General features: G+C 37.4%; 3 protein-coding genes and 1 long non-coding RNA gene across 12 annotated transcripts; 1 reads left to right on the top strand and 3 right to left on the bottom strand.

Moving 5' to 3' along the window:
• Positions 1 to 53,992: 53,992 nt before the first annotated feature.
• LOC135413330 (uncharacterized) lies at positions 53,993 to 58,592 on the bottom strand. Its single transcript, XM_064652913.1, has 2 exons — positions 58,166 to 58,592; positions 53,993 to 54,498 (listed from the first exon to the last, which is right to left on the bottom strand). The coding sequence occupies exons 1-2, from the start codon at positions 58,433 to 58,435 to the stop codon at positions 54,133 to 54,135; spliced, it is 636 nt and encodes a 211-aa protein (XP_064508983.1). The 5' UTR covers positions 58,436 to 58,592; the 3' UTR covers positions 53,993 to 54,132.
• Positions 58,593 to 84,946: 26,354 nt separating this feature from the next.
• GABRG1 (gamma-aminobutyric acid type A receptor subunit gamma1) lies at positions 84,947 to 148,257 on the bottom strand. 5 transcript variants are annotated; one of them, XR_010430177.1, is made up of 10 exons: positions 148,003 to 148,257; positions 129,180 to 129,328; positions 121,356 to 121,423; positions 107,388 to 107,608; positions 104,535 to 104,617; positions 103,161 to 103,298; positions 102,887 to 103,039; positions 99,584 to 99,795; positions 87,983 to 94,676; positions 84,947 to 87,697 (listed from the first exon to the last, which is right to left on the bottom strand). XR_010430177.1 is itself a non-coding variant. In XM_064652908.1 (10 exons), exons 3-10 carry the CDS (start codon positions 129,289 to 129,291, stop codon positions 94,398 to 94,400), a joined length of 1,266 nt encoding a protein of 421 aa, XP_064508978.1. In that variant the 5' UTR covers positions 129,292 to 129,328; positions 146,165 to 146,246; positions 148,003 to 148,092; the 3' UTR covers positions 91,748 to 94,397. The 5 variants fall into 5 exon arrangements, 4 of the variants coding, with proteins under 4 accessions (XP_064508978.1, XP_064508980.1, XP_064508977.1 ...); XM_064652908.1 differs by lacking the exon at positions 84,947 to 87,697 and adding an exon at positions 146,165 to 146,246 and having other exon boundaries at positions 91,748 to 94,676; positions 148,003 to 148,092; XM_064652910.1 differs by lacking the exon at positions 84,947 to 87,697 and having other exon boundaries at positions 91,748 to 94,676; positions 148,003 to 148,235.
• Positions 148,258 to 173,322: 25,065 nt separating this feature from the next.
• Positions 173,323 to 234,877, bottom strand: GABRA2 (gamma-aminobutyric acid type A receptor subunit alpha2). Of its 2 annotated transcripts, XM_064652911.1 has the most exons (10): positions 234,783 to 234,877; positions 234,079 to 234,167; positions 231,430 to 231,545; positions 210,143 to 210,210; positions 198,116 to 198,336; positions 195,736 to 195,818; positions 192,701 to 192,844; positions 191,780 to 191,932; positions 184,117 to 184,319; positions 173,323 to 180,393 (listed from the first exon to the last, which is right to left on the bottom strand). In XM_064652911.1, the coding sequence occupies exons 2-10, from the start codon at positions 234,147 to 234,149 to the stop codon at positions 180,085 to 180,087; spliced, it is 1,368 nt and encodes a 455-aa protein (XP_064508981.1). In that variant the 5' UTR covers positions 234,150 to 234,167; positions 234,783 to 234,877; the 3' UTR covers positions 173,323 to 180,084. The 2 variants fall into 2 exon arrangements, with proteins under 2 accessions (XP_064508981.1, XP_064508982.1); XM_064652912.1 differs by lacking the exons at positions 173,323 to 180,393; positions 234,783 to 234,877 and adding an exon at positions 182,263 to 182,392 and having other exon boundaries at positions 234,079 to 234,630.
• Positions 234,878 to 235,109: 232 nt separating this feature from the next.
• On the top strand, positions 235,110 to 285,299 carry LOC135413329 (uncharacterized). Of its 4 annotated transcripts, none has more exons than XR_010430181.1 (6): positions 235,110 to 236,320; positions 244,321 to 244,427; positions 245,074 to 246,679; positions 275,219 to 275,429; positions 280,877 to 280,950; positions 281,969 to 285,299. It is a non-coding gene; the product is annotated as an uncharacterized LOC135413329 (long non-coding RNA). The 4 variants fall into 4 exon arrangements; XR_010430180.1 differs by having other exon boundaries at positions 244,297 to 244,427; XR_010430178.1 differs by lacking the exon at positions 235,110 to 236,320 and having other exon boundaries at positions 238,861 to 244,427.
• The last annotated feature ends 3,059 nt before the right edge of the window (positions 285,300 to 288,358 follow it).

The raw sequence follows: 288,358 nt of genomic DNA, 5'->3' as shown, positions 1-288,358 counted from the left end.
ATGCAGTTGTCCATGATCATCTCTTCTGGTGCAATAGCTCTGTTTCTTACCTGGTATAAGTAGAAGTAATGTCACTGGTTTTGATGAGGTTAATGCACAGCTCTACCATATTCAGTTTTATTCTGGCCACAGAGCATCTTTCTAATCTCAAAAAATAACTTAGTTCTAGATAAAGAGATCATAAAAAGAATAAATAGAGGAAAAGTTGCCTTTTTATATCATCCATGAAGTTTTGACCTTAATGCCTGGAAGGACAAAAGGTCTGTAAACATATTATTGAGGTTACTGACAAACTATAACAGATCACAAGGTTTTTCATAAACCTGTAGTATGTGTACTGCATATCTGAGGAAAGAGAATATTCAGATATAAATTCCCCAATTGAGCAGTTATATTTATTTAATTTCAATTCCTTAAAATGCATACTGTGCTTATTAACTATTTTATACATAATGACCGAATCACAAAAAGAATTCAACACCTATGTGTCACCTAAATTTGTTATTGCAGTGAGATAGTTAATGCATGGTGTTGGAGGCATTTAGTACCTGTGTATATGGACAGCAAACCAATTACCATATTAAAGAATATTCTGAGTAGATCTCACAATACCCTTTCCAGTAAGCCATTCATCATTCCGTGGAATAATTCACTGATCCTATGGCAAGAGGCCAGAGGAGAAAGCATGGCAATAAAATCAGTGGTTATTTCACTTATCTTAGCAAAAGGTGAGTGCAAGATAGGTCTGAGTCCTATCTGCAGTGCAGTATAAATATTCAGATATGACATAGGATTTAAGCTTTATTTTACTGTTGTTGTTATTATATTAATTATTATATTAATAACTGTTAGACTGGTCTTTCCTTTCTCTGGGGTTGGGTTCCCTTAGCTACTGGACAGAAAATCTTCTTCCTCTCTCACTTCCCTGAGTACCTCCATATCATAAAGGCATTTTTGTTCTCTTTGCCTAGCTCCTTATACAGCTCAGAGGAAAATTGCCTTTAAATCTATGAGAAACTTGAGACACTTAACATCACATGGTAAAGTTCTCCATTTTTGCTGTAGCACTGGAGTAAAGTTGGAAGTTCATCTTGGTAAACTTCCGTGGTTGCTAAAAACACAGTCACATATTTTGGTCTTATATAGTGGTTAGACAGCTTTTCATTTCAGAGATTAGCTCCAGCAATTAAGGAGAGTATCTCTTAAAGACTGATATTAATCTAAGTGGGGAAAAAAAAAAGCACACTAAAGCTGAACTAGGAAACCCCCACTAAACTGAAAGCAATTCTAAACAATTCAAGGTCTTTTTGTTCTAGACCTTCTGAAAAGCTGCCACCCATGATTGAATGTGTGTAAATTTGTGTCACATTGAGTCCGAGATGGGCACATAATTAAAACAAAAACACATTTACCAAAATGCTCTCTTAACATCTATAAGATTTTTCTGCCTTTTTCTTGTACCACTTTACTATGAAAATATATAAAGATACTTAAGTCCTCTAGACTTTTCCTAAAAAGTCTATGATAAGGCAATAATACTAACTATAACTCTAGAACATGATGGTTCTCTGTTACTTACTCTCACCCGAGAAGTGGTCAGCTAATTTTTCCTAGTGTTCTGCATCTTCTATGCATTTAAACGATATTTAGATTCTTATCTATAGTCTTCTTTTACCACAGTACTGGAAAATGGAACACAAGGTTGTATTTGTTCTCACCAATCATACATGTCTGTTTACAGAAACAGAAGGAGGAAAGTAGAACATAGTTGTGTATAGACACAAGGTTCTGCCCTACAGAGCTTCACTTTTATTCAAAATCAAATGTTTCAAAAAAGACCTATGGAAATGGGAAGATTTATGTTTCTTTCATTAATATTATGTATCTGTCTATGCAGTCAGTGTAATAAGTAAGAACAAAGTTTCTTAATGTTGCTTGATTATTTTTGCATATGATGAATAAGATCCTTTTAAGTCTGAAAACAGTGATAATTATATTTTGTACACTCTGCACTGAATCTATAATTCTCATTAGATATACAAACTCTTCTGCAGTATTTCAGGTAATGAAGAATAACCAGAGCCATGCTGCATTAAGAGGCTCATTTTTCTATGAAGCAATAAACCACACAAAATTTATATTAGTGGCTCTCTGAAACTGCACATAGTTGACATAATAGCAGTTACAAAGATCCATTTTGTGAACGACAGTGACAGGTGTTGCCCAGAGCTCTAAGTAACACAAACATCAAAAAGCACTCAGTCTCTTAAAAACTGGTCAGAAATCACGTGATGGGACATATATTGATACTGAAATAATCAATCATTCACACGTATTTCTCTCACATGCTAAAGAAAGTTATTGAGAGAGCATAAAGTATATTTGCTTTGAAGCAGAAATTTGATATAGCTGAACAGATAATAAAAAACACCTGAAAAAGTCTAGCAATACCAGAATGTTTGCACAAGCTAAAATCTCATTAGGAATGGGAATTCAGACTCCTACAGCAGCAAAAGTAATATGTTATGATTGAATACTATGGAATGTGGGAAAGCTCTGGAGGACTAAGACAAAATCATATGGGTTGCTTGTTTTTCCTCCTGTTTAGAATATTTTTGGTTTTGTTACTGAGACAAGCTTCCAAGTTTGTTTAAATACTTAATGGGATGATACAAAATTCTTCCTGTTCTATCCCCTACCCCTTATGTTTTACTGAATTAAATTGTTATGAGAATTAGATTCCTTGTATCCACATTTGTTTACTGATGCTCAGCTTATAACTGCCGTGAAAGTTCATAGTCCTGCAAAGTCTTACATAGAAAAGTGATGTCCGGAAAAACTACACTTTCAAAAAAAAAAAAAAAAAAAAAAAAAGAAAGAAAGAAAGAGAAAATACCCAGCTTTTATAATATAACATGTGCTTTACATCATGCCTAACTGTGTGCAAGTATTCAGACAAATTCTTCCCTGTTTTATGTCATTACAGCTATGTATGTTTATATGGTTTAGTAAGAAGCCTGAGCCCTACTGTTCTGCGTAATGTGTTGAAACTTGTTTTTTAAAAAAGATAAATTTCCTAGGGATATTTTCTTCTAATAGCAATTATTTAACAAAATATATTTAAAGGACCAAAATAACACAACCATGTCTTTCTACACAGCACTTGCAGTGTTACAAGTGTGCCCTGCCTGCATAGTTTGACGTTTACCATTTTTTCTTCAGTATTTTTTTAGGTATTTTACAGAGAACAAAACTTCAAAAGTAAAACAAAACCCTCAAGACTACATTGCGTAGCACCCACCCAAACTGGCTATCACAATATATATACTTCATCCTTCATGTAAGATGGTTCATAAGGAAATTCACTTACACTGGCAATACTTTTTTTCCTTAAAACTTCAGCCCAATATTCAAGGCTGGTATCTGAACTATTACTGATTCCCATTTAGTATTTTATATGCCTGACAGGACTTTTGAGTGCAGATCAAAACTAAGGCAACTTAACAACAACTTGGCAGTGATGAGAACCTTGAAAATGAATATAAACATGATGTGTCCACTTCATGATGTCAGAGAGATATAAGGTGGTCTCAGCATAAAAGAAATCTACAGAGTTTGAGCATGTCAGAGAATAGTTGCTCAGATGGCAGTAATTAAGTATTTTTCTGCATATCAAAGCATTTATAAAGTAAGTATCACTATAATACATAAAACTCTAGTGTTCAAATGAAAGCTTATGATGAGCAGAGGTTTACTTTCTTTAAGTGATTGATAAAGAGAGAACAGTTGAATATGTTTGGTAAAAGATTTTGTCACTCCAAATAATAAAAACAATAATAAAATGGTAGATAAAATACTGCATCTTTCATGATATAAAGAACAAGCCACATTTTAAACAATTCTTATTACAAAAATCTATTAGTTTCTTACAAACTAGAACTTGAGTATTTATGATGCATGCAACAAATCTGTCTTAGCAACATCAAAATTCCTCAGAGACCTCATTTACAGGAAAACTACTGTATCTCCCCAGTATGCTATTTATAATCATCTTAATCACTGGTTCATTATAATCTATTTGAATGATCCCATTTTATTTGCAGATATTGTACCCTCATTAAACTCACACACTAGCATAGAAATTGTAATGACACAATATTATTACAGAATCACGGACTGGCTGAGTTGGAATCCTGGTCAAACCCCCTTGCTTGAGCAGGGCCACATGGATATGATGGCCTAGGACCATGTTACAGATTGCTTTAGAGGATCTCCAAGGACAGAGACTCCACAGACTCCTGGGCAGTCTATGCAAGTACTCAGTCACACTCACAGTAAAAAAGTGTTTCCTGATGTTCAGAGGGAACATCCTGTGTATCAGTTTGTGCCCACTGCCTGTTGCCCTGTCACTGGGCATCACTGAAAAGACCTTAGTTTCATCCTTTTTGCATCCTTCCATGAAGTTGTTTATGTATATTAATAAGGTCCCCTCTGAGACTTCTCCAGTCTAAACAGTTCCAGCTTTCTCAGTCTTTTCTCATAGGAAAGGTGCTCCAGCTCCTTCATCATTTTTGTGGTCCTTTGTTGGAGTCTCTCCAGTATGTACTGGAGAGCCAAGAACTGGACACAGAACTCCAGGTGTGGCCTCACCAGTGCCAGCTGGAGGGGAAGGGTCACCCCTCTCAACCCGATGGCAACGCTTTCTTTAATGCAGCCCAGGATATCTTTCACCTTCTTTATGATAAGAGTACATTGCTGGCTGATGTGCAACCTGGTGTCCACCAGGACCCCCAGTACCTTTTCTGTGAAGCTGATTTCTAACTGCATGGCCTCCAGCATTTCTTGGTGCCTGAGGTTTCTTCTCCACAGGAGCAGGACTTTGCACTTCTCCTGACTGAAGTACATGAGGTTCCTTTCAGCCCATTTCTTCAGGTTGTCGAGGTCCCTCTGGATGGCAGCATGACCTTCTGGCTTACCATCCTTTAATTCCAGCTCTGTGTCATTCCAGCTTCCATAATGAAGATGTTAAACAGGACTGAACCCAATACTGAACCCTGGGATACACCACTCGTCACTGGCCTCCAATTAGTCTTTGTGACACCACCTCTAGACCCAGACATTCAGATTGTTTTCAGTTCACCTCACTTTCTCCTTATCCAGCTCATATTTTAACAGCTTGTCTATGAGGGACAGTGTCAAAGGCTTTACTGAAGTCCAGGTAGTCAATATCCATTGCTGTCCCCTCATTTGCCAGTTGAGCCATTTCATTGTAGAAGTTTATTGAATTGAAACACTCCAGTCATGGGAGCCATCCCACTGTACCTCTGTGATCCCAACAAAACTGTAGCCTTGCAGCTGCACACAGATCTCTAATGCAGTGTGTTTATTCCCCATATGCCCCATACATATATAGCGTACAGGAACTTTAGAAAGGCATCCCAGTGTGTTAAGTTCCAGGAGGCTCTGGGGGATTTCTCTGTAATTGTTCCTTGTAGGCGTTTCCTTGCTTACATTCAGGTGTTGGAGGTGAATCTATTTGTCAAATATTAACTTTTCACATTTCACAACATATGTGGTCTCCATGTAGCTTCATCTCACATTATTTCATTCAAAATAACAAAACATGCTTAATATTTTTCTACATATATGCCATGTTAACAAATATACTAAAAATTTATTTTTATTGCATTAACATAAACTACATATCCTTTGTTCAGTTAAAGCATTGTAATTTCACTCAGTTTAAAATCTACTTGTCATTCTAAATGCTTTTAAGTTGATCATAGATACTATGAAAATTATCCAATCTTCTCCAGACACTCTCTTGCATTTCTAAATCCAGTTTTGTTTATAATACTAGTGTGAAGGGAAATTGCCTCAAGATAATCAAAAGTCTGTGTGTAAGGTTTAGATACCACCAACTTAGGAAGCATTGAGCTAGATCATTGTTAAATCAAAGCAGATCCCCAAAGTTGATGTTGTACAACAGATGAAGGCTAAACATTTTCCTACCATCATTTTTCTTTGAGAAAATTACAGATGTCTCCATGCTTAGTGAGAAACTAATAGTATTGATGTCTTTGAAGTCTCTGTGCCACATATGCTATGGTAGTTGGCAGGTTTTCTAACTGACTAGGACAAGAGGAGACCTATTTAGCAAATATGTCAAATTTTCACAGCTTTCACCCTTTGGATGTTCCAGCACAGCTTTGCCAAATATCTCTGCTGTTTCTGTAGCGTTCCTTGCTTTAATAGAGCACAAAGTTATTCTCCCACACATACGGCTGGATAGCAGCCCAAGGCAGTGAGAGCGTGAATGTGTACAAAGGTTGGTAAGAGCTCCCAGTGGCCACTGGCAACACTCCTGCAAGCCCCCTTGTCCCTGGGGCTACTATCTTACCTTGTATCCTATGCAGTCTACTAGGAATCATTCCCAGATTGTAGCAACCATCATCTCAGTGTTCATTTTCGTCTAACTCTGGCTAGTGACCTACTCCCAGAGGACATTGCAGCGGTGATTTGTTACCAGTCCAGCTCTTCACATTATTGAATGTTACTGTATAGGAGTTTTTCTGTTGAATCTCTTGCAATCAACAGGCAACAATGAAAGTAAAACTAGTATAGAATTTCTGGACAACTGTGATGTGACAGCACAGAATGCAGTGTGGTATGAAGGGATTTAGTGATCTAAACTGCTTCCCAGATTTATCATGAATGGAACTAACAAAACTGAGCATGCTAGCTAGGGTAAGGACTTGCACTGGGAATCTTCTGTCCACCAAAGTTTATCCCAGAATCTGCCAGTCACAATTTTAGAGATATGAAAACATGTTAAGAGAATAACATTATGTACATAAGCATATGGCAGTTATTACTAGGTCAATTGTTCTTTTAAAAAAGGTTGCTATGGGATTTTTGGTTTGGTTTTTTAAGGTCACAAACCTGTATCTTCGAAAATTAGAGGTGACAAAACTTGAAAGACTACCATGAGTCAAAGTAACTGCTTTTAATTCAAAATGTATACCTCTGATTCTAGACTTCCTCTATGAAAGGAAACTCCCCACAATATAGTCTTCAGATGAAGACTGCTCTGTTGAACAGATGGTTGCCACTTATGTCCAAGTGCTAGACTACATGAAGCAGTGGCTTTCTAGAGGATGTGCATTAATGTCCACTGAATATAAACATGAAAACATTCACAGGACTTCACTGAAGAAACAAGTTAAGACTTGAACTCTCGTGATTGAATTACCCAGCTGTTTCTAAGGAGTCAGTGATGAAAGAAGAATGGAGGGATGACTTTTAAAAGTTTGGCTACCACGCTTTCATATGTTTTGCCTGTGAAAATAGTAAGTGACCTCTCCCAGCTCTTGTCTCAGCCCATGAATCCTTAGCTGGTTTTTTTCTCTCCTCTGTCCAGTTGCAGAGGGAGAGTGAGAGCAGCTTTAATGGGGACCTGGCATCTGGCCAAGGTCCACCCACTACAATCCTGGACTATTTACCGCTGCTTCAGTTAATTTGAAATGGATTGACACATAATTCCTGTGCTGTTCATTCCTTTCAGCCTTAGTTGCAGAAAAGTCCCACAACAAAATTTGCCCTAACAAACACTGCAAAGTCTCTGCTTCCTGCCAGCTGCACATTTTTTAAGAAAACTGCACGTACAATCCATCTTATAGATAGATATCTTATGAATAAAAGTACTGTTTCTTAAAGCAATCATCAGAAGCAAGAGACGATGATCTTTTCTTGGCAATATTCACAGTAATTCTTTAATTTAATCAGCTTTGCATTCTACCATATTCAAAAGAAAAATCTAACATTTTGATGATCTACCTTTCTGAGCTATGGCCATTGGCCATTCCTGTTTTTTGAATTTAAGATTAAGGACCACAACAGTGTACCACAATTACTATTATTCTTTTTTTTTTTTTAATATCTCTACAGCCTGAAGTATAGCACACATCGTAAAAACACATGTGGGTCCTTTCCTTCATCAATATAATCAAGTGTATTTAATGGTGCTATAAGAGGAAGACAACGTTTTCATGCAGCAGACAAGTAATACTAGCTATAAAAAAAGCCATCGAAAAAAGTAAATCATCTATGCATATCTTGATTTTTAGGGTAGAATAGTGAATTTCAGCCTATCTGCACTTAAAATTAAGATGAAAAAAGCATTTTTCAGATATAGCATAAATATACTGCTTTGGATATGTGACAGGAAGAATGTAACAAGGAACCATGGGAGTTGTAGTCTCCCGGGTTCTCAGACAATACTTGATTGTCATTGGTTAGAAGGTCTTGTGACATGTTCAAGCGTGGTATTTAAACCCAGGCAGTTTGAATAAACGGTAATTCTGCTCTGGCACTTGTTCGTGTCTGAGTGGGGTTCGTGCCTTGAACAACACCTCATGTATATTCTACAGATTATTCACTAGAGAAATTTTTTCATTACAGATAATTTCCTCCATACAGATCAATAATTAGGCTCAAATCTGGAGACTATGCTGAGATATACCCAAACTATCTTTGTCTTTCTAATATTGCATTTAGTGTTTGAAATTCCTCCAGTTTTCACCCTTAAATACTGTGCTACACAAACACACAGTGTTAACAGTCCCTGCTCAGGCAGAAATAACACGAACACCCCATGAATTCCAGCCACAACTCATGCTCTAGAGTCGCTGGTGTTTCCACAAGTCCAGGAAGAGTAGTATTCTGATGGCTTCCCATAGCCTTCCTCTTGCTGCTCTAATCTCACTTCCCTCACACTTTGGTTGCCTCCTAACAGCTCCTCAGCAGGCTCTGGGAAAGATGACATCCTGAAGAGACTACAGGCTCAGTTTGAGGTTTCTGAAGGAGGTCATACAACTTGCATAATTTCCACAGTCAGGTTCAACAGCCAGCACGTTTTCTTCTACCTTCAGAGTATTATCTACACATACAATCGTATGCACAGCAGAAAGGCAAATTTACAGATGTCCTTACTAGTGTTACAACTTATACCAATTGTGGATGTTTAGAAAGCAGAAAAATTAATATGTTTAGATTAGAAAGCCAACTTACATTAAAAAAAAGTCTTTTATTGACTGAAATACAAGTTAAAACTAATACTATTTCTGAGTACAAAAAGTGAGTATGAAATATTTTAAGCTATCAGATATTTTAATACCAATGCACTGTGTTGCCTGTGCATCTTTCACAGAAGAAGAACAGGACACTGTTCAGAGACATATAGACTTTTCTGACAATGGTCAAGACTTTTTTTTATGCTTTTATTTCAGATAATTCTTCCAGTTTGTTTTCTTTGTGTGTGTGTGTGTTTGTGTGCAGTTGTACAGCTGCTTCCTGATGCTTTCAGAAATTATTAATCTTAGCTCTCAACTGCAAAATCTACCAGAAGTGAATATGATTCCCTTATTGAGAATGTATCACTTGAAATGATGCATCATTACTGGGGAAAAATTTTGCTAATGATACAATGTGACTGCCATAACAACAAAAAAAGTATTTTCAGCTTTTGTTGAACATATCTCTGTTATGGATTTTACAAGATCAAAGAAGCAACAGCAAACATCAAACACAGTTGTTTACAAAATGTTACAGGCACAAGACAGATATAGCATATGTGTTAGTGCTTCAAAAGCTTGTTATGAGTTAGTTAGTTCCATATTATATTGCATGGAATAGTTTTTTTATGTTATTAAAAAAAAAAAAAAACAAAGGATCCACTAGATCTCCAGAGCCTATGGCTCTGTGCATGTAATTTCAGAGATTTATTTTTTTCTAAGTAATATTATTCTTTAAATTTTTAGCAATATTCTAGGCAAACTAATTTTAAATGACCCATAGACTTCAGTGAATAATATCCATTCATGGGGATTTTATCTATGCTGCTCCATTTTAGGGTTTTATATAGTCTATTAAAAACAAACAAACACACAAACAAAAAAGAATTTCTTATTAAGAATAAAAAAGGAAAGATCTAATCACAACAATAGCCTACATATTCAAGGGTCACAAACCATCTTCTTTTATTAAACCTAGTTATGAAAGGATCTGATCATGTATGCCTCCACTTTTGGGAAGTATTTTTCGAGGAAAGACTAGAAAGATAGAGAAGTGGGAAGATAGAAGAAGTGCACTAGTGACTGCAGTGGCTTGGTGGAGGGGTAGTGTGTAGATACACACAAGAAGAAAGAACCTTTCCTGATAGAGAAATAGCCCTGGAAGTTGCCGATATAGTACTATCCCTTCCTGGATTTAGAAGGCAGGATGACAACATAAACAAACAAGCAATCAAAGAACCAAGTCAAACAAAAAAGCACGCCAACACCCACAGAGGACACCAAATACGGCACTGCAAAGAAGGATATTTAGTGAACAAACTACAAAATGTTTCATTTTATTCTACTGGGGGAAAAGGAGAAAGATTCTAAAGCAAATATTGAAATGTACTGAAGAGAATATGAGAGAAAAAGGCATTGCTTATCCTAAGAAGTTTTGGACACAGCATAACAGTTTGTTAGTTATTATCATAATGCAACAAAAGCTATAAAATAACCTTGTCAACCTTGTCATTTCAATTTTTTATGCATTGTGTTTCTTTTCCTGGCTATGTCAGTGAATTCTTCTCTCCGTAACATATTGCCATAGGCTAAAAGCACATAAAAGAGGTCTGTCACAGAAGTGTCACATGTAATAACATTATACCATAAAGAACACTGTCCTTGGTTATTCCTGGAGATCTACATTTCAAAGGTATTGCAGCACCTGAAATACTTCATCTCAGCCTCAGCTGGAGGTACATGGTGTTTGTTCCCACCTTTAGTCCTTCAATGAAAAACAGTGTACAGAAAATTACCTTCACAAGCTCTGACTAACTGATCCAAATTATGCTGGAAGAAAGGTACAGGAGAGGAAAAATAAAACCTGCTCACCATCCCTGTTCACTTAGGGGTTTGTTCTTATTCTATAGGTTTTAGAGGAGACACTGGTCCTTGACAATGCAGGTAGCCAATGTTGAGACCAGTCCAATGTTGCAGGTGGGAGGATGATAAGCAGCTAAAATACATTCCAAAATATCTTTTGGAAGTAGTCTGGACTTCCAACAGCTTGGGTGGCATTACTTCTGCCTCGGTGAAACTGGTTGCTCTTTTCCATGCTCCCTTACAATCGCCTTTCTTCAGGTTCATTGCACATCTGATCATCTTACCTCCTCCTCCTCTGCTTTTTTCAACATTTCAGTTTATCTTATGTTATAAAAACTCACCAAAGTTAGACTGGTCTTTGCTGAAGAACCAAGTTCATTCTCCTTTTGTATTAGATATCCTTCCTCACTTCAGGAAGGATATTTCTGTTTATCTTTAAATATTAGAAGCCAGCTAATAATATGTGTTTTTAAAGTCTCACGTACAGAAAAAATTATACAAGCAGCTTGCTTGAATGCTAATTTCAGTATGTCATACATGCATGTCAGCATCATTTGGAGAGTAAATAGTATTTTCAATTTTATAAAAGATTTAGTTTTAAGAATTTAAATAATGTGAGAAGGAAGGAATTCTATCCAGTGTATCAACTAAGATCGTCTCAAAACAACTTTAAAAGCTTCACCAAAATTGCCGAAGACAGGGAAGGGGGAAAAAAAGAGGATAGACAGAGAAAAAAAAAGATAAGAAAAGAAATCAACGTTTCACAGCATCACTGGAATGAGGAAGTTCCAGTTCATTGGAACTTCATGTTCTTCATGCTTCAAAGCCTTTTGGAATAACAAAAAATTGTGCATGCTTCCTTTGCCAAAGTGAGTTGAAAAGACAGATGTTATCCTAACTTACAACCAGGGAGTCTGGCTGCCCATTTCAGTAGCATGCTCTGGCCAATTAAAAGCTGACATGTTTAGAAGTGAGGAGCAATAACACAAGCAGCAATGAGTCCAATGCTGCTTCTGACTGTGAATTCTGAATTTTCAGTCTGAAAAGACACACTAGTTTAAACACAAAGGAATGCTCCATTGGTATATTCTTCAGGCTGCATTTAGAATAAGTCATAGTTTTAAAAACTGACTGTTTAGCCTAGAGATTAGAGGGATAGATCCAATCCCCATTGAAATTAATGGAAAGGCTCTTACTGAGGCAATTGTGTTGGGAACAGTACTAGCTCTAGGATTTTTATTTTCTTTTTAATATGCAAATTCAGCAGTCTTCCTTAGCACATTCCTATTGAACCATCATATGGGTGCATTTTACCTTTTTTAATGCTTGGCTTTCATATGAAATGTTAAATAGTTCTTATAATTTTGGCCTTACAGTTCACAGAGACTTTGATAATGTTTCTTCTGCTCACACTTGGAAAAGGCAGACAGTAAAAATGGTACACTTCTAGTGTCTAACTTTCCTCTTCTAGTGACATGGAGGAAGGTATTCTGCTTTTTCCTCCCACTGGTGCACTACTTTGTTTATGATCAATATTAATATTTTTCTGATATTTTTAAAGTTTAAAAGGAAATTTCTTTGAGACTGTTGTTACTGGGAATCTTTACAGTAACGAAAAAGTGAGCTCAACCATAGCAAAACCTATACTGAAGTTTTTTTCTATCACAACAGTTTAGTAGTCATATCTGAAACTACTTTTAAACCAGCTAGCTTAAACATTGTTTAAACCCAGAACTTAAAAAACAAGCGAGATATTCCCAAAGTTGGATTAGACTACCACTAAACACTGCTGTCTGCAGTGCTTCACCCAAGGGTGAATATGTGAATTGCAGTCCCATTTGTAGACAGAACACAGAAGAGCTCCTTTATTACTTGCAGATGTAAACATTTATTCTCTGTATTTTTACTTAAAACTTGATTGAGTTTCTTCTACCTCCACAGCTACTCCCATCTCAATTGTTCTCATTTTTCACAGACTGTGCAGGTTAACAAGCTTGTCATTGGTACTGGCATTTAAATTGCTGTTTTCATCTCCTTCCTCCTGTTTAATAATCTTCTCTTTTTTTGATAGGACTTGACATTTTTCTGACTTCTGCTTCCTACCCTTTACAGAAATGCTTCTAGAATAAAAGTAAATAAATCAAAATTAATCATGACATGAATGTGACAGCTTCCAAAATTTACAAATATTGTTTTCCATTTCCTCCTATTACTCTAATAGCAGATAACAGTTTGACATGGACATGGAAACAGTGTACTTCAAACAATGTGCTGCAAAGAGCAATGGACTTAGACAGGGAGTCAGCAAATTTCTTTAAAATCTGTTAGGCAGCAGCAGTAACCATTTCAAAGTAGTAAGACAATGCCTGAAGCTGAAAAGAACTTAAAGGTTGTACTTTTAAGCCTTTCTAAAGATCTATAAATCCATCGCAACTTGTCTTGTCCCTAGAAACATGAGAATTGGTGAGCAATGAGTGGAAACAAACTGTCACCACACTTCCTACCAGGACAAATGCCCAGAAAACACACTTGCCCAAAGTCTTTAGTTTAACTCTTGTTTTTTAAAGGATTTCTCAATATCCAATGCAAAAAATCTCTGATGAATCACTAAAACGTTTCCAGTGATGTCATTAAAGGTAAAATCTTCAGACTTTTAGTTGTGTGGTCTCAACCTCATAACACAGGTACTCTTAACTCATTTCACATACCCTTCACTAGCAGGCTTGTGGACATTATGGTGGAAATAGAGAAAATTTATAAATGTTACAGTTGTTGCAGTTCACGGGAGTGTTTTAAATCTTAAATAATATTTTGCTATGGAACTGAGGATGGCACTGGTTCAATACTTGTAGAAGCCAAAGATAAATCATAGGTACAAGCAAAGCAAAAATAATTACAGTTCTAAAGACAAATTAAGTAAGCAAAATAACTGAAAGACTCAAGAAGAGTCCAGGACTATGTACCAAAGGAGGAAATCTTTTATTTTGTAAGTGAATACATGAACTAGATAACAAACTAATGTTACCTCTTTCATTTAAAGCATACAGATTTAACCCCAATCACAAACTATTTAATCATTACTTAAATAAAACCAAAGCATTACTTACAATTCTGAAAGATTTCAAAACAAACCACGATCTATGGGAAGTACATCTTGAGGTTAACATTTCTGTAAATTGTAATTCAACAGTTTCAAGGGTGTTTGCATTTGAGCCAGGAATGTCCCACCAAGCATTCAAGGGGATATCGTTTATGGGTGGTTATGGTGGTGCTAGATTGATGGTTGGATTAGAAGGCTTCTGGCTGAACAGAGCTGGTTTTTTGTTGTAGAAATCTTTGTTTCATATACTACAGAAGAAATAGATCATGTCGTAGGAATAGTTTCAAAAATAATTGTTACAATTTGTTACCGAGACTTCTATTATCTCATTCTGAATAACAAGATACGTGAATTGTCTTTGATTTATTCTCAGGTACCTTAAAGTATTCATAACATTCTCCAGGTGCAACGTGCATATTGCTGAAAAAAGATGCAGTCATCTTTGACATACAAGAATGTAATTTCCAACTTCCTCAAAATACAAATATATGACTGGAAGGGTGTCCAGCTTTGGGCTCCTCAGTCCAGGAAGGATATTAAGGTGCTGGAGCAGGTCCAGAGAAGAGCAATAAGATTGGCAAAGGGACTCGAGCACAAGTCCTATGAGGAGAGGCTGAGGGAGCTGGAGTTGTTCAGCCTGGAGAAGAGGAGGCTCAGGTGACACCTCATCACTCTCTACAACTCCCTGAAAGGAGGTTGTAGCCAGGTGGGGGTTGGTCTCTTCTCCCAGGCAGCTATCAGTAAGACAAGAGAGCATGGTCTTAAGGTCTGCCAGGGGAGGTTTAGGTTGGATATTAAGAAGAAATTCTTTACAGAGAGGGTAATCAGGCATTGGAATGGGCTGCCTTGGGAAGTGGTGGATTCTCCGTCCCTGGAGGTTTTTAAGATGAGACTGGATGTGGCACTTAGTGCCATGGTCTAGTAACAACAGTGGTAGTGGATCAAGGGTTGGACTTGATGATCTCGAAGGTCCTTTCCAACCTAGCTGATTCTATGATTCCATGATTCTATGATCTCCTTAATCCTCAGATCCAGTAACTTGTTTTCCCAGAATACTGATCTACAAAATTATTTATTTACACAGTTTAACTTTAAAACCAATCTTCTTGTTTGGTTGGGTTTTTTCATTCTTAATACCTTCTACTTCTGCCATGGAAGATGATGAACCCGTTTAACTGTCTTAGGAACCTTCTAGGTGTTTTTAGATTATTTCTGGCCAGTTTATTTCTATGTATATATCATTTATACTTCTTTGCACTGCATCTCACTGGATTGCTATGATTACATTTATCCTTTTCTGGTCCACATTGTACCAGTAGCTTTAACTCTGTCACTAGTCACATGAAATTTCCTCCTTTATGTTATATCTATATGGGGTTTCCATATGATGAAGTTCATATCAGAAATTCTTTTGGAACAAAATTTCTTCATGCAAAAGTCACTACATTTTCATTATTAATTTATTCAAATTTCCTAGTACTAGTAATTTTTATTAAATTTTATCTTGTTTCTGTTATTCCATTTCTTAGTGTCACGTGATTCTTTCTGCATAGCATTCTGTACACTAATCTTTCAGCACAAAGTTTGTCTAGTTAATATAATACATATTACCTCATACTTCCACTATAATTTTCCCATTCTTCCCTTTCTTTTTTCCTTTTTTTTCTTTGTTTCTTTTTTTTTTCTTTTTTTTTCCCTGAAAGAATCAAAAATGCTGGCACGGTGCCCTGCTAGTATGTTACTGAGATTCTCTGCTATGTGTTTTTCAAGCAGAAAAGTCTGTCTTGGGGAACAACTTACCTTTTAAAAGTATTTCATACCCCAACAATATTAGAAGCAATGTACACTACTAGACAGAGAATAATGGAGCCATTAAATCTGCAGGTATCTCAGCACTTGTCAGTGTCTTCTGAAGTTAAAATAACACATACTTAAGTGTTGGTGTTTAAAATATACTAGTGATTTCTGGAATGTTATTGCTGTTGATGGTGTGGCAGAGCTGGGATCAAATTATAACTAACAGATTCTCACTTTTAAATTACAGTTTGTTGCACTAAAATGAGGCAAGTTTTAGTTTTTATTTTATTGTTTTTATTTATTTATTTATCTATTATTAATTTTATTTATTGCTTTTATTTTAGCACTTGGAACATGATGTTCCACTTCAGACTAGTCAATGCCCCATCCCTGGAAGTGTTCAAGGCCGGGTTGGATGGAGCTTTGAGCAACCTGATCTAGTGGAAGGTGTCCCTTCACATGGTGAGGGGATTGGAAGCAGAAGATCTTTAAGGACCTTTCCAACCCAAACTGTTCTACGATTCTAGCAAATTTGAATAAAGCACTTATCATTGTTTTCTGAATTTAAAATGCACAGACTTAAGTGTTCATGGTTAAGAAATACTATTGAATTCTGGAATTTCGTTGTCATTGATTGTGTGGCAGAGCTAAAACTTACCCCTGTCCAAGCTGCAAGCTGAATGCTGTCTGCAATATATATTTAGCAAAAAGTACTGGCTGGTGACTGACAGATGATATGACTGGAATTCCTCTGCAAACGAGCCGTGCCAAGTGTTGTGTTCCTTTTATTATCACCACTACTCCCCCTATAGAATATACTGTATTAGCCAAGAGAAGTGCCTGTATACATCATTATGAAATACCCTGTATCATAATCTTCTGCACGTGTATCATCTCTGGCTGGCAGCATTTTTATTGTTAGAATAGAAGCAGAGCTGTAATAATTGATCCTAGTGCTGTGCCCTCCTTCCCCAGCATTAGGTGGAAATGTGAACTTTAGAAATGTAGCTTACATAGTTGTCATTCCTATAGGGGCTTCTTCCAACCACTTCTCATTAGCACAGGTACACTTCATGTCACAAGAGACTCTGCTCATTAAAATAGGTGGTCAACTGCCTGCTGACTTGAGGGAAGCTATTTAGGGATTTATGCTGGGCTGCATCTCTATTAGCAGGAAGTATTCAGCTGATCTCTGGATCTTGCCAACATGCTACCTGCACCAGGTAGTGTGGTGTTGTAAGTCAGTCTTTTCATTATCCCACAAAGCTGACGTCTCTAATTCACTGCAGAGCTTTTTTGACTGTTGTTTGCTGTGTCTCACTGTGGATATTAACTGAACATCTTGCAGAGTAACCATTACTAAAAAATAAACTACTGCCACTAAACGTTTCGTGGGATTTTCAAAAGTTCCTTTTAGTTTCCAGAGGGAAATTCCTGATCTATGACAGTAATTAAAATTACATGTTTAATTTAAGCCAGCCAGCTAAGACAGTGTTTAGGATAAAGAGAAAACAATTAACCCCACTCTGCAATAGGTGTATGAGGCAGGTGGGATGAATATGCTGCCAGTGCTGACTGCACTGATCCCCGAAGGAGCCATGACTTAGTCTGGACACCTAATTTTTAAACAGCTGAAGCTGGGGTAAGACCCAGTCAATACATATGTGTTTAAAACTTAGTACTTAGTAATCTCAAGATGTGAATTTACAAGATGGAATTTATATTTTTATGCATGCAGCTCAGTGAGTGTATATCTGATGCACAGTCAGCAGATATTGCAGACTTTGTGTGTGTGTATTTAAAAAACCTGTGTTTCTTACATGGGTAGTATCCATCATCCTGGCGCCTCTCTCCTCGTGGTCTCAAACCATGGCTACCTCTCTTCCAGCTACATCATCTTCCTTCTTTTCTGGTCTGTTATAATATGTTGATTTCAAAGGAGCGAAATGTAGCTTCTGATTGGGTCCTACATCAAGAACACCACGCCCTCGGGAGTTACCACTTTTCTAACTCCAGGGGAAAACACTTTTTATCCCAGGACAGTTATTCTTGTCCCCCCTCATCATGATCCAGCAGATTCCATTGAGAGCAGTCAAGTAAAAAGATTCTGAGGCTTGATGAGATGTCAGTGTATGATGCTAATTTTTCATATTTTTCTTTAATTTTATAGTCTGCCTTTCCAATGACAATATGTTGCCTCAACATATGTGTACTCCTTTCTATCCCCTGTAGCCAGAGAATCATTTTTAGAAACATTAAAGAGCTAGCTGTTTTAGTCTAACATTTTATTATTATTTTATTGAACTCCTGAAGGAAAGATAAGCAGAAATTGACCTTCCATATTCACTGAAACATGGTTTTATATTTCAAATGAGATTTACTTTTGCCCTGTAGATCTTTTCTACTATTTTTCAGATTTACCCAATCATTTCACTGCCTACAAACGTGAGGCCATTGCGTACAAGGGGACTTAGCTTGTTCTCCAAATTCACAGAGTAGTCCTGAACAGCAGTATTTATTAGTTGGGGTATTTTTCTCCTGCTATGTTCCAATCACCTTATTCTTAGAGTGCTTCAAAAATAAACATGCTTTATCCCCTTGAGCAATTCACAATATGCGGCTGAATTGAATAATATGCACTTTTCAACTTGTTATACATGTCCCAATTTAAATTTTCAGGAACAAAAATGCTCAGGAATATGCAGGGTTAGATATCCACGTATCTTTCAATAAAGTGTAATCAGATTTCTTTTGGTCCTGAATCATTGTAAAAAAAGATGCGTGGCTACCAGTGAGCATGCTTGCTTCGAGAATACTGCATTTCTACATGCTCAGAATAATTTTATATTCATTTTGATTAGAGCAAACTGCTTACTCTCAAGAGGCTGACAAACGCTAAAGATTTCCACTTTAGTGGTTTACAATGATATCAAAGTGCCCTTATATCTTTGCAAAGATCTGTTTCCTTGGTAACATGAAGCAAACTGTTCATTTCAGAGTTGCCTATAGAGAATAACTGAGATTTTATTTTCATGTTAAATATCAAAACTTAATGTAGATAATGACATTATACAAAATATACTACTGAGTTTAAAAGATACTCAAGTTTCAAGAAAATCATCCTGTTAGAATATCAATAGTTTCCAATTATACTTAGATAACATTATTTGTAGGCAGTTTTTATGCTTATGAAATGAATTTTAATTTAATGTAATTAAATAAATATTTTTTTAAAGCAAACAACAAAAGCCAGAATAATGACTCTTGAAAAAACACACATATTAAGAAATATTTAATGGAAAAATATTCCCCAACAAGTAAATTTTAAGGAGTTTGCACGTACTGTTTACCTAACAATTAAGGATTTCTGTGTCAAGAGTATCTTTTCCTATTAAATACAAGCTTTATGCACACAGAATTGCAAAGAAAAATTGCTCAAATTTCATACAATCAGTAAATGATTAAAACTCCTCATCCTTGCTCCATTTATTCATTACACTCTTTAGCTGTATCTTAACTAAGGACCTGAACAGGAAATAGATTTAAGCATGAGCTTAGACCAAGCATCAAACAGCATCAAGCATTTGTACATCAAGCAGCAAACATTTGTACAGAAGTCATCTGAGTCTAGGAAAGATCTGAGGAACAGATGCAAAACTTACAAATTCTCATGAACATCATGAAGCTGTTACAGCTGAAATTATCATGCATGTCTACATGTAAATGAGTATTCTTTTTCTGAACATCTGTCATAACCTCTCCACAGAGCAAAGAAATTAACACTCCAGTTATGATCAATAATCCCTCTGCTTATGGCTACAGTAGAGATGGGAAAATAACTATCCCTTTTTTGTCTTGATGGAAAGGGAAGAAATATGAGGTAGGGATTAAACAGACCAACAAAAGGAGTGTTGAAAAAGTTCAACAGGACCCAGACAGAGAAACTTTATGGAGAAACATGGAGATCTTTCATGAGAGAAGGCAGGGGTGTGCTTTTATAAGCAAGGAGGTAGTATGCTACAAAGGCAAAGTGTAATTTATGGGTGCTGAATAAAACTCCTGCAAAGAAGTCAGCCTCTACCATCTTCCTATACACTGCTCCCATAAATTATTGTAACTTATGCAGGCACAGATCTTTCATGGAAACTGCAATAAGCTCTTTTTGTAACAGCAACATATTACCAGCCTTTTTTTTTACCATTCCCTTGCAAGTCAATCTGTAAATGCATACAATAGTCTCATGCTTCAAATTTTGCGAAGGTGCTTCTAGTTCGCAGAAAATATCTAGTGCACTTCAACAGTGGATTACAGGAAGCAGCACAACAATCTGCCTGATAACCAAACAGAGGAATTTTACCAGATCTCTGTCAGGGCAACATGCTCAACACTAAAATGTGCAAGAAGGTACTTCTTGTTCAAAAGAGTAAACATTTTTTAACAGCAACTATACATTGCTATAGGGGCTGGTACAATGCTATTCTCAAGTTAATAGCCACAATGGGGATTCAAAACATTATTCCTAGGGAGACATTAGAGAACAATAACATTTTTTTCTTCCACTAGTTTTCATGCCAGTATTCTAGATAAAGTCAAGAACTCCTGTGAAAACTGAAGCTCTTTTCCATGGAGCATTGTGTTGGGCACTTCTGATCTGAATTCTTCTTCTAAGTCAGCATGGTAATATTTGCCTTCCTATGCTGCAGTTGAACAATTTATAAATGAATAATTAATGTGGTCCAGTCTGGCCTCGTGGTTATAACATTGAAGCTAATTAAGCTGCCTACAGTTCCCATTGTAACATCGTTATTACAGTTGATGGGTTTTGTTAGACTATTTGTTTATTCATTTGGTTTTGTTGGAGTAATTTAATTCAGCTACACATTTATTAGCTGCCCAAAATATCTACCAGAAAATCTAGCCTCTGCTGTTCTCAGCTTTCAACCTATATCAGCATAGATTATAATTAAACATTACAGCTGTGAACAACAATCAGCACCAAAAGGTGATATGGAGCATGAGCAGCACAGTGCACCTGGAACAGTCATTTAGCAGGAAAAACTTTCAGCGAACGTTTTTATCACCAAAAGGGTGATGCGTATTGCCAAGAGGCATCATCAAGAAGTAACCTGAGGTGCTATGGATAAGATGGATGTAAGGAGGAGCTAGCTAATCTCACAGCTCTTAAATAAATTAAATGTAACATAACACTAGTATCAAACCTAAAGTAACAGTGGAAAAAATTACAATAATCAGTCTTCATTTTTTGTCACAGTACTTCTCTTAGTAGATGGCCCTTGACGCATTAATTTAAAGTAGGGCCACTTTTGAAGAATATTTGCATTTTTACCATCTTCTGTTTCTTACATTCAGAAGAAAACCACAGATGACATCTTATAATACGAAAAACCAAGACTCATGGAAATTTTGCCCATTCCAGAAACTTCGGCAAGGGAGAATCAAGGTAAGTTATTTACATGTGGTACTAGTGCTATCGACTTGTTTAAATTCTTGTAAAGGGGCAGAGATAAAAAATTCTCTGATATGAGTCTTGGTGCTTGACACTTGTCCTCCACACAGCTCCTCTTGCTCTACAGTTCAAAAAATTCTATTTTTATCTAGCAATTGAAACATGAAAGGTACTTTTTAATTGTTTTGTTCATTAGTCAGGAACTAGAATTGTAATAATATTTGTATGATGCTTCCAACCTAACTTGAAGTGAAAGAGGAGATTTCCACTCATCGGGTGAGGTTGGTGGGGAGAGAGACCTTCCTGATGAGCTGAATAAAGACAGCATGGATGCTATACAGTAGTGTGGAGTAGTTTACTGGCAGCATCTGGGAAAAGACACAATTTGGCAACTGTATCACCACAGAATTAACTGCCTCCAGTAAAGACCTGGAATGTCAGTCATAGTTATGAAAATGAATTTGCCATCTTCTGAACTTATAATTTTGTGTGTTTGGGACAAAAGAAGTATTTCATATAGCATGACTGCAGCAATGGTGATGGCAGTGAAAACAACATCTATAATAAGTAGAAAGGTAAATTTCCAGAATAGTCTTTCAAAGATGTTTTTCCTTCCACATTTACCGAATAACAGCAGGAAGCTGCAATATTTTTTTTCTCCACAGGTAAACACAGCTTTTCATGAATGTCACCTTTTCTGGTGTAAAAATAACAGGAAAATGATTGGAAGATGGAGTAGTCTTGACAAAATACTTTGGAGCAGTACTAGAGATTGCAATCATTTAACAAATGTGATTAAATTTGGTAAGGCCACAACTTTACAAAACTAGGATTTAAAGTTCATTGCTGTAGCCCAGACAAAACCTTTAGCATTTCTGTGTGCAAATAAGAGTTATAGACAGAAGAGTTTTTTAAAAAATTATAAAATCCATGAATAATCCAGATATATTTTTACTGATCACTGGAGGAAAAATAATTTAATCCAAAAGCAGTAATGAAATTAGATAATAATGAAATGTAATAGAGCATTAAAAAGACAGTTCTATTTAATTATGGAATAACAGATTGATATTCACAAACTCCCCACAAATAGAAAAATGTGTGTAAGAACCTTGACTCATGCTAATACTTCTATTTATTTTTTTGCTTCTTTTTTTTTCAACTGGAAATCATAGCTGACCAGGATTCAAGACAAAGGCTTAATTATATAATTTTTACAGATTCTTTTGATGTTGCTAAACCAGATTATATTCACTTTCACTACTTTAAATCTATTGGTGAATTTATAATTTGGTTTTAGTTTTAATATTCAATTTTTTTTCTTTTTATTCCTGTATTATCTGTTCCTTCTTTTTATATAGCAGGGATTTTTTCCAATTTTATTTACACTCTTCAAACATACTAAGAATGCTACCACCTGGCAGAAAACAAAGTCACAGCAATAAGCAGAATGATTTACTGGAAATTAAATCCATAAAATATGACTATCAATCAGACCTTTGAGCCCAAATCTTTAGTGCCATGCAAACAATTCACATTCTGCTACCTATCTTTCCATGCAAATTTATATTCTTCTTTGGCTGTGAACGTATTGGTGATTGATATATTTCATTTTGTTGTTAAGAAATTGTATAATACAACTCCACATAAATCTTGAGACATTATTCTTTTGGGCAATATCATCAACAGGAAGTTTTAGAGATTTCACATTAACCCCAGGTCAGTCTTTGTCATATGAGTATCTACCAAGAAGTCTGTCATCCAGCTTAAGTTCCTTCCCTCAAGAAAATATGAGCTTCGTTTTAGGGATTCTATGAAAGCAAAATGCTTTGATAACCTTATGAGTGCTGTTATGAACATACTGCTGCTGGACATGTTGCCCTTTTCTTTCAGTATATTAGACAACTAGGCATTCGAACTTGTGCAGCATTTTTTGAAGGTGCATCTTCACAAGCACACAGTTCAGTATCAGAAAATAAGTCCCACCAAACCCAAATCTTTCCTTTTTTTGATCTTTCAGTTTCTCGGGTTTTTTCCTTTTTTAAAAAATCAAGGGTTTTTTTCTTGTTTTGGTACAGTTGCCTGCTTGCGCTACATATTTGATATCTCATGAAGTTTTCAATCTACAATGACATTTCCTCTCACTTGAAACTACCTACACCTTCAATAACTCTTTTCCTGGCAATTCCCAAAACACTTGAGGAAGTCTACCATGTCATTGCCTCTCAAACTGTAATTTCTTGTCTCTATTCCCAAAAGAGTTCAAATTCTGCTAGAAAACTCAGAGCACAGAATGCTCCTTTTACTCTCCCTTCTTGCTTCTTTTGTTGCAACTCTACATCTTGTCACTACAGTGCAATGACCATCTTGCTTGTCAGTTACTGTCATTTCCTATATAGCTCCAAGGGTGCATCCTAAGGAAAGGGTTGCGTTTGTGGTGCAAAAGATCCATTGAACAGGGCACAGTTTCACTGTTTTCCAGGTCCCAGCTACAAATTCAGAAAAATCCTTTGTTCTAGTCTTTGGGATTCCTGTGCTTTAGGACTTCAAGTTAATACTGGTAAAAAATGCAATCTCAGTTTGTAGCTCTGTGTGTGTGTGTTGTATGTATATGCCATCCTATATAGAACACATACACAGATACACATGAAACCTAGCAAAGAGTTACAAATTTCAGTTTCCAACTATAAAGAAAGTTGATTAAAATGTCTAGATGAAGTATACATTTGTGTTCCTTGGAGTATCAATTTACCTAGGCATATAAAGTTTAGCAATGTAATAGTGTAACTCAGCAATATATAATATTGCTAAAATAATTTATGTAGAAGATGGTCTATGAGTTGAATGCATACATTGCTGCTGAGAAAGTGGTATGCTGAAGTTGTTACTGAAAGCCAATTAGCCCTTAGATAAACAGATTATGGTTATGATGTGGGACATAAAGGGCAATGATGAGGAAAATTAAGAAGTCTCCTAGCTCCAGCAACTGTATCAAAACTTACTATTTTCAAGTGGAAACAATAGTCCTGGCTCTATGTGTTTCATGTCTGCATAGGGAGTTAGTTCTCTACCAACAAATCAAGACAGGAAAGTTTCAAAATGGGAAGTGTGTGCATGCATCAACTTCATGGCAATATTTTACAAGTTGATTTACCAAACAGTTGGTAACAGGATACAATTAATTATGTAAATTTAGAAAAAGATACATATGGTGTAAAATAATTAAAAGACTGCCATAAATATAGATATATTTTAAAACCAAAATCTTTATGCAAGTAAGTAAATCAGACAAAAGGTAATATTGTACTATCAGAGCAATAACATTCCCCTCCCTACAGAGCTGAAAGGTAAAAGGTTTCAGAAGTCGAGAACACCGCTTTCAACCAGAAGTGATGCAGATCCTGCCCTGCAAAAGAAACTCGGCCATGCCAAGGTTGATAACTGAGTATAAGAGCGGGAAGCTGGCCGTGACTGGACTAGAGCAGAGTTTCTGTACCCTGGAGTGTTGGGTCTAGCTGAGATGGAGTTAATTTTCCCCAAAGCAGTCCTCACAGAGCTGTGCTTTGTATTGGTAGCTATAAAGATGTTGATAACAGCCCAGTATTTTGGCTACTGCTGAGTGAGCAGTGCTGCCACAGCATCAACACATGTGGTCTCCAACATTCCTCACACCCATCAGCAGGCTGGGGGGGGGAAAAACCTTGGGAGGAGACATAACCAGGACAGCTGACCCAAACTGACCAAAGGATTATTCCATAACATATGATGTCTGCTCAGATGTAACAGCTAAGAAAAGGAGGAGAAAGTGAGGGCATTTGTTATTTACAACATCTGCCTTCCAGAGCAACTGCTATGTATTCTGAAGTCCTGCTTCCTGGGAATTGCTTTCTAATGGGAAGGAGAAAATATTTTTTTTTTTCCCTTTGCATATGACTGTTCAACCTTTCACTTTTGCTCTAGTAAACTGCCTTATCTCGATCTATGAGGTTTTTTGCATCTTATTTTCTCTCCCCTGTCCAGATGAGAAGGGGGAGTGATAAAATGGCTGTGGGCACCTGGCATCCAGCCAAGATCAACCTGCCACACCTGGGAAGAGAACAAATGTCAGAGCTTTATTCATCTGTTTTTCAGGAGGTCAAGTTACTCAAAGACAATTTAGTGTTTAGACTTACTTGAGTGTTAGAGTAACTTGAATGATCATGGCTGGATAGCCCCAGTAAGATGTGCCTTCATCAGTAAGAAAAAGAGCATCTTTCATTGAATGCAGAGTCCCCTTCCTTAGACTGCTAGACCACACAAGTCTGTTATGACCTGCCCCAGAATGCAAGGGTAGCCCAGGTTCTCGTTAATTGGTCCCTTGGGTCAGATTGTGTTTATATATATATATATGTAGGGTTTATTTTAGAACAATTTGGTTGCAATGGAAAGCAGGTATGTAGCCATTTGGGTTATTATAAGCTATAGTAATATAGCAGTTGCTTCTTTGCACTGTTTGCTACAGTGGGCAAAGTACTTTGGTGATCTTCACAACGTTTGAGCCATTAACATCTCAGTCTCTCACAAAGTCATAGTCCACCTTAAATCATTCCAGCTTCCTGTCTGCTGTCAGATTAAAGTGGAAAAGATAATAATAGAATGAAATATGCAATATTTAGTACCAAGTAAGAGAACAGCAAACAGAAAAAAATATTTCAGACGCATGTACCAAGGTAACACACATACAAAGACAGGCTAAGCAAAGGGATAAAATACATCTAAACTGATTTTAAAAAGCAGATCATTTTTCCTGTGGAAAAATTATTTGCTAAAGAAACAGAAGCACAGGGCCTGATACTACAGAAATGTACAAAAATCTCTAGGTGTTTCACTCACCCAAGGAAATAAAGCCAATAAAATATAAAATAATTCTTGACATACTTCTATAAAAACATCCAACATAAAGACACATATTGATACTGATTTAAAAATAGACTTCAATTGCACCATTTCATGTTAATTGTTAAACTATTGTGTAAACTATCCTCTCCAAGAGTCAAGAACAGCCAAACTGGGTTTTTTACACATGGTATGGATAAGTTTGTTTGAATACATTTGAAAACCAGAATCTATTCTTTTACCATATAAAATAGCAAACTGAAATTCAGGCACCTCTTTCCAAAGTCATCTGTGATCAGGACACAGGCTTATTCTGGACACAGATGACTTCTGGACACCAGCAGGCTAATATGTGCACCAGTCTAATCCGTAGACCTCTTCTCCTTAGTGTTCTCGCCTCTGACTTAAACTAAATCCTTAAACTAAATCTAACTTAAACTTAATTCTTGACTTAAACTAAATCCTTTGCAGGAGGGTTATTTTGCAGGAGGGTTATTTTTCAAGCACCCGGCATCATATGAGAATCCTGAACGAAAAGCAATTTAACTACAACAACTTTTTAAGCTAGTGAGAAAAAGAATCTCACAAAAAACCCCTAACCAACAATGTGTAAAATCAGGATTTATAGTTAGTCATGCATGAGAAATGAGGAAAAGACAAAATTCAAAATACCAATCAAGACATCAAACACTTGGTCAAGTAAATATTCACAATTGAATTATAAATATCCAGTTACAGAATGTGAGAGCCTTATCCTGGTGAATACTGGGCTCACCCATAAACTCTCAGTTGTGAACATGAGGAGGCTCAGAGTAGATCTTTTTGACTGGTCACCTCCAAAGCAGAAAGAATCAGAGGGGTGGTGGCTTCTCTCTAACAAGAGCTTGGTCAACAATAGTGTATCGGTTCTCAAGTAATACTTGCAGGTGGGTTTCTATGATTTTGCATGATAGAATGCAGGATAGGATAGCACAAAGAAAACTAATCTCCAGTCTGTACTGATTGAACTAAGATTCAATGTGATTTCAGTGTTTCTTCCATTATGATTTAGATGTTCAAATCCTTAAAACTCAGTGTGGAATTGCCTCATAGAGAAGTACAAAGCAAGGCAGGATCCTTAGAGAAAACACTTACTCATGTGGAGATGCCTTTTTTACCTAAGGTTCCTTACCCAAAATAAAAGCCCATTTCTCCAAAACTCCAGGTATCTCTTATTTAAGGCTTTTTATGTAGAATTCCTGATGTTCTTTTCAGAAGCACAGTACTAGCCAGTATAAGCGGAAAGAGGGAATGGCATAAAAAGATTAAAGGCCTTTTACACTGGCTTTAGAAGAAAATTTTCCAGATTAATCACCCCAAGCCCATTGTCATTCTGAAGAGGTTGCCTACCATAATGTCTGTTTTTAATTAAAATCCATTAATGAGCCACATCCTTTCACCCATTTAGACTTTTGTGTTAAGTATTTTCAATAAAGTAGAGATTGTTATAAAATATAAGATTCAGCAGAAAATATACTTTGCACTGAAAGAGGCATCTTGAGTTATCAAAGAAGGGGTCTGATCCCTCCTGAGAGAAAATGCTGTTAACTGATCAGTCACACACAGGAAATGATATCTGGCTTTACAAAAATACTAAAGTCTGTGAGGAAAGGAACTGAACTGATTGAGAGGAACAATAAAACTGCCTTGCGAATAGGAAAGAAATTAAAAAGTTTTGTGGAGAAAGATTAAACTTACCTGAATGGATTTCAAGAATGAGATTTTATTGTGGTGCAAATAAAAAGTTGTTTTTTTAAAAGTAAGAGCTGGCCCACTTTGAGAAGTTCTTTATTGGACACAATCAGAGATCTAAGACTTGCAGAAAGAAAGAATTCTTGATGAAATGGAGGTCAGAAAAGACTTCATGAAGTCATACGGATAAAGGAGTGAGAATTTTCATTCCATCACCCCTGACTTTTATAAATGTTTGTAGCAACTATTCAGCTATCATGAGGTTAGTACTTTTATGGTGCATTTTACTCCAAAGACAGCTTGAATTAAGAGTGATTTCAAGATAATGGAATAACAGAAAAGCATTTCTTTCCTGGGAGTGTGATAGGTTAACTAGCATTAGAAATATCTTTAAAAAAAAATCTCAGAAATTGTGTATATGCATACAATGCCATTCTGGTCAGTGTATTTGTGCCCACAATGTGCCCAGGGAGCATCCACATAGAGCTGAGATGGCTTTTTTTCTGCTGTGAGGTGCTGGAGTACCTAGGCAAGCTGCCAAGAGAAACTCAGTTCCATGGAGAATAATTCTTTGCATGCCAGCTCTTAACAATTGTAAAATACAGAGTGTTCCAACACTGAACTCATTCCAATTGGCTAAGTGCTCTAGATACATAGTCATTAATGGTGTTTAACCTAATTCTGGCTCTGCAAAACTGCTTTGTAGAAAACAAAGATAAAAGCTAACCAAGAAAAAGACAAAAATAACACTGTACAGGAGCAAGAGCGGAAGCAAAGACTTTCTACAGTTGTAATGATTTTAATCTGAGAGACCCTTCTAAAGCTACTGATTAATCTACCATTAGGAAGAAAGGGGACTTTTGTATTGAAGTTCTAATGTATTTTAATTAGTGGAGTGATTCCAAGCAGATTTAGAATTTGATTTCCTCAGATTTCTTTAGAGTTTCACTAATATAAGATAGTCTTATAAAGTATGCTTGAGTTTCTGGTGTTTCAGTTCCATTTAGATTTGATTAGTTCTTTTTGATAACTTTGGGTGGTAGGTATCTGGGTAGAGGAATCATCTAGCATATGATTTAGCATAGGAACATATTTCTTAAGAAAATTAAATCCCACGTGGCACTGAGTCCCTCCTGATTTCCTGGACTTGAAGAAAGACATTCACAGGTATGTCACTTTCAATGACTGATCATAATAAAAGTTTGCTTGTGGGAGGACATAGAGTGCTTGGACATGAATCTTATAAAAAAGTTTGGTTAATTGAGCTATTTGAAACATTCTGACATAAATCATCTGACAACACAGTTCATTCTGACATTTCCGGTCAAGCAGAGTGTTAAAGTACTTTCTTAAAATTCCCATATATAATCTCAACTGAAATTAAGAGCAAAAATTCACAAAATTCAATACTTTAAAAGTTTAGATTTGTCCATAAGTTTTGCTTGAGTTTTACAGGGAAAATGAAAGCAAGAGTCAATAAACAGGAATTACAAGAACAGTGATGTTTTCCCCTTTTTTTATCCTTACTTGAACATTACATTTCCCATTAAAGTCTTCCTATATTGGATCTCAAGTTAATGACTGAATATCACTTAAGGCAAGTCATATGTAATTTAGTGATTGCAGGACTTGAAAGATAAGAAGTAACAGCAAAATAAACCTCTATTTCTAGTACTCTTTTTTGTTTTCCCAGAAGGTTATCAACACTGCACTAATTCTGCTTACACTGAGTCAACAGCACTTCAGAACTAACTATAGCATTGGCTGAAATCAGGGAAAGTGCTGAATGTGCTTCAGGAGAAAACAGTAGTATTGTAAACATTGGGTGAGTTCTTTTCCCTTTTTTCCTCTAAAATTTCAAACTTGCCATACAGTTAACATAATTAACATGGAATAATTCAATGAGTCAACGAAAAAAAACATAAAAAACAAATAAAAACCAAAACAAGGTATTTAATGATCTGAGCCCATGAGATTGAAAGGATGACCTACAACTCTAAGATTGTTTAAAGTTCTGACATACCAAAGGTCACGAGTTGTCAGGCATATTGAATAATACAATACATCTATAACTATGGAGACTCATTCCTTGGGAGACTTTCCAAGGCTGTAGAAAAAGATTGCATATCAAATAAAAATATACCACCACTTTTAATCTTCAGATAACTCAATTAGATAATTCAAAGACAGTTTTGTCCTTGCCTCCAATAATGCACAAATGTGAAACAGAAAACAGATACTTTAGACTAAGAGGAAAAAAATCAGCCCCCCCCAGAAACAATCCACTAGCCACACTGTTTCCCTTCTTCTAGAGAGGATGAGGGAGATAAGAAAAAAATGCCATGAGACAGATGTTAGTTATTGAGATAAATACACCACTGGAAAATTTTCAAATTCTTGAAATTATGTAAAGAACCCATATAGAACAGATTCTCAGTCTTCTGGGAAAAGCAAATGAGCTTTAGAAAATTTTGACATTTTTTTAGTTTTTTCAGTGAATCATTGTCTAGCTTCCGTAGGACATATGGCAACACTGTCCATGAATCTCATTATTATGTTATTGAGCCTGTTAAAAAAGAAATAAAATTGCCTTGTTTCTGCCCTGGATGCCAGAATTCTGAGGCAGTACTGGAGAAGATTCTATCTTGCACAACTAAAATCATTTAACAAAATATACTGCTACTGGCAGTTATGGTCTTGTGCAGAGCAATTCCCATGTAGCAAATATAGTATGATGATCATCTGACACTTTCAGTGTCAAGCATAGGGTCAAATAGCAGTGGTAACTGTTGAGTCACAATACAGCTTTTAATCAAAAAGAAGTATTGATGGTAATAGTGATTTGTGGAGAAATCTCTTCCCTTCTCTTCCTTGTTAAGAAAAGAGCTACTTTAGGAACATGCCATTCTCCAGCAGAAACTACCACTGTGCTTAGCTGGAAGCTTTTTCTTACAAAACTTTTCAAAAATTTCTTTCTAATTAAGTCAGGGATATGAAAATACTAATGAAAATATTAAAAAAATAAATAAATAAAAGGTGAAATTAAACAAACCTGAGAAGTATGTATATGGATAAAATTACCTGAAAATTTGTTAGGCTGCTGAGATCCTCAAATTTCTGCTTGCTCTGGGCTTGCCTACCTGCACAAAAGACAGCTGAACATGGACATCATCCATTTATGTGTTTGTACCTGTATCAGACTGTAGATTGTACACAAATCTTCATTATCTGCTTCACACTTGCTCCCACTGTGATGCTTTCTTCCTGTTGAAATCAAGCCTCTTGTATGGACTGCTAAATAGAATTTGGAGCAGAGATTCAGCTTGACCTTCGTTCATCTGAGGGAAGGGCCTTAATCAATAAAAAATGCCATTGATTTATTCATCTTCAGTATTTCCCCTGAGAAGTATTTGTGCATGGCAAGTTACCATACAGCCTCATCTGAAATATCGCTCTTCGTACTCGAAATAAGGATTGCTGACTGCTTATGAATCAACAACCCTAGAAGTGCCATGGTCTCTGTATAGCTTTTAATCCAGTACAAATGCTTATTGACTCTGACATCTTCGATGGAAAAATGGTAACTTTAGTGAGACTTTCACCAGAAAATAGGCCTGTTGCATGCATCTCAAGCCTTTTCTTCTATAACTTAGTGGGCTGTCGCAGAGTCCAGAAAAGTCAACCCTTGTGTGTTAATAGTATCTCAGTTTCTCATTGGTATGGGACATAAGATCAGATTTTTTTCTCTTTACATTTGCAAATACCTATTTTTAGCTGTGTATCTTGAAACAGCACTTAGCCTATTGGTGGAGAAAACAATTTCAAATTATTAAGAAATTAATTTCCTATGATTATTACTGTCTTAAGACATAAAGTATTAAAAATATTTCCAACATACACTAGTCCAATACAGCTGAATAAGTAATAATATTATTTCTTATTAATGGTTGATTACCTTAAAAATAGCGACATAGTCATTGTATTAAGCAAAGTTGTGTTAAAAATAAATGGCTTGAAATTTGACAAAATGTCATTGGTTGCAAATGAGGTGAGCAAGCTGTTTTATTCACAAATCAATGCCAAAGGAGAATGACTTTGCTTCTAGCTAATTGTGAAACTAATGATCTGCTTAAGACAGCAAAGTACATTGTACATAAGCTAAAATTTTCTCTTGAAAACTGAATCTTCTGTTACACCATAACTTTTCTCAGTCATCAGAAGACTTTCTGAAAATTCCAGAAAATATTTCATTTCTGCTAGCACCGAATGAATCATCAGTCAGGCTAGCACTTTGTAATTAAAGACCATTAAAATGCTTTCCAGGTATTAGAAATTACTTTGAACATCAAGTGAGTCTAAGTAGAATTTTGTAAATTTTTTTAAAGGAATGATGAATATGAAGGATGGTAACTTTCAGGTTCTGAAGGCAGGTATTTTTTGTGCCGTAATTTCATAATTCTGATAATCTGATCTTTCTCAGTATGAAATTTAGGACAAGAATGCATTCAAAACATGAAAAAATTACAGCTCAGAAATGAAGAAACATGCTGTGGTCATAAATACATCATCTAAAACAAATTGTGATAAAGTGGAAAAAATCAGAAGAGATCTCTTTCATGGGTATATAATAGCTCTCAGATATCTGACTTGCTATCTCAATCTAAGGAAACAAAATCACTTTAATCAAATTCAGCCACAGTCTTTGACCAAAAAAAACCCAAAAAACCTCCTTTAATCTGGAGCATGATTAGTACACGCTTGGAAAGTAGGGGCTATTTTCTTTGTCTTTATGTATTAAAAAAACAAATCAGACTAGCAGGATGGAAGCATACTTGTGTTTGATATAGGTGGAATGGCTCTTATCAAGCTGTTGGCATCATTAACGTAGCACCTATGTGAGTTTTTGCTGCCAGGGTAAGATAAAGTGACACAGGAAGAGATAGAGCAAGAAAGGGATGGTTACGGGATGCCACTGGGGGAAGAGGAAAACTTGAGAATTCCTGAAAACACAAACTCTTCCAAACAAATTCTTTTCTCTGTTGTGAATGCTTCACCTTTTTCAAGTATGAAGCTTATCATTCAGTGGTTCAACTAAAATGTTAGTGCTGCACAGCATTGTGAGAACACATCAGATGATTAGGAAAGGTGCATCTGGCAGCTGTTGAGAAATATTCATTAAAAGTGAGTCAGAAAAGCACAACCCAAAAGTATTCCACTGCATTTAAAGTATATTCATCATTTCACTGAATTAACTGAACAATTATTACATATGGACTGTGCAGGTAAAACGAAGAATGCTAGCATCATAAATAGTGGTAAAGTACAAAGGACAGGGCAATATTCCTGTAGTGATAAACAGGGTTCAATCATGCTGAATGCAGTTTTCTCAGATGCAGACAAAACTACACATAAACAGTATGAAATTATGAGTATGTGCTGAAAAATGTCAAAAGCATATGCTTTTAACACATCATTAAATGCTTTTGAAAGAAGAAATATAACTGGGATTACTGAGCAACAACAGCGAAGTGATTTTCACTTCTCCTTATGTAATGAAAAGACCAACACAAGCATAATGAGTAGCAATAGGGGTTCACACTACACAAAAACAGTACTGAGAAATCACAAAGGGTGCAGAAAAGTATTCAAAGGCTAGAGAAAATGACATCCTGAGGGAGACATAAAGAATTCAATCACTACAGTTTATGCAAAAGAAAGTAATGACAGTGGCTTCGCAATGTCCTGGAGAGAAAATCTCTGTTAAGGCAATTGTTGAGCTATAAGAGAAAAGACGGGCACAACCCAATTTCTGGAAGCTAAAACTAGAAAAATTCATTATGAAAACGCACACATAATACTGATTAATAAGTGGGAAAACAATTATCAGAGGAAGTGATAGTTTGTTTTTTTTTTTTATCTTTTGTTTTTTCCTATTAAGACTGACTTTCTAGAAGTTAAATGGTAGTCAAATCAGTTAATGGGCACAGGAAAGGGACAGTCAGAAATCAGCTGCATAACTATTTCCTGATCCTTCCAGATTTAAGCATTTTAAGTACCTTATTGCATCTCAGATTGGGGGGATTAGCAGAGCATGCTTAGAGGGTATTCACTAGGTCTTTGAGAGAGTGTGATAGGGGTGTTAATTTGTGCCAAGAATAGACAAAGTCTTTCTTCCATTCGTATGTCAAATGTCATCAAGCTGTAATGCTCTTGTGTCTGACAAGAAGATCAGATCCACTTTGAAAATAATGACAGTTTGGGGAAAATTATTCTGCTTAGAGTGGTGACCACTGCTTTAGATGCAGAAGTCTCCACATGACTTGACAATAGAGGGAGAAGCCCATTTCTTACTGACCTGTACTTTACCTCATTGCAACAAAAGCCAAAGTTGTGTCTGCATACCTGTATTGTAGAGTTAGCCCAGACTGGAATATCCTTTAGTTTGTACAAAGGCATGGAATGCACAAATTATAGGAAGTGTATATTCTTCTGAGTAATGTCTATCTGACATGACCCATCTCCAGATTCTTGTCCCTCAGGATATCTAGCATACAGGCAGCTAGAGGATATTTAAGGAAAAGAGTTGCTTTAATTATGAATGCCTTTTCCTTCATCCATCTTAGCTAAGCAATTTTAATATGCTGTCAAGTGCTTGTTAAGTGTCTCTCAATGTCAAATGACCACAGATATTTGTTGTTACAACCTCTAATCACATAGCTGCAGTTTTTTCATACAGATTGAAGATAGCGAAGTTTTGTCTCTGTTGTTCTCCATGTGGTTTATCAAACTGATAATTGTCATCCATCTTGGGCTTACTTAGGATATAAGAAATTCTGGGTCTTTCTCAAGCTAAGCTTCAATTGAGAACAGACATGTGAATGGTGGTTTTGCCACCATTTTTCTTCATATTATCTGTAAACATAGCTGCAGCCATTTATTCTGTCAGAAAGAACAGAATACATAAAGGTCTCAAAAACATTTTGTTTACTGATCATGCTACTGATTGTACACTATAGCACTATATGGAAGGACATTTTCAAAGGAAGAAAAAAGAAACTTTCATAGCAGAATTAGTGGTAGAAAGCATCTACCCTTCTGTTGGATTTCATGGGATGGAAACATTGATTGTTGACAAGCATTATAACGGTACCTAACACAAGATGTTAAAAATGAAGCATTTTAACCGTTTCTACATATTTTATAACTGATTTAATTGACTATGCAATTTGAGACATGAATGACATTTTAGCCGACAAAGTTCACGATAAATTCAGCTGCTGGCAATGCAATTATCTCCTATAATTCATCCCTCTGTATGTTTCCAAGCAGCAAGATTTCTGTTTTTACAGATGAAATAGGTAACTGTCTCTTTTTCATGCTATGATACCTATGTTTCTTTCTATCTGTTTATTTCTGTCTGTTACAACCCACCCCTGAAGGTGAAGGCAACTCAGGTTCTTGTTAATAGATCCTTTAGGGTGGATTAGTGTGAAATGGCACTGAATGATCAGTGTTTGTGATATGTGTGTATATATATATATATATGTGTGTGTCTGTGTATAGGGTTTATTTTAGAAGAATTTGGTTGCAATAGGAAGCAGGTATGTAGCCATTTTTGTTATTATCTATAGGAATATAACAATAAAAAGCATAAAAATAACACTTAAAATGTATAAGGAAAAGAAAGAAAGAGAAAGAACAGATAAGAATAGAAAGATGTTACCACCCATGGATCCAGACTGCAATTTTGATGTCCATTTGTTGAAGTGATGGTCACAGTCTTGATCCACCAGGGGCAAGGGAAGCCCACGAATCACAAGTTCAATGGGTTAATATTTTTTTTGGTCCAAGAGGCAACACCCAGGTTCCTCCCTTGGAGGGGGAGTTTTATGCTGTCTGTTGTAACACGGTGGATCTGTCTCAACACTGTGGGTCATGTGCAGTCCTCTGGTGGAAGGCCCCAGAAATGAGTCCAGGGGCACTTTGGGGGTCTTTGGTAGTTTATGACACCTGCTAAGACATGTCAGTTGCCTCTCACATCAGCGTAATTGAGCCAATTTTGCCCCATCAGAAGGGATGAATACCTTCAGGCCTACGTGTGAATGTCCCAATATCTCCCCCAAGGAAGATTTTTAAAAGTGAGCCAGTTATACTTTATCAGAAGGGATGAATAATGTGAACATCTGGATACCTTCCCTGCAAATGGGCAGTTTTGTCATAATAAAAAGCACTGTCCCACCTTCCAGGATCTGCTTCCTATCGGCCTCTTCCTTTATCTGACTCTTCCCTTCTCTGACCCTTATCTCCTCTACTTCTTGCTAAACAAAAGCTGATTTGTGTGGTTGTCCTCTGGTGCTCAGGTCCTCTCGCCTGGGTTGTTGCCTTGCACATCATCAGCAAAGTACCCATTGCTTTTGAAAACGTCTGATTGTTTGAGCCTTTAACCATTAACATTTCAGTCTCTCACATGGAAAAGTAATGATTGAACTGTACGTAAGAGTGGTACACTCCTTCCAGAATAAGCGATACAGTACTGAAGAGTGTATATAGTAAACATACACTGAAGTGACTATATTTTACAAATAATCCAAAGAGGAAGGGTGAAAGTTGCATATTACCTGTCAGAGTTTTTCAACAAAACAACATACGAAATGTCTGCCGTAATCAGTGAAAAATATGTTAACTTGAATTTCAACAGAGAGTTTTAAATCAAAATTTGCATTTTTGGAAGAAAATTAACCATAGGTTTGTAAATGCTTGTCTGCATGGAAAAGTTAGTGTAACATAATTACACCACAACAATTTCTTCATGCTAACTCCATGCCTGGAATACATCACTGTGATGAGGGGCCCTGTGCTGAGTCCCACTATTTAAAGTTATCTCCTTTCTTTAAGTTTAGAGGAGCTTTCCGAGGTTAACCTTGCTAGGTTAAAGCTAGCCTTTGTGAGTTCAGTCCACAAGTGCTTGAGTGATGTAATTTAGTAGCTGAGGAGAAAGAAAGTGGTGCTATAAATTATTTCCCTCCTTTTCTGCAGATTAACTGGTCTGTGGACACAAACTGTAAGTCACCTGGGTATCTTTGAAATTTATATTCACATTTTTATCTTCACGGAACAACCACTTTCTTGTCATAATCAGACAAAACAATCAGTCTTGACCATGGTAGAGGAAGCAGCAGTTACTCAAAATCAATATGTAGAAAATCTCCATTGGAGCAGATTGCTGTCTAAGAAACCCCTGCAGGTTTCTGGTTGATCTCTAGTCCTAGCCACAGGGCAGTTATCAGAAAAAGACACCTGTAGTTCATGACAACTATATACACTAGACAACACTGTATTTTGTCAGACGTTTTTAATGGTCGACTGAACTTAATGTGGAACTTATACTAAGAAAGGAGGACTGGCTGTGGATGTGAAGGCTGAGAGTAGTCTTGGTTGCAGTGACCATTTGATGTTGAAGTTCAGGATCCTGTGTGGAAGAAGGAATGCAATAAGCAGGATTATAACCCTGGATTTTAAGAGAGCTAACTTTGTTGTCTTGAAGGTCTTACTTGAAGAAATCCCAGAGGTTAGGGCTCTAGAAGGTAATGGGGTCCAAGAGAGCTAGTTAATATTCACTTCCTCCAAGCTCCATATCTAGATATTTCTTTGAGTAAAAAGTCACGCAAAGTGGGCAGGAGACTTGCATGCAAGAAGCTTCTGGCAAAATTCAAATAGAAGAAGAAAGTTTATAGAATGTGGAAAAACGGACAGGCCACTTCAAAGGAATATGAGAATGTTGGTAGAGTATGCAAGGATGTGACAAAGAAGGTTAAGATCCATTTGGAATGAAATTTGTCAAGGGATGTCAAGGACAATGAGAAAGATTTTTCAAGTGACAAGAGATACAGAGAATGTGAAGTTACTGAATGCCTCCCTAGTTTAAAGTCTTTACTGCTAAGGCCAAGCCTCAGGAATCCCTGACCCAGGAGACCAGGAAGCTCTGGATAAAGGATGACTTTCCCTTGGTTGAGTATGATAGTGTTAGGGATCAGTTAGGCAAACTTGACAACCACAAATCCATGGGCCCCAATAGAATGCTGTTAATAAGCCACTCTCCATCAGGTTTGAAAGGTCACGGAGAACTGCAGAGGTGCCTAAGAACTGGAGGAAAGCCAATGTCACTCCAGGCTTCAAAAAGGGCAGAAAGGAGGACCCAGGGAACTATAAGCCAGTCAGCCTCATCTCAATCCCTGGAAAGAGGATGGAACAAGTCATTCTGGATGTCATTGAGCATGTGGAGGAAAAGAAGGTTAACAGGAGTAGTCAATGTGAATTCACCAAGGGGAAATCATGTTTGACCTATTTGATAGCCTGGAATGACTTCCTGGGTAGATGAGAAGAGAGCAGTGAGTGTTTACCATGACTTTAGCAAGGCTTTTGGTGCCGTATCCCATAGACAAGCTTAGGAAGTGCAGGCTGAATAGGTGGACAGTGAGGTGGATTGAGAACTGGCTGAATGGCAGGTCTCAAAGGGTTGCATTCAGCCACACAGTGTCTAGTTGGAGGCCTGTAACTAGTGGTGTACCCCAGGGGTCAGTACTGCCAGGTGAAGATGTCAGTTTGGATTTTTTATTCTCCAAAAGTGTGCAGAAGGTTTGACAAATTTTGTCAGAACATTTCAAAGTTTGTGCAGTGAGTTTTATATCTTAGACTAGAGATCTCTACATCTTATTTGAGTTACTATTTATGTTTAGGAATATTTATTAGAAAGAAAATATATGTGTAATCAGATGGATTGACAAAATCAATAAACTCCAGAATTTCATTCTTAACAGTGTTTTAACATTGCTTTCCAGGCTAAGGAAACTGAATGCAATGGTAATTCATGATATATAAGACTGCTGATCTAAATACAGAATTTTCTTTGAAGAGGGCTGGGATACTTTGAATTATAGAGCTGCTATTCAGGCTAATTTATACATCACAGATTTTTAATGTGATAACTCTTAAGTGTACTAGCCTTATAAGGCTAGTACAAGGTAAATCTTTCCATGAAATCTGTAAAGGGATAAAGGAGAGAGAAGGCAGAAAATATGGTGACCCACCTACCACAGTTGTTTTTGTCAGGTGCTTTAATTCTGTCAAACTTATAGATCGAGGTCTGAGGTTTAGAAAACTTCATAAGCTTAGAGATATCCCTGCTGACTTCTGAATTAACACATGTAAGATAAAAGCAAATTCAATGCCTAAATCATTACCATAGCAACATCATTAAAGATACCTATAATGGAAAATGCAGTGGGAGAAGCAAGTTCCCATAAAGCTGCTGTGTCAGCCAGAATGATTGGCACATTATGCACTTTGTCTTTCTCCTTACACGTATCTGCTTTATCCTGGAAGGCATTCTGGATTGCAAGAGAATTGGAAACAAGCTATTACTTGTAATCAGTCCAGAATCCTTAGCAAGAAAAAAGAACAGTGAGATTTTTTCCTTTAAACGCTTTTATTTTTTTTTCATTAGGTGCTATGTATCTTCAGGAAGGGAGAAGTAGTCATTCAGGCCTTACATAAAATAAATATAAAGTGCTTCCTATTCCCAGAAGTAATAAATGCTCATTCTGAACCAATTTATTGAAGTCAGCCTGAAATTAATAGCTTCCTCTTAATGCCAAAATCTTCATTTCTGAAATCAACTCCACAATCTCAAGAAGAGATCTTTGTGCTGTAATGAGATGTTGATCTGCATGCTCTTATTTGAAATGACATTGCTTCTAAATGTGTCCAAATTTTCAGAATTTCAAATCACATCCAAAGACAAATATTTTACTTGTTGCTTTCAGTTAATGTCCTGTTTTCACCTGGATTAGAGTTAATTTTGATACAGGGCTGTGTTTTGGATTGAGTATAAGAATAATGTTGATAATACACTGATGTTTTGATTGTTGCTAAGCAGTGCTTACTCTAAGTCAAGAACATTCCACTTTCCCATGCTCTGCCAGTGAGCAGGTGCACAAGAGGCTGTGAGGAAGCATGGACAGGACAGCTCACCTGAACTGACCAGAGAGATGTTCCATACCACTGAATGTGCAGTACCTAAAGTGGGGAGGATGGCTAGGAACTACTGATCCCTGCTTGGGGATGGACTAGACTTTGATCAGTGGATGGTGAGTGACTATACTGTGCATTGCTTGTCTTCCTTGGATTTTATTTACCTCTTTTTTGTTGTTGTTGTCTCCCTTTTCATTGAATTTGTTGTTGTTGTTTTTATTTTAATTTATTTTATCTCAAGTATTAAGCTGTTCTTATCTCAATCTATGAGTTGTACCTTCTTTCTGATTCTGCTCCCCATCCCACCTGGGAAGTGGAGTGTGGTGAGCAGCTGTGTGGTGTTTAGTTGCCAGCTGGGGGTTACACCATGACAGATAACCAGACGTAAAACACGGAAGGGTTCTAATCCTTTCTAGGTTTCCATGAATGAGAGACACTAGCAAGGATGAATCGTAGCAGGAAGGGTAATCCTCATCATTAGATAGCAAGGGTCTGTCTAACTGAAATTTGCAGTGAAAAATGAATCATACCTTATGTTCTGAAATGCTGTGAAGCTTTAAAAGAAAAAAAGTACACTTCTTTCAGTGTATTACCCAAGCTGCTTATGTGACCTAGCAGGCTGTCTCTGGGTCAGAGAGCATTCTGAAAAGAAAATTTGTCTTTTAAACATTCAAAGACTGCATATGGAAGAGGTGGGGGGAAAGTATCACATGTTTATAGGAAATAGAGATTTTTGGTTCTTCAAAAATAATTAATTTCCCTCACTGTTCTTTTTTCAGTGATGTCCTAAGCAGATATATCTCAGAAAATGCCATATTTTAGCCTTACACATTTGATTTTAAAGTACTTCTCATTACTAATAAACCAAAAGAATTGTATGACACTCAGTTCACAGTCCTATAATTTACCTGAAGTACTAAATTATTAATAATTGATCCTCAGCTGTAATTAGGAATTTAGGAGAGCTGTTGGATTAGCATTTCTAGCCTAATGGCCTATTTTTCTCCTTCCTTTCAGAAGTGCAAGTGTCTCTGTAGGTAGATAATGAAGTACATAGTAACTTGGCAACCTAATAGGGATACAGAGGCAATATTTTCACGGCTTCTTTTTTCCCGGTCCTGGAAAGGTACCTGGAAGTCCTCATTAACAGCAAGCTGAATATGAGTCAGCAGTGCCCTGGCAGCCAGGAGGGCCAACTGTGTCCTGGAGGCATCAGGCAAAGCATCACCAGCCAGTCGAGGGAGGGGATTGTCCTGCTCTGCTCTGCACTGGTGAGGCCTCACCTGGAATATGGTGTGTAGTTTTGCGCACCACAATATAGGAAAGATATTAAGCTGTTAGAGAGCATCCAAAGGAGGGCAATGAAGATGGGGTAGGGCCTGGAGGGGAAGCTGTATGAGGAGTGGCTGAGGGCACTTGATTGTTCAGCCTGGAGAAGAGGAGACTGAGGGAAGACCTCATTGCACTCTACAACTTCCTTGTGAGGGGAAGAGGAGGGACAGGCGTTGATCTCTTCTGTGGTGACCAGTGACAGGACCTAAGGGAACTTCATGAAGCTATGCCACAAGAGGTTTAGGCTGGATATTAGAGAAAGGTTCTACACCTAGAGTGTGGTTGGTCACTGGAACAGGCTCCCCAGGGAAGTGGTCACAGCACCAAGCCTGTCAAAGTTCAAGAAACATTTGGACAACGTTCTCAGGCATGTGGTGTGACTCTTGGGGCTATCCTGTGCAGGGATAAGAGTTGGACTTTTATGATCCTTGTGGGTCCCTTCCAACTCAGAATATTCTATGACTCTAATATTTTTTATAGTTTTATAATCTCAAAAAGACTTCTTGCAACAGGATTAACCTCATTAAATAGAAGTGTCTGTCCTGGATCCAAAGGTCCCTGTGCTTAACATTTCTTACCCTCCATGGTGGTCAAGAACAGATGCTGGGGAAAAATACTAGGACAGACCAAATGGGCAACAATGTTTTCCCAGAACACTCTCCCAGCCTCCGATATTTTACAGCTCAAGGACTTACTCTGCGAAAAGTTATATGCCTGAATTTAATAGTCTTTGTGGATTTCATTGATTTGCATAATGGCTTTTTGAACTCACAGAAACCTTTAACAATCACAGTATGTCATGTTATGGAGCTTCATAGCTCAAATATCTATCACAGATAGATGCAATTCCTTTATTTCCTTTTGCATAAGTCTATCAATAGTTCATCTGGCTCCTTGCTCTTTTACCAGAAGAAATAGTGAGCTGCATCTTTTCTAAGATGTGTATGTTTTTAGAGGTTATTACCTTGTTTCCTCCACTATTACTTTTCTAAGCAAGGAGTCCTAGTTTTCCCATCTATTCATTCTAAAAAAATATTTCATATATTTGATCACGCCCCGAATATTTTTTTATTATCCCTCTCTGAACTTCTTCTAGCTTTATCATAGTCTTTTTGAGAAGGGAGGAATGTGGGAGAGGCAGATGTTCAGAACAATGCACATCATGCAAGATACAGGAGTTCTCTGGACCTGAAGAGCAGGATAAAATATTTTACTTAAATTAATACCAAGATTTCACTTCAGATTACTAGTAGCCATCTTACAGCCTAGTGGGTTTTAAATTTCCAGCTAATTCCCCTGCCAGCAATGAAATCTAAATTCTGTTTGCTTATTTCAATAGAGCACTATGGCAACTAAGTCCTCCCACATGCTTCTTCACATATGTAGAGTATATAATCAATACCACTTGGTGTCTTTAGTAATACCTCCCTGAGGTTTGTGCTACCCACTGCTCAGCCAAGAAGAAGGAATAATTGTTACAGATTTTTGCAAGTTAATGTTAGTGGTATAAATGCACTGAAACCAAAAGTGATCTGATAAGATAAACTACATTTAAAGGAAATACTAACTTCTTATAGGGAAAATAAAGCTTTTATTCAGAATCTAAAGGCTTTCAGATTATCTCAGCTTTATTTAATTTTGTCAAGTCTACGTGGCCCCAATTATCAGAAGCATTTTCTGCTTAATTTAACTTGTTTTTCTCACTCAGTTCTATCAGTTTAAAAATGTCAAGTCCTGAACTGGCTTGTTCCTAACAATGAACTGTTTGCTTATACTTACTTTATGAAAAAAAAAATAAAGGTGATAAAGTATGTTTTCTCTGATGTGTTACAATTCTGTCCCAAATCCTAAGAGGCCAGAAGCCAGACTTTACACACTGACTCACTGCCATTCCTGATGATATGCCAGGTCTACAAATTATTATCTTCCTCAGATCAGTCAGCAGTCACATATGACAGCTGTCAAGCTCAACAAAATAATCTTTCCTTTCTCTCAGAAATATGTCCAAAATCAAGCCAGATGAGACTATACCCCAAAACTACTCCTAGTTTTAAGCACAGCTCTTCTAGTATCCTGTTGAAATGGCTGCTTTCAATTTTTACCCATGGTGGCAGATGGTGTTCACAGTCAGTCCTATCCTGATGAGGACAGCTCCTGGTGGTTTTGGGGGCATTATTTTCTTTTTGTTTGGTTTGTTTTTTTAATGTGAATATAACAAAAGTCAGAAAAAAAATTAATTCTGCTGTTCCATATTCATTGTGTCACAATGCTTTTTAGCTCAGTTTCCCCAATTACAATATAAAAATAATTTCCCATGACTGGAAACCCTGTAAACACATAAAAGGATGTGTGGGTCACCGTACAGCTATATAGTTGAAAATGCACTCATGGTAGCATTGAGCAGGATAAGTGGCAACCCTTTTAAGGAACTTAATCTTTATGAGGATTTATCCCTGCTGTAAAATTAATGTATTATGTTTGAATATTAATGTTACTTATAATAGTGTGACACACCAAAGGAAGATATTTGAATAAAAACAACTTTGCTATTAGTTTGAACTATTATTTAAAAATACCATTGTACAGAATCATAAAGTTACACAGTGAGACCTTACTGCATAATTTATGTTTTTCAGCCAGATTTAGGTTGTGGACAGAAACAATTAAAAGTCTAAAGAAGAAAAGATATTTTAAAAAGAAATTCTCTAACTCTGGGCAATCGGTTTCCATTAGGCTCAGTAAGTGAAAGAATCCTCTTTTCACCTTGCAGAGTCTTACAAGTCATTGTTACTCAAACCCTGAGGCAGACTCTGATGTATAATTGAAGAAGAGAAGCCACTGGTCAAAAGCATTTCCATGGGAAGAGCGTGTTTTCCATCCAAACTATTTTTTTTTCAAGAAAAGATAATTCCATTCAACAAATTCAAGTAACAATAGGAAAATTTTCTTTTATATGACTTTTATTACACCTTTTACTGGTTTTGTCAAAAATTGAAAAATGAGGAAGTTATTTTATTGCAGATTTTGTCTAAGATTAACAATTTGATCATTACCCAATGTGTAAATAACACCAAAAGATGAATTAGTGTGCAATTTACCAACCTTAGTTAGCACAAACAAAAACTTTAGAGCTCAGACTTTGATACTCAAATTTCAAAGTGAAATTACAGTTTGCAGCTCTGGATGTTTCCCTCCAGAATGAACAAACTAACCAGAATAACTATTTTCTTTCAATCTTATCAGTGCTCTCAGCACATGAGCAACTCTGACACCAACACCTAGGAACAATACCCTGTTCAAGATGTCACTCTTTATACAGCCCAAAATTTTTTTTCAGTGTAGTTACCGACACCAATGTTTTAACTGATAGTCTCTGTTAGGAGCATCATAACAACAAAATTTCTGTGTGGTATTACTTTCCTGTATGCTAATGTCCAGTCATGCATTTGTGCTATTGGGTAGGAAGTCCTGGAATCCTGAAGGGTACCAGGATCCTTCAGGATCACTAGTATCCTTCCTGTCCCAGGAAGAATTGTCCACTTTTGCATAGGGATCCCAACAACAATCAAATAATAACAACTTCAGTGGCAATCTCCATTCCAGGTTTCTTCTATAGCTTTGCTTTACTCAGTGTAAAGTTGCATCTGAATTCTGTTACACATCAGGTATTCATGAGAGAAATGGGTTCTTGAGGTAAAATAATTACTACCTGTTGTGTTGGTTTTGGCTGGGACAGTTAATTTCCTTCATAGTAGCTGGTATGGGGATGTGTTTCAGATGTGTGATCAAAACAGTGTTGATAGCACACTGATGTTTTAGCTCTTGCAGAGCAGTGACTGAACGACATCAGGGCTTTTATGCTGCCCCACCACAAGAGTAGTTTGGAGTGCACAAGCTGGGAGGAAACACAAGCCAGGGCAGCTGGCCCCAGATGACCGAACCTCACACTGCATGAGGTTGTGCTCAACATTTAAATCTGGGGGAAAGGAGGAGTTGGGAGTTATGTTTGCACAAGCAGCTTTTGCTTGTCTATCAGACTGCTTTTATGTCAATCCACAGATTTTCTCACTTTTACACTTCTCATTCTCTTCCCCGTTGCACTGGGGCAAGCATCTGTGCAGGGTTGAGCTGCCCACTGTGGTTAACCTGCAACACCTATTGTGGAAAATTATCAGCTCTGTCCTTCAAGAAGGAAATCTATTTTAAAAGCCAATGTCAGTCAATTCTGACATTGTGTATAGAGTTGCAGAGACTTTCAAAGTCACCAGTGAAATTCTACAGTCTACTCAGGGGGAAGTGCGTTTCTGGTAATCATCTCCCTATTCAGAAACAGGTGAAAGAAGATGACTTTGAAGTATTCCCTACAACATTCTTTAGAGAATAAGACCCAAAGATTGTCATTGCTGTAAACTTTTAGAGTTAGGAAAATTATTGGAGGCAAAACAACTCCAGTGTTTTAGATTAGCTCTATAGTCTCCAAATTACAGCAGAACACAGCACCTGCTTTTTCCTAAATGAGAACATAAAAACTGAGAATTTTTTCCAGTCTTTTCAGATAATACATTAAGCTCAAGTTTATTTAAGATACATCAGGAAAAGAAAATGAAACACAGAAAGATACTTGGGATAGAAGAGTAGTGTATCTACTAAACCACCCTAGAATAAAGTGAACTAATAGAATTAAGAAGCCATAAACTCACCTCATTTAGTCCAGAAGAGCCATGTTGGGAGAGAAGACTGGCTGGCTGAATGTTTCGTAGATGTGCATGCTGAAGGTTACACCTTCTACCATCTCACCCTCTCAGATTTAGGGAAAGATGTAGAAAAATGGAATAATGATCATAAGTAAGACAAAGTCATAACAGTATGATCAGTAGTGTTGCTGCATTATATAAGTGTTCAATAGCACCTCTAATATCTATTAGAGATTTGCAGATGTCAGAGATTACACAATAAGATTTTACACCTTTTTCAACTCTTTTGACAGGCAACACATTAGTAAATGAATATTCAGGTAAAACTATTTGTCCATCAATGAGTAAAATTATGTGATATGTCATGAATCGTGCAAAAATGTAGATGTATTATGAGAAAAAGTCCATGAAGTCCTCCTAAAATGCTTTAACTGCCCAAATGGTGACTGCGTAATTGCTGCAAGATAAATTCACCAAGTCATCCTTCAACTATCTAATAGAAGAGATAATGCACTGTACTAGGGGTTAATCTGTCTAACATCCACCTTTCTGTGGCATCTTTAAGCCTTGAGAAGAAATAATAAAAGTCAAAGTAAAAAGTTCTCAAAGTAGTTTTTTTATCTAAGAAAACAAACTAAAAAAGTCTCAATTGCAAATAATAAAAAGAGTAAAGATTAAAAAAAAAATTAAAAAATTTAAAAGCACACCTTTGCTCCATTTTTACATTCTTTGAGAATTAGAAAAAATATTAATCAGAGAAGGATAAGCAGAAAGTCCTCTGTAACAGAATGAGATACATACCTTGTAGGACAACTAAAGTTTACAAGTCCTAACAGCCCTAATAGTGGCTTTGTCCTGGCAAAGCTTGCCATTTAGGCTGGAAATAATCTTACTATTCCCTTTAGAGCTGCATGGATTATTAACATCCTGTCAAAGTATCAAGCCTGAAGGGACAGTGAAGAAAGAGTGTAGTTTTTGCTCTGTATATGACTAAGCCAAGTCAGAGCTAAGGCTTTATATTCTGTGATATGAAGAAAAGTCTAAGTCCTATGTTCTGCAAACTGGCAAAGCTCAAAACCTCTCTGAAACTATCTGATCCTAATTAAACATAGATGTGATTAGGAATCTCTTTCTGTGGATCAGATATTGTAAATCAGGATAAATTTGGATGTGCCTGTTCTAGGAAGTTGGTAAAACAATACCTACAGTTTTGCCATCTTACCACAGTTTAGCTTTTATCCAATGCTTGCTCTTTTTGTTACTAGTGTTGGTCTTAGACATTATGAATTAGTCCTTTGTTGTCAAAAGTATCAGATCCCATCTAGATTTCAATTATTCTTTCAGTAAATAACTTTTTCTTTCATTAAATTAACCTCCTCAATCTTTTAATCTATCGTAATAACAAAAATAATCACTGAGATAGGAAAGAGGTATAACTATCATAAAATTATTATAATGACCCACATCAGGGTCTTTTTAGATTCTTGCGAAAGGGGGTTTTTGTGAGATACGTTATATGTTCATGTCTACATGTATTGAGCAAATGAGAAGGAAAGCAAAATGAAGCCTGAAGTCACTGAAGGAAACACTGACATACTACCAGAGCAAAGTAGATTGCTCTAAGAAAGCGGGTAAACTTTGTTCTTGAAAGAAGAACAGTCATTAAGAACCAGGCTTCATTTTCCTTGGGGCCATTTCCAAGTGTGGCTAACCAACAATTATGATTTTTTTTTTTTAAATAATGGGTAACTATTCTATTATTGGAGTAAAATTAAGTTACTTTTTTTTTCCTAAGAGCTTATTATTTTATTATTCATGGGTAGAGAACAGTCCAGAGTGGCTATCTCTGCACACCACATCCTGATGAATGAGCAAGATATTCAGCCACCAGTGTTTAATTTTCTGTTGCTGCAGTGAGTATCAATCAGAAGCAAACCAGGTTAGTATGTCAGACAGCACACTGGAGGAGACTGTATCACCTCTTCCTTATCTTTCAGTGGAACAGAGGTTTTGATCATTCATTGCCAGCACTGACAACAACCTCTCAGTTCTTCAGATTTCCACCCACCTCTCCCCAAAAATACTTTTAAGTTTACACAAGCAATTATGGAGTCAGCATGGGATTCATTTCTTCACATAAAGAGATGTAAGAAGCTGTTACACCTACTATACTGTATACTTTTGAGACAAACATTGTACTGAAGTCTATCCACAGCTGAGAAAGTTTCAAAACAGACATTTTGCTTACCTAAGTAAAGATATCTTACAAAAAGAAAAAGAAGTCAAAACATCACAAACTAAAACAAACAAACCACCAACCCCAAAAAAACTAAATAAATTTTGAGTTTTTGCAGCATGCTGAGTGCATAACTGTCATGACACTAATAATGTGCTTAAGGTCATGGTTTAGCGATGGACCAGGCAGTGGGAGGTCAATGGTTGGACTCAATGATGTTAGAGGTCTTTCCAACCTTAACGATTTTATGATTCTGTGATCAAACACTTAATTTTGCTTGACAGTTTCTGGCAAGGAGGAGGAATTGTAAAGGAGGAAATGCAAAATGAGGAAGCTAAAGATAATGAGATACCAAGACACCTGTCAGCTATCTAAAGGTTGCTGGAACAGATGAGACAGGCTGAGAGTGAGTAGTTTAGGGTAGTGTGGGGAAGACATGCAAAACAGTATTTCTCCAGCTACATAAAACTGAGATGGTAAAGTGCTGAGAAGGTAGTCAACACAGGCCTGAGAAGGCTTGATAGGTTAGATCAACCATAAATATGAAAGACTGCAATGTGAGATTTCTCATTTAATTTCACCCTGACAGTGAACCAAATCATTAAAACAGTTGGTGTGGACTGATTTTTAACGGGTTTAAGTACTTGTTAAAACTTTTGTATACATGGTCTTCCCTGAGTTTCAAAATGTTTCTAGAGGAGCAAAGTAATTCATCTTAATATTAGAAAATGTTTTAAAATTAAAGGGAAACAAAGCATCTATTCCACACTAATTTGATTGCTCAGGAATTTAAATAACCTAGCAATCAATCTAAACTATCATTTTCCCAGGAATTACTGCAAACAAAAAGAACTGGAGTAGCATCTTTCCCAGAAATCTGAGAAGACCTTTAATGTTAAAATAAGATTTTTATTCAAGAATCCTTTCGATTTTCCGGCACTTTTTTTTTCTTTTCACAGAGATTGGAATCTGAAAGCTCATACGAGAGTCTTTTAAATGATGCAAATAGCCTTCAATGATAGAGGGTCAAAAAAAGACAAAAAGCATTTAAAGAAAAAAAAACATTTTTTTTTTAGATTAAAAGGTATATAAATATTTAGCAGGTCCTAGTAATAGAATGGAAGCAAGATAGTGCCACTCCAGAGCAAACAGCATTGTCCCTCTACCTGTCACAAAAAAAATGTAATCACGCTACAATGAGAAGAACCTACAGCTAATGTAAGTATATCTCACATGCATTATAGTTTCATAGAATATCCTGAGTTGGAAGAGATATACAAGGATCATCAAAAGCCAACTCCTGACCCTGAGCAGGATAGCCCCAAGAATCACACCATATGCCTGAGTACATTGTCCAAATGCTTCTGGCAGGTGTGGTACTGTGATTAGCTTCTCTGTTGAGCCTGTTCCAGTGTCCAACTGGACCAGCTTCACCTTCTGGATGAAGAACCTTTCCCTGATATCTAAACTAAACACCCAACAGATCTTCACACCACCTCCTCAGGTTCTGTCACCGGTCTCCACAGAGAAGAGATCAGTGCCTGCCCCTCCCCTTCCCCTCAGGAGGATGTTGAAGACTGCAATGAGGACAATCACCTCCTCTGACCTGTTGGCAATGCCCCCAGGACATGATTGGCCCTCCTGGCTGCCAGGGCACTAATGATTCATATTCAACTTGCTGTCAACCAGGATGCCCAGGTCCCTTTCCACAGTGCTGCTCTCCAGTATCTTGTTCCCTAGTTTAGACACACAACTAGGATTGCCTTGTCCCAGGTACAGAATCCTGCACTTGACCTTATTAAACTTCACACAACTGATGAACTTCTAGACTTCTAATTTGTCGAGGGCCTCACTGCCCTTGAAGGAGTCAATAGCTCCTCCCAGTTTAGTATCGTTGATAAATTTACTTAGTATACCTGTGGGTCCTGCATCCAACTAATTTATGAGGATGTTGAAGAGCACTGGACCTAAAATGGAGCCCTGCAGAACTGCTCTAATGGCCAGTCATGAGGCTGATGAAACTCCATGAGTTCTTCATTAATTTAAGGGCAATATACATTCTCATGACAAGGTATTTAGGGTGAAAAAGCTGATGAAGCTAGTCTCCAATAAGGAAACATATGGCTTAAAAAGAAGATGTTCAATTTTATCAGCAAGCGATGTTGTAGAATCTCAGAACTAGGAAGTGCCCAAGAACATGTTAAATGTAAAGGAAGTTCATGAGCTCAGTCAGCAAAAAACTTCCAGCTGATATTTCTGAATTTCCACGTACAGTGTTGCTTACAGAGGGCAAACTACTGCATTGAATATATGTCAGACTGTGGCAGTCCTTGGCCATACTTCTGTGTCCCAGGAGTATCTCTTTTATTGTCTGGAACTTCTTTTTTTCAGCTCCAGACTTTGCGTGTGTAGCCCTGGATTCTGAAGAGGGAATAACTCAAAAGATATTTAACAACGGAAATCCCAGCCAGGAAGATAAACACTGCTGAAGCCTCACCTAAATCAGATTCTGTGCACTGAAAGGCTACCTCCTCATCATGAATGTTTGAGTTAATGGGAGGCACTCTTGTATTACCAAACACCATCTTAAAGTTACAGAAATAGCAAACTGTCATTTCACAAACTGCAGACTACTCCTGAAATTCACAAGGTATTTCAAAATTGGAGCTGGTTGGATGGTAAAACTGCTACATCAAAAGCCCACTGCTCTGAAACTCACCGTGGAATCTTCTATTTTTTCATAGGATCCAAAGAAAGAAAATGGATTTCTGGAGGGGAAAAGCCCTACTTTGTATGAGGCAATGAAGTGTAAATTAATTAAGCATGCCTACAAAAATTTCAATTGCACATAAATTAGGGAAATAATGACTCCTCCACACAAGTCTACGTGCAAGCAAGCCTCTAATGTAGACATAAATCTCCTGTCATCCATCTCTAGTTCACCACAAACACTGTTTAGTTTTCTCTATTCCAATTCCATTCTATACACAACTAGAATGAAAAATGTAACAGAAGCCCCAATTTATGAAGTTAAAACATTAAATTTGTACCTATTCATTTGACGAGATATTTAGAATTTCAAATTAGCACTCAGTTACTTAACAAGGCATTTGAATGGCAATTTTATATAGGTAAATTGAAAAGCAGGACCATGAAAATGTTGGTATTTCTTCTTCAACTTCATTTCAAGCTTTGTCTATTTGTGCTTATAAATGTATTGTAACACAGCTTCAGACAATACAGACAAATGCCTCTTCACTGAAGTTAGTGGAATGCGTCCATTTCCCACCAGCTGCAGATCTGGCCCATAATTCACTGATTTGCTGAAATATTCTAAACAATGAAATGAATAAATGAAATTTATATGCTTATGCCTAAAACTAGATTTTGGACATTCGACAAGACTAAATCTCATGCCAAGCCATCTGCAATTCGCAGGAGTGCAGTTCAACCCCTGCACATCCCTCTTCCAAAATATAAACTGGACTATTTGCCACTTTGCCTCTTAAGCTTGTGGTGGTGCATTCCTCCTACCTTCAAGTCTGTTCTACGATCTCAGCCTTGACTGAATAAGATGATTATTAAACTGCCCCTTTACTGTACCAGTTGGGTGATGAAGCATCTCTGACCACACCAGCTGGTCTTACATGATACAGGTGGGAACACTGACTGTAACAGGAACATCAGCTGTCCAACCAAGGTGGAAAACGAAGGCTAATCAGCCATGCCCTAACAGCTTTGCAACATTGCCTACCTGAATCATAGCCCAAGTGGAACAGCACCATTGCTGCTGGAGTTTTGGAAATTATTTCCAAATGGCTTGGAAACTACAGTAGCTACCAACTTGGGTTATGGCCTGGATGGAAACTTACTGAAGCCAGTCATCTTGTGACCCTATGAAGAGCAGTCCTAGGTAAGGCCCTTTGAGCTCTCCTGGAAAAGTGGGCTGCACCAGCAACTCCCTATGAATGGGATACCTCTCAGAGCTCTGGACCCTCAAGTTACCATACTCGAAAGATTGCTGCTGACGATGAGGCCTAGGTGGATAAAGCGTACGCACACACACACACACACTCTTAAAGGTGCAACCCAATGGCTGTTGAGAAATGTTGAGGGATTTGGTGTATTTCACTGAACACAAGGGAAAATTTTGTTCATAGGTATCTTTTTGTTTGATCAAATTTTGTTGATAGGTATCTTTACACACATAGATACAGATGTATACATCATTTTGCCTTTGTGTGTGTATGGCAATTTATTATGGTATGAAGGTTATTATGAATCTATAATTAAGTCAGTTATAACTGTAGCAAATTCTATTGAATAACCTTATGTTAAATTAATCATTGCTTAAGTGCTGCTAAACCCATTTGCTCCCTTGCATTTTTATCCATATCCTTTGCACCCTTACCCTCTTGCATCACCAGTGTCGCAGGTGGGAGTGGAAAGCTTAGACAGAGTTATAAAAGAAGCCCTCCCGTTGAATCACAAGGTGCAGAAAGGACTCCCTTGCTTTCTAAACTCCCTCTCAGAAAAGGGTCCAGGTGTGGCTGAATCCTATCTTAGACTCAAATTGTGTCAACAGTTTAAATTTAAGGAATTAGAGAGGCGTAATTAAATCACTTTGTCTCACAGGTTTTAATGATGGCAAACAGGATATATTTATATAAAATAAATTATTTATTATGATAAAAGAAAAGACAGACAAGCGAACAGACAAAAGATCTTAATCAAAGTTATTTATTACACAGTGTAAAAGCTAAAAACCTACTAGTAGAGTATAATACAACATTAAGTAGTATAGTGCACTGTATCAAAGCAATTCTATTAAAGCAATTGCATCAAAGCTAGCAAAAGAAAAAATCATTAAGTAGAGATACAGAGAGATACCATACGAGATAGCAGGCAGATTTCTCTTTCTCTTGCGCCCTGGGGAGTAACCATGAAGAGACATCCCTGCTTCACGGCAGAAGCTCTACACTTCAAGTAAGTATGTGGAAGAATCTGCCATATGAAAGTCAGATACAGCTTTTAGAGTTACAAAGTGATGGACTGGTAGTCATAGTTTTACAGGTCAGTAAGCAGCTTATCTGTGAAATCCTGTGTCAAAAAGCAGGATGTGTGTTTGAAGGTTGGTGAACTAGGCTGGAGCCAGCTGTAGCTCACCACAGATAACTTGCAGGATAGCTTGCATTGTATGCATTCTCTGACTGGATTCTAGGCCTTATTGGGGTAGACCATCCTGCCAAAACCAGTCTCCATGTAAATCTTTCTAAACTGATTTTAATCTGATTTTCTTATGTATACTTCATCTATGCAGTAAATAATAGAGTCAGCCTTGCCACTGAACCCTACTGAAGTGCACCTTTAATGGTGATCCTTAAGTGGCCTAACCACTTATTCACAGCACAGCTTCTCCATAGCTAAATTGGAATGCACAAAAATTAAGCTTGCCTTCAGACACAGCAATAGTTTATCCAAGTAGAAAGTAACAGGTGCATGTTATCTTAATGTTACAACAGTAAACGTAGGCTTAAAAATAATTGTCAGCTACTTCCCCCAGCAGTGGGAATGTTTGTCCAGGTATCAATTAGTAGAAGAGACTTAAATTTTTTAAAACTAAGAGAAAATCCTTTTTTCCTTCAGTATTTCTACTTCTCAAAAGGAAAAGTAAAAATAAAAACATTTACTTTCCCATAGCTTCCTCTTCACTGTAGTTAAAACAATGAATTTGGTTGTCAATTATACAATGTGAGTGTATTACTTTTAAACACAAAAAGCTATAAGTAAATTCCATGAGTGTTAAACATAGTGAATTTTTAATGAAGCAATGAGAAACACACCAGAAAGCTTAGTTCTTAGGTGACGAAGAAGAGCAGGTTCTTTGCACTGAATGCTGTGGAAGGGCAAGTTGCCAAGCTGATAACAGGGTAGGCTCACTCTCTTTGGCTTCGCTTTTGCTGCCTTCTTGGCTTGGATTTTGCCGCCCTCTTGGTCTTTCTGTTTCTACCGACGTTGGTGGATCTCACATAATCTGTCTTCTGGGAAGTGCCACAAAATGTCTCCAGGAGGAACTGTAAAATGTCCTGCAAGTTCTGGACAGGGGGTTCATTTTGCTCAGTGTATGTCATTAAGATGCAGTTGTCATTCACCTTTTCACAAGTCAAAACACAACTTTCCTCATCTGAACTGCTGTCCTCCAGGGCATTAGTTTTCATTTGAACATGCCATGTATTGTGGCTGGGATCCTCTTCTGATGAGGTGCCAGGCAAGATCCGCTTTTTTGGAGAGATCTTCAGATACTTTGTAAGTGAAAACAAATGAATTTAAGTTAATTAAGTCTGAGGTCTTAATAAAGAACAGGTTCATCCCAGTATTCTGGTGATAATGACCCAGGAGAGGAGCACTTACCTGTCCTAGCAAAATTTATTGTCGGTTCTCAAAATATAGTCATGTTTACAGTTCTAATCAAAAGGTAATATTAGCATCCATTTCTAAGAGGGTGGAAAACAGTCTGGTAAGTATTGGTAACAGAAGTTATATTCCCCACCTCAGTTATTTTCACTTAAAAGATATCAGGTTGGTCACTATCTCATGGTTCTACCTACTCTAATTAATACTGTGCTAGCATCTGAAAATCCAATCCACAACTGGTTTCTGCCATATCTGGTTTTGCCCATACAAAAAACCATAAAGATCAGAAAGAGCTCTTGCAGTCTCTGCAAATCTCTGGTTAATATTTAGATAGTGTATACCAGCAAACAAACAAACTATTCCCACTTACATAATAACAAGCTATTTTCCCCTTCTTTCTTTTATCTATAGAGTTCTGTGCAACAGAAACGCGGAGAAGTGAGATTACTTTGCAAAGTTACCACCTACTGTTGCAGATTAATTTTCTCCTATTCATTTTCATAATGTACTCAGCAGTTTTAAATGGACCAGAAACAGTATTTCTGTTGTTTGTCTAAGGGACTTATATTACCACTAATGGTTCTAAGAGTGAAAAGATTTAACTTCATCATTATTTTTCACAATGCATTGTTATAGAAAACAGCAGTACCTAAAAATGATATCTGTTCAAAGTTTACACACTGCAAGACCTTTGAGAAAAGACAGCTTTATTATGCGCATGGAGTGCAACTACCATCTCTGGAACCCAGTATGAAATGGGGGCTTCCTGCAATAAGTTATGTTCTGTGTTAGTATGTTCTGAATCAGTAGATAGATGCTATAGAGAAAATGAGATAAAAATAAAAATATACATCTATGTTAAACAGACAGAAGCACATTTTACAGGTTTCTCAGTAGGAGAAGTAGCCTAATACTTTCTCATTCTGGTGAAAATTTGGTTTATTGACAGTACTATTAGATAGCTTTGCAATAAATATTTTGTGCTTGGATTTCCTCATTGTGTTTGTTTTGGGTAAAATGCTTTGATATCATTGGAAGGGACACACAAGGATCATTGAGTCCAGCTCTTGGCCCTGCATTGGACCATCCCCAAGAGTCACACCATCTACCTGAGAGTATCATTCAAATGCTTCTTGAACTCTCCTAGGCTTTGTGCTGTGACCACTTCCCCAGGGAGCCTGTTCCAACACCCAACCACCCTCTGGGTGAAAAACCTTTCTCTAATATCCAACCTAAACCTTTCCTGACACAACTTCAGGCCATTCCCTCGGGTCCTGTCACTGGTCACTACAGACAAGAGATCAGTGCCTGTCCCTCCTCTTTCCCTCACGAGGAAGTTATAACTACATTGAGGTCTCCCCTCAGTCTACTCGTCTCCAGACCAAGTGACCTCAGCCACTCCTCATATGGCTTCCCCTAAAGACCCTGCACCATCTTTATTGCCCTCCTTTGGACACTCTCTAAGAGGTTAATATCTTTCTTACATTGTGGTGCCCAAAACCGCACACAATATTCTAGGGGACCCCGCCCCAGTGCAGAGCAGAACAAGACAAACCCCTCCCTCAACTGCCTGGTGATGCTTTGCCTGATGCCCCCCAGGACAAGGTTGGCCCTCCTGGCTGCCAGGGCACTGCTGACTCATATTCAACTTGACATCGACCAGGACCCCCAAGTCCCTTTCTGCAGCATTGCTTTCCAGCATTTCATTCCCCAGTCTGGACATGCATCTGGAGCTGCAGAGGCAAAGAAAGCATTAAATGCCTCTGCCTTGTCTCTGTCCCTGTTTGTGAGGTGGTCATTCTCATTCTGTAATGGGCTGATGATATTTCTATAGGGCTTATTGCCATTAATATGTTTGAAAAACCTCTTTTTATTGTCCCTTACATTTCTGGTCAACTTCAACCCCAGCTGAGCTTTGGCCACACGAATTTTCTCCCTACAGTGGCAAGCAGCATCTCTGACTTCTCCCCATGTTACTTGACCTTGCTTCCGCTGGGCATACACCTTCCTTTTTTGCCTTATTTCCAAGGGAAAGATCCCTGTTCAGTCAAGCCAGCCTTCTGCTTCATCTGCTTTACCCCTGACTCTCAAGAATTGCTTGCTACTGCACCCTTAGGAGGTGAAATTTAAAAAGTGACCAGCACTGATGGACCCCAGCACCTGCAGTATACATATATGTATGTACACACATGCATATGCATGTGCACATATATATTTGCAGATTTGCATTCTTTCCCTGATCTGTAACTCTGAGCAAGAAGGGTCCAGATTAAAAGATGATATAACCTCTGAAGCCCGGTAGATGAAGTCCAAGTGAATTTATGCCACAAAGAACTGCAGACTTTTAAGTTTTCACTAAACATAAACAGTACCATTTTTTGGTGATAATCATAATGTTGACAATACAAATATCACCACTTTTTTTTTTGACCAGAAATTAGTAATATATAAAGAACAACTAAAATAAAAGGAATTAAAATAGAGCAGATTTATGGAAGGATTATTAGAAGGGGCAAATAAACATCTATTTTGTAAGTAGTAAAAAAAAAAATTAAATTCTAGAGCTGAATAGACTAACCTGTCATCTAAAAAAGCCGTGTTTCAGGGTATATATACAAATACATGATATATATGTCTAAGTTTACGTATATATACATGTAAAAAATACATGAGATTAGCACAGAACATTTTCATCCATTACAAATCCTTTAAACATACAAACCAACTCTACCTTGTCAGTCTTGCCTTCATATTCAGAAATTTAAATACAAATTTCACTATTCAAATTATTTTATGTAATGCATTGGCAAGGCCTGAACTCCTTTTTGGAACAGAACTAAGTTACAGCTCACAAACAAAACAATATTATAATTTTCAAAATTATTTCCTTTCTGAATTTCACCAAAGGGAGAAATACTGATGAGAAAATCACCCATTTCTATAAAGTTATGCATAGTTTTCAAGTTAACACCATCTCAAACACCTGTAGAATACCTCAGATCTTCTATTTACAGTCATAAAATTAAAAAAAAAAGAATATTTTACATCACTAAAATAAAAAACAACAAAAATAGTAATACAATAGAGAGTAACATGAAAGGACTTTTAAGTGAGAATTCATGTTGCCCATAAGTTTGGGGTTTTTTACCATCCTTTGACATTTTCAGGTTCAAAAAACTATAAAACATATATTATTATATAATATATTATATTATAACTTAAAATTTATTAATGTCTTTCAAGAGGTATATCTGAAATCTTCCAACTCACTTTCTTCTCAAAGCTGATGAACTATTTGCAAAGGCTTGCAATATATAATCAATATACGACATTTTTAAGTACTTCTAGAACTCAGCTTATAAGCATTACAAAAAACTTCCACTCCTTTCAGTAGGGCTATCCCTTTGTTTGTCCTACCTATCAAGATGAATTAAAACTACAGTTAAACTCTACTTGAAATTGACCATGGAACAACAACAAAACAAAAATTGATAATTATGATGGTGAAGATGAAATGGTAATAATAACAGTAATAATAAAAATCCTGGTACCCACCACATTGGAATCAGAAACGATCTCCTTGGCCAGCTTGACTAGTAAATCAGCTGTATCAAATTCAGTACCTTCTTGAGTTGCATTTGGGTTGGTGACTACATTATAGATGTAATATTCAGTCTTTCCTGATTTATTGCACTTCCTGACTATCTTTGTTCCCCCACGAGCAGGTCTTGTGTCGAAAAGCAGGACACAGAACACAGCAATCAAGCCAAAAATGAGTATCATTACAGGCAACAGGGCAATCATAGAAGACAGGAGAGTGGTCATGATTGGAAGTGCCCTTATATAGTAAAAGGAAAATTATCCCCTTCAGAGAGCTCTGCATATGTGTGCTGGCATTCTGGTGGCAGACATTTCTTAAGCCACAGGCAGGAGTTTCTGCTTGAGCATGTAGGAAGATCTACTATGTCATAATTGGTGACATAGGGACAGCAAAAAAACCTTGCATATCAACCGTGTTCTTGGGAAGTTCCCAGCTCTTACACGTCATAGAATCATGGAACCATAGAATGGCTGGAGCTGGAAGGTATCTTAAAGATATTCTAGTTCCAATCTCTCTGCCATGGCTAAGCAGTCCCAGCTCTCTCAGCCTCTCCTCCTAGGTCCCTAATGACATCAGCCATACTACAAAGACATAAACCTTAAAATTTCACATCACACAAAGCAAACGAGCCAGCTTAGCTACCTTATTGCAATTTAGCATAAATTGGAAATATACCAAATTTTGCTTTCTTTTGAAGAAATGCCGAGTTCATCAAAATGGTATTGTCTCATTTTTAATATATAGTAGTCTTGTTTTAATACAGTCAGTAGAAAACAATAGAAAAAGTATATACTAATATTACCATTTAATCTGTAATACTGCACCAAGACTCCACATAAATATTTATGAAGCTCTTATTTGCTATTTCACAGAGTCACGGAATCACAGAACATGCTGAATTGGAAGGGATTCACAAGGATCATCGAGTACAGCACCCGGCCCTGCACTGGACCATCTCCAAGAGTCACACCATGTCCCTGAGGGTATCCTCCAACTCCTCTTGAACTCCAACAGGCTTGCTGCTGTGACCACTTCCCTGGGGACTCTGTTCCAGTGGCCAGCCACTCTCTGAAAAATCTTTTCCTAATATCCAACCTAAACCTCCCCTGACAGGTTCATGATGCTACCTTGGATTCTGTCACTGGTCACCACAGAGAAGAGATCAGTGCCTGCCCCTCCTCTTCTCCTCACAAGGAAGTTGTAGACTGTCCTTTTCTCCAGGCTGAACAGACCAAGTGACCTCAGCCACTCCTCATATGGCTTCCCCTCAAGACCATGCACCATCTTAATTGCCTTCCTTTGGACACTCGAATAGCTCAATATTTTTCTTATGTTGTGGTGCCCAAAACTGCACACAATATTCAAGGTGAGGCCACACCAGTGCAGAGCAGAGCAGGACAATCCCCTCTCTCGATCAGCTGGCAATGCTTTTCCTGACATGGTTTCTGTCCTGCTTTTCCCCAGGACAAGGTTGGCCTTGCTGGCTGCCAGGGCACTGATGATTCATATTCAAACTGCCATCAGCCAGGACCCCCAGGTCCCTTTCTGCAGCACTGCTTTCCAGCATCTCATTCCCCAGTCTGGATGTGCATCCAGGGTTGCCCCATCCCAGGGGCAGAATCAGGTACTTTCCCTTGTTAAACATCATATGGTTGGTGATTACTCAGTCCTCTAATTTGTGAAGGTCTCTCTGCAGGGCCTCCCTGCCTTTGAAGGAGTCAACAGCTCCTCCTGATTTTGTGTCATCTGCAAACTTGCTTAGTATCCCCTCCAGTCCTGCATTCAAGTCATTTATGAAGATGTTGAACAGCACAGGGCCTAAAGTGGAGCACTGTAGAACCACATGAATTTTCTCCCTACAGTGGCAAGCAGCATCTCTGACTTCTCCCCATGTTACTTGACCTTGCTTCCGCTGGGCATACACCTTCCTTTTTTGCCTTATTTCCAAGGGAAAGATCCCTGTTCAGTCAAGCCAGCCTTTTGCTTCATCTGCTTGACTTCTGACTCTTAAGAATTGCTTGCTACTGCGCCTTTAGGAGGTGAAATTTAAAAAGTGACCAGCACTGATGGATCTCAGCACCTGCAAAACCATTTTTCCAGGGGACCTTACTTACTAATTCCCTGAGCAGCCTGGAGTTGGCTCTCCTTATTTCCAGAGTTGAAGTTTTGCTGGCAACAGGCATTTTAAACTCTATTGCTCTGTGATTGCTGTGGCCAAGACAGCTGCCAATCTTCACTCACAAGAACCACTCTGTTGACAAGCAGCATATATCTTTGTTGAGAGTATTTTACTAACTAATTTAGCAACAAGAAAACTATATCAGTTTTGTAGATACAATATCATATTCCTTTGGTCGTGTGCTTGAAAACAGTAAACATACCTCATTAATATTCATTTTACTGAGTCTACTTGCCAAGAGAGCATCTGTGAAAAAATGAAGTTTAAAACAGTTTTCAGCTAAAGATTTGAGCTTATATATAATTATTTTCATACTCTGAGTATGAAATGTGTAGTCTTGGTTTGGACAGTTTTGTTTGTTTGCTTTTAATTGCCAACTGATCTTTCTGGGTACAGACAAGGACTCTTGAGGCACCATAGTAAATGGGACTGGCACTGACTCAAGCACGCTGAGCCCAAGGTTTGTATTCAATTTAGAAAGACCTAGCTCTTTCCAAGAAATCAGAAGACTCATTTTGAGAACTTCTGCATTCAAAATCCCACATCTAAAAACCAGCTTTTGGCATTTGCCTGAGGCTTTAAGAGGGCATGCTACTTTGCCTAGCACAAAGTAGAAAATTCAAGATCCAAGTTTTTAGGGGGCGTTCTAGTAGTAGAAGAAAAGAGTCAAAATCAACCTTAGAAACGTATAGGTCTTATCTGTAGAAGACCTTTAACAGTTTTATGACATCCTGAGAGTCCAGATGCCTAAGCATAATGTAAAGAGCATAGAAATTTGACAGAAAACAAACCCTCTTGCTCTCCAGCTGGTCCCCAGAGATCAGAAGGGCTGGGTGCAGGCACCTAATTAGACATAATGCAGCACTATATACTCTAGTCACATTTAATAAGATCTCAGATGCACAAATAGTGTAGATTACACTCTAAGTCTGGTCTCGTTCACAAATAGCACAGTTCACTGTTTCAACACAATAAGTCTGGTTGAGTTCAATAGGAACTTCCACAAACATAGATTTACAAACTGTGTGGTTCACTGTAGCACCAGATTATAGATTCTTTTAGATTGCCAGAGGTAAAAAGTTCACTAGATCTGCAAAATATAAGTCTATAGTGCTATGTACAAGTGTTCCCGGATATACTAAGGAGCAGCTTATTTTATATCTTTGGCAGTTACCCAATAAATTCACCTTTTCTAGGGAAAAACTGAACCTTTGATTTTATTGGGTTTTCTTTGCCTTCTCATAAGGTTATAAAAGGATTAGCAGAAGTTTTTTTTCTGGTAAATTAACACCCACATATCCCAGTTTTACAGAGCATAATTAACCAGATCTCGCCAGCACACAGTAAAAACTGAAACAAAGTGCATCTATACTAGCATTTTAGAAAATCTGAGGACTGCACTTTTGAATTAAACCTCATGCTTACCATCACCTGCTGCACTTTTGTTGGCACTGTGGAGAGTCCTAGAAGTGCCCTCACCATGCTTCTTCTGTATAAAACTAAACTGGAAAATAGAGTTCAAGTGCATATCAGACAAGAGTTATTTTTCATCACCTCTAAGATGATTATAACATGGCTGACAGGTCCTCAGGGCCAACTGTTTCTCTGTGCAGACCACTTCTATTAACCAGCACTACGTGCTAATGGAGACATAGCCTTTTCTCCTATATGCATTAGTTTATCCCCAGGTGAAATCTTTTATCTGCATAATTCCCTTGAACTGAACCGGCACCTATTCCGCCTGATCCTAAGAACTACAGCTACTATTAAAGCACTTGCCAGAGCCAAGAAAAAGTATATCTGATACTATGGTAGCTTGTAAAAAATCTGTAGACAAAGTTTCCACTGGCATGGATGCTTGGCTAGATGGTTTTTGCAACTGTTTGTATGTTTTAATATTTACAAATTTAGGCAAAGATGCATAAAAAATATTTGCAAGTTGAATTCCAGTCTTCTGCTTGTAGGTACAAACCTATTCTCTTCCACTGCAGCGTTTCTTTTACAGTGTTCTAGACAATACATAATCATAGTCTAACAAAATTCAAATACTGCATCTTCCATGATTAAATTAATTATTGCAATCAGCTTGTGTGATTTGCCTTTCTGGGGACAGCTACTTTCTAGCAAATCAGTTAGGTAATATCACCATGCCTTGTTTTTCCCTTCTTAATGACTAGAAAAAGACAGTATATGTTTTTACATAGAGTAACTCCTGTCATGATTGTTTGTGAGAAAAATATTATTTGATAAAGATACATATTTCTACAGTGGATTAAGTGGAAACTACTAAGTGGCTGCTGTAATTTATTTTTTTTTTTCTAAGGGAAAGTGTACAACTTCTACCTTGGAAGTAAAAAGTACACTATATTTGTGAAGATTAGCTCTAACACGAAGAATCTGAATGAAACACTTTAATCTTAGGTTTGAAATTCCCACTGTAGAGGTTCATAAAGGAAAGGTTGTTTTGTATTCACAGGCCTCAGATCTTTCAGTAAGAGAAGAACATTTCTCAAGTATTATGAAGAAAAATTTGCATTTGCCTTTGTAAAGAGGTATTGCTTTATCTGTGATTTCTATTCTTTTCAAGACAACATCTCTTAAAGACATCTTGTGAATGCATAATATTTAAATATATCTATCCATAGATTTGTAAAGGGAGAGGATAAGGATGAAAAAGTGGTTTATATTTGATATGTAATGACAATCCATGTTCTTACTACAATAACCTGAACAATACAGTTTGGTGTCTCCGCAGGTACCAAACAGCAAGAATTCAGAAATTCTTGGTTTCTCCCTATAGAAGGATAAAAAGAAGTCCAATTTATTATTTGCAAGTGTCCTCTCTTTTATAAGCCTCAAAGTGAGGGCAGCAGGAAACAATTCCTCCATAGCCCATTTTTGTGCTGCATAAAAAATGAATCCCACTTCTGTTTCCCTTTTAAAAAAATAACATGCTTCAAACAATTACTACACTGCTCACAAGTCAAGTATGTCTAAACACAACTGTGACTTTGATACTCTGGAATACGGATGCCCATTCCTTAGAAATTCAAATCTGTTTACTCCCAGCTTCAGATTTCTGTAGATTTTCAATGGCCAGGTGTCGTAGTTTAGGAACGGTATTCTCCAATTTAGTACTGCCACCAAAACCTCATTGCTGCTCTCTTCCCTTTCCCTTCCTGTTGGCAAAGATCATGGGTTGAGATAAGAACAATTTGTTGGAAATAGCAATGAGATAAGAAAACAAACAGTAACAGCAACAATATTAATAACTGAAGGTACAAGACAAAGAAATTATTTACATGGAAAGGCTGTGACCATAAACATATACCAATCATCTCTCTGCTGCCACATTTTCTCCACCAGACGGAGCACCCTTCTCCTCAAAAGGAAGAGAGATTACCTTTCCCCTGCCCCTTGAAATGACATGAGATGGTATCGAATAACATCAGGATCCTGGCCATGACTCCTCCTGGCTAGTGTAAAAATTAACCCTGTCCTGGCTGAAACTAGGATACCAGGACATCACTCCAGTTCTTTTCCTTACTTTGTGATCCAAACAATGTCATAGAAATAACCTCAGAGAAATGCTATTCAAAACCTCATGATAAAAGACAATTACCATAGTCTTGAGTCAGCTTCTCAATAGTAAGAAACATACAAAAGGTTAGAACATCTTCTCCATACCTGCGTTGTCCCAGAAATGACCATAATTTACTCATTGCAGAATATTCTACTTATCTTAATGAGATGCCACTTTATTCCTGAAAAGGCCATGAAAAAGGATGTTGAAATGTCATCCCTCATAAGCTCCAGGCAGTGAAACGGAAATGGAGTATGAGTTTTAAGAAAGCCACTTTTCCTGATTATTATTATATCTATCTCCATTTAAATGACTTGTGTGTTGGAAAATTATTATTACTACACTAAATGTGTCATGTTCTTTCCACAAATCACATAATATAGTTCAATATAATAAAATAGTTTAAATCTACCTAGTTTAATTGTCCCTGCTTGTATTACATAACTGTTGGTGTGTAATCAATGAGATATGCTCACTTAACAAAGGCAAATTATTTCACTTGAGGTTCTTCTGGACTTATCAAGCTGAACTACACCTTTAGCTTTATGAGCTGTATTTAAAGGTGAAATATTTAAGTCTAAAACAGTAAGAACTTTTTAAAAATGGCTCTTTACCCTTAATAAAATGCAGAAAAATAAAAATTTGTCCCAATTTATCACTTACAGCACTTAACAATAAGAATCTGGATTAGCCTTCCTTCACAAATGCCATCTGCTTCTATAGTGCATTATACAGAGAGTCAGTTTCATTTCCACAGGGTCCCTTCTGACCTTTTCATAGATACAAGACCAACCATATTTACACTTATATTTATCATAATTTTTGATGTAACTGAATGAAAATTGCCAATAGCTTTTCTATCAGTCAAGTCACAATACTAACAACAATAAAACATGATATTCCTAAATCAAGGGGAAACCCAGGAGAACTACAACAAACTCGAAAAAAGTGACATTATGCTGCGCTACCTACAAGTACTTTAAAATTCCATTTACTACATACAAACTGGCTGAATGGCAGAGCTCAGAGGGTTGTGATCAGTAGAATACAATCCAGTTGGTTGCCTATAGTCCTTGATGTTCCCCAGAGATCAATACTGGGTCCAGTCTTATTCAGTTTGTTTATCAACAACCTGGATGAAGGGATAGAATGTACCCTCAGCAAGCTTGCTGATGATATGAAATTGGGGGGAGTGGCTGATACACCTGACTACTGTGCTGTCATTCAGTAGGGCCTTGATAGGCTGCAGAATTGGGCCAAGAGAAACCTAATGAAGTTCATCAAAGGCAAGGGTCCTGCACCTGGGAGGGAATAACCTCAAGTACCAATACAGTTTGGGGTTTGACCTACTAGAGAGCAGTTCTGTACAGAAGGACCTGGGAGTCTTGCTGAATGATAAGTGTGCTCTTGCAGCCCAGAGGGATGTACACATGGATGTACATTGGGAAGAGTGTGTCCAGCAAGTCGAGGGAGGTGGTCCTGCCCCCCAGCCATAGTGAAGCCACATCTGGAGTATTGTGTTCAATTCTTGTCTCCACAGTTCAAGAAAGACAAGAAGCTATGGGAGAGGGTCCAGCAGAGGGCACAAAGATGGTTAGGGGTCTGGAGCATCTCTTATGAAGAGAGACCGTGGGAGCAGGGGCTGTTTAGTCTAGAGAAGAGAAGAGTGAGAGGGGATCTCATCAATACCTACAAATATCTCCAAGGCAGGTGTAGAGAGGATGGTGCCAGATTCTTTTTGGTGATGTCCAGTGACAGGACAAGGAACAGTGGCTGTAAACTAAAACACAAGAATTTTCACCTCAACATGAGGAAGAACTTTTTTACATTGAGGGTGGCAGAGCACTGGAACAGGCGGCCCAGTGAGGTCATGGATTCTCCTTCTCTGGACAAATTCAAAACCCAAATGGACCCGTTCCTTGTAACCAGCTCTAGGAGAACCTGCCTTGGCAGAGTAGTTGCACCAGATGATTTCCAGAGGTCCCATCCAACCCTAATGATTCAGCGATTCTGTTATTCTGTGTAGTTAGTGGTTTAAAGAATTATGAGAGTATATTTTCATACTTTCCTGAAGATAAAAAAAAAAAAAAAAGACAAAAATATTGAAGACGGGAGAGAAAAGAACAGCAGAGACAGAAAACATAGTGTCTCTTTCTGGTGTACAGACTAGCTAATAACAACTCTGTAGGATAATGAGATATCAGATATTCTGTATGTTCTTATGCCTTTCAGAGGACTTAACAAAATGCATTATTTTCATTAATCTTTAACTGCAGACAAAAATTTCTTGCTATTTTTATTTCTAGCTTCTGAAAAAGTAGTTTCTATCTTTTTTTTCATAGCTTGATCATTTTTCTAAACTTCAAATAATTGCTTCTTCTGATTTTATGAAATTCCAAGTTTCTTTTCAGTGACTTTTCAGAAAGTAATGTATTTGTAAAGATTAAGCACACAAAAATAGTGATTTTTAAGTAATCTTAACAGACCTGCAAACCAAATTATATTTGCCTATTTCCAACTTTGTTTTGATCACAAAACTCACCTGGATCTAAAGTTATGTATGGTATCTGCAACTGCCTATTACCTCCACAGAGAGCCTTCCTTTACCATTTCCTTTCTGTTTTATCACTTCTGTGAAGAGTCCATCTAATTGCAAATAGACTAGATTTGATATTGGCCTTTTTGCCTGACAAAATGTTTTGTCAATAGATGAGAAATACAGGAAGTCTTGTGGAAAAATAGTCTAGGTCTTCTGTTTCTGAGAATATTCATTTCAGTGCTCTGCGCTAGAATTTTGTAAGCAGACAGGACTTCAGACACTGCTTATTGTTGCAGTCCAACCAGCAGCAGTCACATGTATAAACAGCTGAGTGTTGCTTTCCTGATAAGAACAAGGAGAACTGAGCATTACTCTAGTATTTGCTGAGGGAAGGCTTAGTATTGATGAAGAATCCAAGCAGAAAATAAACTAGGGCATGAATTCACAACAAATCCAAACTCACCTGGGTTCAGCTTTAGCCAGCTGTCGTTCATCCATGAGTTGACCTTTTATGTGCTCTAGGCCATTTTGCTAGCAGGTGTGGAGTCACACATGATGCAGGATAAGATGTGCCACCCAGCCTGTGCAATCTGCTCATCTCAGCTAGTGTCTGTATATAAATTTTGAAAAGGAACAGAGAAAACCAACACCAATTTCACATCTGGGAGGCTACACAATGGAAGTACAGTACCTGGTCACTGTACTTCCTATGCAGAACCTGAACAATATACCTTTTGCCCCCTCCACCCCAAGCCACAGCACTTTCTTTATGCAATACATCATGGGCAATAGTACTCTGAAATGATGCCGAAGATTAAAATTTAGTTAATAAAAGCTATCAGTGCAGAAGTAAGCAAACAAAAGGAAAAGAACTGCTTGTGCAGGAAGCAGGTTAAACTGTGTGACTTGAATTTTTAAAAATCTTACTTTTCTTAATTATATTAGCTTTTGGACTTTCCCCACCACTATCTCAAAACATCAACATGTGCACTGTAAAATAGCAGTTTGCAGTGTTCATAATCATTTTGAAAAGTTCCTAATATTTTTTTGTTCAACACATTAAATCATCTTGAACATTCAAAGGGATGGAGCACCTTTCCTATGAAGTCAGGCTGAGATACCCGAGGTTGTTCAGCATGGAGAAGAGAAGGTTCCAAGGAGAGCTCACTACAGACTTCCAGTGCTTAAAGGGGGCTTAAGAAAAAGAGGGACAGTGACTTTTACATGGGTAGATAATGATAGGACAACAGATTTAAACTAAAAGATAAGAGATTTAGATTAGATGTTGGGAAGAATTTATTTTCTCAGAGGATAAAATATCTTTTTTCATTAGTATTGTTGCTGTTACTGTTTGTTTTCTTATCTTATTACTGTTTTCAGCAAACTGTTCTTATTCCAACCTATGATATTTACCTTTTGCACCTCCAACTGTAGTGAGGGAGGAAGCAGTGCATGGTTTTAGCAGGAGTACTAAATTGCAGAATACCATTCCTAAACCACTACACATTCTATGATCACTGTTGAATTCAAGTTGCTGCCTGCTGATGCCTGTTGTGGTGACAAGCCTGTCCTGAAGACTCATCAGGGTAACCTCTATCTCTCTCTTCTCAACATTTTCTTATTTACACCTATCACAACAGTTTGCCAGTGCAGCTGGGGAGCTTCTTCCACCCAAGGGTCCACTTTCTAAAGTGCTATTAATAACACCTAAGGAGACCTTTCAGTTTCACTGTTCTTGCAGTAATATGGATAGAGATTTAAAAGCATCCTACCTACAGGTATTTCTAAAGAAAGTGATTTTATTCTACTGCTCACTCAGCTGCCCAGTAACCACTACTTGTGGAACACACATAAAGTGACAGCTACAAAGCTGTGCTGCTCTGTTTCTGCTGATCATCTTGCTAAGCATTTGAATTCTGCAGCAGAATAAGATTCAGCAGCAGAGTAAGAGCTGATCCAATTTCACAGTGTGAGTACCATAGCATAGTAGTTGCCACATACCCAATGCATTTTGCTCACTCTGAGCAGCGCTGAAAAGCTTTTCTTTTTCTTAGTGCCAAGATGTTAAATCATGTAATTTCAACTATGATGAATTATTAGAGTTTATTACTAAGTCTACTTGCTCTTTGCAAATGCTATGGAGAAAAAAAATAAAGTACTGAACTCAGAAACATTTTGCAGACAAAGCATTTGCCTTTCTAAAAAGTAAAGGCTCTGTTCTTGTTTTAAAGTAAATTTAGAACTCACATTTTTATGGTAGATAGTAAAAATCACAAATTCTTCTTACAGTTTTATTTCTTTCTTCTACAGTTGCCAACGAAGCATACAAAATTTTACAGAATTTCTTGTTCTTTCTTTCCCTCTCCCTCTTGCCACTTCACTACATGTATGCAAACTACAGAGGACAGGTATTAAATAGGTACTAATATAAAGGCACTCACTAAAGAGAACTCAAAGCTATAGTGTGAAAAGTCCTATACCTCTCTGATGAAGACATTGCAAATAGAAGTGCTGATAGTCACAGGAAGGAATGATAAATCACATTCTTCACCACAGGACAGAATCAGCTGGCCAAATTCCCAATCAGCTTTGAACAGTCCTGTCCCCCATCATCAGATTCAGTGAAGAGATGATATTTACTGCCCACATACTGCATTTAATACTATCTGTAGTCAAAGTGTTGATCATTTTACCAGAGGTCTGAAATACTGACTCTATTGGTGAAAAAATGCTTTCACGTCTGACACAAAATTTGCACAAAACTTGAGTTTCTTTGCAGGAAACACTGGTCTAGCAACCAAAAATGGGAAAAAACCACAACCCCCCCATGCCCCACCTTGAATGCACAGTAGTCTATTTCCTTTAATCTAAACTTTAATAGTTTTAAATTTTAAACTTTTCTCTATTTTTTTTCAAATTTTCTAATTAATAAGGTGTTTTTCAAGTTTTTATTAGCACTTTACCACTGACTATTCCTACTATGAACTGCTCACAATAATTTCTCAGAATATGTGAAATCAAAGTCCGAGTTTTAACTACAGTTTCTTCTTTAATGTTAGTTAATTATTTTCTACTGTCATTTGCCAAATAAACATCTTTTTTTCTCTTTCAGTCAGGTTTTAGTTTGAGTTAATGTCTAAGAAGGCATTTTTTGTATTTGCATCACTGTTAAACATCCCTATTTTCCATTTTTTTCAGGGTACCTAGTTGACATAAGAGGAAATTTACTGCTTTAAGACCACTGGGAGTATTATATCATTGTCATTCTAGCATTTATCACCTTTTGATCATTATTTTTAATCACTGAAAACAAGCAAGCACACAGAAATATGCATTTAAATGGCATCTCTTATCTTTTTTCTATCAGTTGCCTTTATCCATATGCTGGTATATAGACAACTATAAAAAAAGTCTCTGTGGAAGCAATTGGTTTTTGCAGCTCAGTTGCAACAAAGCTGTTTCTGCATAATCAGAGAGAAAGAGTAGTTTTGCCCTTCTAAACTTGTTACAGGCAAAGGGAATTCACAGCTGAGGGGAATTAAATACAGCTTTTCTTATCTCAGTCAGAAACTCTCTTCTAAACTGTCTGACTGAGCTCCACCATTCCAACAAGTTTCAGGTAACTATACTCAAAATGAAAGATTGGTTATGGTAGCTGCAGTTTGAAGATTTGCTTTGCAGTCCCAAGTCTGCAATCGAGTGGGCACTATGGGGAGCAGCAGAGATAACTGAAAAGCAAAAAAGTCAAGAACAGACTAGGTTTCAAGACCAATATGCTGACCTGGGTCAAGGCACTTTAAATGGGCTGAAGAGAACACTTTTTTCACTGCTTTTCAGTCCTTCCTTTATTCTTGCTATCTTTAATCCCTAGGAGTCTCAAATCAATCTAAATTAAACCTTTTGAAAAGTAAATACAGTTTTAGGACTTTCCAGTATCATCAAGTCTTCCCTGACACTCTTTTCCTAAGTAGGAGTGGCCAGTATTATCTGATGGCACTTCATAAACAGGTCAGTGCAACAGAACCAGAGTTGAAAAAAAAGAGGCACCTTTCTTCTGTGATGAAATACTGTGGTCCTCTGACATCCTGGTTTTCAAAAATATATCTGGGAACAAAATTGGTGGAGCTACATACATATGTCATCAGTCTAAAAATAGATTTTGTACTGAGAGAAATTAAGTCTTGGTGATTTCAGACAGCTTCAAGATTAAGATACAATTTGAGGTCGCAATTTTGTATTTCAGCACATTAAATGCATGAATCCTACTTTAGGAATCTTAATCCTTTGCAATGTCTGGTCCCTGACCCTATAATCCTTGCCAAGACCTGGCAAACTTGTGCCAGTGAGAGACTGTCCTTTTTGCCACCTTTCTAATCTAAAAGAGTAAATAATTTTTGTTAAAGAAACTCAGTCTGCCAGACAAATAGTCAGCAGAATGCAAATGGAGATGGAGACAGAAAAAAAATGTGTCTGGGGAAGAAAAAGGAGACATAAGAGAGAAACAGAAAAGAAAGGATTCATATTAATATTGGAATCCTATGTTGCTAAGTTCAGCTGTAGAAATAACACTCAGACTTACTCTGATCAGGTCATTTGAATGAGGCTGACAAAGACTTATTGGTCATATGATGATCAGAGATGCTGATAGCAGCAGCTAGAAAGGCAAAACTCACTACCTTCAGCTCACCCATCTCTGTAGCATTGTCAACTGAAGGTATACAAGAAGTAGAAAGCCTAATATTTATTCCTCAGTTTATCACAAGTCTGAATATATGTAGGTTTAGTTCTTGCTTATCTGACATAATCCTAAATACAAAGCTCTAAATGGGCAGATTTAGTCCATCTTTAAACTGTTGCTGACTATTAACATTTGTCTATTGAGCTAAGCTGGATCTTTGTTTCCTAGGACAGCTCACCAAACTTACACATATTTCTGAGCATCGAAGTATGTTTTTACCACTGAGTACCATAGGCTGCTACACAGCACTGCATTTGAGCCCCTACAGCTCATGCCAAAGCTTCTTAAATATTTTTCCGAGAGTAAACACAGGGACAGATAAATAAAAGGAGACCTGCTCATTATAAAGCCAGCTGGAATATGGCAAGCTTCCCTAGAAAGAAAGGAAAAAGGCATTGGCGGAAAAAATAAAGATTTTCACCTTCTATTAGATTGCTGAGATTAATGCAAAGCAGGATAAGAAAGTCTGGCTAGAGATCAGCTGGGAGTTCAATGTATAGTATTTTTGAGTTTGATCTGATTTATAGCTGAGAAAAAGGTATAGCAAACTACAAAAAAAATGGTACTGGTTCGAGACCTTTTTTTATAACTGCAGTTGTGGGGGGGGGTAGGAAATAACCATTTTGCATGCATGCAAAAAGCTCTCAGGCAGATTTAATCAACTTGAGCACCTCAGGAAGTAGCTCTGGGCCCTGGTTGAGTTGATGAGACCACTTATCTTTCTGAAATGGTGTATTTCAGTCTTTATAGACCAAAATCCATTCAACCCTCCTGCAGCAGCTGTGCTAAACCTCAAGGGCTTTTTCTTAGCCATTTGGAGCTTCTATTTTAAGTTGTCTACTCTACCTACGTAGTTTAGCATTCTTCTAGATCATAATGCTGCTTAATGTAATACAATGTGATGCAAATGTCAGCTTGAATCACTGCTAAAAACAAATGACACTTTTTGGGGCAACCTAGGAATTCGAAAGGGTAAATAAATATTCTGCTGTCAACATGTCTCTGCATCAGGCTGATCAACAGTCTGGCCTTTCCCCACTGGTGTACTCTGAACAGCAACAATTTTGCATGTACATTTTAATAATACTAGCAAACATTATCGAGGGGGCTAGGACTTCGAAATGGTAAATATTTGGTCTCATGAAAGACATTATCCTTGGATAAAACAAGAGGAGTACCATGCATCTACAGGGACAAATGAAAACAATGTGGTCTGAAAAACTATTTAGGTGATATAAATCATATTCTTCTTGACAAAGGAAAATTTAGTTAGATACTGGACTCCATTGCAATGTTTGGTTAGAAGTAGCTTTACATTAATATCTGTTTTTAACATTACTCAACCAGTTAGAATGATCTAATAGTATGAAAAACATATATAAATTGGACACAGGAGTGTAGCTTATTGACTGTCAGAAATTACCTCTAAACTCTGAGGTTTACTTGCAGAATTTGTAATTCATCACTGATTTAAATAAATGGTTTAAATCACCAAGACTCAGTGAAGATGAGCTATATTGTGATTAACAACTATGTTTTTAGACTGGAACTTTCATCCATTGAGATGAATGACTGAATTTTAACCTCCTATGATAAGGAATGTATGGTTTCTACATGCATCCTTGGATCTCAGAGGACTTCAAAACAGAGAATGGTCTTTTCAGTAGTCATGACTCTTTCATAGTATAAAATAAAATGTGTCAAAACCCTTTCACAAAGTTTACCTCTCAAAGTAATTTTCAAGCATGGCTAAGAATCTGTGAAAGGTTGCCCACTGGCAAGAGCACATGGTTCAATAGACCCATCACAGGACACAGCTGAACCCATAAGACAAGCTGGTGGCATCTCTGTGAAAACGTATTTTCAAAAGGGCAAAGGAGGGTACAAAAGAGTGAGACACAGCAGTGGTAACACCAAGACCAGAAGAGAAGAAGGTGCTCTGTGATGAAGCAGATACTCCTGAAGAACTGCAGCTCTTGGAGAGGGCAGAGGACAAATGCGAGGAGGAAAGAGAAGCAGAGAGGAACCACTGTGTCCTGATGTAAACACCCACTCCCTACCCTTCTGCACCACCTGATGGGGCGGGAAAGGACTCTGGAGTGATGGAGTGACGTTGAGCCTGGGAAAAGGGAAAGGAAAGGCGTTGGTTTGATGCTTGGCATTGTGTTTCCTCCTACCCAAATCAGTAATTCAATATTTATTCTAATTTGCAATAAGTTAATTTTCCCCAGGTCTAGTCTGTTTCACTGGTGATGGTAACTGGAAAGGGGTCTTCGCCCATGAGGTTTTTCACCCCTTTTCTTCCAATTTTCTCTCCCCTCCACTGGCTGAGGAGGAGAGAGTGGCCAAGACTAACTCAGCACAAACACAGATATTTTTTCCAGAGGCAGTAGAAACAGAGGTGAGCATTTTACCTGTCATCAAATAATAATCAGATATTTCAGCACAACAAAAGAAAAACATTTCAAAGGGGCTTACTAGCATTTCCACTGTACAGGTAAAAGAAATATCATGTCAGGAAGACTGTTCTGCAGATCAATATCAGAGTCTGGCCATGCTGCAGTGACAAGAGCCGATGTTTTCCAAAACTATATCCTCACAGCTTGATTCACCTGTGTAAATGTTACAACGCCTAAATATCTGTGTTTTGTTTTGTTTCTTTGCTTCAGTCTCATAAAAACTCCTGACACAAATATGGGAACAATCTGCTAATGTCAGATGTCTCCATAATAAGATTGAAGCAACTCTCTTAAGTTCCAGTTTCTAGATTTACAGCATGTTCTTCTTTCTACCTCAGAAAGTGCAAGATTGTTATTCTAGCACAGCCCAAAGAAAAGCTAGTACACATATCAAATTCCCTCTGGATGGCACTCTGGCTTAGAAACTTCTTTTGCTGACCAGAGGGTAATTCAGTAAAAGTGTGACTCAGCCATCCTGTCTACTAAGTAAAGGCAGTTCCAAACAGCTGTAACCTACTTGACAAACAGGTCATCTATTTTGGAATAAAAAAAATAATTATTAAGAAGGAATTTTCAGTAGCATTTCTTATACTATCTTTCCAAAGAGAAGCCTCAAAAACAGTTGAGATTCTTTCCCTTCAGGTCTCTGTTTAATGAACTTCTTTACTTTCCCAAAGGCTTAAACAATCAGAAAAAATCTTTAATATGATCAAGACTCAACTTAAACCAGCTTCGTAATATCCAGCAGGACTTCACATGAAATTAGCCAAACCCCACAGTTTCAATTGCAAAGGAAGGCTTCCTTAATAATTTGATTCAATTTCCATATTTTCATTTGTCAGTTTACTCTGTGAACTGCAGAATTAAAAAAAAAAATCATCTAGAGCCTACAAAGCAATTCAATTTAAGTTCAAAGTAAACTGTAAGGTCCAAAACAGTTCTCCCTGACTCCATTATTCCTCATCTTCTGTTCAAGCCACAGTTTTAACTCAGCTGATGGTTTCATTCAGGTCATACAGAATGGTTTTTGCTTTCTAATTAATTCTACAGATGTTCCTGCACCAGACTTAGGGTAAATCAGTGTCTGGAAGTGCAGTAATTCTAGATGAGCTTAGTTCTTGACGGAGGTACAAGGCATTTCTGAGCAGCCAACAGTAAATATCCTCCAAGGCTTTGCTGTTTGGAGGCAAGACATGGAGGACAGTATTGTCAGTATTTAAAGCTGATTCAACTAAATCCCTTCCAACTTACACTTGTAACTTCTACAATATGATCCACGAAGACAGATCCCTTGGCTCTCAATTTTTGAAAACATTTGTGAAAAACTCTGTTGAGAAACCCATATTTCATGTAGAAATGTCACTAAAAGACATTAACACAACTTTTATCATTTATCTACACAGCAGTAGGAGTTGTCAGGCTTTAAGAACTTCCTAGTAAGGAGAAATCCCTGATAAATCTTTGATTTGTCCATTTCACATCTACCTCAGCCCTAAAAGAGGTATAAGAAGATACACACACAGAGCAATGCAGGAATAGTTGTATTTCTAGGCCAAACACCATGACTTACTCCAGTCAGCAGCTCTGCTTCAAGAAGGAATTATTAGCAAAGACAAATCACTTACGCAGTTACTCATGACAGAAGCTACTAAAAATTGAAACAATTAATCACAGAATCATGGAATCATTAAGGTAGGAAAGACCTACAAGATCATCGAGCCCAACCTTTGATCAAACACCACGATGTCAATGAAACTATAGCACTAAGTGCCACATCCATTCATTCCTTGAACACTTCCAGGGATGGTGCCTCTACCATTTTCCCGGGCAGCCCGTTTGAATGCCTAACCACCCTTTCAGTGAAGAAATTCTTCCTGATGTCCAATCTGAACCTTCCGTTGTGCAGCTTGAAGCCATTTCTTCTTGTTCTGTCATCTGCCTGCTAAAAGAGACCTCACTACAGCCTCCTTTCAGGTAGTTGTGAAGAGTGATAAGATCCCCTCTGAAATGCAGAATGCCCTGTCAAAAATATGTTGTATGTTGAGAAGAAGAGGTTTCTGGACTATGGGCAGAATGATGTGATAACCTCTTCCATATAATAAAGCAAGTTTATAGGTTACTACAAGTCATCAAAAAATGAAGGGCATTCAGTCTGGTTTAAAAATAACAATTTCATATTCATAGTAAGTAGGTATTGAATCATTGACAAGCAAAGTTAAAGTTAAAATACTGAAATTATGGCTCTGAACAAGAAAATTTTTCCTACAGAACAGGATGAAAAATGGTTTAAAGAAAGGCAGCTGTAAGAGACACAAAATGGCAAGTTGGAACTCCATGTAGACTCCTGACAGTTGTTTCTTTCATTTCAGTAGCATTCAAAACTAAAAATTAAAGAGCATATGGTTTCTAACAAGATTGCTAACAAGCTTTGGACATTCTATAAGAAAACCTACTGTTGAGGAATACATTCAGTGCAGGTAGCTTAGTGTGCAGCTGTAGTGCCAGCTGCAGGATGAGCTCTGGGTGGTGAAAGGCCCAGGCAAGAGGCCATGAATTGCCAATCCTCTGCACATAAAAGGGCACTGGAACCTGTGGTGCTGAACAGACCAGATGAATGGACACTGAGAGACACGGCAGGAGCTGAGGACTCAGCTGGAAGACCACAGACTTTCACACACATAGATTTTGAGGGTATAAAAGCCCAGGGATTCCTTTGCTCGGGGTTACTCCTCAGGGACACCAGCTAGAGCTGTTCCTGTGTTATTGTGACATGAATAAATTGCTTTAAGATCAGGAGGTCTGAGATTCTGCTATGGGACACCGGGGGTTGAACTGGTAAGGAAACCTTGTCTGACTGTGTGAGTGTGGTATGTGTAGGAAGTCAAGTGGGGCACCCACTTGAGCTGCCTGCTGCAGCAGGACTCTCATTCTTAGCAGTTGAAGTCTCTGATGGTGGAATTGTGACTGCTACAGTGTCTCCTGAATGGTCAGACAGAGAAGTTTCCTTAACACTTACTAGAGTCAAAGTATTGTCTTTTTTCCTTGAGGTTGACCACAGATATGAATATAGTATTCACAAAATCACAGAATCATAGATTCATAGAATCATTAAGGTTGAAAAAGACCTTTAAGATCAAGTCCAACCCTCAATCCAACATCACCACCATGTTCACCATTAAACCATGTCCTCAATGCCACATCTACATGTTTTTTAAATACCCCCGGGAATGGTGACTCAACCTCTTCCCTAGACAGCTTGTTCCAATGTTTAACAAACCTCTCCATGAAGAAACTTTTCCTAAAATCCTATTTAAACCTCCCCTGGTGCAACTTGAGGCCATTTCCTCTTGTCATCTCACTTGGTACTTGTGAGAGGAGACCAACCCCCACCTTGTTACAACATCCTTTCAGGTAGTCGCAGAGTGATAAGATTCCCTCTGAGCCTTCTTTTCTCCAGACTAAACAACCCCAGCTCTCTCACCCGCTTCTCAAAAGACTTGTGCTCCAACCCCTTCATCAGCTCTGCTGCCTCTCTCTGGACATGCTCCAGTACCTCAATGTCTTTTTGGTACTGAGGGACCCAGAAGTGAACACAGAATTTGAGTTGCTGCCTCACCAGTGCCGAGTACAGGAGAAGAATGACTTCCCTAATCCTGCTGCCCATACTATTCCTGATATGGGCCAGGATGCCATTGGCCTTCTTGGCCACCTGGGCATGCTGCTGGCACATGTTCAGCCCAGCTGTCAACCAGCACCCCCAGGTCTTTTCCACCAGGCAGTTTTCCAGCTACTCTGCCCCCAGCCTGTAGCACTGTATGAGGTTGTTGTAAACCAAGTGCAGGACCAGGCACTTGACCTTCTTGAACTTCATGCAATTGGCCTCAGCCCATCAATCCAGCCCATCCAGATCCCTCTGTAGAGCCCTGGTAAACACCATTGGTGTTCCACCACCAACAGGATTTGACTTCATTCACACAGCTCTGGGTGGTGCATCTTTTGGGGATGCCCTGAAAGGTATAATGTCTTCCACTGACATTTAAAGTTTCATTTATCTCCTGTGCTGCTTGGATCCTTCTGCTTTCTATTGCTTCTTCTTTCTGGGGAAATGCCCCTATAGAAGGAAACTGTGAAGACATTATTCTTGGAAAGCTTTATCTGTGCAGAAAAATGAAGCAAGGAGGAACCCTCAGCTTCAATTTCCCAGTAAAAGTGTCTCCAGGTAAAACATTTCCTTCATACAACCTTTCCCAAGGGGAAAATTGCTATTAGAATGGATTACCACACAGACAACTGTAATTTCCCTGCTGGATTATAAATCATGAACTAGTGGTTTATTTTCAGCCTAAATTATCAACTAATTATTATTTCTTAGGCAAGCAATAATTCCTTTCACGAGGAAAAGCCTTCAAAGGGAATATTTTTAATTGAGAGCACAAAAAGTTTAGAAATACAAAGCAAATCTCAGCTTGGTGCAAGCTTTCTCCCTTCTCTATGCAGGCCAGAGCCTCAAGGGTTTGGAAAGGCCTTGAACACAGAGATTTTGATTTACTCTTCTGCTGTAATACATTTAAAATGTACAGTTGCAAACTTGTCTAATTCGTATTTTGTGGACGGCACTCTGAAAGTGAAATGGTGAGAGGCAAGATAAAATGGAAAGACAGAGAAACAGCAGTGCTAGTAAAACTGAGGGAAACTCATGAGTGAAAACACAACTTGCCCTGGAGAAAGGTAAAATATTTGATTTTAAGTTCGCAGATAGCATGGGCCAGGAGATATTCTGTGGAATTAATTCTGCAAATGAAATTGCTTTGGTATTTTTCACAAAGCAAGAAGAATGTAGATATTTTCCCAGATATTCATTTATAGTTCCATTCTAAAATACTGCACCAACTAGCCCTGAAAAGAAGCCAATTTGGACTGTGTGATTGGTGTGGGGGAGGAAAGATAATAGTCTCCTTCCTCCCTGTGAGCCACTAGCCTCTAAGCAGACAGCACCACTGCCTTTCTCACAGAAGGCAGGAGACTGGAGCAATAATGGGAAGTCTGCCTGTTGGGTGCTAAAGTTTCCTGTTTCCCTGCTGTGTCAAGCAGAAATGTTAGAAAGACTCACATTAAGTAGAGCAGTTATCACTGTGGTTGTGTATGCAACATGGGGCAGATGTGCCTGCAGTACACCAGCAGCCTTGGGCTGGATCTCTGGAGGGCTGCCAGGCTGATGGTCCACCTAAGCCTCCTGCCCACAAAAATCACTGGACGAGCAGCAGAGTTCATTTGGGTCCTGTCCGAGTCTCCCTTGCCTGTCTGATCACAGAACTGAGTCAGGATGCAACCACACCCAGCTCTGGGAATGAAGTAGTAGAATAGGTGTACCAAGAAATCATGACACTCAGGAAAGCACATCTCAGCAGAGCAAGGCATAGCCAGCTTCATAATGCCATGGAGTCCTGAGGAGTCCACATCACTTCCTCTAACCCCTCCAAAATTTACTTCTAACTCATCTATCCTTCATCATTATGCTTTGTGAAGCAAGGATCAAAGGAAATTATGCAGCTGCCTTTTTAGTTTGTTGCAAAACAAGAATTCCAGGATTTTAATTTGATTTTAATGGTAGGCCATAATTTCTTGGGCCAGTCCTGCCTGTTTATCTATCTTTGAACTTTATTCGTGTGCCTGAAATGTTGAGCTGTTTATCTACCTGGCTGATAACTCAAAATACCATGCAAGCAACACTGTATATGTTGATAAGGTTTTTTGAGTATTACTTCAGCTGTTGCACTGAGTTTCCCCAAGGGGAAAGTGGTGGTAGGGAATGGCAGAGGAAACAAAAAATAACAAAATTGTGTAATGTAAGTGAGATATGGGAAGCAATGGTATCACCAAATGCTAGACCCTACTGGCATAACGGACTGAAAGGAAGAAAAACATTTACAGAGTCAAAATAAAAACCAATGGAGGAAAACGCCTACTAAAAATAATGTGAAAACATTGCAAACTTTTGCTAAATTTTAACTAAGAATCAGAAATTGAATTGTAGAAGGTGCCCTTCATCTTTCAGATGTTGCATTTTAGCCATATAGGTTATTGTACAATAGTGGACTGGCGTTCACTTACATTTCTTTTAAACTCATTAATTATTTATGCCTTCTAGTTGTTTAACTAGATAGCTGTTAACATTGATAGTTGTTCAGAAAAAGGGAACTGTTTCAATTGACAATCTGTGCTAGTTCAATACAGTGGTATAAAATATCATTCTCTAAACAGTGCTTGTAATGGAATAAACATGTCTCTAGTCTCTAGTGCAGAGTTCATGGGAAAATATGCATTCAATATTAGGAAACTTATCTTCTAATCTAAAGAAGGTAGCTAAGGATATTTCTGTTGTATGTTCCCTTTGTCTGGCAAAGTGTCTGGCTCCTGTCCTCTTTCCTAAGGCTAACGCTACTGGCCCCGTGCTAACAGAGATATTAAGAGGTTTGCTCCTGGAGAGGAGCAAACTTAAATGCTTCAGGACATAAAGGCCGCAGAGTTGTCACGGAGGTACATGAAAACAACCTCACTCAGAGAACAAACTCAAATTCACAATTACAGCCAATGCCCAAAACTAACAAACAAGGGGAGGTCACCAACGGCAACACTCCAATGTAATTTAACTGGTTGGAGGTTCGGTGTACCCTCTCACTCCAAGGGGCACAGAGGATTGGATTGCTTCACCAAATGGCCGAAGCATGACTCAGGATATCCAATAGAGAACAGTCACTTGCCTGGGGCAGTGGGTCGGGGAAAGTCTCCAGGGGTGCCCAGGGTCACCCTTCCGTCACAGGGACGCTCCTCTGAGAGACATCACAGAACATGGGCTTGCAGTGGGCAGGTCAGGGCTCATAACAATACGTGGGAATGGTCCAATTTCTACTTATCTTCACAACATCCAAGTTTTTGCAAGTTCCCAATTCCTGCCTTTGTTACAGGGCATTCTATCCAACAGCGATGGCACCAGTCATGGCTGCCTGCACACTTCTGGCCCTGCTGCCCAGTTATTGACCACTAATCCTCAGCAGTCTGTAGGACATGTCAGCTTTGATGTATCACTTCCCTTAATGTGTTTTTTGGAATGCGTTGACGATAACACACATTTATCTTCATTGTTGCTGCTGGGAAATGTGAAGGTTGTCTGTAACAAGATTTTCCCATTTAGTTCGATAATTATGTTAGGGTTTTAAAGCACTCTGGGTTATCAGAAGGCAGCAACAAATCTCTAACCTAACAAATGCTACATGAAAGAAGGCATTTTAACAAATAATATTTCAAAGCCCTTTTGCACGTTGCTGTAGAAATTTCATATACAGGGAATCAAACTCAATTCTCAGTAAAGATGACTCTGTTGTTAAGTCACAAACGTACATACTCAGTGCAACTGACTGCATTGAACAAGTAGTAACTTCTGATGAGAGCAGTGCTGGACACTGACTGACAATCTGAATGATGACTGTGTGATCTCACTACGACTTCACTATGTGATGAGAAGGCTGTAATTCCAAATCCAGTACTTCTTTGGTGCAAAACACTGGTGGTAATACGTACAGCTCTTAGTTATAAAATAATTTTGGTCACTGAGCTGCAAATTAGTTCTACTGATTGCAGAGGAGCAATACTGCCTTACACTGAGACTCTGGTCCTGTCAACTTTTAAATAAAATTAGATCAGCAGTCCTACTACACAGATTAAACTTTGCTATTAACTTCATTTATTCTCTGACACATTTTTTTCCTCACTCATTCAGACCTTAGGCAGTGCTGAGCTGTACTCGTGACTACAACTTAATTTACTGCAACTATGAAGGTCTTAGAGTCTTCCAATACTGCCTGTAGGACAAACTACAAATAAAACCGGCATTAAGATAGCGTGCTTTGTTATCAGCAATAGACCCAAAACAGTCAATAGATAAGCAGGATAAAATTGCTATTGTGTATTATCATTAATAACAGCAAAAAGATATCACAGTTCCTAGTTTCACACCTCTTTCCGGAGAGAATTCAGATTTAGAATGTACCGGCCAGATAGCTCTGCTCCTCTGTTACTTCCTGAGGTGAAGCCTGATTGCTGAGTTATGAGGATCTGTCTTCATTAATTACTATTTTATTTACCTTTTAATATTTCCATAAAAAATACTTGTATTAGTAGGGAAGTTCCAAGAACAGAACTATCACCTGTCCTTAATCAACCAGTATAGTTCTGACTAAAGAGATGCATATGTTTCCTTCTCAGAATTGAAGGTCAAAACCATCATTTGCTTCAGTTTGTTGACAGGTCCTTCTTTACAAGAAAAGCTGAGTGCTTTGCCTTCATCAATTCAGTGTTAATTTTAACAGCTTCATGAGTAGCATCATTAACATCTTATGGATAGAAACTGAGGCATAGAGAAACAACTTATTTCAAATAAAACAGATAATATTTGAGTCATGCAGATTCAGCATCAGTAGAGGAAAAGGAGAATTTAAAAGGAAAAGGAGAACTTAAATTCCAAGTCTTAAGACTTCAATCAGCATCAGTTTTAAGTTAGGGCTTCTTGTAGTGGTCTCTATGATAAATAACAGTTAGGAGCAGGGAGATAAGGTCATTGTTGAGGCATCAGTGTCCCTATTTTTTTACCTATTGTTGGTAGGAAGCTTAGTGAACTATTTGAATTTTTGCCAGATTACCCATCTAAATGTATCATAGGGAAAATGCCTTCAGGAGCCCAACCAGCTTTGAAGGCTCTGTTGCTGAGAGCCCATTGACCTTAACAGCAGGACCATGTAACAAACAACCCAAATAAAAATAATTCTCAAGGATGTTTGGTCCCTTTTGTTTCAAGACATCCTTGAGAGAGTGTTAAGAAAGATCTACTGCTTATTTACCATTTCTTATCAGATGATAAAAAACTGATGATGACAAAATCTCTGAGGGCTTCTTCAGACAGCAGCAGGCTGATCTACTGCATCATAAGACTTCTAGTGGTGTGTGCGGAGGAAACATCTCATTTCTTACATCAACATCACTTTCACAGTAATCATTTCTCACCTTCCACAATTCTTGTCTGTGAATGTGTGAATTAACCCAGCACTACATAGAAAGTAAGAAAACAAAGTTTCAGAAACAGGTAAAAAGATGGACAGTACAATGAAAGGTTAGGAAACGTAGTGATTTATAATGCAAGGAAAAGAAGCAAAAAACAGGTTTACTGAGGAAAGTTATGAGAAGCTGGTAGCCAATGCTTGAAACAAGAAGAAGGGATAAAGAAATCTGAGGTGGTGTTTCTCACAGGAAGGAATACATGAGAAAACATAAGAGCAGCACCGGAGCTGACACAATCCCCCAGGGACTGGCAACTGATCAGGAAAATTTTCAGTTGCCAGTATGTACCTAACCTTAGCTAGTTCGGGTCTGAAAGCTGTTACCATATGCTGGCTGCTCACTGGTCTCTGTGATATGACTTAGTGTTCATAGTCCCCTTCCCAACAGAAGTGAGAGCATCACCAACATCACCCTTACCAAGGGAAGCTCTGTTGGCAGTCTCAGGGCACATTGACTGGATTATTCCTTCACATGAAACCTTAGGGCAGAGGGAGTGCAGGGACAGCTTTACCTTCTAATTTGAAAAGTAGCAGTTGCTTCTTTTGTCTAGGATTTTTTAGTATCCACAGGTTTCATTTGCACACTTTGAGGTCATAGTACACATTTTAGAAGAGCTCTTCAATTCCTACTACAGACATTACTAGCAAATAATAGAATTTAATATTACTAAGAAATACAATTACTTTTTTTTACTAATTCTTACAAAGTAGTAAGTAATATTAGATATTAATAGAATAAAGTAGTTGAGAACTCTTAAAAATTTACTCCCCTATTCTGGTTCTGCACTGACAGTCATTTTAGTCAGCAAGGCTTGTGCCACCCCAAGTCTTAGCAGTCTCAGTTTTGTAGAAAATAATATACTCTGGTATATCTGATCCATGAGAAATGAATTCATTTTAGCTCCTTGCAGGCATGTATTGCTGAAATTCACCCTATTGACAATAATGACGAAAAATGTTTTCCTTAAAAATATAGATGACAGATTTTACTTTGCAGTCTGTATATAAAGGTTTTCCTTAATTCCTACAATCATCAACTACTTTAGTACTGTGGAAGCTAGAGGTTTGATTCTTTTGACCTAAAAAGCCATTCTGAACATTATGCACTCAGAGGTTTGGTGTTATGAAATACCAGAGTTCTTTTTACTGTTCATACAATGAACAGGACATAAAAAGTTTGAAAAAAAAAAAAAAACCAACCATAAATAGATTGTATTATACCTTAAGTAATCTTAATAATTTAAGTAACAGCTGGCAAGACAATATTGGAGGTAGTTACCAGGGAAAAAGAACATACAATGCTAAAGGGAATGTAGGTATTGCTGGGATCCCTAACTTTAATCTGAAAAGGACGTTTAAAAGTGCAGAAATCTGTTGCATTTTCCAGAACTATCAGAGACTTAAAACATCTTTGACCCCTTTCCCAGGGTTTTTGTGTTAACTGTATCCCTCCTTCATCACCTTTCCACACTCAGTGGAATTTAATTCATTTAGAATGAATTAAAAACATTTTGTGGGACTGACTACATGAGGAAGGTGATGCTTACAGGCAGATCCTCCAGCAGGACAGTAAGGTCAAAGAATAGAACGTATTTGAGGAAACTAATGAGGAGTGATTTCCCCCCAGATATTTGCTTTCAGCAAAAGCTCTGCTCCTTTACCTGTGGCACATGTTACAATTTTTTCTAAAATGACAGGACAAAGAAGAGGGAGCCACACATGATGGCCATGAGGCATTCTGGAAGTGGAAAGAGAGCGGGATTAGCCAAGCACTAGAGCTGACAGGAGTGAAAGGGTTATGCGGGAGAGCAGGTCCACCTCTCCTGGCAGTAACAAGCAGGACATCTATTAGCTATAAAACTGGTCCCAACCAAAATGGCTGATAAAAGTGGGATTTTAGCTCCAGAGCTTTATTTCTATGACATGAATAATGTTCTATTTACATTATTATCAAAGGAAGGAAAGAGGAGGGGAAAGAAGGGGGGAAGGAAGAGAATGAAAGCAAATAAAGACATTGCTCTCTATCAAAGCAGTGTATGAAACTACTTTCCCCAGAATGACCATTATCGTCACAGTCTTAAAGAGAACAGAATGTATGGCATGTAGAAAATAAATAACAAAATAAAGTAAGTAACCAGGCACTATTTATTTTTTCAGTGTAACTAATCAACTTCACAGCAGATACAGTAAAAACAATGCATTACAACTGCTTTACAAAGTTCAGTGTTGAAACTCTCTTGATTCTTATCAGTTTAAGAGACATCAGAGCACAAACATCTAAACTGTTCGTTTTGCACAGAACACATGATGAGTTTTTAATTTATTTTTATTTTTTAAGACTATGGCTTTCAGATTTTTACATTTAGAAGATTACAGATTACATCTCAGAAACATCTGTATGAACCATGCACCAGGGTGCAAGCCCATTTCCATTCAACGCACAAGGACTAGTGCAACATTTACATGAAAATTCAATAGACATCAACATTCACATTAGAGTAATGAACTCTAAAACCTATCCATCAAACCACTATGAGTCTTCTCCTGGCAAGAGATTTCTGAAATTTTGGTTTTTTTCTAGAAATCCTTATAATCCGGCTCTCTCCCATAATCTTACTTCAGAAATTCTGTTTCCAAAGCCTTGTGCAACCAAGCCCCTTCTGATAATGAGTGCCACGAACACTTCCTTTCTGACTCTCTTAATATTATTTCTGTTATCAGTCTCAAAGCCTCATTTTACCTCTACTAAAATCACCTTTTAGCAGCTGATGGACTATTCTACATGAGTTATACTGCTGAAAACAAAATAAAACAAAACTACAGGGTGAAATCCCTCCATTTGTTTTTTATCTCCCCAGCTCTCAAGAAACTTAAGAAAATAAATTGAAAAATCCCACAAAAGGCTACGAATTTCTAGCCTTGAACCATATTTGAACTTTCTGCACTATTCTTAAGCAATCTAGTTTATTTAAAACCTTATCAGTGATGCGTAGTTAATCAGTTTTGGAGTACTCTAAACTGAAAGCTCAAGGGATAATTTTTAGAAAGGGTTAAACATTTGAAAAGTAGGTCTTTTTCATTCATGTCTTAAACTGTACAAAAGAAAATGAGGCATCCAAAAACTAAGAGTATACTAAGAAATGTTAAACTCTGAGTCAATCTTTTACCATGGTACCAACAGAGTTCTGAAAATATAAAGCAGAATCCATCTACTCTGCAAATGCAATCACAGCAACTTCCTCAGCACTAAAGAAATTTGCTTCTACCAATATATAGGTGTATATATATATATATAAATCAACTGAGGATATTTTTACTTACCTTTAGTGATAACCATGTCTATCTCAACCACAGCATTTGTATTCTTTCTTCCTCAGTAAAAAGGAGTTAAATTAAAAATGAATCTACAAGACCCATCAAATGGAACCATAATTATTTCAGGCTTCTGAATCACTTCTACATTCTTACTGTGCAAATTTAAATGGTTTTCTTAGGACCATTGTGGTCACATTTAGAACACAATTTTTACGGGGGGTGGAAGCTTGTTAAAATGACAATCAGAAGCTGATGTATATATAAAAGTTTTCATATCTTGCTTTCCAGTCTACATATGGATATATATACGTATGTCATTGTCATTGCCATTATAATTTCTATCACACTCACAAAGTCTTATATATATAGGATTTAGCCAAGAACATCATCTGTTTATCACCTCTGAAGTCTTCTGGTTCAGCCATACTTATTAATATTGTTGTCAAATATAAAAATGTTGATATCAGTGTTTCACTCTAACCAAGCACACAGATACTGTCAAAACTGAGAAGCAGGTAACAATCAATTTGATACCTAAAAACGCTTTAGTTTTGGTACTGCACACAAAAGACTGTATTTTAGGAGAGGTTGAAGAAGCCATGGCTTAATCACATTAAAATCCTGTGAGGATACCTCACTGTTTCTAGGTAATTGAATATAATAATGGATGGCTACATTCCAAGGCTATTGGAAAAGTACCAAAAAACTGAGCAGAACTGTAAATATCAGCACACTTATAATAATAATATTAGCCCAATTGAGGAGGTTTCTGGAAGGAAAACTGAAATGGAAGAATAAATTTGCATCAATATCATGTATTTTATATATAAACCTTAGAAGCTGCACAGAGAGTTACAAGGCTTATCTTAATGTTCTGTATTTCTTGCAGTAAGTTATCCACAAGGGCATTAATAAATAACTTCAAAAGGAACACTGATGCATAATCTTGCAACATTGTCCACTGGTGCCAAAACACTATCAAATTAAATGCATTGCATGAATGTTCACTTAGGCAGTTAAAAATACCAGCATTTTTTTAAATACTGAATGAAAAAAAAAAAAGTACTAGTAAGGGGCAAAGTCTGAGTCACTGAAACACTGTGTGTACCTGTAGATGCCAAGATAGAGATTTGCATTAGGAGTGTATTTGAATACTGGAAATTCAATATAATAAACACAGAGAGACATAACAAATCAACGAGTGTTATTTTTGAAGGATATTTCTCTAAATTCTGGGTTTAGACCATGAATTTTAATTGTTTATAAAATGTCAATGAAGGGGAATGCAAACTATAGCAGCATTATTTGTTTAATTGAAATGGTAATTAAAAATAAATATTAGATTTTTCAGTATAAGAATCACCATGAGGTTGCCAGATTCTGATTCCTCATTTTCATTTAAGGAAGTATTTATATTCTGTAGCAACTGAAACTGTATCTAAAGGTAAAATGACGTAACCTTTCATGTTCAGACAAAAAGTCTAAGCATTCACAGTGGACAAGAGTGAGAAATATAAAGGATACTGTGAAGATGCAAAAATCATTATAAATATAATGGCCAGTCTTCGCAAGCGAAGATTTGGGAAGGGTCATAAACCCTTCGAGCCTGCGCAGTGGATTTTTTAGGTGAGACACAGCGTGCGCTGAACTGAGCCCACCCTTTAATCCTGAGGTTCATCTGCCGGGGCCGAGCAAAGCTTGGACAGTGGCAGTGAGGTCCCCAGGACGTAGCTGGATTGCCATACAAGGCTGACGAGCTCCAGCTGCCCGGGGGGCCGGGAATTGAACCCGGGTCGCAGCGGTGCGAGTCTATATTAGCAAAAATCATTAAAGCTTTTTTTAAATTACTAAAGCATGAACATAGATCATATACTAATACTGGGTCTATGAATATACAAATGTCCACATTTATCTGCCTTGGAAAATCTGAGCCCTAGGGCAAGTGCCTTCGTTGTTACTGCTCCTATGTCATCAGGAGGCAGAGGGACTAACATGACTTTGCCTGTTTAAAATTACCATCATCTATTTTCTATGTATTTCACAAGTCAAAAGACTCCTATATGCCATCTTCCTAAGAAGGAAAAACAATTCAAGGGGAAATATACACTTGAAGTGAAATAATGACTCATCCTCATTTCCTACCCACAGTGACAGTTTTGGGGTTTGTTTAGAAATATTTAATTGGCAAAAGTAATTTATCTTCTGTTCAGGCAGTACTGGTCATTGCTGTTAACAGAATTTAACCTTCTGAAGTCTAAATGACGAAGGAATCCCAATGCCACCCTACAGCGCCTTTTCAGCAGGATCAACTGAAAATCACTTTTCCAATGTTTGGCAGCAAGACATCTCCTACCTGCAATGCCTGGACAAGGAAACTTCAAGAAGAAACCTTTCTTTTTGAATTCAGCAAGGCTCAAACCCTTATGGTAAAGATCATTCTGTGAAGCCAGAAACACATAAAAGAATTGCTTCCAACCTGAAACATTTTTGAGTCTCAGGTAGGCATGCAGCGATGTATGGAAAAGTAGCTTCTACAAAGAATTACAAAAGAGAAGCCTTATTACTGCAAGCAGAGTTTCATCCCTCTCAATTCTGTCAGATAGTGGGACTCAGCCTCTGTTGTCAGTAGCAAAATTGTCCTCATTTACACATGCCACACGCCTACTCTTCTGAACCTCTTTTTTCTTGACTAAGAAAAGGAACTGAGAAAGAACAAGGTAGAACAGTTTACAGGTCATCTTACATCCCCGTAGCTCTCCTTACACAGCTCAAGTGATGTTGATGTACCATAAGCAAAATCTGCAGGCAAAGCACGTTTTGTCAGTGGGAAGGGGAATGAGAATTTTACATATCTTTTTCCCCCTTAAAATACCATGAAGCTTTTACAGTTTTTTTAGAAACAATATATTGCTAGTGAACAAGACCCATCTGTGGTAAAAAGGGCTATATCACTTTTAGCCACTCTCTTGTCTCCTAAGATTTCCTCTAAAGCCTTTGTTAGTTCTCTGGCTTTCCCACTGAGATTTACCAGTAAGTAAAATCGAAAGTTTATTATTTACTGACTTTTCACTAGCATTGTAACAGATCCAAAAGGCAGCTCAAGAACCACAATACTGAGCCTTATGACACGATTTAGAGACCTTGCCCAGGAGTGCAACCAAAACTCTTCTCCTATACTCTACATGGGGAATACCTCAGAGTTTCATAGCAGGACAATCATCTCAATGAATCTGTGCCTGTGCAAAGACAAACATTAAGGACAGGGATGCTTTTCCATCATTCTGGAAATAACAGCACAGATCCATCTTCTGAAGGGAAGATTATAGTCTCTCAGGCAGAAATCACCCTTTTAACCAGAAACTGTTACCAATCTCCCTGGGGTACACCAGCTATCCTAGTTCATGCCTGGCATGATCATAATCCACCTTACCCACTCTCTGATTCAATGACTGAAAGCAGTCTGAGACAAGTTTCCATTCCCAAATTTTTTTAGCCCTCAAAGGGACTTACAGCAGTGTAGACACCTGGGCACTAGGCCTTTCCGAGAATTAGTACTCCTTAATTTTAAAAATAGTTTATCATTAATAAAAAAAGGAGGAAAAAAGATGATCTTTTGCTGATCTAACCTGATCTCTGTTTTTCTGTCTGACATTATGATCACTCAAGACAACTTTTTATTGCTCATTCAGTCTGTAATTAATGTATAGGAAATGCACAGTATTTTCTTCTTTTTTTTAATATTAAAAGTACTTAATTATGTTGCAGTGAAATCAAGAGCATTATCACAAATTCTACTGAGAAATCTATTAACTAAATATAACTCGCTCAGTTCCATGCAACTTGATTCTGGGATCACTGCCACCATCAATCTTTACCTTATCCCATCTTTTCCTTTCTTCCTCACCAGTTTTCAGAGCAGATTTTCAGCTGAATGAAATATGCCTATCATAAGAAGACATCCTTTTGCCTCTAGCTGCAAGCTCCCATCACCTGTCTTGGAGCAAAATTTCGTCATAGTCTTGCAGCTTCAGTCAGATGATCCCACCAATCTGGCTGAAACACTAACTTACTAAGATGATTTTTCAGGTTTTGATTCATCTGGTAACACAGCATTAGAACTACTGTTTCTGATAGAAATGAATCAGAAGCCAAAGATCACTTTCCTCAGTTTGAACCACTTGGGTAGCAAATCCACGGCATGAACCAATGCAAAGGCCTTTTCTACAGCCTGGAGACTATTCTACCTCTCTGTCTAAGTCAGTCTCTCCCCCCTGTCAGCAAATTCATTGGGGCATGTGGACATCACTGAGCTTTTTCAGGAATGAAAGCACAGTAATTATTTCTAATTCCTGGTTTTTTGTTTTTCAGCTGAGGAATTCTACATTAGTTTCTATTTTCTGTATCTATTATAATGACTAAAAAATACAGTATTGGTTCACAAACATAAAAGATCATATCTAATGTATAACTGAAACTACGATCAATTTTTTAAAAATAATTACATTAACAATCAATTTTTTAAAAAATTTATTTGCCCTAGTTCTCAGCTATTTGGAAACAGTAAACTGAAATGATGACCAATACAATTGAGAAAACATGTTTTACTTTAGGCAAATAGATATTTAAATCCAGACTCCTCCTGTTGGGTTTTCATTTGTAAGGTTAAAGGTGTTCACAAATTACAAAGCACATTTCATATATCAATTTTAAACAACTGTTTTTACTATCATACCAGATAAACAACAGAAAATTATAAAAACCATGTTGGAGGTGATTCTCCTTCAAAGTCTTACACAATCCCATATCTCTGAATGTCAGAAAACTGGATAAGGTTAAAGTCTTTGAAGCATATCAACATGTGAATATAAAATGCGTTACCCAGAGCTCATGCTTTGGTTGCACTGCCACTACATAAAAAGATTCATTCAGACACAAAAGACATGCACTGAAGATCAGTGAGGTACAATCATAGACAGAACCTTACCAAAAAATAACACGCTGATCTGTACTCACTACTTAAACAGACAAGTGGTAAACACTAATACAGAAATATCAAGGAAAAATCTCTTTTTTGAAAAATACATTTCAAGAAATGCCTAAGATAGGTGCAGTATAAAACAGTTTCCCCAGAATTTTTCGCCTCTCTACCTTTATGGCAATTTCTCCTCTTAAGTCCCCCTCTTTCAGTGAGAAAATCTCTTACTGAAAAAGGCTCTGGTTCACATCCTTAGTGTTCAATTATTTAAGCTACTGAACACTCATTATTGAAATTAGTGCAAATTAAGCATGTGTTAATGGCCTCAATTCACGATAGCATCACTATTTATGACAGTACATAAGCACTCACTTTTCTGAATTCTGGTCTAATAACAGTACTGACTAGGACTAGGTTTAAGCATGTGCTTATGCAATGATGGTCAGAATAATATGACTCCAAAATACTATGATCCCAGCTAACAGTAAACAAACTTTTATCTGCGTAAGTTTGAAAAATGATTGCAGCATCTAGGTCCAAGTAATTATACTGTCTGTTCCTTGCCATTTTTTTGAGTATTACTTAGATTTCTGGGAATCAAGTGCTTACATGCAGATTAGAAAGAAAACACATAGGACTAAAATAACACATTTATTACATGCCATGTTACAGTTCACTACATTCCGTTTCTATTTGCACTCGCAGTACTATGGGAAACTAAAATTATTTCATCAGAAACAAATGAAGTACACAGAAAAGTTTGTCAACAGACAGAAGCAAGTGTATCCATAAGCCAAACAGCCATAACATTCAATAGGTTTAATACTCCATTACATTGTTTCATAGAAATTAGAGATGAAAGGCTTCTTATCCATCCCTTGCCAATTCTGGATGTTTTCTGTTCTCCAATTCAGTCACTGGAGGCTGACTGGCAACTGACAACCACATGAATAGAAAAAGCTAACTAGATGTGCCAGAGAAGAGCAGGCTGTGAAATTTGTATTTCCTCTTGTGAAGTGCCAAGTTCTTTCAAGTTTCTTTTGTTTAAAGGTGAATTAATGAAACTCAGGGGCTCACAAAATCTATATCTTGTATTGTATAGCAAGCTGACTACTTTTCAAGTACACATCCAACGTGCTGCTGACGCCACCTTCATACCTCCTACAGAAGAATGTGTTTAATGTGCTGTCAAAAAGCATCAAATTACATTATGGAATTAAAACTGACATATTTCCATTGGACTGAACATTTTCTGAAAGTGAGACTCTAAAAACCAATAAATTATAGCAAATCAGAGCTGATAATCATGCCACATTGCTATGCTTAGTCTACCAGTCAGAAGTTGGTACTCAGAAAGGTCACACAACAAACAATGTCAGCCATCCTTGAGAGTGGGCTTTCAGATTCTCTCAACCACTCCTATATTTCATCAGCTAAATACTGAAATAAAGTTTTCATTAAAATTGGATCTTCTTTCACTCTTCTTTTCAGTATGACTGCACAGTCTTGCATTTTCTATTACACTTTGGGGTTGAACACCACAGTAGCATTTCCTCTGAAATGCATATTGCATATCATATCTTATTATGCCTGGTACAAACTAGAATATAAATATACATTAATCTTTTCTGAGAAATTCAGAGGAGGGAGCACATTTAACAGAAATATTGGGAGTGGGCTTTTCATATAACATTATCTATTCTTAGCTATTAATCATGTCTTTATCTTTAGTACTGAACATCCTTACCTACAGCCAAATGCTAATCCCATTAATCCTCTTTAAAGATCTGTAAGGTCTTCGGTGTAATGCTGACTTTTAGTTAATGTATATCTTCATTTTACAGTGATTTTTGCAAGCTCACTTGAGACTGGTTCCTTTTCGAGAATGGAGGAAAGACTGCACTTTTCCATAATGAAGACAATGGATTTAGAAATAGAAATGAGATACCAAATGCTGCCAGTCAGCAACAGTCAACACAGAGAAGGCAGTCCAGAAAGGCTACTACTGAAGAATTGCTACCAAAGTGATGAAAAGCTCTGACCACAGAAAGGATGAAGAACTGGTCCTATGATTTTTTGGGGGGATGCATCAATGGAGAAGGATCTGCAATGAATAAGGATATTTTAACTCCCTCTCCATAACATGACTTATCCATTAGAAAGAAACTAATACCAAGAAGGTAATTACCCAGCAATCCATACCACAGGCTCAGTAAATTAATACCACTTGGCTTTGGCTCAGTGAGCAGCATCTGCAGTAACAAACAGAATCATACTATATGCACAGTGGAGCAGATCACACACTACACTCTCAAGACTGGAGATTTAACACAGTGGCTTTGAGTACGGTGACTACAACGCTGTTACAGGTTTTCCAAACTCTGCTGATACAAATTCTGCCAAAAGTAGAGGTATGCATTTTTCTCTGGCACTGAGTATGAATCAGACAAATGAGAGGATGTGAAGAGTGCTGTGTTTAATGCTCAGAATCTCAGCCAACACCAGTCTGTTTTCCATTAAATCAGCAAGCAATGGCAGCTGGGTAAGAATTTTTGAAAGTTGTAGCCCTCTTGCACAACTTCTGGGAACTCACAACAGTGAAGTAACAGGAGATTAAGCACAGACATAAACGTAATCTAAGGCTGAAAGCCAAAAGCCTCTATCAACAGTCAGGATAAGACAAGCTCAGAATTACCCCTGGATGTTTTGATATATCCATTTCTTGCTGCTCTAACATTTGCATTCTGTATAAATCTGAATTGATTAATTATGACTTAATCATGCTTTTTAAAATACTGCAGATTGAAAAGGGAAATGTTACATTTCAACTTTTTAAAATCAGGGATTAATAAAATCATCACCTTATGGATGAAACGGATGAGACTAACTAATCCCACTTTATTAAGGCTTTCTTTGTAAGGTGTAAGAGATGCTACAAAAATCCTTCTGCATTATCGTTAAGGATTAAAACTGAAAGCTTATGTAGAACTGTCCAGTTAAATAACATAGCCTCTTGACTCTGCATTTTCTTATAGCTGGAAAAAACTGTGTATGTGTGTTAAGGAAAGATAAATCTTATTTTTAAATTTTCTCTTCAAAATACCACCATCAGTTCTATAGTTGATCACAAGAGGGAGACTACATCATCATATTTCCTCTCATTGTTTCGAATTTTTAAAGCATTACAATTTAAGTAATTTTGGACCAACTCTAATTTTTGATTGCTCAGTTAAAAGTATTAATGACTATTCAATTAGAATTTTTTTCTGAGTTTGTCAAATCTGAAATTTATAGATAAAGATAGCCAATCCAATAAACAAGATTGAATAATGCAAAGGCAGTAGGAAAGAATATTCGAGAATAGGAGTCAATTTTTGCAATACGGATGTGTATTCTTCCTTCTCGCCAAGATCCTGTGCGGCAGTCTTCAAAACAACAAAAGAAGCTAGCACAGTCTTTTCCTTCAAGGCACTCATATCCATAATCATCATCACGTTCAGGGAGATGATTAATGTTATTAATTGGAATTAGCGTTGATCCAGGTCGAACAGCGATTGCAGGTGGTTTCTTAAGAAAAAAAAAAAAAAAGAAAAATACAGTTTTGTGCATTTTTATCCTCATATTAAATAATTCCATAGGCTTTCCACAGCATCATAATCATGCTCAGTACAATACACAGAAATTCTAATATACAGAAATTCTAGTATTAAAGAAAACAGCAAATTATGAACTGCTATATATAATTAGCTCATGAAGGCAAAAGATCATGAATGATTTTCACCTGCCACAGTGAAAACTGGGTTGTGCTGTAATTTGGGAATAGTAGATAATTAGTTACATAGACAGAGTTAGTTGAACCCATCTATACAACACAGACAAACATTTTGAAGTCAGTCACTGCTTGACAATTGGGTCACAAGTCCACAAGCTATCTATAATCATCACTACCAAAGGAATGATGGTCCTCCTATCATTTGGAACGTTTGGAATGAGACTGGATATGTTTCTGGAAACTACATTTTCAAAAACAGAAAAAAGCTAATGGGATATGTACAGCACCAGTGGTGAAGTTTAACAGACTGAAACACATAAGGTTATGTCATCTAATCCTCTGATGTTACATCCTTAAACAATATTCCCCTACCTTTATAATCCAAGGCACAAGTCCTTAAGAGAATGTCACTCAAGTCACTGAAACTGATTAGTTCAGCTCTTAATTCTTACTTTCATTTTTCTGTGGGCACAACAACTCTTTTGCAATCTGACAAAAACAGTGTAATAGATGTTAATAATTCTCATAGAAAAAAATCTGAGTGCCTTATTACCAAGTACATACAGTGTTTGCTATTCCCTTTCTTGTGACTTTTGCCTTTCCATCTTCCTTTTACATCCACTAACACAATCCTCCTTTCCCTCTTTTATTATTTTGTTTCTACACAGTCCTTTACTTATCATCCGTGTTTTCCTGAATGTTTCAGAAGACATTCTCTTTCTCTATCCTTTTCTTTCCTCTTTCTAAATCTCATGGCCTTTTCAAGCTACTCCATAATCCTCTTCCTTTCAACTTTCCTCCCCCTTTCCCTGTCCCATCTTTGGTATGTCTTCTAAAATCTTCAGACCAAAGAGAGGGGTTACAATAACATTACTCTTACCCTGTCTTTCTCTTTTCTACCATCTTCATATTTTGTCATGTAAGGAATAAATACAGCAGGAAAGGATGCAGTGAGAAGATCTAACTGGGTATTTAAGTGTAAAGAATAAGTTCTCTTAACCAATTACACGATAGGCAATGCAAATCTATGAAAAAATGAAAAGTGGGAAGCCACATAATTTAGCTTCTTGATACACTTCATATCTGCTGTCCCATTTCATGAGAATTGCTTTGGCCAGTACACAGATCTCTACACATTGTTAAGGAGGCATTCTATTACTGCACGGGCATTTTACCCAACATCCCAAGGGATGATGTTAATGCAGTGCAGTATCCACCATGTTTTCAAACAGCATTATTTAATAAGTGTCTTTACCAGAGAAAATTTCACACAGACTGCTGCTTCAATACTTATTAGACATGATGACCTAGGGAGCTAATTATCATCCTAAAGGACCTCATTATTCTTTTCAGGTATGATAAAATACTGACAATACTAACAAACAGGAGTTACATACTTCTATCCTAATTTTAGGTATTGCAAACAGGGCTTACTTTTATAAAACATAAAAAGTAAGTTGAATTTTTTTTTACTGAAAAAAATTATTATTCTATTGAAGACAAATAGGGAAAGATGCTTATTTCTGATTCACACCTACTCTGGCATTACAAGAATTTTTTGACTGTTTGTTCTGCCCATGTAAGATTCATGGCATGAGTTGTTCCTACAGCTGGGGTAAAACAGGAATCCCCAACTCAGAAACACCATGGGAGAAGAAAAAAATTACAGTACTGCTTTTCATTGCTCATGTCACCTGCACAGACTGAAGGTGGCTACTGAATTACAGGTTTGAAGAGGTAGCTTGAGAGTGACAGACACGGTCATGTTATAGGCTTAACCACCTAGAGGAAATATATAAAATGCATGTAAGGAAGAGGCAATGCGAGTGAAAAGAAGAAAAAAGACCTCACAAGAAAATTATATCTATTGGCAGAGACTTAAAAAAAAAACCAACAAAACACCCACAGTAATACATGCTGATTTTTTATGTACATGCCTACTGACATTGTAGATAAAACATCATGTATCATGGCAAGAATTTATAATCCATTCTGATAGGATCAAACCACAATTATTCTGCAATAACACTAATACATGTACAAAAGAAAGCTATTGTCTGTGGAGATCAGCTAAGGTGATGCATTCACTTCAGCTGAAATGATGATCAGAACAAGATCCACAACTAATTAAGTTTAATCTTTCCTGCCCAAACTCATTATCTTTACTAATGTGAATTTGCATAAGCCAATTTATACTACCTTTCTTGAATGATGCCAACACATATGTTCTAAGATAAAACTGCTGTAATCATTTGTAAAATCTCACCATTTTTTTCACAAGATCATTTATTGTGCCTTATTGGCATTAGTTCCTAGAATAATAGGCTTTTATTGCATTTTGCAGTAGAAATAGAAGATCTATACAAGGCAAGTTTTCCAAGCAAAAAACACCTGTAAATGAGAACTTTTCAAAAGAAATTAAACGGACTTTTTAAATTAAATTGTTTCTTTGACTTACAAACCCAAAACTACAAGAGAAAAATAATTAATAGAAGTCTTTGACAAAAGTAAAGGGGGATGAAATAAGTAAAGGATTTGTAATTGTATGACTTCTCATTAACTAATCAGACGGCTTCTTTATTTGTTTTATTTGGAATAAGAAATTTTATGTTTTTTTATAAAACATCACCAAACCCCCCCTATTTACCAAATTAGAATCCTTGCATCTAAGTATATTAACTTTAATTCTTTCTTTTTTTAGCGTAATTTCTGTATCTAGTATGGTCTCATAGCCATAACATGCTGAAACATGTTTAAAGTATTCTGTGTGAAAAGATTTTTTTTTTCAAATACTTAGAAATAAAAAGCATGCTTTAAGAACCCAGTAAACCACAACTAAACAGTATTTTGAGCATTATATTGCTAATTTTAGTCTTAGTTCAAATTCCAGCTATTTATTCAATAAATTTCATAGTTTCTATCTCATCATAACTCTACATTTTAAATTTTCATATGCACTGGAAATATCAAAGCACTTGGCAGATTATTGCACTAACGGCTGATGTGTGAACAGATTCTGGAAAGTGTCATTACTCCATTCAAATGAGTGTACTTGCAAATTACTTCAAAGTCTTTTGATTTGTCAGCAGCTAATCTTTAATATCTCCCTCATTTGGGTAAACCAATACTTCCTCCCATCTTCCTCTTCTCTGCCTTGTGCATGCTGAAAGTAGACCTATTCAGCATTGTGCTCACTGAGTGTTGTTGAGACCTCATGGCAACAGCAACCTGAAATTGAATCTGCTGTGCTAACGCTGGGAAGCCCCCACATTCTTCAGCCTCTGTTACCTTTTACCATCATTGCTCAGCTGTGGCCCTTGCCAAAGCCTCTGTTCTGCCCCTTCCATTGTGCTCACATTTGTTTGTACCACTAACAGGAAGGAGGTTTGAGGTTTCCATTTTCCTGTTCTCTTGTCTGTGCTGGATTCCCTGAGGATCACAGCAATGTCTGAACAAGGCAGCACAGGGCAGTACTAACCCTTCACCAGTAGCCTTGTCCTAAAAACACAGCTAACCCACTTTGATCAGCTCACCATATGAAACCTAAGGGCTCTCATTTCCCTGGCATTAAGCCCTAGCAGCCCCTCAGTGCATCCATAAGAGTTTCCCACAACAGTGCTGCTCAGAATGGGTGCACCAGTTCTTCCTGACAGGAGTTGCAGAATGGATATAGCATAATAGGAGTTTTGTATTTCTATATCCGGGCTTCTGTAATTTCATATCAATTTCTGTTTCATCTTACACAGGTGGTATTCAGCCTTCATCCAGAAAAGACAACTAGCATTATGATTCATCTACGCTCCTGCTTGCTTTGATGGAAATGATCTGGAAGGGGGATTTACAACATTGTCCTTGTTCTTATTCTCTCTGTAAAATGACTACAATCAATCCTCAGATATTAAGACTAATGTTCAAATGGATAAGCTATTTAATGGACTTATCTCCATGTTTTCTTAGCTTAAAGACTACCTTTAAATATTTGTACTAGCTCCTGACAATAGATTCTTTGGAAATTCCAGTATCCTTACTGCAGAAACAGAAAGCCTCTTAAAACTGAATAATGCTTGATCCTGAGACATGTGGGGATTTACACCATATGGACATCAACTTGTAAAAGCAGAAAGTTCATTTAACCAGGAAGAAACATGGAAGCAAATTTTTAAAAGAGTTAAGGTAGAATTTCTCTAGTGGAAAGAAGCCAGAATACTGACCGATAATAAGCATTTTTTCCTTTGCAAACCTTTCTAAGACCCAAGTTAGGTGATGCAGATCCAAAGAAATCCTCACACCTTCAGTCCATTTACATTATCTTTACTGCTACGGTCTTTTCTCTGGTTCATTGCCAGGTGCTGTTTTTAGAAGCTCTGTGCCCAGACAGAACCATCTCCATGGGCACAAGCCCCATGGGCAGCTCTAGAAGCAACAAGGGCATGGAGTATTATATCAAACCGCTCTCCATCTTAGGCTGATGCATTCTTATTCACATAAGAGTGAAATGTTTTAAAACTCTTGCTCATTAGTAGTATTTACAGAAAATAAGTACAAACCCCCAACTGTAAAAAAATTACAAAATAAATATTAGTGTTAATTATCTTTGAACGTTAGCTTTTCTACTCAAGAACCAGTCTCTCCAAAATGAATGCTGCAACAAGAAGCATTCTGTATTTCTTTTTTTTTTTTTTTCTTGTTCAACTAAACTTACTGATGGCTTAGATTTTGCCTTCTTTTGTTTTCCTTTGTCCCCTTTTCTATTGCTGGTAAAGTAATGCAAGGTGCCATATTCCATCAAGGCAGCAAACACAAAAATGAAACAAACTGAGACAAAAAGGTCCATTGCTGTCACATAGGAAACCTTTGGGAGTGACTTTCTGGCAATTGTACTCAGTGTTGTCATGGTCAGCACCGTTGTGATGCCTGTTTGAGAAAGAAAGAGAGAAAAAAAAGCAGGAAGAGGAAATGTATAAGTAATTTAACCATAGTGTAAGAAAAAAAATCATTAAATTAGCCCTTAATTCATTGATGAGGCATATAGGAACTGAGCCGCAGCAGGGTTCATCACTGATTACGCCCACATGAATCGATACTATTGCAAGAAGCCATCCCTATGGATCCAACAGCCACCATGGGATCATAGAGAAGGCAGCACATTTCACCTTCCCTTTAAATCCCTTCTATGTTTGACATACACTGAATAAACAGTGATATTGAGAAAGTTTGTGCAATTTTAGAAATCTGTCATAAAATGTACATATAAAACAAATACAATAGAAAAACAGGTACAAATAAGCACATATTTTACAAATACAAGAAAGAACATTAGCTTTTGAAAGATTAAAAGGTAAAAAAGGATGCATTCAGAAAAAAAGTGCATTAATTTTTAATGATTTCAAACTACTGGTAAACATAAGAAAAATGAAAAATGTTTTCAATTGTTTGCTTCTGACATGTAGTAGATAAAATTAGATGACCTTCATGGCCTTTCTGGTATCATACTCTAATAGATATGTTTTCAATACTCTGTCTTAATTAATAGAAAATGTTTTCCTTCATTCACTTACATACAAGTTAATTAAAAGAACCAGCTAGCTTTAATAACAATATGTTCAAAATCTCAACTATGCCACTCTTCACTGGTTTAGCATTTATAAGGTGTTAAACACTGTCTTCTTATATTTGTTTTTTCAGGCAAATGCAAAGCCTTTTTCATAATAGTCCAAAATTAGGATGTGACCTTTCCTTTGGAGAGCAATACTTGAACACACAAATTTGTTATTTAAATGCACAGGATTATTAAAAAATAATGCATTACATCAGTCTATGGCTGTCTATGGCTTATAAATCAAAGCACGGAATCAGTGGTCGCTATGGTCGCTACTCCTGCAGCAGGAAGGCAGTAGTGATTTTGCAACAGATTTCCCAGTGAAATTACATGCCTAAAAGGGCAAACAGATAACCACAGAGTTCTTCAGAAGTGCTTCACTCCCACTAGATACTTTGGAAATCAATTAGGCATTTCTCTATGTGTTTAAATACCTAAATACCTTTAATCATCCCAAATCCTTAGCTTTGGGAAACCACAATCTGCCAGGATCTTTCAACATATATGGAAGAAAAAGGTCCAAGCCTTTTCACTGTGCCAGACCCCAGCAAAGCATCCAGGGGAAAAGTCACACCCACCATTCCCTATTACCAACTTCTCTTCAGAGAAGACAAAAAGAGATGTGGATTTTCCCAGTCCACTCTGCTATGTGAAAGGCATATATGGGGGCTGTCACAGAGAGCAAACCTTCAATAGCACAACAGATCTTGCTTAGCTTTGCCTTTCTTGTCTTAGTTTCTCAGTCTTTTTCTATAAAATTGTGTCTATTTGACAAGTACTCTTTTTCTCCTTTTCCAGAACATTTGCACGCGAGAAAAATCATCCTACAATCTGTCAAACTATGGTTTTTGCATGTTCACACAGAAGGAGCTCAGAGTTACCTGCAGGGAGCTGTAAACAAGACATTGCAAACGTTTGTAGTTCATCTCAAGTAGATGAAGGTTAGTACTGCTGAAGTGAGAGCTTCAAAACTTCAGCTAAACCATGATATCAAAGGCAAATTTTCTAGGTTCATGGCATATAAAAAGTACTCTGTAAAAAGAACAAACTGGATACAGAACTAGCAAGACACCAGTACATCAGTTTTTCCTGTTATACCTAGTGTCTTCTAGCTAGTCAGAACCCACAATGATGTCCAATGATTAGTTAGTCAAAGAAATCTGATAAGAGATTTCTACATCAAGGTCTAAAACTACCAAAAGTTAGTTTCACTTATTTATTTAAAACTTTGGGGTCTCTTCACTATACTTTGCAGCACTTCTGAATAACGAAGTTAGGATCCAAGACTTAGATTTTCTCCCCTCACCTTTTCATTAGCCTACTGAGCCATGCTCATTTCTGCTTACTTTCTTTCTTGACTCATTAATCTTGCATGCTTGCAGGTGGTCCATTTTCAGTGGGAAAGGCAGGGAGTTAAAGCCTGGACTCACCTTTCTCGTAGTAAATGATCCTATAAGGTGTGAATGGTGTGTTCACAATGCTAAATGAATAATGATACAATGCATAATAATGATGAAAAATTAACTCACATCTCTCACTTCCTAAGATACACTCTCAGCTCTTGGTCTTTCTCCCAAAATAGGTCATACTGCTGTCACCAGTTTTACTATAAGCATCTGTCACTTCTAAACTCAAAGTTCCTAATGTACATCCTGTGCACTCCATGCACCATGTCTATCGTGCTTTATGTGGAGACTAAAACCTTTCTCTAAGGCTGCACAGGAATCCTAAATGGTCAAACTCAGGAGACTGACACCATGCTAAGCAGGTCAGCCAAGATGACAGGAACACAGAAGTGTCTCTATACTGGAATTTGCAACACACTTCAGTACTGTCTGTAGTAAAAGCAGGACAGTGAGTCAGTTTTTATGTGCTATAGGCTTGACTGCAAGTCTGGTTGCAAATTTTCTGTCCTATCCTGGACTTAAAAGAATAACTGAATCCTTTCTATTATTAAACCATCATCAACAAAAAACAACACAAAAACACCAACAACAAAATAAAGAAAAACCACCAAAACCATATCTTCACAATTTACACTCCTGTAGTAATGACATCTTTTGTTCCATGATGCTAAGTGAAGTCATACCTGTCAGACTAATAATTGCCACATTGCAGTCCCTGGAGGTGACAAAAAGAGCATAAAGGAGAAAAAAAGTATTTATGTGAACAACAGCAGATCCACAGGGTTTGGATAAGGATTTTCCTTCTTCAACATTCCCTCCTTAAGCCCTGTTCTGCAGCCATAGTAGGATTCTTCTACTCCCAACCTTGCAGTTCAAGAAAAAGAGTGACCAACAGTCACAATCTGAAGGGGAATAAGCTGTGGCTGATTTACTCCTTGCTGCAGATTTGTATTTTTGGGGAGTACCAGACCCTTCAAGGCTGAAAAAAAGACATTCTTACCCAGAGAAGTCCTTGCAGGAACTGCATCTTTATTGATCCAAAATGACACCCATGAAAGAACAACTGTGAGTATACAAGGAATGTATGTCTGAATAGTAAAATATCCCATACGTCTGCTGAGATCAAAGAAGATTGTCATAATAATATAATCACCTAAAAATGAAAAATAAAAAATATTTACATTATATTTAATATGGTTTTCAGTTGTATCTTGGTCTGCTAGACTTGTTCTATACAGATCTGGCATAAAATAAAACTTAACACTTTGCCTTACCAGACAAGGTATGAGAAATTTCAGTTGTGTTTCGTAACCCTACAAATGCAAACTGATACAATCTCCAGTATTTTGGATCTGCCACTTCCACAGAGGTTTTCTTCCATTTGTATTCAATTTCATTTCTGGGATATCCATCTGGAACAAAACAAAACAAATCAAACATTCAGCCACAGAACGTACCAAAGCATGTTTTGTGATATCTGAAGTTACTTATAAACTAAACCAGGGCTACACATAAAGTGGATTAGAGACAAAGACAATCTGTAGTCCACCTGACACACTTAAAATTTAACAACAAAATATCTGGCCTCAGTTTTAAACCTAGCTAAATGTATGATAGATAAACAACTATGTAAATACAAACATTTTGGAAATATCTACATGATATTCTTGAACTCCGATATGAAAACTTGGCTCAGAATCATTGTTATAAATTAATACACAAATGCAATTTACATTACCATTAAATGATCAGAAAGAGCTTAAAAGGACTGACACTTTTAGTATATAATTTGACAAAATTCCTACTGATGGCTCAGGTAAGACCTCCAGAAAAGAAGTTGTAGCAAGGTGGAGGTCAGCCCCTTCTCACAGGCAACTAGTGTAGAACAAGAGGAAGTGGCCTCAAGCTGCATCAGGGGAGGTTAGGGTTGGGTATCAGGAAGAATTTCTTCACTGAGAAGGTGGTTAAGCACTGGAACAGGTTGCTCAAGGAGGTAGTAGAGTCACCATTCCTGGAGGCGTTCAAGAAACTACTGGATTTGGCACTTAGCGCTGTGGTGTAGTTGACATGGTGGTGTTTGGTCAAAGGTTGGACTTGATGATCCTGGAGGTCTTATCCAACCTTAGGGATTCTATGATTTTAATAGCACAATTCCCTTGGGAATTTTTTTAAAATATAGTTTATATCAAAAAAATGGAGCCTGAAAGTTATGTTTCTTGCTCACATAAAATAAGTCTCACTGAAAGGAGAAGGACTTCTTATACTAATTAAGCATTTACAGGAGCAGGTTGAAGAAGAGAGATCTTATTTTTCCTTTTAAGTATACCACATGGAAGTAATTCAACATTATCAAATCTTGCAGGTAAAAAAAATAAAGTTCTTCCAGTGTGATGCTTTTCCATTAACTGGAATGGGCATTGCGTCAGACTCCTAAGCAATACAACTATTTTTAAAGTTGCACAAAGTGCTTGTGATTCAACTCCTTCATTCTTGCATTAAATAATGCAATAAATCTAACCAAAACATGAATAGATCAGTTATTTCCTTCATTGCAAGGCTTTAAAAAGTAAATATTTGCTCTTCTGATGCCAGAATTTAAGGAAATTTAAAGCCTGAATGTAAAGAGAAAAAAGTGGTTTACCACCTACAGCTTGAAAACTCCAGAGGACAGGAGTGTTCATCCATAGGAAAATTATGAAGCTGAAGATAACATTCAGCATTAATTGTCAGCCTAGTTAGAGAAGGAAGGAGTAAAAAAAGAAAAAAGGTTATATTCAAGCATTCAGACACTTCAGACTACATAGTAAAGAACATGAACAGAAATAAATTTTGCCAATTAATGGATGTTATGAATAGCTTACTGTGTATCAACAAAAACACATCCAGCATCACCACCAAAGAACAAAATAACAAGAACTATTGTCACATGCAACCTAAGGATCTGCGTTGTTTCAACTGGTATTTCAAGCCATTTCAAAATTTTCAGTTGATTTGGGGGCAGCTCTCTGCTCTACCAGAAATAGGGGATAAAAAGGAGGGTCTGAAGACAGCGGAAGGATGGGAGTTTATGATAGCAAATAAAGTTTCTGTAGAATGCATTTGTGGAGTCAAATTGTATTTGGCATCATTGTATCTGGTGGCTACACATAAGAGAAAAAAAGGTGGGGACACTCTTGAGCTTGCTCTATACTCATGGAAGCAGCTCTGGCGAAGACAGTAGTATTGACAGGAAAGAGCAGACTTGATTTTTCTACTCATTTAATGTCTAAGGCATTCATTCACAACTTATAAAGATTTTAGAGGTGGTTTAGGACTCATAATTGTGTCAACTGAATCACTTGCTGCTTTTGAAAATACTATTGCAGATTTCTGCAGGACTTCCAAACAATCAGTGCAAAACCTAGCTCTGCTACCTTTCACTAGGAAGCTGAAGTAAGGTGCTAGACCCCAAACTGACTTCTTTGCATTTAAAATACCTCCTTCTTTGTTGGTAAGACTATGTAGAAATTCAGAATATCTTCTAAAATGAACTTTAAAAATTAACATAATGCTTATATATTAGATAAGAAGGGATGGGAAAAGGAAGATTCTGTGACATGCTGCCAGAAATCTTTGAAAGTCTCTGAACAAAGTATTTATTCTACAGAAAGTGCCACTAGGACCTGACCAAAAGAGGTTTACAGGGGAAAGTGTATTTCTTAGCATACACTGGGCAGAGGGAGAGAAGAAAAACTGTCCCTTACATTTCTAAGCAAAATACTTGCATTGCTCCGAAGATGCTTTTCAAATTTGCCAACTATGATATATGCATTTATTGCCTTTGTATTTCCATTTTCAACCTTTGGATAGTCAAACACTCAAACAAAAAGAAAACAAGCCCAGCCCCCTATTAAAAGCAACAAAACTAATATGGAATCATTGATGTGTGCAATGGACAGACCAAGGGCTACCCTCAGAGGAGATTCAGTAAGGCTGATTAACAGATTGACCACGTCTGCTCTCTGAATTACCAATGAGGAAAAAAAGGGGAGCCCACAAACCTGGAACACTGTCAGATCATGTTAAAGTTCCTTCAATAAGTAACATATGAACCTCTCAGTGTTGTTCTGCCTTAGGCAAAATTCATATCCTCACCTATACAGATGTTTGCACGTTGCAGTGCTGGGTGAAAACCTGTTCCGCTGTTTTGTCATGAGCTCGTTGTGCTTTATAGCTCATACTCTAACACAGTGATTCTAACCTATTGCTCTATGAGGGCTCACAGGACTTTATGGCTTGCATTTATTTATTACTTTGTGTTACTTTGAACCTCTTTAGAAGAAATTGTACATTGAAACTGAATAGACAATGGAAGGATAAAGTCCAAGTATGACTCTACGAATGCCAGCTAGAAAAAGGTAAAAAACATAGCATGTCAACAGAAGAGGTTCTCTAGAGACTTTTATAAACATCAGCTTAATAAACCATTTAAAAAGTGCCCTTCAGAGATGTCTGTATGTCCCCAAATGAATCATACCACAAAAAAAATTCATTGAAGAGAATCCTTTTAAAACATTCTAATGCTTCTTACATCTGATAGAGAAGACTTTTATAAATTGTTCATACAACACAACTAGCCTGCATATGAACACAGCACAAATGATTGAGAAGAAAGTAATTAAATGGTGCCACTCTTTATTTAAATAAATAAGTAAATAAACTCTTAAGAGCAGAATCATATTTATGGCATCCTCTGAATGGACTATTTCTTGATCAGCTCCTGATTTATTGCAAGATTTTTTACGCATATTTAAAAAATTAGACTGAGAGATGACCCTAAAATGCTTTCTATAGGCTACAGCCTTTCAAGTACTGTTTGAAAAGTGACTCAAAGATCAGTAAAGATAGCTAGATGGTAAGCTTAAAACCAACCAGCACAGGCATCTCCCATTTGCCAAGAAGAATTATCACAAACTTGTTTGCTTATGCCTAATTTGGATGAACAGATCTGTTGATTTTAACAGCTTGGAAGGGTAAAAACGTTGACAATTATATGCAGGATTGGGGCCTTAGCTTTAATTGAACTTCTTATGATTTTTATTATCCAAAGCATTTAAATTTTACTTACAGTATATAATTTGGTGGAAATTAGATAACAAACTATTTAAAACAGAAAGTCTGCAAAACAATGTATGATTTATGCACAATATATTAGTGACAGACCATCACAGTGCTATATGTTATATAATATCTTTTTTAAAATCCTGCCTGTACTTGAGTGAGATCAAAATTTGCTATCTCCTTCAATTGTCTTTACCCAATTACCTAGGCAATATATCTAAATACTATAAATGTCATGTTTTTCATGATCAAATAATTCTTTTTTTCTCCTATAGTTAACTCCTTGTGAATTTCGGTCCAAAACAAAAGAGATGCCAGGAATTTGATTCATATTCATTATTTTCATATTCCTGGTCATAACATGTTGTTGGTTTTTTTCTACCCAGACAATAAAAACCCACCTTAGAGTGTATAATACTCTTCCATCACTCCAGATTCGAAGCAAACGATTTGGAGTTGTAATCCAGTGAGCATCAGATTTCCTTGAGTTCCTGAAGAAAGTGTCTGGAATCCAAATTTTTCCAACCATATTGCTATTAAGCATAAGCACCTTCATTGAGCTGTTAAATTTTAGACGACTGTCATACCAAGTCTGGGCAAAAATTATATCTATAGTGTATTCCTAAAAACAGAGAAACAACCATATCTATGTATACGTTTACCAAAGTCTGCAAGCCAACTATTTATATTTCATATATAAATCTGAAGCCAGTTTCTCTATTCTCTTTTGTATTATCATTTGCACACAGCAGGCTGTAAAACCAGACTGAGAAACTACAGGTTGACAAAAGATGCACACAGCCTTCTGTCCCTACCTCCTCTCCCCTGACACACATTGATTTCTTAAGGAAGAAGATGCGTGACAGGAGGTTACTGTAATGTGAAGGTTCTTGCACAATGCAATCACCTCCCGGGGCCCTGGACAGAAATTTAAGGGCAACCTTGCTACTTCAGGGCTAGACTATATTTGTTAAGACAGCGATTCTACATCTCTGGAGAAGCAAACCAAACAAGCTTTCTATATTTTCCCCCCAAACTTTACAACATGTAATTTAAGATCCTTCAAGAATTCATGAATATGTGGGAAGTAAACATCACAGTTTGCAGAACTATCTTCTACCATCTGCCTCGTATATCTACTAACATACACACAAAAGTATATATAATCATAATCAGGAAGGAAATTTCCCTAAAGAAATTCCACTTTACTTATTAAAGGCTCAAGAAAACTCCTTTTTATCAGAAAACTAAATTCCTCAGCCTACTTATGGCCAGAAAAGAAAGGCAATAAATAAATAAATAAATTAAAGGAAACCCCATAACCTTTCAATAAAATAATTCTTGACACAGTAAAACTTGAGATAAACACTACAGATGCAAAAAAATATTTTTTTTTTCAAAGAATCCAGCCAGTTGTTTCTGCACTTCAAACACAGGGGCAAAGCAGCAGCTCTCTGTTGTATTTGTCTCAGCTCTAGACCATGACTCTAAAATTAAGGGCAACAGTCTCTCAACTTGATGGTAGATGTGACCTTTCCTGCACAGCTGCCCCATGAGGTCTTCAATGAGCAACTCCCCTGCAGGGAAAAAGAGCTGGAGACCAAACTTAGAGACTTGGTGTTGGTTGTTCACCTCTCAGTTATGGGATGAGTGGACAGGGGAGTGGGAGGAAGAGACAGTGTTCACACTTTTGCTTGAGCCAAAATAGTCACTACCAGTTTACTTGGTCAATAAAAATGCATAGTGCAGTCAGACAATTCTGTTTTTAAATAAAACCAGATGGCTTTATTAGTTGGAGTGGGGTTTTATGTCCATTTTACTTTTAAACAATCACAGCAGCCAACTGTACGAGTTACAGACTCCTTACTAATTTCCGAAACTGATACCACCCATGTCCCAGGAAAGTTTGTGAAATTCGGCAGCTAGTCTTTGAGAAGCGCAAAGGCAGATATTCCAGGACTACCTTAATCTCTCTTAATTTTCCTGCCTTTTCAGATGGGAGAATAACAGGTATACGCTAGAGGGAGGTTTGCTCTCGCTCTGTGATGTGCAGCAGATGAATTACCACCTGTGCTGTGGTAACTGAGTGAGTTTCAAAGGTTATGAATAACTAACGTATGAGGCAAAAAGTGAAGGGACAGAGAGAATGAAAGTACTAATCAAAAATGCATTTTAGAGGTTACTTTGCTCTCAAACTCTGCATACTTCTTGACAGTCACTGCCATCAGGAGAAGATTCTGCGGGTCAAAACAAGTCCTTGATTTTTTTTCCCCCTATTTCTGTAAACAGCATTCAAGACACCTGTGAAAACCCTGGACCTGCTCAACCTTAAAATTCAGCTTTCTGTGCTCATCTGTAGTGGTTACAATGAGAAAGAAAACTTGCCTTGCTGTAGTACAAAGGAGAGCCCAAGGCAGTGCACCAGAGAAGTGTTTTAATGGGTTTAAATGGAACAGAATGAAAAAAGATTTATGTGTTGCCTTTACAATGCAAATAGGAGAAACAAAAGAAGTCAATGAGTGAAATCAACAGACACAACCAAATGTATGAAAAGTGAAGACTGAGTTTGAAGGTGCTACTCTAAGCAGCCTCTTCACAGTAGCAGTCCTTGTTTGAGAAAAAGAAAATTATCAGTGTCATTATAGTCAAATCTGCCCAGAGCAAGAAAACACAGGTTGTTATAGAATACCAACCATTCTAATAAATTCAGATAGAAAAGGAAGAGAGCTAACAGATTATTTTGAACACACAAAACACAGAAATAGCATCAGCAGACCCAGATGCTTTTATTCTTTTACCTTTCAATATTAAATGTGCAAGTTTTTATCCTATTAAATCCAAAACACAGCACTGCACCAGCTACTAAGAAAAAAATTAACTCTATTCCAGTAGAAACCAGAATGCCATGTACTAGAGGAGTTGTTTAGAAAACTTTCGGAAAAAAATGAAACAACAACAAACTTTTACTCTTCTTGATACAACTGTTCAAAAATAATCTAATATCCAATAGTTTAATATCATAAGATTAGTTACTACTTGTTTCCAAGTGTCTTGCTGAATGTATACAAAATGTCCAAGTCCTAGCCTCTTGCGACATATCTGAAGAGAGTTGTCCTCAATTCACAAGTTCACACTTCTGCAACGAGACATCTCCTTCTCCCTCTGGAGTCAGACATAATCCTATCACTCATCCTATCTGAAAGATGTGGACGTGCAGCCTCATGGTGGGTGGCAGCAGCAGTTCACCCCACTCTTCAGCAGGGACCCAGAAACAGTGCTCTCTGATTTCTCCCAAGAACATTTATTTCACTTTTAACATCTGCCTTGGTGGACTATACTATCTACTTCTTCAGCATATCTGTTTGGCCTGTGCCTCCCTGAAACCTCTCTGTCTTTGAGGGTCCATAATATATCCTGAGGTGGCATATATTCTTCACACAATGCATCTCACACGAGATCACCTTTTTAACCCATTACATCTATACTATTTTTCACTCAAGGGAGCTTTAGCATCCTGTCCAAGTACATACAAGTACTCATACTGTAGAGGGGCAAGACACGAAAATGGGACTCATGTTTATTAGCCTCTTTTCCAAACACATTTCTCCCTGCAGGAGAGGCCCCCAAGCAGTTACCAAGCACAGGCAAAGATATAAAGGATGATCAAACTAAGAGTCTGGCAGCATGTCACTGTGACAGTATAGAGTACAATAACCTGAAAGGGAAACTAGGCTAGAAGAATTATTAAGAAAGACAGATTCTTTCTGAAAATCCACTTTTGAAATGGGCCTGATATTTTCAAATTTTATGGATTCATACACTGAATTCCCTTAAATTTGAGTCTCCTGGAAAATATTTCATATTTCCTTATAAGAAGGGGAAATCTGGTTCCCTAAAATTTGTTGAAAATTAGATAGAAAAATCTCAATACTGTCTTTTCTGGGAGTACTTTTTTTCTAAAATGAGTTGAATAAAAGCCCTATCTTTTTTATAAAAACTGTATAAGCAATCACAAAAACAACCAGATTTATACAATATTCTTTCATTTCAACAAATCTTTCTAACTACTTTGTTTTCCTTGTTTTCTTACAAAATTTAAAATTAATAATCTTATTACTACTTCTATTAGTCTTTCCTAAAACTCACCATTTAACGCCACTATGTCACCATAAAAATTGGTTTACTATTCTCTCTTTCAAATTAAACTAATGACAAAGTAGCCATGCAGAAAAAATGGAATCAGTCTATGGCTCTATTAGTTACAGCCATAGCAAAATGCATCCTTCTTCATATTCAGCCTCACAGGGTTCAAGAACAATGGCACACATTAGCTAATGTTTGGCATTTGATTAGTATGCTGAAAACCTTTTTTGCACAGCTGGCATAAAGTGCCCACCTGTCTAATTATTTACAGATAACTGCAATCCTCCTCCATCTCTTTCCTCTATAAAAGATCATAACAAACTCCAAAGGCTGGGAACAGAGTGACTAATCAGAGATTACCATTAAAGAAAGGGCCAGGCAGTGAACAAACTGTGACTATTGACAAACAGGTTCATAGTCTGAGTGAAAGTCATTTAATAAATAAAAGCAATTACTTCAAATAAAGTAGGAGCAGCTGCTGTAGGGGAATAAATAGAATCCTTGACATGTTTCATTGTCATGCACAGTCCAATTACAGTCAGACTTGAACAGGTCAGTGGATTATTTAACTTTTTTTACTGGAAAGCTGTGAAGGAAAAGAAGGCAAATACCATCTAACATGATTTTTTTATCAGTACAAACCACATCGCACAAATTCCAACATAATATCTATAAGGATGGGAAAAATCTAACAATGCAGGAAAAACATTTCTTGGATATTTTGCCTGACAGTCCCACAACTGATTTGATATTCCACAATAAAAAACTCTGGAGAAGTCAAGTAACAAGTAGCTAAATTGTTGGCTGGATTATGTTAACTGTGTCATATTTTGTTTGAGAACAGGAAAAGGTAGCCTAGTTTTGTGGTGCTAAACACACAAAGAAAGAAGAGTCCAAAACCAAACTCACAACTGAAAAGTTGTGTTGCAAACCACAGACCTTCAATACAGTTCATTACCAGTGAATTTTGATGAAAAATTAATAAATACATACCTCTGTCATTTCATCTTTTCTCAGAAATCCACCCCACCTTTTCTTCCAGATTCAAAATTTTAGATGAAGGACACCTCCAGTTTTCTGTAATGCCACATGCTAATTCAGGAATCTGTTTCATATGGAGCCCCTCAACACAGTTCAATTACCAAATGTGACATGACTTCACTTTAGTCAATTATTTTATTACTCTGTTCAGTATTCTAATTTCTTAAACTGGAATTCAATGCCAATGAGGCGGAGAAGTTTTAAGACAAAAAAAATGAAGAAGGGGAAACTAAAGAAAGAATTCTACCAACCCATATGTTTCAACAATAGGAGATGCAATTTAATATCAAAGCCACAGTTTAGTATGCTGATTAAGAGATTTTAACAACAAAGAAATTCATAGGAAGAACTGGTAACCACATGCTAGGAGAAGCATCAAATAAAGCACTGAGCATTAGCCAACTTATCTTCATCTTACCAGTGTGGTGTCAATAAATACTTGCAACCTTTACCTTTTCCTCTCACCCAAACATCTCTGGACATCAATAAGGGGCTTTTAAGTAATTTATTAAAATACTTAACCTATCTTTGATATATAACTACTCTTAAAAAATTTACAAAATGTGGCTACTCTTGCTAGTGGGTTACTTTAAAGAGATTTTTGATCTGCTTCAGGGTCAACAATGCTTTCAGAACTTGATCCCCACACAGCTGAGACCAAAGCAAAAGTAAAATTTCTTGGTTTGGTAAACCATTTTAGTTTGCTCACTAGAGCAATCTGAACTTAGTGATCTTAGGGCAAGATTTAATAGATCTAACAGATCTAACAAATCACAATGATTCTGACATGTGACTGTAATATTGCATTAATAATATTGCAGCCACAGAAGAGGTGAGGGCTGCAGGAAATGCAGTGAACAGAAGTGCACAACATCTGCTTCCAGAGTCTTTTAATCAGTCAGATTGTCATGACTGTGCAGATAATCACACTGGAGGATGCTATGAGAACATATGCGCAGGGTAAGTGGAAATATGGAAAATCATATCTACAGAAGGTGAGTGAGCACAGCAAGACTTACATAGTCATGATACAGAAAAAAAGTCTGCCACATCATAATTTGGCATCTGTTCTTATCTAGTCCTTATTTTGAATATGCAAAGTGACAGATGCAAACAATACGAATAAAAGGCAAGATTAATTTAAATGCTTTGTGGATTAGAAACTATAATTAAAATCTTTCCAATAATTAAAAGAGTAGCTAGAAAAGTAACTAAAGCACTTCAGAAAAATCTACCCTTTTATTTCATCAGCTTAGATTTTGGCCATTTGAAGAAAGCATAAGGAGAGGAAGTAGATAAGTTATATACATAATCTATATACATTCTCATGGTAAAAATTATACAAAAAAGTTTTTGTTTGCTTTTCAATTGAAAATTGAATTTTTCAGGCACTGCTTCTCATAATCAAACATTAAACTACAGAAAGAACCAAAGAAGAGAACTCAGAACAAAACAAAGCAAAAACCCACAAAAACCCCACATATATACATACATATATACATATTAAAAACCCAGGAGTGAATACTGGTATGGATTAAGGCTTTGGCTTTGAGGTTGTCAATAGTGATTTACCAGCTCCATTAACTGTACTTTCAAAATTCAACAGCTACATCTAACTTCCTGTAATTAGAGAGACTCAAATAGTTAAAATTGGACTCAAAAGCAACTTTAACAACAAAGCTGTACATTACTCAAGCATACACAGCTTTCTACAGTTTCCCTTCATAAATTAACTATAAAGTTTCAAACACAGTATTTCATCATTCAGTATGGTGCAACAGTTTTCAAAGCACGATTAATTGCACAGTTACTGTTTGGTTTTGTCTTGCCTTTAATTTACATGGTTTTCCTGCCATGGTTCAAAATGTCAACACTGATGGCAAACAGACTTACCTGGGTTTGGCTTCTGCTCTCCAACTCCTGTAAGATACATGATCCTACATGAAATACAGCAAGCCTATTATTTTGGCTTTCTGGTTGATGAGGCAGTAATCTGCTCCAAATATCAATCATCTGCTACACCAAATATATAAGAGTACAGACATATGTCAAGAACTTCCTAAGAGCCTCTATTTATTTATTGGCTGTAAGAGCATAACCTATTGTGGGGATCACTCTCTACAACAGAGACATTATGCAAAAAGGCAAAATCTCCATCAGCACTTACTATATGCTGGTGAATGACAAACTTCAAAACATTCCAGGAAAAAGTGTTTTAAATTTGCATTCTCCAGAGTGGTCAAAATAAGCATCCAGATGTATAAGACTTGATGAAATTTAAAATCATGCAACAACAGTATAAAATGAAGACCAAGATCAACAGGCAGTGAAGTTGCATTCACTTACTAGAGAAAGCATATTTCATTTCTTAATAGCTCTTTTGTTGGTGCTGTCACCCCTATGACCAATGAAGTAAGACAACACTCTTTCCAGGGGTAGATCTGCTTCCTCGGTAAAGAGCTTGAAGGTGCTGCTGCAGGAAAAGGCATCCAGATTGCTCCTCTATCAGTAAAATGAAATTCCTATAATACACATTGTGAGATGAAAAATCCTGCTGTAGCTGCCTGGCTTTTAACAGAGAATGAGGTTTTGTAGTGTCAGCACAGATCCTGGCACCAGCCCTTGTAGGGGCCAGTGAATCACAGCATCTTTCCTCTGGTGCACAGTAGCTCAGGCAGCCATGAAAGCCTCTGTGGTAAGAGCCATTGCCAAAGTCAGCCTCTATTGCAATAAGCTGTTACGATTGCAACAATCCAAGCACATTCCCTGCTTTTTTCCCCAAAACCCAATTCAAATCTAGGTCAGCAAAATTATTTCCACAATTGGAACACAGCACGACATATTTCCCTATAGACAGACAGATAAGGAATTAATAACAAAGAACGGATGTGTCATGTTCTTCAAAATATTCTTCTTCTATCTGACAGAGAGATAAGAGGTACAAGATAAAGAACTAAATGCAGTTTGTCTCAGCTGCAGACACAAAGGAGACAACACAGCAGAAGACAGTAAGTATTTGGAGAGGATATAGGAAGTAACAATAAACTGTACAACAGAACAGCCAAGTAGTCTGTGCAGTTTTGGGGTGAAAAGAAGGAGTTGGGTGCTGTTTGGATTAGCATTAGCACTAGTCAATATCTGTGCCTTCTCAGTGAAGTGCTATGTGATACATACCTTAACATCACTCTTGGTTTAGATCATCACAACTGAGCTGTGCAGGCACTCAATACTCCTTATACAGGACACATAACCTCTGCAAGGAGCAAGGAGGTTTGAATTTAACATAAAAGACAAGATTTGGAAAGTCAACAGGGGCATAATTACAGATAGTGATTTTGGCACAACACAAGCTTAAGTCTTTGTGATATTTTGTAGCCTTCACAGAAAGAAAAAAAAAAGGGGGAAGAAAAAAAAAGAAAAGTAAGTTTAAACAGACACATAATGGGAAACAATTAAATGGCTTTGTAGACATTTATGGAAAGTTTCTTTCAAGCATGAAGGGCAGCTTGGGAGAAATTGGTATGAAAAGTTGAAAGTATGGGAGCAGAAACAAGAGAGATCTGAGATACTAAATGGCCTCTTGAGAAAAAAAAAAAAAAACAAATAAAAATGTCTAAAGCTTTGAAGTGCCTTGAAAATGAAAGGGAACTATTTATGTGTGAGAGAAAGAGGAGACAAAGGAAGAACTTGAACAAGAAGTAACCCAGGAGAAACAGCGGCATTTTTTTTTTCTGTAGAACATCTTTAGATAGTATAAGCAGAGCCACGAGGCAACTGGAAAGGTTACAGAAATACATCAGTCTAACAATGGGAGTCTGAACAAAAGTTTCCATGTGATGGATTAAAAAATAAATATAAAACCTTTTGCATTCAGAATTTGCAAGACTAAAACTGAGACTCTACTCCTAGTTCTAAGATCCATCACATCATAGAAAATTTTTAGATTTCAGTCCTCAATGACATAGATTAGTGATTAGTGTAGTTGTTGTTACTATTATGACTATTACTATTACTACTACATAATACTACTATAATGATGATGATTATTATTACTACAACCATGTCAACTGTGGCTTAAGTGGTACAGCGGTGCCATATGAAACCAATATTTCCTAAACCATGAACTACCTAACATAAGACTTAAGAATCAACCATAGCACAAAAAGACTGCAGCCTTACATAATAGCATTGCTATTATCTGGCACACAGAAATGAGGCCATATTTCACAGCAAAGAGTGCAGATTTTCCTGGTGACTCGTGTGTAACCTTCACTACCTGTCCTGATGTCATATCTAATATGGGACAATGGTAAACTGCAGCTGAAAACAGGAAAAGTACTGAATACTCTTTAAAGTGGGGGCTGAAAAGATGTCTATTCTCTGCTTTGGTTTCAGAAGAATACTGCAAAATTTGTCAGTCATACAATGACTGCCTTTTCCCTCACCTCTCGCCATTCCCTTCAAAATATTCACAGAAATTGGAAGCAACACAGGAACTGCTGTGCTGAGGCAGTAGGAGCAGAATACAACCAATACTTGGTCAGAATATTTGGCCAGGTCTCCTGAAACTGAACAGGACAAGCTTGGAGCTATCTTGCAATAGTGGTAACCAAACTGCAAGTACCAGATTAATCAATTACAGTTAATTTTTTTCAGAAAAAAAAAAAAGAGAACATTCATGAAATTGTATTTGTGATTTATTACTCAGTTTCTAGAGCTGTTATCATAAGAAATGTTAACAGAAATATGGGATTTGATATATTCCATAACAAAAAAACCAAAGCTCTAACCCACTGAAGGACAATTCATACAGCTGCTGTAAATGAACAGTGTCCATCAATCTCAAACACTCATCTGAGTAAGCCAATTAACCGTGATCACTTGTGGTGCTGATTGGCATCAGAATTATTGGAATCTACATTTCCTAATTAAAAGAAAAGAGTAAGTTGGGAAAAAATATTCTAACTTATTCCAAAGAAGATACTGTACAATAAGAAACAGGTAATATTCAAAGACTCATTGGTACTTTGTCCTGTGATAAGTAGAGTAAGTGCAGTGACAAACCTGGCCACAAAGTATCCTCCGCAAGTGCAATAATGTTGAGCAATCTGTACTAGGATACTGATATTTGAATACTTTCAAAAAATAAAAACAAAATATCTGCTGCTAGTGAGTGCAACTGAGAATGAAATTTAGAAGCCAAAGGATACTTAAAATTCCCCATCAGCACATTCTAGATGAAGTCATAAATGGTACAATATGACAGGAAAAATTGTATCCTAGCAGTGTCCAGGCCATGCAGTCTGCACACCAAAGTAGCACATTGTGTGTTCTGTATCTGATTCGCTCAGTGGTTCAGCTCTCTTGTGAAAAAAAAAAAGAGTGATGGGCTTCAAAGTATGCCTTCAGCTTGTGATCACAGCCTTCAATGGATAATAAGCACAGATCATGTGATAAAAGCTAAAGGATCCACAGAAGAGACAGAAATGTTGGAAAATAACAAGGAAACTGAATTGCTCTAGTGAGGTGCAGTCCTAGAAATCAATCCTGGAATTTTCAGTCTGCACCTTCTAATAGTGGATTCCATTAATAAATACAAAAAATTAATAGAGAGCAGCATCTGAATCCACAGCAAGGGAAATAAAAAATAGTAGCCCTCAAACACACTAAAATGGCAAGGATAGCAGAATGTTTCAAATTGTTAAATTGTGACTAACACTTTTAAAAAGCAAAGGAATTTTAAAATATTTTTTTTCTGCAAACCTACATATATATGTATACACTTACACACAGGCAGATATAGACAGTTCGGTAGAGCATTTTCTTTTGGCTAGTTTCTAGTCTAACTATCAGTTACAATGTCTATGCATCTCTATAGAAATTATCTACCTCTTTCTAACTATTTACTAAATGAAACTTGAATAAATAGACATCAAAGACGGGGGAAGTATAAACTTTTCTCTTTGCTCTTCATTTTTGACACAATGATGCAATACTGCTTCTGACTTAAGGAACTGCTCCTGCATTCCTTCTCAAAAAATTTCTCTCATTTGGGGTAGCAGTCTTTTATTGTCGTAAGAGTTTTGAGCAAATGGAAATTACAATATTGGGTATTCCCTTAGTTACAGGAAGGTAAAAATGTCTTGGAGAGGTACCATGCCTCTCCCAGCCACCTGAATAGCACACTTTAATGGTCTTGTCAAACCAAAAAAGCTGTGGTGCTGGCATGGTTCTTCTCTGGACCCCCTGGGGCATTAGTACCACAAAACTGCATATTTATGAATACATACAGTTTGGGGATGAATACAGGACAGGGAAAGCTAATGAAGCCAACAGGTACCATGGATCAACACTCATTTTACATTGGGACCATATATCAGACTCTGATACTTGTACAGCAAACAGTGGTTGCTTTTCATTTGGCCCTAGTTTGAAAGAAGAAAGGTAGTAAAAGCCTAGTGCTTTTAAATTAGGTGTTCAACATAAAGTAAAAACAGGCTCTAAATGACCATTACATATGTAAACTCTGTTAAGAATTTCCTATACCACTGCAAAGCCACTGAGGATCAAGACTTTGGTCATAAAAATACACTTAGCTGTATTTTACATGATTGTTGCATAACGCATAGCTCTAAAAGACAGATTTAGTTAGAATTGGAAGCCTAAAAACTCCACTGATACAGACATTTGTTAAAAAGGTTTCACACAGGTTGCAGATGCCCAAAGAGATCACGAGCTGTAGAAAAACATCTCTTAAGAATGGGGTGAATATAACATCTAGAATGTTGTGTATATCTTTGCTTAACTGTAAAAGCCAAATTACAACAGCCTTCAGAAACAAATTCTAATGAATATCATACATACATCCCATTTATGAAAGTCTATCAAATACCAAGAGGAAAACAGACTGAATTCAAAAATAAATGTTTCCTCTCATAATACGTGTCCTCTGAGGCTTTCAGACAAACATACTCCCTTGATATGCTGTTTAGCATCATTTTCAGAAAAAAAAAAGCTCTCTACGTCATGCCGTATTGTATCCTAACTTAACAGTTAAAGGACATCATTTGCCAGAGTGAATTAAGGTATCTGACAAATGAATAATCCAAAGGGGAACAACAGATAATGTGTTCTCACATTAAGTGATCACAATGGTTAACAATCTCAAACAATATTGATTCCAGGAAAAGTCCCTTCTTAATGAAACCAACAGCTCACATAAAGACAGTTTAGAGAGTCAAATTTCTTATTATTTATTTTGATGAGAATGTTGTTTCCCAGAATAAAACATCTCATTTTTTGAAACCTTAATCAAAATCTTTGTATATATATGTTATTTATTTTTACAAATGTTTGATTTTTGTACTGATATTAGATGCTCATACAAGCCAAGTTCCTGCGGTCCAAGCCCAGTGAAAGCAATTGCCCTTTTATGAAGGAAATAGTGGTATAAGGCTGTAATTTAAACTGCTAAGTAGTTCTCTGTCCATTTTTTAAAAACACAGAGCAGTTTTTAAATTTCTACATCTGAACCACAGCTGGAAGACTTCACAGGGGCTGCAGAGACAAGAAAAGGGCATGGGAGATGGGTTAGGACTACCCTGCAAAGCCGGCCTCATGCTGGCTCTTTAAAACTGGAAAACTGAAAAACTGAAGCTGTAAGCATTTTTCATGTTCAGTTCCACAGGCTAAAGGATTTACATTGGTTACTGGAAAAACAAGCCTCTACCACTTGCTATATCCTCCTTACAGCCTGTCCTCACATTTTGCTCCCATGGTAAGTTCCTTCAGAAAAGAACTGGACAGAGAAACAAAAGAGAAAGACTGAAGTAGGTAGACAGACAAAAACAAAGACATCATTTATACTGGACATGGAAATTGGAATATTCCCCCCCCCCCCCCCCCCATCACTCTTTTGCTCTGTTATGCATTTCATTATGTACAGTCCTGGCCTGAGACATGGACTTCCCTGCCACAGCCCCAGGTAATGGCAACTGTAAGCTTATTAGACCATTACGCTGGAATGAATATCCTTTGCCACAGATCTGCATAATCTACTTTTGGCATCTCTATCCACAGTATCTAAGTACCACTGGTATTTCCTGCCTGGCTTCCTATCTATTCCCCACCCATGCATGAGGATATAGGTCTAAATCTCAAGATCCGTAATAATAATTGAGAATTACAGTGCTCTAACCAAATGCTCAGAAGATCCCTGCACTATCATACTCCAGCCTCTGAATAAAACGCTTGTCTGCCATGCAAATTCAATACTGTCAGCAATTCTGTAGGGAGAAGGTAAAGGAAAAAGGCAGGAGAGGAGTGAGCTTAAATGCACCTGACGGTGAATCCCCGTCTTAGTCCTGGGCAGCAGTCCGCAGGAGAAGTCATGCCAAAAGGCCTCTCTAAAGCCTCCAACACCACCATTTCATACAATGTACAATCTAAGTGATTTACTATCGCACACTCAACCTCCTTAGAAGTGCTGTTACTTCAGTGTTGGTACTAAATACATAGATTAGATCTCAACAGGTCTACAGAAACTAGATGGGATTCATTGTTTAACTTCTGAAGAAACCAGCCATGGTTTCTTCCAACCAACCAGCCATACCTACCCACCACACACACACATACCCACCCACCACACACACACACACCACACACATACCCACCCACCACACACACACACAAAGAGAAGAGGACGCAGAAGATTAAATGGAAAAAGGACAACAAAACAGTTAATTTCAAATTTTTCTTTCTATGAATTTGAAAAAAAATCCCAAACAACAAATCACTGCAGTGAAAATAGTTTTATTCACAGCTGCTGTGTCAACCACTATTTTTCTTAAGCTCCAAAGAGTAGCTCCCTGAAATTATATCGGCCCAGAGACAATCCAGGTATACACAAACATAGTGGAAATATTCAGCACAAACTAAAACAAGGATCTCACACATCATACTCTGTGGGGCCTCATTTTTTTAAAAGAAGAAATACATTTTTAAAATTACAACTATTTCAGATAGAGAGGTGAAACATGTTTCAGTAATAACCACAATCATATCCAACTGCATAAGAACACACAGTAAGGAATAAAGAAATTTATTTGAATGAGATTAAAATTATTTCATAATATTAACCCATAGCAACATTCAGATGATGTTTTCTATCAATAATCAGAACTTACCATATTGATTGGGTCAACTGGGCCGATGCTGTTTACATAGACATCTGTTTCAATTACCGTAGTTCTCACTAAACAAAACAGTAACCATAATAATTACATATTTAATTATCTCTGTGCATTGTTAGTGTAATGTAATCTATTTAACTAAAACAACAACATATCTGTATTCTTTTATTAGCTTCAGAATAATTAAATTTTTGCTCTGTTAGTACTTTAGAGGATCATATATGACTTAGCTCCCTTATTTCATATGAAATGTTAAAATTATCAACTTCAATTTTTTAGTTCATAATGCAATACCCACATATGCTTTGTGAACAAATGTAAGACAGATACAACAGGTAAAGGAAGGAAAAACAAACAAATGAAACCTCCCAAAAACTGTCTTCCAACTTAAAAATTTATGAATAAACAGAAAAAAAGTGTTTGGAAAATTTCTTCATACAAAAGACCATGAGATCTGGGAGCAAATGTGTTTATCATCTGTAAGGAATCAATATGCAATGCTTTCTATCAATTCCTACTGAGAACATGTAACAGAAATAAAATATCTTTTCACCACAGATTTCTTCAATTCATGAAGCTATATCATTTTATATATAAGGGTATTACTTTACGCCCTTTCATCAGCGTGGTTAATACACCGTTTCAAGTACCAAATTTAAAGCCCCTCAAGTGACAGTCATTTAAAAGTTAAACATTACCAAACTTATTTTGCTTTAAAAAGACTCTCACTGCGCATATAAAGAAAAAAAGAACTTTTAAAAATATATTCTATCACAGAACATACTCTCTTATTTTGTGCATTTACAGAAGGACACAAAGTCTAAGTGATTTCCATGAAAGGCACATCTGAAGTACAGGAGGCACTTATAATTCAGTTTTTTCCTCCTAACTGGTTTATCCAGAAAAAATGCTCAAACACAAGAGGTGAGAATGCATTTTAACTTCATCAGTTTACCGGGCATTTTTTTCTAGCTTCTACTGGAGAGCCAGAATGTTGACACAAAAGGATATATGTCCTACTACCCAATAGAAAGGAGAGGGTTAGTAATAGAGCTCTGTTGGTCCTTTCACAATTTGACACAATAAAATGAAGCATCTCGTTCATCTGCAGATGAAAAGAGGGGAAGATACAAACAAAAAGGCATTTTGATTTCATAGAAGAGGGACCCTAGGTCATCAGATTTAATTTCTTTATACTGCAAACCATTAGAGATCGCCCAAGTGCTCAATAACAAACCTAAAATGTTAAGCAAGAAGGTTTTTCAAATCTCTAAAAACTTGAACAGACACACAGAGAGAAAGAAGGTATCATTGACATCCTTGCCAGCTAGAAGGACAGGTAAGACACTTCCTAAATATCTTAAGATACCTTTTCTCTGCCAAGATCACTTGAGAGGAAATCCTCCCGATTCCAAATCCAGTTACTGGTGTAAACCTAAGCCTGACAGAAAGACAAACCAGTGAGGCTGCACAAAGGATTTTTTATGACCACACAGCATAAAGTCACTTGATCACCATCCTGTCCCCAGCATGCTTCACAGAAAGTTTAAAAAGATTCTGGAAACAAATTTATTTCCTGGGGGAAAAACTAGGTACTTCCTGAGATGATCCCTGTGGGTCCCTTCCAATTCAGAATATTCTGTGATTGAGCTGCAAATGTTTTTAGTTTCTGCAGAGCTCATAAAGGAAGGGGGAAAACACAAGCACTCATATGCACAAGTTGAAATATCAGAGTAAAAAGTTTATAATGTGTGTGTGTATATCACAGAATCACAGAATATGCCAAGTTGGAGGTGACCCACAAGGATCATCAAGTCCAACCATTAGCCCCGCACAGGACCATCCCCAAGAGTATCACCGTGTGCCTGAGAGTATTGTCCCAAGACATCTTGAACTCTCTCAGGCTTGGTGCTGTGACCACTTCCCTGGGGAGACTGTTCCAGCTCTGGGTGAAGAACCTTTTCCTAATATCCAACCTAAACCTCCCCTGACACAACTTCAGGCCATTCCCTCGGGTCCTGTCACTGGTCAGCACAAAGAAGAGATCAGAGCCTTCCTCTCCCCTTCCCCTCACCAGCAAGCTCTAGGCTGCAATGAGGTCTCCCCTCATATGTACTATGTAATCTATTTACCATACAACAAACCGTACAAACAGATAATTTTTTTTCTTTCATTTTACCACCCTTTAATTTAACTGCTGTTGTTTACATAACAGCAGCCCCACTGCTAGATCAGAAAACAAGGAGATGGATCAAAGGGTGTTTTGACTCATTGCTCAAGCAATGCTGAATAATTTACTATGCAGAATCTCTCACCTTGAAATCCAACCCATAGGTTTCTTCCCCTTCCACCTCCTTTTTTTTTCCCCTGCTCAATTCTCATATCTCTGGTTATTCTGAAGGAGCTGATTACCCTGTAGATGCAGCCTCTCCCTTTCCAACAGCCTTGGTGTCATCTGCCAACTTTACTACAAAAATGAATTGCTGAAGTCATTCGAAATCCCATTATTCTTGATCAAGACTTTCCTATGAGGCCCCATTATAGGCAGCCCAACCACTGATATTCCTTATTAACAACTAAATTTTGAGATCTGTCAGTGAGCCAGTTTTTAATGGGGGCTATGTCAATTTTATGAAATTCCAGCTTGCAGCAAGCAGTACTTCATCTGCCACAAGGGTTTTCCTGTAATGAGTGAGAGTTCGTTTTTCCTTTTCCATACTGCTCTGAGTGAGATTATTAGTGGTATTAAGAGCCAGTGAAGAGTTTGAAAATCTACCTCTGTTGAAATTATTTTAATTTACCAAATTAAGCCAGTGAAAGGAATACAATTCAAGAAAACTGAAATAATCTGTTTTGTTACATTAGTTCTTCTGTATGGTACAGAGCAAAGTACTTCTGAATTAGAAGAACTAATTCATTCTTCTTGTGTTCTTGAACCAGAAGTGATAATGCAAATGACAAATGCTGGAGGAAAATACATTCTCAATAACAATTTAACATCCACATAATTACTATTGTTCATTTCCTCTCCACAAAGAGCTAACAATGAAAGATGGTTTGAGAAGATTTTTCTACTATGAATGCTTCTTATTTTACTTTAAAAATTTTATATCAGCCCTGAAAACACTACAAGTAGGAAGAAGGTGATGTCACACATCCTGTATGAAGTGCAAAACAGCACTGTAAGCTTACAGAACCTTCTAAGCAAGGGGAGAAAGGGCTTGCAGACTTTAAAGATTTACACAGAGACAGTATGACCCAGGCTAGAGCAAAGTAAGAAGGTGAGAGGACAACAGATTGAATATTCAAGAGGGAGGGAGAGAGAGAGAAAGAAGAGCACCAAGAAGCAGCTGTCCACAAGGGATAGTTCACCAGCTCCTAACATAGCTGAAGCACATAGGACACCTCTTTGGTAAGCCCAATCTAGAGAGACCTACCCACTTTCTGATTTCCTGCTTTGACACCTTTTTTTCACTAGACTAAACTTCTTCTGGTTTTAAAAATGTTGAGATATATTTATTTCTGATTAGAGAAATCATAGTGATAAAAATCTACCCCTATTATTGACAAACCATTTTAGTAATTGGCCTTGCCACCCAAAGGGCCTCTTTTATAGCCTGTATTTTGCCAGGCCCAATTTTTAGCTCTTGATATTTGAAATATCTCTGCCTGCTACACTTAAAAGCTCTCCTTATCATCTATTCTCAGTCTATAAACACCCATTTCCTGACAGAAATTATTATCATCAATGAAAAAGTGCAGAACATTGCACTTTTTATTGCTTAATACTGCTCCATTTTCATTACTCCAATCTATTACTTCAATTCATTAACAAATAGCATGTTAGTCCATCTAAATTCACTAACCAGTTCCCATAGTTTACCACAATTCCTTCTTTTTCTAAGGAAAGTCTAAGACGTATCACTTTTTTTTTTAATTAATACTTATCATACTATTTAATTTTAACTAAGACCATTTTTGATCATTTCATCCACGCTTATTTTCTTTGAGCATGTTTTCTAAAACTCCTAATTAATCACCTAAAGAAGCATCCCCTCTAGGTGATAAAGCAGTTAGTCAGCAAATAAATTAGGTGACTATCACATTCAGAAATAACAGAGGCCTTAAATTTGTAATAGCTTTTAATGGAATAATACAATTCTCACAACCAGCTATCTAAGATTACTACTCTTAGGGTTATTTATATTGAAAATTCAGCCTCAAGTGTCTACAGCAGGCTTCCAGCTGCATCTTTGAAGAATTTTTCAAAGTGATTTTGATGAAAGCAGAGCCCTGTCCTCAACACTTTTTTACCTTTTCATGCAAAAGAAACCCATCTTTAGCAAATACTCCTATCCCACCACTTTTATTATTTCCATCATTTTCTATGCAGTTCACACATCCAGTACCTTTAAATTTCACTGAATATGCTCTTCTACATCTTTCTCTTCTATTTTGATTTTCTTCAGTTCTTGGAAAATATTCTTCAACTAAAAACACATATCTCTCTATCTTTACTTGGTATTTTCCTACTTGATCAAGCTTATTAGTTTTCTGCCTATATCATACTTTCATCAATGCTACACTAAGATCACTCCTTCGGTAGAATATCCTTCTACTACTCTTATTTTTTTTCAAAATTAGTGCTTCCATTAGTCTCTTGAAAGTCCAATTTTTGTCCATGTATTCTTTATATCCCAGAGAACAGGACTTTCCACATTAGTGCACTGAGGTGCAATTTCTTACCCAGGTCCTGCTTATAGGGCAGTAACAACCATCCAGATTTCTCTAGGCATCCAATTTCTGTATGTCCATGAGCAATTACCCTGACCATTCTTGAAAATTCTATCAGTGATGACTTGCCTCAAACTGTTGATTGAAACACTCCACATAAGTTGTAGATATGTGATGATTATTTCTTATTTTTAATTAAATTTTCAGATTGATCTGTTGTGTTTCACCCATACACACATCACTGCTGGAAAAAATGCTCTGTGCATTGATAGGATAATATTAATATATCAGTGCCCCTAAGATGTGAGAGGTGGAACAAAGTGCGGCTAGAATTTAAAAAGGAAAGTTCAAAAATAATAGCTACTTTGATGTAGAACTGATGTTTAAACAGTGTGGCTATAAAATCTGGCAACCAAAAGGTAATGTTACAATGAGAATAGTACTGCTTTATTAATAAATCAACATACCAAGGTTGCATCCATAATTAAACATTATTTATACCACGGATAGGAGACTTCATCTGGTAACTATTATTACTTCATACGGTACTTCAATACTAGACCTTCCATGCTAGAACCTTTATGCTCCAAGCATCTTAAAGCATACTACATAAATGGAGTTAGAGACAAGTAAGATAAATAAACATAGCAAAGGGTAGTAGTTAAGAAACCACTACAACTCAAGGACATTTGAATGAGGCAAACAGAAAATGACAGTTTTCTCCTCTTAAATTTCAGTATTGTCTCTGAAGTTTTGATTTTCATTTGGCTTTCCTTCAGCATGGCACTCGACTAACTTCATGCTTAACAATGAAACCCTTATCTCACTCTGAGATGCTGAAATTCTGTGTCAACATCAGGAAGCACACAAAATTCTGCTCTGAGATTCAAACCCAAAAAGTCCAAGTTCAAAACAAAAAATGTTGTTATTGTAAATGGGCTTTGTAATTCAATCATAAGAACATTCACTGGGATATTATTGCTTTGAAAGATAATGAGAATTCCAGTTCAATAACCTTGTTGTACAAGTACTGACATACACTCTGAAGATATTGAATCTGACACCAGATTTTATCCACATCTTTGAAGGAGACTAAGATGAACAAATTATAGCCTGGTTTTGTTTTTCTGTCTGTTAAATATCTGCTGCAGTTCTCAAACAACTGGGCAGAATGCAATACCTTCAGAAATTTCAATTAATGTTATCCAAAATTTCTGTTTTGTGGCAGAAGTCTGCAACTTACCCTCCACCCAGAAGAGAATCAATCTTAACCTTTGTTCTCCTGAAAACAAAGTGAATACTCCCAAATGTCTCCTCATCACTCTGGCTGATTCTGCATGAACTTTATGTTTTAGTATAGTGGGTGGAGGCAGGCCCCGGATAGCAAAGGTCAGACTGGTATAGAAGTATTGAGAAGACAAAGGGAATATTTATCTGAGAGAAGATAGAACTTTCTTCTTTTAGGATCTGGTATTTTGAATCCAAAAAGCTGTACACTGAGTTACTCACAAAAAGGTAGGATTCTTGTCCTATCAAGACTCAGTACATAACCATAAAAGTAAAGGTAAGCATTATATCAAAATTCTTCCATACCCATCTAGGAACCACAGAATATTCTGAGTTGGAAGGGACCCACAACAATCATCAAGTCCAACTCTTAAGTGAGTGGCCCATACAGAGATAAAACCCACATTGGTGTTATCAGCACTATGCTCCAACCCACTGAGGTAATCTCAGTGTATCTAAATCCATTTGAAATGTCAGAATAAACTCCTCTTCCTTTGTATCCTCTCCATTTATTTTTAAGTTTTATGGAGAGCACAGAGAAAAAGAATTCTCTTTCCTTTCAACCCCACCTACCAGCTAATCATTAGAAGGAATCATGGCCTATTCCCTCATAATCATTTTGTTTCTTGCATCAAACAGGGAAAAAAGACCCAACAGTAATTCTATACATCTGTCTCACATTGAGAATTTAAGGAAAAACATCCTGGAAGACCTCCCCTGTTGTCTAAATGTTTATAGTAATTCAATTAAATGAACACGAAGAAAAAGACTTAAACTTTATGAGATTTACATGTGATTATATTATGACAGGGAGAGAAAATTGCTTTTCAACATCTTCAGGATAACAGTCAACAATAAAACAGAACTAAGAAATTGGGGAAAGAAAACAATTTGTCAGAAGCTTTCCAAAGAAAATGCATAGTTTGAGATGACATCTCTTCTCTGACATGAATGAAACAAGCAGTTGTACTGTTTATCACATAAGCATCTTACAGACTTTGGTAGGGAATGCCAGGTATGTAACAAACAATTACGTCCTCTACCTCTCCCCTCACAGTTCAGGAAACAAACTCAGAGAAAATATATTGCTTTTCTTATTTGATCCAGCATGCATATGGTGGACAAGAGCTGCCAAGCTTTCATGTTTTATATGTTTTCAAAAAAAAGATTCTTCTAAATATTTAAACTTATTAATTATATGTAAATTGATGGTTTGACTATTGAAAGACAAAATTACCTTCCTACAAGCTGCAAAGTTTGATCTATAGCAATGCAATCTTCCTTCCTATATTCCTCTAGAAAAGATAAGGTCATAACTTATATTTTTAGATTCTTATAAAGTTTTTAAAAATCTGAGCTAAGGGAAGAAGAGAACTGGGTTGAGTTATATTTTTCTACAGTAAGAGTAAAATCTCTAGGAATAATTCTTTAATATACTCCTACGGATTCAAGATCAATTTTTTAAATAACCATAGAGCTGATTTATATCTACATTTCTTTCTGTCAGACAATATTTGTTAAACAAAGCAAATTGTAAATGCCTTTCAATGATCTATTGTAGATTGCTCACTGTCCCCCAAAATATTTTCAATAAGAAAAAAAGATGGTAAATAGAACATAAAATCTACTCTTGCCTAGAACATTAATTTTATCAGTTTCAGAAAACTATTGCATTTAATTGCTGGTTGCTACCTTGAGTTTTAGAAATTGCAACAAGTGGATTTTTGCCATCTTTGACAAAACGCACACTATCTCTATTCACGTTTTCTGTTACACTCAATCATTTTATGAGCTTACCCCCAATATCTGGCCGAAGCTTATTGTCATATCCTTGAAGTAAGGAGTCCAGTATGTGAGTTACATCTCCACCATGAATCTTTGGTGCAAGGACCCATGTTTTATTCACCATTAGATCTTCATCATCTTCATCATCCGCTTTATCAGCTCTATGTTGAGTGAATAAAAAAAAACCAAAAAAACCAAGATTAGGGAAAACAACAAGAAACAGTGAAACTGAATACACAAGAGGTGAAGAAGAAACAAATAAAATATTGAACACTATTTAGAGTACTTTATAAAAATCCAAATGCGTTCTGGTACCAACAGAAAAAAGTAGGCCCTTATTTAAAATACCAACATTTTGTTTTATGGTGGTAGAGAGTCTAAGCCAATAAACATGTTAATAGAGGCATTAACATATCACCCATACAGAAAAACTCAAGCCATGATTCAAACCCATAAAAGCAACAGTAGGCATCATCTTACTCTTAGCCTTTTCCTCTTTTAAAACACAAAGTGTAATTCCAAAGCTTTTCCCTACATGTACTTTTCAAATCGTGGTAAATATTTCTAAGAGGCGCTTAATCATAATAGATCTCGGTGTCAAGAGCATTAAGAGAATCTCTTTCCTAGTAGTCTCTCTTCTAACTATGATATAAAAAAATAAGACTTGTATAATTATTCAACTCCATTCACATTTTAAGAAAGCAAACAAACATTACATGCATGTGCTTTGACTAAACATTAGCAGAAGCTGCAGTCGTGTCAACTACACATCTGCATGTATATATGGTACAGTTAACTGAAAGGAATGGTACACCATTTTAAGACCATTTGTTAGCTACCAATTTTATCAAGAGGAAACAAATGTACAAGGAAAACACACATTCATTTATCACCTATCTTTTAATTAGATAAGCAGCAATATATTGCTAATTACTAAGTCATTAAAAAAGAATTGCAATACCTTGGTTACATCTGAAAATTCACTCAGATATCATCAAAAGGTCAAAGAATGCCTGGAAGTAGTTTTCTTTCCATTTCAATCAAATGAGTATGTACTTCAGTATTCCTCCAGTGCTAAAAACTGCAATCTGTATTACTCATCTACTTTATTTCAAGGAACTGCTATGGGCTACAGGTCAAGCAAAGTGCATCAGATTGATAGCAGTAACTCTGACAGTCACACACCCTATCTTCACAAATGGGCACTGGCTAGCAATTGCAGAACATATGCAACCCCTATAAATCATATCCAATGTTAACATAAGTACAATATTCCAGTAAAAGGAAGAAATTAAATTACTATCCTTGTGCCAATTTCTATTGTACACCAAAACTAAAAATGTAACTACTTTATTATAGAAAGGAATTTAAGGGGCTTCTAAGTTACATAGACATATTCTGCCCTCAAAACTAAGCCTGGTATTTTTCAGTAAATTTCCTACAGGAAAGAAAACCTCTAGTATGTTCCATGTGAAAAACAGACAGAAAAAGTCAGTAAAGGACAGAGAAAGAGTAGGCAAGCCTGGTTTCTACTGCAGTCCTTTGTGGGAATGCTTCAAACTGGTCTGTAACCGCAAGGCCTTGCATCACCTCTCGGATAACACTAGCAAGTCTCACCGAAAATCACAGCTACCATGGCTGTGCAAACTGCTTGGTGGCTTTGGCATGCCTGTTTAATTTAGGAAGTGCGACAGAAACTTCAAGTCAACAGTGCCCCAACTCAACAGGTTCCCAGAGGATGAACTGTTTGGATATCCAGGCTTTCATACCTAGCTTGCTGCAAACAAGTTGAAAGAGTCTGTTAAAGCTGAAAGTAATATGACAGCTTCCCTGTAACAGTCTGAAAAGCACTTTCATACTTTTAAATTGAAATGCACTATAAAATACTTAATCTTTACTGCACTACATAGACATCACAGAAATGTCAGATATTAAATATTTAACATTTCCCATTAGCAGGATCCCACTAATGGGAGCACTAAAAGAAGTAGGAAGCTAAGTTTTGTAAATGTACACTTTTTTCCCCTCAAAGCTACCTATTGCCATCTCTTTCATGTTTTGTTACCACACAGCTTTTTTTAATGTATCTATTTATGGTCTACTTGCAATTTTTTGGCATCTAATTACTATACAAAATGGATTACAGTTGCTCAGAGTAGAGAGGCAATCCCAGCCTTTTCCCAGGGGCATTAAGATGATGAGGAGTAAAAGTTAATTTATAAGTAGCTCTCTACATACCCACTGCAAAACTGACCTTTTTCTTCTTCCTCTTTTTGTCCTCCATCCCATAAACAGCAGAAAGTACAATGAAAAAACCAGAGCTCTGTACAGATCCAGGGCACCTGACTCACTGGATCAGCCCAGTTATTCGCAGAGAATTTGAAGTGATTGTGACACTATTTTGTCCTGATTTAATGTTCTTTACACAATGTTATTAAGAATAGCAGAGATTTAGCCAAAATGAAAAGTACAAGTCACGTCATTACTAAGAAAAGCCAATAGGAGTTACATCCACAACACCTCCACTCACAGTTCCTTGAACATCTTGACCTTTTGAAGAGTTCTTAATTTTATTTATAGATTCCCAGGACAACTCAAGTGCGAAAAGGATCATGAGATGTGTCTCTAGTCCAGACTCCTACTCAAAGCAGGGCTGGCTCTGAGGTCAGAGTAATTCGCTCATGGCTTGATCAGGTTGGGTTTTGCAGACCTCCAAGGATAGAAGCTGCACAATCTCTCTCAGCAACCTTATCTCCACTTGTCTCTTTTCCACAATTTACTATATTTGAATAAATTTAAAAATTGACAAGAAAAAAAAATGCAAATACAAATCCATTTCAAATTTTCACTTTCTGTCTTGCTTGATTGGAGGCCCTCTGGTCCTCCTCCAATTTTAAAACTCTGAATGGCAGATAGGCATACAGCGACAGCTTAGAAAGCTATTAATGCAATTCCAGAGGGAGAGGGAAAAATTCCATCCCAACATCTGAGAGTTTTTCTAGACACTAGCAAATAAATCCATTTAAGAAGACACTTTTATTAGAAGCAACCTTATTTACTTAGTGTCTGACAAGTTTTGGCTTGAAATGTGCATTTCCGACTATTTACATGGAACTATGTGATTTTATCTAGAAAATATTGTACACTGAAAAAAGTGCCACCCACTAGAAAAGAAATACAGTAGACTTCCATACTAATACACAAGGCTAACAAGAGCTTGTGACTCACTAATCCACTAGATAAACCAGCAAAGAGACCATCACAGATCAGATGATAATATAACCAAATGCGGAAGAACTGGATTACTGCTGTTCTACATGGTGAAAACAGCTATTCTCACTCTGTCTGTTTCTATCTTACTGGGCTTTTCATCTTTGACTCCTAAGTCATAGCCACCAGTGTGCAACAACAGGACTGTGGTAAGAAGGAACGATGCAGGCTGGAAAAAGGAAGTGACCCAATCATAGAGAAAGTCTTCTGTATGCCCTCCAGGGAAGCAAAGCACACCACCTGCCAATTTGAATTCTCAGTCCAGGTGTTCTGGGGGGAGTTGCACAAAGTTCCCCAAAAAGACCATCTAGTGACATGAAGGCAACAGGACATTCCAGTAATGTCCAGAATTACCAGTCTTTGTCATGCTAAAGAGATTTGAATTAGTCTGTTTCAAAGATAGAAATCCCTTGTACACAGTAAGCAGATCAGTTGAGATGGTGTTACCAGCATCTAATCAAGCTTGCTGGACCATGTTCTTTAAAGAAACATTCACTTTGGAAGACAAGAGGATTCAAAACTGTTATTCTTTTACCAAGTTACCGTGTATCTCCAGCTCTTTCTCCAGGGTTTGGAATGGGATAGAAGGAAAGACAGAAGGCAGTAAACTTCATTTCAAAGCAGAAAAGAAAATGTTAAATTGAGGTATACTATTCAATTATTTAGCAGCAGTTAACTTTGGCTGAGCACCTTTTTACTTCTTTGCCATTAAAATAAATCTAACAAACCTATGAAGATTAATGTCAATTAACTCAATTCTCACTGTAACAGTAGCGCTTTCCCCTCTCTCTCACAACCTCAGGAAGAAAGGCAAACTTAATTAAAGAGGAATTCTTTTCCTTTCCAAGTTCATCTAAAGGTCATTTCACTATACACAGAAGATAATGCTTGATCCTCTCTCCATTTACTATAAAATATATTTTTTCCAACAAAGTTCAGACAGTAGCTCTTTTTCAGAACATCTGGAGAGACTGTGACTTAGAACAAAAATACAACATCAAACATTAAAACGTTCCTGTTCATGGCACAGCACTACTTTACATCTATTACTGCAGGTGCTAATCCCGAATTTAATGATTTTATAAATAAGAAAGAGACCTCACCTCTTAAGATGCTTGTTGGTGTAACACTTCAGCTAGTCTCATAAACTGAACAGTAAACTGCACGTACACAGTTAACAGTAATTAGGCAAAAAGTGCCCCAATTATGCTCTCTGTCCTTCAACTAATTGGAGACATTACCATGACTAATAAATCCCTGAGCACAAGTGACTAATGACTAAATAAGTCTTTTCAACATCAGGCAACATGCTCATCTTCAGACATTAATGTCATAGGTCTTTGTTCTCCTTTAAATATGAGAAAAACCAATCAGATGAGCTTTGAGTTGCAATTAACATCTGTCAAGTTATGTAATGAATTGGGAAAAAAATTGATACAGTGAAAGTGTTCCTACTGCTATTTACATCATGCATGTCTAAGTATTACACACAGAAGTACACATATAGGATAAGTGGGAGTATTTAAACATGGCTAAGCACCAATTTAGTTGCCCATTCCTAGGCTCCTGTTCCCATCAAACACACACAAGGTATCCAGTCCTCCAAGCTGGGTTGATTTACAGGGAGCCTGTAGACTTCTAGAGCAGCAGAGACTTGGCAAGGAATATGAAGTATCTCCACTGATGCTTCATGTCTGCGCACAAGCAACTCAATCAAGCCCTTGGTACCCATGAGGTTCAGACAACCTGCATAGTGGCCTTGTCTATTTGGAGATAAAAAAATCCTTCCATACAAGGAATATTCTGATAATCATTTAATAAATAAATAAGAAGAAAAGTCAGTGTTTCAGATAGTTTCTATGCTACAAGATGTGGAAGGAATATACCTTTTTCCTAGTCACCTTATGTACGTTAATGAAAACAGTAAGATTAGTTGTGTTACTTCATTTAGCTGAGGGTCTTCAGTTGCTTCAGGAGTTTTACCAATACAGAGGTAGGGCAAAGTGATACTTAGCTAAATGATGAAACATGCCTTAAGACAGCTATTATTCACTGGCTGTGCTTCCCAGCATATTATATAGATGTCCTTTGTCTAGGTATAATACAATTTAACTTTTATTTTCCATTACTTAATAAACAAACAAGCAATTTCTCTCAACTTTCAGAGAAAATGGTAAGGTTTCTTAAAGTGTAAACATGGGAGATTACGTTGTTAGCAACAGTACTGCTTCGGAGGTTTGTCAAAATAGCACATTTAAACCAGACAGGGCTTCCTAATAAGTCAGTCACGACAGAGAAGTTTCCCAGTGAAGTGTTCCAACAAATCAGACATCTAACCAGGCACTAGCTTACTGTAAAACACCAAACATTATATGTCTGTATGTGGTAAAGAAGTATATTTCATAGCCCCATCAATAAGGGGTCAGAGGTTGTCTGACCTAGCCAAATTCCACACATGAAAGAAGACCTAAAGCTAAAAAGCTAAACATGGTCACTGACACCCCAATGTCCAGAGTCAGACATTTGTAGAGAGGTTGCTGATGACTAATTCAGAAGGTAGAAATGTAAGTACTTAGGCATGTGTCGTGTGAACAACCAAGGCATAGGAACAAGTGTAGATGAAAATTTGAACTCTAGAAGGATGATAAGTTTCAGAAGTGCCTGAAACAGAGGAAACTTCCTTAAATAGAGAACAAAATGCAACTTCACCATGGTAGAAATGAGTAATTACTCTCATGTCAGCAATTTAAATTACACATTTGCATACTTTCTTGGATCTTCCTAAGATAAAACAAGGGCCTCAGATAGACTCATAATATCCTTAGAAGCTGAGAAAGGATTGGGACTCCTGTACATACACAAATATTACTTCTTTTCAGTAGCAACAATAGACAGGACCACATAGTCATGACTGCTGGAACAGAGCACAATTACATTTTTCTACAGAAGATTTTCTTGAAAGCTCACTATCACTGCTAGCTGTCAGTAGTGCATGGTTTAAACATCTGTCAAGATTTATCTTTCAAACTTCATGGCTGACTTCATACTCATCAGTCCTATTAACCTTCTGTGGAAACAAATTCTCTTTTGCATTTCATCATCAGCATCTTCACTCATATGCTTTATGTGTCACAGAAAATTTCTGGGAAAATAAACATAACTGCAAGCAAAGAAATACAGCTACTGAAAATACATCTCCAAAAAGCATTATTTGCTCTTCCTAATCCTGTGGGATATAGAGTCACTGATGTTGTGTTCCTTCATCTTCATCCTTCCAAAACTAGTTTAGACAGTCTCTTGACAAAAATCTCTTTTCCCTCATCCATTCCATCTCAGATTGCTTTCATCAATCTATTTCCCACTCCTTCTGCCTTGCCAGATTTTGGCATATTCTTTTGTGTGTCAAATTGTATTTCACTCTCCCATTGAAGTATGTTTCACTTATTCCCTACGTCTTTTTTTCCAGTAGACCTACTACATACTGTTAGGTTGATTCTTCTGAATACACATAGTGCCTTGTGCTCTTCATCTTCTCTAAAGTCATATTTGTTTGGCTATTTATAATTTCTTGCCCTGTTTCCTCTTTCCTTTCTTCTTTCTGAGTTTTTACCGAAGGGATGAATATGGACCTTAATTATCAGGGAAAAGTGCAGAAAAAATATTAGAAATTCATACACAGAAAGAAACATTAGAACTTTAGATTAGAAGTATAAACTGTGTGTCATGGTTTGAGATAGTCCCCAAATCCAATTCCCTAGCTCCATCCCCCCCTCCCACATCTCAACCTAATGTGAGATGGGCTTTTCCAGACAAAACACATCAGACTCAAAGTGGGGGAAAGGGAATATATTACAATGACTGTACAAATAAATACCATATCACATTATACACACGATCACAAACTATCTCTACCATGACATATAGTATTTACAGTGGATCAGGTCTCCTCTCCCCTCCAAATAAAAGTCCAGGAGGGAAAGAAGGACAGATCCCTTCCAGTCCTTAAGCAGCAGCTCCTCTTCTGTCCTCCATGCAGCAGTAACTGGGTTGTTGTAGCTGGATCTCTGTTCAACATACACAAGGGGGTCTCCAAGCCCCTCGGCTCTCCTTCGGTCCAAGCGAAGGCCTCACCTGTGGACTGCCAGCAGGGACAAGACTCGCATCACCACAGGCATATCACGAAATGCAGGGGCATCTTCGTGAAAGTCCCTTCCTCAGGGGATTCAAGTTCCCGTTTGCAGAGCTCCGTGCTCCGTCTCTCAGGCTGCCACCGCGGCAGCAGTGCAAGGGGGGGGAGAACCAAGGTCAACTCCCCCCGCATTCCATCTGGCCATCCCGGTCCAGCTCCGGGACGCCCTGAGCTTCTCAGCTCCTCTCTCTCTCGTGCTGCATACTCCAAGGCTCCTCTAAAATAGGAGTCCATGTCCCTCTTCTCCAAGAGGGTCTCCAAGGGAGTTTTGGGGGATCTGGTACAGTCTCTTACCCCAAACTCTGTCTCTCTGCTGCTCTCTTCTTCTCCTCCCTTTCCAGGAGTCTTCTCTCCGGTGCTGCATGTTGCTGTTGCTGTTGCTTCTGCTGCTCCTTCAGTTCAGGTCCTTATCAGTCTCTGGCTCTCTGCCACCATTTCTCTGGTCAGTCCCGGCTGCTGCTCTGCGCCCATGGAGAGAACATCTCCCGGCATAACTACAGGCACCTAGCCCAGCTTTATGCTGTTCCAGGTCCCTGCAGCCCCCCAGCTGGGGCTGGGAGGGGGCCAGAGGCCCCAAGGGGCACAGAGCCCCTTCCTCGTGGCTCACAACATGGCCACCACTTCTCCAACAACCAAAAACTACCACTCTTCTCTTCCGGTCTGGTTGTGATATGTTTACATTTCTGCAGGAGCGCCCATTGGACAGAATTTCAAAACTTCTAGGGGTTTCCACCCCTTGGGGTCTACCACTTCTCTCAGCCCTCTGGGGAAAAACAAGGTCCAAACCACGACAACACTCCACCCCTTTAACCCACGCCTCCATACGGAGACCAGAACTTGAGTCTGGTGTGTTTTGTCTGGAAAAGCCCATCTCACATTAGGTTGAGATGTGGGAGGGGGAATGGAACTAGAGAATTGGATTTGGGGACTATCTCAAACCATGACACTGTGCAAGGAAGTTTACTTAGTATTAAATAACTAAAGCTCTGTCGTAAAAAAATGAACAATCATAGCACTAACAGAATAAAGACATGTAACCCTGCTGTTCCTTCTCTGAAACAAAAAGTTTTGCCTATGTATTTGAGTGTTTAGACTATAAAACTTGTGATATCTTAATACATATCACATGCATCAGATGATCAAGATCTTTTGAGTCATTACAGCTTTGAAGCATATCCCTGAAAGATATGAAACATTTTCTCACACATAATAACTTCAGTAGAATTAATTTTAGTCCTAGCAAGACCTTCACTTAAAAGAATTATCATGTCTTATAAAATCTTCAACATCTCTGTGATACTAATATAGTAAAAACATCCAAAATTACTGAACAATGCAACTAGTCTTAACTCAACACTTAATAAAGGCACAATCTGCAAAAAATATTTATTGAAATGTGAATTTTTAACATTAAGAACAACAGATATTATTAAAGATATCTTCCAGAAGAACAATTTTGTTCTGAGATCCATACAAATTGTTCTTCTCCAAGTCAATTTTCATATAATGCTGCATACTATTTGAAATTACACTAGTCAGATATTACTAATTCAAATGGCTTTTACAGATCACAAAAAAAGGACTCAAAGCATCACAGATATTCTTTATCCATCAGTCTTCTCATCTAATACAAAGTTTATTTTTTCTCTTTGAAAGTTCATCCAAATATTGACATGGTCAGACCAGTATAACTGCTGCCTCTACTCCTATCAACTTGCAGTCCAGAAATCAATTGACAATTTTTCTCACATCTCTCTATCCAAGTACGGGGTAATTCTCTGCATCAGTTTGGAGCTGTTGCATTCTCAAACATATTCAGCTTGAATAGTATAGCAATGTTACTTTGACCATCTTAATTAAAAGAACTCTTTACCTCCATATGTGACCATATAAAATATTCTTCCCAGTTTTGTAGACCTGAAGGAGAGACAACTACCTGTTTCTACAACCTTTGTGCTATACAACAGAGAGCATGAAATTTGCACAAGTAAGGTAGTAAACAATGCTAAAAAAAGAAACAAGGGGAAAAAAACCCACAAAATAAATTAAAAAAACAACTCTAAGAGGATTCCTTTGATTTTCCACAGAAATTATTAATTTCCATATACAATTTAGAAGGGATCTTGGGAAGTTTACTGCTAGTCAAAGGAGGGCCACCAAATTCAGACCAGGAAGCTCACAGCCTAATCCAGCTTAGTCTTTGAAAATTCCATGGACAGACATCCCAAAACCTCACTGGACAGATTGTTCCACTGTTTAATTATTTTCCCAGTGAATTTTTTTGTTTATACTGAGTTGGGAATTACAAGTTGGTGCTGTAATTCATCACCATTGTTTCTCATACTCTTACCATGCACTACTAGGAAGTGCCTACCTCTGTTTTCTTGATCATCTCTCCGTAACTGCTGGGGGCTGATGTTGGGTTCCCACAAAGCCATCTCTTCTCCAGTCAGATCAGCCTTCTCCCCATAGGCAGGTGCTCCTGATTGACCAGCTCAGTAGCCCTCTACTGAGCTCCCTCCAGTTTAAACCCAAAGCTGGATGCAGTATCTCAATGCGGTTTCACAAGTGTTGACCAGAGGGAGACAATCACTTCTCTTAACCTCCTGAATGTGCATCTGGTTCTACAGCCCAGGAGGCTGCTGGGCCTCTTTTGCTGCCAAGGTTCCATGCTCTCCATTAGGAACTTGAGATCCTTTTGGAAGAGCTGCTCCCCAGCTAGCTAGCTCCAGTCCTGTTGATGGGGACTTGCCACCCAGGTGCATGACTTTAGCACTTTACCTTTAGTAGTCTTATAATGTTCCCATCAATTCATTACCCAGTCTCTCCTCCTCTTAAACAGCAGCCCTGGCTACAAACGCAAGCTTGGTAAAAAAAACAATCTTTCAACATAGAAAAAAATAAATTGTTTTCAGGAAACATTATGCTAATACCTTTATTCCTGATGTTCTGAGCAGTTCTTGTTCCAACCCAGACAAATGAGGAAATACAAAACACTTCTCACTTCTCTTTTCTTGCACCGATTATTCCACGTTCTGATTACAAACTTGCAGAACATGATGTATGATTTGTTTTCACTGAATCACAGAACCATTTAGATTGGAAAAGACCTCTGGGATCACTGAGTCCAACCTTTGACAGATCACCACCTTGTTAACTAGACCACAACACTAAATGCCACATCCGGTCGCCTCTTGAACACCTCCAGGGATGGCAATTCCATCACCTCCCTAGGAAGCCCATTTCAATGCCTGAAAACCCTTTCAGTGAAGAAATTCTTTCTGATATCCGGTCTGAACCTGCCCTGGTGCAGCTTGAGACCATTTCTTCTTGTCCTATCTCTAGCTGCCTTGGAGAAGAGACTGACCCCCACCTTTATAACCTCCTTTTAGGTAATTGTAGAGAGCAATAAGATCGCCCCTGAGCATCCTTTTCTCCAGACCAAACAACCCCAACACCCTCAGCCACTCCTTTTAAGACTTACTCTCTGGATTCTTCACAGCTCCATTGCCCTTCTCTGGATTCAGTCCAGCACCTCGATGTCTTTGTTGTACTGAGGGGCCCAGAACTGGACACAGCACTCAAGGTGTGGCCTTACTAGTGCCGAGTACAGGGGGATATTCACTGCCCTGCTCCTGCTGGCAACGCTATTTCTGATACAAGCAAGGATGCCTTTGGCCTTCTTGGCCACCTGGGCACACTGCTGGCTCATGTTCAGCTGTCCATTAACCAGCACCCCCAGGTCCTTTTCGCTAGCCACTCTGTCCCCAGCCTGCAGCACTGCCTGGGGTTGTCATGACCCAGCACTTGGCCTTGTTGAACCTCATACCATTGGCCTTGGCCCATAGGTACAGCCTTTCCCTCTGCAGAGCCTTCACAACCTCCAGCAGATCAACACTCCCCCTCATTTTGGCTCACAACAACTGATTATATTATTGACCTCTACAAAACGTCTTCTAAGTAAAGCCTTACATCTATTGCATGCAACAAAAATACAACCTATTAGGAAGATAAAGCAGGCTTTAGTACAACCTGTACTGCCTTGACTGAAACTGAAGTCTAAGACTGCTAAAATTCTTAGGGAGATTTATTTCAGCTGGATTTGAATGAAACCTGTAAATGTAAGCTGGTAAGTCCTATTTTTTTGGTTGGTAAGTTTTATCTTCTTTTTGGGTTTTGGCCACACTATGTAATCAAATAATTAAAATATAAATGGACATAGTCCATTGTTTATCCAGATCAACTACCAGGGGATGAATGAAGACTTGGAGAACAGAAGAGAATAACCATAGAAAATTATAAAGCCCAAGTAGATATAACTGAAGAGGGACAAACAATACTAAATAAAGGTCAAAATACCACCAAACTGCTGAGGAAGGACATGGTGATTAAAAGGCATCACCTCTCTGGATATGTGAAACATGTACTAACCACAGCAGTATCAGATCTCCTGGGAGCTTCAGACTACCATCTTCACACAACAACAGACACACATAAATCCATGTGCCACATAGCAGCACACCATCCCTGAGGCTGCAGATCTCTATCTACACTTGACTGATGAAAGGTTAATTGTCATCAAGTTCAAAATTAACTGATACACTGTTGATAGGGCTAAGTGCCTTGATCCAAGAAATGCTTTCCATAGTGAAACTAGCCTTAAAACAAATGTATGATAAATGAATGCTGAGAACCATAACCTAGCCTAATTAAATGCCATCCCACAGTCATTATAACATTCACCAAATTGCAAAGTCAACTTTGTTAGATTCTACTTAAAATATCACCAGCATCCCAATGAATATATCAAATGAGCTCTCCTTTATAAGGCATTTTCAGCCATTTAAGCTGATGATATTTCAACATATCCATGTGAACATTGTTCTAACACAATTCACTGTATATTTTCTGCAAAATCTTCAGGTAACAAGAAATCTACTACAGCGTTTCACAAAAACAAGCTTATATGAAATAGTTCCAACTTCTGATACACATGTGAGCAGGTACCAGCCTCCTCCCACAGGAGGCATAGAAATGTGTTTGGACTGAAGCAACAACAGAACCAAAGACTTGCATTGAATTGTGCACCATAATTGCGTCATATAAGTAAATATGGCTTGAATTCACAGAAAAAAACATACAACTACAATAACTAGGCAACATGTCCCTATGAGAAACACAGTGAATGGCTTCTACTGAAATTTTAGTGTAACTGTTATCAGACAATTATGGACTAATCCAAAGGCCAATTAAGTAATGAATAATTGTTCAAAAAGGTGAATATACTGTGTAAGGACTAATGGAAATATCTAAACCATGCAATAAAAAGCTTGCTGTGTCTCTCTCTCTGAACAAAATTATGTCTTCTCTGATGTAATTTATCGTGTATTAAACATAAAACATATGTATTATACTTTTTGTTAGATGGTGACCAAAATTTATGGTTAGCAGAGTTGTCCTTTGCCAGGTATAACCTGCAGGCCATCAGTTGGATGTCCCTCATTGGCAAAGCAAGAACCTAAGGTGCAGGTCCATAGCTCACCTGCAGCAGGTCTGATAGAATCCAGTACATATTCAATGGCTGTATGGTCATGAGATGAAGTACTGTTCTTTTCCAGAGAAAAAAAATGAGGGTACTTTATTTTTAAAAACATCTGCATAATTTATTCTGTCATATAAATACGGCATTGGACAATGAAAAATAAAATTGTCGTGACTTATAGTGAAAGTTAGCCACCTAAATGAACACTTAATGCTACAACTTTTTCCTAATATAAATTCCATCTGGTTGAACTTTATTCTGAAAGATAAATTGGACAATAATATTATATTAATAACAATAAGACTTAATTCCTCATGATACACTGTCTTAAACAAGAAGAAAACCATATTAAATGAAAGGACTAACAATCTATTTGAAGCCTCAAATAATTTAATCCAAAGGGCATATATCTCATGTTACCTCAGATTTTTCCTATTCACTATGTCTGTCTTCCTGAAAACAAATAAAAATGATCGTATATAAATTCGGAAATGCAGAATTAGCCATTCACACCTTACCAGAGAGTAATGCAGTGACACAGAAAAGATTTGAGGATCAAGGTAGAAAGCAAAGAGAACACCTGAGTCATACTGAAGCTAATCCTGCAACAGAGTATTTGAGCAGTATGAAGTAGCAGTAGTGAACCAATATTCTGTGTGTATCTGCCATTAATGAGGCTAATAATTATATAATCTAGCCATTTTTAAGTATGCTTTTCAAAGAAAAATGGAAAGGGTTTACCAAATGGTTAAGGATATAATTCAAAATTTTCTGAAGAAATGTAAGTAGCTCAGTTTACTTATCTGAGAGGAAAATGTAAGCAGCCATCAAGTTGCCTCTTGAACTGCATATACCAGGTATAAACTTCAAATAGTTGTTCGAAGAACAGTAGTTAATTTGACTGTAGCATGGGTAAATCCAATTCAGTGGAAATTTCCATTCTGTGTAGAGTGTCTCCAATTGTGACATATTTGTGTAGAACTTTCATTTTGGATTAGATCATTCATCCTGCAACAACTGCTAGGCATTTAACTGCACTGCAGCTTCCCATCTCCAAGAGGTGAGGAGGTTTCTACAACACATTATCAAAGACTAGGCTGGAAAAAGAAAGGCACCAGGATGTTTTCTGACCAAAATGCTAATTCCTTTAAGAATTTTCAGGATTCACTTGCAGTGCTCTGAGTTCTTGTCAAGGCAAAACTAGGCAGAGGCATGCAGGATGAGCTTTGATGACTGGTTTCCCTGTTGAAGAGCAGATGGATGCAGATCATGCTCATGAAGAGCAGCTGCAGCCGTTGGTCTGCACCCTGACGCTACCCTGTAGAACCAGAAGTGTCAACTGAGACCTGGATTTCCCCACAAAGAGATGGACAAGGGATCCAGCGGCTGAGCCAACTGTAGCAGGTGGCACTGGGAAAAAAGCTCAAGATTTTTTTGCGAGCAGAAGAAAGCAAGAGATCCACTGGCTGGAAGCCAGAGAAACCTCAGTCTAGAAATACTGTACAATACTTCACTGGATTCCTCCTTATGCTGTCTTTATGCAGGGGCTTAGAACAGTTATACTGAAGGAGCAAACCTGATACAGAAGCCAGGGTAAATTCTCCAGTTTTGTTTATTCTCATATAAGACTTGGATTGTCTTAACAGATCCTATTGACTGGAACATCTACCAATTAAAGCATATTTTAGAAACTATTTCCATCTTTGCCATATCATTGAGATTTCTCTCTTCTTTGAAATAAGTTCTGTACTGATGAACCACTGATGATCTTTCTAGTCTCTCTAGTTACCTCTATTAGTTCAGTGTTGGTGAATGATTTACCATTTTAAGCTTAGATATATAGAATCAAGTTTTTACATAGGCCTGTAGGCCATTGAACTCACCACACTATTTTTAGTCTTATTAAAAATGTTTGCATGTGTGAAAAAGCAAAATCAGGACTCATGTGTCATCTCCAGATTAATTCAATTGCATCTAAATTACTCTGTACAAATTATTACCATTCAGGGAAAATGTTAAGAAATAAAAGTTAGTGTCATTGTCATCCACAATCCTTTGAAAGGTTCCTGACAGTTTATTACAGTCATTTGTAATTAGCAGTTGTCTCTGATCCTCTTTACCAAATAAGTAATAACATTATTTTGCTCAAGTACATGATCAATTTAGTATGCCATGCAAGAAAGGGTTATGTAGGTAATTAAAAATGTGCTAGTACTCTTCTCTCATAAATGGTAGAACAACAACAGGCCTTGATGCTTACCTTTGGTTTTCTGTGAGTACAACATACATGACATTTTTAGTGTATATATATGATAGTGTAAACCAAAGCAACTCACTTTCAATCAATGAATATGCCTAGTCCATATAAGTGGTCTCACTGGTCATAGAAACTAGGTGTTCTATTTGACCAAGATTATTACAATTCCTCTGCAGCTTCAAAGAAAAAACACATATTACCCCAATTCCCTTGTAATCAACTCTGTGGACAGACTTACATATTCAGAAAAAAAGTTGAACAAAGTCAACAAGTGCCCACCTGTAGCCTTTTCTGTCCAGCTCAGAAAGGCTTGAATAGGTAGCAAAGGTGTTCTTTGCAGCATTAGGCATATTTAACAAAAAAAAAGTTAAAAGTAATTGAAAATGTGGTTCAGTTTGCTAACAGCTTTTTTTTTTAAACGGAATGACATAGTTGGAAGGTTTCCTTGAAACCTTGAAAGAAGATTATGTGCAAAGAATTTCTCAATATTTCTCAATATTTATGTCTCTTTAAACTTTATACTAACAAAAGAAATTATTAACAAACTTTTAATAAAATAAACTATATTTTAAACCACTGGGGCTGCTTAATAACAAGTTCTTCACTGTCACATCATGAGCAAAGCACATAAAAGTGAGGATAATAATGAATAAACATCACAGACATTCAAATGAAATGGTAAATCACTATTATCAAGCACTAAGAAACCAATGTTGTTATGACAAGTTTAACTCTGATCCAGGAATTTATGTGAGAAGAAAACGTAGGCTGTATTGTATACTTTCCTAACAGATACTTTGAAAAAGAAAAGAAAATATTAGTTGACATTTGTACCTTCTGACAGTGCTGACAGTTGCATGTCAGCAGAGCATTTGTAATTTCTCTTAGAACATTAGATCACAAAACTAAAGGGAAGATATGGCCAAAATAAAATTAAGCTTACAATATACTATTAGGCATGTTGACCAGCACATACTATTTAAAACAGTATAAATTAGAAGAAATGTTACTGTTATGCTGCACCTGTATGGTTGGAACTAAAGAAATAATTATGCTGTCAGCTCTTATGCTCTGCCTATGAATTATCTGTTTATTTGAGTTCAACAAGAATAATGGTTTTGCTGAACATTCAGAACTGCAGTGACTGCTGGGTAACTACTCTTTCCCTTATAGAAAGGCTCACAGCCCAATTTCTGCTACAGAAGAGATGTCTGCTATTGACAAAAGTAGTCCTTCAAAATAATAACTCATGAAGTTACATCAAGTGCATTGGCCTTTCTGGTCTGTTTGTGCTGCAGGTGAAGAACTGGGCATAAACAATTGTTTTACAGAGTTCCCTTTGGTGAGGGAAATTTGGTGTAATGTCACACTATAGGTTTTGGGGCAGCACCTTAAAATCATAAACTCTTGGTTGAGCTCAAGTTCCAGTGTCCTTGCTTAGGCTTTAGCTCCATTCATAACAGCTGAAATAACTTTACTCACACTCAGCACAAAGTTCTTTGTGTATAAACACGTACTAAAATCACTGCAATTTGCAATCTTTTAAAAGTATGTGTTGAAAAGGTGGGCTGGCTACTGCAAGATGTTTTTAGAAAAACAGTCAGAACTGGTGCAACCTGGTCTATTCTTGAGAAAAGCATTACTACTGTAATAGTTTTAGTTTGAACTTCAAGGAAAATCTTGGGCTGAAACTACAGAGAGGCATTCAAAGAAGCAGAAAAATAGTATTTCCATCCTACTTTGTGGCAGACTGTTAAAGGGCACCAGAGGTCTCTGCAAGCATCCTGAGTTGACACGCATTACACACCAGAGAATAATGATCTGCAAAACATATCCATTTGTTGTCACTTAAAACAAAAAAAGAGGGGGGGAAGATAAATCTTTCAAACACCATTTTTCCATGTAGTCTCTGAATGAAAAGCAAGGCTGAAAATAGTTGATTAAAATACATGGATATTTATACCAAAGGTTCCATTTTATTTGAGATGTCCTGTAATACAGAATAAAATAATGCACGTAAGTTATGTCTTTTCCTCACTGAAGAGTTCTTATCAACTTATTTATAAATACTAATGTTATCTCTTTTTCTCACTGAAGACTTCTTATCAACTTATGTATAACTACTAATGTTAATGAGATGCATACATACATAACCTAGTCCTGTAATCCAAACCACACTTTGACAAACAAAGAAAAATATTTTTTTTTTAGCTAGTCCTTCTCCTTTGTAACTAAGTCTTTGAACTGATAAATTAGCATGCATATTCTTTTCTCTGAAACCACTTGATAATTTCTTTCATACCTGAGGTACACTACGATCATTAAGAAACATCTTGAAGATGCACAGCTGCACTGGTATAATTTTCATCACTGCCTTTGAAAAATATTTCCATAATATACCAAGATTTTAAGACAGAGATAAATAAAGTATAATAAGTGGTGGTTTTAACTAAGATAACACAACAGCCTTCTGAGGATGAGAGATGTCATGAGATCAACATACAGACTGATAAATCATCATTCAGTGTGGAGAAGTGGTCTAGAGTCTGATAGACTTTAAAAAATGTTTAATGGATTTTTTCCCTTTTTTTCTTTTTTTTTTTTCCCCCAGCCTTTACACTACACATTTCTATATCCTCTTAGAATGATAATTTGCTCTATCGTTAAAAAGAAAAAAACACTGGCCAACAGTCAAATACCCTTTCAGTGCTGCTTTGTGATTTTTATGAGTGTAACCTGTGGAATGGTTCCCATTAGTTCTGAATGATTAATGGAGTTGAATGATCAGATTCCTTTTCGTTAACTTGTTATGGGTACTAATAAGACATGTACATAGCTGTACCAAACTGTTGTTTCTTCAGAGCCCTTCAGCTCAATATTCTAACTCCCTTAAAATGTACGTTTCCAAGTTCTGGGACTTGAGCAGCTGCCCTTGCCCCATCCCACGCGTGAGCCCGATCGCACTCCCGAGAGGTGCAGAGGCAGGAGCCGGTGCCGTGCGGGATGTCCCGCTGCGCGGCCAGCACACCGAGAAGGTGCCCTCGCCGGGAGCGGTGCCCTCGCCGGGAGCGGTGCCCCCGCACCACCCGCGGAAGGCGCGGGCAGCGCCGCGGTCCCTCGCGGGGCGCGCTCGCGCCCCATGTCCCCGCATCCCCGGCGGGCACGGGATGGCACCGCTGCACGGAGCTCGCTGCGCTCCAGGCGGGGGGCTCCCCCGCCCGCTGCCCCGGGCCGCCCCCGGCACGGCACGGCCCCGCCGCCCTCCCCGGCATGGCGGGGACGCGCTTTTCCCAGCACAGAGCCGAGCCTTGACTCACCAGCCAGCCCAGCGAACAAGTGGGATGCGGCTGAACTTTTACTTTGCCGGTGCCGGCTCCCCCCGCAGCCGCCCGTGGGAGCCACAGCGGCAGCATCGGCACCTTTTCCGTTGAAGTTTGGCGGCGCAGCACACACCGCCTCCCCTGCCCTTGTCCCCGCCGCCAGCCCGCCCGACGTCCCCCGAGCTCAGCCCAGGGGGCGAAGCGCCGGTAGCCGAGCACCGGCGGGAGGCAGGCGCGGGGCTTCCCGCCGTACTCACCCGCTCCCCAGCCGCACGGTCAGCAGCAGCAGCAGCAATCGGGCCCCGCGGCGACGGCTCCAGCGGGGCGTGGGGCCCCCCCATGCATCCATGAGCGTGAAGGAGCTCTCCCCTTCCCCGGGTTTTCTCCGGAGAGGCTGAGGAACAGCGACCCTGCTAATCCCACCACCCCCCGGCACACGGCAGGCAGAGGGAGGGGACGGGAAGGGTGAAACACCCAAACAGGTAGAAACCCACTCTCCAAGGACCGAGCAACTCGCCCAATAGGCTCATCAGGTTGCTCCATAAATTATCCTAAAAACTGCTGGGCGAATCAATCCCTAGCAGAGGTGGAGCCTCCTTTACTAGAAGGGAAACATGCTTGGGAGAAAGGGTGGCATTGATTTGGTATTTTCTCCGAAGAGGGAAATGAAATAGACCATATATATATATATGCATATATGTATGTATGCATATATAAATATGCAGAATATATAGAATGATAAATATATGTTTAAAGCTATATATATATATATATATATATATATTTAAATCTTTTTATTTTTAAAGCTATTCCGACAGCGGCTCCGAGTCAGCCCCTCGGCCCTGCCAAGCGGAGACCCGCAGCGGGGAACAGAAACACCGGGGGATGTGCACGGACACCCGCGGAGACTGCACGGCCCCGCGTCCGGCACGACCGCGATTTTGGGGAGGGCGGTCCCAGCCATGGGGAAGGGAATATCCGCCAGCCTCTCGTTCGTCCCCAGGAGAAGGGGCACACCCCTCCAGCCGCGGTGCCTATAGCCATGCTGAAGGCAGGCGGCGTGATGGGCGCGCAAGGGCAGCCGCGGGAATTGCGCGCTCCCAAGGCGCGATGGGCGCAGGCTCGGCGCCTGCAGACGGCTCTGCGTGGCCGCGGAGCGCCCGGCGGGGACGAGCCGCGGGGTGGGCGATGCGCGGTGCTGAGCTGTGACATGCGCCAGAGCGTGCAAAACGCGTGGTTTGGGGGTTTTTTCCCTTCTGTTTTCCTCCTTCCTCCTCCTCGGTTGCTCCCTCTTTCTGCCTCTCTCAGGAGACGTACGCGCCAAAGTAGCCAAACACACCCCGCCAGCTACCCCTCTCCCGAACACCGCAGGGAAAGCACCGCGGTGGCGGAGGCGACCGGAGGTTCCACGCTCGTAGCCTCTGCCTCGGCCGTGGGGACGGGCGGTCACGTCCCGACGGCGCCAGGGCTTAGGTAACGCGTTATGTCTTCTCTCGTCTTCAGGGTCGGATGGTCCCTGAATCTCTCCCCAGCCCAAATTCCCGGCCCCTGAGATGCCCCTGCTCGGAGCTCTCTATAGGGCTCTTCTGGAGTAATCTGCACAACATGTTCTCAGCGCAAGGCGCAAACCGTTTTATAGTCATCATCATCATCATACTCCTTCGAGTCAAGTTGTCACTGCACAGAAATGTAAATAACCCCCCATCCGGTAGTTATGCCGATGAAAGGCAGTGTTTTGTCTTTACACATCATCATCTGGTTATTATTTTATATGTACAGCTTACAGCTGCTTTAATGGTTAAAGAAACTCACCACGCTTCAGAGAGCTGCAGTACATTAAGTGAAAATTCAACGACTTGAAAATTAATAGCCAGTCCTGTGGGTATTGGCAGACGGTAAAGGCACATATTATTGTATGACCTGAGGTCTCTTTACTGGTGGATTAACACAGCAGGCAGCATCCTAGCATGATGGCAGAGGCATGAGCTCAGAGGAAAGCATATGCATTTATCACAGAGTAAGTGCAAAAGCAGCTCCTCTGCTGCAGGTGGTGGCACTAGCTCCAAGGAGCAGGATTACTGTCCCCCTCAGCAAGACCATAAGCACAGCCTGTCCCCAAGTCCCTTTCTCTCTGGGAAGTCCTTCTGCCCTGAAAGTAGCCATGGCTCTAAGGTTTATTATGGATTGATCTGTCAAATTGACCGCATTTTGCAAAATATGCAACGAATGCTTCTACGTCTTTGCATCTGATGTTTATGGAATCATTAAAACTCTTTACCAGTCTATAAAATTTCATCCTGTCACTAAAAGATATTATGCAATTAAAGTGACTACTGAGAAAATTTGACATAAGAAGTTTAAGTGTACTTACAGGATTCCAAGGCATCTTCTTTCTACGTGAGCAGTTTGGAGCATCTATTTAAAAACTTAATGTCACTCCTGTGTAGATACAGCAGCTTGCTACCAGTGAAAGAGATGGGAGATTATGGCTAAAACACTACATAGCATGAACAGTGAGAAAATGAAAGTTTTCATTTGATTTCTGGGTTTAGAATGCTAAGACACATAAAAATACTATTAAAATAAAATTAAAATGAAAACAGCACCAATGAGATTTCTCAAATGATACAAGACTAAGGATGACATCAGAACAAGCCATTTTCAGATAGTCCCAAATCTGAATTTTCCTTGTACTTTAATGTAAAGAATAGAAATCCATCCCTTTCAAAATTAGAAGAAATTATCCTTGAGTAAGTAAAATACTAGATGGAAAATAAGTATAGAGGTTTTGAAAAGCAAACAGGGAACAAAAAATAATCTTTAACTACCAGAAGAAAACTTGAGGGGAAAGAAGTCAACTCAATCAACTCAGATTGTCTGTATTCCTAAGAAAAATAAAAGAAGTAATAAATAAAAACTGCAAAATGGAAAAGAATATCAAAGAAAAGCTGGGAAAATTACCTAGTTGGGTGTCTAGAAGAAGGAGATGCTCATACATGGTAATACACTGAAGGACAGCGAGTTAGTTATTAAGGCCTGCTGATATTTCTCAGCTGCTTGCTGAGTACAGTATTGTCACAGCTAACCTAAAAACAGTATATAAATTCTCAGTTAGAAACACCTTCTGCTGCTGAGAGTAATAAGGCTGTTTTAAAAAAGAAAAAAAAAAAAAGGCCAGAGGTGAAGAAAGGAGTCAAGAGTATAATTTCGAACCTGCTAGACATCACTTCAGAAACAGCAAAGTGACCAAGGTTAAGCAAAACTATAGAATTCAAATCACTATAATTACTAAGTTTGGTTTCTGCTAAGGAAAACCACTGTCTCTTCTTCAGTTGTGTTTAATGAGTATATGAATAGAAGAACAGGGCTTCATAATTCACTGTCTTTCAAAACCATTTTAAGTCTATCAGTTATTTGTTAAAAGAGCTGCATAGTTCTGGGGTGAATAGGAAAGTAATGCCATCTTTCAGAAACTTCATGAGACTACTGTCAGAGTAATTAACTTTCCATGTTAAAAACATGAATCTTGAGTTCTTATGAATCTGCTCTTGAGCTTATCTCATTTAACTGATTCCTTACTGAAGTAATGGTTTCAAAGAGAAGAAATAGAAAAAAATTACAGATGAAAGTTTCAGTTTGGTTAAGTCTATAGAAAAAAAGTAGTGAATATTGATTAATTCATCACAATGTAGAATATCAGTTATAAAATAGGAAGTGATGGCATGCTGAAAAATGGAAAAAAAATAATCCAAAGGTTGAATTTGGTAAAGATTTTAAGTATTTAGATGTAAAATCACATCTTAACTTTCAGCTCTGTTGCTACCTCATAGTGGAAGGTACAGAGAAAACATATATACACTTAAAAAATTTCTTTAGAACTGTAGAGCCATACCCATACAAACACCAAAAGAGCCCTAGTTTGAGCAGCTCAGCATCTAAATTCTGCCCAAGATCATCAGAAATCTTTCTAACCTCCAGGTTTGAGGAGTGCAAGATAACAGGATTAATTCTATGTAAAAGACCTCTAAAACCCTGCCAGGGTGTATCACCTGTTCCCTAACTTCTTAAAAGTGTAATTATTGACTTGGATTCCATAGAAATACACCTAACCCTCAGGCACTGTAAAAGGAGCAAAGGCATTTAGCACAAGTTCTTGATTTCCAGTCTGGAAGCCACCCCTTCAACCTCAAGGTACCTACAATTTGTAATTCATCTAAAAGGATATGCGAAAAAATTTTCATACTTAAAGCTAAAGTCCACATAGAAGGAAGAGGAAAAAATCCCCCACATTAATATATAAATAGCTAATATCACTGTATTTTTCACCTGAGAGCCTTCACACTTAGTATCAAAGAGCATTTTGATTCTTCAAAATTTAATTGTTCAAGATCACTGAGGAACCCAAAACCACTCGTATGTAATTTTCCGTAGCTGACATCCTACATTTACTCTATTTCTCTCGAACATAGCTACTTCCCTGACAGGGATATATGAGACTTGATGTAGGATTTGTGTGCCTGCCTACCATTTTGAGCGCGTAAGAGCTTTGAAAACCTGGCCTTATTGGATGGTCCATCTTCATTCACTGTGCTTGAGGGAATTTGATGGCTCTCACGTAGTTCTTTAGGGAGCCCTTACGTTGCTGAGGGCAAAGTTATCCAGTGCATGGAGAGGGAAGAAGAAACTATTATAGTGTTCTGTCCTCCACCAAAAAAAGCATATAGAACAGCAAGAACTCAAGGACCATTTCAGTCACATCTTCAAAAGGGTAGATTTACATAACAATATTTTGGTGAAATTGCAAATATAGACCTTAACTGTGCATTCACAAAGCAATTTACCTCACCCCCCAGATTTATAGAATCATAGAATAGTTTGGGTTGGAAGGGACCACTAAATGTCATCTAGTCCATTTCCCCTCCCATGGGCAGGAACATCTTCAAAAAGTATGCACATGTCATTTATGCATTGGAGTAAGCACAAACATAAATGCAGAGTCACATGCATGGTATTTAAAACCTGCAGCCCAAATGAAAACAGTTCCATTCTTCTTAGAGCAATTCAGAAAAAGTGGTTTTAAATATGCATAATTATGCTTAATCCTATGTGAATGTTTACTCTGATAAAATTCAAGAAAACTATCTTAAACAGCATAGTAGCCTACTGTCACAATAAATGTAAAAAACATCTCAAGAAGAAAGAAAATTAATGCAAACACTTTGGCATTGGCCTTTTAGAATGGGCCTTTAAATTTGAGGATGGTGGATATCCAAGGAGGAGAACAGAAAGATGCAGAAATATAACTTCAGTGAAGCTTTTATATTGTGATTAAACCCACAAAATAATTGCTTTCAGTGAAACAGTCAACATCTTAATAGAAAATAAATTATGAAACTCTCACTTCCCATAACTAAATATCATTTTAATTAAGATTTCATCTATGATACATTGATTTAACTGCTCACTCACGTTACTCATTAAAATGATTACTAACAGTACAGCTTTAGCTGAACTTAAAAATTAAGCGAGAGAAGTAATCTCAAGACAATGGATGAAGAAAGAAGACTGCACCCCTCTTTGCATCCAGGGGAAGGGGGATTGTTATAGCATATAAGATGATATTCCTTTACATTTAGCGTGTTACCCTTCCTCTCCACTTAAGCTATGATGAAACAAAAAACAAATTGAAGTGTAGACAGATCTATGGTAAGTAGGCTGAAGTGCTTAGGTACAGAAAGATAATTTCAAATCACAGACATTCCCTTGGTTTATTACTATTGTCGTTGCCTTTCACTAGACCTTCAAATATTTTCAATATGAGCCAGAAAAAAGCAAATTTTGATCTTTCCTGTATTACTGGGCATAAATCCACAGTCCCTAACTCTTCTTCTCCCTAACAGCACAATTTTATCTTTGCCTCTACCTCACCTGTCAGACAATTTCCCAGAAAAGAGAGTCCAGGACCCTGGATTTCTCAGGAGTCTGGATTTTCCTCTGTGAAGTCACATCTTTGAAGGCAGTGGCCTTTCGTGGCAAATATGGTGACCAGCAAGGAGTACTTCCCAGTGTGAGGCATGAAGACAAAGCAGAGTCTGTGTTAATCCACCAGTCTTGTGCTGCAGACAAAGCAGAGTCTTACAGGGGACTGGGGCACCAAGGTGCACTCTAGTTCATTTAGGAAGTTAAGTCTAGCTTGGATTACCCCAATGCCATGGGAAGGAGGTGAACACCATTCAAACTCTTTTCCAGTCTGTGCTCTATTTCCCCTGTCAAGGAAGTGACACTGTTCAACCCAGCGTACCTCAGTGGCACAAATGTACAAAGAGTACATGGTATACATTGGCACTTCAGTTCAAATGAGGAACTTCAATTCAAAAGTGAGCCTTGGAGTACATGAAGATGATTGCAGCATCTTTCTGGATGTGCTTTCCAGGACAGTTGGAACATACTGTGCTCCAGCACTAATGGTCTTCAGTCTATGGAACTAGATCGGTACTAGTCTAAAGTAAATCCCCTCCAAACCATACTTACTGTGGGTGCTGGGTTCTCAGTACCAACCGATTGTCTCTGAAGACCTGCTTCCATTTCACCGCAGTGTTTGCCAATGTAGCCAAAGCCACAGTGATTATTTAGAGAACTAGGACCTTGGCATGAATTATGGCAAAATGGCCTGCCAATGTATGTGTTCCCATACTTTGAAATCATATAGCAAAGAAATCTTCTCCTTTTGCTGATTCCTTTTGTCTTCAGGTAGGATGAAAATTCCCTTCAAATGGCAAGAATAAGAATCACTTCGCAGCTTATAGGATACTCTCAGGAGAATACTATTTGATTATGTGTCTGGTCTTATCTTGTTAGAGGCTACCAGGGCAGCCGCTCTACTTGACTATTGTGAGCACTTACAGTTCCAGTCAGATCAGGAGGACAAAGACATGTGAAAAAGAAAAATAATGGGGCAGGCAAATGTGGTCTATACTTTTTCCAGTTTCAAAAAGATTCAGTTGATACTTGGCTCAGCCTTTGCTGAAAGTTGAAAGTGGCCTTTCAGTACACCCTATCCTGACCAGTCCTCCTTAGAATATAAGAAGTTTTTTAATCTGCAAAGCACAAGAGATAAAAAGGTCTCATCATAAGACTGGTTTGTCTGAAAATTGAAAAATGTTTTCTCCAGAATGCCAATTTAAACTGTTGGTAGCAGAATCCCATAGCAAATCAAAAGGAAAGATGATATAATGCTGTCCAGAATATTAACACTCTCTCTCCGATATATTATGTCACTTGCTGAACTTCCATAATTGTTATTAATTGACCTCTAGACCTCTCAATTGTAACAAAAGCTTCAGATATTTAGAGGTTGCTTTTTGGTATATTAGATTGTATTTTGCTGCCTTTTATAGAGGGCATATATTCTCTGAAGTTGCACTAAATTTGTCCCTTACTTTTGCATCTCCATCTTTCTTCTTAAGGTTCCTTTTCCATCTTCCAATTATTGTTACTATACAGCACTTTAAGAAACAAATGTTTAATTCCCATATTGAATACATTACCATCATCAGTATCTCCTGTGCTTACTAGAGAAATAAGCAGAGATCTGGCTGAGCTTCAAATTAGGTTAATTGTTATTGTATATTCACTACATAATCAAATAGAACTGTCCTACAATATAGCTTGGTGTAAACCCAGCAGTCAGGTCGATAGATTTATTTGGAATGGTAGGAATACGTCAAAATACTTCATGTAAAACCAGCATTGCTTCCAGGTTTAATTACTGAGAGAAAAAGGAAAAAACCCCTATCTTCCTAAGTAGTCTGCTATGACAGGTCCTCACTAGATTGTGCAAAGAATATGCTGTTAATTGCCAAAAATCATTTGTTGATGACATCAAACTTTTCAACATTTAGCAACAGTGAGATAGCATGGAGGTTAAAGAATACAGGCATATTCCACTGTGCCATAATGCAGAGGTCTGCCAATATTTTAAAGATGTACTTTGTGGTATGTTTTCAAAACTATTTCATTGCATCATCAATATGAAAGTGCTTTGATTTCTTTTTTTTAAACATAGAAGAGAAATAAAAAAGAATATTTTTCTCTCTCAAACAATACCAGAAAGTAGGACTAGAGGACCCTTAGTCTTAGATCTGTTGCTCCTAGACAAACTATTTTTTCTGCAGTTGTCTTTAATCACCAACTTGGATATTCTAACATTTGCATATGATGAAAATTCATCATTCTAGCATGAAAAAAAAATGTTGCTGTGCGGAGATAATTCTGGTGAATAACATAGAAATCAACTATTTTTGAAAGTGGAAGAATTATGGTTTATCATGTGCTCTCAGGAAGGCCATTACCAGTTATGATTATCAATATCAATTCACCCTTTTGATTGGAGACTGATGAAACAGCTGCTTTGGTTTGTATCATTGATAATTATTATTCTTAAGAATGATCCTTCTATGTAGTAATTCAACCATTCTTTTGAAAGTATCTCCTAAAATAATACCACTGACAAGACTGGTGATACTCATGTTATCTTCTGCTTCAGCTGTGTTGCAAATGATACTCTGTATGTCAGAGTCTTTGATTTCCCTAATAGCTGTTAAAAGCATTGCATGTTTTTGTGAAGCTTCACGTCAGTTTCCACACTGTATTAACCATGAAATACAGATTCTTTATTTAGTCTTGAAAAAAATCATTATAATTTAATCTGATTTAATAAAATAAAATGTAATTTAATTTTCTAATCTATTTTGTTTCATATCTCATTTACTTGAAAATATTTCTACTAAACTACTAATCCTTGTATGCCATTTAATACTCATTAGCTCCTAGCAAAACACTGTCCACCCAGAGGCTCACCTTTCGTTTTTAGGAAGTGTCTCAAAGGTTACTACACGTTAGTAGCTGCCAGTCTCGGTGTGCCGCAGGCTTATGGCAGGTGTTGAGTAGAAGCTGCCATTCATGCAGAATTTTTCAGTGTCCCGTAGCTGAGGAATTTCCACCATCTATGTTCCACAGCTCTTTATCATAGCGTGTAGTTTTGGGCCCCATGGTATAAAAGAGACAAGCTATTAGAGAGCATCCAGAGGGCAACGAGGATGGTGAAGGGACTGGCTGCCAGCTTTTCCTGGCAAATGCTGTGGGAGACAGTATCAAAAGCTTTGTTGAAGTACAGGTAGACAACATCCACAGCCTTTTCCTCATCCACTAGGTGGATCACTTGGTCATAAAAAGAGATAAGGTTGGTCAAGCAGGACCTGCCTTTTCTAAACTCATGCTGGCTGGGCCTGATACCCTGGCTGTCACGTACATGCTATGTGATCGCACTCAAGATGATCTGTTCCATAACCTTCCCTGGCACCAAGATCAGACTGACAGACCTGTAGTTCCCTATATCCTTCCTCCAACCCTTCTTGTAGATTGGCATCACCCTGGCTAACCTCTAGTTGTGTGGGACCTCTCTGGTTAACCAGGACTGACAAAAAATGTTGGAGAGTGGCCTGGCAAGCTTTTCCACCAGTGCCCTAGGTACCCTCAGGTGAATCCCATCCAGCCCCATAGACTTGTGGGTGTCTGGGTGGCACACCAGGTCACTAACTACTTCCTCCTGGATTGCAGGGGGTCTATTCTTCTCTTTTTCCCTGAGGGGGCTGGTTTCCCTGAGCATAACTGGTCTTTCTGTTAAAGACTGAGGCAAAGAAGGCATTAAGTAACGCAGTCTGTCCTCATCCTTGGTGACAATGTTCCACCCTACATCCAATAGAGGATGGAGATTTTCCTTGGCCCTCCTTTTGTTGTTAATGTATTTATAAAAACACTTTTTATTATCTTTCACAGCAGTAGCCAGATTGAGTTCTAGCTGAGCTTTTGCCGTTCTAATTTTCTCTCTACATGACCTAACAACATCCTTGTACTCTTCCTGAGTTGCTTGCCCCCTCTTCTGAAGGTCATAAACTCTATTTCTTTTTTCCTGAATTCAAGTGAAAGCTCTCTGTTCAGCCAGGCCAGTTTTATTCCCCAACAGTTTGTCTTTTGTCACATGGGAATGGCCTTCTCCTGTACCTTTAAGATTTCCTTCTGAAAGTATGTTAAGCCTTCCTGGACCCGTTTGTTGTTAAGGACTGTTTCCACATGGACTCTCTGAATCCGTGTCCTCAACAGGCCAGTGACTGCCCTCTGGAAGTCCAAGGCAGAGGTTTTGTTGACCTGCTCCCTTACTTCATAAAGAATTGAGAAGTCTATCATTTTTTGGTCATTCTGCCCAAGACAGTCTCCGACCACCACATCTCCCACCAGCCCTTCTCTGTAAACAGCAGGTCTAGCAGGGCACCTCCCCTGGTAAGCTTGTTTACTAGCTGTGTCAGGAAGTTATCTTCCACACACTCCAGGAACCTCCTAGGCTGCCTCCTCTCCTCTATGTTGAGTTTCCAGAAGACATCCAGCAAGTTGAAGTCTCCCACAAGAACACAGGCTAGCCACCATGAAAGATCAGCCAGCAGCTCACAGAATACTTCACCTGCCTCTTCATCCTGCCTGGGTGGTTTATAATGGACTCCCACCAGGACACCTGCCTTGTTGGCTATCTCCTGAGTCTTTCCCATAAACACTCAAGTCTGTCATCACCATAATTCTGCCCTAGACAATTAAGACATTCCCTAACATATAGGGTACCCCACTACCTCTCCTTCCTTTCCTGTCCCTTCTGAAGAGGATGTTGCCATGCATTGCAGCACTCCATCATGTTTCCAGCATGGCAACTACCTCCTATATTTCCTGCTTCCAGTGGCTTCCAGCTCCTCCTGTTTGTTACCCATATTGTGTTCATTGGTGCAGACGCACTTCAGCCACATGTTGATCAGGTGTGTTCTCCTGTTCCTAAGCTTCTAGTCATAGATCAATATGCCCAATCAACTGTACCTATCACTTCTCTGAAGGTGAGTAGGCTTTTCCCACTTTCATCATACGCATGCCTGTGGCTACTTTTCCTCTTCTCTGGAAGCAACTCAACAGCAGAGATAGGTGTGCACAAGCTAAGTAGAGTAGTTATGTCTCCTGCTGTTTCCAGTTTTAGTCCTTTATCCTTGGCTACAGAGGGATTTATAGCCCTCATCCCTCTAAAGAATTGTGACTTTCCAGTAGCTTCTAGTCTTCTTTTAAATTTCACATTCCTGCTTTTGAGCAGGAGCCCCAACTGTTGCTTACGCTTGCAAGCCTGGAATCTTACATTGCATGTAGATTCTCCATCCTTATCCCCATATAGCTTTACCACCCAGGATAGCAGAAACACATCTGTTCTGTCAATTTTTGTCTTTTCTGAGAGAAAAAAAAATTTGGGATAGTGTATTAGAGCATGTGAAATAGCTGGAGAAAGCATACAAGCTTTCAAGTACATGATGTCTTCACCAAGTCTGAAAAAATTGTGAAAAATTCCAAGCAAAGCAGAGATCAAGTGCAGTTGCTTTGGATTTACCATAATTGTGTTTGTCAAATAGACAAGTTGAAAGCAAAGAGCACTTAGCACTTGTTCAACAAAGAACTACAGGAGGTAGGAGATGAGGTAGATTGGTTTAATGATCCATTTGCAATGTGGTCCTAAATCAGAATTTTACATTTAAGTAGCTCACTGAGTGTTTGGTTTCTTGACTAAGAACTGATGGTTGGTGCCTGAAAGTCTAAAGAAGGGTTGATGTTTTTGATCAGATTTCTCAAAGTACCAAGGAGTGTACCACATTTTCCGACACTACTTTTCCATCAAATGCTATAAGTCTTAGTGCCTTTTAATGCCTTTAAATCTGTCAATAAATCTTTTTCAACTCCTTACCAAATTTATTCAAATACTCTCTTCTAAAATCAGCTCAAACTCTTCTATACTGAAGATCTTCCACTAATACAGTTGTTAGAAGTTTGTTTCCCAGTTCTCCCTCCCAGTAAAACAAGTTTTACTCCTTCCCAGAATTTTTCCTTGTAACTGGCATGTTTTATTTTTAAAAGTCTTTCTTCTAATGGAATCAATCCACAGTTTTCAGTGAGAAATTCCAAATCATTTTTCAAATATGTAACTGTCAAAATGTCTGATCTTGAATGGGAAAGGACTTGATAATAGGCATATTGGATTGCCCTCATTCTGTGTTACTAACCTGCTTAAGGTGGTGTAAATACCTCTGAAAAACATAAATGGATTTTAAACAATTGTTAAGTTTATGACCAGAATTCAATCACTTTTATAATAGCAATAAACTGAAATCAATGAGTTAGGAATAGCATCCCAGAACTACCTAGCAATGAATTTTGCATATGCCATGCACTCAAACAGAATTACTCCATGGTTAATCCTACACAGCTTTTGACAATGTGCAAAGTGCACTAAGGATTTGAGTTCAACTGTTCAAATCTGCTCTTAGCTCTAAAAACTACTAACTCATACTGACAAGTTAAAAACATTCTATAAACTTTTTAAAATAGCTATTCCATTTCTAGTGACCAAAATTCCTTCTCTGGTAAACCACTTTCAATAACAGTGATACTGCCATAACTAATAGGTATTAACAGCAAGTTGTTACCAAAATATATCAGTATACAAATAGATGTTCTTGTAGAGCATTCTTTTTTTTTTGTGGCATGAACCCTTGAATTACCCTTGAATGGGACTGTATGCTTGACTGGATTGTACTAATATAACGTTAATTACTTTATTGGGAAAGAACAGTTCCAAGGCATTTGAAGGAAAACAGGGGTCTCCAAAAATTCAAGTACATGATCCAGAATGGGCTTTGAAAGAATGGGCAAGAGCAGGATGGCATCAGAAGCCTTAAGGCCATAGACCAGGGTAGTACTGGATACAGCGATGACAAAGACAGCAAAAGTCAAGTATCCAACACATGGAAAATACACTATATATACTAAAAGCCAATGCTAACGTGGAATTTGCAAACCATTGAAAAAAGAGCAAATAAGTTTGTTAGTAAACATATAAAAATAACACCAAGTGAAACCAGAAATGAGAAGGAAGAAGTCCTACTATAACCACCATTTTCCGGTCAGTGAAGAACCTGAGATGCTGGATCCATGGTACAACTCTGCTCCCCTATTATATTCTGCTTAAGGAACAGTAACACTATTTATCTATTGACCCAGAATAATAAAGATGAGTGTAAAAGAAACAGGGATAGATACTAGGAAATCTGTGTTCAATAATTGTATTATAAAGGAAAATTTGCTGTGATTAGGTCATTTCAACTGTATGAGTTAGCATCCTTGTAACTAAATTAGTAATAGAATTTTGATTAAATTTCTAACACCTTAATTGGACTAACAATAAATTCCTGAGTTTGTATAAGGTGTGTTTCTTTAGCCCACATGCACTGCACAGTGCATTTGCTTTGACATCTTACCCTTGATTGTAATTTGGATGTACTGCTCTTTAAAGTTATCAGGCATCATTTATTCTTTTGCCTCTTAAGACATACATCTAATGTATTGATAGATAAATTAATAGGATAGCTTTTCTTTTAATGAAAAGCTGTGCATATATGAGGGCCTAGTGAGTAGGTGTGTTTCATCACCTTTGATGCTGCAACAATCAAAATGAGAATAGTGGCAATTTGGTGAAAAGACTGCCATGGCTGCCCACAAGCCTCTGATGCTCTGGAAACAAGCAGGGATAGCAGGGCTAAGAGCACACTCCTTCACGGCAAGGGAGGTCCACAAGCCTTCACAGCATTAGCTAGCTGCAGTCACTGAGTGGTGCTTCCTGAATCACATGAGAAAGAAGCCCTTTGTTATACAGAAAGAGGTTACCCGTACCTTCAGTTCACTCATGCAGACACCATTTGACCTCCTGTCCATCTCTGAAATGCCTGAATGTCCCACTTGCTGCAAATGCAGATGAACAGGTAATCCCATCTTAATGCAAGCCTGGCTGCAGTGTTTGTCTTGTCCACTCACAGTTCCTCTTCCTGTGCTCCTGTAAAACACCTGAGATCAAACTCTTCCCTTTACATAGAAAGTCCAACTTCCTCCTGTCTTCAGAAGGCTTCTATCTAAAATCACAACATTTCTGAAACATGAGGAAATCGCACCAAATAAATTTTTTTGTATCTTTGATATTTATTTGTGTATAATTATAATTTTTCACTAGTAGAGGCATTTTTGGGAAAACAAGTGTTTATAAATTAGTGATAAGTGCTCGTGAAATGAGGTGCTGGAATTCTGGATAAAAATCATGGCCAGTCAGACCAAGACATGGTTACTAAAGAACAACAATCAATTTGTATACTACAGCACATTTTTTATAATGTATCTTTACATATTGCAGCCCCTTAAATCATAAACCCCTCAAAAGTCCTTTCCAGGTGTCTTTTTACCTCCTTGATATGTCTGATTTCTTCAGCAAAGTTTTAAATAATCCACAGCCAAACATAAATCAGTAATCTTTAAGGAGAATATCTTCAGGAAATCTCCCTTTAAAGGAGTAATACAGTAGCTTGTCATTAAATATAGCAAATTATTAATGTGTTTGCTTGTTCCTTTACCTATTCTGAATCGTCTAAACATAATTTTTAATTCTTTTTTCCCTGTATCTACTTTGTAGACATTCTTTCCACTTCAAAATACCTGTCTTAGTCATAAAGCATAAAAGAGCTATAAAAGCTGACTTTAAGTGGTATCCTTAAATCCCTTAGGGACCATCCAAGCATTCAGCAGATTAAAGTAGTAGTTTTTCAATGACATCTAAGTGCGAAAACTCAGTAAAAAAAGACCTGTTGGATACTATGGTAGACAAACAAGTCTTTTAAAAGACAGCTCTTGCAGAACACAAGTCACTACCTGGGTATTAATATATGTCTCAAGTCTTTCTTCATATGTTAAATGGAAGTGTCTGGGATGAAAAAAGTCTGCTTATGCTACTTCATAATTTACACTACACAGTGCTGAACTTGGCTAATGCTTTGTCATCTCCCAACTGTACCTGTTTCTAATGGAAAATAAATCATTCCCCCTTAAAATTCATTGCAAAGTTACCAGCTGAGCTTTAAACACAGCATCTGTAATATGCTGTGGTGACTGGATATTGTGCAGCAGCTCTAACATTTCAACAAAACTATTAACTGTTTACAGATAATGAGTTATAAATGTTCTTTTGCCATTAAACATAAAATGCTCATGCCGATGAAAACACAATTATAATCCAAGAAAGTGGTGTAGGTAAACTTACTAGTAATAAAAATCTGTAGGAAACCTGAGGAATTATATTCTGTGACACAATATCCCAATAACTACTCTTCCATGGCTGTAATGCAGTCAGCAGTGCTTTGTCCGTGGGCAGGCTCCTAGAAGGCTTAAAGTGTTGGAGAGAAGAGCCTCATGGGTTAGCAAAAGCCTCATAAACTTCAGAATCAAACTTAAGAAGTGATACCTGAGGAAATGAGACTTTGAAGTTGACCTTTCTTTGTTATTATTTCTAGAGAAAGAAATGATGGGACTGTTTCACACTTCCTGCTCAGGCAAAAAGAAGAAAAGAGATGGGTTCTTTGTGCATGCAAAGTAAGTGAGCAGAATTCTTGTGAGGCAAGTTAAAGGAAAAGCAAAATAAAATTATTTTTCATGCCATTGAGACTAACTGAATTGGGAAGGGAAATGCTGAAGGAAAGGAAATTGTAAAAGTCTGAGCTGTATTTTTTCAAGAGCTACAATGTAATCTGCTTTAAGAGATCTGCTGAAGATCAGTCCAATGTGCAAGAATATGCTCTCACTCAACATTTCAGAAATAATTTGAGACACCATGCAAGTTGGAAGGGGTAGAACATATCTTAAATAAACTTTATTTGAATATCCTTTATCAAAATATTGTGAATTTATTGAGCCAAGAAGCTCCTTTAGGGCTATTTAACACCTGTTAAAATTTCTAGTAGTCTCCCACATTATTCCAATACTTAAACAATCGCAGATGCTTCTAAATTGAAAAATACAGCAAACTACATGCCAAAATACACCAGAAAAAGTGATTGCTTATATCTGAGACATGTAGAGGGAATTTTATTCTCAAAGGCACTTCGAAGGCACCTGACTATCTTACTGACACTACAAATTTACTTGATCCTTTTTATTATAGAATACTAACATGGGATTTGCTGGGAATTAATAAGAGTTTGAATCATCTCTAGGCCCTTTCTGGGCAAGTTTTGGTTTCTGTATAAAAAAAAGAATCTAATTATATGGATTCTCTATTTGATTTAACTACACGTTACTTTTTATGTCTTGGTATGTTATCCCACTGTCTCCAGATAACTCCCTGGAATTCTCCCCCACGGTCTTTTGGAATAACTTTTGTTGCTGCTATTTCATCTTACTCGAGCCCTATCTTCTGCTGCAAAAGGATGGGACACACAGACCTGTATCCTGTCCTGTGCAGTCTTAAGAGAGTTTGCAAAGGAAAAAGAAGATATGGCAAACACCCTGGATGCTCAGGCACCACAGGAGCAGTGGTGGTCCCCAGCCCGCCCTTGCTGCCCTGCAGGAGCAGGGGGCTTGCTGTGCTGTTTGCACCCACCTGCAGCTCCAAAAGCCCCTAATTTATCCCCTTCCTGAGCCAATGGCTAAGCCAGCCTAAGGGAACCAGGGAGAATTTCTCAGATGATTCAGAAAAGCTAAGGAAAGGATTATGGCTTTACATACATTATAAATGCTTACGCCTTCATACCTTCAAACTGTCTGCAAAGGGTATTATGTAGTTGAGGTTTGCCTGTTATTGACTTCTCTCCAGTGCATGCAGAAGTTTCTGTAAACAAAAATGTTTCTTCCTCAGAATTCTGTGCCTCAGGAATAAGAGGTGCATTGAATCTAATCTCCTCAGGTTTGAGGAGAGATAGGAGACTCAGAAATGCTCGTTAGCTCTCACACTTTATAGAAAGAAATATGATGTTATGTATTGAAGCTAAGGAAAAATTCATTTCTCTAAGCTAAGAAGGAATTCACCAGAACAAAACATATCAGGAAAGCAACCAAAATCAAAATCAAATAAAAAACAACCCCCAAAACCTTAAACAAACAAACAAACAAACCCCAACTCCTAAACAAATGGAATTTAAACAAATCAATGTTGAAAAAGCTTGAAGCTGTAAAAAATTGGAAAAGATCTGGAAAAGCCAGACACTAAGGAAAAATTTATTTCAACTAATCTATGGAAAAATTCACTAGGATGAAATGTGTTAGGGCAAAACCTAAAGCAAACAAAAAGATCTTAACCAAATGGAATTTAAACAAACTGGTTTTAGTAAAAGCTATTTCTCAATTGATCAGCAAGTTTTCTTTGAGAAAGTTCAAGTTCAATAGTTCTCTGTTCGTCTGACTTTCTGCTATGAGAAAAAAAGCACAAAACTGAAATATTTTTCTTTTGATCAAACCCTCCTTGCCTTGTACATGCATTACAAAGAGCTGAAACACAATAACAACTGCCTTTATCCTGAACAAGTCACCTTGAGAGGTACAATCTAACCCTGAATTTATTTATGGTGACTATGAAACATGACTATGAAAGGGAAATATAGTACTGAAGAATGAATATGAAATACATTTTAGTTGAAGTAGTTCATTATTACATAACCTCTCCTTTGTTATGTAGCCTCTTGAAACCTGATAGAAGACTACAAGAACAAAAGGGAGGCACTTTAAGTAGAGGAAGATTTTCTAAAAGTCAACTGCAACAAGAGCTCCCTGTCAAGTATGAAGTCTAATCCACTACAGCCACCTCTTCCAAAATCTCTGTGGCATGGCTTTCAAATAAAAAGTACATCTAAGTATTAATCTTCTGGGGAAGAAAAAGGTATAGAAGAGCAACTTGCAAAACAGAGACATGTTTTTTCATTAATTTTAAAGAATCTGCATTTCTCCTTCTTCATGCAGCCCAGGTGAGAGCTAGACCTCTGCAGCATCAGCTGCACGGAGGGAGAAATTAAATGAAGGGTCCATTTATTCAGAGATTTCATGAGGATGTGAGTTGCCGTAGGAAATAGCAATAACTTTTCCTAAATGCGTGTATACTTACTATAAATTATCGACAAATAATACAGGTACTGATATTCACATTCTGCTGCATTGTGTGTGAGATAACTTCGAGTTAGTCCCTAATTATCTAACTAATGGCAACTACCTAGACTGAATTTCTGGTTTGCAAAGAGGGAAACAGTCCAAGAAATGAAAATATATACCTGTGTCCCAGGTAAAATTTACAAAAATCCAAGTGCCTGTTAAATATTTTTATGCTTTAAAGAGTCGCATGAACAGGTAGGATAGAAAACTTATACAGGTTTTCTTTTTTATTATTTTTCTAAATATCAAAGATGATTAAAAATAATCCTTATAGAATCAGTGATCTCTCTCAGTGATCTCTCTCATGGAAGACTTTTCTCACTTTGGCCACAGGTGCTTCCTATGAATGAGGAACTTTGTTTTCATGCTTGTGTATACGTGGTTTGTGCAATCTCCATTTTTAACCCTAATTTAACATTTTACTGAAATTATCATGTTTCTGGCTTGGCAGGAAACATGTCTGTTGTGCTTTTTGATGAACTGCTTTTTAATACAGATGTATCAATAAATCATGTTCCTTTATGTAGTCAGATTTTCTGAAATGATAAAAGAAAATTATGAGCATCAGTTTTTTAAAGGTATGTCAGGCTATAAGGCAGTTTGGATCAGAAACAAAAAAAATTTCTAATATTTTGTCTTTAAAATGCATTCCAAATATTTAAACATACAAATAATATAACAACTTTCTAAGCAATTTTTTTTTGTAATTTGCTATGAAAATAGTGTGAGTCATCATCCTGAAGTATTCTTCTTGGATTATTTCTCTCCTTCGAATTACTTCCCAGTTAAAGTAATTATTTTCTTAGATGCTTTGCATATTTTCATTTTCTTTGATTCTCTATGGTACTGTGCCTTACAACATATGTGGTTTCCATAGCTTTTTGCTCTTTCAATTAAACTTTTTTTTGGGGGGGAGGGGGGAGGTAGAGGAAGGGAATTCACTGAGATATCATTTCAAACAAACACCCAGGTTATTTTATGGCCTCAATATTGCTTTCCATTTTAATAGCTTTTATGCAAAATGGAAAAATATAAGGAATAATGGTCCTTGAATGTTGGATAATGCCTTCAGGCTTAACTGTCAGCATTGTTCCTGGATTAGGTAGATTGAAAACAATTCTTGCCATAAGTCCTATGAAAAAATTCATTGTCTTTCCTGCAATAAGGCCGCTCTATGGCCTACTGCAATGGGAAAACAGAGCAATGGGCTCACTCTCGCTGCATGCCATCCTTCTTCCTTTGGGGCTGCAGTTAAGCTTATGAATGAGCTGGTCAGATAGCAAAGGGACAACCATGGACCTTCCATTCCTGCACCTGCACCATGAGAGGGTGATCGTCAGAACTCTATGTAGAGAAGACCTGCCCTCACAGCCCACCTGGCCAAGAAAGTGCTTTGCGAGGAGCTCCATTATTTTAAATGGAATCACTTGGGGAGAGTAACCACCATATGGGCAAGAGAGCAAATCAGACCTGAAATGAGTACCAGAGGGGTTTGCCTCAACAGAATCCTGTTCTGTGTTTGAGTCACTACAAGTTTCACTCAAATGTAAGGGTAGCTCCTGCCTTCCCCTGGGGAGTGTTCTGGCCACTGCTGCCAGAGTGTGAAATTGACAGGGAGCCTCTGAAATTCACCAGGCTGGGAATATGGCCCACACCAGCCCCCTTCAGCTGTAATCTGGGAGGGCTTGCTCTGGAATTCAAGCAGAGCTCTGAGCTAGTAAGGCACAAGTTGAAGGTCTAGTACCTTCAATAATGGTTGATTTGATCTTTTTCCTGATTGAAATTTAACATGTAGACAATTACAAATGGGAACATCGCATAGATTAAAAATTCAAGTGCTCGCCAGGTCAAAATTGCCTACTTGTCCACTCCAGCCTTCTTGGTTGTTTGCAGTATAATGCTGTAATTAATTCCAAAATCAAATGCTATGATTTTCCTCAGGGAATAGACCGGAAGCAGACTTGTATCGTCTGAATGGTAATTCCTTCTAATACAGGTATATAATTCTGATATGCAGTGACCTATTACCCCACTGAAAAAATCTTCAGAGACTATAATCAGTAAAGAACTTGAAAATTAAACCATTAGTCATTGTGAATATTATATCTATCATCTATTAATTAGAGATTCAAAACTTATAAGATTGCTTTGCCATTGATCAAGATAAATTCTGATGGAGACATGAATACTCTGAACAGTAGTATTCAATCTATGATTGCATCTCATAGCACAATGAAAAAATTAATCATTACTGAAAAATGTAATTGAATGCAAGAATATAATAGTCAATTGATACTTGAGCAGGTGTAAGGGATTCAGGAATAATTACTACTGTAAGAAGTGAAATGCCAACATACATAAAAAAATAAATGTCAGAAGTAATTCTTGTATGTGGAAAGGGAATAGTTTAATCACTTTTATTAAAAAAAAATCAGTCAATAAAACCAGGTAGAAACTCTAAACAGAAAAGAACAAGATCTGCAATGGGAGCTAGTGAAGGAAGTCAAGCTGAGATATAGTTCTTGTCATAACTCAAATACACTGCTGTATCACTCATAGAAGATTCTCATTTAATTGTGGTTATTCCTTCAGCTTTGATGATCACTATTTCATCAATAGTGAAATAATTAAAACAATATGGATATGTGCATCATGCTCAAAGGTCTTGAAAGTTTTGCCATTATTATAACTTAGCAACAAAGCAACCACACTTAGGACATAAATACTTAGGCTTTAGCAACCAGTGTGATGTGCGAGTAGTGAAAAAGGCTGTAATTTCAAGTGGTCAGCTCTTTATGGCATTGTGATTAGCTCAGAATAAATAGAAATAATCTGTTTACCATTAATTCTCTACAAAACTGAATGGACAATTTGAAAATTTTCATTGTGAAAATGGAGGATGGGTAGCAGGCAAAACATTGATTCAGTCACAGGATCTTAACGTTAAAAGGACTATTTCATGCAGTCGTAGACACATAGACATAAGACATCAAAGTATAATAAGAGGTCCAATCATGCAATAGAGAAGAAACAACTAAAGACATGAAACATGGGAAAAGCCTTTTCACACATTGGCTTTTCTTGTTTTTCCAAAACAAGGTGTAGCAAAATGAGGTGTAGCTTCAATTCTAGCTTGTGTCCTACCGCAGGAAACAGTCCTTATTAGAGGGCAGAGTTTTTATCGTTAATAAGAGCTATAGCTTTACAACTTTGCAAGGTACTTTTAAATATCCATCCTTGCCTTACAACCTGCAAAACTTAGTTCTGTTTGATTCATAATAGTGCAGCACTGCATAAATCTCAGTTTGCTCTTATTTTACGATTTCCTCTTTCCCATATCCAAATAACTATAGTTAAAAATAAGTATTTGTAGCCTAGCAGAGGAAACAAACCCTCTTCCTTGCTCAAATTACTTAAATTGTCTTATTAGGAGTACCAATTAAATGATTAACTGATTTTTCCACAACACTCTAAAATGACACTTCTCAGAAGTGATCTGTTGAGTCAGATTGTCTGCAGATTCAGGGAGTGCTGCATCTTTTGATGTTGGGCATAATTCAGAGTCTTTCTTTGTAACTGTAGGGAATAGAAACTGTTGCTCAAAGGCAAAATGAGATATCAGCATACAAGGTAAGAAACAGGGCAGTAGTGATGGGCTGTCTACTGTGCTGACTGTTGTGGGAATGCAAGACATACACCTAATTTTTCTTAATCTCCTTCATATAGGAAAAAAGTACCTGTAGAATTAATAAAAATCCTAGCAACCCAAACAGTAAGGTTCTCCTACATGCTGGTAATGCTGGAAAAGTTACACTCCTTCATGCTGCACTTTTACACGTAATGTCCCACACATAAATTGCCCCCAGAGTTCAATGGATCTGCTGACAAAAGGGAAGTTACTCCTCCCTCTAGATGGATATGAGTTATGGACTTTAGACAGCCAACTGCTTTTCTGGCTGACTAATCAAGTAGGCTATGGGAGCATGCCACTGAATATGAAGAGAACTCAATAAGGAAAGTGGTGACAGGCAGGAAAGATGCCTCCTGTGAAAAATATCATAAAAGTTTGACATTTACAAAAAGATTAAATTACAAACAAAAGTATACGCTAGTAAGAAGTTGGAGGACAAACTTGGGATCCAAAAGTAGCTTCAAAATGAATCAGGCCAGGATTTCATCCAGGGATTTGAACATCAACAGACCAGGCAAAGCTTAAAGATGAGAGTTCACAACTATGCTAAGCTCTTCCCTCACCTCTGGATATTCGTTCCCATTCCTTCCATTTGGCTAGCACTTGCTTTCTGTGTCAGCTCAACTGTTCAAATTCTGGAGCTTATACAGCTATAAGTAAGTAAATAAATAAATAAGTCAGCATTTAGCATCACTAGTAGTGTTTCAACATTTTATACTATTATATTTACTAAAGTAGGAAAGTTCCTCACTTTCTCTCGAGCCAACAGTTTGGCTCAAGAGACATTAGCTATTCTGCTCTAGCTACTTTAAAATATGATCCAAGCAACAGTTTTTAGTGATTCACAAATTATAACACAAATATAGTTGCCATAAAGCCGTGGCTTAGACCCATAGCTTATGCAGAACATTTCTCTAATGCATGGTTCATTGATATCAGGTGGAATCCTGGTTTTTGCCTTGTTTCCTCCTCTAAGGATCCTAAACAACATTATCTCATGGTCAGTGCACCCAAGGTTTGCACATTCCCAACCAGTCAATCCTTGTTTGTAAGTATGAGCTGCAGCACTGTGCTACTCCTTCTTGACTTCATGACCTGTGCCAGGAAGTTGTCATCAATGCACTTCAGAAGCCTCCTATATTTGCCCAGGGTTTTCCCCAATATTTTGTTTGGGTTTTTTTAGCGCTGTCTCTCAGTCTGAGGTGTGAAGGTACTCCCACCACTGGTAAATGGCAGGGTTACCATATGGATCTAGTCTTCGATATTACCACTACTACCTGATCATTACTATTACTAGACACTTGTTCTAGCATATTAATGTTGTCAGAATTCTTTTTTAAAAAATATAAACATTGACCATTGTACACAGCCTACAGTAAAAACAGTTGAACTCAACCTATAGGGCAAGGTGAAGAATGGTTTGACTCTAAACTCCCATCACTGTCATTTCTGCAAACACTAATCTGTTTAGTGTCAGGTAGCTGTGATAAAAAGGAGTAATAGAAAGGGCTTTTGGAGGAAAATGTGTTTCATCAGAAAGGTTTAAGAAAAAAGCCAAGCCAGAACTTGAAAGCATTTTCACTGCCAATTCTTACTAACTCCAATATTAACAACTCACCTGGGGGGGAAGGGAGAGGAGTGCAACAGTTAAATATGTTGCTCTTCACAAAACAGTAATCTTCACAAACTTTTGTCACATTCTTGGCATTTGCCACTCATGTCCAACATTAGCAAAAAATGATGCTAGTATTTGGAAAATGGAAGCGACACTGAATTCCTTCCTCTTTAATAATTTATACCAGGGTCTTAAAAGATCTGCAAAGAACTTGAAAGCAGAGTTGCTTTTCAATATTTAAAATGTTATGAATATTTATTTTTCACTTTTACTGTGACTCCTATTCACCACAAATGCAAAGGACAACTGTTCAAAATGTTTTCCATGCTGGATCTAGTTAAATGCTTCTCTTCTCCCATATGATTTGTCAACTCTGCAAATATTACTCAGGCCACCTGATTCCTCCATATCTGTACATAAGCATACTGTTAAAAATAAATCCTTATTCATCACAGTCTGATTTTTGGATTAAAAGTTTCCTGAAAAATATTTACTACGTTATAAACCATTTTCTTCATTGCTCTTAATCCCTCAGCATTCCATAAATTGCCATGGGACACCTTCCACTAGATTGGGTTACTCAAAGCCCCATCCAACCTGGCCTTGAGTACTTCCAGGAATGGGGCACCCACAACTTCTCTGGGCAACTTGTGCCAGTTCCTCACCACCCCCAGAGTAAAGAATTTCTTCCTAATACCTAATTTAAATCTCTTGTCTTTTAGTGTAAAACCAATACCCTTTGTCCTATCACTACCTGCCCATGTAAAAAGTCCCTCTCCCTCTCTTTAATAAGCCCCTTTTAAGTACCAGAAGGCTACAATGAGGTCTCCCTGAAGCCTTCTCTTCTCCAGGCTGAACAACCCAGTTCTCACAGCCTGTCTTTTTTGGAGAGGTGCTCCAGCCCTGTGATCATCTTTGGGGCCCTCCTCTGGACCCACTCTAGCTGCTCCATCTCTTTCTTATGCTGAGGACCACAAACCTGGCTGTAGTTTCATGAGGGCAGAGCAGAGGGAGATAATCACTTCCTTCAACCTGCTGACCACTCCTTTTTTGATGAAGCCCAGGATATGGTCCCATATGGGACTATGAGCGCACCTTGATGGGTCATGTCCAGTTTTCATCCACTAGAATCCCTAAGTGCTTCTCTGCAGGGCTGCTCTCAACAACTTCTTCTCCCAGTCTGGACTCATGTCTGGCATTGCCCCAATCCAGGTGCAGCACCTTGCACTTGCACCTGATGAACCTCATGAGGTTCCCATGGGCCTACTTCTCAAGTTTGTCCAGGTTCCCCTGGATGGCATCCCTTCCTTCTGTTGTGTCACTTGCAATGCTCAGTTTCATGTCACCTGCAAACTTGCTGAGGTTGCACTGGATCTCACTGTCTGTGTCATTGCTAAGGATATTGAAGAGCACCAATCCCAAGACAGAGCCCTGAGGGACATCACTTGTTACTGGTCTCCGCCTGAATATTGAGCCATTGACCACAACTCTCTGGCTGTATTCATCCAGCCAATTCCTTACCCACCATATATAGTCCACCCTTCAAACTCACGTCTCTCAAATTTAGAGATAAGGATGTAATGTTCTTCATCTTCCATGAAGAGCATTTATGTATTTCTCATGAGAAGACAGAACTTTCCAGGAAAAGAAAGGGCCATCCCTGAAATATTTATAGCTTTTGCACTGAAAGACTCAGAACTCAGAACATTCATTTCAAAACAAATACCAAAACTAAACCCACACCCTACTAACAGTGTAGTCATTTGGTTGTTTCCAAGTAAGCTTTGTTACTTCATCTACTCCCACTGATGAATCAAGGTGTCCAGTAGGAGGTTTCTTGTGTTTCACATCGACTGGTGGTTAGTGTATACCCAGCAGCAATAATATGTTTTATAGCCTTCTGAAAACATGAAACAATGGCATGTGAATATGAATACATGAGGGCAATCTCATTATATAAATAGGAAACCTGTTAAACCCTCATCAAGACAAGGAATATTTTTTTCCAATATATTGTTAGCTTCCTTTGGGAAATAATGTCTTTAATAAAAAAGCACCTTCATAGAGGCTGTAATGGGTTGCTTAAAAGCAAGCAAATGAAAAACCCACACAGAAGTCCTATGAGAAAAGCCATGAAGGGAATTTTTGCTGTCAAAGCATTAAAAACAAAAATACAAAATGTGCTATATTTAAATTAACTTTAATAAGAAGTACAAAAAGATAATGTTAAGCAATATTTTGCATGTGGTTAATAAATATTCTTCAACAGCAAGCAGTGACACATTCAAACATAAATCCAGTTATTTCTTTTACATTTTAGAAAAGTAACAATTTTCCCAGTTAAAACAAGGTCACAAATTACAGAATATTATTATCCTCTTTAATTATTTATAACTATGAAACCTACTAAATAAGTGAACTGTCACCCAGAAGATTTTGTATGATGTTCATGTTCAAAGTTAAGTATACTTACATTTATCATGCAGTTTCTTACTGTGCATATTTGATTGGTGTTTAATTTTCTTTAAAATTATTGGTTTCATTCTTCCTGTTTCCTTATTTCTTGTTAATATACTGGAAGCATTTATTTTCCAAGTCCTATACATTTTCATGCCTAAGTGACTCACTAAAGTAGATTTGTCATACAACGAATAAATGCTTTCTGACTCCAGCCCAGCTGAGAAGTTGCTAACCATGTCTGAATCAGACTCCACTGTATTTTTACTATTTTTTTAATAAAGTATAAAAAGATTTAGTGTAATCAGGTCCATTAAAATTAAAGTGCCTTCAAATGTTTCCTAATAAAGTGACTATTTGGAGGGGAGAGGTTGTAGGGGTGCTGTTTAGGAACTGATTTTTTAACAGTTTATAGATACGGTGCATATGTATTCTAATAGATGTAAAGTACTACATTGCATTCCGTGCTAATGCTAAGCTACAGTAGCCTACAAACTGATAAATTCAGCCAAAATGAACACCTAATAAAGAATATCAAAATCAGTTTATCAAAGTAATATCTTGTTTCATTCTCTATTTCCATTCATCCTCAACAGCATAGTCAGATGGATAAAGTACTGGAAAACAAATATAACACTTCAACCTGTTGAAGCTTGAGCTTGCCTCTTTTAATATCAGATGAATGAAACCACTCATTGCAACCATTAAAAACCTCGAATGCATAAAGACATATACCAGAACCCCTGACTGAGTGAAGTATTCACAACATTATGAAAAGAATTAAAATTTAAAAGCAAAATAGAATTTTTAATAAAAATATAATCATATGTATTTATGTAGACTTCAACACTGGAGGAAGAGTATCTTGCATATTTCAAAACATCCTCCAAATTCCTTTTTGTTAGTGTTATCACCTAATCCTAACTCATAGCTCTTTGTAAACATTCTTAAAGGGCATTAATATATACCAGAAATAGAAAAGACATCAAGTCCTGTATTTCAGTATGGTTGACTCTTCTTTTAATGGTTTATTTTCATGGATTAAAGAACTGCCAACCTCTATCCAAAGGAGCATCCAGGTGTACTGTTAGGTGTACTCCTCTTCTGTAAAAATTCTTACTGACTTCATTGATGTAGATGAATATCCTGAGGATTTGAATCAGTTTTGTTTTAAATTCAGCGCAAATTTTGCCCTGATCTCTGTCAGAGATGACAAGCACTCAAAGTTTAGCCTCTTCCGGTGAGATGTAATCACAGACTCCAAAATACAAGTTAAACAATTTACCTAGAGATGTGAATCTCAAAAATTAAGGGGTTTAAAGTAGAGGAAAACAAACATTTTATGTGATGAAGATCTGCCATTCATTGAAACAAAGTTTTGATCCTTTAACTTCTACTACTAAAGGCCTAAAGTGATGAAGTCCCTCACGGAGTCTCAGATGGCTCTAATTAACAATTGGATTCAGCATATGATTAAAAGTTCTGGTTGCTAGGGAGTTTGGGTTATCTGCAGAAATGAGGTGGAGAAGGTCTCCTTGACTAAAAAGAAAAAAATATCAAGACATTAAAGGGATATAACAAAGTTATATTGCACACTATGAGCATTTTAGAAGGTGGTACACTGTGACTAGGAGAAGGTGGAAGGAATCCTAACACTCCTTTATAAAGAACCATTCTCTTTACTCAAGGCTGAAGCATTAGCTGAATTTCATATAAATTCACATAATTACTTTAGTGTTTCAATGTCTGGAAGACAAAACCTTTATATGTGACATCAAATTTTACCACACTCAGGATTTCAATGTGTTTGGACATTTGTACATTTATCTTATGTGTTTTTTAAATGAAGGTATTTGACTTACTGGGTTTATTTTAAAATGTTTTCTTCCTCTACTTTAAAACTCATTGCATTGCTTTATAAATTTTAGCATTGTGTGTCTACACATAATTGGGCACAGACTGATGATAGCTGCATATCCACACCGAAATAATCTTCTGTGCATATCTGTTAGGAATGGAAATGTTCAGCAGCATAGACCATCTATTTTGTGAAAGGCCAAGGCAAAACTTCTGCACTACTGAACTTTCAGAATAGGAATGAGAGATATGGAGGATGGATGCTGACTGTCTAAGTGAAAGTCACACCTTTTAAGAAAACAAAATGTAGAATTAACGAAGTTTTGTTTAATTTCTGAAGCTTCTTTTCTCCCTCTATCCTAGATATATCAAATGGCAGGAGGTACACAACACTGCATGGACTGTTTTCATAAAGCAGCCAGTAGAAACCTCTCACTTTCAAAGGCACAAGTCATGTCCCTTAAGTTCAGCAGAGTTATACAAGAAGTATTTCAATTTCATATGCTCTAAGAGTTACTTTCCCACAAGTCACATATGGCAGTGAAGGCTCAGAACTGAAGCTGAAACAAAAACACCATTAATTCCTCAACAACTTCTTCCTCAGTTACCTCACAATCCACTGACATGGTAACAAAGCTTTTTCTCCTTACTCCTTTCCTCCCTCGTACATCCCTACCCCCTTCCAGCTGCTTCTGGTTGATTTCATACAGATATTTTATGGTCACCCCACTTTTGAAAAGTCTCACCACCTATAACAACAGGGAAGGGAAGGTGATTCCGTAAGGCTCCTGTTTGGTGTCTAAATGCTCTTTCCTGTGACTATAGAGGCAAATTAGCTCCTTAATTTAGAATAATATTCAGTGGTATGAGTAGTCTCCCAAACTAAAGCTTATATCTCAGAACACCTACCATAATAATTTTTTTAAAAGATGCTCAACACTGCAGCAGTTACAAGTTGAATTAGCCCAGCTATGGAAGGTAAAGGTAATTTCATTGGCTACAGTACAATTGAGAAGTTTGGAAGCCACTCTTTTAAAAGCAATCTGTCATGAAGTGTCCAGCAGACAACTCTGGCTGATAAACACTGCTGATCTCCACAGTTTTCATGCTGATTTGTGAATTACTGTTAAATTAACTGACCACATGCATTCAAAAGTCTGTGCCTTAGTACAACATTGAAAACCGATTTCATAAATCTCATTTGGAACTAGTGTAATTCCAATATAAGTTTACCACAGTGTAAGAAAATCTTTGTATTTATTGTATTTTCTTAAGTCATATAAAATATGACACCCTGACCCAAAAGTAATGGGAAAAATAAATTAGATTAATATGTCAACCAAAAAATTCACTGGTAGATTCCATATGCAAGTCTGAGAGAGAGAAGTGACCTGCGTTTTCTCACTTATTCTCTCTCCCTACTCGAATGAAATGAAACTTCTGGGTATTTGCATTTAACTTTGTGACATCAGCTGTAAAATCCTAGACACAGATTCTATACTGCTAAATGAAAAGAAGGCCTAACTGTGACATTCCTTGCACAGTGCTTCCATTCACTTAAATTCACATTTAAATTCACTAATCCAGTTGATAGTGTTATAGATTTGCAAATTACGTGTACTCAGTTTGCCCACTGTAAATATTTCTGTAGTGAAACAATAAAGCAGGCTGCTTCTTCCCACAGAAGGAGTTTGCTTTAATGTAGACCAACTGAACTAAATGTAAAAGTGAAGCTTTTCCAGAGCATACCCACTTAAAAGCCTTGCTGATGCCCACAATAACTGCATGTAAATATTTAAAATTTATTCTTTTTCACTGAGTGAATTTATATAGTTTTCCTACTTTTCTATATAAATGTGCAATAAATGTATCTTTAGCATCTGATAAACACCTGTGTTTTTGACTGACTGACTCTAAGCATTACACAAGCATACAGAAAAGGGTCAGTCAATGAAAAAATAGTTGTACCCAATAAAAGCAGTAGTAGGAGAGCTGACTAACTTTAGACATCATCGGCTTCTTGTGCAAACTGAAGGTACACTTTTTGCATGCAGCTCTGAATTATCCAGATGTTATTTTCCAGAGAAGAAATCTTGCTGGAGAAGATTTGTACTGTCAAAAACCTTTGAGGGGTCCCATTCTTGGATAAGGATGCAAAATCCTTCCTTATCAGGTAATTCAACATGACTCTGAGCACACTTATATTTGGTGTGGGGAGAGTTCTGACTATACAGTGTCGTGCATGGAGAAATACACAACATCATGTCAACATTGGGAAGGCTTTGAGTACCTGGGACGTAGCCAAGGGTGAAACACAAACCTCTGTTTCTCATACCCCTGTCCAGTGAGGTTTGGAGAATTCCTAGATCTTGATGTGAACAGAAGGTATGAGCTCCCAGTAGGTCACAGGAGGGCGACCTCAGTCACAGAAAACATAATTGAGCAAGAGCAGTTTAGCACGGGCCTCCATTGAACTATACAGTCAGAGCCCTTTGCCAAAAACAGAGTTAAAACTGAAGGGATTTTTCTATAGTCCTAATATTTACAATTATTTGTACATATGTACATATTTATATACTTAGTCATACCTGGACAATGTGATGTTGAAGGGATAATTTATAATTTACAAATGAAACATTTTAAAAATGTATAGTTATACCATGAAAAAACCTTTTTTTATTGCTTGCCTTCCAGCCTTATGCTTATAATCACACTATTGCACACATCTCCCTGTTACATGGAAGATCTACATTTACATATAAATATATATGAAAATAAGGATATTTTTATTCTAATGTTCTGAGTAAAGTGCTCATTTTTTAGCTACTGTTGATGAGAAAGGTTTAGACTGACAGTTTACTTAGAGGGAATTCAAGGGATACACACCTTGTCCATGCTTTTCCCTTTCATTTATAACCTATGAAATGTCTTTATTTTACTGATGCCATCTCTGTCTTAACTATTAATTCTATTCATAATATGCATTTGTGACCTTGGCGTGTATACTGTCACACAAAATACAAAACAGAATCACATCGAAAGCAAAGAAAAAGCAAGAAAATAAAACAGCAAAAGAAAGCAGTGTTTCTCTTTGTTGTTTTTAGCACATTTCCATGACTTTTAAGATACTCTTTTATTTGATTTTAGAAATATTTGTACAACTTTTTTTTAAACTCTGAACATATCTATGTTATGCACTATACTCAAGTACTGTACAAAACTGCAATAAATGACACTATACGACTACAAATGTCTCTACCAGAAGACATCATCATAAAGGTGTATCTTTTTTTAAAGGTCAACTAATAACTGCTAATGTATGTGTGAATCAAAATATTTTTGATTGGCCAAGTATACTAAAATCTAAATACAGTACACAATTATTTCTTATGCTATGATTTACCAGGCCTTTAGGGGCATAAAGAATCTTTGCAAAGGCTCAGATGAAAAACAATTTTACTGATAGTATTAAATGTTCTTATAAAATTGCCAGTGGCAGCTCCAATTTTGTTATATCTGTGTATATGAAATACAGTTGATACCTACTGATGATGCATGACCTTTTATTAAAAAAATAACATTCAAATCTTAGCAAAATCATTTCTAGTATACAAAGTTGTTGTAAAGTTATGTCAGCGAAATGTAAAGTTGCAATTTACAAAAGCAGCAGTAAATTTTATTATATGGACAATTTCCTGAACTTAAATCATGGTTCTCATTTCCCTTGAAAACAGCGCTTCCTGGGACAAACACAGGAAAATATTTTAATGGCAGGCTTTAAGAAAATATTAGGCAAGGAAATAAAGTATAATATATTACTGATATACTTAACCCTGAAAAATTTCTGAGTGCGTTTATGAATCTGATAATATCCAATTAAGAACAAAATCAATAAGCAAAAAAAAATTCCCTGCTGAACCAGACAACCCGGCTTAGCAATATCAAATAAATAAAGCAGTGAAAAGAATAAGTCTCACTAGCAGAAGTTGGTTGATATTGGAAATTTGATTAGCACTTTTCCCTGAACTCAATTAGATGAATTAATTAACAACTTCAAAGAGGACAGAAGTAAGAAACTTGTGGCTTTTGCCATATAGTAGTCTTTCCTACCTCTTCAGTCTAACTAGTATCCAGAATATTTGTGAAGAGTAGAACTGTATGACCTCTGTACTCTGTTATGTACATGGGTACTGCTATTGTATCAAACAATTACACCTTTTTAAAAAAAATCACTTTTTTAAATGACATTTTCTTTCATTAAAGTAGAATTAGTTACTTTATAGAAAAATATTTTAACTTTAAATTAAAAAAATACTGTTTCTAAATAATTATGTAGGATCATATCTTCATTTCATCGTATGGAGAGAATATAACTCTGTATATTTGAATGCTAGTTTAACCGAAGTCCCCTGGGTTTAACTTTTAAAGAGCTGGCTGTATTTGCCATGGGTGCTATCTGTTTACAGACCCATGAATTAACACTGTGTGCCTCCTTTGGAGATACACAGACAAGACATTTATATACACACTGTACATAATGGTTCACAGATTAGCAGTTATTAGTCAGACTGTACATAGCAAACAACCTATCTGATTAGAATGATGCGTTAAGTCCTCAGTGCAACTCAGCTTTTAGGTTGATGGCGCAAAGCCAAGTAAGACAGGCTCCCTGTTTAAATATGTAGCCCAATACACTAAATTAAAAGTACCAAATAATACTGGAAACACTATTCTAGACATTCTGTCAATTTTGCTAACACTGTTGAATGTCTTCTTTGCTTCTTGTGGCTTCGCTTCTGGTTTTGCCTTGTTGGGTTCTGCAGTTGTAGCACTCTTGGAGATGGTTGGTAGCACTGAGTCCTTGGTAATATTTGGAGCATAGTTGGCAACAGCTACTGCATAGGCATTGTTTTTCTTAATGACAGACGCTTTTTCTTTTTTCTATTGGGAGACAGCATGAAGTTAAATATTTAATGTGTATTTGCCAGAATAGACTTAAGAAAACATAATTTCAAAAATAAAAGAAACAAATGAGTATGTGTTCTGAGTATACTAATGACTATATTAAAATAAATACCAGGAATAACGTACTGATAAATTCAAATATTCCAGTCTATCCAAAAATAAAGTAGAGGTGACATAAAATTGCTTTTGCACCATCAAATTCCCTACTGAAGTTATATGAGGAAGGGTCTGTCACTGTGATTTTAAGGATAACTGGAAAAGAGTTGGACTTTCTCTAGTTGCTTTGTATCAGTCTCCTTACAATAGAATTGCAGTGATGAGAACAGAAATAAGAACCTAAAAAAATAGCAGAAGATAAGAAAAATGTGATGGAATTTAAATAATTTAATGAAGCTCTGCAAAGAGAAATTTAAATCCTGCACCTGGGGAGAAATAACCCTATGCACTAGCACAGGTTGGGGCTAATGGGCTGGAAAGCAGCTTTGCAGAGAAAGCCCAGGAGGTCCTGGTAGACAGTAAGTCAAACACGAGCCAGCAATGAGCCCTTACAGACACAAAGGCCAACAGCCTCCTGGGCTGCGTTACAGAGAGCGTTGCCACCAGACCATGGGAAGTGATCATTCTCCTCAACTCAGCCCTGGTGAGGCACATCTGGAGCCCTGGGTACAGTTCTGTGCTTTCTGGCTTAAGACAGACATGGACATAATAAAGCAAGTCCAGTGAAAGACGACAAAGATGATTTAAAGCCTGAAGCATCTGAAATATGAAAGGCTGAGAGAACTGGGGCTGTTAGGCCTGGAAAAGAGAAGGCTCTGGGAGGAATCTTAACAATGTGTATAAATATCTGATGGGAGAGAGTAAAGAAGACCAGACTCTTCCCAGTGATATCCAGTGGAAGGACAAGACGCAATGAGCACAAACTGAAATACAGAATATACCACTTTGACATACCAAAAAAAAAAAAAAAGTCTTTTACTGTAAGTATGACTGAGCACTGGCACAGATTGTCCAGAGAGGTTGTGGAATCTCCATTCTTGGAGATATTAAAAAAGTCTGGACATGACCCTGAACAACCACCCCTAGCTGACCCTGCTTGGAGTAGGGGAGTTAAATTCGATGATCTCCAGAGGTCAATTCTAACCTCAACAATTCTGTGTTGTTATGGGATTGTGTATGCTTTCAAAGGGCTAAAATTCAGCCTATAGCAGTTCAGTAGAGAGTCTATGTGTACACACAGGTACAGGGATGTGTAGATAATGAATACAGGTTTCAGGTTTTAGACATATATATAGGTACACAGGCGAGCTCTGCAATAAGACTGTAATGTTATAGATTGATTCACTGTTTTGCAGCCATGTCAAACTAAGGAATTTCTAATAACCTACAGAAAAGAATAGAAGGCAGTTTCTCAGGAAGCAACAGATATTATTTACATATATATATAAAAATATAACATATAATCTATACTTAAAATATAATAATATAATGTAATATGAAATATATACATATATTATTTAGATACAGGTCAATAAATATTAGATTCATTCTATCCCTTCCACAAAATACAGAATTAAACAGATGAAGAAACAGTTAACTTTTGGATCATATAAGAAATATTGGTTTGTTTTGATTTTTAATCTAATGGAAGTGGCACAAGTGAGGCAATTCTTGTGACATTTCTCATACAGGTGCATGTCTCAGGTGCATTTAAATTTTTTACTTCCACTGGGAGGCATCTACCCAATTTCCAAATTTTGGTTTTAAATTATGTCCAATTTTATATTTATACATGCCATCTAAAAGTCTTGGTAAGATCCTCATGGTTAGATGCTGTGCCCAAAATACCTTGTCTTAGGAGATGGTGTCACATAAAAAGAGAATCTGAGAATCAGTTGGGAGTTTAGCATTGTTCCTTGTTGACTGGAATGTGAAATAGTGTTGATCAAATATGTAGCTTGTTCCTGCACCTGCTTTCCTGTGAGACAAATTCCATGTCAACAGCACTCAGACAAGAATTTCCATATAAGGTGAACACAGATGACTGTCACTGAGGAAACATATTTAGCTTTAACTGGTGAAGGGTAAGCCTGGCTTTAGGTGTACAGATGCATCCAGCAAAAATAAGAACAAATTACCAAATCAAATTATGAGAGAAACACTCTAATTCATCTATAATTCCTTCCTTTCAGACAAAATTAGTGTGTTTTTAAAAGGTATCTGTACTACCATTAATGAAATCTGCATAATAAAGATGAACCATATTTTCGTATGAGAAACAATGACTATGTTAAAAGTTTAGCTTTTTGTTAAGTCATTTTGAAGAAAGTAGAGAACTGGACATGTGAATGGTATATAAATCTTAAAATGTAACGACTAATTTTGTCATTCCTAGGGAAGGAATACTACCTAGCTGTTAAACAGTTGCTGCTCCCAAGATTATGAGACAACACTGCTGTACTACTTTAAAGGAACAACCAAAGGATGATCAGAGAGTTTATAAGGGCTCCCTACATAATTACAATGCAAGAGCAATGTGCCAGTCTGAAAAGCTTCACTCATGAGATGCTGGTAAACTTGTAGTGATTCAGTATCTACCTCTAGCAGGAAGGAACAGATCCTGAAGTTATGGATAGTTCACGCCCTTATGGAAGTCACAGGGACCTACAAAGAATGTACATTTCTTCTAATTCTCCTTTACTATTATCTGAACATTTTTCTTCTTTATGCATTCAAAGTGCTGAGAAATCATCAGTTGATGAAACTTTGCTTCACATCTACTATAATCATTTAGGAAGCAAACAATATCCTGTCCTATTTTAAGAAGAATTACAGAAATCAGTGTATTCCTTGTCAGAAGAAATCTGTTTTCATTGGTAGAATCAGGGACTATGATAGAACAAAATTATATATGAAGTCAGTCAAAACAGGTGGGTTTTAATATTTGTTCTGGGTTATTACAATTCTAATCCGTAAATATACAAAGTTAGGTGTATCACCAGTTCATTCTGTTCATGAAATAAGAAATTCTATAAAGTTAAAACTTCATGCTATCACACCTACACCACTATCAAAACCAAAAAATTAAGGCATGACTGTATTTCTGCACGCTCAGAGCATCAATACCTTATAGGTAAAGAAGAATTTTGTACAACTGCTATTTAAATTAGCTTTTAAATTAATGTCTACCTATCATTAGGGATAAGTTTTAGAATACTGGAAATATTCAAAGGTTCTAGATTTTGTTATTCATAGTTGTTACATATATGGACATTAATTTGTTTTCTGATCCTTACTTACCAGGAAAATCAATATACATTACATCTTTCTGTATTCTTTTTCTTATTTCCAATTCAATTGAATTAAAAGATTAAAAAAAAAGGTTATCGACCAATATAATCTGTATTAAATTTTATGAATGACCAGATAAAGTTGTAACTGAGGAGTTAAAAAACAAGGCATACAGCTCCCAATATTAAAAAAAAAAAAGTGCTTGATGACTAAATCTGGATTAGTGAGACCAAATGGGATTTGCTACATCAGGGGAGATATGTTTTTGTTCAGGGCAGAAAATACACCCACGTTCTTTTGATTTAAAGAACCATGTATTATTTTTTTTACATAGACTATTTTATCAAAACAATGTATTACAGCTGGTTTAGTGCAATTGACTGGAAATAGGACTATTTCCTTAGGACTTACCTTATCATTCACTACACTTTTTCCATCCCAGGCCCATCCTCGTTTTGTGAAATAATTTACAGTTGCAAATTCAATTAATGCAGAGAATACAAATGCATAACAAACAGCAATAAACCAATCCATAGCTGTTGCGTATGCTACTTTGGGGAGTGAATTTCGAGCACTGATGCTTAGTGTTGTCATTGTCAACACAGTTGTTACTCCTGCAAGGGGACAAAAAACATAAGATCAACATTTTTTCTTGGATTTTGAATGTTAAGAAAAAAACAAGCCAAAAACTATTATGGTATGTTTTTGAAATGCAAAGGAAAATCTGCTTATCTAAGTTGGTGAGAAACTGCCAGAACTATATTAAAGGTTACATCTGGATATTTCTCTGAAGCATTCTAGTTCAATTTTGTTGTCTAAACTTCCCTGATGAATATCGGGGGCTTGGGGGGTTTTATTTTTTGGTTTTTTCTGCCAGTAACTGTCTCTCAAACCATCCAGTGACATAGTTGAATAAATAAACAAGATAAGTTTTCGTTCAGGTAACATGGATTATTTTCTAGAACAGCATTGATCTGAAATGCCAGATTATTATAACTATATTATGTGTCAGAAAACAAGACTTGACGATCCAGGAAGACTGTTCATTCACTGTGGCAGTTACTAGAAGCATTTTGCAGCACTTTTTACATAATGAGGACCCAGTAGGAAATCAGGAATTATACTAAAATAAAAAAAAATCAGAAAAAAAGATACATGGGAGGAAAGGAAGAGAAGAACATTCTTCTGAATCAAATATAGCAAGCAGAAACCCATAACCACAAATGCAGTCTCCATTCCTTAAGTAAATCAGTTCTCCCACCTCAGGCTGAATACCACTTAGACAAACTAAACTATTCCCTTTGTCACCATTAAATATATCTCCAGAATTAAAAGCAACACAAAGGGATATACTTAGCACAGATCAGTAAGCCCACACTCCATTATGACAGGCAAAGGAGAATTCCATGGCAGAAATATATGCACATCACAGCTTCAACAAATACACACTCATAAAATCGTTGTAAGAGGCTTCCCAAGAGAAAGTAAAGTCATCTTCCTAAGTCAGATCTTCTGCTGTCAGCAACCTGTCACCTGGGTTCTGAAGGACTGACATAGCTCAGACTTTCCTTCTGCTACAAGAGAACCAATTTTAACCACTGTGTGAAAGGGAAGAGAGGCAGCAATTACACCTACTGAGGCTTTGCAATTTCCATCCCTCCAGTAAGGAATCTCCATCTCTGAGGGTGCTACAAAGGGTGGCAGAGCAAAGCTAAGTGGACTCAGTCTCAGTGCTACTGTCTCTTGATGAGCTTCCAAAGGTCTGTGCAGCAGAGAAAACAAGGCATGGAAGCATCCTGCTGAGTCACACAGTATCCAGACACCTTAGCAAACATAAATCCCTAACTGCCGTTTTTCAGCCTCCATAAATTTAAGTGGATTTGGCCTGGAATCAGCCATGACACTGTTGGAATCTACTAGTCTATATAATGAATAGGAAGCAGCTGTCATACTATATGGTACAAAAAAGCGCAGACAATATATTTTGTAAAGAACTTGTTCTCTCCTAACACTTACACAACATATAGCTTAATTATTTTCAGCAAATTCAACAAATTCATTTATTTCACAAAGACTTAAAACCCGACAAAACCATACACTGACCAGATGAAAACAATCCTTCATTGCTTATCTAATTCATAACACTAGTGAACTAAAATTGGTATAAGAAACAGCAAGTAGATTTTACCCCTACAACGAAGTACTCAAAATATTAGAGGAAAAAAGTATATTTAAAATGCCATGGGAAGATTGCATGATATTTCCCAAAAATGTAGAAAGATCACAGTTCATATATAAGTCAAGAACTATCTCCTATAGCCCAACACCCATCAGATGTGGCACTGAATGGATGCCAGAAGGAAATAGATAGGTAAAATTTTATAAGAGACCAGTAGTAATCATCAGTTAGTCTTTAAAAAAGTCCAAAAAATAAACCATTGGCATTTCCTTTCTCTGAAGAGGACCAAGCATTTTTATAGTAGAGAGTAAATATCTCCCAACATCCTTACAAGTTTTGTTCTCAGTAGTCCACTTCTACAAAAGCTAAATATCTTCTATCACCACAGATTTATCCATTCAGAGCAACACTGGAGTTATTTGATTGCCCGGGATTTTTTTTAGGGTGTTGCTTTTGAAGCAGCGTCTGCTTACTGAAGAGAGAAAATCCATCTCCAGGGCTGCAAATTTAACACTTTTCACTGGAACTAAACTTATATCTGTGGAAAATACTAGCTCTGTTACGTTTATAAAATAGATAATCTGAAAAAGTAGAAATGCATAATTAAAAACATACAGTGGATATTGGAGGAGCTAGCACATATGACATATGTCATGATGACTAGTTCATGTCCACATTTCTGTGTAAAAGTCAGGCTACTTCTCAGCAGGGACAAGGTTTTTTGGAACCTAATTTCACCTTTTGTGTATCAACTGATTTTTCTAATTTGAAGAGATTTTAGTACACTAACCATGTCTTAGCCTTCTTGTGCTAGAATGTTGAAACCTCCTTTGAAAGGTCTAATTAATGAGTTACCAAAGGAGATTTCTGTAACAAAAGAGGTACTTCAGCTTTGCAAACAATTTATACAAAATGTTTAAAATGAGCTCTACTTCTTATAACATCAGGCTATCTAATGTCTTCCCACTATTTTATCCTTTCATCACAGCAGTTTGCAAAGATATACAGAATGGCTGAAGAACGTATCACAGAGGGATTGATAAACTGCCTTTTGTTTAAATTAGGAAGTTAATGTCATTGCTCTATTGTTTCACTCTTCCTCTTTTTTTTTTTTTTTTAAATAGTAATTGCAAGTGTTTTTTGGTAACTAGATATCTCAACCTGGTCCAAAACCCATACAGATTCATAAATACAAATAACTGCAGAAAGAAAAGACTGTTGTCTGTTTTAGAGATACAGATTACTATTTCATTTCATCACTCCAGGAGCAAATGGTTAGAGGTGTAAACAAAAGCTTAAAAATTCTGGAGATAGAGTAATTTTAAAGTAAATTTTGCACCATAACATTTGGCTATACACCATCCTGTTTGTTTTTTATTTACACAATGTATATTTATTACTAGAAAATGCAATGCAAAAGGACAGTACAAAAGGATGATTTTGCTTAAGCAGCAGGAGAGAAGTCTGAACAACCATTGAGAGAAAGATTACAGAAAATAGCTCAAGTGTTCTGTCTACCCTTTTTACTAAAAGAACAACACAAAACAGTCTCTTTAAATGGCATGGCAGGCAAGGAACATAATCTATTTCCAGAAAAGTTGTATTGAGTCAGTCAGTTAAGCTACATATACACATGGTGAAGCTGGTGTTCGTGTTGCTTCACTGTATCAATACTGAGCAATGGAACAAAGTTCCCCATCGATCAACAGCCAAGCTTATTCCCAAAGTTGAATGGCAAGTGCTATTTACCCCAACTTCAGTAAAATTGCACGTAATTATGTCACTACAGAATATGAGCTACTGCCTTCACACACCACTGAGCTGAGAAGACATATTAGTTTGTTTTCAGCCAGCTCAGTCTCTCACTCAGGGTTAGAGTTTTCCAGTGTCCAGTGCCTACTACTTGAGTGTTATGCCTACAGTTAGCAGAAATTCCCAATTAAAAAATTATAAACTGAAGGTGTGAGTGGTGGGCTATCTCCACAGTCACAAAAGATAATCTGCAGCATGTGAAAGGAGAAATAAATAAAGACAGTTGATATTTCTTTCAATAAAATGGAAAAAGGTACTTTGCATATACAGAATTGCTCAAAAAGACGGGTCTATTATTCAATTCTCACGTAAAAATAACCAGAGAAAAAATCTAAACTTTGGGTTCCTCTTTCTGTAGAGGCACAATCAAAAAGTTACACTTGCATGGCAAGATTTTGGTAGTGGGGGGCTACAGGGGTGGCTTTTGTGAGAAGCTGCCATAAGTTGCCCCTATGGCTGAGAGGTCCAATGTCAGCCAATCCAAAACGGACCTGCCACTGCTGGCCAAGGCCAAGCCCAACAGTGATAGTGGCAGTGCCTCTGGGATGGCATATTTAAGATGGAGAAAAAACATTACTGCACAAAAGCAATAGCAGCCAGAGAAAAGGATTGAGAATATGTAAGAGAAACAACTCTGCAGACACCCAGGTCAGTGTAAAAGGAGTGGGAGGAGGTGCTCTGGTGCACCAGAGCAGAAATTCCCTTGCAACCCATGGAGAAGGGGCTGTCCACCTGCAGCCCATGGAGGACCCCACAAGAGAACAGGTGGATGCCTGAAGGAGGCTGTGAGATGATGGAAAACCTTCACTGGAGCAGGCTGCTGGCAGGACCTGTGGCTCCACAGGGGATCTACATTGGAACAGTCTGTTCCTGAAGGACTGCACCCCATGGAAAGGACCCACATCAAGAAGAAACAAAAACACAGACACAGGAACACAGCATAACAATAAATTATCACAGTGAGCTGACAAAAGAACATAGCTATGCAAATTTAAAATTCTGCATTTTGGACAATATACTACATAGTAATACTACTACTAATTTTTGTTCTTGTTTGCTTCAGTTAACAAAGGCTATATATCTAACTATATTATTTTAACATCCTTAATGATACTCTGTGCGAGTTAAAACACAGATAACTGTAGCACTAAGAAAACTAATTTCTGATTTTCTGTCACCTGCATGTAATGCTGCTATTCAAACACGTAATGCTTCTAAATGCTATGACCCATTAAAAATGAAGTGAAAATTCAATAAGATGCACAAGATTAGTTTTGCTAATACTGTTGACACTAAACGCATAACAATAAACACATTACTAAATGAAACAGATTGTAATCTTGCACTAAGTGAAGGCATTATGAACCAGGCTCATTCTCTTTCATTAAGAATGCAATCAAAAGCTTTTCAGATTTATCTGCTACAGAAAACATATTCAGGACTTATTTAATCAACGATGACAAAACTTTCCTCTTCCAATAATTTAAAGCAAAGTTGAAGCAATATAACATTAGGCCACAATTCACTTGGGATAGGGTAGGTCAACAACATTAAATAGATACCATAAAGAAAAGGGATTAAAGAGCTCTATTATAAAATATGATTCATTATACCAAGCCCTTAATGTTAACCTAGAACTTGAAACTACATTGCAAGAGAATAGAAAGGGAAAAGAAAAGTAACTTCTTTCACGCATGGAATAATAAATGCTAAGTGGTGCTTTGACTAACTAGAAGTTATGTTTCTTGGAGAGGAACAGTATTCCAATAGTTATTGCTTAGGTCTCAAGAAGGTACTTGAAATAAATGTCTCATTGATTTTAAAAACACATTCCCAAAACCAATAACTTCTGTTTAATTATATTTTAATATTGATATATTTAATATACAATGCAAAGATGAGTATCTAACAAGTGACTACTCCATATAAAAACTAAAAATTAAGTACGATCAATAAAAGTGTAAAGGAAAAATCTCCTAAGATTTTTTATATTCCTTGCTGAAAGTAGCTTGTTTTATTAACTTAACTGTAGTGTGGGCTTCTGATGTCACTGGATGGAGTCCACCTGAAAGTACTATCCAAACAAAACCTTGAGTGCATCTCCCCAGCTCTGTCAAGAATCATTCAGTACAGCCATAAAACAGTAAAAAGCAATATATGAACTTTGTTATGAAACTGTGGCTAACTTCACACTTTTGTAATACATTTAGGCAGGAGAACAGAGGGTATCAGAAGTCCCAGTGACAACTGCTGCCAGTAGGTATGGAGAAAGACTGGGAGATTCACCCAAGGTTATGTACTTAGAAAGGCCATTGGCAGCTTAAGCTGACAACCTCATCTAGAGTGTAAAAGAATGTTAAGAAATAGCTCCTCAGGGAAAATCTAACCCAACACAACCCAATGCAAAAGGCTAAGCCTGAGGTGAAATGCTGCATGCCAGGGTTAGGCTGCTCCATGAGGTAGAGCCTAAAACCTAAAACCAAGTCTTGAATCTTGTTTCCCTGGGTTCAGGGTGCCAGTCTAAGCTGGCCTGGAGGGGCCAGAGACCTGAGTGGCAAGCGAGGTCCATGTCTGTGTGGCAGGAATAAAATACTGCCATAGAAAATGCTATCTTCTCTGTATACCCATCGTGCTTAATAAACAGATTTCAAGTTTTATGGCACTGAGTGCTGTGGCTCTGTTCTTGCAGCCATCCTACACAGCTCCCTCAAAACATCCTGAAGCAGGCCACTGTTCATTATCCATATTATACTAATCCTCAGGAGAGTAAAGCAACAGGCTGCCATGCAGATGTTGCTTATTTCTAAAAAACCCCCATAAATTAAACAAAAAATAAATCAAGAACAAGAAAGAAGTGTACAAGAAGAGACACAGATTTCAGGAAAATTATCCTAGTGCCTTGTTACTGATGGAGTGCCTTTTTACAGTGACACAATAACAGAAAGAGCATTTTAGAAAGAGCAGATGTGAGAATTTTTTTGGAGAAAATAGCTACACTGTCCTAAATGTATAGAAACAGGTACAGAAAAGGGCAAAGACAGAGATATAGAAGGATTTGACAGTGTACTTGCAAGGCTAGAAACAGGAATGTGCATTTTCATAAGCAGATATGTCTAAATTCATAGAAGATTTTGAAGAAGGAAACCATGGTAGAATTCTGGTCCCATTGAAACCACTGACCCATTTCATTTCACTTCAACAAGGCTCATATTCAAACCTGAAATTTTCACGATATTTTGTGGGGTATTTTCTCTACCAGGAGCGATAGTAAGTGCTTTGTTGTACATCATACTTAATATGCATTTGAGTTTGGACTATTTTTTTTAAGAGTGCATGGTGTTTACTGATGACTAATCATATGATTTTATACAGCATTTCTGATGGCTGATTCCACATAGACATTATTTTTTATGTGCTAATCTCTTTTTCTCTAAAAGCAAATAAACTAAAAGAACTTTAAGTTACACAAATAAGAAAGAGGTTTTTTTATTTGGCTTAAATAGAGAGCAAAACCTTATTGTAAGAGAAGCACCATTATATTGCTTTGCTGAAGCTGTTCACTGCCTCACAGTACACTCCAACTTGAATTAGTGAAAATGTGTTGTTCAGACCCTCAGAAAAGGGTTTCTTTAAAAGAACTGCAGCTTGAAAAATTCAACACAAATAATTCAACAAATTCAAATTTAATTTGCTTACTTTACAAATATATTTAGAAATCTGCTTATTTATCAAGTACCAAAATACTTGGATAATATCAAGGTAAGTTATTTCAGAAAATCATCTAAATTTACTAAATTTACTTTTAAAATAAAAACATTAATACCTTTTCTATTCTGTGAATTTTTTTTCCTCTTAAAAGAGTCAAGGATATATATGGACAGTTCTCCTGTATGTACTAATTTCCAAAATCTTTGGGATTCTCGGGAGATGTGTAAGCAAGTTGCAGTTAAAAGCTGTTTGGACTAGAAATAATAGCACATTCTACAAACACTTTAACTTGAATGAAAAAGGCCTTTACTTCCAAAATACTTCCTAGCATCTTCAGCTGTTGCAAACAGAGCTAATGCTACTCAGTATACTCACCAAAGACTGTCCTGGCAGGTACAGATTCTCTGTTCAGCCAGAATGACACTTGAGAGAGAATGACAGTCATGATACAGGGGAGGTAAGTCTGAATGACAAAATAACCAATTTTTCTCTTCAGGTGAAAATGAGCCGTCATAACTGTATATTCACCTAGGTGCCACAAACAAACAAAATACAATGAAACAAAACCTTAAGAAAGTCCATTTCTTTGGTAAGAGAAAGTTTGCTACATTTATGTGAACCAAATGTGCCAGGGTTATATTATACTGAAAGTATTCTGTAATAGAAAGCATCCTACAGAATACAAGAAAGATTTTGAGTACAGCTATATCTTATTCCCACTGAGTTCCACGACAGATGAGTGTTAAGGAACTTTCAGGAACTTTTGTATGCCCTGAGAAGAACTTCAGCCCTGAAGGCTTCTGCACATAAGCAACTCTGCATTCACACAACAGCTCCTTGAGAACTTAATCATGGTTAGAAAGCAGTCGTGGGGGCCCATCACAGAATGGCACATGTAGGAAAACAGTCTACAGTGTGGTAGAATAAGACAGTGTTTAATGCCAAAAACATGACGGAAGGGAAACCTACATGTTTTATCATTTAATAGACAAAAAGTGTCTCCATATGAAATTAAACAAATATTCCAAACTTGGGTTACAAATATAAGGATTCAACATGGAGCTCCAGCCAGCATTTAAAAAACAGTCACTGCAGACAAGCTCAATTTTGCTATCACCAGTTACTTATTAACATGAAAGAATCGGTAAAGTGTTGTTTTGTGTTACTTGTACAGTACATCGACTATGCCTAATAGATCACCTTTTGCAACAATTTTTTCAGTAGCCTTTAACAGCACCAGAAATATATTCTTCAGAGCAGGCAACTGCCTTTTTCTTCAAAATATCTTTTACTAACCTGTACTTGATTTAACTGTCTCTTTTCCAATTGTTTGACCTAAAAGGTCATACTGATTCAATCTTGAGCCATCTGGTGCCACCTGTACCGAATCTGAAGCGTTATAAGTCCAAATGTATGTCACTTCTGACGTTGTGTATGCATCTGTGAGAAACAAGGTAAAATATTTTGTCAGCAATTTAAATTAAACAGCTTCCATCAAAACTCATAGAATTACAATACCCAGTTAATTTTCAAATTAAAATTCACCGAAAACAGTTTAAAATTATGTAGTAAAAAATATGTTTGGCTGTTTAAATAGCTTTACTCTATTTACGGAGAGTAAATACCTGTTGCAGCATGGGAACAGGGCACTCATTTGTGATCATATTAACCACAACTTATTGCTTTGGCAATTTATGTTTTATTACAAACAACATCTTTTCTACACTGTTAAAAGAATTGTTGGAGATTAGGTATTATATGTATCCTATAACTTTGGTAAGGCAGATGAGAAGAACAACAATTTGCAAGATTTAGAACGCACAACGTTTTTGAAAATTCATTGCTATGTTGTTCTGACCTTTCATTGTCCCCACTATCAACTTTGGGGATGTATTACAAGCATTTTGTTATTAGCTGAAATTCAGACTTAAATATAGGAAGCCAGGGTCAATGACAGTGCCCTTGTAGTGGCTCTGTGCCTTGCCCTGCCTACCCTCTTAAATCTCACTCCCTGCCATCATTTTGGGGTGCACACTGACATTAAACAGCTGCTCTCTCAGTACATTCATGATAAAACATACATTTAGCCTGGGTTCTGTCAAAATAAACTAGAATGAAAGCAAATCAACGCTGTATTTTAAACAGCAACAATGTCACTGTAGTAAGAAACAAAAAAAATCGAGTATGTCCTGGAAGATTTTCCAGCCAAATATTCTATTAGCAAATGGCGCATGAAAGGAAAAGGGTGTGCGTTCATTTTGAATGACTGAGAAAAGTACACTTTAAATCTTACACCATAACTGTAGTGCAGTGAAAGAGAAAAGCATAATTTCTGTTGGTCTGCAAATACTTGAGAAATCTCTAGAGGATCAGAAAGAAGCTTCTTCATGCAACTAGACATAAATTGCATAACTAACAAAATCTAGCAGGTGGGTAGCACGTAGAGATTCTTAACACTTCCCATCTATCTTTCCATCTTTCCACAAGAATATCTGCGCTTTAATGCAAATCAGCACTAAATGCAAATCAATATGGCCAATTGTTGATTTGTCCGCATCCTCCCCACTGTTGACTAGACTTTTTGAAAATAATAAAGAAAGATGATCTATTAAACTACAGCTTCTTCCATACATTCAGTTTGGCTTTTCTCTTACTTATAAAAAAAGACATTCATACATGCTGATGATCCTCCCAGCAGTGTAAGAATAGCAGCATATGAAGAGCTGTGACAAATATATACCACCGGCAAACTTGCCTCAGTTAAACCCAAATCCTCAGGATTCCTGCTTATTTTCACCACTATTCATCATTCAGATTCTGTCCCAGTATAAAAGCTGAAAAATGCACAGTTGTCTGAAAATGAAAGGTAAGGAAATAAAATGTGTGTGAAGCAATTCAAAATGAAGAGAAATAAGAGTCCCCTGGATATGCCAACAGGCTGGAGCACAGATGACTACGAGAGAAATGAAAGAGAGGGGGTTTTTTAAATCACATTGCTCACATTTAGAATTCTCTGGATTATTAGAAAATCAGAAACCATAGGCAGAGAACAAAGAACAAACTGGTAAGAAAAAAAATGAAACTAACAAAAATCCTTCCTGTTCACACAAAGTCTAATATACTTAGTCAGAAGGGTTATCAATTTAGGAATGCAAATGAAGAAAGTAGCCTCTTGGCATATGTTTCATTATTACAGGATTTTTTAAAGTTGTTTTAAGGCTACATTTCGGTCTTTTTTTCCTCCAAAAACATATAAATCAAACATATCTTGCTTGCACACCTATGTAAATATTATTAGTCAGCAGACAATTTTGGCTAACATCTCTGGTGTTAGTTATTTAGGCTGCATTAAGTATTAGAAATATAATACTTAGGGGGCAAAAAAGGCTCCATGATACAAACAGTGTTAATTCTAATCTCCACAGATAAGATTTCCCTCTAGTGTGGAAACATCATCAGAAGCACAGGCTTGGTCTAATTTGCTCCTAACTCCAAGGAAAAAAGATATCACAGGGCTATGAGGAGAGTGTGTACAGTGCTCTTAAAATGATCGTCTGGTTAATGATATCCTTAGTGGCAGCATATCCCCTGTTTGGAACCTGTGGTTGCTACAATTATTATGAAATCAGACAGAATTTAAGGGTATTTAACTTGTTTCTTCAAAAAAAAAAATCCCTTTCCTGGGCCCAACAGAGAATGTAGGCTGCAGCCAATGAAAGAAAAGAAAACTTTTAGGGTACGAAATCCAGAAAACATATGTAATGAAGAAGAAGAAGAAGGGCTGTAATATAAGTAAATTAAATAACGCTGCAGTTAAAATAACACTAGTGAGATCAAAGTCCACCTGTCTCTAACATGAAGATGCACTAACAAGTAAAAAATTTTATCTCAAGGTGCCATTATTGCCTTCAATAGAACAAGAGCATAAAAACAAATATCATTAACAATAAAGAGAAACTAAATGTTCTAATAAATGAAAACAAACATTTATTGAAGTCATTGATCTGCTCTTCGTTAATACTGCACAGGCTATGTGTGTCCAGTTCTATGTTCATCAGTATGGTTTGCACGCTGCAATAAAACTACACCAGTGCAGTGTTGATTAGGTGCAGAGTTTTTATTGTTAACTGGAGTAATGAAATCTTTAAAATACACTAAAAGACACAACACTGAATAGAAAAAGGGGATTTTGGTGTGTCAGGTTACAAATATTTTTAAAAATAGCATCTCGTGGTTAAAATATCTCATGTAAGAATTTACTGAAACAAAATTATGCTGAGCAATGTTAGATATTCACTAACCAAAGGCTATACTTCACATTAAATACTTACAGCTGCCAAATTTCAGTGGGCAAGAGTGCGCATCCATAGGGAAGTCCTCCAAGTGCATTGGACATTCAGCTTGGACTGTAAGCCTAAAAGGCAAAAGACTATGATGCATTTAAGTCATTTAGCAGGGCAAGAAATTCAGTTCCAGAGAACTGAAGAGAGTACATGCTGATTTAGGAGACTAAATTGCAATTTTATATTAAACTAACAAAAATTTAGATCAGCTCTTGCTTCTTCCCTTTTATGTGTTCCTTTGGAAGGCATTAATTTATCACATCAAAAATCTGAAAAAGCTGACCTCAAAACTATGAGCAAAGGCCATTTAAAGAGAAATATAAATTATGTAATTGCAGGTTATTAAGAACAGCAATTTTCTTCTCATAATATTCTGAGATACATGTGTGCTTATATGGCTCTCAAAGGCTCATTATAAAAGCATATAAAATACAGTTAATTTGCCAAAGGACTATGCTCCAGAGTCTTCTAAATTTGAGTTTTTTAGTTTGAATGGAATATGTAGAGGAAAAATATTTGCTTTCTTTCAAAAGATTGTTGTTACTCATTCTCCATGTTACTTGTGATTATTCTTTTGATTTATGTATAAATGCAAAAGTATGTGAACAGTACATCCACTTTTGCTGATTTTGTGAAAAAAAACCCCAGCAATATCCCAGTATCATATATGGGAATTACTGCAATAAAAAATAATTTAAAACAATTTGAAGAAATTTTTTTACAGACTTTCTCATTATTTTTATTTAAAAAAAAAATTTTAAAAAGCCAAGAAAAAAATGTCTCTTTCTCCTTCCTATCCTGGAAGCCTCCTCTTGGTAGAGGTTTTTTTCTGGATGCCTTTGCTCCTCTTCATCCAGCCTCAAACATCAGCTACATCCCTCTGTATTGCCAGTGGTTTCTAGTCTTTTTATTCTTGGCTACTTTCTCCCAACCTTCCACTCAAAAATATTCCATATTTCTATTCCCCCACTCCCCAGGAATGTTTTTCTGAATTCAAGGGGCAGAGAGAGACAAGAATCAGAAAACACCTGAAGGCAAAGGAAAGAACTGCCTGAGCCTCTGATAAAAATCACGCAATCATTTTATTTAGACACAGAAAAAAAGGTTGTTTAAAATCTAGGCAATAAAACCAGTTTACACATTAACCTTATATTCTGAGAAGCAACATACTTACAAGTCATGAAAATGGTTAGTTAATTTTAGTTAACATGACTCAGCTTATGTTTCATAATGGTTTCAAATAGTATTTCTTATTATTTATAGCATATGATTATAATACCTTCTGGAGGAAGAGAATTTCAGTCAGGTTATACAGATACTAGTTCAAATATTGATTTGAGCCCAAGAAAAAAATACCACAAATGGTGTCTCAATTGACTTCCAGCAAACTTTTCTGAACCTCTCCAACCACTACATCATCTAACATCATTAGGAGTCCAGCCATCAACATTCAATATTGTAAGGGATTCAGAGCTGCATAGTAAAATCAAGCTTAAGGGATGCTAGTACGGCTGCATGGAAAAAAATCACACAGTATATGTTTGCTTTGCAGTTCACATTTTGTATCTTACTTAGGCTGGGGATTTTAAGTCTACAGGAACAACAACTTCAATTTATTAAATATTCTCCAAGAAAAAGAAAGAAACTAAGTCAGGCAGGGTCTTCCGGAAATTTCAAAAAAATCCATATAGGTAACATTATTGTTAAAATAGTAATCAAAGAAGAAATCAGTCTTATAGAAACACTGTTTATATCTATGCATACATGATATTTATAATTTTTTCATAAATTATTTTCTAAGTAAATTTAACATTTTTTACCAGCTAAATATTTATGGTAGCTGCTAGTGATGCACAGGATGCAAAAACTAAAACTCTAAGTAAAATATTGTAATTATATATAAAGAAACAATTATTATAACAAGACATATTTTCCCTATAGCTCTTGCTGGAAAGAATTTGAGACCTTATTAACTCTTTATTCTTTGATTTTTTTATTGCCGCTGATCTTAATAAATTTGCTTAAGGGCTCACATAATCAGTACCATGGGTGCAGTAACAGACAAAACCCATATACTATTTTAATAATTTTAAGAGTGGGTAAACTCTATCTGAAGGTCTCAAAGCACTTTATGCAGGTGGTCAATATCTTTAATGCATTACAGAGATATGAAAACTGAGGCATATGTAGGAAAACTGATATAACTCATTATCAGCCAATAGACTTTTAACAGAACTGGAAACGAAACACATTTTTTTAGCTTTCTTTCTGCTAGGACAGAAATACAACAAAGGAGAGTCCTCCTGGAACCTTATTTGTTACTTCAAATAAGAAATAGCTTGAGTAGAGAACTGATGAACAGACTTACCTCATGGTGTACAACAGAGTTCCATCATCTTGGATTCGTAGGAGCTTGTTTGGCATTGTCATGTTATGAGCCACTGACTTCTTCCCATTGTGAAAAAATGTATCTGGGGTCCAGATTTTGCTGGCCATTAGGTTGTTCAATCGAAGAATGTTCATTGGGCCCTTAAACTTTAATCTCTCATCCTTCCATTTCTGACGGAAGAAAACATCTATTGTGTATTCCTGTAATGGAATAAATATATGCCTTTTTTGACACAACGAAACACTAATCTGCTTTCTGAGAACCAAAACAGAAAAGCTCTTTTGCAGAATTCCCTTGGTAAAATTGTCAAGGGAGAATGATCACCACACAAAATTGTATAATATTGAGAATAATAAACAGGAATTCAATGTATTAAGGGTATGACTTTCTCCATGATTACTAGCTGTTGTTTGTATATTGAACACTTCCAATATTTAGATTTCTGTACCTGATAAACAGCGGGTGTGTGACAAGGCTAATTTCAGTAAACATAGCTATTTTACATTAAGAAGTAAGAAAAAATATACAGAAAGACATTAAATAGTTCTTGTGGCATCTACTGCTGTAGAGTAATCCAGCATTTCAACAGCACAAGAGAATGGCTGAGACTAGAAGTAAGGAAACAAGGCAACCCATAAAGGGTACAATATATTCCAGCAGGACGATATAAGGAAGATTTTCTAAAGAGGAATGTAAGGCTCTGTAGTGGTATGGATTTTATGAAGAAAAATACATAGGTAGGAAACAATAGGTGATGACTGACAGGTGGCACACACTGTCTATGGAACTTTACTCTGATGCCTAAACTTGGGAAGGCAGTATAATCCGGGAAAAGAATGCAGGCAAAAACAGACTGATAACCTAGACCAGATGCCTATGTCAACCAGTGCTGGGCATCCCATCTGCTGGGTTTTGCTGTTGTTCTAAGCAACAAACAAACAAAAAAGATACTGATTAAACATTGATAATGTAAATTCATCCACTAACTTCAAATTGAATCTGGAAATTGAGTTAGTGTTTTGCTACTGTCAGCACAGCATATAAATCAGAAATGGAAGAGCATAAAAACTTTGTTGGAAGGAAACTGCATTCTGTGTATTAGCAAATACTACCTTTTTGTTTTGTTGGACAGGTACAAAATGGTCTCATGACTTCAAAATATTTGTATGTTGCGACAGTTTGTACTATTGCAATTGCTCTTCATAAACCATTTTACATAAACCATTTTCAAGTAAATTATCTTTGAATTGACAAGTCCTGATAAAATTCAACCAATATAAAATATTCAAGTGATTTCAATATAGAAGTGACTTCAAGGAAGTTATCAGCCTCCATCACTTTCTGCTGGCTCCCTTGTGTGCTGATTAACAAGGCTTAAGGTTCTTCTCCGTCAATCATACAGTGGTACAAAAGGAGTGCTGACTAGACAGCGACAAGTGACAGCCTCTTCAGCTCCTTTGGTCTGTGAGCCAAGGAGCTGTGAGGACCTTTTCCAGGTCAGGCCCAGAGGCTAAGGAGAGCATGTGGAATAAAAGAAAGAGAATTTTGTCACCTGAAGGAACACGGTAGGGGCAGGAGAGAAAACAGTTCTCATTAGGAACTGTGACAAGTGCATATTTTGGAAATTATGAATACTTATAACCTAATCTGGCAAAAATTACCAGCTCAATTTTCAGCTATACCAAGAGGTCTTACAATAAAATACAATAAAATTTTGTCATTTTTCTAATTATAATCATAAATATTCAAAATCATATTAAATCAAATTTACAGTACACTGAAAATTAATTTGCTTGGCTTTCTTTAAAGCCACTTGCTATTATCTCTAATAATATTTTAGTAAATATATCTCTGAAATACAAAATTATGAACCTCTAAAACATGTATTTCTTTGCTATTATACTCGATTTTGTACAGTCTCTCATCACTACCAGAGACAGTCTCATGACAAATACTTTGCTTATTTCTCTGTGATAGATCACGGTCAGTTGTACTCTTTATTTGCTGATTTATATGTTGTTTTATTTGTTAAATATCATACGACTTAAAATCCCATTTAAAAACAACAGTTTACCTATCAGTTCAATTGTAGACCAGGAAAAGTGACAAAATGCTTAGTATCACGGAGCATCAGGAGCAGCAGAAACAGTGTGCTTGAAGAAGGGGAATATATGAAACTTGGATGGAAACACAGTGTAATTAAAGGAAAACAATTGCCCTAAGAGCTTCATTGTGGTTTTTGTCTGAGGGGCTTTACCAGTAAGTCATTGCTATGTATGATAAGATTGATATTTGAGGTATAAAGAAGTAGGAAGAAGAGCCTGAGGGAGTAAGACTTTGAAATCCCACTGAAATTCAAAAAGAGTGATACATCCTACAGATTCTTTTGACAAATATTTCTGCACATAAATCATTAGAATATAAATCTGAACTTTCTGCAATGTTTCCATCAAAAAAGAACTTCAAAGGTCCTGCTTCTTTACTGTCTTCCAACATACATAAAAAGAATCACAGAGAAATAAAACTGGAAAAAAAAAGCAGACATGAAATGCCCCTAAATCAAAACAGCAATATTTCAAAAAAATCCCACACCTGCTGCAGGGCAACAGCTTAGGAAGTAAGGAAGTAGGAAGTAGTAAGGAGTAGGAAAGAATCTGAGCTGCAGCCTTGAAAGATTCTACTGATAAATCTCTGATTGATCCACAGGTAATTCTAATCTCTCCATCCAATCCACACTGGTGATCTTTATTTCAGAACATCCCATTTAGAAGATGGAAATAGGGAATAAACCAAGCTTTGGTGTGAATGACGACAAACACCTTTTTCTTCCATTTACAACAATGGTAATAAAATCTCACATAGTTCTTATCTAACTTATCTTTCTAAAGACCTCTGTGCATTTTTTTCAAAGGAAATATTGGGATCTCAGCTTTGTATGAAAGGAAACTAAGGCATTGAGGTGAAAATAATTTGTCATGGTCCATTTAGAGTGATTATGAAAAGCAAAATACAATCCATGCTTTTGCATCCCAGTGCTATATCCACCGATCCCATGTTCCCTCCTGTGCCAAATTTATTATACTTATGATCGTGAATACCCTGTTGATGTTTACTATATAAAATAAATGAAAAAATATGAAATTATTGAAGTATTTTGAGTATATTCAATGTGATAGGAAGTCAGCATTTATCAAAATATGCTACATAAAAATTTTGTAACTAATTCCTATTCTATATACATGCTACTTTGTGGTAAATGCTGTGTAATGTTTACTTTTCTGTGAAGACTAACATTCTGTGAGAAATGCAAATCTGGACTCTAGAAAGGATACTCAAATTAATACCCAATACTAGTTTCATTCAAACTGCAGATATTCTCCTATGTGAAAAAACCTGTGCTGTCTTTGGACACGACCAAATTACCCTCCAGTATAGAGTGCAGTATCTCCACAAAATCACAGGAGAACACTTCCAGGTCTTTAAAGGACTCCTGTGATCATTGCTGAACAATAAAATGCTTCCCACTGATTTGTGTTTAAAATGTGCTTTCACAGCTAGATTCTAACACAGTACAATTAATCTTTCAAATATGTATTATATCAGCTTATGTGAAATTTTTGGTACAGACAATGAGTTCTTACTACAGTATGAAGAAGCACTGCCAGTTCAATGGTTAGAAGAATAAAATGGTGAAGAAATTTCATTCTTCTTTTAATATGCAGTTGTTGTGCATAACAGTATGCACCATAAAAAAAGACATTAGTATCTCTGGCAGAAGCTTTAACTGACCTGAGTATAAGCAATCCCTCCTCACTACATGTCAGTCTTCTTTTTTTTGCTAAGGACAGATTTGTATGGGAAAAGTTCAGAGAACAAAAAATGTATTCTCATCCTCTGAGCTAATGGTTGGCAGATTTTGGCAGTTTTTGCACAGGGAGTAAAGATGGACGTGCTCCAAACATCTCAAAAAATTGTAAGTGTCCATTAGCAATCAGTATTTTCCTGAAGCAGATTGAACATTTTATTAATCACCTTCAAGAAAACAGCATTTTGTTTAATGAATAGTTTAGGCCAGAGGTCCTTATTCCCTACTTGTAAAGATTTCTCTTATTCAGTTCTCTAAAGTATGCTTTTCTTTACCACTCTTAAAGCCACTAACTGACACACATTTATAACCACAAAAGCAAATTTTAAATACCGTAAAATATAAAACTTCTAAAAGGCAAATACAAAAAAATTAAAAACAAGTAAAGAGAAAATGGCACATATATCTTTTCATTGATTCCTTAAAGACAGTCAGAAATCCTGTGGTTGATACATTGATGAGATAAACACTTCAGATACATGGGCCTAAATCTCAACTAGCTAATATAGGGTCTTCATATTAATATTTAGTTGGACATTAGTATAATTTCATAATTTTAATTCTTAAAAAGTAAATTCTTGTTATCATATCTATTTTAAGGAAATGTGTAATTTTTCTTTCAGTTTAGTTTAAAAACATTAACAATATTAGTATGTGTCTGCTACTGTTGAATACTAACATGATCGGTATGCATCTAGGCAAAAAAAAACTTTCCAGAAATCAAGGAGTTTTAGACTCAAAAAAATGCAATTATGCAAAGAAAACTAATCTACACAGTATATGCACTCTTGTTATAACCTGATATTTGCGGGTTTGATGAGTGCAAGTTTGTGATGCAAATCAATTTATTAAACTTCCATACTAAACATTTTGAATGAATGCTGAAGTTAGCTTTACAGTGGGAGGATCAAATCATTAGTTTGTCGTTTTGGTCATTTCATTCTCTGTGGGACAGATCTATGCATGGTGCAGATGACATACACTAACTCACTACAACAATCTGCATAACCTAGTTCATCATTGTATGGTTTGGCTTTACTTGGGCCTGTCTACCAGACTGGACAAACAATCCATCTTACTTTCTACTTATCTCTTCTCTAAAAACAAATAATTGTCTAACAACATCAGGACTGAAATAGTTCTCCTCCAAACCGACTCAGTGCTCCAATCATGAGCACTGACTACTCAGGCTCTGTACAAATACTTCTCTATTGGTATACTGAACATCAAATCTCACTGCACAGATAAATGAGCTGAGTCCTTTTGCTCTTTTTCAAAACTTACCTTCTGATGTGTGCACAACACAGAAAATAGAAGGAAATAGCAAATGGCCAAAAATTCCTTTCGGGTCTTTCCGGGGTGAATTCACACTGGTGAATAGAATACTTGAAAATATTCTGATGAAGGAGGGCTGTGGTTTGAAACTGCAATGTTGGTTATTTTTTATCAAAACCCTTAACAGCCCTGTTAAAAACTGAAACGCTATCCCAACACTGCATTTCAAAGGAACATATATTCATTCTTAAATACGTAAGTAATGTCTTCCAGATATATATGATCTTTAATACTATCAAGAATATGTGGAATATTTCTAGGGAATTGTAGTATGATTTTCCTGTATTTGAAGAACTCATTTCAAGCCTTCTATTTCTGCTTCATCTGCCAACTTCAGTCATTTTTGTCTAAGCGTTGAATCTAAACATGGAGTATTAAAAAAAAAGTCTGGAAAAAATGTGTTTAACCAGTTTGAATGATAGTGTCTAGGGAAGAGAATGTCTTTCTATTCATATTCATTTATGAAAAGGGCCTTCTCTGAATAATTTTCTTTCTCTTTCTTTCTATAGACCTGATGTAAAATGAACTCTGAGCCCAAAAGAAGTACTGAAGAGGGCAAGAGAGGCATGTGAAAGGTACGAGTAGGGATTACTTAGAAAAGAGACTACAGGACATTATGCACACTGCTGTGACTGAAAACACAAACACTTCTCATTATCCTTTTTTATTCAGACATGGAGAAAGAGCAATCCTGAAACACAGTTGATTGCTGGTGCCAGGAACAGGAATTCAAACAAGGGGTACACAGAGTGCTAATGTCGGTGAAGGGCTTGGACACAGTCTCTGACAAATCAATCTCCAATATCAATCCACTTGGCAGGATGTTGCACAGAGGAACAAGCCTTCCCAACAGAATAAAAGGACAGAAACTCTGCAAGAGTTTATGAGATATTCTCATCAAAATTTCAGCCCATGGATTTAACTTGCAAAGGCAATGATCTGAGCCAATAAAAAAAGGTAATAAAGCAACAAATTTATTGACTTTTCAGAAACATATCAGTTATAAAACCACAACCTAGATGCTCCTCAATATCCAAAAAAGCCAAGTGTATCTGTAATTTCTTTTACCTTTAGTCCTCTGTTACTGAGTTAAAATAATAGCTACGTTAAAGTAATTACAAAGAAATCTTTGTAAAAAAAAATCATCTTGGTGCATTCCCTTATTCTGCCCAGACTTACATATCATACCACCCCTGTAAAGCTTCTCTCCAGTTAAGGAATTCTAGCTAATAGACTCTGAAACAGCTAAAAATAAGTTTCACAGAAAAACCCCAAAATCTGAAATACAAACTAGAATGAGGAAATCTGAAAAATAGACAGAAAAAAACCAAAACAGGGTTCCCAGTTCAGTCACTCTCTCTAAAGAACCATGCTCAGTTGTAGTGAGAAATAATGTAACAATCCTTCTGGTCACTTCTGGATTTGACTTTCAGCCTTCATTGAAAATTTCTGTTTTGGCTGTATTTGAAGAATCAGAAATGTTTATTGACATTTCAATTGAAAACTGACAAGACATTAGTGTGTGTGCTGTGCATGATCATCTCTACAGAGAAACGTTCCTGTTCCTTGACTCTAAAGTAAAAAACTGGAGGGCTCTCATCAAGAAACTAGGAAATATTGTTATTTACAAACAAATAGAGACAAAAAATTTAATCACAATGAACAAAACTCCCCAACGACAGTGAAAATGTAAGGTTGAAAGTTGAAATGCAAAAGTTTCAGAAAGCTTGTTAATATTAATATTCAAGCTAAATGGATTCTAGTCCTGCCACCTACTAACTGTGTGTTGTATGAAAGCAGGAAAGACTGTTCCCAGTATCAATCAGAAAGACTGCTCTGAGGCAAAATCTGGCTAAATCTTGGCAAAGCTTTTCTCATAGCGGACTTCAGTACTTACATAATCTTACATGCAATAACTACTGCTTGAGGAGTAAATCAGTTTCTCATTTATTATATACATTATTTTTTTCTATTATGGACATCAGTACTTACTACATCTATGGCTATGTGGGAACACTCAAAAGTGTTGAGAGAGCCTGGAAAGAAAGCAAGTGTGAAAAAAAGAAGTAAAAGTAACTTGCTTTCAGTGCTGAAATCTGAGTAAGCAGCAGATAGATTTATAATGATTTTTTTAAAAACAAATAAACAGGTTTAATGTTTAAATTAAACTATATCCTTTTTTTATCCTACAAATTATAATCAAATGAAAACTATCCTTTACCTCTAAATTTTCAAATATTAAATATTTTAATTTTATTATAAATGTTTTAATTAGCTTCTTTAATCATAATTTAGCCTTATAATTCTAGAAAATTCAGAGATGCTTTGTTTTTCAGTGGTTCTGTCCAATTTTTCATTTGTTTGTTTTTCTAAATAATGCAACTTTTCTTCTCTCAGGCTAATGTCAAAATAAATTTGTATCACTGATAAGGTTGAAAGCCTATAAGGCATAGCATCATAATACTGAACTTAAACATTTGTGAGAAATAACAGCTCAAAAAGACAGAAGAGTGGAAGTAAAATCTGTTTAATCCCATGTTTTACTTTACTTTCCTTGATTCTCACTAGTTTACAAAACAAAGTTGAAATTTCTTGTATATTGGCATTGTATATTTGGCATTAAACAGAGTGTTTGACATACAATAGCTTTTCTTTGACACAACTGATATAGATACCCAAATTTTTAGTCACAGCCATTCATTTAAAGCACAGTTTGCAACAGACTCCTGGCCAAGAGTGAACAAATTTGGTAGCTGACTATTTTGGTCAGAACAGAGAGTAACATCTTTTTAACTTAGTGAAGGTGTTAATCCACGGTAAGGACCAAATGTTTTTGACAACACATTTGGAGAAAAATCTCAGCCTCAGCTTCTACCTCCTGGATTTATCATTGGCAACTTCAGCTGACTTAAAATCAAAGATCAAATTCCCCTGGACTTAATTATTTTTTTGCAAAATTGTGATACTGGAAAAATACAGACAATATGAATAAGAACCTCCATTCTAGAAATCATATGGAGTCACAGATTGTACACAATATTATATTATCATTAATGGGAACTGATAGACTTAGTGAGAAAAACAGAAACCTCACAAACTGCTACCAATTCAAAACCAACAAAGGTTGGAATGACATTTTATGAACTCCATGAATCAACAATACTGTGTGAGAACTGTCCTTAGCTCCAATCCACCCATCACTGTCTTTGTGCCACCTCTTTCTTCCAAACTGTAAAGCACGTATTAGCCACCTCTCACAGCAGAGAGTCCCCTTCCTGTTTTCAAAAGGCTTTTCTTCTAAGCACCATTATTCTTCACAAGGTGCTAACCAAGGGGAAAAAACCCCAAACTGGAAAATAGATCATGCAAAGGGGTACAGTCACACATCTGATGCCTTTCATTGCTATGAGAAATCCCAGGGAAAGGAATCCTAGGGGCAGTGATATCCATGAGAGTTTTGGGCAGCAGCAGTGTTCAGCCTAAAAATCTGATATGACTGAAGGCCTCACCATTCACACTGTGACAGCAGAGGACCTCAGGGGCTGTGACCCAACCTTCCTGAAAAGATCTGAGGTTAATTTTGGGATCCTCTGAAAATTCAGGACACAGGCAATAGTCAAACCTATTTTTCAAATGAAGCCTTTTAAAGAGGAAATTTTAAAAATTAGTTTCCCATATTTACAGAAGAAAATATCAATGAATACTCTGCATAACAGTTTACATTATCAGTTCTGTCATACAGTTCCTAAATGAAAGAGTATTCATGGTTAAAACTCTAATGTCACCTTCATGTTCGACAGAATATGTGATAGTTTGGAAGCTATTATTTCAAAACTCACATGTTGAAATTTTCTGATTGACTGCTCACATGTTTCAAAATGATTTTATAATTATCAACAGAACAAGCTAAATTAACCCTGAAGCTTGTAGTAATAAGAATTAAACTGCTCTTACTTATATCTGCAAATAAACCTACCCATCACAGTAACAGCTGCTGTTCTGATGCACTGCACTCTGCTTTGATTAACATCTCTGAATAGATCTGTAGCATCAAACAACCTGATCCCTTATTGCACTGTTATATATGTCTATGCAAATGGACATCCAGAGTTCTCCACACATTTACCCACTGATGTCGAAAATGTTTGGAGAGTTAGGGAATAAGCTCAGGAAGGTTTTCATTAAATTTCCATTTGAGCACAGATGACTTGCACAGCCTTGGGTAAGTATCCTTGTGCCTCAGTACCAAATCTTTAAAAGTAGGTTAATATCATCTCCCCATTATACAGGACTACTGTAAGTGTAAACACTGTGAAGGCCTGAGATATTAGACCAATGAGGTCAAGATGTTCATATCATCTTTATATATAGCTGTGGATACCTGGTTGTTTTGGTTGGTTTTTTTTAATTAGTAATAAAATAAGAGCAATTTCAGAAATTTAAAATCATTAGGAAAAAACACCACGAGAGAATCAGCAACTCATACAGTAACAAAAAGAAAATAAATGTCTATTTCTCCTATTAAATGGTCTTTATTGTGAAGCTTCAGTAATGTATTCATCACTATCAAAACATGAGGCTGAAAACTGAAACTACCATACAAAAAACAAACACAAAAACCCACAAAGTATATACTCTAGAGCTATGATTACCTGTTAGTCAGTGAGCAAATAACTTTAAATGTACAGTGTACTATAAATAATTTAGTTTCACTGCAAACTAGTTCATAACATCAAGATGTTCCCTATTTTGTATGATGCATAATCTAAAAGTTTTCCATAGAAAAAGAAATATTGCCTGATTTAAAAAAAAAATATTCATTTTTAATTCCTACAGATACACCTAGGTAGTATTTTATATGTCATATATAATAATGAATGTTCAAAACACTTCAAAAATAATTTCTTGCAGGAATGGGAAGGATAGTGTGACAGACTGAAATGTTAATGGTAGAGGCTTAATCAGCCACTTGCAAAAGCAATGGGTGCCTTGCTGATGATGAGCAAGGTAATAGCCCAGGTGCAGAGGGTGTAAGCACCGGAAGATGCCCATGACAAATAAAGCTTTGTTTAGCAGGAAGCTGGGTTTTGAGTCAGGTAAGGGAAGAGGTTGATAAGAAGCTCATCCTGAGAAGTGGGACAGCTTTTTATCATGCCAATTTCCTCCCTTACACAACTGTCTCAGTTGTATGACTGCCCATCCCCTGGGAAGCTATGCGGATGTTCACATTATTCATCCCTTCTGATGGGGTATAACTGGCTCACTTGTAAAAATATCCCCCAGGTGAGTTATTGGGACATCACATGTAGGCGTGAAGGTATTGATCCCTTCTGATGGGGCATGACTGGCTCAACAACACTGATGTGAGAGGCAACTGTGATGTCTTAGAAGGTGTCATAAATAACCAAAGTGCCCCCAGACTCATTTCTGTGGCCTTCCACCAGAGGACTGTGCATGACCCACAGTGCTGCAACAGATCTGCATTGTGGCAAAAGATCCACAATGTTGCAACAGACAGCCTAAAACTCTCCACCCCGGGGGAGGTACCTGAGCACTCCACCTAAACCTGAGCATATATTAACCCATTGGATTTCATGTTTCCGGGGCTTCCTCTGCCCCCGATGGATCAAGATTGCGACCATCACTTCAACCACCAGACATCAAAATTGCAGCTATGAAGTCTCGTCACTGGATCCATGGGTGGTAATATCTTTCTACGCTTATCCTTTATTTCTCTTTCTTTCTCTCTTTCTTCTCCTATCTTTCTCTCTTTCTTCTCCTGATTTCTTCCTCTCAAAATATGTTCTAAGCCAGACTAAAATATTCCAGTCAATGCCTTAGTAAGTGCCTTGTTGCATCTGGATAAGTTAAAGTTGGCTAAGTTTAAGTTTGCTAAGCTAAAGTTTGTGAAGTGCCTTACTTTGTCTGGATGTTGTTTTAGAATTTGCCAAGTATTCAAGTATTTGTGTTATTCTACCTTAATGTTCTTAAATTTGCAAGTAAAACTTTGTTACTGAACCTTCTGAGAATTTTGTTATTTCGCCCACACACTGCCTAGAGTGAACCAGCCTTCTCCTAAACCTGCTGAGCAGATTGGGGCATAATAGGCAGTTAAAGTAAGTTTCAGTTTGTCCTTCCCTTCCCTTTTAGAGAAAACAGATCCTTCTTCTCAGTGTGAGATGTTCTCTCTAATCTCTCTATGATTTGCCATAAGCCTACAAAGAATTCTTTGCCTCAGAGGTTTTTACCATTAATGTTTTCATGAAAAACTGTAATCCAGAGCAATATTCTGACAGTTTCTCTTTTTTTTTTTTTAATGTCACTGATTTCCTTAAATGGTTACTAAACAGTGGATATATCTGTAGAATACCACAATCATGCAGATAACCCAACTTCTAATCTATATCTTTCAAGAAGTTTAGTTTAGACTTCCATCAGGTCCCTCAGTCTGTTGCCAATATTAGGGGTGCTCCTACAGTGCACCTTTCACTCCAGTTTTTCATCCACGAGGAATTCAGTTCACTCATCTCAAGACTGCTTCAGAACAGAAACCAAAGTACAGTCAGTGGGGGCAATCAGAAGATTCACTGGTCCAAATTAAACTGCTAATACAAGCATACTTGTCATGTAACATCTATAAACCAATTGCCAGCTTCAGAACTAAATGGGATTTGGTGCTTTCTGATTTCAATTAAATAGTTCCAAATTTTTTCACAGTAAGTCAAAGCAGAATACAAGCTTAAAGGCACTTAGCAGTATATATCTTACACCATTTACCCGTATATGCAAAAGATTCAGCAACTCACCATATCAGTATCTGAAACAGGTCCAAAACTGGTCACATAGATGTTAGTGAAGACTTCAGTAATACTATCTGATATAAAAAGAAAAAAAAAACAAGCAAACATTTTAAATTGACAGTATTTCTTCTAACTTTCCATGCAAGATTATGGGACATTTTGAAGAGATTTCTGTTCTTGTTTACTACTCCTAATCAATATTCTGGTATAAAAACTGGGGGTCTCTGTCCCACTTAACACAGAGGTTATCAGACAAGAGTTTGTCCCAGGTAGTAGTTTGTTGCAGGTAAAAAACTATACAATGATCAGCAACTACACACATATTTCCCATTTCTCTACCAGCAAAAACAACCACACCATCTTGGACTTAACATGGAAGTACAGTTCTAAACACAAAATGCCTTTGTCGCAGAGGTGTTATCTCTGTTGTTGCAGATCACTCCTATTAAAGCTTTTCTAGCTGAAGGCTGCTTTCTTCATCCTTAATAGCTTTTTCAAAGCCAAAGACAAGAAAAAGCTTACAAAGCAATTATTGACAACACCAAATATAACACATAGCAGCATCCTACTTTTTCATTGGTTGTGTTTTTAAGTGGCACATATTCTGACATAATAGTTCCTTCCCTTGATACACGATGCTCCTGAAACACTGTTATGGTACTGTAATACTATAAGAAAATGTTCTTCCTAATCATTGTAGTCAGACAGCCATGAAATCAGACTATTAGATATTGTACAGCAGGGAAAAATAATTGCTGAGTTTTCTATCTTGAGTCTTCAATTAGGCTCAAAATAGAATGATATTCACTAAGAGGGTTAGCACACACTTGCAGAAAATTTCTTACAGCAGTTGCCAACTACTGTCTGCATTCAAGACAGTCAACACAAGGAATTCTCTGCCTTAAAGCCAGCTACTGACTGGAAAAGAAAAATTTGAATACAACGAAGTGCAATTTGACTCATCACAGAATTTCCTGTTCCTAAAAATAATACAACTGCCTGTTATACAAGTGATCCTGCTGTTAGATTATGATTTCCACATTTAATCATCATTTAATATGAATAGTTAATATTTTCTGTTTTCCTAAAAGCTACCTTTTGACAAATAAACAGTATAGACAAATTTTACTTTTAAAATTACATTGAGGTCAACAGTATAATCCCTGCCCTTTACTGGGAGAAACCAGTGGTGCTCATCCATGACAGCAGATGCTTTACCAGCCACCAGGGAAAAGGCCAAGACTGTTCCATGAGCAGCTGCATGGGGAGCAGTGCATATTCAAAGGGAGAAGCAAAGATATAGTGCTTCTGGAGCATGAGCAAGGAACATTCCTGCATTGTCATCTATAAGGAAACTTCCTTCTTCAACCAAACACTAGAATTCAGGACTTTGTAAAGACGTTCCTACAAAAAAGAATCTTGTTTCCAGTATCATCTCTGCTTTTTAAGGAAATAAATAAAGGCTGACTCTTACTATGTGTCACTCTGAAAGTTCAAAAGCACAATTCTCCGCATGTCCTGAGATATGTTTATTTGTGTGATAGAGACTTCAGTAATACCTTATGAAGCATCCTTACACAAGCTGAGTTGATTTCTATTCCAAACATCTTACAAACAAATTTTATGTCAGTGGACAACAAAAGGTGCTGAGTCCGCACTGTTCTTGATATTCCACAAGGATAAAGTAGGGGTCTGGCCGAAGAAACAGAAACCACAGGTACAGTTCAGAGGACTAGTGACTTCATGTTGTCAGTGGGAGACTGTCCAGAAAAAAAGATTATTATCTCCAAATGGTTACCTGGCACAGGCAGGAATGAAACGGAAGAGCGACAAGAGAGCTACTCTTCAGGAGGTAAAATGGTGCTGCAGGGACCAACTGTGAAATTTGGACTGTACTGTGATGACAATACAAAATCGTAATTACAATTCCATGAAAAAAACTGGTGTTAGAAAAATACAGCTGACAATCAAGTATCCCAACAGCAGAGCACCAAGGTTAATTCCAATTATATTGGTATAATTTGAAGGAACCCTACTATAGGCAACAAAGTTACTGCACACCCCCGACCCCCCAAATAATTGGAAGCATGGTCCTCTTGTAACCTTATTCTACTGCTATCCTTTGTTTGCATCTATTTATTATTTGATATATGGGAATGATTTTAAAATTTGCATATAATAAGCTACAGGACATGACATCTTCAAGTTTGCCTTGCATTCCAAGTTTTAAATTAAAAAAAAAAAAACAACAAATTCTATAGTATTATTTCTCAAACACTTCTGGATCTATCCTTCCACCAGAAATGAGCAGAGAAGACAGAGGAGAACAAACATATTGACTACAACTTATCATTTAATGCTATTACAACAGTTCCCCCCTGTTGGAGTGTGTTACTCACTTCAAATCATTTCAGATCCTTGAAATGAAAAATCAAGACTTGAGGAGCGGAGAGGAGGTGAATGGGAGAAGCAGGAGCTTGCTATCTATAGACCCTCAGCTGCAATATCTTCATTTCAGGTTATCATGATTAAGATAAGGACTTCAATGTGTGTAAAAACTCCTGGCACAAAGTCATCCCTGATAGCCTCAAGAACGGGAATGGATGAATGTAAATTGTGTACCTCTACTTCTCTTTTTTGCCAAAACTCTCTTAATCACCATAAATGCAGGCAATGGTGACAGCAGTGAGTTTCAACTCAGTTTCTCTCTCCTGAGATGAGGGCTAACCCTGACAGCAGGCACCCCACCCGGACGCTTCTGCTCACACCATGGAAGAAAATGGAGTAGGTAGAGGGTCTTGAAACAGAGCAAGAAAGCGTCAAGAGAAGCTGAAAAGTTACTACATATGAGAAGATTGAGGGAAAAGGAAAAATAAGAAAACACAACAATGGAAGGCAGGGAAAAAAGAAAAGAGGAAAGTACACAAAAGAAGGAAATGTTAAAAGAGAAGCCTTACCTGACTTAGATCAGGTCAACTTCTCAGACTGCAGAAGTTAATGTAAAGAGAGGAAGAAAAGCATATCCTTTGGAAGTAATAAAAGCAATAACTATTAAGATCATATTTCACATGCTTCTCAAGCACTTGTTTCTTCTGATTCCCTTTCCTTACTTGAACTGACATGATATCATTACTGACAAAAAAAAATAAATCAGAAAGTAAGGAAAGGCAATAAATATACCAAATTGCAGAAGATTTATACATCCTTATCTATCCTTAGCTGGAAGGTTTACTGGGTACTTTAATTACATTTAGGATTTTAAAAACATTAATTATAACAACTCCTCTCTGAAGATAATAATTTTATTATCTTTTATTTTCCATACTTGGAAAGCTGAGGCAGAAGGATTAAATTAAGTGTAAGTAATGTGAAGTACAGGTATTTACCAAATCTAGCTACAGCTGTCCAACACTAAGTATCCACACTGGAAAATGTCAACATCATTTACTTGTCAAAAATTAGAAAAGCGGTTCAGAGCTCAGCTAGAGTTGATACCAGTGCCACTGTCTATTCCTTTATGCCAGCTCTCCTGCTGTGGGGATACCCTTTATGATGATCTGAAGTCCTGCTGACTTGTTCCTCGGTAGAAGAGCTGGCTCAGCTGAAGCAGGCTGTTTGGCAGAGAATTTGCAGTGGCTGAAGTCTAGATCAACACAGGTTGAGTAATGGAGATGATCAGAAAAGTCAGATGAAAAGGTCCCTCCTCAGCATGTACCAATATGTCAAAACTGGAAAATTCCACAGCAGCACTACAATTTTGAATGAGTTCCTTTGGCCTGCTGCCTGTCAGGCAGTTTTTAAAACTTATCCACTTTCATTCAAATGTCCCTTCTCAGCTGCCTGAATCTCTGACGTGGTGCAGAGAGATCTGCTATGTGAGATAGCTAGACATGCAGGATTGGGCATACCTGAGAGCTCTCCCTTTCCTGGAGAACTCTGAGGCAGGATCATTTTAATTTTCTGACTATTTTTCATATTTGAGAATGATCTGTGTATTGCTCATTCCTCCTCTCACCAAAATAATCTACAGTGCTTTCTTCATAGAGAGTAGGGATAAAACAGGCTCATTCTATGTATGTTTAAAAGAAGAGAAGAAAGGAGTGTGATCATTGTAAAGTCTTCAGAATGAACCATCAGCAAGGTTCCAGATGTTTGTTTGCATGAAGCTGGCTATGTTATTGATTAATGTATAAAGGTTGTTTTCACAAGAAAACAGGCTAGTAGATTGGGTTGGATTTTTTTTTCTAATTTGAATTTTCAGTCAATAAAACTGTAAATACATTGTTTGGGCAGCTAAAAAAGAAGGCAATCTTTTTGATGCAATCTAAAGCCATCAAAAGTATTCTTGGTGGGACAGAGCTTTTAAAACATACATGTGCAGTTCCAATGCATAGTACGAAAAAATTTCTGACAAACACTATTTTAGATGTAGAATTAATAGTACCCATGAGAACACTGTAAGGCTGTAAATAAAGAGCTGCTACAGCATGTAAAAAAAAAAAAAAAAAAAAAGAGAAGTGAAAATAAAATACTGTTCTTTAATTACATAAAAAAAGAAAGGAGGTCAAGTTGCAGTGCTATGGGAGCCTTATCTGAGGATTTCTGAGTTTTTGTGGAAATGCTGTCAAAAGCTTGATGTTACTTTAATTATTTTTCTATAAAAATTATTTAACTAGAATTGACATTATTCTGACATTGTAATATAGTCTCCAGGGGCACGCTTGGCAATGTTGCCCAAAGGCTTTGAAAATGTCATTCGTAATATAAGTCAGAAATTGCACAGGTGAAACAGCCAGGGTCTTAATCCATCAAACACTGTTCCAATTCAACATGTTGCCCTTATCTGACAAGCTCCTTAGTGTGTCTGTTGACAGCTGAAGACGCTGGCTGCCTGGCTGGCAGGGAATGGGAGTCAGAGGAGGTCATGCAACCTGAAGCCGTAAGAGAAGCAAAATCCACAGGAACATAGATATTTCAAAATAGTGTTCTGCCATTTCTATATGCTTGGTTTTGGCGGTTTATGTGACAGTTTTATTTGTCCAACTACGCAGCATCTTCATTCATTATCCACTGTTAAATTACAACAGTTTCCCCACATATGCCTTACATAAATACATTTTCAATTTGTAAATTGAAGCCAGCTGTGAAAAGAAACAAATTCACTTCCCTCCTTGACATCAGCACTTCACTTCCAATGGTCTCACTCTATCGGCAAGACAATTTCATAATATGAGCCATAATTCTCTTTCAAAACTCCATCTTTAACCAACTGTGTGTAGAGTAAGCTTATCAGTAAGACCTAGTAATATCTGTAAATGTTACTATTAGCAGTTGCTCTCTTGATTCACTTTGGTGTAAATAAAACCAGAATCATGCAGTGTACTCAGTTGCTCATGGTGTTGACTAGAACAGGAATATATTCTGGAAAAAATATCTGGAGAAAGATACAGGATCTGAAAGCCAGTAGGCTAACAGAACCTAACTCATTTCCCTCTGGAGAGCTTATATCTATTAACAAACACTATATCATTTACTAAATAGCCTCATATAAAATCTATCAGAGACCCTCCAAAGGCCTACACAGAACTCAGGAAGTTGGGCAGTCCTGTAAAGCAATACCATAAACACCATTATGTCATTTAGACTGAAAGAATACTTGGCTTGTGTATAAGCTCACCCTTTTATTTCAGCAAAGTAGTATTTGTTATTCTGAAATGAATAAAACTGGTACAAAATAGCAGGAATTTACTATGATACAAAACTTCAGTTAAATGTGGGTGTATCTCTAGAGATGAATAAGACTTTTTGACCATTAAAAAAAACACACATTGACCTTGAAAAAAAAATTAGATAAACTGTCAACACCCTTTTCTTCTGTAGCAGAAAATATGACTTGGGAAAGATAACAGCTTTTTTTAGGTGTAGATTACCCACAAAATGTGCACAGAGTGATATGTAGGCACATCTGCAACTCAAATAATCTGGTATATTGCCACAGTCAGTATTTACTCTTATTTGTCCTATATGTAAAAGACATTGGTGCAAACCGTAAGAGTACTGTTTCTAGATAGCAAATGAAAAAAATACAACGTTCTCACTGTGCTGAGAGAACATGTACAAGTTACTAAGATAATATTCACATGCACATGACAGACTTGGGGTTTAACTCACTCAAAAAGAAGAGTGCAGATCACACACAAGCATTATCTTTACTACCTTTTCTTCTCTCTCTCCCAAGAGACCTTTCCAAACCTTACTGCTTCAGGTGACAAAACTAAACACATTTCCAAAGGGTCCTATGAATGAAGACCCTTGGATACAAGTGACATTTGAGATTCAGTTTTAACTTTATTATAGACTTACTCCACAAATTTAAGAAAGTCACTCAAGGGTAGGGCTAAAGACTGATTTTGGTGCCCAATTATCTCTTTAAGTATATTGGACAAACTCCACAAAGTTATTTAAGCTCCAGGTTTCCATTTAAATCAATAAAATTAATCTAAATGTCTCTGTGGTTCACATCATAATGACTAAATTTTGCACTTATATTTGTCTGAATCCCCTTTAGTCCTAAATTGCTGTCTAATATTGTCAGTACCTAAAATTCCCTGGCTGCTTATATTTTCACCTTAAGGCAAAAATATCCCAATGCTGCCAAGCAGCTTAAAGAACTGGCTCTCAACCAAGTCCCAACAAGTTCCTCAAACTATAAATAATCACAAATTTACTGGGCCAGAAAGACTTTGAGAGAGAAAGCAAGAAAATAAGCAAAAGACTGATTCCACAGCTTAGTAGTTCTCATGGGATATAGCAGACATAAATTGAAGCCTCTGCTCAATATCTAATTATTTACACAAAGCAGAACAATTCCTTCCAAAGACTGAGGAAGCATGCTCTGTCTTAGAAAATTCACCTTTGTGGTCAAGACAGAACCCAACACACAGTAACTGAGTTCATGTCTGTGCTTTAAATTAGAGCATGCACTTGACTAGAGCTGCTCTCTGTCTAAGAGGTTTCCATTACACCTGGCTATCAGCTACTCTCATGGCTCTTTTCAAGAAAGGAGGAATGGCATGAGCTCTAGAGGAGGAACATCCCTGTGAACAGATGAGGAGGAAACTGGTAATGTTTTCACCCCCAAACTTGGATGTTTCATGTGTCAGTAAGAAAAGGCTTCAGCTGCATGCTTTCTTCAGCATTTTTAATCACTCAGCTTGACAGATCCCTACTCAGTTTATTGACTTTATGTACCACCTTTGTAGACAGTTAAGGCTATGCCCACACCATTTCTGAGGGTGCCAATATGCCTAGCTTTACCCATGTTCCACACAGGATGCCCAGCTGTCTGAAGCAAGGAATTCCACTATACACAAGGTCCAGGAGTTGTGGGCACTGACAAATCTAAGCCTTCAGTCTGTAATGGGGCTGAATGGCTCTAGAGTCCAACAGTAAAAACAGAGATCTCAGTCCATGCTCTGACACATATGTAGATATTTTATACAAAGGAAAACATCTCCAGTGGAAGAAGCCACTTTTGCAGAACAATCAAAAGTCCTGTGTCTCCATAGCAGGGTTGGAAAGTGGGAGACATTGATTCAGATCCCTTTTCCAAATCAGGTAGGGAATAAGTAAGAAGTTTAAGCTAGAATGTAATTCAGCCCTGATGAGAAGGCTACTGTACTGACTGGTGCAGCCCATATCACATTGGGCCAATCAATCAACCAGTGTCTAGCTTGAATCCTGCCAGTACTTCAACATGAGAGAGATTTCAAAGCAACCCAGAAGTGTCTAATTTAATTGGTTTTTTGCAAGGGGAAAAGAAGATATTTAGATACTCTCACTTGTTACTGCTGGACTTCATAGGCTTTTGACACCTCCGGCAACATTTTGACAATCTCAGAGGTATCCACTGCCAAGTGATTAAGGAAGTAATTAACTATATAGACAGCTTTTTGGATTTTTTTCCCTACCTTTTAAGCAGAGTATTTCTCCAATTTACAGGTTCGTTGTAAAGATACTAACAGAACATGGACACTTTGGTTGTATAAACGCTTGCAACAACTGGGTAATTATAAACAGTAATCTTGACTATGGTACAATTAACAAAGGGAAAAACAAAACTTTTAAAATAAGTGAACTAAATCATTGGGAAGGGCAATCTAAACACATAGGCAATGTGAAATTTGTTCCCATAATGCCAGACTACCATGAAATCCACCAAATCTCACTTTGTTCCCTTTTCATTACATCCTCACACACCATGGGGAAAAAAAACTAAAAAGCAGTCAGCTCTAAAATAAACTACTGATGTGAGTCAGTTTTAGTTAACATTGCACAAAACATTCAATGGGAACATGAAATTGAAAATATAGTTGAGTTTTGCTGAATGAAATGTGATCTTACTGAAATGGGTTACTTAAAAGGTTGAACTAAAAGAAACTTAGCTAACACAGGACACATTTGTCAGCAAATCAAAATTAAACGTCATTCAAATGAAAAATAAAATATCAGCACTAAACCTTGTCCCTTTAGACACTACAGCTTCCAGCAAGGTGGAAAGAGACTGTTTATAATAACCAACTGAGTAACAAATAGGACTACTCCATTGTTTAGATCAACTGGATGAGCATGATAAAGCTAAAATGAACCAGACTGTCCCAACACTCTCTAAATAATGAGACAGAGGAAGACAAAGAGAACAAGAGCACTCAAACAAGTCTGGAAATGGAAGGGAGCAGACTTTGATAAAGTAGAGCAGTAATTATTTAAACTGACCTGAATCAGTGTCATCACACAAGTAGGGAGGGAAAAGTTATTGTTCTCATGCAACCAGATTTCTGCCTACTCTGCTTAGAGACTTGTGCTATTAGAAAGGAAACCATAACATGAAGGTAAGGCAGAAAATTTCTCAAATTTATTTCTGATTGTCAGAACTTAGAAGTCTTTCTCTCTTTTTTTTTTTTCCCCAAATATGGAACATGGAACATCTTGGCAAATTCTGCTGCATTACCCTTCAAGGCTGCTTTCAGGTTTAATGTATGTGCTTTATTCCAAGCCACAGCATTTATAGACCATCTTATTTGACATACTCATTCTGACAGCCCCTCCTGTATACCAGACCACATCTACCCCTAACAGCAGTATCGTTTTTAAAAAGCAGCAGCTTCTAGTTTCTCTTCACAGTCATAAAGCAGCCAAGTCTGGGCTTCTTAAGATATGCTTTTATTGCACGGTGGCTCCAGACTCACTTGATTTTAGTTGCTTGCTTATTTCTTGATTATCACCTGTTACACAGGCCCAGCTGCTTTTCTAACCAAGAGCACTCATCCTAGATGTTATTCAAGTTGGATTTTAGGAGGCGCTTTGGCTTATGCTGGCAACATGTCAACTTGCCAGTGAAAGTACAATTTATGAAAGGAGGCTCTCCTTCAGGACCTTCACGCATTCTAAACATTAAAAAAAAAAAAACCAAAACAAACAAACAAACAAACAAACAAAAACACACCCCCAAAAAAAACCAAGGACCTGTGAAATGGCCACAAAACTCACGCTGGAATGACCAAGAAACTGCTATATTAAACAGATAACATATAGAGGATTTCACTCTTTAACTACATGCTACTTTTTCTAAATAAACACCGTCACAGTGCTTATTAGCTTGCTAACTATTTAACGAAGATTTGGGTAGCATGCCAGAGCCTGCTGAAGTCACTGAAACAGCCTTTCCCTGGCAATGCCCAGCTTCAGCAGAAGCCTTTGGAGAATGCCTCTGTGGTCAGCCATGGCAAAATAAGTTGTCACCCTGGAGCTGACAGAAACCGTGACGTAGCTCTGGGAAGGACAGTCTTGCTTGTTCTATGGCAAACACTCCTTCTGCCACTAGAAGTAAGCATCTTCCCAAAGCTTGCTGCTATTAGAGCAAAGTATGAAATTCACATGTTCCAATGTCCAAAAGGCTGAGGGAACTCCTCTAGAGATCAACAGACATAAGAAAGCTTTGAAAATGGTGATCCTTTCAGACAAATTAATTTTACTGTCTTGTGCTTAGTGCCTGGATACTGTAGTCCTGGATCATACAGTCATTAAAAATGGAGCTACAGTTCTTTTATCTTTTGGTAGCCTTGTACTTTGCATTCAAGCATGACAGGAACCAATGGTAGAAAGAGGTAGTACTTTTATTTAATAGAGCTATGTATTAGTGGGCACTTTTAATGCATTTTTTGCCTCCATATCCTCAAATATATTTTTAATAGGTAATGCTGTATAAAATATTGTAATAGTATTTCAGAAGATTGTGACACACTGTCAAAAACAAAACAAAACAAACAAACAAAACAAACAAACCTAGACAGCATTATAATCCTTGTATCAACCAGTCAGCAGTTCCTATTTTAAGCCAGGTGAAATAACTGTGAAGTACAGGAAATTAATGTTGATCCAGACTACTCTAATATTCTCAAAAAAACCAGCATGAATTACTAAAATCAGCTGGAGGTTGTGTGTATGTTAACACCCTAAATATCTAGTGTGCATAAGAACATGTAGACATATGTTTTCTTTCCATGACCCTCTTCCTCATGGTTGCTAAAATGCAGCAAAAGGAGGAATAGAGGTATGGATTTCAAGACATAGCACAAATCAGACTGGCTGCCAAGCTGTCTTTCTTTTTATTCTTAAAATTTTTTTGCTTGGCAGGACAGCTCTTGGAATGGTCATGGATAACAAGCTTCTTGCTAAACAAGAGTCCTGACAAACAACGAGTTCATGGCTTGATCCAACAGAGAATCATTTTAACACTTAAATCAAATAAGTACCCCCCACAAAAAAGCAAGAAATACCAACATGGTCAGCAATGGAGCAATTGTTTTAAATCCTATTTTAACATGTTACAGAGTTGTCAGTTACTCTACTGTTATCTAGTTAATAATAAAAAAGGTCTAGACTAAGGCTGTGCAATGTGTCTACAAGAAGTGTTATCGTAGCACTCAAAAGTCCCACAGATGAGTCACTTGAATGTCTCCAACCTAGTTTGCAGATAACAGTGTTTCCAAGAATCTCCTCTAAAACATACTCCCAGGATACTCCCAGAGCTTGGATTAAGCAGCTTCACATTTGTCTTTTATTTTTGCCTGTGACAAGAGAATTCGCCTCTGGCTGGCCATGGGATTTTCAGAACCCATCACGCTTCTATATGCAGAAAGACTATATATTTGGGGCAAGAATCTGATTTTAATTAACAGGTTGGACTTTTTGCAGACATAAATTAAAAAGCAGTATTTTTTTTATTCAAAACAATGCCTAATATGAGTTTATTTAGAATCCACCTTTTTAAAGTGCATATTCTTCTAAGCAGATACTATGACTTTGTGAAAATGCAGATAGCATGTATCACAGAATATAATTTTAAAATAACTGGTTATTCTAAAAATAGCATACTATGCAATAGCAAACAAGATTATCTGTTCACTTTTTTTTACGGTCACTAAAGAAAAAATGTCTAGTAGAAACATAAAGAATTCTCTGATAGCTTTAGCACCCAGCAGACGGAAAGGGATTATTAAAGATGTGACCATTTCCTTATCTCAAACAACAGGCATTCATATTTCTCCCTTATCATTTTTACTTATTTATTTATTTTTCCAGGTGAAAGTCTCCTCCCTTTTGTTCAGAAATTGTATGAGGCAAGGCAGTAGCAAGTTCGCATTTAAAGATCTAGTATAAAGAAGTTCGCCATTTGGTGCTCAGCTAATGCTATCGACACAGAAAAGTACTGTCCATGAAACACTATGGAATGCCCTCAGGATGGCAAGGCATCCTGAGGGCATTATAAACACAGCACTGAATCTAAGGCTAAAACTTTTGGTTTTCCTCATTTATATACACCACATTCCAACTGCTCCTCAGCTTCTTCTCATTCAGTTAACCTTTAAATTTTGAAAAATATAAATTACTTCAAAAAATGAGCATAAAAAGGCTTCTCCAGTAGCCTTTAGATTGTCACTCAGAATGAATATCTAGAACATTATGCTGGTGTATTAAGGGCAGGAATTGTCCCTTCAACTCACCTCTAAATTCTTAAAGATAAACACAGACTATCTTCCCTGCTCCATTCCATTCCTGCTCTCTGGTGTTGTGCTGAGAGGCTCACACACTTGAGAGGATGCAAATAATAACTCTAATAAGCTCTATTAACTCCAAGTTTCCTGATAGAAGTGGTCTGAGGAAGTAGGACAGCTAGTCCTTGTCTTAGGACAACTGACAATGGATACTAGAAAGAAAAAGCAGGGAATGTGTTGGAACACAATCACCTCTCATGAATGAGAGAATAAGCACCAAGCAATGGAGATCAACAAAAAGAAGAACTAACAACAGGTCAATCATTCAGTCAGAAGATACACTGCTTTCATGACATCTAGGTATCCAAGGAATCAAGAGAATGTAATTTTTTAAATTAAAAAAGAAGAAGGTGTTAAACATAGACAGGTAACTCCAGGAAACTACTTTCCCATCAAAGATCAGAAATGCAAGCAGTCTACAAGATAGGGATGTCGCTTTACAATGCACAACAGTCTTTAACTGATTTTTATTGAACCATATGTTTCAGAACATAGTGATGGTCAGTAGTCCATGGCACTGAATTTGAATTGCAATCAAGTCTATTAGTCATAATACTAAAAGATTATAAAATACTTAACTTACAGTTTGTAAAAAACACAGATTAAGCAAATGGAACATGAGGCATCCATGTTTTTCCAAACAAATTGCAGATAAGGATGCACAATCTCTACTGGTTCAAGTAAAAAATGGGTATGCAGAACCAAATATGTAAGTAGGTATATTAAAAAATGAATGTAATTTGGTTAGATGTAACCATATCCAATCTCTGCAGCTGCACAACTTTACTAAAGAGTGCACAAGAATCTCAGGTAAGAGAGAAATTGATTTACATTGCCTTCACAAAGTTAACCGCTCTAATTATTAAATAGCCCTCAACATATGGCAAGGAATTATGGAATGTGAAGCAAGAACTGTGTGTTACAAAGTAACCACACAAATGGTTCCCAAATAGCAACACCACTTCTAGAAGGTTAGCAGAATCATACCTTTCTGATGTACAAATTCAGAAAACTAGTGCTGACATACTCTGCACTATAAAGCAAACTATTATTAAGGTGACAGCAGTAAACAAAATTTCCTTTAGCTTATGATTAATTTCATTCAAGCATTAACATGGAAAAAACAGACATAAAATATGTTTAAAGATTAATCTTGACATATCAAAGTGCTTTGGTTCTTATAATTAAAATTTATTAGACTTTTTGACAGTATTAATTCAAAGTCTTCCAGTGATGCTTTAATTTAGCAGATTGGTGAATTGGACAGCAAGACATCCACTATAGCTGCTTCTTGAGACAGATGATTCATTGTTGAACAACATTAATGTCAGAAATTCAAATGTATGCATGTACCATAACAATAAAACTGCTTATGCCATTCTACTTTCAAGTTTCCAAAGGATATTTGAAAAAATTATCATACAGCTGTCTTAATCTGCCTGTTGTTTAAAAGTGGTCGCTGTATAGTACTACAGCTTTATCTCCCTCCTTCACTCCCCATCTCTTTTGTCCCACCCTCCTGCCCTTTCCCCTGTTTCTCGCTCATAGTGGTTTTTCACCTTGGCTTGTATTACCCTAATGCTAGGTTGCTGGAAAACAGCATTTTGTTCTACATCATCACCTGTGGCATCTTTAGAAGCCACTGTTAAATATTAATAGTAGCCACTAATACCGACAATTAATACAGACCAAAATACTGTAAAAAACAAAGCCGGCGCAGTTTTAATATACAGGCAATTACAATGGCCTTCTATATGATCCTTGCTGATGAAACACCCCTCCCTCTCTTCTCTCCACATTATTAATTCTAAAAATTGGATGCACTAGATTGTGCATTGAAAAGGCTATTGTTAAAAATGGTCACGAAATGGTGGCATTGCAAGAAAACAGACACACGAATATGTACTCAGGAATACTGCCAGAATCAACAGATCTATCTCAGACCACTCAACAACACCAGCAAAATTGTATTGGCACCAAAGGAAGGCCATACAATCTGTGGATAGAAAAGGATTTTTGCTTTCTACCTACCCAGGAGTCTGCCTCCCATCCAGGTTCATTAGATAAGAAATCTTTCAGGCAGCTGGATATTAGTGACTGTGCCTGGGAGGTGGGTAAGGCAAGTCTGGGTTTCACAACACAAAAAAAGAGTAGACAGCTGCACCTACATGGCATGTCTCACCTGGATTTGGTTAAAGCTATATTTACATGGAATGAAATAAATTAATGACATTTTGGTCAAAGAAGACAGGTGGACATTTTCTATAAGAATGTATAAAATAGGTATTTAGAAAAGGGAATGGCAATATAAAACCAGAAGAATAAAACAGGAGGAATTCTGGAAAGTGTCTTGGGGCACTTCAGAAGGGCAGTGTTTAGAGGTTCCTGGGTGCTTCCTGAAGAGGTGTTGATTTCTAGGATATAGTGTTGTGCAGCTTTTCAGTTCCCTGTACTCTGCCAAAGTAAATTGAGAATGATTCAATGAAACAGAAATGAAATAGAAATTAAATACAGTGCCTCACCTTTAAAATACTGTCTTTTCCAATATTTAACCCTTTTCAGGATCCCAGCTTATGGTGATGGTAGGAAAAATGTGGCTAGAGTCACTTTTAGTCTATTAGTCAAGTCAAGAGACTGCTGAATGTTAAAAAATACAAGGCAAAGACCATAAAAGAAGGATATATCCTCTGCATTTCTGCAGATCTTTTTTGTCTATCCCAAATCTTCTATTTATCAGTGGATTTTTCATGAATAATAAGCTCGACAGTTGTACAACATTTTGCATTCTTCTGTTCATAAGCAGCCTAAACTTTTCATCTACATGGATGTTTTTATCCAACTATATCTTCAAGAACTGACATACTAAATTTAATTTTTTTCATCTTTGTCAATTAAGATGGAAAACTGCAGCCATTATTTCAATATCTTGCTGGCTGTCAGTCACAGAATCTCAGAATAATTTAGTTTAAAAAGAACCTTTGGAAGGTCCAAAGCAGAGCCAGATCTGAAGGCAGATCAGGTTGCCCAGGTCATATTCTGTCAAATTTTGAGTGTCTCCACAAAGATGGAAACTCCACCACATCTCTGAGCAGCCATTATCTCTGCAACTGTTGAAAATCACCATCATTGGCCTAACAGTTATGAGTTTGCCTAGTAAAGCTAAGGAGGGAAAAAAACAATTCTTGTTCATTTTTTTGTCATTTTCGATTATGTATCATAAATAAAGATAGTATTATTACATTAATTTCACCACAGTCATGCCTTGAATGTAGTAGAAGCCTGTTGTGCTATGCCAAATGTATGTGTTGTGGCAGTTTTTTCTTTCTGGGGTGCTAAAACACAGGAAATATACTTAAATATATATTTACCATCAGAGGCTTCAAGAACAAAGGTTAAAAAGCCCCCAGCCTTTTCTGCACAAAGAAGCTGAAGGAGTTCTCCATGCTGAAGGAGTTCTCCATGTTCACTTAATCCCAAGTTTTTAGTTTTCACTGAAAATAAAATGTCAAAACTTGCCAACAAATTGTCTTGCAAATTATGCATGACTTTTTGCTTAAATATTGGTTGTTACCACACAAGCAGAAATCAACAGCTCTAAAATAGTCATGCCTATTCCTATCACAGCATGTTGTAACTGCCATTTTTTCTTAAACACACTTTTAAGGTCCATTTTTCCAGCTCTGTGAAGAGCAGGGTATTACAAATATTGCCTGCATCCTATATATCTAAACCCAAAAAGTCAAAGGCCATCAATGTTTTATTAACTGCTCTTTTAATAGTTCTTCACCAAAACTTTCATAATATTTTTAGGTGGTTATATAACTGAATAAGAGATCTTTATAGCTTCCTTCTTACATTCTTAATTAGCAGTCTTTTTTTGGTATATCTTACTAAAGAAAATATTTGAAATGTAATTTTCTGTGTGTCTCCTATACAAAGAAAACACAAAATGGAGGACTCCATGCCAGTAAACATCAAAGGATTTCCCTGATACTGTTTATAAGTACATATTTTAGTGTAACCCAGAACATTTTTAATTTTGTATTACAAAATCTCTTTGTTTCTAGAGAATTACTAACAATTTTGTCATTGCAAGCAACATATACATTGATTACTACAGTTTAAATTCACTTTTTACTTGGTTAAAATCCACTACTAAAAATCCATGAAATCCATTAAAATCCCCCAAAGTTATCCTGGATGAATTTCTAATGCACTTAAATATTTCTGAAAATGTTTCAGAGTTAGATTATTTAAATAATAATTATATTTCCAATTCAGATGGCATTATGCAAATTGTATCATTTCACAAGGGTAATAAAAACTTTGGGACTATGATGTTGCAATCCTTTGGTACTTAGCTATTTAAACTAGTCAGCCTGAATGAGAAGCAGTTCTATATTTCAGACAGAAAAAATCTTTGCAAGATTTATGTAACATGATAAAAGGCCTTAGTACAAAACAGTCAACAGTACCTTGGATATCAGCAAAACTACTGCTTTTCAACTACTTTCTAAATAACCCAGAATAACTGCATCACAGAGAAAAGGTGATATTTGTCTTGGCCCATCAAATCTCTCTGAAAAATTCAACCATCCCATCAGTCTTATTTACAAAGAGCACCAATGAGCTACACAGAAATCTGCAGTATTTGCTTTCATGTCTGCCTTGTAGATGAGACAAAAGTAAGCAAAGCTTTAATTCAGCCTTGGTGTCGTCAGCAGTAATTCTAGCATTAGAAGCACAGGCTGATGCCTTGCCAGGAGAAAAAAAACAAACAGTACTGAATATACATTTTCAGTGAACTGGGAGATCCTCCCAGACAAGCTCCTTTATAGCCATAGATAACTTTACTGTAAAGTAACTAAATTTCTGTTAACTCTTCTGAGGTGCAACATTTTGTCACTTTGCATCAGGCAACACTCTCCCCAACTGCAATATTCTGCACAGTGATAGCATTCTTTTTATTTTGCTACCCTCACTCTTCATTTATTCACAGACTTTAAACAGATAGATAGATAGATAGATAGATAGATAGATAGATAGATAAACAGATAATCTTTGTCTAGCCACTCAGTCACTATCCTATTCTACATAATTTTTGCTGATTTGTTCTTCTGTATCAAAGAGATTTCTGAGGGTTTTTTACCCTTCCACTTTCCTAATGATTCATTCCCTGGAATGTTTATAGCTACGACTTAGTTCTGTTCTTGGATTTTAGCACCATCTGCATGCCCTGGATAAGTAATTAATGAGATTTTCATATCCTCCTCTCTATTTCTTTTCCATTTTTTATAAGAAACGCTTTTTGCCAATACACATTATCCACAACACTAATATAAATTAACTTGAGTTTCTCTCTGACTCCTCTGAAAGCACTATTTTGGGAAGATTCTATGTGGCTCTTCCAGGTAAAAAAAGAGCATACAATAGCTTACTTCTTTGTGTCCCAGCATAACTACAAAGATAGTGGGATTTTAGAAAATGCAACTGCTGTTCTGAATTGCTCTGGCAGAGAGACATTACCATTTCCAAAAGATGAAACTGGAGCCAAGAAAGGCTAAGGAAGCAACCAGAACTGAGTAGGGAAACTGCAATTTTTTTCTTTAAAAACACTAGTAAAAGCTTTCCAGTAGTGTTCTGCAACAGAAATAGTCAAAGAATCTTCTTTTACGATACACTGAATTTGTATAAAGCATGTTGGGGGCTGACAAAAACCGCTAAGTTTGGAATGCCCAGCTAGGGGACTGGTGCAACTACAAACTTTTTTGAAGCTGATTAAAAACTCTGAATCACAGAAATGTATAAATATACTGCCCTAAATTTAACATATTCCAGATTATCAGCATATGATCATGGCCCTGCGTCCTGGCAACTGACAACATACAACTATTTGACAAACACAGATAGAGATATATATATATATATGTATATAGCTCTCCAGATCTGGGGAGGATGGGTATTCTGTGAAAAAATGGGGTTTCCCTTTTGCTCATGTTGGTGAGCACTCCATAAAACTTTCAATCACTGAGTCTGATATTCTACACTACTACACCGATTCCATGCAACAAAAGTGCTCCAAAGTTGAAAGATCATACCCACAAGTGCTCAGGCCTCACCATCTCTTTGACAACAATAGTCAGCTACAATTCCTCTCAGTTTTATTCAGTTTTTCTGCCCAATTTATTTACAATATTTTGGGGAAAAAAGGGGTTTGGTCTGTTTGTAAGTGAAATGCAACAGAGATTCTTGTTTAAAGCACTCAGAACATCTGAAAGCAGAGATGGATCACTCAAAATGGAACTACAGTGGCCCTTAGTTTTCACCCACCTACTGTCTCACCTTCCTCTTTTTTTAACAAGCAGCATTCACCTCTTTGTTTACAATGAGAATGCCACTCCTGAAGCTGGTAAGACTGATCACAGTTTGTGGAAGGATCCTCAAACTGTATAAATTTCTATAGTTCTTCTCGATGCAAATATGGCTGTTGAAATTTCAAGCTATGAAGTCCAGCGATGTATCAGTAAAGCATCAAGTTACATACTGTAAGTACTTACACCAAGTCTCCCAGTAAAATTAATTACAAATCTATCCTTCAATTCAAGAACTAATTCCCAAACATACATTTACTCAGCTGAATTTATATACAGTCTTTCAAGGAGCCCATATGTTTCCATTTTGTGGGTCAATGGTTAGCTAAATTGACAGTGTTAAGCTAAAACTTTTCATTACTAAAAGAATGAGCTGAATTTTTGCTCTAAGACATCTCTGAAAATGTCTTTCACAGCAAGTGAAAGTGGGCTGATGGACAGCTCTTGCTTTCAGAAGACTTTAAAAGAATCCATCTCAGACCCTGGACTATTTCTGTTGTAGCACATGTTAGGCCAGATTGTGATCTCAGTCATAGCAGAGTAGCATGATTATGCAAACGGCTATGCCAAAGTAAACATTCTACTAGTTTCAGCTGAGCTATTTCAGATTCGTAAAAATGCAAGAACAGAACTTAGACTAAGTATATTAAATTAATGATGTGTATCATGGTCAGAATGCAGTAATCTATGCAAAAACACTTTTAGAAACTGCCAGGGCTTACAAGGCACATAGTGTTGAAAAAAAAATTAATTATTTCCACACCTCTTTTCAGAGTATAGGTCAATAGAGAAAAAGGGATAAAGTGCTACAAAATTTCTGATATATAGAAGTCCATAATTACTATGCATTATGTACAAAAGCATTGTCTAGTATACTTCATATCACGGACTATCACAACTGGCATTTACAAGTGTTCTTTTAAACTGTAGGAATCCATCCATCCACAACTGAAGTATTCTTGAAGATTATGATTAATGTGTCATGAATCATCACGGTTTAATATGCATGACACAGTTCCATTTCACACATGTTCTGCATGGGTTGATTGTCGTGTATACTAATATCAAACAGATGTAAATTCTCTAATTTTTGTGCTCCCAAAGTATGTTTTAATTACCTAGGAGGCTTCATGCAGGAAAAGAGGAAAGTATTTTGAAGTAGATTTAATGAAAAATCTCAAAGAAAAATCCATTTGATTTTTTTTAATATCATGTTCTTAACAATTTAAATTTTAATATTAAAAAGAATATTTGATATGCAAAGGAAATGCAGACTGCTCTGATTAAATGGCACATTGCTTGTTGTAAACAAGAAAATAAACTTTCATTATTTTTCTAATAAAGAACCTGCCAACAGAACAGGAGCTTGGTGATATGAAATGTTTCTGCAAGTCATGGTATGTGTATACAACGCCTAAATTCTTAAATTTGGGTATTTTGCAAAGAAATCAAAATTCCATGTAAAATATCCCTATATAAATTCTCACATCAACCGTGCTATAAGTCCCATTTTATGTATGATCTAAATTAAAAAGTCTTCAAATGTAAAATATTTCACAAGCCTCCATTATACAGAGGCCAGAAATGGACATGAAAAGATATCCTAGGTTAAAAATAATGTATAATGAGAAAGCTGTTTCCAGCCAGCGCCAGCTCCCACTTTCTGCTGTGTCAGATGCAAGCTATGATTCTCCAGGACCAGAAGAGCAGCAGAGCCACAGGTTAGGATGGAATAGTGTTGGATAAAAACTGTGAGCTTTAACTAATTCCTAATTTGATCAAACTGAGTTGTTACTGTAATTTCCATGGAAGGTAGAGCACGTCTCTAGCTTTGGGCCTGATCTTACTGAAATCAACAGGAATAGGAATGACTCCCAGGGATTTTGCACTAGAATTAGTTTTAGCAAGCTGAAACAGTTTCCACTTGAAAATGATAATTATCAAAACTCTTACAAATAATAACAGTAATAGTAACAGTGTTATATTTGATACATACATGTTAATGTTAGCATAAACAGCAGATATACAGATATACCCTAAAATATTATCAAAACTAAGATATTCAGCCCTTCCCCATGCCAGAGATCTTTTTGCACAGTAATGTTTTCAACACCACACAAATTATTTAAATTTCTTGCCTACATACTGACATAAGCTGGCATAGAGCTTTAAAATGAAAATATGAATTGACATTTTGAAAAATAGTGGACAATCATGGCACTAGAGTGCAGTGACCTCTGTCTTCCAGTATTCTCTTTTTTCTTTATTTCTTTTTCCAAATGCCTAAATAAGTGCAAGGTGCCCAGAAACAAAATTTATATTACCAATGAAGCCCTAGTTCCAAGGAAGTTAAAATACATTTCCAATGAATTTACTGGGCCAATAAATGAATCTACAGCGTAGAATTCACACACACCACACAAAACATTTGTGCAGATTTCTAAAAACATACATTCATCGCATTGCAGGAAATCAAGCCTGCATTCCTTGTTCAACCAAAATTCCCTGGCTGGAATAACAGCTTTAGATGTTATTTTTGTTCTCATTCTGTTTTACTTTGTTAAATCACCAGATTTTTTTTTCTTTTTACTTAAGATAAATGTGTGAAAGTGCCTCCTTTCCATTCATAGATGTTATCTTCCTCAAACTTCAAATGATTCATCTGGGTGAATGTAGTTATAAATAATTTATCAAGATACATACCAGTTGTTAGGAAAAAAAAAACCCTGAAGGAGGAATATCATTGCATAAAATCTGAACATTAAAATTGATTTTTAAAAAATCAATCTTTAATTGGTTTTATTACCTCCTAATCCAGGTCTGAGGCGATTATCATAACCATCCAGAAGTCTGTCTAGAATTCTTGTAAAGATGGTGATGTTATTCTTAGCTTCATCTTCCAGGGAGTCAGCCAGCACTGATCTAAATGGACATTTCACATTTTAGAAAATGCTAGGTATGTTTTAAGATACACTCAACATGCAGTTTTTTCAGGCTGGCCTTTAACTTGCTGCACTCTAACGGGAAGGGTGTAGTTAACAGCATATGAGCATACAATTTACATGTATATATATAACAAGTTCAGAAATGTAAGAGTCAATGACATACTATTTAAAATTTCAAGGAAGTCATTTTCCAGTAGTCTCTACTTCTAGTCATCGTTGCCTCACTGTGAATGCTGTTTCAAAGCTCCAATAAGACATTTGGCTGTGTAGGTGAAAAAGCCTAAAAGAGCTTCCCAGGCCTCAGTGGCACATCATTTAAGGACCATCTCCTTCCAGCTCTGTCTTATCTGTCCTCACTTAGGTATACTCTATCTGTGGATAAATTCTGTGGATATGCTTCCACCCAATGGTCATGTAATGTACATGACCAGAAGAACTAACATGAGGGAAAACTCCAGTGATCATGCTCAGGGAGTCCTCTGACGCCAGCAGTTGGTGGGTGGAAACAACAATGCTGACTAGCAAGCTGCAGGATAGCTGTGAATAGGCTTCATATTTTTAAAATGTTATTTTGTCATAAAAAGCATTATCTCATATTCCACTAGATGCAGACAAACCTTATAAAAGTCGGATAGAGAAAGAAATAATAAATAAAGAATAAAGAAGAATCTATAGCTCATCGATTGTTTCAAACTTCCCCGATAAAGAAAGAGACATTACAGCCTTTATGGGTCAAATCTCTGTGGAACACACTAGGGACTGGAACATGAACCTGCTGCCCAGGCAGCTATGGTGCTTAACAGTCCTCTGGGACCTGGGCACCCAGATCAAAGGGGTTTGGTGTCAGGGAAACCCTCACATGCAGAAAGCCTCACATATGCAACTATTACTGTGCCAACAATTTTAAGCACCACGCATGTGAAATGCATGAGCTCGTTAATCTTACCTACTTAATACCAGTATATTGGTATCAAGAGAGTAAAGCATCATATGCTACATGCATTACCATTTATACCTTTTCCAGCCATCTAAATTTTTAACCTGAAACGTTTGAGTATTTATCATCTCTGAATGAACTACTGATCAAGGCATTCTGAATGCCATAAAAGCAAGCATATTTTCTTCCTCCTCCAAACCAAAAGTAGGTTTGGGTGATGCTTTCTCTAAAGCAAGCTATAAAATGACTAAAGACAGGGCTTTATCTTGGTCTCCAGTTCAACAGCATAGAGGAAGTATTTAAATGTAAATCATTGCAGTTGGTGCTTTCCACCACATAAAACACATAATCGACCCAAATCAGATAACTTCGAAAGAACACATCAAAACGTCATGTGTGATTTTACTGATGTGTCCAGTTTTTTCTTAATTTTAATTATTGGATGGATCATTTTTTTGTTTGTGAAATGTATTTCTGTACCATAAGTCTCTGCCATTTTTAAGCCTCTCTTTAAGATACAACAGTTTTTTGAACCCAAGACTCCACTAAGAAATTAGATCTTAAAATTATATCAAATTAGGGTCAAATCCTGCAAACTTTACTCAGGCATAAACTCCTTAATTACGCATGTAGTCTCTTTGACGTCAATAAGATTACTCACTTGAGTAGGGTTTGCAGGATCTGGCCCACTGTGACTCAACTAATACTGCACCATAGTTAGGTATAAAGTGAGATAGAAAATGTAGTTTCAAGAAATATTTTGTTCACTGGGAAACAAACCAAAATAATTGCAGACTTTTAAAATCATATAAAACTTACATTATTTGGCATATAACCCTTACCATATTAGGACAAGACCTACTGCAGCCAAAGAACCAAAGCAAGTAAACTGAAGTTACAAACTAGAATTAATTACAAGTTTAGGGACTGCAAGCAACACAAAAGTACTATGTGATTAAAATTACTTCCTCTTATGCTCTCACTTTAGAAATGGAGAACTTTAACATAAGAAAAGTTGATTAATAAATTATGTTATTGTTTTATTTTATGTGATTGTGAAGTTGTATGCTATCTCCACCTAGAGGTCTAAAGCTTTAATATCATTTTGAATTCTGTTATGTTTGACTAAAAAAAAAATCAAGAAAAAAAAAGACATGCCCATATTACAAAATATTTAAGCATTATTTTAGAGATCGTGATTTGCCGTGTGACTTCATGATAATCTCTTTCTCCATCTTGACTGTTCTGTATGATACAGAATAACAGTGATACAGTAACTCCAATAAATCTTTAAGATCCAATAAGGCATTTAAAGAAATTGCTGTTTTAATGGTGAAATAAAGCATGAATTCACAAACTGTTTAAGGACAAAAGACTAGGCTTTCATGGTCCCTAAACTACATTCTACTGCATTTGCTCAGAAAACTGTGTAATACTGCATTCAAACAGCTAAGAAAGATTTTTTCATTACGTTACGACATACTATACTTTTATAAGCTCTCACACAAGCTTATTCTTAACAGATTGGAACATACATGTTTGCACTGAACAACAAAACTAAATATCCTCTCACCTTGTTGGTAGCCACACCAATAAAACGAGAAGAACCAACTGCATCTCGGAGAGTGTCAGTTTCCTCTTCATCGCCGCTCTTTGCAAAACCTAACGGTGCAAGAAAAACACAAACCCACTCTCAACGACAGTCTCCGCCAAGCAGTGCTTTCAACTTAACTGGAGGAAAAATATGTCACTTCACTGGAGAAACCACTGAAATTCCGCAGCACTTTTCACTACTAGCAACTTATTGTATCTCCATCTTTCCCAACGATCCTGCTCTGTGCAAAGAGGCAACGTATGATCAGAAGTGGCATGTGAGCCGGCTCATCAGATGCTTTCCTGTTCCGTGATGTGAAAGCCCCAAGACGAAGAGGAACAAAAATAAAAAACGTATGTATGGGAGGACGGGGGTTTAACCACCCCTCGCCTCACTACGGCACACCGCAGCCGGGGGGGCGGGCGGGAGGCAGAGTCATGCCATTCGCCGGGGCTCGGTGCGGGGACCGCGGGCGAGCCGCCCTCGCCGCCGCCGAGCGCCCAGAACGTTTGACAGCTGCTCGGCAAAGCACCGGCGGCCGCCGGCGCCGCGGGCGGCAGTGGAGGGGGGCGCGGGGCGGCGGCGGGGGACAGCCCCCGCAGACCGACAAGTTGCGGACAGCAGCGGAGCCCCGCCGCGGGCAGGCGCTGCCGGCGGCAGGCGGGAACCCCCGGGGACCCTACCTGGGAGCTGCGGGCGGCCGGGACGGGGAGGGAGGGGGCAAAGGGAGGGAGGGCAGGAAGGCGCCGCCGGCGAGCGGGGCAGGCGGGGCAGGCGGCGCGGGAGGCGCGGGAGGCGGGGAGCGCGGAGCGGCGGCGGCGAGCGCGGCCGGGACCGAGCGCGGCCGGGACCGAGCGCCTTCCGAGCGGCGGGCGCGCGCCCGCGTGCCTGCGCGCGGCTGTGCGCGGAGGCGGGCGGGGGGCGGCGGGCGCGGGGCTGCCCCGCGGGGCGCGGCGGGGGCGGCGCGGGCCGCGCCCACGGCGGAGCACAGCGAGCCCACGGCAGAGCCCAAGGCAGAGCACATCGAGCCCACGGCAGAGCCCACCGCCCCCGCGGCCGGCGCGGGGGGCAGAGAAGATGCAAGTCACCCTGACCAGCCGCGGCTCCGGCCCCGGGGGCTCCCGCGGCCTCTCAGCCCGCGCGGAGCGGGCGGGCGCGACAACGTCGCCGGTGCGCGAACGAGGAACGGGGCGGAAAGCTCTCCCCAAAACGATACAAGACGTTTTCCGTGGCCCTCTCTCCTCAGCCTTTTAATAGCCCCTTGTCAAGTGCGTGTGTGACAGGGCACAACCCCGGCAGCCGCCCGGCGCTCCCCGGTGTGCGGCGGGAGCGGGGAGCCGCCAGCCTCGGCTCCCACCCCGCTCCCCGGCTGCCTCATTAACATTCCCCTCCCCACTTGCCCATTGGCACAGTCTAATTGAAATGCAGAGAGAAGAAAAGTCTGTCATTTGAAGTGAGCTCAGGATGCAGGCAGACAAGGAAACAAACCTCGCTTTTTTTCCCCTCCTCAGATTGCATTACTTTCTGTTGTATTCTGTTTTAAAGTACGTTGCCCTCCTTTCGTATATACAGTCTGCTAGTAACTGGACTGCTGCTAGGGTTCATTCCCATCGATTTCAGGTTTTCCAGAGCAAGTAGAACAGGACAGGCTTGATAATTAAAGATAAGGGTTTATATTTAGTGTATCCTCATTTTGCATTGTTAACTCGGAAATAATTAAATAATGCTGGCAGTAATGTTTCAGCTTTTATTTCTTTTTAAACCATTCCCCATCTATCTCCTCTTCTTTCACTCTTAACTACCCAAAGTGCCAATCTCAGTTATCCTCTCTTTATGTCACTGGCCTACCTGCTTATTGCATTTTGACTGAAGTTGTTTTGATGAGATTTGCTTCTGAATCAACAACAGTTCCAGAATGAACATGTGAAATTGGATGCACAGACACTGGGGGGGGGGGGGGGAGATAGGAAAAGAAGAAATAAAAATTTCTTCAGTTACCTATAGAATCAACTACTAAAAATTGGAGGATTCTTTTTCCTACTCCTCTCTCTGCTGTTTTACATTTGTTTTCTGCTTCCCAATTATTGAAGCTTGCAACTGGAGGTGTCCTTGTTTTCCTTCTCCTTTAGTGGCTTAATGACTCTACAACAGAGCATGAGAAACAAAAGAAGGAAGAAAAGCTCTTGGGCTGTCAAGACAATTTGTTACTTCCAACTTTGAGGTATTTCATAACTAGCAGTAAGACTGGGAAGAGAAAGGGAATGAACTGAATGGCTTTGTTTTAAAATAACCAGTAAAACGACAGCCCAAACTGTGGGAAGTGACACGGATAAAGACACAAGTGTAGAAACTGAAATCTGAAGAACACTCATTCAGCCGCTAACTAACCCTGGTTGTGTCTAAAGTACAAGGCCCTCTTCTTCCCCTGTCCAGATGTGAAATGTGCTCTGTTCATTGTCAGTTGAGCATCAATGGTCAATCTAAAGTCTTCTTTGGATCTTTCTGTAAGTTCCATGTATTAGGAATTAACAACTGATATTAAATGCAGAATCAACCCTCACAGTAAAGAAAACTAGTTTAAATTACTTGTCCTAAGTAAAGGTGGCTTCACAAATATTAAAATGCAGGAAAAAAAACCACTAAAAGTGAAGAATCTTCATTATTTACTCTTATTGGAAATACACTATTTAATCAAAGAAGAATATTTTTTCCATGGGTATTTATTGCATTCCTTTCCAAAAACACACTTCCAGTAACTATAATACTGAAACTGTAATCTAATTTTCATATGTGAGTTGCATCAAAAAGTAGAAAAACACTGTCATTAAGGAAAGCAGTTACAGTGGCTCCATGTTGCTGTGATAGCATATTGTCATTCTTCAAAGGCCACATGGGGTAGGTATGTATTTATAATGAGCTTATTTTCACAGCCTTCCCCAAGAAAAATGTACTGGGTTTTAGGCTCTAATCACAATTATTACCTGTGATGTTCTTTGAGATTTGCCATAGCTTCATGCACTGAAGTCATGCTTCAGATTTGAAACTTGAAAATAACTTCTCATTCCCATTTTAGACAAGTTGGACAGCCCTATGGGGCATCCCAAATCACAGGAAAGCTGAGTACAGAGACACACAGGGACTACTGTGGCAGTGTGAGAAATCAGAGGCAATGTAATTACTAACAGAGAGAAGGTTTGTTATGCTAGTTCTACATGCTTATAACTTGTGCTGTTGAAGAACTGGAAAGCATTTGGGGAGAAAAGTGTGGTAGTGGTGAGGTTTTATTGTTTTTTTGGGGTTACATGCAAGCATGGCTCACAAATACTAGATGTGTTAGCTCTCGTCAGTTAGAAACAGTGTGCTTTGGTCCTCTCAGGTGCAAAGTCAACAGGGAACCTTCCCTTCTGCATTAATATTCGTGGTGTGATATTGAATGCTGTCATTCACTACTGAATTTCAATTAGCTCTAAGTGATATGCGGCATCCAACACATCACTAGGGTTTGTGAGACGCTTCTGAGTCCTGATGCAAGTGCCCTGGAAGGTAGAGAATCATGCCCTTGGTTTGAATAGGACTTGAAATAGTCCACTGGAGGCAGTATATTTGCTGAAATATAGAAATAGAATTCAATTCTTATTTTGATATTTAAAAAATCTTAAAAACAAACAAAGGATTTTACAATCCTATTATTCCTCCTTGCCAAGGATCTCAAAACTGTGCACAGGCTGATAAATGATGTTACCAATTCTTTTGTGAGATTTGAAAGACTTCAGATGTGAGCACAAATTGAATAGCAGGGTAGGTATGTGACATTTCATAAGCACTTCTTACAGTTTAGAGGTAATAGAAACACAAGAGAGGTTAAGCCCAGACTAGTCATTATCCAGACTGCAGAACACTAGATTGAATGCTTCCTTTGAAACAGTACTTAAAGGAATCCTTTATATGAAAAAGTTATACCATTTTTCAGGCAAAATAAATTACTCGAAACCAATACCTTCAATTTGTAGCCACTAGGGAGGTGACAGTAATCATTTTCTGTCATGGACATAATCAAGCAATGCAAAACAGAACTTAACACACAATGCTGATCTGGGGTACAGTCTGCAGTATAACAGTTACAGACAAAAATTTTGGCAGATTGAGGTAATCATCATTTACTTTGTACTGCCTGAGAATAATCCCCACCCTTATATCTAGGCCAGCAGCACTCTGAGCTGTAAGGAAATAAACAATAGTCAATGGAGTTCAAGGAAGTGATGTATATGTGTGAAAATTACAGAATCACTGGATACTCTGAGTTGTAATGGACCCACAAGGATCATTGAGTCCAACTCTTTAGTGAATGGCCCACACAGGGATCAAACCCCTGTTTGACTTTGGTGTTATTAGCATTATGCTCTAAACAACTGAGCTAAATTCAGCATCAAAATCGAATTGATAGATCAGAAATTTTTGTATGTGATATAGCAGTGGATTTTTTTAGTAAAAATTATGCTTTTTATATTTCTTATCTCTAATAACACATAAAACATATCTCGATATGATATTATTTTTAATAGACTGTTTTATTTATCCTTTTAAAATTTCTATTTGTATTAATTAGTTAAACATCTGTGCATAAATGCAAGTGTTTGAGATATGTATCCAAGATATAATTTCTGTGCAATTTTAAACATGTATATTATTTTATTTTGTTTCTGTAAATAATGACAAAACAAAACATTGAAAGGGGAATTAGTTTTGACCAAGTCAATTCATCATGCAGGTACATGAACGTTAATTTGAGCAAAAAGAAGGGGAAAACTGCTTCTTTTCAGGAGCAGCTCCAAATTATGTCCCAAAGAATGATGATGGAAATCAGATTTCTGTAAGAAAAAAAGACTCGGGTCTCCAAAACTCTTCCAGTCACTGACTCTATGCAAGACTGCACCCCAAATTCCTCAGGTGAAATTATTTTGAAATGTGCCATTCAACAGTAGATGCTAGTATAATAAACAAGAATGCAAGAAAAATCTTACAGCTTTATGCCGTACTCTCTGTTGTAAGTGCCTGAGCAACTTTTAGTCTTCGGAGTTTTCCATCTGACTGTGACACTCATGGATTGGGAAGAGCTGCTGTGTTTGTTCAAAAGCTCTAGCTATCATACAGACTTCCTGACTGAAGAACAAAAGTAAGGGGCCAGTGCCAGCTTTATTTCAACTGCGTGTAATCAGCTTGAAGTTACTTTCCAATGTGCACTGGGAAGTTCAGCAGAACAGGAAATTGAAATGAGCTTTCCCACCTTAAATATTGATGAATGTTTTTTCTTTCCCAGGATTATACTTCTCCCAGATTTGAACCTTAAATACCACGTGAGGATTTTTAGTTTTCTCCAAATGCACTGAGATCTAAAGAAAAAGTGAGCAGAGACTCTTTGCTGTTAGTAGTAGTGAGAATTACATCATCCTTTTAGAGTAGATCTTCCTTCATGGGACAAATATAAGGCAAGCGGCAGAGGACAATCCAACACGTGCACTGGCTGTGACAGGAGAGCTCAGATGAATAGAACTGGCTAATAGCTCTTGTTCTGAGTGAGAGGAAGGGGAGATCTGCTTTCGTAAAAGCAATAGTTTCCTTCCTGTTTTCTGTTTTATATCTCTAAGGAGACCACATATCACAATAGGCTAAAAGTGACTTTACAGCAAAATGAAACTTTTGCTTGGGTAGATAAGACAGAATGCAGAAAATGCAAATATATTTTAAAATGTTTCATAAATATAATCACATTTGCGTTACTTGTACAAAAACAATGTATTTTATCTTTCAGCTGTTCACTTAAATATTCCTTGGACTCTGAAGACATTTTTCATGTAAAGCAACACAGATTCATGATGTATCATGTTTCAAGTGTCCAGTTTGGGGGAAGTAGAGCTTGTTTCTTACAGGGATAGAAATATACTTAATTTCTAAAAAGCAGCATTACAACATGGAACTACATTGAGATTTATTTTGTTTGAATATATTTTGAAGTTCAAAACAAGATCCCCTTCTATTACTACAATGAGATTGATATTTAGAGAAAGTTTTACAAATATAGGGCCATTTATGGTCAACCCTTTTTCCAGGAATACAAAGAAAGGTGAGACACTAGACTTCTGCCATTTTGTGTTGCCCACAAAATTGCCAAGTGCCACTCGCAGTCTGGAAATATGAGGAATCATTTGTCAATGGTTGTCTTTCCTTCTGCAAAAGCCTCATCTCCCCTTGTCACTAGCTAATACCAGCCATCCTTAATAATGTTCGATGCGCACAAATTTATCAATGACCAATGGATTTGCCTAAACCTCAGGGTCCCAGTCGAATTCCGAGAGGACATGCTTCTGCATATCTTTTTGTCCCACCATAATGCAGCCTATAGGCAGATGATGCAATTGAACAGTGGTATTTCTATGTTTAAAATATTTAATTAATTAGTTAAATTCTGCTTTTGGGGATTCAGCAACATGAAAGATCAGTAAAAACAAGCAGAAAGTTAAATGGAGTATAGTATGACAAACAAAGGAATTAATGAGAGATGAACTTTTCAGATAAACTGGTTCAAAATATACTGTTTTTCGTGAACAAGCACAAGTCACTTTAGAACAACAAGTACAATGTAGACCTTCAGACTGCCTGAAAAGTGCTGAAATTTGCAGGTCTGGCAGTGACAGGTTTTGAGCAGAAAAAAATCATGGGGTTTTTATTCCTACTAGGAGGGCATTTAAATTTTTACTTTAAAAAAATGGATGCTTTTCTAAATTCCTGATAAAAAAAATTCCAGCCTTTGGGCTCGTTTCAGTGCTACTTAAAAGAATGACCAGAATTCAGTTAGCAGTCTGTTCAATAACTTCTCCTAGTCAGGAAAGCTTTCGTTGCTGATCCAAGATTACCTTATCTTGGGTGGCAAAAAGTCTGTATTTTAAAAATTATTCTGCCTCCCAGGACTTCAAAGAGTTTCCTCCTGTCTGTGACTAATGTTAGCTAAAACAACACACAAAGGTATTCTTCTATCACTTACAACAAATAATCAGAAGACAGCTCTAATATGAAATGTCTTACCTAGCTTCAACAAGAACAAGAAAAAATCACATCGCTCCATACTTGAGTCAACTATAGCTACAAATATAGCTACTTCTATAAAGTCTAGGTAGCAAAATTTAGGAGGAAGACTGTTGTTCTATGTCCTATGGTTTTTAGAAAAATATATAAACCATATAATTGCTTAGAAGCGTAACGGTACTCTATAGCAGTTCACACATATTTTGCAAAAGCTGGGAGTTATTATAAATATATCTAGGTTAATTAACTGCCATTATAGTGGTTTTATGCATTTAAAAGGAGAAGTAGCTTTTTGGCACACTGCAAATGACATATTATTCAGGATGACAAATCATAGTAAAGTCAATGGCATAAGCTGCTGGATTTTAGTGCCTGCTCCATGTATTGCTGTTTCCTAAATTGCTCCTTACTGCTCCAAGAGATAGAGAGATCAGGGAACTCCCAAGCTGGGAGGATGAGAACCACCCCAGCTCCTGAGCAGCTGGTTAGACACATTCTCAGCCAACTCTGCTGGAGGAGGTTGAAGTACCCAATGATTGCTACTGGCACAAACCTAAGCTGGCAGTATGAACCCTTCCTTCACTCTTCCATGCTTTAGTGCAAGAGATCTTTATGTGAATGAAAGTTCTCCATCTCATCTCTACTCACTTCCATATGTGCAAATGCCCAATACAGCCCTGGGCCATAGAAAAAGCTTCAGTCTTTGGTCACTCTCAGTCCAGCCCCATTCTATTGCTTTGAGAATGCCCTAGGCTAAAATAAATAAATAACCAGATAAATGGATGACAGCTGGTATTAACAGTCCTGATTTGCTTTCCTCTCCTTTCGAGTAATGAATCACTAGTGAAAGAGTGAGGGAGGGAATCCAAAGGGAATCCAAAACATGCTTTCTCTTTCATATCTGAGTCTGCAGTAGCCATCCATGCTCCAAAAGGGGAGAAAACTGGGCTGCATTTTAATATTCATTTTCACAAAGCTGAGTCAGAACTGCCTGTAAGCGCAAAGGGATTTTTAAGGAAAAACAGGACTCCCCTCACATCTCACTAGTGTAGTGAGAATGTATAAATAGTTGCACAAGGCAGATAGTTTGTGTCAACACGGTATTACATTTGTGAGCATCTGGGTAGCAACTGCTGGACACAAGAGAGCATTTGCTAGCAAAATATTATGCTATTGCCTACAAAGTGGTGTGTTACCCAAAACCTCTGCAAGGTGCTGTTCAAATCTGCCACACAGAAAGGGGTGCCCAGGGTAAGAGTTTATTAAACATCACCAAGATTATTTGAGAAGAGAGAACTTTTTATGTTCTAATTGTGGTACCTGGCTTTATGCTCTGAGCTTTTCTGATGGTCTCTACTGTCTAAGAACCTGGACAGGTCCTCACCTTGGCCTGGCCAGTCCCTGGCATGGGTGGACAAAACTGCATGCCAAATTTTGGGAACACAGCGACAGACCTCTCTTCCCTGATTAAATTTCCCTCTTTCCTCCACACAATTTTCTCACTGTGCCATCTGACTTCAGATGCTTGATCTGGTGCACTGCAAGTCCCTTTTTTCCTGGAAGCCCTGAGAAATGCTGTGGGTGCATGAGGACAGATTCTTCCCGGGGGAGTGCATCTGATGAAGGAAGCTTTTAGCTAACCTAAAATTGCCAGTGTATCAAAAAGCAGGCATGAGCATGGCCAGAAGTCACAAACACACTTGGGAGCTGGGGCAAGATTCTCCCCAGTGCTGGCTCTCCCTAAAAGCCCGAATTTGTTGACATAAACACCAGAGAAGGGGAACACTGATCTGAGATGCAAGACACTGGAGAGACACGAAGGAAGAAAGTCTATTTTTAATCTAATTTGCCAAGTCACATATCTCCAACTTTCAACTCCACACATCTCACAGAATTCCCACTCCTCTCTTTTGTTTCCCATTTACCACAGGTAACAGTTCACCAGGAACCTCATATCATGATATTTTTGACTGTGTGTTTTTTTGAATTATGTATTTAACCAGCAGGATTACTTCCACAAAAAATTGTAGATGGCTGTTACAATTCCCAACCACAGTTTGTCTTCAAGGAAAAAAATTGTAGCTGAATGGAGTCTTATTTAATTTTTGAAATTTTAAAAGACTACAGAGGCCTCTGCATAACGACCTTTCTACTGCTGTGAACCTAAAGCCTAGGTTATTATTAAAATAAGTAGCTAACTAGGACATCAGTCTACCAAAACCCACCAACAAGTTGCTTTCAAGAAACTAAAGAAAACAGGTGAAATAGTCTTTGGCAGACTTGTAGCTTTTACATATTTTCACTGGAGTAGTCTGGATTGCAGTGAACATATTTCTTCCCTGGTTTTATGTCACTCAATCCAGTCTCTCATGAGTACATTTAGGAAATGATAGATATTAAATAATTCCTTTCTGCACAGTGGCAGGTCTATCTTTAATTCACGTATAAACACAACATTTCCTCAAAATCATTCTTATCCTGCATTAAAAAAAAAAAAAAAAAAAAAAAAGATCAAATGGATCAAGCTATACAAAGAGACCATAAAAAATTTTATTTAAATACATGTCTCTTACCTAAGTGTCTTTTTTCTTTAGAGTGATTTTCTTCTCAGCTTCCTGCATTTTCTACCACCCTGTTACATTTTAAGAAAGAAATTACAGGCTTCAAGCTTCTCCTCTGTTACACCATAAAAACTTTGGAAAAATTACTATTTCAAAGTTATTTCTTTTAATTTTGTGTACATTATTTTAAATGTAAAATGAGTCTTTGGTGCTCCATCACTTAAACTGAAAAGATATTTTGGCAATGAAGAATTTTGTACTTCACTAATACACCAGCAGTGTTGAGAACATGTCTCAAAAAGTGTGAACAGTACTTATAAAGCTGTGTAACTCTCCTCAAATGACACAACAGCATTTTATGTGGCTGAAAATGAAAGAGTATGTATGAGGTTGATCCTGAATACTATTCCAACACCATATTTAAACAAACTCTGCTTGTTTGCAATTTCCATTACTTTATGTGTTTTTTTAGTTCAGTTCTGTCATAAATGCACTTTGTAAAACATTCATCTTAATTGTATGCAACCAACTGAATGTTGTTGTATCTTTCCTCAAGTTTTTATGTATCTCTGCATTCCAGTCAACTGGCAACCCAAGTTGTAGTGTAAAACCCCCAACCAACGCTCTTGACTTCCACAGGGTCCGTAATTCTTTCCAAGGCTTTTCACTTCAGAGACTCGTTTGAAGGTGAGTCCTTTGGATATATTTCACAGAATAATGGCAGGGACTAGCACATTATTCCACTCAAATACTTGTGCTTGAGTGAGAGCATCCCTATACTGCAGTTATTTGGCAGAGAAATGTGAAGAAGCTTTAAAGTAGCTCAGATTCTGTTAAGAGTGTAGAATTTGGCAATATGAGTGACAAAAATCGCCTGATAACATTGGCGCTTTTGAGATGGCAGGGTGAACACTTGATGATCAGTAACTCCATGGCTCTAGTGCTTTTAATTCAGGTTTGTCTGCAGGTTGCTCTATACTAGATGTATCAGGATGAGTCCCCCTAAAACCTTTATGATTTTCATACAGTTTTTATGAAACATATTTAAAATCCAAAGTTCTGCCTATGCTCCAAAATGTCCTTCCTGTACCTGTGATCTGATGGACTATGTAGAGGAAAATTAATATATTATCAACTGAAAAATTGGAATTTTTTACATGTATTGAGTTTGGAATAATCCTGAAGTATTATAAGATCATGGAAGGACTATTAGCATAATATATTTATACAAGGACAATGTATATTTAATCAGTACTTAATGGTGATATAATAATAGGTTTCTCATAGAGAATGACAATATGATTTTCATCTTCCTGAATTAATATTCTTGCAGAATACTGAAGACCATTTTTATACTTCACTCACATGCAGAAAGAAGAAATCTTTTTCTGAGCAAGTAAGGAAGCCTCTAAAACAAATCAAAGATGTGGACACTGAGCACAGAAGACTAATTAACTTAAGGCAAGTAACCCAGGAAAATGAATGCTGAATTCGGGGTAGTTCAAAGACTTCAAGGATAATAGTTTAAAATGAAACATTTATGGCCTTGAATAGTTAAGACCTTGTGAATTACTGTATTTTATTCAGAAGGCATGAAACATTAAAGGTGAGAGGAATAGAAATAAGTCTGTATGTACAAAGTGATGGGAAGGAGAAAGGAAGAGCTCTCATGGAAGATTCCTCAAGATCCTCAAAGTCTGCTCAGGAGATAGTGACCACTACTACTGCACTATGAACAGGGGCATGGATGCAGGGAGGTTGTCGAAGGAACATGTGCAGGGGTTCCAGGCATGCTGGATTCCCCCTTAGGTGGTGTGTCTGGTGGATGCTGCACCTGTGGCAGGGTCTTCATGTCCCATGTTTGTAAGTAGCTTCTTTATAGTGTTGCTAAATTCAGTGTTCACTACTCAGAAACGGAGAAGAAGGTTCTGAATCACTGATGTAAAGTGGCACTGTAAAGGAAATGTGATCCTAGAACAAACCAGGAAGATTTTTGCTGGATAAATAAAGCTTTAGTACCTCAGTATAAGATGCTTACGTGACCCTGTCAGAAATAATAATGATCAGCTTTTAAATGGGTGTTTCAGAAGGACAAACTGAAACGTGGAACATCTGTCCAAAAGGGCCATTGAAATGACAGGGCTACTTGTATTGCAGAAGGAAGTCCAGAGTTTTCAAAGAGAGACAGGAAACTCTGATAAGGTGTCACTAGAAAACACCAAAGCAAAAAAGAGATGTTGCTGCTGAAGGACAAAAGGGGTGGGTATCCACAGGTTTTTAGTAGATGTACCCACGAAAGTAGAGGTTTTCTAGCAAAGTGGAACAGCTGCAATGGAAGACTGTAAGAGGGACAAACAGAATAGTTGTTAAGAAAAAGGGAGTAAAACAGCAGTTTTAACATCCCTTTCCTCAGTGTTTGCTGGTTTGGGCTATATTTCTCATTCTTTGATTAAACTTTGAAAATATTGGAAACCCGTCTTTTATCATCTTCAACTATATTGTCTACTGAAAGAGAGTGTTGACTCGGAAAGCTATAGGCAGGAGCAGAGTGAGGTGTTTTATTTCTATACATCTTGAAGATTTCGGCACTATGTCTTGGTGGTAGAAGAAAAATAAAACCTAATTAGTGATAGCAATAATGTTATAATAAATATGGTACAAAACTGAGAAGCATACTTTAACATAAGAACCTACAAACACTTTTGATGAATGTTAGTCTGGCAACAACAGTAACATCTATTGCACAGGTATTTAAATACCACCACTGTCAGGTTTTTGGAAAGAGCTGTCTTCACAGAAAATTGTATTTTATTAGAATAAATAATGTATATTGATTCCATTTGAAACATACATATGAAATCTGCCTTTTTTTTTCCAGGCAACCTCACTAAGTCAGCTCATTATGGTTAAGGAAAAGAGATAATATTAAAATATGTTGGGTAAGCAATTTTATTATGCTAAATGTTTACCATGTCTGCTCTAGAGCTTTTAAACACAAAATTACCTCTTTTTTTTTTTTTGAGATTTAGCTGGCTGAAACAAACTCTACCTTATTCCAAAAGACATAGAGAACAAACTTCAGCTCTTTTCCTTGTTTAATAAGTTTAGGATATTCCCCTTAAGGCTCAGTGTGGATGCGGTGACATCACAGTTGTATATTTTCTAAACACATATATTCTGAATGCCTCAGCAGAGTAAAATAAGTGCTTTCACAAGTCAGAAATAAGTGAGGTTTCTCAAGTTTCATGAAAATGCATGCATGGGTGAAGATCAAGTGTGTAGATCTTCTGCTGAACAGGAGAGTATTTTTACAAAACTGCCAAAGCATGTCTAAAATAATATTTTTAACAATATAGCATCTTATTGTCATTTTATTGTGTAGCAAAAATTACTGACCCTACAACATCACCACAATTTCTTTGAAATCCTACTCCCTCAAATTTATTTTTTCTTGATCTGAAAGAATGAACCATGGTTTATATTTTTAAATATAAATATATACACACGCACAAAAAACCTGTGATTGATTACACCTGATTTTGATTAAGCAGATATGCATTGTTCATTTCCATCCCAAAAGGGATCAAGTAAGTAAAAAATGAATGAAAAATGTTAGCGAAGTCATTTAAGAGTGAATGTGATTAGAATACATATCCCCCTTACCATACCCAGAACTCTCAAGAGCAAATGGCAAATGTATTCCAGCCACTGGCAAGCAAAGAATAGATAATAAATCTCAGAGAAATGAGGAAGGTTAATGGAAGACCATAATAAGGAAAGTAAATTATCTCACAAAATTCAATTAAGAACTTTGATATCTAAGGCTAAAAGTAGAAACCAGAGGTTCAGAGATACCTGGACATAGAATTGTGTGTAATTGAAACAAGAAAATGTAGAACAAAAATGGGTTTTAGTAGTAAGAAGTCAGTTTTACAAAGGTGAAAGAGGGACAGAAGTATTTACTCTGTTGAAAAAGCTTCTTTACTGGCTGGATTGGATACTGTTGTTTCATTACATGCAAGCTGGATTGAGTATTTTGATATTTCCTACAGTGTCATCGTCTGTCAAAGCCATTCTCAATGGTCAGGAATTCCCCCTCTCTTCCTGTCTCACATGGGGATGTATTCCCCAGTGAATTCTATTCTACAGCCTTGTTTTTAACCTTGATTAATTAAAGAAGGTAAATGAGTAAGAATAAATACAAAGAACAGTTTTCAATTACTTTGGGCTGCTATTAATATGGGATACAGTTAAGAGAGTAGCTTACAACCACTATCAACTCAGTTCCAGGTCCTAATTCAGAATTAAGTACCAGAAATACAGACAAGTTTGTGCAACATGTTATTTTCTGATTTTATAAAAGACAGTACCCATATTTTAAAGAAGAAAATACGGGGATAAATGTAGTAGGACATTCATAAAACTTGAAGTTAAAAGCATAACTTGAAGTTGTGCCTTTCTGCAGCAAAAAAAGCAATTAAGTATCAGTTAAAAATAAGGAGATGTCTCCTGGAGCTCAAGGAATTGTTGTTCACACACTTGGCCAGGAGAGGGACTGCTGAAGTCTGAGTCATGCTCTGCCCAGAAGAAACTGCCTTAGTTATTCAGAAAAAGCATTTCCAGGGCAGTGCAGCTCCCAGGTAAAGAATTTTGCTTTTGGTACTAATCTGCAGCATGAAGGCTGTCCACCTGGAGATTCAGTGAAGTGCCCAAGCTTTCAAAAAATGAACCCACAGCTCAAAATCCAGCATCTTCCCCTAATGGATGAAGGGGTTTATTTAGATTTAAAATGACAAAAGCACTTCTCCAGGCTTAGATGACTACAATACAACTAAATCTCAGCAATATCCAGGCTGTTTGCGGATAGGCTGACACCAGCAGTCAGCTGGTGGCCAGCATTCCTTTCCATTCATCTACATCCCTCACCTGCCAAGCAAGCCTTTGGCCCTCTGTGGACATTTTACATTTAACAAGCACAGACTGAACCTCTAGTTCTCCCAATACTATGAGAACACAGGGATCATTGGTCTAACTTGTACACTTTTATGTTTCCAATAAAGGGCCCAGATTTCCAAATAAAGTTTGGAAATACATATTGTTATCATCCTTCTGCCTCTCCTTTTATATAATGACCTAGTGCAGTTTATTTCCAAACATTTTCAATTTGCAGACCTCTAAAAACTTCTCAGTGGAGATATATAGTGAATTTAAGCCTACTAACAAAATGTTTCTCATGGTTTCATTTCTCAGACCCTTAGGGAAGGAATCCATACACTTTACAAATTAAAATCCACCATAGTGTCCAAGCCTTATCTTGATTGCAACCAACCAGTGAATGTGTCCTGTAGCTCTAATTGTACCATTTGATTTTACAGGTCTGCCTGAAGGCAGAAGGGTATAATTCCCATGTAAACAGTATTAAATTGGTGAGAATTGCCTTACATATATTGAACAGAATTGTGTGTTTCACTTTGCCAATGGTGATACATTTTAAAGAGATATAACTGTTAGAAATTCTTCCTTTATTCAGCTAGAGTATTTTTATTTGTATCAGAAAAGTGCAAACATATCAACAAACTCAAGAAATCAATTTAACTGTATACATGTGCTTTACAGCCAGAGGAGTAGTATTCCGGAGAGTGAATGTCCCCTCTGCATATGCAGTGGTCACCTCAGATAGGTCATTTACGTGTCGTGTTCTGGCCTGTCCCTCATTATTCTGGTTGTTGGTGTGTGCACAGTAACCAGGTCCCAGGTACACTGTGCCAAGACAGGCAGTTGAGGCTGTATCCAAACTAGGACTTAAGCAGAATCTAGACCTCATGTTAGGTACTTCAATACATAGGGAATGCAGAAAGAGAGAGACCTCAGACAAGGTCCAGAACGGCTGCCTCATAGTTACACACGTCTTCTCCTGAGCTTACAACCACTTGAAAAACCAAGCTGATATCTACTTTTAGAAAATACTGAGGCTCTTAGTTCTTCCCCTCTAGGCAGATGTTTATCTGCCAAATGCATTCTGACCCAGCTCTCCCATAATGGCACCCCACTCAGTGTCCTATTTCTGTGTGATACTGTGGAAACTTGTCTATCAACACACAACAGAACAAACTCCATTTCAGCTATGGGACTACATGCTGTTAGGTAGAAACAAAAGGAATGACCAAACAGGATGGAGATCATGACAAGTTTCCTGGGTATTGCTATCAAAACACGTTCAGAAGTCAGATGGATACACTTTATACAAGTTCTTTCCAGAAACATTGTGTTCTGGAGACAAACAAAAACAAAACCCAAAAGCAAACAAACAAACAAGCAAATAGAGAAAAAAAAATTACACACACACACACACGAAAGTTTTTATTCTCTGTAATTCTCACTGACATTCCTGAAGAAATTGCTTAAAAAAATTAAAAACAGAGAGAAAAGTTAAGTTACTCTTTCTTTTCCCCATGTGCTTCAGAATTGTCTAATTTGGATGCAGAGTGGTGGGTGGGTTTTTTGGATTTTCAAGGACAGTTGCTCCAATTGTACAGAAAAGCTCAGCATCCCTTCTATTTCTGATAAAGCAGAAAACGTCTAAGTAACTAGCAAAGTAGAAACAGCAAAATCTGTAAATTCTTACTTGAATTTAACCTCCAAGCTTCTGCCTATAGGTGACAGACTCCATTCCCCATTGATGCAAATTCTTTTAATCGATTAATTAATTCAAATTATGTACACCGTAAAATAAAGGCTTTTGTGTTTGAATTTCTTGTGCTGCAGAGAAATACTATTCTATTCCTATTGTTATTGTCTAATATAGAAGTCACACAAAACATTTTTTTGGAGAAAAGGTTTAAAATTCAGTGGCTTATGCAACTTGACACAGGAAAGTGTTGCATGAAAATGCAAGCTGTGCTATGTAAAGGTGATTGCAAAGCAAGCACTAATTTTAAAGCTAGCTCACTAGAGTACTTAAAAGACCTGTTAACCAACTTCTCACTCACATGTAGGAGTTTCATAAAAACTCATTTTAGAATGTCTAGCGAATGTCTCCCCAGCCATTTCAAAGAGATTTTATCCCTTGTTATTTCAATATAGTAAAATGCTGAGCATATGTTTTCATATGCACTATAAGGTTGAATTAGTGCATTAAATAATCAGCCCCTAAAACTGGTCTGAGAAGAGACAAACTGGGCAATAACTGTGTTTCTCTTACTCTGGATTTATAGCTATAGTTCTGCTATTAGCCTCTAAGTTTTTTTATGGTGCATTTGCATCTTTGATAAGTATTCCTGTCCAAATAAACGTTTAAACAGACAACTAGAGTCAAAATAATGCTTAAATTTCATCAAGCCAGGGACACAAATATGTCAGATTTATTTGAAACCAGCTATCTAAGTAAATTGTGTTAATTTAGGAACTGTCTTTAAACAAACTGAAAAGCCGTTTAATAAATTCAGTCACAATGACCAACAGGAATCTTTTCTCTCTTTAATTTCAAGAGACATGACTGCAACTCCATCTCATGAGTATCTGCCAATGAACTCTTGTGATATAGACTGCATATTTCAGCCCTAGTATGCAATACTTGCTTCCATCCCAGAGGCACTGCTGAACAAATAAATCACTGCTTTTTGTGCAGAGATGACATTAGTTATACAGGTTAAAGAAATCTGAGTTATAAGTAATCAAATTTTAACACTGTTCTATGAAAGTATAGCCTGGATTACTTTTGCCTACTGTTACTCAAGAGATTTAAAAGAACATTTCCAATAATCTCATTTTAACATTTTAGATTGACACTTCACAATAGCTACAGCAGAGTCAATTGAATGTTTGGGTACCAGGATGCAGGAAGAAAGGGAATTCATTTGAATTGATTGCCTTTTTCAGCAATATCGGCTGTTCTATGAAATACATCAATAGCTTGCTCACTGTCCTTGTCCTACTCAAGAGACACTAGCTTTACTGTAAAATATGGTTTGAGCTTCAACATCAGAAAAGAGATGGGAATATAAGAATGTTGAATTATTGACATTCTCTTTATTTTTTTCCTTGAAACTGCTTTATCTCAAAAAGAAAGAAAGAAACTTCTGATAAAACATTTCAATGTAGTGGATCCCAGTTCTTAGACATCCTACTAGACACTGTAGTTGTAAAAAAATAAAAAAGGCTTTTTAACTGATAACACTGTTTCTTCAAATATATTTGAGACAGCTCTGGCATAGGGGATTGCCATACAGAGGTGTAAGTCTATGGGTGAAGTAGTTTCCACCCTATATGTTTTTAAGGATATTTTTAAGGAGCAAGGCTTTTGCTTTCTTTATGCAAGAATATATCTCTTTTGTAGAGCTTGAAAAACAAGATTGCTTCATTCCTTTGAAATTTTAATTTCAGCTCTTAAAAGAATGCAAAGAGACACCTAAAATATTTGGAGCCTTTATGTTTAGTTGCTTTTAAAACATGTACTAAACTGGAACATGTCCTCATTGCTTAATGTTCAGCCCTAGTCTGAACTCTCTCTCATCAGGGGTCTGAGGATGACAGGTCATCCTGTCCTATCCTATGTCTATCACTGAGCTCAAATTACTACCCATTCCAAATTAACATCCTTTTAAAGTGGGCAAGTAATAAACATTTCTGGCCTCTAGATCCATCTCAAGTTTCTTGTTTCTCATTCACTGTTGCAGAGGAATCATTATGACTAGCATTATAATCTTCATGGTGACATGTAGTGGTAGAAATTGCTGTACTGTGTATGTCCAGGAGATACTGCTCCCTGGAAATAATGTGTCTGTGGAGGCAACAGGAGGACATAGGAAGTTAATTTCCTATATTATCAACTGGAAAAAGCCATTTTAAATGAACAGATTATAAAATGAACAGATAGAGACTACATCAGAAAATAGCTCATCTCTCTAATTCATGCTATTGAAATAGCACTCAGGGACTGATTTGTGATAACCTGGTGATTCACTGGAAAGGGCTGAAGGAACAATATCCCCCCTGTTGACAATGATAAGCAAGAATGAGATTTCTTATTATTGCCAATGTATCTGCTGAAATTACTACTCAAGTACTTTCTACTATTGCTATTTTTCCTTCTGTTGTAATTAAAGTAACACCAGAAGAACACTGCCTTCTGTAGTGTCTCAATTAAACCAAGTCTGCTGCTTCACACAATCCTATCCAAGAGGGTTACAAGTGGAACAAGAGACAATATACTAACTTCAATAATGTTTCACAGGTTTTAGCACTTTCACTATTTAGTGGTGCCTTTATCTCAGAGAATTGCGCTTCCAAATGTCATGAGAGTCTAGATGTTTTGGGGTTTTTTCTGAGGTCACATCCTCATTATTAATTTAACTGCAGTAGGATTTCTGGATTATCCTAGATATTAGAAGTATCTAGTATGTAAGGTGGCCGCTCATGACCTGAGGGTTTATTCTGCAATGACTCAGATAAAATTCCCTTTTCTTTCAGTAGCCAATTTGACTGAAGAAAAATAAGCATGGGAACACACTCTATAATCTGATCCCAAACTTTAGGCAGATTAACAGATGTGATAGTAAATGTAATTTGAATGCCAAGATCACAAGTATCAACTAGTTGCTGAGCAACATTGTCTGTATACATAAATTGGGCTTGGCTGTGACTTGGGTCCTCAGCCAAGAACATAGCCTCTTCATGGATGGACAGCTGAGACCTCGTGCCTGCAGAGGCAGGACCTACTCACAATAGCCACAAGAAGTGAGGAAGGGAGTCCTCACCCTAGTCCTGCATACTGACCCAAGTACGTGACCCATACGAAGGAGTATGAAGGGTGATTATTGCTTAAAAGAATGGGAATGAAATTACTGCTGTGGGATATATGGAGCATTTTCCCCTGGAGACTTTTATCCACACAAGTTATATCTAGTATGTATAAGTATGGCCAGTCTTCGCGAACGAAGATTTGGGAAAGGTCATTACCCTTTGAGCCTGCGCAGTGGATTTTTTAGGTGAGACACAGTGTGCGCTGAACTGAGCCCACCCTTTAATCCTAAGGTTCATCTGCCGGGGCCGAGCTAAGCTCAGATGGTGGCAGCGAGGTCCTCAGGACGTAGGTTTGTTTAGAGTGACCTTCTCTTGGATGGATGGCCTTACAGGGCTGACGAGCTCCATCTGCCCGGGGGAGTATCCCTGACTGGGAATCGAACCCGGGCCGCGGTGGTGAGAGCGCTGCATCCTAACCACTAGACCACCAGGGGGCCCCCACAAGTTATATCTATATTGCTAAATAAAAGCCAGGCAGGCACCTGTCCACATGATTAAGAACATTTTGACATAGCCTTAGCATATGAGAAGGAACAGTCCCAAACAGGACCAGGTAGCAAGTTAGCTGTTGAGCAACACAGTCAGTCAGGAAAGCAGTCATAGAATCATAGAATCAGCTGGGTTGGAAGTGACCTCTGAGATCATCAAGTCCAACCCTTGATCCACTACCACCGTGGTTACTAGACCATGGCACTAAGTGCCACATCCAGTCTCATCTTAAAAACCTCCAGGGACGGTGAATCCACCACTTCCCTGGGCAGCCCATTCCAATGCCTGATTACCCTCTCTGTAAAGAATTTCTTCCTAATATCTAACCTAAACCTCCCCTGGCACAGCTTAAGACCATGCCCTCTTGTCTTACTGAGAGCTGCCTGGGAGAAGAGACCAACCCCCACCTGGCTACAGCCTCCTTTCAGGTAGTCGTAGAGAGTGATGAGGTCTCCCTTGAGCCTCCTCTTCTCCAGGCTGAACAGCCCCAGCTCCCTCAGCCTCTCCTAATAGGACCTGTGCTCGAGTCCCTTCACCAGCCTCGTTGCTCTTCTCTGGACCTGCTCCATCACCTCGACATCCTTCCTGAACTGAGGGGCTCAGAGCTGTACACAGTACTCCAGGTGTGGCCTCACCAGCACTGAGTACAGGGGAAGAATCACTTCCCTGGTCCTGCTGGCCACACTGTTCCTGATCCAGGCCAGGATGCCATTGGCCTTCTTGGCCACCTGGGCACACTGCTGGCTCATGTTCAGCTTCCTGTCAATCCAAACTCCCAGGTCCCTTTCTGCCTGGCTGCTCTCCAGCCACTCTGTCCCCAGCCTGTAGCGCTGCAGGGGGTTGTTGTGGCCAAAGTGCAGGACCCGGCACTTGGCCTTGTTGAACCTCATCCCGTTGGAATCAGCCCAACTCTCCAGCCTGTCCAGGTCCCTTTGTAGTATTTGCCCTCAGTTTCTGGGCTTCTTGTTAAGCAAAACAGAGCCTTGATAGGACTGCTGTAGTACACCCACTGCACAAGAGGTTGGCTAAAGTAAGTCTTCAAACATCTGCCTTCATGCAGCAGCCACCTCTCATGTCAAAGGCAAGGGGCCCCCTCTTTCCACAGACTGTTCAGAGAAGGGTTGTCTTAGGACATTGACCTAATGTATAGGCCACACAAGTTGGAAATGTGCTGGTCCTAGGGGAGAGGAGGAAGAAAACAGCAAAAGGGAGGTGAAAACAGATGTCAGTAAATATAAAGGCAGAGGAGCTATGTCCATTTCACGTGCAGTTCTACTATTACAGCTGTTTCTTTACTATTTCTTTATAGTCTGTTATATTTGTAACTATGTACATGCTTACATTTTTATATGCAAGTAAGAGGCAGTCTCATACTGCAACTAAAGAAAACTAACCCCTAGCTGCAGTCAAGTGCTCCCACCACTCTCCTCATACTCTTTTCTTAGCATTTGTCTCACTTGCAGTGAACCAGTTCCAAACACCAAACTAGCACAACTGTACCCTAACTTCTGTCAACTCAGCTCCCTGAATAAATTCACCATTGAATAGGACCCCATCATGGTGAGCATATGCTGGAACCCAAAAAGGAAGGTGCTTAACTGGGAGGCAGAAGGAGGAGCAGGACTGACCTTTGTGTCAGCCAGCAGCCATTCGACAGGCTCAGCTGTACTACCAAACGTACTCCCAGCCAAGAGGATTTTTATTCAACAGATATATGTTGGACATAGCAATATCTACTCGTTACATACAACATGACACAAGTAGAAACAGGTTTTTTGGGGGTTTTTTTGGGTTGCTTTTTTTTTTTTTTTTTTTTTGGTGGTTTTATTTCACTATTTTTGTTGTTTGGTTCTGCTTGGTTTGGGTTTTTTTTCCTGCAGTGTGGAGAATAATTTATTCCTCAAGACCTGAAAATACTATCAATAAATAGACTCAGATACATGGATCAATTTGAAACTGGAGTACTTTCTATTTCTCAGGATCTTCTGTCTATCCAGTCTTACTTTGAATCTCCTGTCAAAGTAAAATTCCAGCATATACCTGCTGCTTCCTATCCAGTGAGGGAGCCATAACTACATAAGCAGAAAAAAACCTCTGTAGTCTGAAATTTTTGCTCATCCTTTTAGAATGCTGCTTTCTGGGCACATTGAGAGTAAATCGCTTCTATGGGCTGAATCTCTCAGAAGGTCACTGCATTATTAATAGCTGATTCAATTTAGCTAGTTAGAGGAAGAACAGTTTCTGAAGTTAGATTGGATTCCAACCACCTTTCTTTGATTTATGTTATTTTTATCCTTTAGCACTAATTGCTCCCTGTGCATGGTTTGCAACACAGCTGTAATTCCTGTATCTCTATAATACCAAAATGAATAGCTGCTAGGCAATGCTAATCCTTGCTACCCTTATGCTGCAGATTTTATTGCCCCCACTCACCTTGTTTGGATCTTTCTCTGAAAAGGATTTTTAACTTCATCTTGAAATCGCTTTGTTGCATTTCCCTATTCATGCCTTCCCACTTCTACCACTTTCCACTATAGATGCTACTGCTGATAATTTTACACTGAGCACTAGCATATCATAGAATCATAGAACCCAAGAATGTCTTGGGTTGGAAGGAACATTAAAGATCATCTGGTTCCAAACCCCCCACCATGGGCACGAACACCTTCCACTACACCAGGTTGCTCAGAGCTCCATCCAACCTGGCCTTGAACACTCCAGGCATGGGGCATCCACAACATCTCTGGTAGTAGTGCAAGGTATCCTCATGCCAAGACATAAGAGGCACACTCAGCCATTCTAATTTAACAAAGCTGCCAGCACGAGGGATGTCCTCTACCAACATGCCTTTATAACAATGAAATTTGTTCTAAGAAGGAAGTTTGCAAAGTAAAAGTAATACAAAAATACACCAAATCCCTTTCAAAAGGCAAAGACATTGGCAAACATTTCTCTGTATCTTTCTCTAAGATCAAAAATAAATTATGTCCTTCAGCTACTTCTTTCCAGATACCATAATTATATTTCTTCTCTATAACCGAACAATATACAGAAACATTTTGCAATGAAGCCCTAATGATACTGTGCAGTGTTCACTTAAAAAACACAGCAAGTTTTGTGTCACCAGAGGATATAAGGTTTCTGCACTGAGGATGTTTTTCAGCCTGGAGAAGAGGAGGCTCAGGGGAGACCTCATCACTCTCTACGACTACCTGAAAGGAGGTTGTAGCCAGGTGGGGGTTGGTCTCTTCTCCCAGGCAGCTATCAGTAAGACAAGAGGGCATGGTCTTAAGCGGTGCCAGGGGAGGTTTAGGTTAGATATTTGGAAGAAATTCTTTACAGAGAGGGTAATCAGGCATTGGAATGGGCTGTCCAGGGAAGTGGTGGATTCACCATCCCTGGAGGTTTTTAAGATGAGACTGGATGTGGCACTTAGTGCCATGGTCTAGTAACCACGGTGGTAGTGGATCAAGGATTGGACTTGATGATCTCAGAGGTCACTTCCAACCCAGCTGATTCTATGATTCTATGATTCTTTTGACTCAACAATTTCTTCATTAATCACAGCCTTACATCACATACAATAAAATGCTTGCACAAAGAATTTGAGTTACATTTACAAATGTCTTAAGAAATGAGGAATGGTAATGATTTTTCTCCTTGATGCTTAATCCATTTAAAAATTGCTCTGGATGTTGATATTGAGAGCAGTGGATATGGGGATTCCAAGAAAGAGTAGTAGCAGTAGATTCACAGACACAGAGGAGAGAGATGACATTAGCAGCCATAATTTTTTCTGGCGAAAGGGAGAAAATTATGGGAATCTAGGGGGATAAAGCCAATAAAGCAGTTTGAGTGCTCACAATGTATAAGACTCAAGGCCTGAAAATGTTAAGTCCCTGTTGAAAACAAGAGAACAACAAGTTTCTTAGATGTACTATGGGGAAAAAAAGAAGAAGCCATGCATAAAAGGCAGCTTGGGTCTTTGAATCCAGCAAGTACTGAAGGTCGTCTTGCATATTTTATGATCAATATCCCAAGACAAATAACAACACTTCGAAAACATTTGTTGCTTTCAATTTTATTAAATTACAGCAAGTTACTTTCTCATCAATCAATTAAATAGGCAAGAGTGGAACTTGATTATATATCCCTGAGTTGGTCTGCCATAAATCAAACCCACAGTCGAGTAAGTGTTTAATTATGCGTTCACAAACTGTTGTGTATAAAGGAACTTACCTACCAAGTCATATTTTTTATTTCTTTTCTGGAGAATGTTTCTCATTAACTGAAGTCTAGCCACAGTGACCTTTCTTTTCAGCCCAATATCAGGAGTTGGACTTGATGATCCTAATGGGTCCCTTCCAACTCAGCGTTATCTATGATTCCATGATTCTATGTTTCCATTGACCCAATTAATTCTGGCAGCTTGAGGAACAGGCTCCATACCTTGCAGAAATGGGATTCATAATCTAAATGTGTGCATTTCTGGCTTTGTTTATCCTGTGTTTGCTTTATTTCACCCGCATTTGTGAATAGAGTCGAAGGCTGAGGAAAGCTGTATATCAAGATACAAGCAATAAACCTATTTTTACACAACAGACAGGAAAAAATCCATGAATAGTAAGAGCTTATTTCATCTATTATGACAAGAAAAGCCACAGGGTAAGATGCCTTCTAGTGCACCCAAGAGCAAAAATATCAATTTTTCAGAATGGATTTTGTGCCCAAAATGTGCCATGACATTTTTTGTAGACTTAGTAAATAGTTGGACCGTAGTCTGACCACTGTGGTTCACAATCTTTCTATATTATTTACTTAAAAATATCAGCCACCTGGGATTTTTTGCTTGCTTGTAGGAATATTTAGCCTAATGGGCAATCACATGTAATCTATCTGCACTTCCTTGTTAATGTAAATGATTGAGTTCACAGGACTTGTTAAGGCTCTCGGTCTATTGGTGGAAGTATCCAACACCCCTAACACAAGTCATTGCTGTCCCAGAGGGAGATATTCAGAGATTAAGTTAATACTTTGTAAGGCCAAAGCTATTTGGGATGCCAACCCTAAGTTTCAGAATCATAATTTCTCTCCTACTGATATCCTAAAAAACATACTGTTAAAAACTATCCCCCCATCTTCTTTATTTGGCCTTTTCAACATGTTATTCTCTCAAGAAGAAGACAGGAAATCCACATTTCCAGAGTGACTCAGTGCCTGAAGGGTTACATATGATCGTTGTCATCAGCTAGTGAACCACTGTGATGAGTAAGTCATGAGAGGAAAAGAAGTTTCTAACACCAAAACTTATAATGCTTAAAAAAAGAGCTACATTAGACTAAATCCATCTATAGCCCCAACTTATGCATAAAGTGCTTCAAAGAGAAAGTCATCACAAGTTTCTCCTGACCTTAAACTACCTTCTGTTGTAAAAATATGTCTTTTAATGGGCAGATAATCACAACATTAAGAGACATGTGTTCTCTTTCTTTCACCATCCCAGACAAGTCCGGTGATGTTTCCCAGAATTTGATTTCTTAGAAATGGCAGGACTTGATTAGGTTTTGCTGGTCCCAGATGCCATTATGTGTACAGAGAACACATCACCCTATTAGAGTACCCTTCAAAAACAACGGAATATTCTTTAATAAATTTGTATAAGGGCACAAACTTAAACTCTAAAATCAAAAATAATGTATCAATTCTAATTAATGGTGCTGAAATCCTTATTTCCTACATCTTTCATTTCTGCTAATATATATTAATATATTTGGAATTCATAGAGGTTCCTACTGGGAAACCTAATTTAGCCAGAGATCCCAGAATTGCCACTATACCTGTAGCTTAACATTTTGTTGAAGAACTGTGAATTGCATGCTCTTTTGATCAAATTATAGCTTGCCACAAGAGAACCACATCCACACTCAAACAAGGTGATCTGAGAGCAGTAAAATTGTACATACAGTACAATTTTAAAACTGCCATGGAAGAATTACAGATAAATTGGAAAGATTAATTTTAGGGTCTTCTGAGTCATTAAGGCTCTTGGTCTGAGAGGAAAATGGTCGGATCCAGGCAAAGCACGAGATTTCCAAGAGGCATGAAAGACATAGATCTTTCCATCTTCCACATCTGTAGTTAGTACATTCTTGGTGCAGTCATTTTAGCATGTAGTAAATGAGATACTGTGGCTATTTTCACCCAGGCCAGTTCTTGGCAGCCTCAGTAACTTGCTAGCTTTCATCTGCTTTGCAGTTTTTGCTGCTGGGAGACAGATGATGACTGCCCTTGTTACAATGCTAGATACTCTGGAATGGAAAAAAAAAGGAGGAAATGCATGAAAAAAACAGTGTTATGCAGCAGATGAACAGTGGGGAACAATGCTTAAAGCATCTGATAATTTTGTATGATTCTTTGGGAGGTGGGGAAGTTCTCCTTCTGCTTTATATTCTTGAACCTTGTGCATTGGCTGCATAGTAATCTATCACTGCTTGTACAGAAAAATGTGGGTTGTGATCCCTGGTGTATCAAACACCCGTAATTTCTGGGCAGCTTCATATGCTCAGCATTTTGTCATATTCTGGTACATGAACAGTTTGATACATGAATTTAGCTAGTTTAAATTCCCAGACAAGATATTTATTTACAGAATCCCAGGATAAGAGTTCTCCTACAAAAAGTCCTAGATTTTAATTTGCCTGCTATATATGTCCTTGCCAAGGACATATCAGAAGCCAGATAAGATCATTCAACAATTTATTACAGCTCCAAGGCTTTGAACAAAGATAAATCAAAGGTAGATTTTAAATTTGAAAATAATAAGTCCTTAATATCTCTCTGGTACTTGGCAAGTGTAATATGTTGGGTTTTTTCATTGGGGTGGAAAAGGAACGTATGTTTTTCCTGAAATCAAAATCTATGTTGTGAATTCTTTCATTTAGAGCAAATGAATTTTTTCCCTTCTAGAAGCTTCATAATTTGTTCTGATTCAGCAAGGTACTCAAATTTAAGGCTACAAGTACCCTGATATTAGCTCAGTTAGTTAGAGCCTGGTACTAATAATGCCAAGGTTGTGGGTTTGATCCCTGACCTTGAAAGCTGGACTCAATGATCCTTGTGGGTCCCTTCCAGTTCAGAATATTCTGTGATTCTGAATGAGAATGTGGAATTAGTAGAACTGTGTGTCCCCCAGCTAAGGAACATGCTTAGATATAATAACAAATTTAGCCTTAATTAGCTTCTAATACTGGTAAGTGCTTCTTAAGACAAGGAAGATATCAAGTACCTCTTGGTTGGAATGTTTCAAATACAGCAGGAATCAGGATTGTCTTGGTCTAGCTGTGAATGTCTTAAGTAATGAACTGGCTTCTTGATGACACTTATCTATGTATTTATTTACTTTAAATAAGGAGAGATGACATTCCTAAATTTGGAGTTACCCTGACATTGCTAATACTACAAAATAAATTGTTAAGGAAAATGAAATAAAGAAAAGCCCCTAAGATAGGAATGCAACCACATCAGCAGCTGGTATGAAGTACCTTCCCTGTTGGTGAGAAATTCATTTAGATCATCACATTAGCTCTCTACCTATCTATTCTTGCAGATTAAACCAAATAATTTGTTTAAATTCTGTTTACTTAATGGAGGGAGTCACTGCAACTTGTTTAGTGAAAAGATAGTGGGGACAAGAGATTGGGTTGACTTGTTTTTGTAAAATGTATTCATTATGTTTAGACACCTTTGTATATACACTAGGAATACTAATAAGAAATCAGAAAAATTCAGGGAATTGAACCTTCTGCCTACAGGACTCCAGGACAGAGAATTTCTAGGTTTGCATATGTAAGACTACACTTGGAGAGAGGAGGCAGCTCCAGTGAATAGAAAGAGTAGAAAAATGGTAGATAAGGAATGTGAGCTTTAAGAACAGCCTTCTGAGCAATTTTTTAATTGAATACTAAACTGATTAGAAATTAATGGAATTGGTTTAAAAAAACATACCTATTTTTTGCATGTCAGCTCAAGTCATAGCTTCCTGAAATCCTCATTGCCACATCCACCTTTCTTATTCTTCAAATTGGTACAGAAATTGTGAGACTCCTGCAAGTTGCAAGGATGCTTGATGCTTTTTGATTTTCTTCTTTATTTCTCTGCTCTTGGTTTTGTACAGTTTTGGTACTTCCAATATTTTTAAGTACCTCCCCTGTTAAGGAAAATAAGAGTCAGAAAATCACTGGAGTAAAAAATTCATTGACAAAGATAAACGTAATTGAATGAAGTAATGCAAAAAGACAGTGCTATGTTTACTTTAAATACAGAAGAAAGCAGCTGTCTCATGAATTTGCTTTCCCACAGCCAAAGCCATTTAACTTGTGTTTAAGAATAGTGGCAAATAGTGAAAATAATTAATAGAAACAGATTTCACTGGGGCTACTTAAGTAAAAAAAGCTAATATGGTTAAGTACTTGAGGGGATATAACATTTAATGATGGATGCTTATAGGAACTTTATGTGTTCCAGGAACTGCACTTACAGCAATTAATCTTTAGGACACCCCAGGGAGACGACTTTGTAAGAAATAGTTTCCTGCTTAGTTTGCAGAAGGGGTTACAAGCATGGAAACAAGCTGTCATTGTAATATGCCCAAGACTAGTAGCACTTTGATGGGAACAGCAGGGAAAGAACTCCTGAGATACTGGATTTCTTTTCTGCATTCACGTCCTCAAAAGTGGCAGAACCAAAGTGATGTGGTGCTCTGTTCCTAAGAGTGCATCTCATACACTGAAGTCCCATGAAAGATATCTAAAAAAGTATTGATATAATTTTCAGGATGGAAATCCATAGCTTTTCTTCATCATTTTCAATGGGATGACTAATGGAAATTTAAGTTGATTTCACAAAATAAAAAAATAAATAACAGGGAGGGTTTTTTTTTATTTATTTTAGAAATAGTAGGGAGAGAAGATCATTTCTTTGCTTGTGTGTTGAGGATGAAACAAGAGTTGGCATAAGTTGAGAATGTCTCATATTTTCCCTCAGGCTTTTACGTATCAGTGGCTCATTTGAACAATAGGGGTTGTAAAAATATAAAATAGAGAGAATGTGAAAAAGGGCAAAACCAAACATAATCAGAAAGGGAAGGAAAGAAACTTAGCTTGTAATTTAAAAGTCCTTTATTATATTTGAAATACTTTTTTTCCCCAACAGACTCATATAAGCAAATCTTCATCTACCTTACTGAGGTTATTGTCTTCACACAATAATTTTATGTGTTCCCATTTCAAAGCATTTTATTGGACATACCAATTATAGACTATTATCTTTATTACTAGCATTGGGTAGGAGTAGTAGACCAACATGCCATTATAAAGACAACAACAAAATCATTACTCCTTCAAACAACTTACATATTCTTTTTAATGTGATATGTAAAATGTTATAATGAGAACCATTCTGAATTGCAGTGATTTTCTTGATTAAATGGTGGCACATACAGAACCTTCAAAGACTTTTTTCTTGTAACTCTTACATCTAAAATAACTAGAGTTTTAAAGCAAGCTTAATAGAGAATTAATATGGACATAGTCATTTTTATTCACTGACAATTAGTATAATTTTTTAAACATCACAGTTCTAGGACCAGTAAGAAGGAAGAATCTGGTTTTGATACAACTGAGTGTCCTGAATAATAAAAATTGAATTATCCTACCATGAGTCTCAGTGGCATAAGTATATGGACTTCAGTTTGTATGCTCAGAGTATTTGCAGTGATGTTTTCACAGTTTCTGCACAGAAGGGATGGATAATAGTTGTTCTTAGGTAATATCTATCAGATATGCTCAGATATTGCTTTTTGCATTCTGCCATTCCAGCTGATAATCCATTCCTGCAAGAAGGATAGTGCAAAGACCAACCATACTGTGAAGGCAAAAACTGACTCTTGAAATCCAATTATGATTTGAAATACTCAATTACCATACTTTTCTCCTAAAAAAAAAAATAATAAAATGAGGAAAAAAATATTATTATGGTTCCTGTGAGGCTATGGGCTATATGCAATTTGAATCTATTCTGTAGTTTTATGGATAGCAGCTCTCCTACTTTGTACTTTTACTATTTTGTCCCACATCACTTTTGTATGGAGAAAACCACCATTATGTGGCCATACTAACTCACAATTTACAATGATACATATTGCAATGACAAGACCTTTCCTAGACAAAGAGAAAGCAGAAGAGGTCAGATTTTTTATTTATACTATTTTCTCTGAGAAAGAAGCAAATGGTAAGTAGGAAGTTACAAACCCTCTGTTATGCATGAACAATGAATCCTCCTCCTAATCTAGGAAGATGAAGTTCTCTTACAGCCTTAAAATAACTTGCAGAAAGAGCCAGAAGCCAGGAAGTCTAATTAAGGAACATAGTGGATATCTGTGTGAGATTGCTGCAATTCTAATAAATTAGAAGCAGATTTGAAGGGAAGGAGAAGATAAACCTAACCCTTGGTAGCGAGGGGTGAGAAACCATCCTGCTTACTACTGCTGTCCAAGCAGCCTCACAAGAGAGGACATAACTTCACAGCCATACTTAAGAAAACAAAGGAGGAGAAACTCACTCTACGGACAATATGGTTTTAACAAAGACCAACAGAAGATCTTCCAGAAAGAACTGCTGAAAAAACCCCAACAACAAACAATATAAACAGTCTTATGTAGAAGAATAGGGTAATCCTCCAGCACCTATCGTAGCAGAGGTGCTGAGGCAGTGAAAGAGAGAGCTTTAGCAGAATCCATCCTTAACTAAGGAACAAAGAGGGCTCATAAGAGACAAAAACCTCTGAGCAAGTGTTATACAGGACATCTGAGCTAGTTCCAGTGTCCCCAAAATGGCTGATTTGGAGCAACTAGTGTTAAGACTGATGCAGAACAGCATTTTTTTGGTGGGCTGTTGGTTTTGCCTTTTTTTTTTTCTTTTCTGACTTTTATGTTTTAAAATCTGTATTTTAAGAAACTTATTTTCTGCCTGAACTGAATATGGTGATGAGCACTCTCAGGTTGCTAGTCAGAAATGCCCAGGTCTCATCACGAAGACATCCCTGCAGTGCTTTCTTCCTTATGGAGTAGCACATCACAGTACATTGAGGACTGAGGGCTGAAAGTTTGGCCAAGAGAAGTATTCTTGGAAGGGGATATTTCCAGGAACCACTGGGATTTGTGTTTCGCATCAAAAATTTCTGAAGGGGTGTTCAAGACGTAAGCACTGACTTTCAAACAGAAACTAAGGAAAACTTTTTATTGTCTCGGTTCCCTTTTGGTTTTCTCTTTTCTCCCTCCCCCCTTCCTTTCCCCCTTTTTTTACTCTTTTTTTGAGAGGAGTTCTTTGGATGCCAACACTAATTACTCTTGGAGAAGGGGCAAAATTTTGCTGGCAATTGTCAAAGCTATGGCTCTTTCTTTGCAAATTTCTTTGCTCCAGACTTCTTGTATCTCCAAGACAAATTAAATTCCTAAATAACATGCTTAGGGCTAGTGTTAGCTGCAGTTCTGATTCTCTACTCATGTACCATAAGAAAAGCATAAAAAAAAATAAACTCAGCAGGAGCAGGCTTGGGGGAGGGCTTCTAGTCCTTCTGTGTAACAGCTAGGCCCAGCACTTCACATTCACTGCCATTTGTTTCTGCAGCACTTCAGCAACATGTAATTCCTTCTTCTGCAGGTGACAGATATCTTTGGTGTTATTACTGCTCTGTGGGCAATAAATCTCCACTCAAATATAAGCCTAGGTCATACCATGTGACAACTTCTTTACTTATTTGCATCACTGTAAGGCAGCCTGGCAATTATACAGAAAGTATGTTGCCATGGCAACACAGGGAAACTGCAGCATCTAAAAAAAAATAAGACTGCAGAATTACTTAACATTTTATTCTCCAAAGACTTCGGTATTCTGATTTTAAATTTTGAACAAAAAAATCATAACAAATGGTACCTATTTCATGAATAGTGCTTCCTACGTCTTTTAAAAGTAATTGCTTCTTTTCATCAAGGCATTTTATAATTTGTGGAATTATTGAGTATAGAGTTTAATGAGTAAAATATTCTTCTATCCCTTGTCCAGATTTTTTTTTTTTTTGCAAAAAATACCACTTTATTATTATTCAGGTCAAATACAGTAATTATTTCAGCACAGTTAATGCGTAAGTCCCCTCACACACCTCCCACACAAATGACTGCAGACAGCTCCGACAGCTCCTGAATCCTGGTAAAGCTCTGGAAGAGCACAAAAGAATAGCTGACATTTCACTCAGCATAGGAAGGGAAGAGCCATTCAGTCAGAAGCATGAGAAGGGACACAAAAAGGTGAGAGGAACACAACCATTCAATGCCCAAGTCATGGGCTGGTACCCACTGACTCAAGACAAAAAACACCCTGGCTTCTAGCATGTCACAAGGCTCCTTCTGGCTTAGTGCCTACTACAAAACTGAGGCTCAGATAATCAAAGATGACTTTGTCGCCCAGGTCCCACCTGGTTTTAGCTGCAGTTATGATCCTTCACTCATGTACCATAACAAAAGTGTAAGAAAAAATAAGCTCAGCAGGAGCAGGCTTGGGGGAGGGCTTCTAGTCCTCCTGCGTAACAGCTATGCACTGGTTTCAGATGTCGCATGTCAAATGATTTATGCTCTCAAACCTTTTAGTCACATGACAGTGATCAGGAAAGTAATGGAGACAGTGTTACCTTCCATATCAACCTGCTACTGTAGATCACCTTGTAAACCTGGGGGTTTTAATAATTTGGTATAAGCTATTGCTGTCATATTCTTACTATAGTGGCAATACAATGAAGTACACATGCAAGATTAATGAAATTTAAATACACAAATATAAAATAAAATAAAATATTGCTATATCCCAGAGCATTTTACCTCAGCCTCACTTCACCTCACAAACATAGACAATGCATGTAAAGACAAAAGCTGTTTATGGCCTAAGAATATTCCTTGTGTGCCTCTTTAAACAGAAATAATTAAAAGCAAACATGAAGCCATCATAGTTTTATGATACATTTCTTGCAAACAGAGAGCAGGCAGAGTGCTCAGTCTGAGTCCTTTTTGACAAAAATGGAACCATGTGACAAAGATAGAAAATTTTAGAGAAGCCCATTAATGCATGACTAATGCTCTACACTGAGGAAAATGCTCTGGCTTCAATTTTTTTCTAAAAGATTCAGCAGTGCTGGCAGTCTACTTTAAAGTCTGATTTTGAAAAACACACTATCCATCCATTCATTGGCACAGTCAATAGAAAAACACACGTTGACTTCTGAAGATCAGAGTTTGAAAAACAAAAGTCTTGCAGTGCAGTGTCTCTGATCTACATTCTGTACTAATTAACCTATATCTTTCAATTGAAAACAGATCTTGGTTCCTTATCAAGAAGCTTAATTATGTTACCTACATTGCATTTCTGAAATAGATGATAAAATCTAGTCTCAAGTCTTTGTTAACATCATTAACCAAAAAGATTCACAGGTAGTTGATCAGGAATAGAAACTATAAAAGCGTCCAAAACATTTGCACAAAGAAAACACACAGAATTTAACCACTGTGGCCTACCTAAAATTATCAATTGTTTTACTATTTACAGTAAATATGTAATAAAAAAAATCAAAATAGCCCAACTGTCTATATAAAATCCTAGAGCTTGAGGCCAACAATACAATGGGACACAAAGTAATAGATCAGCAAAAAATCAGAAATAAAAGTAACAAGTATATGCAGATTTTTATTCCACACAATAATCTCAGTGAAGAAGAACCAGAATGCCAGGCACAGCAAAAAGCAGAAGCAGCAAGAGGAAGAGAGGTAACTCAAGGAGATACTTGATGTTGTCCGGGAGTCTACTGACCTGTCAACTGAAGCAGCAGCTCAATCATTTATGAAGCAACAGTCAACTAATGAGAAAAAAGATCCAGATACCAGGAAGCCAACTGCTTGAGTAAAACTACCACAAAGGAAAGATGACCACCTGGCACCACTGAGAAGAGAACAACAGCCTGCTTCACATACCAACAAAATTACAAGAATTGAGAGGATAAAGCAGGAAGAAGGGAAGCCTGAAGGTAAAGCTGAAGGAAGGTCTTGTTCACACTGCAGATATTGTTTGAAACTAATTCAGTTTTGACTACAACCTCATGTTGCTGTAATGCAGGATTCACAATGAAATGAATTGATTTCCAGCTGCTAAAGAGTCTGTGTTCTTTCGGGAAAAAATGAGGTATCATCATAGGAAGAGGATAACTCATCACCTCTGACTAACTGCTTACCAATTTCTGCCTGTACAAGTGCTTAATTGAGTAATATTTCTATATGGGATAGGATTCCTTTCACACCTCAGTAGTATTTCCCATCATGCCAAGCCCCAAACACAACCACATGTCTAACTAAAGAGAGGAAGTATGACACAGTAACATCAAAACGGGACATGAGAAGTCAAGCCGGTTCAATACCCTGCCCTGTCATATCTGGAGTAAACTTTGATAAACCACTTTAAACAAGTCAGTATCAGTATACCATGGTTCATAGAACCCTCACATGGCTTTCCTCCGGGCTCTACAGGTGATGCACAAGCCTGCGTTGGGATACCTACATGCTCCTGCGGTCGCATTGGAAGCCTTCTTATTTGTTGAATGAAGACAACAAACTTCGAAATCCTATGAAGATGTGATCTGTAGAGAGATATGGGTGGCAAGGAGCTAGTGAAATATTAGATCTGTAAACCCTCTTTATTCACAGAGCACAAACTTGTTAAAAATCTATTGGATATAGGCTGAAAGGAATGTACAGCTACCTCTACAGAAAACATATGGCTGAATTCAATCTTGGTGTAAACAAAAATACTCTGAGTTTCACACAACTTCATTTCCTTCTTTTTATTTCACACTTTTCCCAATAGCTGCAAACTATCATCAAAGCCCATCACAGACGAAGTCATTTCTAAAGGCAAACTATGCATTTTTTAACACCATTTTATCTTTTCCCATATGTCACTCCATCTATTTCTGTTGCTCTTCTTCACCTGTAAGCTGATTATATAGCTGGTAGTTCACTCTCCAGTAAAGCCTGATTCATCTGTAACCACATAAGGACAGATTCCATGACGAAATCCTTAAGCGAAATGGTTTGGAGGAGGTAAATTTCAGTTTCCCCTAAAGATATTTTTCCAAGGCGTTCTACCACTAGGAAAAAAGCTCTCTAAATCCTGTTAAATTAACATAACGAATAATACAATCTGTAAGGCCAAAATTGCAAAATAGAAAAGCTATTTCTGGACAGGTTTTCTTTCATTTAGTATTCCCCTGTGCACTTTATTCCTTTTTAAGGACACTCTTGAGAGGGCTAAGTTATATTTTGCCATGTTTACAGTAATTACAAAATTATTTCACCCATTTTAACAGACATCTTTCCACATCGTCACTCTCATACTTTTTTGTTTGTATATCCGGTCTTTTGACTCTAAATCAATGTTTTCTCCACCATATACTTAGAATGTTTGGAATTCATGGATACAAGTTTCCATAAGAAATATGATACTTAGGCTGCTAAATTATTAGTCTCTAAAACAGGTCATTAAATATCTACATTGTTTGACATATTGTTATTTTTAATACATCTGGTAGCCTTTCAGCCCTTTTTTTGGAACATGAGCTACTACCTTTTCAAGTAAATGTGAATTCATTTTTGCCAGCTGATTTCATAGAATGATATAAAACTCTGAAATGAAATCCAGTACTGCAGTCTGTTCAGCCACTGATTTTCTACCTTGCTTTCAACAAAAAAAGAACAACTCAAAGCATGCCTTCAGAACATTATGTTATAAGAATCATAATATTTCTTACTCAAAAAGTTTTTATATACTTAGAGAGATGTTTTTCCCTAAAATTCTATTATGTTTCTAGAAGCAGAATTTAAATGTATGGAAGCCTCACAAGTATCTCACCCCCTCTATCCCTTTCCTCTCTACTTCCAACTCACTAATCAGTACAAGCATGTGTGTTTTCTCCCATTTTAAAGCAAGTGACAGGTTAAGTGTTTGCCCCAAAACCAAATGCCATAAATTCTCCAGAGCAACAACTCCCCCAGGCTCTGCTACTTCAAGTGTTTCTTCACCTGCTCCCTTGTCCTTCCCTGAAATCATTTCTGTATGACCTTATCTTCTTCCTAGTTTGCGTGCGCACATATGACAAAGAAATTTTGCAGAGAATCTCAATCTTTGCCATTTCAATTCATAATTAATTCACTCCTCTTCATTTATTAATTAACTAATTTCTTGCTGAGGTTAAAGTTACTCAAAAAGGAAAAATGTAGAACTTTTTCAGTGTGTGAAAATCTCCCAGACATCAGTAAAGAAACATGTTTTGGTGGACTACTTCCCAGAGGAGTCCACACACCACAGCAATGAGTAACAGAAATAGAATATTTAGGAAAGCTGAGACCTGACATCTGTTTTGGGTTTGTTTGCACTTCTTATTCCTAAGCCATGTGAGTCTGATTAGACTCTTTGGAGAAGGAAAACAAAAGCAAACATCTTAACCATTCCTCTATAATCACCCTCAGAGAAAATCTTCACAGCTTCTGAAGGTATGCCTCCCCACCTTCACACCTGTGGATAGTACTTATTTTCTGAGGACCATGAAAGCAATCATTTGCATCTGTATACAAAATACCTTTTATGATCATTAGCACCCTGGAATGGGAAGCTCAGGATTTCAGGGGTCTAAATCAGGAATTATAAAGGCAAAACAGACTGTATGTCCCAGCGCAACTTTCCCCATGGTGGTGCAACACAGTTGTGCAGGTTTGGCCCACAATTTACATATATGAATTTTCCCCTGTATACAGTCTCATCATTACACTGACCTACACACCACTTTCTATAGGCAATATATTGCAAAGTGAAGGGAAATGAGGGTAAGTGAAGATAATTCATCCATATTACTTGCAGAGAAGTTTTTGAATATTGCCACTAGCCACATCTGGTGTATTATGCCTGCCTCTTGTTCTCCCTACCCTCTTGTGTGATTGCATGTTACACACTGATTTCAGATTAGGCTTGCTCTCCTTTCTCCTCGTTTCTATGTTCTTTCAGAAAATAGGTCTTTAGCTCATTCAGCTATGCAATATGCATATTTCTAAAACAAAAAATAAGGTCAACCAAGGTCACCAATTACTAATGGAGCCTATTCTAAAATTATATAGCCCAGATGTGATTTTTTTTCTTTTTTAATCAAATGTAGGACAAGAGTAAAGAGTACTTGAATTGACACATTAATATAGGAGGCAGACTATGTGAAGAAGGAATTAGAGTTATAATCAAAGCCTGCTGCATAAGAGCAGACTGCTGCAGCTATATTCGGTGGAGTATGATTTGAGCCATCTATCCACATTTTGATTTCTTCATTGCTTTGTTACTGAAGGCTTATATTGTATTTCTATATACAGAGATACACAAGCTGTAAGAGAGAGATCACAGTTACTGTTGGAAAGGAAACAAGTTACTGAGTGCTGAAAACCACATTTTAAATTAAAATTATATTATGGTTTGAGGCAATTCATACTTCTTATTGTAAATGAGTTTTTATTTGTATATACTTCGAGCAGGAAATCATTAATTATGCTAATATATTTGAGGGAAGCTTACTTATACCATTAGTGTTGAACTCAAGGAAGGATATAGGAAACAAATTGCTGAAGAATGTGTGACCATTCCTGTACAAAATTAAGCACATAAAATTGCAGTAACTTGTTTCCCACAACTTTCAGTAACTTTTGAGGAACCAAGACATATCAGTTAAAGAGATTCATTTGGGATTACTGAAAATGTTATCAGTTTATATGAAAACATTAAATGTGAAAACATGAAGTTGTGGGAGTTCAAATGATAAGAGGAACAAGTCTGCATTTTAAGTTTTCCACATATAAATCAGTTCATCACATATATCTAATTAAGACATTATAGCTAAAGAAACTATCATTCATTTCCCATTCTATTCTTATGGTAATGCTGGTATAGTTTGGGAATGTATCGTCTCTGCTTGAACCACTTCTGGAGTTCCAAGCATGCTGTATATTGAGAATAAAACACCATGTCATATTTTGAAAATGGCATTTATGGTCTATTTATGGCTTCACAGTTCAAGGTCACCTACAGGGATCATTACATCCACTTATTCTGCCAATTCATTCAACAGTTTGACATATTAACTAACAAGGTTTTTGAAAGTATTAAAGAACAATTTGTCTTAGTTTAAAATAGATGCCCACTTAGATACATTTTTGAATTCCAAACTAGGAAAAAGCACATGATATTGTTGCATCAATATATATGATTTATAGATATATAGAATCATAGAGTATACTGAGTTGGTAGTGAGCCATTAGGATCATCGAGTCCAATGCTTAGCCCTGCACAGGACACACCAAAAGTCATACCATGTGCCTGAGAGTGTCATCCAAATGCTACTTGAACTCTGTCAGGCTTGGGGCTGTGACCACTTCCCTGGGAAGTCTCTTGCAGTGCTCAACCACCCGTTGTGTGAAAAACCTTTTTCTGATATCTAACTTAAACCTCCCCTGACTCAGCTCATGCCGTTTACTTGAATCCTCTCACTGGTGACAAGTGAAGAGATCAGTGCCTGCCCTTCCTCTTCCCCTTGTGACAATGTTGAAGACCGCAGCAAGGTCTCCCCTCAGTTTCCTCTTCTCTAGGCTGAACAAACCAAGTGATTTCAACTGCTCCTCATATGGCTTCCACTCCAGACTCTTCACCATCCTCATGGCCCTCCTTTGGATGCTTTCTAGTAGTTTAATGTTCTTTTTATATTGTGGTGACCAAAACTGCACACAATACTCAAGGTGAGACCGCACCAGTTGCAGAGCAGAGCAGGACAATCCCCTCCCTTGACCAGCTGGCAATGCTTTGCCTGATGCCCCCCAGACATGGTTGGCCCTCCTGGCTGTCAGGGCACTACTGACTCATATTCAACTTGCCTTCAACCAGAATCCACAGGTCCCTTTCCACAGTGCTGCTCTCTAGCCTCGTTTCCTACTCTATATACACAACCAAGGTTGCCCCATCCCAGGTGTCGAATCTGGTTGCCCTTGTTAAACTTCACACAGTTGGTGATCGCCCATCTCTCTGACTTGTCAAGGTCTCTCTGCAGGGCCTCTCTGCCCTCGAGGGAGTTGACAGCTCCTCACAATTTAATGTTATTGGCAAACTTACGAAATATTCCTACAAGCACTATGTCCAAGTTGTTAATGAAGGTGTTGAAGAGAACTGGGCCACTGATGGAGCCCTGTGGAACCCCACTTGTGACAGGTCACCAGTCTGATGTTACCCCATTCACTATTGACCTCTGTGCTCGAGCCATGAGCCAATTGCTCACCCACTGTATGATGTGTTTATCCAGCTGTGTGCTGGACAGTTTGTCCAGAAGGATCCTGTGAGAGACAGTATGAAAAGCTTTGCTGAAGTCCAAAAAGATTACATCAACTGGCTTTCCTTGATCAGCTAGGTGGGTTATCTTGTCACCAGGTTGGATAAGCAGGACTTCCCCCTCATGAAGCTGTGCTGGCTGTGACCAGTGACTGTGTTGCCCTCCAGGTCTTTTTCAATACTTCCATGATTTTACATTCCACTGAAGCGAGCCTGATAGGGCTGTAGTTCCTGGGGTCCTCCTTCTTGCCCTTCCTGAAAATTAAGATGTTAACCTAATATGATAAAATACAAGAGTATATAATTAACTAAGAATTTTAAGCATTTATTTGTAAAGAGATTCTTGCATTCCTGGAATAATTATTAAATTCTATATGAAAAATGGTTCTTCTAACTTTATGTCTTTATGCAAAACAAATGCTCCTTATAATTTTAAGCTCAAATAATTTTGTTGTTGTTGTTGTTGAAAAGAGCACATTTTTTAAACAATGAACTAGAAAAAGATACTTAGGAACAAGCTATTAAATCCTACTCCATGTGGGAAGGTGGATCTAAATCTCTTGGACATTTTTCAGCCAGCAATATGTCAAACACTGGTTATGTTATGAGCTTTATTTCATCTGAATAGCAGGAAAATTCTTACTGATTTAACTTCATTTACTATGCAAAGCCATTGGCAAATTTAAAGAATAGATTTATTAGAGAGTTTTCCTGATCCCTCTAGGGACAAATTTTCCCTTTCTTTTCAGAAAGATGTTCAGAGCTGTCCTACTACAAATATTAACCTCTTAGCATCTACAGTAACAATACATTTTCCTTCTTCTCTCCTAATAAAAATAATTCAGGTGTTGAGTACTTTAATTATTACTTCTTAGTACTAATGACTCTTTGTACAAGTGGAAGTAATAACACTGAATTATCAGTACTAATATACTCCAACAGTGAAACTATATGGCATCAGGTACTGCTCAATGCTGTGAATTTTATTATTTTTAACAGCATATGTCTACAAGAAAACCCTTATTTGCCTACAGATGATCAATAGAAACAAGTGATGAACCAAGTCCTTTAAAGATATGCATATTGTTTACTAAGTATTAGCAAGTAAGACATATGAAGACCACATATCTGTATTTGAAAGTACATACAGGCACTAGCTACAGTTTGGTTACCACCTCTCCTGCAAAGTCAGGCAGAGAAGTGCTGTACTGTTAAACTCATCCTACCTTCTGACAGGTTCACAATGTGAGCTTAGAAGATCTCGGTTTAAGTTCAGGGTGGTTCCTTGCTGCACTTGTCAAAGGTACCTCACACCCTAATGATGCTGATATATTCTAAGGGACTTCAAAGCACTGATCACCATCCATTTCAAAAGGAAATGCTTGGCTCTTTCAGAAATACCTATAATTTTTTTCTGGCCATGTTCATGCCAGAATCCCAGTGCTTTATAAACACTACTGAACATAGCACAGGTATAGACAAATAAACCAAATCCATCACACTGGGGTTCTCTTATGAAAGGCAAAAAAGGTCTTTCTTCTATTCTAGCCAGAAGACCAGAGTTCTGGTGACTGCTACAAGTAATTTTTTAAATTACAATAGCTAATAACAAATGACAACTCCTTTATTTCTTCCGCAATGTCAGCTGCTAAAACTAGTCTCTTTTTTGTCGCATTTCTCTTTGAGCAGGTTTTGAAAGTGGGATCCAGAGCCACGTGTTCAGCATCTGGATGGGAAGAGAAGCATGTCCAAGCCTGTCATGCTCAGGAGCCATGGGCAAAAGGAGAGGTGCCTGAACAGGTTGAGGAAAAGAGGCTCTTGCTGAGTCTTCAGTCTTAAACGACAGGGTGGGATTTTGTGAGAAATCAGGCAGCTGGAAGCCAAATGTTTAATAGAATAGGTAAAATGTATTCCAGCCCTGAAGGTACTCTTTGATTTCTTCTTTCTTTGAACAATTTTCCTGACCCTCCTGAAATTTCCCTCTCTCTTCTGCTGTTTGGCTCGCTCTGCTCTCACCACACTTCTCAACTCACACCAGTTGCTCTACTTGTGAAAGATAATTTCATTTTATATTGGTAGAGCAAGGCGAGGCAATGCCCCAGACAGAAAGCTACAGAAGCCTTTGCTGGGTATGGTTTTGCGGAGACCTTTGCACCCCAGTATTTGTATGCACACAGTGTTTTCCTCTTTCAACTCAACCAACCCCAAATCAGAAGAAGAAAATATTTCTGAAAAAAAATATTATGAAACTCCATAAATTAATTTCAAGCCAAAACTGTTTGGGTCCCCAAAGTATAGGCAACAACACTGGCAACTATTGTAATAGGCTCTACAGTGAGTAGTTCAAAGGAGTCAAGGTGATCGACAGCTCTCCCTCGGCTAATAACCACTGAAGCTGAGCCATTTTTTTCTACTGCTGAAGTACTCCTAGAGAAGCTTAAAAGAGAGACACAAACTTCTTCTTTTTCTCCACTTTAAAAATACTTATACTATTACCTGTTTAGAGCCCTCTGTTTAGAGCCCTTTAGTGCCCCCACAGGGCACTTCTGTGCTTTCTAACCAGATTTTGGTGATATATCATCATCTGCACAATGAGGCATATGTCACCCTTGCAACAGACTTCCCTGCCCTTCTATTCCTTTTAAGTCATACAATAATTAAAAAAAGAAATACAAGTAAGATATGATATTGGAAAAAAACCAAAAGGGCTTTGTTTATACTCGAGAACAGTTCCCAGGACTTGAGGAGCATTTCTGAAATTGCAGAGGAAACTTTTCTCCATTCCAAAATCTAGATGTATTTTCACATATTCCTTGACTGATTCATGGAATAGTCAGTAAACTGATGGAATAGTCCTAAGAGATTTAAAAGGATTATACCAATTAAGTTAGCTTAAACACTGGCAACACATTAAAATCATCAAAGTTGTTATGCATTTCAGAAATCATAAAGTTATTTAAGTCTAAAACAGATTGTATATTCTGTTATAATATAGTATATTAAGAAACAGCTGACTCCTTTTTTTCTTACAATAAGCTCCGGGCTGAAATCTATTCTTTGCCCACACAGTTTGTCTACGCTTTTTCCCCTCAACAACAATAATCCATCTCTCAGCAGCATGTATTTTCCTTAGTGCAAAGAGACTCACCAAGAAGCAATGTGCTGATGTCTTTGGTGGAATTTGGTGCTCAGCATATGCAGCACTCAGATGTGCTATGAATATCAAGTCATCTCTAAATTTGCTCATTCCAATAGCACAAATCAGCAACATTCTCAACAGATTTTTCAAAGCATTCATCACAGAAAAAAATTTTTAGTTCATCTTCCATGAACTCTAGTACTGTTTTACTATCGCAGCAATACAAATCTGTCTTCCTAAACTTATGGGAACATGTTCTTAATTCTATCACAAACAAGACTAATCTTAAAAGTTAGGATTTTTTCATTATTTTCTTCACCACAGCTGTGCTCCAACTACATTAGTGCTTTAAGTACAGCCGGCCAGCCAGCTGTGCAACTGCTCTGTCAGCAACACAGAATCTTTTAAACCCGAAACAATAAAACGTTTAAAGATGTGTCAAACTCTTCAGTGGTAAACAGAATACTGAATGGGAGACACTGTTTGTTGGTTAATGATGGGGGAGAGATATAATTTCCTACCCATGAAAACAGATGAATTTTTTTAGGACTTGCATTGTCATAGTAGGGCATCCTAATTTGCAGCACACAGCAGTGCGTGAAGAAAGACTCACATAAAAGAAGGCATAACACAACTGGGCTGAATTCCATATGCCTTTGTCAGGCAAAAGCCATCGCTCAATTAAAGAGCACAGAATTTGGCACATAGACCTTGAGCATTTGCCTAATATAGAATGATGTATGGTTTTCTAAAATATGAAAATTTGAAACTAACCGATTTCATCTTTCCATTTTATAAAAAAGTGGAAGTAAGAATGTTTATATTCCTTCTATAATTCCAACTTCTAATGCAACTGTAAATATTGTGAAAAGACATATAAAAGTTTAAGACTGCAGGCTCCTGTTTACAATCTGTCTGCAATAATATCTCGGGGAAATGCCTGACACAGGTTAATTATATATTGCAAAAAAATTACGTATATTTTTTATTCGGCTTTGAGTTCAACTGATTGAATTTTCTCTTGCTGTGAACATGAAGAACTAAAAGAGAGCCCACAAAATCATCTAGATTAATCTGCCTCTCAGAGGCAGATAAATGCCACTTACTGCCAAGTAGAATGATCCTCTGGTCTGTGACTTTTCAGTTTTAAGTTGTACACAACGGACAAACAACACCTGATTTTTTTTTTCTGAAAAAAATTGAAGCATTTAATTCAGTAAGGATTAAATATTCCCTATTAAGTTTAAATTGCAAAAGGGGGCCATTACAGAAAACAGCCAGTTTCACTTATCTTTACAACATAAACAGTGCCATTCCTTGATTCCTGAGTAACATTAAGTATAATGTCAGCTTCCAATTTTGATATCTCTCAAGTCATTACTACAATTCTTCCCAAGGTGACAAATTCCTGCTATTTGTAGAGACATATGGAAATTTTTTGCTGCCTTTTCTACAAAAGAATGCAAGAAGGACAGGGCTGACTTCAAGAAAAGTAAAAAAACTTCCCAGAAAAATCTCTGATGGGAAAGCAGATAAGGCAAAAAGACTTTGAGCTTAAGCATAGCCCCATTTCCATATTCAAATGGCCCTTGCTTCCAAGATGATCTGCAGGGTCAAAGTCCGTGCTGCATCAGAGAGGTGCTAAGTTTTCTTGCTCATCTAACAAGATGAACAAGCCCTCAGATACCAGGAAAGGTTGAGCTGACTTCCCCATATATTTGTACAGAAGCAAGCTAGAGCAGGAAGAAGTTTCATAGTCTGGAGCCATTACTAAGTCAGACTGATACCCAGGAGTTAATCCTCATGATGGATAGCTTCATCACTCAGAGCATTTCCAGACTTTCACTATCAAATCTGATATGCCCTCCAACAGCCTCTCTGAGCAATGCAGGAAATATTGTGTACAGCAGTACCTTCTGACTAAATTCATTGCTACCTAGTTTCTGATGATGTATATGCATGCTTATATTTCATTCTTAAATTTCCCAGCAAATCTACGAATTTAGTTTGTAGGTGATAGCCATAAACAAAATGTTGGATTATATATGAGGATGAAAAGAATATAAAAATCCAAGTATTTTGGTCAAAGTTTGGAAACACTGCTGTAGCTTTCCTAGGAAAATCTGTGTGCTTTGTTCTGTAGCTGTCCTTTGTAGGTCAGTCTCTACTCCTGGGGAAAGCACCTATTTTCATACAAAAGTTCTGTTTAGTCAAAAACCACTTCTGCAGTGAGCATGCTCAAGTGTAATTTTCCATCAACCATAATACTAGCACAACATTTGAGCATGAAATTTAAATTCCTCATAGCATGTACATTTTATAGTCTGATGTTTTTCATTCTACTGTCTAAACCTCTTTTACATGAAAGGATGCATCTCAAGGATATAGCTGATGCAGGGGAGAATAAAGTAAAAATCATTTACAGTCAAGGATAAACCAGTCCTTATTCATTAAAGCTGTGCTTTGGCAGCTGTTACAGTCTACCAGGAAAGGAACCTTGCAAACTAAACAAGGTACAATACCACAGCACGAAAATTAGAATTGTTTGGTTGAGTCCTACCTCTGCATCTCCAAAATTTAATCAGACTCTTTATGTTAGTTTGGCATATTTTTCTTCTGGATTCCTTTTTTTGTGTTTAAAAGTAAAGAAGATTAATAAATATTTATAACAGACATTTTATTTAAAATTAAATCTGCTGGTGAAAACTACCAGGTAGTCTTTTGATGGAGCTCAGTGCAGCAAAGCTCCAATTTTCCCCCAGGTGCAGCAGAGTTTCAGAGAAGTATCCATTTTGTCAAATGTGAGGTGTCCTCATAAAAACAATCACTTTGCAGAATGGGCTCCACTCATCTAGGAGCCTCAAAACCAGGTTCGTACCACTAACATCATTTTATCAGGAATTTAATCATACAGGCTTCTGTATTAACCATTACTAAGGCAGTTCCTGTACTATGATACCACAACAGTAACCCTTCCATCAAGCTCATAGGCAGTAGTATTGGTGGCATAAAAGATGATATTATGTAGTATTTAAAAATAAATACATAAATAAATAATTAAAATGAAAGAGTATTTATTACCCAAGCCACTGAAATACCAAGTATGCTGTATATTTCACAGAAAAAAAGTGGTTTCAGACAAGTCCTAGCTTCCCTCCTTTCTTAGCTTTCTTCCAAAATGACTGAAAAAATTATTTTTTTCTCTTCTGGTTAGAGTATACATCTTTATGGAGGGTCTCCAACCCCCTGGATGGTGTCTGTACACCTGACAGCTCCAGCCACACGCTGAGACACAGCAGAGGGGAGGGCTTGCTGTCACATGTTTTAGACTCTCAGATTCAAATTAAGCAGGACTTCTGGGTTTAGTAATTAACTGCTCTGTGATCCAGGAATATAAATTCATGCATCAATCAATTAGAGTTTATGTAGTCAAGCTTTTATCCCTAGCTATACCTAAATTAAAATATATCTGAAGCAGTCATGCAAGGTAAAGTAGCTTGTATACAATTGGCAGACTTATTTTTACAACACTTAATCACACCATGTAAAGATCAGTTACATAGTTTGTCAAATGCCACCTTCAACAGAAAAAAAATCATAATTTTAACATACTTTATTGACAATATTTTGTTACAATGACAAGACTATTTTTTGAATGCACCTTTCTTAACTGGAACAACGTCTCAGTAGCAGTAATTGATGTGAAGTCATTCTGGAATAGCTTTCTGTCCTGTGTCAAATGAGATACATAAATACTCATGGAGTGTTTCTACACATGCTGCAAGCCCTAGTAATTTTTATAGAAGTACCTAGAATCCTGGCACTCAGAAGAATTTAATTCAAAGACTCTAACAATAAGACTGCCTGGTTGCTCTTATTTCATACTAGATTGAGGAAAATAAAAACCAAACCACCATGATTCATGTTTTCTACTCTTGCACTAGATCACCACTTTTCCTATTTTTTCTTGTCTCTCAGGCAATAAATACTTTCAAATGTCTTCCTCCCCACACACTACAGCTAAGTTAAAGACTGAGCCCTTAGGATTAAAGATGATTCAATACTGGTTTTTTCTACAAAATGTCAAAAAAAGTAAAGAAATTTGTTTCAGGAAGTCACTTTTCTTTGCTCTCTGAGAATATTAACAGGAGTATTTGAAAGAGTGTCCTTTCTTACCAACAACAATTTTGGTCTATTTATCTATGCAGCAATCTCTTGCACTGTTGAGGAGGGTAATGAAGAAGAATGAAATGGGGGTAGAAAGCAGTCAACTAATAAAAAGGTAAGTGAATAAACAAAAGACAGAAAGAAAACTCCAATTTCATACTATATTTACAGATCTTAAACAAACTACATTATCTATATTTAGAGTTTGGCCTTCATATCCCTGCTGATCTACAGCTTACTAAACAGCAAAATGTACACATTCTTCATTTCTTTATGACTTTCATGGTAGGATACAAGTAAATCTAAAGCTTCACAGTGATGCATGAGTGTCTAAACCTTGGGTAACCACAGTCATGGATCATTGTAATTTCCTGCAGACACACCTACACAGAGCCTTGTCACCTGTTACGCAGAAGTTTTACACTTCTTATATGAATACATAAACTGATTTTTTACAGACAACAAAAAAGAGACCAATGCCCAAGGCAAAGAAATAATGAAACATCCAAAAGTTATCTAGAGAATTCCCACTACCTTCAGGTTCAAGACAAAGCTCCTGCCAGCCAAACCTAGGGAAGGCATCTTCCCAGATGCTTGTCATGGTTGCTGTGGCCCTAAGCGTATAAGGGCACCAAGCAGGGGTCTCTCAGAATTATTTAACATCATGAACACAGCCTTCCTAACTTACCCTATCATCTGACCAAATTCTCAATGTTCAAATGAATAACAAAATTTTAAAAATAAGTGTAAATTCTTCCAGACCCTTCTAGGGAATGAGCTGACTGGAGATTCAGCTAAAGCAGGTGATTCAATTCTACTGACTGTTTTCACAGAATGGTGTAGGTTGGAAGGGACCTTAAAGATCATCTCATTCCAACTCCCCCCGCCATGGGCAGGGACACCTTTCACTAGATCAGGCTGCTCAAAGACCCATCCAACCTGGCCTTGAACATTTCCAGGAATGGGGCATTCATAAATTCTCTGGAAAGCTGTTCCAGTGCCTCACTACCCCCTGGGTAAAAACATTTTTTCCTAATAGCTAACCTAAATCTTCCCTCCTTCAGTTTGAAGCCATTCCCTCTTGTCCTGTCACTACACACCCTTGTAAAAATCCCTCTCCATCTTTCCTGTAGGCTCCTTTCAGGAACTGGAAGGCCACAATTAGGTAACCCCGAAGCCTTCTCTTCTCCAGGGTGAACAATCCCAATTCTCTCAGCCTTTCCTAATAGAGGAGATGCTCTATACCTCTAATCATCTTGGTGGCCCACCTCTGGAATCGCTCCAACAGATCAATGTACTTCCTATTCTGGGCACCTCAGAGCTGGATTCGAGGGAGAGTCTCAGGAGAGCGGAGAAGAGGAGCAGAATGATATTCTCGACCTGCTGGCCACGCTGCATTTGACACAGCCCAGAACATGGTTGTCTTTCAGGTTGCAAGTGCACGTTGCTGGGTCATGTCCAGCCTCTCTTTTGTTATGCAGCTGCAAATGTTAAAAACATGCTAAGTGAAATACATATTTTGTCTGGGCATCCTTAAAAAAAAGAAAAAAATAGAATATATAAAGCCATTGTAGGAAATGTTTTGCCTCTATTTTAAGGTTTTCAGAAGGTGGTGCAGTGTCATGGCTCCAGTGCTACTCTTTTGAAACATCAAATTATTCTTATATGAAGGAGCCTGCCTCTTTGAAACTGGAGATTTCTAACTTCAGCTTACATGTCCTGGATTTTGATGGAGGTAGGAGTGGAGAAGAAGGGAATATTTTCTGTCTTGGTTACCCCTTAGAGGAGATTGGGATAACATTCTCAGCAGTTGCATGTTTTACCTTCTTCTTGGTTAGATCACAGGTATTACTGAGTGTTGGGTTTGGGAGGGAGGGAGGTGTTTGTTTTTTTGACTAAGTTTTTTATTATTACCCAGATATATTATTGGAACGTTCTCATGGGTTTGTGGGTGAAGCAATGTAGTTTGGAGTAAAAAACTATATGCTTACTGAGTCCCTTTTAAAGTCTGAGTGTATGCTGTCAAAATGTGCAGATTTGAAAATGTTTAATTTTAGTTGATAAACGTTTCACAGCTCCCTTTGCTAAAATTGGCAACCTACCTACCACATCATATATGATGGAACTATTACCCAGGGCTGGGTCTTGAACCACTTGCCTCTGCATTATTGTTTATAATCAACATTTAATAATAGCTATGTGTCTAAATGAAGCTTTTTTATTCCTCAGATAAGAGGATCTTTTCATGATTTTTAACAAAAGTAACCAAGGATATTTGATTATTCCCTTAAACAACTTCATCAGCCATCTCTATGACTAACACTTACTATATGTTCTATTGTGTTTATCATTTGCTTTCCGTTATTAATGCAATATTGGAGTTAGTTCTCCTTTAAGTCGAATAGATTGTTACCCAGTGTAACTTCCCATTCCCCAGCTCTTTCTAAGAGTTTAAAAGTGTCTCAGTGTGGTGTTTCATCACAGATGTGCTCACAGCTCTTTGGACTGCTTTGGACTAGTCTTTACAAGGAAGCTGCATGCAGTTTCCTAAGTGAGGTTTTTCCCATTTTTCCCAGAGAAACAAAAAAAAAAAAAAACAAATCCACACACGCCACCCCAAAAGTACTGATGTCACCTGGCATGAAGCAGAAGTGGCCTCTTCCAGCATTAGGCAGCCAGAGACCTCTTGGGTGTTTCATTTCACTTCAACACCAATAAGAGGCAGGTCATCAACAGCAAAGATCACAATGCGTGTTTCATCTAAAACTCATTAATAAAGCACAGTTCCTCTGATACTCTGCTGTTATCATCATCATCATCATCATCATCATGGCTGGGCTTTGCGAACGAAGATTTGGGGAGGGCTCTACCCACGTTCGTCACAAGCGCGCTGGTGGCTAAAAAGGCCAATACGAGACAGGCATGTCTGGTTGCAAAAGGCACAGCAGAAAGACTCCTTAGATGGTATATTCTGCAAGGCACGATTCTTTCTGCATTGTCTTTTCTCCTCAAGAGTGATCCTGCGTGCTTTCTCAAAAGCGTCAGCAGCATTATAGATGGTGTGTCTCCAAACCTCCCGATTGGAGGCCAGAGTAGACCAGTTATGTTGATCAATATGGCCAAGGCTGAGATGTTGTTTCAGGGAGTCTTTGTATCTTCTCTTCAGGGCTCCTCTCATGTGGCAGCCGGTGGCAAGTTCACCATAGAGCACAATCTTAGGGAGGCAGTGATCCTTCATCCTGGAGACGTGCCCTGCCCAACGCAGCTGTGTTCTCAGCAACATGGCCTCAATACTTGTGACTGCTGCTTGTTCTAGACTCTGCTGTTATATGGATTACTAAAACACACATGAAGACAATATGGCAGTAGGAGACAAAGGAAAGGATTCATATATATAATCAGAAAGGATATCAAGAACATTTCTCTTAACTTGCTCTCAGACTTCCGAAGCACTTAATGGCTCCTGTCTGACAGACACTAACTTAGAAATTACTGGCACATATCTGACACTTACGTATAACAGGATGATATTCTACCAAGGCAACTCTGTCAGCACAAATAGCCGTAGCGGAAGAAAAAGCCTTCACATTAACTTTACTAGTGGATTATTTGGCTATTTAAAATTGCCATATTCCATCTTAGTATGTTACCTTACTTATGTATTCTAACATCAGCAATGAAAAGAAGTATTACCATGTAGAAAAACATCTCAGTTTAAGGTGTGTAAGGAAGTACTTAATTTTGTGACCTGTGTGCTGCAAAGCATGTGAAAAGGAAGTGAGTTGTTTGGAGCTGCTGCATGGTTAAAATAGCACCAGGAACTGCAAGTGCATGTATCAAATGTGTCTGGGGCTAATGGTTATAATTCCCTTAGAGCCCCAGTACTTTTGTATCTTTCTAGCATTGCCTTTCCACAACAGGTGTCTCTTTTTGAAGAGGTGCTTACCCGGCATGTAACGCTGTCGGTCTTATCACTAAGACTTGGTGTGTGGAGAAGGTAAAAAACTTTCAAACTTTAAGCTGAATAGAAAGCAACTTAGAGAGCCCTGTAAAAATTGTGCATTTTATGAACAATGAAATCCAGTGGAAAAGTCACTCAGTTCCTAAGTCACATTTAATAGTTCTGTTAAATTATGTCAGTGTGACATAATGACAATTCAGGAAATATTTCAGAGCCTTTACATCACAAAAAAATGAAATCAGAAAACTATAAATATATCCATTTTTATGATGATGAACATAATTGTACAACCCTGCACATTAATAGCTTCTCCAGTATCAGTGGACTGTGAACATCTGCTTAATAATCTTAAAATAATTCAAATAGCCTCTCTGAGACACACCATCCTCTTACTGTTGTGCATTTTGTTTTGCTGCAGGAGTCATGTGCCCACACAGATACACACAGGAAGATAAAATTGTCAGGAATAGGATAAATAAATCAGACTTTCCTGCTTAAATAAATACATTGTGTTTTCCTGAGCTAAATTTTTGCCTTTAGTTTGTCAGAGGTGACAATATTCACTCTGTCTTTCATATTCTGTACAGGTGACAATTAGTAATCAAGGAGTCAATAGTAAATACAAAATGTGTTATTTTCTGAAAGTATACAATCAATCAACAGACTTCAATATTGATACCACGAGTGATTATTTTGTTTATTTAATTCCCACTATTTTGATCCTGATTTTGCCTTTATGTTCTGCTGTGAGAAACTTTCATGTGAATTTCATGCCCTTAACACTCTAGGAGCAGTTTCTCATGTATTTATATTTTGATTGCTTTTTTAGTGACATGAAATACTTAAATGAATCAAGGAAATCAATACATAAACTGCTTTTTACTAACAGAAGCAAAAGGGAACCCACCCTCTTAGCTCTGACCAAAAGTGTACTCACCCTGAAGGAATGCAAATTACTCTAGAAGGAAGTTTTGTAAATTTCGTATTGCTACACATCTTGTACTTTTTTAAACAAGTTTTTAAAATAAACACAGGGATGTACACAATGTGATACTATGAATCATACCAAGTATGGAACATTTTGTAGGAGTTTCATTATAACTATTCTGGAAAAGGTCATACATCTAAAAATTATTCGGTCAAACCCCAAAGAATACAAGATTGTCTTCTTGCTGTACAGGACACATTACTCTCCTGTAAAAGTAGCAGCATATCCATCTTTTTGGCTGAAAAAAAGGCAAAAAATTCAAGTATTAACTGTACAAATGCACTTGTGATGCACATAAAAAACAGTGTAACGTGTTCTACTGAAACAGGAAATTTTTTTTGTTGCTGAAACATCAAATGATCTCACTTTAGAAGTTTACCTGCAGATGTGTTTACTCTAAAAAGCAAGACTTCAAGCTTACATACAATTGCACAAAACCTTGGCTATATAATGGTAATATGCTGTATATACTAGTGTAAAAAGTCATTACCTTATTGAGAAGCTGTTCTTAATTGTAGTTAGATACTATTTAAGAATCATCTATATTTTGAAATATAGATAGCCTGACAAATAAATAATTTTTAAAGGTAAAACAGAAGGAAAACCGGAATTTTGTACAGTCAACGAAGATCATCTGCAAATTTGGGATAAACTCACACTTGAAAATATTTTTCTTTAAGATCATGTAATTGAGAAAGATAAAGAATAATTAGAAATTGTAAATAACCGAAATGGAATATTTCTGGTTAGGTTTCAAGAATTTGTCTTACAGTGAATGTTTTTCCTCTCATTTTGTGCAAAGATCTGTTCCAAGAAAATTTGAATTATATTTGCCTGCTCCATGTCATGGCTACTGCAGAGAGGAAAATAGAGATAACTCTTCACTGTGATAAAATAGGTCCCTAAGAAAAAGATAGTATAGGAATTAAGTTAACATTCAAAAGATGTCCCAAGGGCTTTCCTACTCCAGAGCTGAAAGCAATTACACCTCCATTGCACTAGCACTACTCAATATACATTTTTATGACCTGTCCTCTGCTCTCTGCACTGACTTCAGATAAAATTCACCTGGCACGAAGTAGTTCTTATTTGGAATAGCCTGTTACACAACACTGATCACCCCCTTCATATCTCAGGGATCTATGGAAGATGAAATAACCAGTGCGTAAATGTGAGCTACTTGGAAACGGTAATGGTAAATGAGGATCAAATGAAAAACATGAATACACACAGAGAATGTCAAATACTACTTCTCTAGTAGTAGTAATAGATCTAAGGCACCTCCAATTATCTTATAAGTAAAAATTCTAGTCCTGTAGTTCTCAGAAATTCCAGTGTTGTGAACCTATGATGCTTGTATGGTCAGGTAATATAGCGTCTACTCTAAAAAAAAATAAATTAAGTCCACCAAAAGCTATCAAAAGTTTCTGCAAATCCAGCAGAGAACACACAGCAATAGTGCATGTATCACGTTCTGATATCTTGAAATAGCACTGATACCTTGATAAGATTTGCTCAACATTTAGAACTGGCATTAAAATGCTGAGAGGCAATATTAATAGTAAAAACAAAAACATATTAACAAAAAAAACCAAATTAAAGAAACACAAACCACAAACACACTGATTATTCTAATTATTTAGAAAACTGTCCAAACACCAATAGAAACTTTGCAGAGCTGAGGAACCTACTCCTCTTTGACAAGCCATTGCAATGAATGGTCACTTTTTACTAAGAAGTTTCACTTATTTCAAGTTTGAATACTTCTTCTTTCACAAGTCAGATACTGAACACTTCTTATCAAAATTTGTTCTCACTGCTATACTTTTCAGCACTTAAATTTCTCCTTGATAAGTTAAACAGACTGAGATTCTTTAGGAATTTATTCAAGGTCTATTTTCTAGTCACTCTGTCTCTCTTTTTTTCTTTTCTGAACCTTCTCCAATACTTTTTTTTTTAAATTATAGACTTCAGAACTGATTGTAGCATTGTAATCTCCACAACACCAAATACAAAGGAAATGTAGATACTAGCAAGAACATATAATGCCAGCATTAAACATCATCATCTTGACATGGTTTCTAAAGCTCATGTATAGCTTGTTAGTGGAAAAACGCACTTTGAAAAAACTCATTTGACATTCTCCCTATGATATTTATTTTTTAAAACCTCTCCCTAGGTCTCAGTTCTCTCATCACAACCTTCCCATTCTGTTGTGCTCCCCAATGTGGTTTCCAACCCTTCAGGTTGTCACTGACATCCCCTAGTGCATATTTTTTAAAAAACACATGCTCTCTTTTCCCTCTTTCATTCTTGCTCCCTGCTTTCCAGAAAAAGTTCACTTTCAGGAAGGAGCTTAGCAGAGTTTAAGTGAAAATAGTAATGAAAAAGCAGTCTTAAAAATTTTGTTTCTCTTAATTATTGTATAGCAGCTGTTTGCTCTCCCTGATTTGAATCCAGTGGACCCAAGTGAAATGTATTGTGGGTTGACTCACATGAACAAGGAGCTATGAAAATTGGGGAGGCAGGTGGTAGAGGTGACACTGTGAGTGGACAGTGAGAGGTAGACCACCA

The sequence above is a fragment of the Pseudopipra pipra genome, chromosome 4 (genome assembly GCF_036250125.1).
Source record: "Pseudopipra pipra isolate bDixPip1 chromosome 4, bDixPip1.hap1, whole genome shotgun sequence".
NCBI classification, from domain to species: domain Eukaryota; kingdom Metazoa; phylum Chordata; class Aves; order Passeriformes; family Pipridae; genus Pseudopipra; species Pseudopipra pipra.
This window is presented reverse-complemented; position numbering and strand designations above follow the sequence as displayed.

Bases quoted from the DNA above. Each gene is read 5' to 3' on its own strand.
- LOC135413330 (XM_064652913.1), bottom strand. From the start codon at position 58,435: ATGACCACTCTCCTGTCTTCTATGATTGCCCTGTTGCCTGTAATGATA. The intron at 54,499-58,165 runs GTGGGTACCAGG...TCACTTACAAAG, and splicing joins TCGTTTCTGATTCCAATGTG to TATCTGAAGATCTCTCCAAA.
- GABRG1 (XM_064652910.1), bottom strand. From the start codon at position 148,094: ATGGATGCATGGGGGGGCCCCACGCCCCGCTGGAGCCGTCGCCGCGGG. The intron at 121,424-129,179 runs GTAAGCTCATAA...TGTTTTGTTTAG, and splicing joins GCTTCGGCCAGATATTGGGG to TGAGAACTACGGTAATTGAA. The intron at 94,677-99,583 runs GTAAGTTTAGTT...TTTTTTCTTAAG, and splicing joins AGGCAAAATCTAAGCCATCA to AAACCACCTGCAATCGCTGT.
- GABRA2 (XM_064652911.1), bottom strand. From the start codon at position 234,149: ATGAAGAGGAAACTGACACTCTCCGAGATGCAGTTGGTTCTTCTCGTT. The intron at 231,546-234,078 runs GTGAGAGGATAT...ATGTCCATTTAG, and splicing joins TTGGTGTGGCTACCAACAAG to ATCAGTGCTGGCTGACTCCC. The intron at 192,845-195,735 runs GTAAGTATTTAA...TGTTTCTCACAG, and splicing joins CCCACTGAAATTTGGCAGCT to ATGCATACACAACGTCAGAA.